The sequence below is a fragment of the Strongylocentrotus purpuratus genome, unplaced genomic scaffold, assembly GCF_000002235.5.
Source record: "Strongylocentrotus purpuratus isolate Spur 01 unplaced genomic scaffold, Spur_5.0 spur5_scaffold_3, whole genome shotgun sequence".
In the NCBI taxonomy this organism is placed as follows: domain Eukaryota; kingdom Metazoa; phylum Echinodermata; class Echinoidea; order Camarodonta; family Strongylocentrotidae; genus Strongylocentrotus; species Strongylocentrotus purpuratus.
Genome location: NW_022145609.1, coordinates 32,368,342 through 32,633,817, shown reverse-complemented (window position 1 = coordinate 32,633,817; position 265,476 = coordinate 32,368,342). Strand labels below are relative to the sequence as shown.

Genomic DNA, 265,476 nt, shown 5'->3' with positions numbered 1-265,476 from the left:
TAAGACGTTTTTGGTTTCTTGGCTTGCGTGCAGATCAAAGTTCAGTGGGGTTTTTTTTTCAGTCTTTGGATCATGCAAGACTCACCTCCCTGGATCATGGAACTCGGGATGACTTGCAAGTGAGTTCTCCATGCGACGAGATTTAAATAGTGACTGCCACATAATTTGCTCATGCATCATCCTTACACCCCCCCCCCCCCCCCCCATTTGTGGGGATTTATAAGGGGGAAAATATATAATATAGACTGGGTATCAGAGATAACAAAAAAGTCTCTTATAATTTAAGAGGACCGACTTTTAGTTTTCTTCACCATTCAAAATAAACGTGGCGACTCAGAAGTCAACCCAGTACCGTGTAATGCGGAGCAGTCTATACCACTATTATACTTATAGAAGTCGACAGAAAACAAAATGACTTAGGAGAAGAGTATGATCCTATAATTGCTTTATTTATTGGCATCCAACGTAATAAAAGCATCGTGCATTTTTTTTTTTTTTTTTTTTTTTTTTTTTTGCACCGTTTTCCGGTTTGCATGGGCCAATTTGAACAAAATGTTTTATAAACACTAACATCTTCTTTTTCCCCCTTTTTATCGGCAGGCATAGGTAAATAAAAAAAATCGTAAGTTCACCGACCGATGCGTAAATCTGTAAGACAAAACGTCTGTAAGGCCAAGTCTATTCAAGAGCGCGGGAACCCAACAACGTGGTAGTGTTTACCAACAAAAGATAGCGGGCCGGTGTATGACGTAATAATACCCACGCCGGATTCCAACCCCATTCATAAACAAAAATTACCACTTCTTCGACCTACATGGGAGAAGTATTCAGAGAAAAGAGGATAGGATTATACTGTAAAATACACAGGTGATGTTGATAATGGTGTTGAAAAGAACAAGGCGTTGGAATGTACCCGTAATTGGTATATAGCCTAGGAACAAAACTTGTTACCGCTATTGACAGTATTGATTGGTGGCACTCAGTGCAACGATCAGACATTGACCCGAGCGCCAAAATGTGTGGTCTAACTGGTATTGTTGTGGGAGGGGGAAGGGGGAAGCGTTAGAAAGTTGTTCTCATGCCAAGTTATGGCCATCATGCATGTATAAAACAACGCGGGGGTCTTTTCATGTATTGGCAGTATTTTGTTCTCTTGCCAAGTTATGGCCATCATGCATGTATAAAACAACGTGGGGGTAATTGTATGTATTGGCGGTATTTTGTTCTCTTGCCAAGTTATGGCCATCATGCATGTATACTACAAAGTGGGGGTCTTATTATGTATGGGCAGTAGTTTGTTTCTTTCTACAATTTTCACGTGATAGTGTTTACAAACAAAGATAGCGGCCGGTGTGTTACGTAATTGACTTTGAAAGTTGTTCTCTTGCCAAGTTATGGCCATTATGAATGCAAAATATACAACGTGGGGTCTTTGTTTGTATTGGCAGTAGTTTGATTATTTCTATATATTTTGTAATTAGTGTCATATCGTCATAATTATTCACAAAGGTCCTTTTTGTTTTCTTCTTTCCTTTTGTTTTGTTTTATTTGTCTGTTTGGATTATTAAAAAGGAAACATATTATATTATGTAGGACATTGTTATTGTAAATGTTTTGACTGATTTTAGGAGAATAATTTTATGCGAATGATTTTTTGTTTTACTCTTATTTATGCATTTTTACACATACTGTATATTGTTAATCAAGCTTGATTATACTGATTGAAATTCACAGTGACGTTAGAAATACTTCAGCGTTTCATTCGTGAGCAAAGTATACCCGACGAAAAGCAAAGCACCATCATGATTATTATGTGAGAAGAAAAAAATCGACAAAATAATGTTCTGTCATGATATTTATTTTAAAGAATATTGATAAGAGACTCATATTATCAAAATATTATGATTCGTTTGTTGGGGGGGGGGGGGATAAAAAAAATCCTTCTTCACCGTGATCATGAAATGGTATTTGATGGACGTCGTTAATTCGCCTTTAGTTTACTTTTGGTAATGAAGAGTATAATCCCTGTGCTTGAGGTTAGGGGATGCACTTCACTTCAACGTTTTGGTGTACCTTTTCAGTATATAGGCTTACCCTCTGTTTTTTTTCTCCAAACAATTGTTCAAAATGACATCAATTTAAAGATTGTACACATCACATGCTATAGTGCTCTGTCTCTAAAAATAATTCTTACAAGGCTCTTTTTAAAATGAGAGCTTATAAGATTAGACAATATTGTAGTGCCGTGCTCGAGTACCCTTGAGGAATTCACAATGACACACTAACTAAATTCTGTAACCTATTATGTTCGACAGTAACAATAAAAAATCTTCCATTATTATCACTGAATTGTCAAGAGGGCCCAGAGAGGAGCTTACTCATAGGTTATAAGGTTTTCAGTCCATCTTGTTTCAAGTACCTCTTTTTATGAATGGGGCGGAATTCTACAGTGAACTGGGATGACCGCAATGCAATCTACACACTATAGACCTGTTGTATGATGACATTCCATACATACCGATAAGATCGATAAGTATACATGCAGTGTAGTCTATATTTCTAGTTGCATTCTTAAAAAATATTATTTATAAACAATTTACTAATGTAGGCTATGATTTATATTATAAAGATTTGGTAATTCAGTCGATATATAAATGCATATGGCGATTCCTGTTGAAGAAGAGAAATACAAATATAATGGAAATGACAATAAATAATTAAACATAGGGAATAAACAAAGCATGAAAAACAGGATATAAATTGTAATCAGATATACTATACATCCCTAATGTTGAAGTTATCATAATGCTCAATTATTAAAGCAAAAATGAGAAAGATAATCAAACTCTTACTGGCTTTAACTTTACATCTAAACAAAGTTGCAATAATCACATTGTTATGATCAGTTGTTTCAAAGGGGCTAAATCAGAGAACTAATTTTGTGTTTAATTAAGGTTTTGACCGTTTTGTTTAATAACAAACGAGAAAGGCGCCATGTAAGCCAATAGCCTACTTCGGAAGATTGAGTAGTCAAGAGTTACACACATTTTACCTCAATTATATAGGGGGAGGAACAACGCATGCTTAATTATATTATATTATAGGGCTAAAGACATTTACTGTTTTGGGTGGGGTTAACGTTGTGGGCTTGAGGTTTGAATACCTAATGAAAAAAATAACGAAAGAAGAGAATAAGGGAAAGAGAAAGAGAGGGGTGAGATAGAGGGCGTCATTGTAAAGACAACTGATGATACTAGTAACTCCATGCTATGAGGAAGGTTTTAATGATGATTAATGTTTTGAGTGTAATTAATTTTTTACATGCTTGTAAGTAAATAGCCATCTGCAGGAGACCGACGGCTTTAAGTCCTCTCCGAGGTTTTCGCAAGAAGAAGCATAAATTACTGTCATGGCATGACATATTTAATTGTCATGGCATGACGTGATTATTTGACACGGTCTTATAACAATAACCATGATCAATAGAAGAAAAACAGAGCACGAGAAAAACCATGAATTTGTTTTTATTTCTCCTCTGAGAATACAGTCAACTTTAATATAATTTGTGACCTTCCTGTAAATTGTAACTACCCACCGGAAAGCGAAATAATATTGCCCATACGTCATCAAGGTCATTGTGGTGTCTCTCATTTACGGATGCAATTAAGCTAGTCTTGGAAGGCAGGCATTTTTCTCAATTTAAAACCAAAAAAAATCAGTTTGTAATTATTTGGTGACGACGTTTTTATGTTATATGGGCTTTATTTCGTCAAAAGTAGAATTGGGGTAGGACTTGTATGAAGGTTAGCGTTAGAGTTGGGGTATGTATGTGGTTGAAGATTAATCTAATATTGAAGGCTGACAAAGCGAATCACTCACCTATAAACTGTCGCCTATTCAAGATCAAATTCCCTTTCGATGTACGTTTTTGTTGCAAGAATTATGGATTGTTTCTTCAACATGAAATCATGTAAACATTGTTACATTTTGCGCCATATAGTCGTGTAAAATAATGGTGTTTTACTTTGAAGTGCATGTTATCATATGAATAATGAGCGTCTGGATTGTAGAATAATACTTCTGTTGGCATGCTAAATATTTGTTCACGCCTGATCACGCATGCTTGACCAACGGAATATTACTCTATACATATTGTAATATCTATGAATAGCCAGCAGTCACTTGATATCGTAATATATGTGTGCAGTGTGATGAAAATTTGGTGTAGCCTTCTTTCAAGATGTATTTAGACTGTAGAGATGGTTCAGTTCACATTCATTTCAAAACAAAAACAGTGATTATTCCATTCGTAGAACATTGTCAATATGTGTGTAACTAAGGATGACGATTCAAGCAGGAATATCAATTTAATTTTCAAATTTGAAATGCTGTAAAGGAACAAACACAGAGACTAACAACAAAATATAGAGGTCAAACACACAGACAGGCACAACAAGTTATAAATAACAAAACAACAGCAGAAAAATACTATTATACATGGTTACATTAATTACCGGTCCTACGCTATTGGAATAATCTATCTGTAGGGGAGAGAGCATCAGTGTCTTGCTTTCGTAGAACTCTAATATCACAAATGTTAATAGAATAATTGTTTTTAACTTTGAACCAAGGTTCTTGCCTTTTTGTAAATATTATGTTATATAATTCTTTATCTTTTATTTAGTGTAAAATACCAAAGCTTTGTTTTTAATCACATAACATATTTACCCTAGATGTAGAATAGCTTGTAGCTTAAGTATGTATCCAATATTTATTCATATTACATTCTCATTCATTGCTGTGATACGTTATTTTGTGTGTTAGCTGTACCAGACACGATTAGCATTAATTGCTATTTCTGGTCCCATTTATCCTTTCAATGTTAACCATTCACATTTGATTGATTGTTATATTGATGTACTTTTGTTAGGATAATAAACTTCAATTCAACTCAACTCAACTCAACTCAACTCAACTCAACACTATTTCCCTCATTATTTTGAGAACTGTTTTTGGAATGTTTAACAGATTTGTATAATACTTCTTGACAAATAATCGTTTGTGCATTTCACTATAACAAATTTATAAAACTTTGTTTTTCTCGGCACAAGTCATTATTTAATTTTAGATGCATTCAAATAGTATTGGTCGCATTTCTAGAATATTCGGCATTTTTGTTGGCAAAATAATCAAGGCTCTGAAGTTTTACAAGGAAAACATTTAGTCCAGGAATAGCGATTTTGTACTCGTGACGGAAAAGTACCAGAATTTGCCATCAAGTACCGAAGCCGAAGGGTTGGTTATTCTAAGTTTCTTCTAATTAGTTGAAACTGAAAGACCTGGTTGTCTTCTTACCGCAAAGAATCTGAAACTAGATCTCTTATATCAGCTAAGTGTTAGATGATCAACCAGAAATATCCCCAAACGTTATGTACTATTACCTTTTTCATTAATAAACTATACGAGAGGAAGACCTAATACGAAGTAGGGACACTGTGTTATCTGGGAAATGTACAAAGAATATTTATGTTTAAAGGAATGACATCTAATGTCCAGGACTAAATGGCAATCACTCTGGATTTGTGGTAATTATATTACCGCCATTTCATACTCTATAAGCAATATAAGCAATATGCAATATTTTGTCTTATTTTCCGACTTAAATGTACTCTGTAAGCTTATTTTATTACGTATAAATACCTATCAGTGTTTCGTTTCTTGTATAATTAATTTGTTCTACTGTATGGTTTATATATATGTCTTTTAAACTTGTGGATATTTAAGTGGAAAAAATAAATCAAATCAAATCAAATCAAATCAAGTCTAGGAAGAATACTGATAAAAGAAAATATAATAATGGACATGGGTTTTCAACTAAATGGCTCGAGAAAAAAGGTGGATATTGATTATATGAGTGTTTGAAGTTCTTTCCAAATAATTATTACGTCTTCAAATTCAAATTCAAAGTTTATTCAACACTTTTCATAAAAACATATAAAACATACAAATACAGAATGGAGTTATAAAAAAAGCGATAACAAATACAATGGCAATTTATAAGAGCATTTGGGATAGGCAGAAAGGAGGGATTCCTTATATAAAAGCCTACCCCTAAAAACACACATACAGGAAAACGAGAACAAAAAAACAGAACAAAAAACAAAGAACATATACTAAAACATACTAAAACTCTTCATTCCATTCCTCAATTAAAAAACGATGAAAATTATGATTATCTACATATTTCAATTCCCCCCCCCCTCTCTCTCTCTCTCTCTCTCCGACTTTTCTGTCTGTCTTTTCTTTCTTTATTAATTCATCGACGCCACCTGCTACCCGTATCTCCTAACACTACAAAGTACAAATAATGATAATCATATTAGATTCTTGTTTGATATGCACTCATGTGCACACATGGTGCTTGCTCAATGTGCATCATACTGGCTCTATATCATCGTGAACCTAAATAAAATGCTCTATGCTTTCCAACCTAGTACTCATTTAACACCTGGCTGAAGAGTGATTTCATTATTGTCTTTAGTATAGGTGTTACGCTGCTAATACTTAACCAAACTCTTTTTTTTTTTACTGTATGTTATGCAACATAATCAATCTGTGACTCTCTCATCTGAAACTTCTCAATTTGTGTCTTTGTGTCCATGCAAGCAGGAAAAAACACTGTCGTCTCTCTCCCCCCCCCCCCTACATTTTGTTAAAAAGCATATACTTAAGATAGGGAAACCATCCAAGACGCAGCATCGTTGAAGAGGAATGTTATTCAATTAAGACGAGGAAATATAGCAGTGTGTAATGAGATGGTATAGGTATGCTGAATACAAACGAGTAGTGCCATTGGATATTATTATAGATGGCGGCCGAATCTCAAGTGATGGAAAATTACAACTACTAACATCAACAAAATTAAAAATTAAAAAAAAAAGACATCCGCCACATTTCCAGATGTATATGAATAATTTTATTTAGTTGCTGGTATTATATCTGCGATGTAAACGTTATATCATGAGATATTAATTAAAAAGCAGTTATAATTATATCCAAAAGTTACCTCATCCTTGCATAACACATGCAGGTAGGTACATCAATGATCATTATACCAGTGGAATTATGCACTTATAATAGTGCGCACTTCTGACTAGTGCAATTTCTTAGAATAGAATAATCAGTATTACCCCGGTCGTATACTTGATATGATTTTGATTTTATTTATTTTTTATATTTACGTATCATTATCAAATAGAACAAAGGCGGATGCATGGTACATAAAATGCTCAACTTGAAATCATCCAACATGAGACATTATAATTAGTACTAAGTGTTAATACCACATTATGGTATGGTATAAAGACGGGGATTTTTTTTTGTAAAATGACAAATTACGGCCTGTGTTTAAAAAATATATATATCATACTGTCACAGTCCGGTCTGACGATTCTTGAATGATTAGTTATTTCATGGGGATACCAATTGATTTGTATTTTATCTGTTTATATGCTTGTGTATTTATCTATTTTGTTTTTTTATGCTGTTATTTGTTTTATTCTTACCAAACAGGGCCTCATGGAAGACCACCAAATTGGTGATATGTGCCACCCTGTATAAATATCAGAAATATATAAATAAAATTAATATAAGCCTGGGAGAAGGAGGGATAGAAGATAGAAATCATACATTTCAAGAAAGGCACATTATTTCAATATATTAAACAAAATAGTTACATGTAAAGAAACAAATCAGTTATATCTACAAAACATTAACAACGTAAACAAACATCAGGCGACAGCTTGTAAAACGATGAAATCTGTAAAAAAAAAACCTTCGTCACTGTTCATGTCCGGATCGCGCATTGTGACGTAGGTGGCTCGACGAAGAAAGGGGTCAATAAAGGGTGGGGAAATAATGGAATCCTTCCTCTGTTCATCACACTGTCTCGTGACGTCACAATGACAAGGATTTTGAAGCGAGCTCGTATCCTGCTCTGAAGATGTAACCGAAGATGACCATAATAAAAACAATTTGTTTGGCTAATCACGAGTATCAGAGTAATCACGCTAATAGTCATGTGAGGCTTTTAAGAGGATCTAAACTTGAGCACTGATGAATTTATGAATACAATTATTATTGGAAGACCCCTTAACTTAAGTATTGTGGAAATTGATTCATGTGATTTTACGTACAAAGGAATGTATGCCATTACTTTCAATGGAATATTTCAAAGATTTGGAGGTAAACGGCCATGTTCTGTACCTGTGATTATAATTTCTTTTTAATACCCCTACCACTCTCTCTCTCTCTCTCTCTCTCTCTCTCTCTCACGCACTCTTACTCACACCCTCTCTCTACCCCCCCCCCCCCCCTACGTTCTAGTTACAAAGAATAAGATGTACCACATAATATTATTGTGCCCCAGATATTTTTTTATTGCATGAAGCTTCGCCACATCTGAATGAACACTTTTCTTTGTATCGGTTTCAGTTTCATCCTGGAGTTCATCCTGCATTGCAATAAGCTGTAACTTTAACGATCATTACCGAGGGATTAGTAATTAAGACCCTTTACGAGACGGCCATCGGACACGATGACTTATTATTATTATTATCATGATTATTAGCAAGAAAATGATGGCCATGACCCGTCTAGGGAGAAGGAAATCAGTCCCACCGGGGACGTTTAAAAGTGTTGCATTGAAAATCAACAGAATATTACTCATCGGGTTTCCTTTGGAGGAGACTCAGAAAACTCTTTATTTTAGAGGTTAGGCAGATGACTTTATTATGATAATTATTTTTAAAAAGACATTAAAAGTTAAATAAATTCACTGCCAATCATAGTCAAAATGGAATCACGCGCTATACATTTATGTTTGATTTTGCATAATTTTTTTTTAAGTCATTAAGTAGTGTCTGTGCCAACAACTTTTATATCTTGTTCGAGTTAACTTCTTGTTTGTAAAACGATAACATAGCTCCAGCCCAGGTATTATATTTACACAAGGGCTTTGGTAAATAATATGACTGTGCACAAGACATCAATGTATACTTTACTAGGGTTTAACAAAAGGAAAACAATGGATAGGGAAGGGAGACAATGGAGACCAATACAATCTAACCTATAAATAGAGGAAACAAATTAACATTTTCTTCTTCTGTTGTTTGTATGACTCATGGTCAGTCTGTTTGTTTTGTTTTGTTTTTGTTATGTTTTGTTTTGTTTTGTTTTGTTGTTGGCACTATTTTGTCAACGTGGTCATTGCTCGAACTCTGTTACCATAAAAGCATCTTACGTATTGATTGTGACGTCATTGAGGAGTGGGTTCGCCAACTCTCAAGTATGTAACGCAGCTCTACATGTTCCTGGTACCAGCAATCAGATACAGCCCTGTACGGTGAATCTGTATGACGTCACTGTCCTGTGATGAGTCCCGTGCCAAGCAAGCAAAATGACAGGGGTGTGACCTCAAGGTCAAAAGTGTGCGAAAAGCGTCCGTCTCAAGTTCAGCACTCCCTAATTGTACATAACTAGTTTGTATGCACAGACCCTTGTCAGACGTAACTCTTTGATAAAGGGTCTGAACTGTCAGACCATATAGATTATTGCCTCTGTATGTTCTCTGCTCTTTTCAAGAGTTTCGTGCATCAAGCTCCATACACAACCAGATTAACAAACTTAGTATAAGATCAAGGCATTTGTGGACTTTAGTATTTGGTGTAAACATAGAGTCTGTTTCTGCAGACTAGACAACATCGGCAGCAACACTCGACAATTTCAATTTACTAGTAGTTGGAAGGCAATGGCAATGATCCTGAGCTCATGACACTGAATCGTTTCCCAACTTCAGGGAAAACAACAACATTATCTTGTAAACATAAAAATAAATCCCAGATGGAAAGAGAAAATGAAGGAGAATAGAGGATGGAGGGGGTGTAGAGGGTTTATTTCTTTTGTATATCGTTCCGAATTCACACGCACAGAATGCAATCATTTCCATGTAAATTAAAACAAATTATGGAGATTGTTTCTAGTATAGATGAGAGTTATTGTTTCTTTGTGTACCGCCTTTTCTTTAATAATTGTCATCATTACATTAATACTGTTGTTTTGTAATAAACTTCCACTATTTCTTTTTTGGTTAAACCATTTAAACTGTGAAATGTAGATGTTTCATTACAACATAATATGAAGAGAGTATTGGCGACGTAAAATATAAAATGATATGATACTTATGTTGTATTCGTTATTTATTTTAGGATAAGCTTCACATTAAAGGCAAAGACCAGTTATGGTCATGCGATTGCATTGTGAAAGAAACGTTGTGGAATCGATCAGAAAAGGTTGATCATCTAGCATCTAGCATCTGCAAGGTTCTGGAATCATCAAAATGATAAGAAATTTGGCCCATTCTTCGTAAAGTTACAAGCACTATACACAGAAAGATGTATATGGGACTACCCTATATCTCTCACAGACCATGAGAGAAACAAATTTACCAAATATATGAATTAGTAGGCGGTTTCCCGGCAAATTTTTTATCATCATGTATTAGTCAAAACATATTCTTTCACATGATTGGTAATGAGAGCTTCCATTTCATTTTTTAAAATTGGGGCGTTTCCAATACTGGTCTTTACCTTTAAATAATATAGAATCAGTTTTCCCATTTTCAAAAAATTGTCAAGTCCAATAGCCCCTGCAGGGGACGCAAAAGGTTTAGCCGAGCAATGAATAAAGGAAATGATATTTCAACTTAAATCGTAAGGAGTATAAAGAGAGATTGATATTCAGGGATACATGCCCGTATGCAGTAAGTTCTCTTTCCCCCTAAGAGGAATTCAGATTTCGTGAAACTCTCTCGGGTGTGACGATCTTTATCCTCACTCTTTTGATCATGCTGATTATTGCAAAAGAATCGGCGTTAATTTGAGAAGGATTTTCGCCTTTCCAAGAAAAATTGAGAAGGGGGAAAGCGGGGGCATACTTACTTCATGAATTGTCATGTTGTTGGATAGAAAAAAAATGTTTGTCGCGCCTCATTTTTTTCTTTGACTTTACATCGTTTCGTATAATTATGGATAGATTCAATAACTCAACTCGCTTCATTATATCCATAGCCTTATTTTTGTTACAATCAAGTTTCCCCATATTTCAAAAAGCTACATCCCCCCCTTTTTCCCCTCTCTCTCTCTCTCCCTCTCTCTCTATCTCTCCGTAACTCTATCTCAACCCATCTGTCTCCCATCCTTATACCTCTCATAATCACAGCTGCCGAAGAGCGGGTCATACCACCATTCTCCTTACAGTAATTACAACTTCTTATTGACATGATAAATATTGATACGGGTGCGGGTATACAATTCCTATCACTAAACAAATATGACGTAACACAATACTTCCGATGTAGTATTAAACATAGAAAGAAAAAATATCGTGTGTGTTTATTGGTTACAGGCATGACCAGAGACCAATCTAAATTCCAGGATTTTATCCCATTTGATGTACAGTATAGATAGATAGAAAGATAGGCCTAGGTCATGTACCTTTCCAACTTTGATATTCTTTACTTGAAGCTCGCTTGGTGCATGGGTCTCGCTCGCTCGGTGCTTGATCCCAAATTTGTTTATAATTATGTTGCTGGTCATGAGCTTGCTGTGTTTCTATGAAGCACCTATGTATTTGCCTACTATTATGTACCCCGTCAATGATTTAGTTTAGTTTTGACACCAACAGTGGTAGATCCAGGATGCTGAAGAGGGGAATCTCGCACAAAAGGTGATGCGATAACATGACGCTCATTATCAACGTTATCAATTGTCAATTATTGAATCTATAGGAGCAAAGGTTAAAATGAAACATGTACTAATGTACACATCACATGAATCGCATGAGTGTTTACACGGATGCGAAGAGACCACAGCAAAGTTTTATTAACCCCTATTTTCTGGGAATGGTAGCATGCTTTGATGCCGCGTTCTCAGGTATAGAGTCAAATAGGGTCAAATCATGCGGGATAACCATGAGATTTCATTGTAGAGGGGTAGGGGTAGTAAACACATTGACTGGTTTGTAATGCCCAATAACCCAACGATCGATGTACTTTAAACTACGTCATAATCAAATATAGATATATAAGGAGGGAAAAGATTATGAAAAACGGTCATTAACCCCAGTCTGTTAGGAGCAAGAAGGGCACTATGTCTTTGTTCAACTATAGCTAGGAGTTTAAACGCTCTTCTGGCTCCGAACACCGATGTGGAAAGAACATCGTGAAGTTGATGAACCCCCTTTTAAATCGGAAATGGAACAGGTTTTCACGAATTGTTCTCGGTTAGCCTATATGGTATAATGTCAAACTATATTGCAAGAAAATATAATGGGCATTCATAGAATTTGGAGAGGGGGTTGCAAATGCCCAATGAACTTAAGATTGATGCACTATAGCCATCGTCATACTAGTAGTTACGATTGCTTGATACAAAAGGACAATGCTAATATTGAAACAAGTCGTTGTTTATTAACGACATACCAGAATCACAGTCTATTGGAAGCCATAAGGACGTTAAGGTCTGTGTAAAAGTAAATGAGCTAACGCCCTTCTGGCTCTCAGCAGGCGACCGATACCAACTACAACATGATCGCAAATATGGCAAAAAATGTGGAATAATCAACTTGAAACGATTTCATAATAATAATAATAATAATAATAATAATAATAATAATAATACGAAATATTTATATAGCGCTTGTGACATAAAAGTTTCAAAGCGCTGTACACAAATCAAAATTACTTCAAGAAAAATCAATATTACTAATGGAATTAACATTACTCCAATTACCAAGAAAACGAAATATTACTAACATTACTTAATAAATTAACATTTCATCCATTGAATATTGTGCTATAAAAAAGCATGATAATGACGTATATTACGTAATCCGAATATTCTATTCCTATGGTCTCCTGTTCCTGGTAAAGAGGGCATTTTACCACGACAAATTATAATCAAGGTGGCAAAACATTAAAAAACTATAAACTTGATACCGGATCAAATATGTTCCGTTTTCTTGGGATAGTATAGGCGTAGGTCGATCTTGACTCACTCAGTGTTCAATGCTGTTATTAATGATGAGCTGGAAGCGGGCGAAACATTTATCGCATGATATTTTGAAGAACAGAGGAAGGGGGGCTAATGGCGAAGGCCTGCCAAACGTCATTTTGGTTTTGTGCCGAATAAAGGATGTTGGCAACCAAACTTCAATCATGCGGTCATTAAAAAAAAGGTCATACGAAATGAAAGTATTCATTTATTAGTAAATTATAGAAAAACTTAACTGTTTTGGTTAATGATTAAGTCATCATTTATTGTCCAGAAATTTACAACGTTTATTTTGATTTCCTTTGATGTTTTTTGTTTTGTATTGAGAGTTATAATTTGACAAACAAACGGTACAGAAGTCTAAACTTTCTTATCGTTTATGTAAAATATGCAATTTATTTAACATTCATTAGAGTAGAAAATCGTAAATCAGTATTTCATGAACTTTCTATATTAACTTTGTTTAAAAGATTTATTTGTAATTTTGTTTTCTAGTTGACGCAAACCGACGGAATGTTATTCATACAATCGTTTCGCAATAAATTAAAGATAAAGGTAAGTTCTGGTCATCCGATTGCATTGTGAAAGAAAGGTGTGGAATGGATCAGAAAAAGTTGATCATGTAGCATGTTAGTCTTGGTAAAGTAACGAGCACTGTACACAGAAAGATATATACGGGACTACACAAATAGTGTCGGGGCTACTAACCTTGATTTCCTAATCTTTCTATGCTCATTACTCAGCCAGTATACATTTTCTACCAAAATTGTTTGGCAAATGACATTTATTTGTAATCTTGAACATTCAGTGTAAGTTTTGTTTGAACTCACCAGTATAATTAAACTGAATCACTCGAGAAACCTAATTAAAGTACTGCAAAGAACAACGAGGTGCGATATATCAGGATATCATTTAATATTATACCCCCCCCCCCAAAAGGGAAGAAATATATATATATATAGGCCTACTCGTATTCAAGAATTTGTTGATAATCTTCCTTTGTCAAGTACAGCTACTTTATTCAGGTTGAATAAAATACATCATCATGACCATATCTAAATTAAATCAACGATACAGAAACTTACCGATGACGTTATACTTAACCATGTGTGTTTTGTTTTCCGTGACAAATGCTGGCCGTTTCGATACAAATAACTTTATTTATCTACACCTTGACCTAAACCAATATTTCTAATTTTAACCCAAATATCGGTCATTCCAGCATGAGATTGTTATTCTTCGGTCAAATTGTGTCACGATATCGGAAACTGACATACTGTTTAAAGGACAAGTCCACCTTGATAATAAGTGGGTTTGAATAAAAGCAGAAAAAATAAGAGAAACCTGCAGATCAGTGAAATTTTGAGCAATATCCAATGAAAAATAAGAAAGTTATGATTTGTTTTGAGGTTGCGATCAATCACAAAAAACTACTCGAAATTGGCTACTCTGTGATGTATCTAGCGAGCTCCTCTCCAATTTGCTTTGTACAAGAAATTTCATAAATCTTTATTGTATGAATTTGAAGGTTTTGATAGTACAGGGCAAATGGGAAAGGAGCTCGCAAGATACGTCAAATAGTTGCCAATTTGTGTTAGATTGTCGCACCTTCAAATATTCACAACTTTCTTATTTTCAATCGGTTTTTGCTTAAACTTTCACTGACTTGTTTCTCTCTACTTTCTGCTTCTATTGAAACCAGTTTAATATCAGGTAGACTTCCCCTTGAAATTATGCCTTACCAAACAATATTTCCTCAATAAACCGAATGGTCATGTAACCAAAACCGAGATCCTCAACACTTAATGAAGCCCTTCTACTCACCGCCAAGGCCTCTTCAGCTTAACGGAAACCCTAAAAACAGGAAACTTTTTTACCATCTCAAAATAACTACGACAACCTTGTGTCTTGTTTTTAATCAACATACATCTAACTGGTGTAGTATCTAATTAGTAATGATATGCTAATTTGATGTTGAAGTTATTGAGGCTTGCTTCGTGCGTGATGGAATAGTACAGAATATTTCCCAGTTACTATTATTTGCTTTCATGCATGGCCTCTGCTCGAGTATTTTACGATCGTTAGTGCCTGTTCCTGTTTCGATATTGGTACTAAATGACATACCATTCATCCATTCATATCGATAAGAATGAAATGATATTTGTGAGGGAGGGGGTGTGTGAAAGAGAGAGGAAGCGAGGGAGGGAGAGAGAGGGGGAAGAAAGAGAGAGAGAGAGAGGGGGGGAAGAAGAAGAAAGAGAGAGGGGGAGAAAGAGAGAGAGGGGGAGAGAGAGAGAGACTGGATAAATGCAAGTTAAGGGAGAGGGAGACAGAACCCTATTAAAGGAGTACCTATGATTATAGAACATTTATTTATATATATTTCTTAATATAGATAAACAGATAAATATTTATTTTAATAAAAAAAAACATAAAACGCAGATCCGAATGATAATCAATAACAGTATGCATTCGGGATTTTATCAAGATGTGGCTTGAAAGCATAATCAAGGGCATTATGATCCCAATTATAATGCTCGCTTATAAGTTACAATACAAATGTGGATGCAGGGGCCCTTCTCTCTCTCATTACCATGCAGGATCAGTATAATATTCAACCCCCGTATGATTGTAAACAGAAATATCTGCCCACTGCTTCAGTTAGCCAGTATTGGGCGTAAGCATGTGGTGAGCTTTTTGCCCTGAAATGTAAACAAAAACAAATCATATTTTTGTTTTTATTTAGAAGAGTACAAGCATGTCTTGAGAGTTGATGTTATTGGTATAGATATCTGAGATCTCATTTTGAATTTCCACGAGCTTATTATAAACATTCTAAAATAACTTCCTTGATGTGAGAAGGATGAGCAAATGTTTTTGTGTGGGGGGGGGGGGAGGGGGTTCCCCTTTTAAGAGAAATGTGCCTATGTGGGGAGCTCCAGATTTCTATTCTCTTATGAAAGGTACAAACTACATTTATATATTTAGATGAAGCGTGACCTTAAACAAATTGATGCCAATCGCCCCATGCACAGTTGAGCAGGTAGGTGTTGGGCGTGGCTGCAGTAATGACCCTTTCACCCTTTAAAGTGTAAACAAAAACAAAAATAATACTCTGCGTGACAATACTTGGAAGACCCGGAACACGTGAGTTGACACTATTTTCGGAATGCCAAGTATCTCATTTCAAGTGATAAAAATAGTGCATTCTTAACATCACTTCCTTATCATTTAGAAGGGGAATGCGTGTGTGGGTGTGGGTAAAGGGGGAGGGGTGGTAGATGAGGGTCCATGTCTTGTCTTATTCAGCACCTAGATGAAATTATACTAGACAGTGACAACATTCATTCAGCTGGACCTTATCTATGTATTTAACATTGTTAATTTTTTTCCGGCATAGGCAAGCACAGTATTTTAGGAAATCATCGCCCCCCCCCCCACCCCATCGACCAATTCTACACATAATGTCTATGCCTATGCCATCATACCCTGAAATTGTATACAAAGACATAACCTGCATTAATCCGAAGCTAGAAATTGTGGCAATCTCAATTTGTGAACTTTAGATAGGGAAGTCCAAATACTATTTTCAGTAACCACTTCTGAACCCTAAAACTGAAATTGTAAACCAAAATAAACACATAATCTTCATCATAACATAATTGAAGAGGTATTTCAGTTTCTCAATAGTCCATCCAATACATCCTGGAAAAGTACTTCCTTGTTTCATATAAGGAGCTGAATGCGAGGGAAACAAAAGGGGGATGTCCCTGCTTGTAGTGAAGATGTAAATGGCTTCCTCTTACACTGGTGTCGGTTGAAAGAGGGAGATGCTGGCACCGGGACAGGCTGAACAATCCGAAGAAAAGGAGGAGTTCTGGGCCGGGGTTCTGGGCCCATCTTTTTATGTTGACGTTAAAGGTCGGTCCCCAGACGTAAATAATCATATCTGATTGATACACGTCTGTAAAAACCCAATTACGCACACACACGCCTGTAAATAATCATATCTGATTGATACACGTCTGTAAAAAACCCAATTACAAAACTTGGTATCAATAACAATTTGTTATGACTGTTATAACTTATAAGGTACTGAAATCATTAAATTTGATATAGCTGCATGTAAGACGACTTAATATATAAATATGATTTATAATGTAGATCAAAATCATGGCTGTACATGTCAATTCATATTTTCTTAATAACAATAATTATGTTTAATAGTCCTCTTTATGACAACATACAAATGTGCAGCGTGAAGTGTAATTAATCAACTAAATCATTACGCTACTGTATATACATACGTGAATATTGAACATATTTTCATTACCATGATTTAGAAGAAGATCCTGAATCGACTTGGACTGTACCATGCTCGCTAGCACTCAAAACATATCGAAACCAGGAACCCCTTCATGATAAATGAGCACCTTTCTCAGAATGCCCGAGCCAATGTTGAAATATATTACTTCGTAGAAGATCTATTCTGAGACGCAATAAATTTTACTTTCAAGTATGTATTACATGATGGTAATTATAATAAAGCTGCGTGGCAATATCGCGCTACTATAAACATGATAAATCAATTGTGCATCTATAGCCGTAAAAATAGAATAACTGAAAGCAAAACCGGTTGGATTACATTCATGAAATTAATGTAAAAATGGGGACGGATTTCAATATATTTGAAATAAGAATTCATATGAAAATAACCGTTTTATAATTATGATTGAACGAAATGATCAATGATGTTATTAATCATACACTCATGTACCTGGCTCCCGAACAGCAGACTATATAGCCCCCCACAATATCATACATCCTGCATTTGGGTAATACATTGCCTCCTCCTCGTCAATGTCCATGGGCGTCACCGGGGATGTGACCCCCCCCCCCCCCCCCCTCCTCCCAGAAAAGTAAATAACATTGGTCACAAAATATAAAAATTGTCCCTCTGTCGTCAAATCGCGCAGAATAATGACATTTTCATTGCATGTTATAGAATGTTTTTAAAAGGCTAACCTTTAGTTTATATTTTGGTCCGATACCCTACCTCCTTCGCCCCCCTCCCCCTCCCCAGTTCAATCTTATCCCAATGCCTCTCCCTGTCATAAACTTTATGCATTTCGCTGTAGCATTCAAGCTACTCTGCTGCATAGGGTAAGTCATTATTATTATTTCGTCAAATTTTCTGATGTCTTGAAATGTAGGTCTATCGTTAATTGACGTAGGCCTATAACCCCGACCTGTAAAATATCGACCTGAAACAATATAAATGCGTGTTTAACTACAAAAGCAACTTCTTCTTTGAAACAATCAACCCCTAAAATGACTAAAAAATTAATGATGCGGGTCTGGTCAAACGGTACCTCTATTCAAATAAAGATTAAAGGCCTACGCAAGGAAATTATTTGTGTAAAATATCACACATGTTGTTTAGAATTGCACTTCAACGGATGACTTTATAATAACCATTGAAATAATAAAATAATCGTCTGTGGCCAGGTCCGATAAAGGATTCTGAAAAGAGGGGGGGGGGGCATAATTCCGAAATAATCTCAGACAAAGCTTTAAAAAGGAGGGTTATTGTATCTTTCAGGTACATCATGGATTCTGAAATTTGAAAGGAGGCACACAATAAGAGGAGCCTCTAAATTCTAGGTATGCTAGATTGGGGTTTAAAGGGGCCCCTCCCCTCGTTCCGCTACTTGTCTATGATTCTACACACACACACAACGGTCTCGCGGGATACAGTCGAAAGGAGATGCGTTACAGATACAAAGGAGTTAACCTAAAGAATGTCATGCTTTTATAAAGAATTTCTTTAAATGAATGCGTCTGCATGGCGACGGCCTTAATATGCTCTATATATTTGATGAGTGTACTGTTTAGTTCCGAAAATGGTTGTAATAAGCTGCAGCTTTAAGAAGGTGATTTTGTGATTAACGACTGTCTAGTCTGAGAATTTAAGGAAACGCCTTTGTTGACATGAGAGGATTAACACGGATTTAGAAATTAGAAAGACGTCAAACCTAATCCAATACAATCACAAAGCTCGAAAAAAAGGCGAAATAAAAAAATGATCAAGTTCCCCGAACTATAAATACCTCGTAGTAGGGTCCATGGTAGTAGGGTCCATGCTCGTAGACAGCGAGAAAGGGGTATTACATAACATTACTACTCCATTTATTTCTAGAACTTTCCTAGAACTTTCAAGATAAAGCTGACTTCTTTTCATGCGATTGAATTGAGGAGGCAATTAACTGTCTGGAAGTTGTGAGAAAAGCTTCACAATGTAGAACATAAGAATTGTGCATCGTGTGAGGTTTTAGTTTCCCTGAACTTTTAGTTTTCATCATAATTTATAGGGCCTATAGAGACCGAAGTGATAACGTCATATTCACTCGTCGTCTAGGCTACTGGTTCTAACAAACAGAGCCTGCGCATGAGGTACACCTCGAAATCATTTTAGCAATGGGCTGAAGAAGGGCAAATTCAGTGTCGGGGCTGGTGTGATCACTTCACTATTAAACAAACATTATCTTGAACCAGCAACCTTGACTATTAAATTTGGCCAGTACGACGTCACAATTCGGTACTCTATACAATATTATGTGATGAAACTGTTGTTTTATATACCATTCGGATTCAATGGAAATGGTATGTTTGAGCGATGATTTTGAATTTGATCAATGCATCTAAATCGTATAATGGGGGATGTGAGTCGGTCTAAGATCGTCTCTGACGGACCTCAGTTCTTTCGGATAGCGGTTTTAAAGTTCGGTCCCCAGACGTAAATATTCAGATCTCAATGATACAAGTCTTTGGAAAGTTAAAATCCTAATTGTACCAATGTTGAATATATGTAATAGTATATTATAATATAATGTATTACATAGTGTTCGGGAAAAGCAAATTTGGAGAATGAACCAAAGCAACCATGCAGCACGTAGATAGGAATGAACACTGTACTTGCAAATTACAAGGCAGTTTCCTTGTCTAATAAAGGAAACCACATAAATGACAGAGGCTGCTGTTTACTATGTCTTATTTTAGTTAACACTGAATCATAAAAATTTGATTAATTGAGAGATGAGTAAGGTTGTGTCGAAGAAGGAGAAGATGATGAATCGATCCCCCGGGAGGTGGAGAGAGCACTTCACCCCAGACGATCCTTGACACACCGCTACGTCATCATGTCCTTCCTCTAGTGGTTGGAGCAAGGGGTCACTTCTTCAAGGGCACCCGTGTGATGATTATCCTGTCTGTTTTTGTTGTATGTATTATATTGTGGCTTAGCTATATAGCAATCGGAAACTTAAATGAATACGGTGGAGGAGGGGGGCACTTGCCCTTGAACTAAATGGAAAGGGTTGTTGTTGTTTTTTAAGGGAGAGAAAGAGAGAGAGAGAGAGAGAGAGGAAAGAGGGTGAGTAGAAAATGAATATGCATAGACCCCCTCCCGAATCCTATCCATAGCAAATGACATGTTAATTTACATTTCTTCCACCGAGTACATGGAAACGGAACAGTGCCCCCCCCCCCCCCCCATTCACATGTCATAACCTCGTAGACAGTGAGAAAAGGGTAGTACATAACATTAATACTCCGTCCATTCATTTCTAGAACTTTAAAGATAGAAGCTGACTTCTTTTTATGGCATGCGATTGAATTGAGAAGGTGTCAGAAAAGTATGACAATGTACATAGAAGAACATAAGAATTGTGTATCGTGTGAGGTTTTGAAATCATCAAGACGATAAGAATTTGATTTAGTATCGGGGAAGCTCACATACACTGCACATTATAAACGTGTATGGGACTATACATAAACATATAGCATGACATTTTGATCCAAACACTTTAACCATTTCGTGTCCTAGTATATGAAGGTATTTGAGGTGCAATCCATTACTGGGGCATTTCTACTCTGATATTCTTCACTCCAATTCAATTCAATTCATTTTAATTCAATTTAATCCAATCAAATTCACTCCAATTCAATTCATATACATTAAATTAAATTGAATCAAATCAAATCAAAATCAAACTCACTGCAATCCAATCCAATTCAATTCAATCTAATCAAATTCAAGTTCAAGTTCAAGTTCAGTTTATTCATTCCATTCTTTCCAATCCTAGTCAATTCAATCCAATCCAGTTCACTCCAATTCAATTCATTTCAATTCAATTTAATCCAATCAAATTCACTCCAATCAAATTCACTCCAATTCAATTCGATTCAATTCAATCAAATCAAATCAAAATCAAACTCACTGCAATCCAATTCACTCCACTACAATTCGGTCAAATCCAATTCGCTCCAATCCAATTCGATCCAATCCAATTCACTCCAATTCAGTCCAATCCAATCCTATTCAATTCAATAAGCATTTGTTTCCTTCACAAAATCAAAATGAACATAATAGGAAATATATATATAATATCATGTAGGAAGGTGGCAAAATTCATTAAAAAAAGTACAGAGCTATAGTGGTGTTCACCATAACAAAACAGACATTAGCAATTATGAAACATGTAAATTACATATTGATCATAATCAAAGTAAAAAGGGGGAAATACTAAAACATGAAATAACTTAATAATATGTGCTACGAATTGTATTTTACAAACAAATTATTCTTTATAGATCACGAGTAAAATACTAACATAAGAAGATTTTAACGAAAGCCCAACAAATCATTTTCATAATTTTACACCTAGGCCTATGTTTTTTTTTTTAATTGACATAACTGTCTATCTTGCCGCATTTCCTTTTTGGCTGTCAGACAACACACGGACGTGTTGACAAGAGGGGCCTCATCCTCCCGGGTGCCGCAGATGGGTTACAGAAAGGAAAAGAACTGGATCGAGGCCGGTCGTGGGTTGTTTTCAATCTTACATGATAGGATAGTTAGTTACGGTGTTTTTCCATAGCAATCGGAAGACGAGTTGGCATAACCAAGGATTTAGAGAGAGATATGATGGTCACTGAATACAAATGTACTTTAATTAATCGTTATCAGCCAGAATTAAAGAGCACCATTCGAAGTGGCATTGCCTGAAAATTCATTAAAAGGGTGTGTTTTAGATCTATATAATTTAGGTCAGTACCTATCAAAGTGTGAATTTACGGAAGAAAACAAAAATTGATGAAGGGAAACAGAATTTAGCGTTCCTTGATAAATGAACTACGGAAGAAGAATTCAACATTGACCCCCGGAAGTTATTAACCAATATAACATGATGATCAGAGGGGAAAAACCATTAGCGGACCTCGGATTATTTTACTTCAGCCTTATTCACTTTCCTCTCACAGATTGAAAATCATTGCTACAACCTTGAATGATAATTATCATAGCCTAGACTATTCGTTATAACTATTTTAATTACTATCGAAAAAAGATTTTTTTTTTTTTTTTTTTTTTTTTTTTTTTTTTTTTTTTTTTTTTTTTTTTTTTAGGGTGGAGATCATTGATCTACTTCGTTCTTTTTAGCTTGCTGGTGAGTAAGGTGAGGGACCTTCATCTGGAAAAAGTAACCGAAACCAAATGTCGGTCAATTTGAAAGAGGAAAATGTTATGAAACTAATAGCATAACACGACTAATAATGAGAACTAATGGCGATGATAAAGTTCAGGTAACATAATGATAATAATGATGTCAATGAAAATATTAATAATAATAAGGGTAATAATAACAATGAAGATGATGATGATAATACTATTAGCAATGATAATAGTAATAATAACATCATCATCAATAACAATAATAGATAATAATAATCATTTCATTTTTAACACATAATAACTATCACGACGTCTCTAAAAGAAGACAGAAAGCAAGGGGAGAATGAGAAAGAATGTGTGAGACAAAGACAGACAGAGAACCAAACAGACAGACAAACAAACTGACTCAAAAGGGAGGTTGACCATCTTCCGACTTGAGACAAATCCGAAAGAAAACATTTCCGAGAATCTCTAATACCCGATTTGCATGAGGCGCAGCAAACATGTTAAATCAAAGGACTTAATTGATTTTTATTTATCCAGACCGGTAATGAATGCTTAGTCCTCAAGAAAAATCATCAATTTATATCTCTCCAAAAACCGCATCTCTTTCTCTCTCTCTCTCTCTCTCTCTCTCTCTCTCTCTCTCTCATCCTCATCCTCTCCGTCCTCCTTCTTCGAATGACGTGCGAGAGGAGGAATTAAAGAGACGGTTGAGCTCTGGAAAAGTTTTTAAAAATGATTTATGAGCTACTCCGTTCCATATGATTATGTTAATGTGGAAAAATATTATACAAAACGTATCTTGAAAAGGATGGCTCTTCAAATGCCCTATTACTCAAAATATGACAAGAACTATAGCTGCAATATTTGGACCACGATTTCATGCCGCATGTTTGTGTAGACCCATATGCACAATTCTGTGTCTTTCAGCAAACCCTGAGTCAATTTTCTATCCATGTGATGATTCCAAAACCTCACAGTATACATACACTAAGTCTCATGTGCTACAGGAACAACGTTTTCCAACTGCTTATGCATACTTTCTTTCAAATTGCAATATATCATGACCAGAACTCAACTTTGTCTTTAAATGCATGCATTCACGTCAACTGCAGTTATTGACGAAAGGAAATTGCAACCCCACTCTCTAATCCATGCTAATATCAAGGTAGGTGAAAGTAAATTGGACGTACATGATCATAATAGCACAGTACGATGTTTACTTAAAACAATGACATGAATTATGCATAAGCTGTGTTTTATGCAACATTCGCACCGAACAGACGTCACAATTTATTATTAAATAATTATGTAGGCTGAATAATACTAGGATAAATTACCATTGCGTATACCGTCGTGAATCAAACTAAAATTTTGAGTGTCGAAATAATCAGACTGTAAATCAAAAAATATATATTTGTTCAATGCTTTCCAATCACAATCACAAAAGTTATGTTTGGTAAATGAATGAAAGCTATTACAAGAACATATTAGTTTTAAAGATTTTTTTTTCACTACGACTGCTTGTCTAGTCTTACTTACGTAATTTCGGTAATGGTCATGCTCGGGTTCATTATTTTTTAGATTCATTTCTCCTCAATAAAGTTTTTGTTTCCTTCTTCTAATTCTTCCCCTTCTTCTTCTACTTCTTATTCTTCTTCATCTTCTTCTTCTTCTTCTTCTTCTTCTTCTTCTTCTTCTTCGTCTTCTCCTTCTTCGTCTTTTTCTTCTTCTTCTTCTTCTTCTTCTTCTTCTTCTTCTTCTTCTTCTTCTTCTTCTTCTTCTTCTTCTTCTTCTTCTTCTTCTTCTTCTTCTTCTTTTCATTTTTACATTCACACCCGATCACACGAAATATTTGATTCAATTGGTCACAGTAAAAATCGACACCCATAATTTCCATGACGAATGTATGATAAAAATGGTGTTCACAAATGTTTATGAATAGAGAACCCTCCTCAAATGGGGGGGGGGGGGGGCGGAGTGTATTATGACATCTCGTCATGCCGTGGGACATATCAGGTTTTTGTATTTGGGGGCTTTCATTCTGGGAGGTCTAACCCCGTGGTACTGGGGATAAGAAACATTCAAGAACATTTTTTTTTTTTTAAAGCAATTTTTTATTTTTTATATATTTATTTAATTTTTTTTTATTTTATTTTTTAAATTTATTTATTTTATTTTTTTTGAGGGGGGGGGGCGAATTTAGCTATAGGCCCATCCTCTTGAAGAGTTAATGCCTATATTTTTTATAATACAATGTAAGAGTAGAACATGTATACTTGATGTGACAGATCCAATCACTGTTCCACTTGGGTAATTGTTCAATTTTCCATCTCGTAAGTTCATGTAATGACTCGAAATTGGATGTGCCCAAAATAAAATGATTTGACACGGAGCATACAGATAAACCCAAATTAGACATGGTCATAGAGAAAGTCACATTAATAATACATACGCCATGTGATGAATTATTCAAGCCCCTCTAAAGTGTTGGGAGCCCCTCAAATTTGATGGCAAAATTTCATTTAAATTGTATCATAATGTGAATGAGGATGCATGTCATTTAAAACATATTTCTGCAAGGACTTTTTTTGTTTAATTGTTTGAAGTCGAATATCGATGAAAGAATACAAAATGCAGGTTTTCTGCGTGCAACAGAAATTCAATATTATGTATTATGTTATCAACATTCGTCTTCAAATACACATTTTTTGAGGGGGGGGGGTCTTTACATAAGTGTGTCATTATGATACGATTTAAGTGAAATGTTTCTATTAGTTTTTTGGTAAATTTGGGGCTCCTAGCACTTTAGAAGGGCTTTAAGTGAACGATCCATTTGTGTGTATATTTCTTTTACAATTTTATATGTTCAGTAATTTTTTTTATTACCATTTCCCCAATCGTATAGGTTCTATAGAAATATCAAGAAAACGGAGGATTTAATTTGAGTGATTTGTAATCAAAATGATGATATAGATACATTCATACACTATGTAGGTATATATAACAGGTTGATTCAAATGGCAAATGAAAACAAAAACGACAAGTGTAAAAGAGGAAGAAGGTGTATAGTCCTCATACATGTCATCAACATAGGCGGACTCAGGAGGGAAGGGGGCGGCCCCTAATTGCACTATTGAGGACTAAAAAGACGACAGCAAATCCTTTTTCTTTTAATGATGTGTCGATAGCACATGCATTGGTCTAAATAATACATTTTGAGATCAGACGTATGGGATTCCGTCATTTTGCCAGACATGAACTTATTGGAGTATTTTCGGAACACTGGATCTTGACAAGTCTTGAGTACATCGATTCAAGTATGACGCAGATTAAAGATAAAGGTGAGTTCTGGTAATGCGATCGCATTTTGAAAAAAAGGTGTGGAATGGATCAGAAACAGTTGATCATGTAGCATGTAAGTATTGGTGTGCACTGGAGTCATCAAATCATAATAGATTTGGCCGAATCTTGGTAAAGTAACAAGCACTGTACACAGAAAGCTATATATGGGACAACACACATGGTGTCGGGGCTAGTACTACCTTGATTTCCTTGTCTTTCTATGCTCATTACTCAGCCATTATACATTTTCTTACAAAATTGTTTGGCACATGTCATTTATTTGTAATCTTGAACATTCAGTGTAAGTTTCGTTTGATTCTGTGAGAATTAATTTTCCTTTTTTTACCAGAACTGGAGTTTATCTTTAAAATGATAACATTAGGTTCTTGTATAACGCTCATATCATGGCGCTCTAGCATTTCAAACAATTTATTCCTGTCAGAAACCCATTTACCTCACCTGGGTGGAGTGTAGCAAATTTAGATTAAGGTCTTGCAAAATGTGACATTATGGTTCGAAACCTCCAAAAATGAAATTGACCGTCACAACAACAAAATGCCAGAAATCCTTTAAACTGCCAAACGCCGTGACACACGGTACCTTGGAGGTCACGTGTATATCTATGCTTTGACTAATTATAGCTGGATTTAATCCGATGACTAGTCCAAAACGGAAGAGTTTTATTGTCTCTCATCTTCTGTTTATGTCACTCAATTGTCATTTCTATTCACCACCGACACCTATGAGATGTCACCCCCGGAAGTTGGCCGTCACTCGGGGTAGCAAATCGGGGTAAAAGAGTCATGTACCGGATGAAATTGAACAGGAATTAAATAAATATTTTGACAGGAACACAAAAATCTGACTCCTCCTTGTGTCCCCGACCCCCGCAACAGTTGGCGTGCCCAGACTATTTGACCAGAGGAGGGAGGGGGTGACACACAAAATCATAGTCCCTCGAAACATTTCCAAACAGCCGGGAAGGAGTTTGGCTATACGGTCTCGACAACTAAACTTCGTGAATGACCATTTTCTTTTTCTTAGCGGATAAACAAGGTATGGCTTGGCCTTCTTGCCCCCCCCCCCCCCCACCCCCGTAACGGCTATTCCTATTGCCCTCCCCTATCAAATGTTACACCTCCAAATGCCACTGCAAAATCACACCTAAAGAGAAGTCCTACCCTTGACATAAGTTCATTTAAATGAAAGCAGAAAAATCGGAGAAGCAGAATGGCAAAGGTTTGAAATAAATCGGACCAGTAATAAGAAATATATGCATGTCTGAAATATGAGATCACTACAGATATTAGGATCTCAAATTGGCAATTTCGTCAGGGGTTTGTGGCGTAGTGACGGATGACTTTCCTGTTTGTTGTGTATACAACATCCCTAATATCTGTCTTTCTCCAAAGTGCCTTCATCCTACTATTCAAATTATATTATTGAGAGAATATATTACTACAGGCCCTGTCAAAAAGAAAAGACCAACCCGAGGGGAAGAGGGAGAAAGGTAAATAGAGAGAGAAGGCGAGAGAGAGGGGGAGAGAGAGGGGAATTGAGATGGGAGTGTGTGTGTGTGTGTGTGTATGTGAGAGAGAGAGAGAGAGAGAGAGAGAGAGAGAGAGATAACGATCATGGAGATAGACAGTGTGAGAGCATTTGTGAAATTAGAAAGAGAGAGAGAGAGAGAGAGCCGTGACTACGTCATCAGTCATCGTCGATCACGTATTATGAATTGAAATCATCCAATTAGAAAAACGCGGGAAGCCGTCACCAATGAGTAAATCCATCACTCAAACAATTCAAAGTAATTGTCTGAACAAATTGCCCTTCACGCACACTGAACATCAATGTTAGAATCACTGGAATAATAGAACACAAGGTGAAAAAAGGCGCCAAAATTATTTCATTGTGGTTCAGAAGAATAAAACCAGACGTTGGTTGCGTAAATGGATGATAAACAGACCATAGATTATTCTTTACATTAATCCAAATGGAACCAAAGCTTAACAATTAATATATTGATCGGTTTTTGAAGTGTATACAGTAACTGTTGTCAATGGCATTGATATTCGTACACATACGAAGGGGGGGGGGGGGGGGGGGGGGGGGGTAGACAGCCGGGTAGAGGGACAACGCGGGCGCGAGAACAACACCAAAAAGGTTGAAAATTGAGCAACGTATCTTAGATAAGCATGTTACTTACTAGTACTCTTCTTCTTCTTCTGATCAAGTCTGCCTCCTTCGATAATTGACTGAAGATTCTTGCAAACTATGTGCGTGTGTGGTTGTTAACCGCAGTTTACGTTCATTCGATTGAAATTTACATTTATGGTATACTCATTTTAAAAAAATACTCAATAATTGGCTAACAATAAAATATGCCACGACCCTAGCATGCAGGTGTGTTTTAATTCAGGTACATGTGAGACCGTCATATCGAATTTGGAATAATTATAGGTAATTTTGTAAAGATTTTGCTCTAAAAAAGTTGTATCGTTATGTTTATTCAGTCAATTTAGAAACCTATAAATGGTATACCCTCACATAAGTATTGAAGACTATAATTTCATATTATATCATATTAATTTGGTTCTCATGCTCATGACACTTAAAAGGCAAAGGCAAATGAACAATGCGTCACAGAACATCAGAATATAATACATTAAGATACACAACACCCAACCATCAAATACAAAGCCCAAAGTGAAAACCATTCCAAATTACAACCAATTAGTCAAAATGACAAAAGGACAAAAGAACAAACAAAAGGGAGGAAGGCGGGAATTTTTTTAAAAATGTGTTGTGAGAAAAATAATGCTTGACAAATTATCAAATATTGACGAAGCTCCAGGAATATTTTTCCCTTTTATATAATGAAAGCAGTGGCTTGCAAGAATGATTCCAATGTCACATGGAAACAATGAACTCTATGGAAAAAAAAGGATAAAATTGGTGAGAAATTTCCTTTTTGCTCCGGAGTATAGTCTAATTACATAGACCTGACCCACTTGCGAATAATTCTGAAAATAAGCGCGAAATGTTTTATTGTTACCATTGTGACGATGTACAGTATCTGTTATTTATAAATACATGCGAAAAGAATGTTCTTATCCTTGTTACCATCGTACTGATGTACAACTGTGTGTTGTTTACACAAAGATATTAACAGGCAGGCAGTGGGCAGTTTTGCTCACTCAATTTTAGAATTGAATATGTTAATTCATTTATTTATTTTCAGTTTTATTTGAACATGGTTGCCCTTCTGTTAAAAAAAGTTGCTTTCCTTTAGGGCCCTGGATATAGCATATCAACAGTATGTAAAATAATAATACAGAATAATCAAATCTCAGAGCAAAGGTGCATGGTAAAAAAAACAGCAGAACAAAAACAAAACAAAAACAAAAGCAAATACAAAAATTATAAAAGAATTGCAACAGGCTACATCAAGACTCTAATGCTATACCATACAAGGGCTATACCCCCACAAAGATAGATACACAAACATATTAAATAATATACACCACATCGTTGACGCATAAATCAGCAAAGATACATGTACATTGACTAGCATAGATGGTTTTCAGAGAGAGCTCATTAGTAATTAATCATATCTGATTGATACACGACTGTAAAATCAAAAAAAGTAAACAATACAGATGCCGTTTTAGATCAAAATTTTGAGGTTCACCTCAACAAAAGTGCATCGACAAGGCCATATTTTTCCGTGTAATATAAAACCATTTGTTGAGAGCGTGCTCATCTGTAGTATCAGTGGTACTTAGAAAGAGAGAGAGAGAGATACGGGTAGAGAGGCAGAGACAAACAAATAGTAAATGACTTCCGCCCCAGTATTATTTTTTTCTCCATTTTCTTTGTTTTCATCCTTTCAATAGAGCGATGTCCAGGTGATACGATCACGCCGTGTGAGCCCTTGTACCCAAGGTTGATGTAAGCGTCAAAGTTAATTACTGATTAGTATTCAATGCAAAAATTAATAAAAATGAATTGAAATAATTATGACAACACCAGCCTCAGTTCCAGGCATATATCATTGTGAGAAATGACAACAATTGAATAATTGTGCGTAGCTCTAATCAAGTTCCACATTCTTCTTCCTTTTGCTTGATTAGTGCAGTCCATCATCATCTGGTATATTGTATAGCTTTATCTCATTTCTATCTTATTGCTGCCATCCCTTACGATTTGTTAATTTCAAAATGTGTCTCCCGGAAATCGAACCCGGATTCCTTGGCTTGGAACACGTATGGCTTAACCACGAGACCACGGAGACGCGTCAGTAGTTTCGGCGAGTAATGAGCGGCAGTTTCATTATCGATTCTTTGTCCATGGCATAATATATTCACCTTTTATTTTAAAAAATAATTTAAATTTGTCTGAAGTATGTGGCTACTATTGCCCTACTGCTTTCATCGCCACCTCCTCTCTTATTGTGAGAATGGTGCTCAAAACAAATAACACAAGCTGAGAATGATGGTCTCTATAGCTATACATACAAAATTCAAGTAATTTCATCAAGAAAAAGAAAGTTTTATTACGCCTATACACAAGGATACATAAGGTATCTGGTTAATATTACGTCATTATCAAGTCTGCTATAAACATTGATATAATATATACCAATTCGACCTTATCTTTTATAACCATTACATCATATAGAAGAAAATAGGGATAGGGGTCAAATTTAACAGTTAGTTGAATGCACTTTTTCTAGATATCTTCGTGACCCTCATATTGTTAAATATAAAATGAAAATGCAATGGCTCTTTTTTTTTTTAATTTGATGGCCCTTGTTTCTATGCTGTAAAACGCAGTTCAAGGCTATAGACATTGGAAAGAAGGGCGGTCTTGCAGGGTTGTTTTCTGTAGCCATTTCCAAGGAATATGAAAAAGGTTTGAATAATCGACAATTATATAAATACCAGCATAATGGTTATATTGAATTTATCTTTGAGCGCACATAAGGTGGTCTAGAGGTTGATTCCACGGGAAATTTAGACCGGAGTTCGAATCGGAGACGCACCTTTCAAGGATAACATTTAAAGTTCTTAGTTAGATGATGGTGATCATATCTGATAAATATTCAAAAAGCGTATGAACACCAAAGTGCAGATGCTTAAAGCGCCTTAAAGGAAATACTCCAATATGCTAGGAAAAGAAGGAGGGGGAAGAAACAAAGTAGTGCCAAATAAAACAAAAATAGGACCAAATGAAATAAAATGAGAATGAAATTGAGTAAGATATAATGTTTCCTACCTCTATATTGAGGAAGGGAGAGAGAGAGAGGGGGGGGGGGGGGGAGAGAGAGAGAGGGGGGTAAGAGAGGGAGATAAACAGACATGGAGATACACGGGAAGAAACGGAAGACATGAGGATAAAATATTTTTGAGAGGTTGAAGAATTCAAATTCTGTCCTGCATCTATAGGCCCCTATACAGTAACATTGATTCATTAATCAATGCAGTGGTCGATAATTATGTGTTCTGATACACATCTGCCTCGAACATGTAAACACACACACAATAAAAATAGATGAGACACCCCTAGTCAGTGGCTACCAACAAATGGTTGTCGTGGCTGGGCTACTAGAGATGAATCAGAATCTGAATCATCCTTTAGCTATAGTCACGTGATCTACAAGATGACAACGCACACCGCATCTGAAGGTCATCGAAACGGCAAATTTCATTAAAGGTTTGACATGCGTTTTGTATTTTCACGAACACTAAAAGGTTATATCTACATGAATATATGGGACTACCAATATAACGTGGCTCACAATCTTTGGTTGCAGTCATAAACGATGCATTTATTTGGAGAGCAATCCATCTCATTTCACATTGCTACCATAAAGGGATTAAATAATAATAACGTATAACAAATAGATAAATAAGTACACTCTTAAAACTGAAATGTTAAATCACCATTTAAAAGGGCCGAGGAGTGACAACTCTTTCAAAGTGTTAATCTACCATTTTGAAAGAGTTGTCACTCCTCGGCCCTTTTAAATGGTGATTTAACATTTCAGTTTTAAGAGTGTAAATAAATAGATAAATAGATAGAACACCAATGCAACTTTTTTCGAAAAGTCAACTCGGGGGCAATTTCAATACCATATTGTATATCCCTTAGAAATTATGTTCAGATTATGTAATATAATGTTTTGTTTTAAATGCTATTGAAACTGCCTGTTGATTTTTCGAAAATAGTTGCGATCGTGTAAGAGATAGGCAGATAAATCAATGAATAAAAAACGTCATTATTTAATCACTTAATTGATTAATTGATTAATATTTTAATTACTTTACTAGTACCCAATTTTGCAATGAACATACTTGATAAATTTGGACTAACAAGCTTGGACTGATCTTTCATATCCATGATAATTATACACTTTCATGTGTACACTATGCAGCTCTTGTAATTTTACAGCTTTTTTCTTCTCATTATTATCATTCCACCGTCCACCACACAGAATACATGGTATAAGTACTACATAATCAACCTCCTGTAATTATCTAATTTATGTTATAATGTGTAATAATTCGATTGTAGCACACTATTATGCATAGTATGTTTCAGACAGTTTCTTTGACTGTGTGTACTTAATTTCTACCTTTGTTATCTATTTGGTTTGTATGTCTATTTGTATTTGAAAACCAATCTCAAGTTTTGGTCGCATCAAAGAATTTAAACAAATATAATAATCATTGCTTCCTAGCATTTTCTTTCACGATGTAATCGCGTGACGAAGCAGAATTCAACTTAATCCTTAACAGCATCATACATCAGAGCTTTTTTTAGCCAGGTCTTCTTGTCCTTCTTCTTCTTTTTCTTTTTTTTTCCCCGTTTTTCAAAGGCGCATGTGTGTCCCTGAAACATAATTCCACGGATGACGTACAACAGAGCGGACATAATGAACATAACCATATAATACATATAGTAATGGAAAATTTTGTGAAAAGAACATGTGACGAGTGGTCACGTGTTTGGAAAGAACTTGAGTGGTGGGAGAAAATCCCCTTAAGACAGTTAATATCGCCATAAATTGATTATGATATGATACTGGATTCAAAATATCTTTAGAAATGAGAAATGTATAGTATAATAAGTCTAATTTAGTTATCAGTGGTCTCTACAAGGATTGCTTTTTTTAATATTTTTTTAAAGGGATTCTCTCGGGGCCGTGGGTGGGAGGGAGGGGAGGGAGGAGGGAGGGGGTACTATAATTATCAGGAGTATTCAGGACATCAGCGACTCATTGCTAGCTATGATTGATGTTTGTTTCTGGGTGCCAAAACGCGAAATGGTGCGTAGGGAACGGGGGGGGGGGGGGGGAGTACGCCGTCTGTATACAATAAGGGACCTCTGACATCCCGATTATGTAGGCCTACGAAATTAAGGCAATGTCATATGTTCGTCTGAAAGTATTTCTTTACTTTTTATAAGAATAAAATGGATAAATGAATTACAAAAACAATTTATTCTTGTAAATATTCCTTTTACATTCTTTCCAAAATGACAATGACTTCCTTGCATTCCGTATCAACACAAATCAAAGTACAGGCTAGGTTATATATAAAATAGAGCATCAAATCGATACATCAATGTAAATTCATTTTATACGACAGGAACAGAACATCAGTATTGACAACACACAAATAAAATGTATTTTAGTCTTCCAACAAAATGACTGCAAAATCATCCATGCTGGTATTTGGGGAAGATGTCAGGTGTATTTTCATTGTGCTGCAGTATAACGTATGACTCAATATGACTGGTGGACTGGCCAAGGGTTGTTATCACATGCTTGTGATACCTTATTTTTTACTCATCTATCATGACTTTGCCATTTTCTCATTATGAACATATCGTCCTTGGTAATTCTTACCTTTCTCGCTTTACAATTCTGGAGGGGTGATAAGGAGAAGGTGGATTATAGTGATTTTACACCATTTTTCGTCTTCCTCTTCTTCTTCTCCCATCCCTTCTTTACCTTCCTCCTACTGATCATTATTATATTATTTTATTTACTCTTTATTCTAATTTTTCTTTTTCTTTTCTTCTCAAATTCACTCTCCTTGTACGTCTCTAGAATCTCATACTATACTACTCCGTTCTCGCCTCCTATAATACCTTTTGAATTCAGACCTACTTTATTGTGTTACTCAGTACGGGAGCCTATTCACATACAAGCTATGCTTTTTATTTAGGCTTCCCACATTTTACATTGTTTTTTACCTTGCCTGTTATATCTACATATTTCGAAATTTCGTACTTATTTCCCTACATTATACCTGATTTGAAATTTTTTATTTTTTTATTTGTTTTCTTTGTGTGAAATCTACTCTTATATAATATACGCCTGTATAAAAAAAGTTATTAAAACAACAAAATTAATGTAAAATGTGGAATGAATAAAACTTCAAACTTCAAACTTCACACTTCATGATTTATTTGTTTGTAATGTTTAATAAGATTTGTTTATTCCTGTAATTGCTCACTATTCAGAAATAGCAGTTGATAAATACCTGACTAAATAGAAATTGATTAGAAAAATGTTATATGTGGCGAGACTCTAACAAAATGTGGAGCAAAAATGTTAATGACCATCGAAATAAGTAATCACACTTATAGGTTATTACGCTATAGTATTTTTAAAATGTTTTGATTTTGTGCTATTATTATAGACAGGTATGATGGATGTTTTGCGCATATTCCTTTCTTTTCTTTTTTAATTTAATTAATATTACTTTTTTCCCATATTTTCCCCTCCACAGGGATTTTATTGATTTTCAGTTGCAACAAATTAACAAACATAAGAATATAATATTCAAGGTAATTAACATTTATGACATAATTAACATCGACTACTCAAGATACAAATATTTGTTGAACTGTTGAGTTAACAGAAAACAAACATATTTTCAATAATGTATTTCTGATGTTCATGGAAAAAATGGAAAAATATTATTATGAACGCATGAAGGCCTCCCGTATGACATACATGGTTTGTTTTTTCATAATGCTTTGTAACCATGGTAACAATGGATATGTGCAATTTAAACACAGTCATGAAACCGTACAAGTTGCTTTCTATATGTCAAGGTAGAAAATACAACTGTTCAAAGAATGATCGTATAAAAACCCATGATAGTGTGTTGTGTGTGCCCTATGGGAAACATTGAATTGTAATTCCCCCCTAATACTTTAAGCTCACATGTATGAAATGCATTAGATTTGGGCAATGCTCTGACCAATCTTAGATTGTTTTGGTGATATGAATGGCCTTTTTTTACAAGCATGATCGGAATAATCCCTAGAAATCAAATCAGGGGTAATTTAAATACCCTAATGAATCGCCATGGAAATCATATTAGTATATTGTACTATACCATTTTGATGTTCGCACATAGGTTATCGACAAGACTATTGAAATTGGCGAAAGTTGATTGCCTTTGCCGAAAGCCTTTGCGATCGAGTTAACAATATATCGTGCTAAAGTTGGCAACTTTCCTGATGGCTGCTTTATACTTCATATTATTTTGTCGAATACCCGAGTTAGATTATAAGACTCAGGAAATGCCTGATTTATAAACATGATAAAAGGAACAATTGCCACATCATGTCACTCCCGATATACGACCCCCCCCCCCCCCCCCCCCAACGCCCTGTTATTATGTCGTGGAAAATTTAGCTGAGTTGTCAGTGATGGGCCTGTCTGTTTGGCGGGGAGCCGTCAAGGTGAAAATAATGTAAGGATGTAGTGATTTAGCCTTGAACTTGATTACACATGCTTGTGTGTGCATATAATTATGATGAGGTGATGGCAGAGATAGGACCCTTTCTAATCCAATCTTATCATTCATGCTCATGGGTTTGTGAATGAGGTGTCTCTTCACCATGTTCAGGGAGGGAGGGAGGGAGGGTTAGGGGTGACTCATAAAATGAATTCACACACCACCGGCTTCATAATGTGACTTTCCTTTCCCTTAAAAGGTGTACCGGTCGTTGCTTTTTTCACTTAAAATAAACACGGTTAAATCTTGCATACAAACCAAACAATAATGTTGTCTCCATTTTGTATCACAAATCCATATGTACACTGCAGACAGAATTTAGATTTAAATTATTTTAGGAAATCTGACAATACATATAATTACCTAATGCTGAAATGAAATAGCTTATTTCAATGTACCTGAAACAGAAACCTCATGGTTTCATGTGATGTATAACAAATTATACAGAAAGCAAATTTCTTATTGGATATTTTTCACATTCTGTTTCCTCATCGAAAATACATTCCATTAATTATGCATTTTGTATACAAATAAATAATTCTGAATGTGATCGTGAAAGAAATGATATTATATCATTTGACGAAGGAAATGAGCCAGAAAAAGAGGGAAACGATTCGGTATACTCAGGGGAGCCATGGCTGGTGGCTTGGATGTTGTAGGCCTACTCCATATTTTGAAGTGGTTCGTGTTTACATGATTTTATGCTGCATCGTGACTCACAGAATAATTTTACACACCATTGGCCTCACAATGTTTACCATTCAAACTAAATAATTATGATATAGGAGGAAATTGGTGTTTTATTATCAAGCGAGTTGGCTACTTGCCAAATTTACCATTAACCTAATTTTATTTAAAGTAACATAACTCGATCAGTTGATTAACTTATTTCCGCTATACGTCTTTTATGTATATTATGTCTTTTATGTTCTATGTCCTTTATCTCATCTTGTATTACAATGTCTCATTATATTACTGCACAATATTGTTACTTGTATAATAGCCATATCGACATGCATTTAGTGGTGAATGAAATATAATATTGGTTTAATTAGTAGTAATAGTAGTTTTAGAATTAGTTGTTGTAGTAGTAGTAGTAGGAGTATTATTATTATTAGTAGTAGTAGTAGTAGTAGTAGTAGTAATAGTAGCAGTAGTAGTAGTAGTAATAGTAGTAGTAGTAGTAGTAGTAGTAGTAGTAGTAGTAGTAGTAGTAGAAATAGAAGTAGTAGTAGTAGCAGTAGTAGCAGTAGTAGTAGTAGTAGTAATAGTAGTAGTAGTAGTAGTAGTAGTAGTAGTAGTAGTAGTAGTAGTAGTAGTAGTAATAGTAGTAGTATTAGTCGTATTAGTAGTAGTAGTAGTAGTAGTAGTAGTAGTAGTAGTAGTAGTAGCAGCAGCAGCAGCAGCAGCACTACTAGTAGTAGTCGAACATATCTTTATTATATTATTGAATATTTTCATAATGCTGTATATTGTGTAGGCTTATTGTATGCCAAAGGACCACCATTTCGCTAGAAATTGCGAGAGAGATATTTATGTCGAATATGACAATGCTGTGTATCTCCGAGGGGCATAAAAATGAATGACGTTCGTTGCCCAGAACAATAATAACCATAATTCGATAATAATTGGCAAGATAGGAATGTCTGGAAAAAAAAGAGTTATTGAAATTACCTCGTAATCATAAATTCTATTGAATTCATTGTTAATTTCCATGACAATGTCGCGTCTCTAAGCAACAGCAAACACGTACAAGAAGTCGATTTATAATGTTCGTTTGGAGGGAAAAGAATTGTTCTTTGTGTTGTGTTCTCGCCACTCATTTATTGTGTTTGAATGCATCATATAATAGTTATTTTTAGTTTTTATAGCTAAACATTATTGCTCTCATTGGTTGAATTTATATGAAGGTTGACAAAGCGACTGTCAGTGTTTGTGCGAAATCAACAGAACGCATTTTTGTGTGTTTTCATCGATGTTTCGTTTAAAAAAAAAACCTTCGATACTATGTTATTTTGCGAAGAGTAACACGTCATTTTTCTTGTTTATAAAAATATGATTCAAGAACAGCTCTTTTTCAAAAACATTTAACCCTTTCTTGTTATCACATGTCTCACTATTAAATGTACTCGAAATATGAATTATCACTTTCTCTCACTTCTGTGATAGATTTATAGAAAAAAACATAATTTTGTTTATCTTAGAATAAAAAAAGACGAAAACACACAGACGTTTACAAAAATAAACCAGATGAATATTTATTTTTTGTTTAGTTATTAAAATAATTTTGATTATCAATCTGACTTATAAGCCTAAGAAAATAATTATGTTATCTCTTATTATTGTCTTCAAGTTCCAGTTATTTTAAAGGCATGAATCAAGACCAAATATATATGTATTTTGAAATGGAACAACAAAGTCCCTCTGAAGAGGTAAAGAGAGAGAAAAAAAAATCAAGACCAAAATGTAAGTGAAACATTGAATACTGAGTAACAACATTGAACAGGTAACATGAATATCATGATTATCGTTGACATATAAATACACTACTATCAGTACATGAAACGAGCATGAAAGTGGGTAATTAATTCCAATTGGTTCGTTTTAATTTTACTAACGTTAAATCATCATTACCCTGATTACATATATGCTTTTTTAGAACGATTCACTTGTGTAAATCCCATAAAGTGAAATTAAAATCACATAAATCGTATCAAATCCAAATCTGTTAAAATACTCACATTCGCAACAGCGCTTAATACTATACGTTTCTAAGCTCTTTATAAAGTAAATATTATTAAATATTAAAAAACATCTGCGAAACCTCTAATGAATTCGTGTCAAACAAAAGAAGTTGGCATTTGATTGACAGTAGGGGTTTGTGAGTAACAGATGACCGCTTGTGTCATGCACTGTTTATTACTTTGGGATTTGTCCTGTCCTACTTCTATACATGGGGTAGTATGAGACACACAAGCAGTCGAAAATCGTGACGATTCTGGGTCGTGTAAACACAGCGACGTGTAGTGACGTGTGGTGGGAATTAGTATGGAATGTAGTTAATGGGTGATGATGGGAGAAGGAGGGGGAGGGGCTTACGGGGAACGCCCCTGCACCCTTAATCGACTCCACTTAAAATAAGCATGGGCCTCTTTCATTCCCGGGCATGCCGACCAAAAAAACAAAAAAAAATCAACAAAAACAAAATCAAAATCAAAATTGTAGCCTTCCAGAGATTTTCACGGACGTGAGGAAGATACGCCTCTAAATATTGTACTCCCTTTCAAAGACATGTGACAAAATATCAGTTGTGGAAAAAAAATGCAAACTCGTATTTTAAAACTGGCTATATATACAGGTTATAGTCCTTACATGAAGTATTAGGTTCGTGGTCCTTAGTATGCAGGCTAATACATAAAACAATTTTACAGTGACTTTAAGCGGCAAGGCCAATGCATACCTGGTATTCTTCATTTGACGAAATGTATTAAAGATAAGAAGAGAGATTGTGCGTATAGAAAGAGAGGTGGACAGATAGAGAGATGGGAGTGGGGTGAGATAGAGAGAAGTAGAGAGAGCAGAGAGAGAGAGAGAGATAGATAGAGAGATAGAGGGGGTGGGAGGAGAGAAAGAGAGGGGGTTGAGAAATTGGAAAGTAGATCCAGAAATACGAAAAATGTGAAAGGAGACAGAAGAAGAAATAGAAGGAGCAGAGCGGGGAGCAGAAAATAAATAGGAGAAGAGAGAGAGAGAGAGAGAGAGAGAGATAGAGAGAGAGAGACTTTTTTTTATCATGCTTAGTACAAAGATAACACATTTAAATTGTCATGTGTTTGTTATATTTGTAAAAATGCAAAAGAAAAAGAAAATCAAACAGAAATAATTAAATAAAATCCAATAAAATCAAAATCAAATGTCAAAGCTTTGCTTCTCTCTCTCTCTCTCTCTCTCTCTCTCTCTCTCTCTCTCTCTCTCTCCCTCCCCCTCTCTCTCTCTCTCCCTCTCTCTCCCTCTCTCTCTATCTCTATCTCTATCTCTCTCTCCATCTCCCTCGTCCTCTCTATTCATCCCAGAGAAAGGTACTGGTACATTTTGGCACGTCACGTGGCGGTTTCTTCCATCACATGACCGATCGCAGGCGCCACGCTGTTGTGAAGGTCACTTTGTAATACGGCTCCAGAAAAATGGTCAGTATAGAAGAACAATATTGACTGCCTTTACTCACGGAGTACTTACAGTACTTGAAGGAAGATCCACCCTTAATAGCTGAAAAATCAGAATAGTAGACCTCCCAAAAAAGTTACGAATTTTTTAAAGTTGTCATCACTTGGAATTTAAAATTGGCTGAATTGGTAATGTTACTGTGATTATATTATAAACATAATATATTATATATAAATATAAATATTTTGAGCTGTGCTTCAAGGGAGAAGGCGCTTAGGAGGAAAATATAAATTAGATGATACTTTTGTACACGGCAAACGGGAGAGGGATCCGTAACTACGTCACAATCCACTTGCCAATTTGAGATTTACATAGGTTTAGTAATCTCTTATTTCAAGAATTCATAACTTCCGTATTATATGTCCGATTTATTTCAAACTTTCGCCATTCTGTTTCTCATATTTTAATGAACTCATTACAAAGGTTTGATCGCACTTGAACCTAATAAGGCTAGCTCGTGGATTACTACATCTTTTTAATTTTCTCATCGGTTGAAAAAAAAGGACAAATATTGGCCTAAGAATGTCATAAAATTAATGTTTGAAAAGTGAGATCAATATATGCAACATAATAATAATAATAGTTCGTTCTTATATAGCACTTTTCAGGACCGCAGGCCCTCTCAAAGCGCTTTAAAGACATACCTCTTAATTTACAAACGGCACATATCCCTACGACCTCAACTCTAACCGAATGGTTTTTTTTTCTTTGACATTATGTACTTTTGTAAGTGCTATAATGATACTTTTTTCAGCGCTCCTAATTCTTTTAATCAATATCATAATTATGGTTCGGGACAACTTTCCTCATTTTGTTGCACACTAAACTGCAATGAATATCCATGCATTTGCCTTCCATGAATTATGGACCTGTGCATGAATCATTATACAGTATATTGATTAATTTACTCTATACACATGCATGCATACACAAATAAACCGAATTCTGTGTATTACGTGAATAATGGCATGATTTCCATTCTAGCCCTATTAATTATGACATTTTTAAAAGTAAAATGAGTTTTGTTGTTGTTGTATTGATTCTGTTTTTTTTTGTTGTTTTTTTCCTTCTACATGTCAATGTAAGCCCAATCTGTAAGTGCCATCCGCACAGGAAATACACCGTTATAGAAAATATTTTTTCTTCTTAAAAGCATTAATGAAATGGGTTACAATAAATATTAACGTTCCAACATGATTAGTCAATAATAAGAATCTTAATTTTAAGTTGAGATCGCGATTATTTGGAAACTTAAATTACCGTATGTTACTAATTGAAATGTAATATATGACTTGGGATATTTGTGATTTATGATTTGGTCGTTCGCATGTCTACAATAGTAAATTTAAACATTGTTGATTCAAGCTGTTTGTAGCTCTTTTCTGAGAAAGATAAATATGTAAACGATATTTAAGGGCTAACTATAATTATTATGTACGTAGGCCTATACAAGGCGGGCATCTTTGAATTGGCGCATGGCCAGGTTAAGCACTTTAATATCATTACATGCGCGTTTGTCTCTCCCCCATTCCATTTAGAAGGCATTAGAACACCCATTCAGCTATTTAGGTGAGGAATTTGACACCGGAGTTGGTGTAATACCCATAATTATGCTCAGACTGGTCATAATTAAATAACCGAAATACCATGCAGGCGATGAGAGAGCGTTATTTGACATGTGTGTGTACTATACACAGCTCCACCGTTGTATTACAGCGATGCACTACGTAATCGTCTACTGAAGATAACGCGTGGAATAGCTGCCCGTGGCGGGTCTCTGACGTCATTAACTGGCCATACACTTCCACTGGGCATCACAGCTTGGACATCGTCCGCAAAGCTAGCTATAAATGGTCTGTGAAAGTATAGTCTCAATAAAGAGACTCTTTTGCGACACTCTTATGAGCTGGGATGGTACGGGGTGTGTGTGTCGATCATGACAGGATTGGAGGGGGTGATATAATGAGCCATTCACATACAAAATGCAGTTTAAAGCCCAATTGGCAACGAAACCGATCAGGATTGCATTTGGCGTAAATGACACTTATTGGTATTTACAGAATGGAAGATGGAGGTGTGCTTTTGGAGACTAGCCTTTCATAATAGTCAAAACATCCGGCCCTCCGGAATGTATACACCCTTTTCCATCTTGTGATATCGCAGCTGAAGCATTAGTGGTGGATTTCTGTTCTTGATTAAAATTTGACGCTAGCCTATAACTTGCAGACCTTTAGAATAAGTAATAACGAACGAAAATGAATATTTATTAAATCAATATCTCATGAACTTCTTGACTATTATATCAAATCCGATCGATATTGCTATTAAAGTCCGATTCCTAATAGCAAATCCACCACCACCCAAGGGAAATACTTAACTGTATCATTATCCGTCTACAGTACAGGCTAGACTATCATACCAGTATATTAATAAGCCAGTTCACGGTTGCAGTCTGAGCATGAGCAGATAAAGGTCATTGCAGAACAAATTTTGAAATACACGGAGACGAAATACTGGATACGTGCTCATGAATGTTATGTAACATTATTCATTCATGCACATTTAGTGCACTCCATGGTACACAGGTGAAAGTATTCTTTGAAAAGGGGGAACAAAGGCTATTTATAAAAGCACCCCCATCGCTATAGGAGTGATTATTTCAAAATGTATAAAGTGGGACCTCTTCATGTTTTTGAAGATCTGTGGATATTCGGGGTCATTGCAGTAAGGTGCTAACCGTGAACTGGTCTATTACCTACGGTGTTATGACGTCACAATGCCGTATATTCGATTGGTACAGACGTAAAAAAGATCCATGGACTCCAAATCTGTGATTTGCTTGAGACACCAAATATTCCGATCCTGCTCACTGTCGAACTTATTGAAAAACATATTTTGCGAGGTGTAGCGGTATAGTAGTCATGTAGTTTACGAAGGCGTATATAATTATAGTGTTGTGACTTTAGATATTACATAAAAGTATGATCCATTGAATCATGGCCTTAGATCCAGTTCTATTACTTGAATTATATCGATTTACCAAAAAAACTATTTTTCAAAGAATAATATTCGTGGAAGAGTAGGTACTTGTCTTTACTAATAATAATACAAATATTGAGATCTTGTATAGTGCTGATATCTGTCAGACTTGACACTCCTGGCGCTCCCGATTAGTACCCTGGCTTCATCATTCTTTTTTATTCTATATACTTTTAAATCTTTTATTTCCTACCCCCCCCCTATTTTTCTCTCCTTTCTATTCTTTCTTTGATGCCTTCTTTATGAATGTGTGTGTTGGTCTTTATGTGCGTGCTTGTATTATACAAGTCTTTTGTTTTTGATCATTTATATTCATTGACTTTGTTCTTTCTGTCAGGGAGAATTACAAGCAGAATTCTGTTTTCTGGAGGTCCTAACCATTATCTTTAATTGTCACTGTAAATTGTCTTATAAATGTTTTAAAAAGATTTCGATTGATTTCTATTTAATGGCAAACTTTTTTTGCATTTCATTGAGATCTTTAGATTTTAGATGAATGTATGTTACGATTTAAATTTCATGGGAATTTTTTCATTAAGTATTAATTTTTCGTTTAATTTTTTAATGAAAAATGATACGTTTACATGTTGATGTCGCTGCCTATTTCATTATGATGAGCAGAAGGAGGGGAAGGGGGCCTTCTAGAAGAGGGATGGTGTGACTTTATCCCGATATTTGGGAATTAAAATGTAGGAGCAATTTGTAAATTTGTTTCCCGCGGTATGTGGAATCTCCCCAAAATATAGAATATCAGCACTAAACAAAAAAAAAACACGCCTTTCTCAAAAGATACAGACCCTTCGTTTCCCTAATCCGTTCTGGAAATGTAATTTTACAGACATCGATTTTCCACTCTTAACAATTTCTTTGTACTTTATACAAGAAACATGGAATAAAAGCTTTAAGATAACGAATTTCCGAGGAAAACACATTCCAGAATTATGTGATGAAACGACGGGTAGATTGGTATAAACAATGCATGCCAAACAAAGTCATTTGCATTACGACGCCGTTTTTTCCCCCTTTCTTTTTCGAAGACAAAGATGAATATTTTATTTCTATGCCCTAGAAAGTATTTACAAAGCCATTTGCAATTGCTCGTCTCTGACGTAAATCGAAATTAAGCTGCAAGGATAGAGAGAAAGAGAGAGGGAGGGTTTCATCGCGTTAATAAAACAGAAAACACCAACGAGCCTCCCAGGATCTACATCATGCATTGTGTATATACGTCACTCTGGTTAAACACTAATACGAGAACGCTCGAAATAGACTTCAGTAGATTGGCCACCTCCATAATCTTCGCTGGGGGCACATCTGTGGCCGACTGGATGCGATGCATAATAAATGCGGTCTGAGAGGCGATGAGAGAGGGAGACAATGTTGTGTCTGGGCCGCTAGGACCCCGCCAAAACACGCCAGCTTCCCACGGGGAGTGTGTAGGCTTGGGTGCGCAAGTGTGATATTTTCTAGGGCATGGCAAGAAACTTTTGGAATTTTCGAGAGCGGTGAGAGGGGAGTTGTCTAAAAATGTTGTCCTCATCCGCCAAAAAAATATACATAACAAAGTCACTAAACGTATTAAAAGGGACCGTCACCTCTGTAAAATTGTGGGGAAGGTAAGTGATGGTTCGAAAACTTGAGGAAATTTTGTTACCAATCTGCTTCTCTTAGGTATATCTTCATTTTTGTTTTGTTTTTTATAATTTTTTGTAACGGTAATGTTACATACTCTGTAGAATCTGAACATCTTTTACAATACCTTGGTGTCTTTTTTTTGGTATCCCTATTTATTTATCTATTTCTGCATGGCTCAATAGTTTACATAGTATGATAATGACCATCACGGTAGTATTATACACTAGGTTATTTGCAATTCATGTATAATAATACATGAATTGCAAATAATCACGATATTTCTAAATGTATCGGAAAGAACAAGGAAGTGAAGTATAAGGAAAAAAACAAGAAAGAGAGACACACCAAAAAAATAGAAGTAAAAGATAAATAAACAAAGACAAAATCAAAAACAAAACACACGAATATAGATGATAAGAGGATAAGCATGCAGAGAGAAAGGTGAGATGACAACGGAGCTTGATGATCAGACGTATGCAAGAAACTTAAATAAAAGGTAAGCGGAATGAGGCCATGAGGATAGGAATTCAAAATGAAGTACGGTAATCTTCATTCCAACGGGGAATGGGTATTAAATGCGTAATAGATGCGATGTCTGAGAATGTTTTCCGCTTTCCGGTATCAGAGGCCCATACGGGATGGGGTGTACCGTAATATGTAGGGGCGTATAGAAATAGGGAGGCACGCCTCCCTCATCGAACGAAGGAAGAAAAAATAGGAGAGAAAAAACCTGGGGGGGGGGGGGTGTTTCACAAAGACTAAGATCAACTTTAAGTTGGACTTAACTATAGCAGGCCATTCATGCCACTGGTTGCTCTCACCATTGGTCTCTAAATTATGATATCTTTAGATAATATTTTTGTCCTCCATATCAATAATGAACTATCTAAAAAGGTAAATTCTGTAGATTTGTGACCACGATTCGTACGTCCCTTGATAAAGAAATGCCAGGAAAGGTTAGAGGAACTAGGGGCATGAACGGCCTGCCATATAAGACCAACTTAAGGTCGATCTTAGTCTTTGTGAAACACCCCCAGAGAGGATGAAACGGATCGTTAAACATATTTTTTAAAATCATGTTTCCCTGCCAATCCCTCCCTTGACAGCATTCCTTGAAACGAGTGAGGTCAGAGCCGCCCCTACAACTCTGGTGCCCCACCCCCCTTCAATCACTGGATCCTTGCTACGCCATTCTGTAATAAACCACACAACTCAAAACACAGAACAGAGCAGGTGCAGACAGCCGTACGCAGATTTCCGGTGATCCGACGTTGAGTTTTGTTTCATCTTTACGTCCACTCTCCAGATATAAGTTGAATACAGGTGCGGCTGTTTAGAATGTCGTGATACATGTATAATTTAAATCGATTAAAAGGGAGAATGAGAGTTAGAAAGAGAGAGTGACAGACAGACAGACAGACGAAAGAGAGAGAGAGAGAGAGAGAGAGCCAGTGAGGAGAGGAAAGAGTTTGGGATTTGGAGGGAGAAGTTTCTGTAATCTAAATTAGATGTGAAGCTGTTAGCCCATCGTAAAATAAAATTCGAGATAGTCAATATTACTTCAGATGAATTTTCGTGCATTACATTTTTTTTTCTGGGTAAAAGCATGATCTCTTTATTTCTTTGAAAATCACAAAGGAAAATACTGTCTTTGCTTTACATTACTGATAACAACTTGTTCATTGGGGAAAATTAGCTTCTTGTATAAAGAAGTGGTTGTCTTGCCCCTCTTCCTTTGATTCTTCCAATTAACTCTCTATATTTTCGCTCTTTGTTTTTAAGGGCACTTTCCCCATCCCCCAAAGAATACTTCCAACACTGGTTCTATGACCTGCACTGTAATTGCCCTGGACGATTGCCAAGTCCGGCGTTTTACTCAAACGGCCACCAATTCACTTTCGTTAACGCCTGATTGCTAAAACGCCTGATCGCTGAAAAGCGATCGACCTGAATACGTGCATGACTGTATGCATGAATCTAAGGGAGGTATTTGTACTGGAATGCATTACGTGAACCAAGCCCCCTTCTTACGTGTTTCATTTTGACCCATATGCATAGTTCGTAATGGATGTATATCGGTAAGGGGTGTCTTCACAGCTGTGAAATAAGTCCTTGGTCCCATCTCCGTGGCGTATCCACCAATCGGGCGGCACCAGATAGCGGCTCCTTTCTCCTCTTAACCGTTTGAAGACCCCCCCCCCCCCCCCCCCAGCTAAGAATTAAAAAAACTAGTTTCTATTTGTTGTTTACTATTATAGGCTAAAGGGTGTATATTGATGCGATATTAATCCAGGGACCCATTTCCCTCAGTTAACAGTGGCGTATAGAGCATCACGCCCAAAAGAAGTCGATATAGCTCATCAGATTGGATATTGGGTAGGGGTGTCCTCACTGCTGTTAAAGGTAAAGACCAGTTATGGTCATGCGATTGCATTGTGAAAGAAACGTTGTGGAATCGATCAGAAAAAGGTTGATCATCTAGCATCTAGCATCTGCAAGGTTCTGGAATCATCAAAATGATAAGAAATTTGGCCCATTCTTCGTAAAGTTACAAGCACTATACACAGAAAGATGTATATGGGACTACCCTATATCTCTCACAGACCATGAGAGAAACAAATCTACCAAATATATGAATTAGTAGGCGGTTTCCCGGCAAATTTTTTATCATCATGTATTAGTCAAAACATATTCTTTCACATGATTGGTAATGAGAGCTTCCATTTCATTTTTTGAAATTGGGGCGTTTCCAATACTGGTCTTTACCTTTAAACTTAGTCTCGGGTCCCATTTACGTCAGGTAAACAGTCCTGAACAGTGGTGTATCCAGAATAGGGCGCCGCAGATTAGGTCTCGACCCTGTATTGAGACCCGATCCCATTTGAAGACCCAACGAAGAAACAATAATGGGTCTCTGTCATGGTCCTTTGGAGCTGACTTTTGCCCAGTCCAGATATCCCCCGTCTTGGAGAAGTTACGCCACTGCTTGTCGAATTAGGTCCCCTTATAGGATGTATCGTCGTATAGTGGTTCATTCACTTGACCCTCAATCCAAGGGATGGGGGTTCGAACCCCAACCCGGCATTAGCGTCTTTTGGCAAGACCTTACTCCACTGTTGCCAAATTCCAATCATTGCAAATGTACATGGGTACCAGGTAATGCTAGGGAAATAACTGCAGGGCCCACAGGAAGAGCAGTATTAATACTGACGTGGTTACCCTGGGTATAATGATAAGACCCAATAATACATTATTAGAGACAGCCATCTCGTCCCTATTTTCACGAAGTGACGGCAGTGAGGAAAATCGTCAAATTGTATGTGATTTTCCTCATTACCGTCACTTCGTATAGATGAGAAACATAATCTTTAGGTCTTTTGATGGGTTACTGCATGGGGACTTTTTTTGACGGCTTCCTGACGTGCTTGTCATGCAGGGAATGTTCAGACTGTTGCACCTTCTGCCCCAAAATCCTAGATCTGCCGCTGAACTCCAGTATTATGAGTTGAAATACAGTAAAACCTGTCCATTAAGGTCAACCAAGGAAAAAGTGGCCACTGTGGACAGGTGGCCTTTCTAGAGAGGCTTTACAACACATCTTTCCTTCCTAAGGGAGACAAAATACATGGCCACTATAGACAGGTGGCCTCTCTAGAGGGATGGCCACTGAGACAGGTTTGACTTTATTACAATCAAGTATGAGGTGAAAATGTCGGTGGCAATGTGAACGGGACAGGCAATCTAATAAACGTCGAGGTATAGGCATGTGATTGAGGCGGCGATGTCACATTCCTCGAGCAGAATCACGTGTTCTTCTCCACCCACCTCGATTAAAAGACCTCCCTTGGATGTTCAGATTAAATGAGACGCGATTATCTGTTCATGAATGTAATATCCTTCTTTGCACAAATGGGTTTCGAGGACCGTGAATGTTAGAATTCAAGACAGTTCAATGAGATCTAGTTAGATGGGAATGAACTCACGGAAAAATTAGTAGAATCTGAAATAAAACATAGGTCAACATACATAACCTTGTCAAATGAGAATAAGCATGAGTTAAACATTCGTTTAAACCCCTACCAGGGATCTACAAGCCATCAAAACTTTTCTCAAAATCAAAATTTAGCAGGAAATTGAGTTTATGAAAGTATATGCAAATTTCAGATCAAAAGAGTCTGTGGTTTTTTCTCAATGACTGAAATTTTAGACCTCATTTTGTACACAACAAATGGGGTGAATAAAACACCGCCACTTGCAAAATCAAATTTGAAAAGAAAAATGACTGTGATATAGCTAATAATGAATATTTTACCACCATACTTATAGAAAAGTTTCCATGCATTTTCTTAACCAAATCTTTCAAAAGTAGTTACTATCGTGTCATAATTGCAACCCGAACCCTAAACCTACATCTTTGAAGTTCTAACTAAACACAAATATAAATAAAATGATGAAATGATAAAATGATAAAACTACATAAAAATGGAGAAAATGTCGCTGTAGCACTGAATGAACGGTTGATCTTTTTCCTGAGCAGGTGAGAGTTTGAAAACAATTTGACAAAAGCTGTTTTCTGTGTGCGTAAATATGTTAAATTGATTTGAATTGAATTGAATTGACATTTATTTCCATCATCTTAACAATATATACAAAGGTTAAGATATAGAATATCATAACTGATAACAATATCGAAATTGCATATAAATTGACATAATAACATTCAAAATATAAAGAGAACATGAAATGTATAAACAGTACAAATGGAAAAGGGTGCATCCATAAAAGCCAATAAGACTTTACAATTGAATGCACCAGGCGCACAAGAAATAATATGCTTTTAAAATAAAGGGGGAGGGGCGATGACATGCATGAAATACCAGTATACATTATACATTGTTATATAATAAAAGATAAAGATCTGAATATGACGCATGTATTTGAAAGAGGATTACAAAAAAATTCTCCCGCTGGCTGGTTGAGAATGCGAGAGATATAACGTATACATGTTCATGTAAAACCTTTTTATTTCATTGTAAGATAAATATACATATCCCTTTTCTACCATTGTAATATACATGTATATCCCTTTACTGACATTGTAATATATATATGTATATCTCTTTTCTATCATTGTAATATACGTGTACTTCCATTTTCTACCATTATAAGATACAATGTAATCCACTGTCCAGCATTGTATACAGTCTTCGTAATAAACACTATTCTGCATTCTGTGAAGACGTTCTCCTGTATTTTCCAGGGCAGTTTCAGACAGATACGTCATCTGTGGAATCGAATTACCTGTGCTTGGCACAGAGCCAAAATGAGGAATGCATCACATGTTCTGCTGCAGTGCCAAAACAGGAGAAAATTACATTGTCTCGAGTTGTAAAAGTTAGTGACGTACGACGTGTATAAAGCAGGAAACGTTATGTAAATGCATGTAGCCAGGTTGATGAGAAAACAACAGTTAACGGGTTATTTCTGTTCTTGTAAGGGTGTCTTATTTATTATCAACATCGTAATTAATCATCATCATCACCACCATCATCATCATCAATACAGTCGCCATCATCATCATCATTATCAACATCATCATCATCATCGTCGTCACAATTCACCATCATCATCATCATCATCATCATTATTGTCACCATTATCATCATCTCCAATCTATATCATCATCATTATCATTACCACTAATTATCATCAACATCATCACCATTATTATTATTATTGTCATCATCATCAAAATTCACCATCATCAATTTTAGCATTATCGTCATCATCATCAATAAACAATATCATCATATCATTATTTTCATCATCAACATCATCATTATTTTCATCATCAACATCACCATTAATTCTCCTCTTAAATGTAGGACTCCAAATATGCTTAATCATGACGAAGGCTACACACCGGTAATGATCTAAGACGTCCACATCTACGGAAGACGAAACATCCCCCCTCCCTCCCCCTTAAAAAAAACACACAACAACAACAACACAAATAATATATATATATATATATATATATATATATATATATATATATATATAATATATCACGCATCCTAAAGGTGTCTGAAGTCTTATTTCTCTTCTTGTATGCGTGTCTTATTTACCATAATAATTGTCATCTTCAGTCATCATCGTCGTCATTATCATCATTATCATCATTATTGTCATCATCATCACCATTCACCATCATTATCACAATTCACCATCATCATATAAATTCATTATCATTATCATCATAATCATCATCATTATCATTATCATCATCACCATCATCATCACTACCACCATCATCATCAAAACCATCAATTCTCCTCTTAAAAGTAGGATTCCAAATAGGCTTAATCATGACGAAGGCTGCGCACCGGTAATGATCTAAGACGTCCACATCTACGGAAGACGAAACATTCCCTAGAAAATACCACGCACTCAAATTTAGGCCCAAAGACTTGCTATTCCTTATTTCAAAAAGCCCATTTCTATGAATATATAGGAACTGTATTCCTAAGACTCACTAAAATGTATCAAGTAAACAGAAAATGTCGAGTCGACAGAACGTTTTGTTCATGAACAAACCCTTAACTCTGACTTTAATTTATGGATGCTACGTAAACGATGAGGGAGGATAAAGATATAAATCATCCCCCATGCATATAGCCTACAACAATTACTGCTTACACCCTACGCCACGCAGTCTAGAAATAGCAGGATAGATTTCACCGAAGAGATTTCCATTTACGTGCGTCCATTTTACGGTTGAATGTTAATTACTTCTCGCAACATTAGGAGGGTGTTGGCTAACTTGCTTTTCAATATATCATATTACTATAACATTCGCATGATCACTGTGAATTTATTCAGGAAATGTTAACGATGCATTAGATTTTTGAAAAAAGAGAGAGAACTCGATTTTGAAAAAAATAAAAAATGCCCATCAAGTAAATGCAAACACGTGAAATAGAAAATACATTTCAATCCAAAATACATTCATGCATTATAACGTACTCAAAAGATTTTCATCCAATAGCATGCTTTAAAAAAATGCTCTCTTCTCAAGGGAAATGCCGGTTTAAAATAATGTTCATCATAGTGAAGACTTTCGAACTCGTTTCGATGCGTATATAAAGACAGAATTAAAAGCGGACTTTGTTTGTGTATTATTAAAACACTGAGAATTATTGCCACGTGGTGTTATCCGTATCCGGACACCTACCCCCTGGACAACCATCCCCGGATAACCACTCCTAGGATAAACACTCTCTAGGACAACTACCCCTAGGGCAATCACCCTCCAGGACAACTACCCCCGGACAACTACCCCCGGACAACTACCCCCAGCCAATTACTATCCCCTAGGAAAACTACCCTCCAGGACAACTGCCCCCGGACAACTATCCCCTAGGAAAACCACCCTCCAGGACAACTACCCCCGGACAACTACCACCCGGATAACCACTCCTTGGATAACTACCCCCTAGGGCAACCATCCTCTAGGACAGCTATCCCCAGGACAAATACCCAAAGACAACTACCCCCTATGAAAACCACCCTCCAGAAAATCTACCCCCCGGACAACTACCCCCAGGACAACCAACCCCGAATAACCACTCCTAGGATAACCACTCTCTATAGGACAACTACCCCTTAGGGAATCACCCTCCAGAACAACAGTACCACCCCGGACAACTACCCCCAGACAACTACCCCCAGACAACTACCCCCTAGGAAAACCACCCACTAGGACAGCTACCCCCAGGACAACTACCCCCAGGACAACCAACCCCGGATAAACACTCCTCGGATAACCACTCTCTAGGACAACTACCCCTTAGGGAACCACCCTCCAGAACAACAGTACTACCCCCGGACAACTACCCCCAGACAACTACCCACTAGAACAAATACCCCCCCCGGACAATTACCCCCTAGGATATATTGTCCAGAGGGTAGGTATCCTAGAACAGGTTTTATCACTTACTGTATAACATTGTCACGTGATGGTTTGATAACACCGCAATGCCGCCACTTTTCCAGGGCATGTTTTTAAAATGCACACACACACACAGACACCGACGGATCAATAGCATTTTATAAGCCGTTGTATAAGCCGCTACTCTCTGTTATATTATTGTCCTCCATTAAAGGCTCTCCCATCGCCGATATTTTGATTTATAAAAAAAAGTAATGGGAAATTCTAAGATGTAAATATCGAATTATAAAGGGGTTATTGCTTTCTCTTACATTGGCGTAGAGTGGCGTTAGTTCATGGACCGGGGAAGGGGAAGGGGAGGGGTATCTTGGAGAGTCATGTCGTCCTCTTCTCTCGTTTTTGACCCCGCCCTTTTTTTCTCTCTCTTCCCTCCCCCCTCCCCCTCTCTCTCTCTCTCTCTCTATCTCTCTCTCTTACAATTTCCTTTTCTCACCCCCCTCTCTCTCTCCAATATTCTTACAATTTCTTTCTCTATACCCTCTCCATTAAAAGTTGTTTTCTCTTTGTCATACGATGGGTGTATGTAGGGGCGGGGTTAGGGGGTCCCGGCCATCCTTCGAATTACATGAATATCAATCTGATCCAGTGCCACGTATGTAAATATAGAAATACGACGAACAGAAGTCGAACGGAGTTTTAGGGCTTTCTTCAAAACATGCAGAAAGTTAGATCTTTTAGATGTTCAAAATGGTTTACTCACTTCAGTAGGGTCCCCATCTAATATAGCACTCACTTGTTTGTTGCTGCTGTTGTTGCTGTTTTTTTTATATTTTCTTCTCATAATTAGATGCACTTTTTTAGTGTTTACTAAAAAATAATGAACACAAACGCGCTATGTTTAAACCGTCCCTATAGTAGAAAGCCCTCAAGGCCCATCCTGTTTGGTATTTTGCCAAACAGGGTTGATGTATTTTTGGAAGCTTGTTGGATTGCCACGATTTCATAGATTGATCGATTGGAACAAAAGGGATCCTGGGGCCCGGTCTTCGGTATATGGAAGGTGGGAAGTAATTTGAAGTAAATTCTTAAATATTTGGAAGAACAATACTGCATATACGCTGCAGATTAAAAACTAGCCCTAATATGAAAATAGCACGAAGAGGTCAAAGAGAGGTTGATCAGTAAATAATAAGAGTTAGAGATAGCTAGAGAGACTGACAAAAGGAGGCCTGAGAGAGAAAGAGAGAGGGGAAGGAGATAGCAAGAGAGAGATAGGTAGAGGTAGAAATAGAGAGAGAGAGGGAGAGAGAGAGAGAGGGGGAGAGAGAGAGAGGGGGGAGAGAGACAGAGAGAGAGAGAGAGAGAGAGAAAGGAAGGTAGAGGGGCATGAGGGATGGGCGATGTAGATACAGGCATCAAAGAGATGTTAAAAAAGGAGGCAAATGCTGTTTTTTTTAAACAATCACAAAAGAAGACTTTAAAGGGAAAGTCCACCCCCAAAATAAGTTTGTTTCGATAGAGGCAGAATAATAAGAAAATCAGGTGAGTGAAAGTTTGAGCAAATTCTGAATGAAAATAAGAAAGTTATGAATTATTGAAGTTGTGATCAATCAAATACAAATTGGCAACTCTGTGACTTATTATACAAGCTCTCCTTCATTTGCTTTGTGCATAATATTCCATAAAATCATGTTTTCTTCGTTATTGATGACGGAATATATATTTGTTCCTTGCAGGGGGAGTATAGAAACATATTTGCAATTATTATATTTAGGGTGCATGTATGGTTGAAATTTTTCTTGAGGGAAAATAAAAAATTTAGATTTTTTTAGTATGAGCAAATGGAAGTTGAGCTCGCATGATACGTCATAGAGTTGCCAATTTGTGTTTGATTGATCACAACTTCAAAAATCCTAACTTCCTTATTTTTAATCGGAATTTGCTCAAACTTTCACTGACTTGTTTCTCTCATTTTTCTACTCCTATTAAAACTGACTTAATTTCAGGGTGGACTTCCCCTTTAAGGGAAATGGTATAGTGACAGACATTCTATGCTGTATATCAGATACGGGTAATTAGATATAAAAATCGACTGGAAAACAAGAGAGTGAACGAGAGAAAGAAAGAGACGAGTTGTTGTCCGGTTTCATTTTGGCAAAGCTCCAGCACATCGTCACAGGTTCAAGAGAAATAAATGATAAACAACGCAACTACACCTCATTTTACGAACCTAGTGAAAATATGTATTACAACAGTCTTTGAAGGGATTTAGAGTAAAAGAAAGAAAAGAATGGAAGAGGTGACTGATTAATAGATCTAAAGTGATTAACTATTAAGGTCTCATCCACTCAGTCATTCTTGAATTAACGAATCCAGATTTAAAGACTGATGAAATTTAAAGCCGTGCACTGAACGAGACGGTTCGCTCTGTAACTGTGCCGGAAGGATTTTAAATTCAGTCTGGGATTTAGAGGTACATAGATAATCCATCGATTAAGCTCAAGAATCAAACTTAGCCATTGTCTGATTTGAATAACAGCAAAGCGATAACATGACAACTTTGTTTTCTTTTATTCTTCAAACCTCTGTCTCCAATCTTCTCACCTAGCTCAACGAGACGAGAGGCAGTAGGCTCGATTACATCTCCAAATACTGCCTCATCTTCATCCTCCGAGCGTTCCCATAGCAACCATGTTATTCTCGGAGTCAGATGAGAACGATTTTCGAGGCACCTGTGACGTCAGATGACGTAGATACTACCCGCTTGTGTGCATAGTAATGTGTCCTTCCAGACAGTGGCTAGCTAGGTGAGTTGCATGCAAGTTATCTACGGCATGGATTGTTGGACGCAAAAAACAAAAGAGAGTCATTAATCATTCTTCTCCCAAAGTTCAAAACATCATAAATCAGTGCAAATTGACTGCAAACGGAATAACTGTGTAACTAAAGTAGCTTAACCTTTTCGAAAATGCGACATCGCACTAAAATTATTAATACAGGCTTTGAAATAAAGTATTCCAAAGGTTTTTAAAAATTGGTCAATTTTAGTCGGTTATTTGTTGATGATTGTGAAGAGGTATCAATCTTTCCTTTCCACTCTCGTAAGTTCAATCAAAGTGTATAGTGAGCTAGGAAGAAATTCATTAATTATGAATAAAGCAGCTTCCGACTCTCACATGCTTCGATTTATCACCCCCCCCCCCCCCCCAACAAAATCTCTCTCTCTCTCTCTCTCTCTCTCTCTCTCTCTCTCTCTCTCTCTCTCTTTATCTCTCTCTCTCTCTCTCTCTCTCTCTCTCTCTCTCCATATTTTACTATGTGTTGTAGGCTGATTCACGTTTCTAACAAACAAGAAGAGCTTGGAATTAATTCATGTATTAACGATACATTAATGTGGTATGGTTTCTCAATAAATACATTTTTAATATAAACTTAGTTGGCACTTTGAACATCCCTTTAATAATGGATGAAGTTCGCATTGTCCGATTAGAAACCACAGTGTGTAACATAGGCCTACCTGTTTATTAAAATCACAAACTGAAATTAACATTGATTATTAAACAATGAGGTTCAATGTATAACTTTGATAATTTTCATGACATTTATGAATCATAATTTTATGGTCTAAACCGTGATCTGAAAGTGAATGTACTGTTCATTATGCAAGAATGCATGTTACATTTACAGTATTAGTATGTTGATGAAAAATTCAGGACTTGTTTACAGACATCTCCCCCACCCCGTTTCCCTTCCTCTGGCCCTCCACCACCCCCCCCCCCCCCCCCCTCCAATTCAGGACTTGTTTACAGACATCTCCCCCACCCCGTTTCCCTTCCTCTGGCCCTCCACCACCCCCCCCCCCCCAATTCAGGACTTGTTTACAGACATCTCCCCCACCCCGTTTCCCTTCCTCTGGCCCTCCACCACCACCCCCCCCCCCCCCCCCCCATTCCACACCACAATAATACATTCTTTATCACCCGTTTGCCTCTGACGTAGATGGCGCAAAACGTCCTATTTCACAGCTAGTGGTGCGGGATGCGGAACGTGAGTGGATACACAAATTCGATGCGTTATCTATTATGCCAGGGAGGTGAGACTTTAAATTATGCTACTCATTATTCACACCCAGTATTAATCCATTTATGAAGTGCGCTGTCTATCTCCATAATTACCCTCATCATAGTCCGGAAACGTGAATATTTCATAAAGGTCAATCAGACCCAAAGTGTAAGTTTTCTCTGAAAGTAGTTCAGTCCTTGCCCGTATCGTAAAACTTAACCTTGCAGCCCCCCCCCCCCCCTCACTCAACCTTAGCCGACTCCCCTCCCCCTCTTTTTGTGTATTCTTTTGAGATCATTAAATCTGGATAGGCCTAGTAATTCCAATTTATCTTGGAATGATTCGATACATTTCATGAGGAGTGCAGTGCTGATTAAAGGTACTATGTTCCTTTTGCAGCCAACTTCAAATTCTGTAGAACTTTGCAGGTATTATAAATAAATTGTCATGTATGTCCTATCTGTGAAATTTAAACGTTAGCAGTGTCCTCATATTCAAATAATGCATGGAAACCCGTTTACTTGCTAGACTTCCCTGCCAGACACTATTGAGCGACTGACTGGCTTTTTTCTTCTTTGGTAATAACATACATGAAAAGAGTTGTAAAGGGTTCATGAGCATTTGTCTACATTAATAACTTCTTGTGATGGCCAAGATTAAACTGATTGAATCTTTGCGCAGCATAAAACGTATGACCATTCGGTACAATTGTCTGAAAACCAAGACTATTACTTTTGGGCTCTATAGCCCTAAAGTCGATTGGACAACTAATAGTCGTTATTTTCCCACTTGAAGACATTTTCAAGCCCCACCTTTTTTAGGGAAGTTCTAAATTAGTATTATCTTTCAAATGCAGTTGGAATTTAACTTTTTCTTTTTTGGGGCCTGCAAATGGGACATAGTACCTTTAAGGGGAGAAAATAATTTGAACTAATCTCAATAACTTTTATTCCGTTACTTTTTGTTGCCCGGTATGAAAAATACATTCAAAAGAAAATATACAATTTCTGTATTTTTTCATTATAGTTAGGCTTGAACATTCTGAGTCAATGGAAAATTAAAGACAATATTATCCCACCCCCTAAAACTACCTACAATAACCTATACACAAGATAAAGCGGCATATTATAATGTATTCATTGTTGATGCTGAAAGACGGATGCATGAATTATGATGATGATTTGAGAGTCTATCGAATGCGAAAGCGGAAACATTAAGCTGGTATTTATGTGTCTTAAATGCCATTCGTTTGCAGTATGAATGAGATGGCGAAACCAACTGGTACTACCGGATAGTAGTTCAAAGCACTTTGTGTGTAGAATGCAGAGAGACGGGGAGAAACCGAGGGAGATCGAGAGAAAGAGAGCGAGGGGGAGGGGAGAGGGGGAGTGGGAGAAAGAGGGAGAGAATGAGAGAGAGAGAGAGAGAGAGAGAGAGAGAGAGGGGGGGGAGAGAGAGAGAGAGAGAGAGAGAGGACGGGAACGAGAAACAACAAGGGGGGAAATCGACAGCAAGATTAGAGGCAAAAAGAAAAATCATAGAGGGGAGGGAGAAGGAGGGAGGGAGAGAGAGAGAGAGAGAGAGAGAGAGTTCTGGAAAGAATGATTGAAAGGTACCGAAAGAATTATCAAAAGAGGGCGAGTGATAAAGACTCAGTGGGCAAGGAAACCGGAAATGGGATAAGATAAAAAGAATGAAAACCGAAAGAGAAAATAGAAGAGATGAATTGGTGATATAGGTAGGGCGATGTATTGAACACGTTTAGGATGCAATGGAAAAGTACCGGCCAAGTCCCTCCACGTTATTCACATAAGAATTACATTAATGACAAAATGACAGCGTCGAAAGGCGCATGCGTGGAGGAGGGGCATGAATATATCTTATCAACAGTGTGTACTGCACAGTACTGCAGCACTATCACATTCGTTTAATGTTATTCTCCGAAAGTCACGATGTATGATTTTTCTCTCTCTCGAAACGAACAGGTCGGGGCAGTGGCTAGCTATAGAGGTGTAAACGGGGGCACTTTCCCCCTCCCTCTACCCCTAATTTTGGCGTGTCATTTGGAAATGGCTTCGAAGAGGGGGGGGGGGGGCACGAATAGAATCTCCCCCCCCCCCCCCCACGATTAAAGATCTCTACTAAATCTGGTAAATGATTCGTTAATTTCAAACAGAAATCAAAAGGTAGTCTGCTACTGTAATCAAAATCCTGCAGACAACACGCACATGGGGAGGCATGTGCTGGAGCTTCCTCCCCACAATAGTCAACTCGTATTGGGCAGTCAATTGTTTGTATTTTTCGTTATTATCATTATTTCGTGTTTATATATTTTGATGATTAAAGGTACATTGTAACTAATAATAAGTGTTGAATCTTTTGCTCACTGGCAAAATATACAGGCCGAAAATGTGCTATTCGGGCAAACCGCATCAGCCCCCTTTCGAGCATAATATCATGTTATGCCTCTGTGCAAATGAACGTATTTGGAAGTTGTATACGTTATAATACACTTCGGACTTTATGTGAGGTAGATATAGGCCTAGTTGAATCTTAGATTAATTACTTTTCCTCTTTAATAAATTGATGTCTTCATAACATCTTTCATAAAATAACTAAAAATCATTATATCCCGACCAATCGTGATAATCTCACAAGGCCAACATGAGGTTTTAGGAGATTGAAATGGTGTTTGTTTGGTATACCTTTCTGAAGAAAAAAATATTATTAAAGATGATGTGCCAAGCCACGCCCATCCTGTGGTGACTGTCAATAAGGGCGGATTTGGATTGAAAGATTAACCTACAAAAAAAAACAAAAAAAAAACAGGAAACTATGAAATTAATATAATAACAGGGGGAAGTGGAAAACATGCCAATGTGTGAGGAACCGCCACAGCCGCTGACAAAAATTATAATTAATCAAATTAAATCAAATTAACCATTTCGTTAACACAAACATGATAAAAGGCGAAAGAGTGTTAAAAAAACATGTACTATATAATACCATTTTCCAATGTGAATTTGAGGAATACAATAGTTAATCAAGATATTGTGGACAACGCTTATTAAAAAACACGAACAATATAAGTGAAATTTTTCTTCTAAAATTAATAATTATCACCATATTTGCTTCTTTCTTTGAAAAGTGGACGTAGAAAACGAAGGATAATTGATTAGTAACCTTGTGTTTAAAAAAAAAAACTAGTCTAGTAATTATTGAAACAAATACCAGTTTGGTCAATCTTGCTTGAAACATTTTGAGAATGTCTGTTTCACTTAAAATTCTTAATTTTGTATTAACTAAAAGTCTGCACTGCAGTAGTGAATATTTTATTCAGTCAGTTATTATTGATTCTGTTCGCAAAGCTATATTTGCCGCTCATTAGAATATCAAATTGCAATAATCGCCCGCAGAACCTTAGACTCGAGATACACGCACTTTTTATAAAATTCGGGGTCATCTCATGATATTATTGATGAGTTCCAAGAATGGAAAACTCCATCATGCTATCGGTGTAGTCTACATTCGCAAACCTTACAATTATGATCTAGAGGTACCTTTATCATTTTTTGTTATCTTTGTAATAGTTCGTTGTTGTTGTTGTTGTTGTCATGTTTTACTCTTATTTTTTCGTTGTTATTAATGTCATTTTTGTTATTTCATATTGCTCCGGTTGTCTCATTTTCGCCAGCACAAACGTTTTAATTGTTCGCTGTTGTTTTTCTTCTTTTAATATCATTTTGTCAGTAGCATTTAATTTACAAATGGAATCATTAGAGGAGGTGTGACGCAAATCACAGTACCTTTTTTTTTGGGGGGGGGGGGGTGACATGTCTACTTCCTCATCGAATGCCCCCTCCCCTTTTCTTCCAAACAAAAAGCGGGAGAAAGAAGTGAACATATTAGATGACACGACCGTTCGCACCCTCGCACCCAACCCCCATATCTCCTCAACCTATAGAATCGCCACAATGGCTGTAGACCCAACCTAAGTAATCTTTTATCATTGTTAGCGCCTCAGCGTCCTTTCGGTTTTGATAGGACCTTGCTTTATATCAATTCTAGGAAACATCCAGGTCTGGCTTTCATACTTTTTAATTCCTTTAAGAAAAAAATGTGTATTTCCTTCTTCCTTTTTTTTAAATTTGGTCGGGTTGTTTCTTTTCATAAACATCTTGATGATGATGTTGATACGAAATAATTTCCATATCATTTGTATAATGTATTACCAGAGGGTGGGGGCGACGTGCAAAATCTCTCGAAAATTACCGGACAAGCGAAAAGGAGGTTTTACTTTTTCGGGCGCTTTTTGGAGTGAGCACAAGAATAGAATGGGGGAGAGGGGCATATTTTGTGTGTATAGCTAATTAAAGTTTGCGTTATAGAAAGAGGTGCAAACCGGTTCTGGCCCTTTAAATCCTCCACTGATAATGTTTTCAGTGCTTTATAATGCATTCTCTTTTTTCAAGTTCTTGTACTATAGACCTTGTCAATTCCTAACTTCAACCCTGGAACCTACAACAAACGTGATAGAGGGCTTGACTCCGGATCAGCCCCCCACCCCCCCCCCCCCGACGGTGGCGTAGCGTATATTCAACCATTGAGAAGGCACTGGAACAACGGGGGGGGGGCACGAAAATGAAATGAATATTAACAAGGCTATTTATCATGCTGATTACGTTGAGGGTACGGGAGGTGATCCAGGCGTTTTCTTCTGTCGCCCCCCCCCCCCCCCCCTTCTCACGTTCCCTTTCTCTCTTTTATATATCTCGGCTTTTCTTTCTTTTTTCATGCTTCACCACTCGATGTGCCCTCTGCCTCCTGGTAGCTACGCCATGGCGCGCCAGTACGCCACTACTCCAGTACGACACACAATTCAAGTATATCTGTAAAATTCCACCATGCTCTCAATGCGTTTGTTCTATACCTAGATGTAGACTTCCCGGAATTCTGAATCTACGACACAATAACACAGTTTCATCGCTATGTCTGTCCTTGTTCATCAGCTCAATAACGTCTGGAAGAAGAAGGTCATTCTAATTGGTACAAAATGTATCTCTATCCCTTTATCTCCCTCTCTGTTTCCTATGAATGAATGCAAATGTCATATGTACCATTCTCTCTCTCTCTCTCTCTCTCTCTCTCTCACTCTCTTATCTTATATCCTCTCCTAATCTCATCGGAATTAGAAAAAAGAAGGAAAGAAGATATAGGATTAAGACTAAGAGGAAGGAAAAGAAGAAACATATTTAGACGAGGAAAAGTTGGAAAACATCATCAGAAGGGGAAGGACATACCATGCCTCAGAACTCGGGGAATGCTTATCTAAAGAGATTAGGACGGTTCCTCGTTTTAAATCATCTTGCAAGAAAATATTATATCGTCCATCATTTTCTTGAAAACTAAACTTATGGTGGACTCTTTCCGCTCATTAATACTTCATAGAATGAGCTTATTATCTCCGGAAGAACCAGACAGACTTGGCTTTAATTACGGCATCATTTACGCGGGTAGCTCGTATGTTTACTGATAAACTTCCGTGGATCAAGCAGTTCAGGACGGGATAATTATGTTTCTTAGATTGAATGCCCACTATTTTTTCGTCAATATATAAATTATGTTACGCATAATTTTTTCTCGGTATTTATAAGCTTTACGGAAGGAAGATTTAAGGAAATTTATAAAGGATAATAACTTCTTATAGCATTATATATTCCACGTACGAATTATACAGCCTTGGATTTGCATTTTTAATTCTTTCAATTTTATTTTTCTTTCTAGAATAATTCTTTCTATTATAGTTGACTCTGAATTTAAAATAGTAGCCCCCGCCAGGCGAAGCTCGTTTTTGCTTATTATGTGCTGTCTTCTATTTTTGTTGTTGCTGTTTCGATTTTGTCTTGCCGTAGATGGCGCTATACCTGGCAATGATTGTAATTGAATAGTGTTCAGTGGGTAATACGGGGGTCAAAATTCACAGCTCTTTTTTATAATACATTTTAGGACAAACTACGACACACAAGAAATGTACACGACTGTTTACTTAAATCTTAAAGAAAGTTAGGAACAACCAGCTCTAAAAAGTAACAGTAGGCAGTGGTAAAATCTGCCCCTATAAATATAATTAAAAAAATAGTAATTGAAATTAAAACAACATCAGTACAGACAGACTTAGCCACGCCATAAATGAAATATTTCTGGAAAACAAAATTTGTAGTGAAAATATAAATTGAAATTAAATCAATGCATTCTAAGGCATATACCATTCACATTATCATTATGGTTACTATTCTTAGTTGGACTCTTCAGTGGCTATTCGTAAACCGGACTCTGCAACTTCATTAAATTTATGCTAAATAAATTATATTCAACCTTTTGAATTTATGTTTGATGAAAAACTTGCATTCTAAACAATTGAACATTGGTTAAACTACACCATTTTGTTTTTGATGCTTTACATTTTCCTTTCATGTTTAGCACCTCAATTTCTGAGGAAAAGAATAAAACAAAAAAACAACCAACAAACAGATAGACAAAAAAACAACAACAAACAAACAACATCCAACAGAAATACAAATACATGTAATAATACTAAGCCTTTAAGGTGCGTGCCGTCTGTCTCGTATTTCCGCTGAAGCACACATCGATTGAACATTTTGCTCTAAAGATATCGTCTGGAAAAGTGATCAATAGTTTGGACATCGATCGGCTAGCGACGAGAATGGAAAACGGATACGGATACGAATAGTCCGTTATGATGTCATATTGATTCAGGTACTAAACAATATAAATATAGCATAATGAATATTCATGAGTGACTTAGATGTGGTATTACAAAGGTGAACGCAAGATTTTAAGAAAGAATGAATTAGGGGCGGTTGGAGGGTAGAGGGGGGGGGGGGCAGATTAATGTTTTAAAAATAAACAATACAAGCAAAGAAACACAAAGAAAAGAAACAAAAGAAAACATATCAAAACAAACACTGAGCATACACAATGTTCATAATGTCAACTAGCAGCAATGTTTTGCTTCACAGTAATGTTAATATTGATTCACTTGAACAGACCGAGCCATTTCAACACAATGCACTAATCAGGGTGCCTATGTGTCGCCAGTGATGAACTTAGTGATTAATTTTGTGTAAAACAGACCTTAATAAACTTTGGGGTGTTATAGGCATATCGAATCAATAATAAATCCGAGCTTCATATTGATTGATTTACATCAATAGAACATGATTCAAATAAACAATATAATTATAGGGGGAGAGAGAGAGGCAGGCAGACAGACAGACAGAGAGAGAGAGAGAGAAAGGGAGAGGGAAAAGAGAGAGAGAGAGAGAGAGAGAGAGGGAGAAAGAGAGAGAGAGAGAGAGAGAGAGAGAGAGAGAAAGAAAGGAGTGGGGGAAAGAGAAACTGGGAGATGAGGGGAGAAAGAGACTTAGAGAAGGGGAGGGAAGAGAGATAAAAAAAAAGTGTATGACTTGTGTCTGTGAGAGAGTGAAAGGTAGAGTGAGTGAGAGAGAGAGAAAAAATGAGAGAGAGAGAGAGAGAGAGAGAGAGAGAGAGAGAGGAAGAGATTCTCGATCTGTTTAGCGTTCTAATATTAACAGATATTAAATAATTCAAGAAAAAAAAACACTATTGTATATGTATCTCTAGTTTTTGTTTATTTATTATGTCTGTCCATTCATTGAATTAGGGCCATGAAATCGGGTGCGGGGTGGGAGTCGGCACTGATCTTACTCGGATAATAAAATGTGAATTAACAACGGCCTTGTTTAGAGTTAGACGAGGATGCGGGAGGGGTCCTACCATCTCATTATCTTATCCTCTCCCCTCTTCCTTTCGTTCTCCCGATTGCTCTTTTCGTGTTTTCTTTTCTTTTCTTTTCGACATTTTCGTGACGGGTTTGACAGTAGTCAATGTGGGAATTTGGGAGTAAGTAGTATAGCGCCATCTCTTTTCACTCTACTCTCTCGGTAGACAGATGAGTGCTCTTGAATATTGATTTTATTTTTTTCTTTTCTTCTAAAGATCTCCCCAAGATTCCCCAAGAAACGAAACCTATGTGTACTGCATGCCTACCTAGCCTCGTCTATGGTCTAACACAGTTACAGCAAAGTATAGCGACAGCAGCGCAGGTGTGTCTGGAAATCCTGGGCTTGATCTAGGCTGCGTATTCTCCGTTATTTTTAAATACATCGAAAGCCTGACCAGCTAGTGACCTCATATAAATAGACGAATATGGCTAGTGGACATGAAACATTTTCATGTCTAAGATCTAAGGTATGTCATTTCTTTGTGTCTTGTTATTATTGAACTGTAAATAAATGTACCCACCTGCACACGTCTTCATTCTTCGTCAGCGGACGGCGCCAATGTCTTGGCCCGGAACGTAGGGCGGCGCGCGGGTACGTGGTTCGTAATTAGGCACCTTGACTTGATCAGGGACGAATATATTACGTCACTTCGGTGTTGTTGTTCTTGTTAATTGGCTTGCTTTGTTTTTGTGTCAGTGATAAGCCTATATCTTCCGAGCCTCGCAAACACCCATTCTCGAGCTCTGCCTACACATTGTTTGAGCCTTTGAGGGTGTTTGCAGCTTTACCAGTTGGAGCAGATTTTCAGACTTTGGGAATATATAGGCCCAAGTATAATGCTTTCTGTGGATATGTCATATGATGATGATGAAGATGAAGATTAAGATGAAGATTAAGATGATGATGATGATGATGATGGTAATGATGATGATAATATATGATAATTATAATGATAATAATAATAAAATAACAATATTGATAATATAATAACAATGATGATGAAAATGAAGACGATGATGATTGTGATGATAATTATAATGATAATAATAGTAACAATAATAATGATAAGTATAAGCCTATCATCATATTCAAACATATTTATTTGATATTATTGGTGCTATTATCATTGATCATCATCATCTGCATTCCAAAAGCAAAGGTTGCTTATACCATGATTACTAAAATTATATTATTATTAGTTGTATTATCTTTTATCTATACTTGCTCTATTGCCTGTTTTCTAATTCTCTAAGTATTTTTCTTTCTTGCCAAATACAAATTAAATAATAATATTAATGAAAGGGGTTCAAATTTGATTAAAAGGGGAATTTTCCCTTTTGTTAGGGGGGGGGGGGGATTGACAGTATTACCCTTATTAATTCTGATGAATAAAAATAAATGAAAGGAAGATAATAAAGATGTACAAGCACTCTGGCCCATTTTATCAATCAATAGTTTCTCTTCTTGTATATTTGAAGAGTTTATACTTTAATTCCAAATGGAGCTAAATCCACTTCTGATGAAAATTGAGTTATTGATATCAGAACATTGTTCACCTAAGTACCCATCTTTCAAGAACATTATTTACCTAAATTTTGGGAGCAATTATGAATAAATGCACCTTTCAATATCACTTTTCCATAGATGCGTGTACAAAATCTGGTAAACGATTTCGATTTTCTCTGAAGTTTCAAAAATGGATTCAGCTCCTTTGGGAACTCAACTCTTCAAATGGGAACATCATTGTATGAAATGTATTACTGTTGCCTGCTGGTAAATAAATCAAATCAAACTTTAAAGGGGGGGTCCAAATAAAATGCAGCAGAGCTCTGACACAAAGGGCAGGGGGTGGACCCTTATGACCTTCAGAGATCAGCCCTCGCTGTTGACCTTCTCCCTCCACTGAGACTGACACTAATTCAAGGCCTCTATTTCTAAAGCTCAATTAGATATGATTTTAATCAGCGGACGACACACACACGCACACCCTTTATGGTATATAGATGTTTTGAAACGCTCACAGTTCAAGGTTTAGATATTGCAGCTCTGCCAAACTCAATAATGCCCCCAGTGACCTAATTAATTTTTGACTTGGAAATGGATAAATTGGTGAAATGCTGATAAATTTCAGGGCAGAAGGTAGAGAAAAGTGTAATGTTGTTTGATCACAGTTTATAAGCAGGTACTGATTACACTAGTTTAAGTAGAGTGACATTTAAACTGAACACTATCCTAGGGGTGGTTATAGGGAGGACGAAAGCATTTTGTTTTTTTTTCATTTTGAAAAACAGTATATGCTTCTATTACCCTTGTCAGTCAATAGCATTTCTAGAGGGGAGGGGGGAGGCTAGGGGGCTCAACCCCTACCCCCCCCCAAAAAAAATAATAATAATAATAATAATAATAAAAATAAATAAATAAATAAATAAATAAATAAATAAATAAATAATAATAATAATACTAAAAAGAATAAACAAATTTAAAAATTAAATAAATAAATAAATTAAAAATTAAAAAATCTAACCTTCGGTATATTTGTAAATTTAAGCAAGGTATGTGAGAAAATGAATCCCAAGAAGCCCCCCCACCCCCCCCCCCCCCCCCATTGTAATTCTAGAACTGCGGCTGTTGTGTACAGTAGAATTATCATAGAATTTTTGTACAATCCTGTATGCTTGTTACTGTCACCAACAAAGCACTGGCCTCTGATGATTCTTTTTGCACGTTTAGTCCTCTGATTACTGGCAATATCATGATAACTTTTTTTTCTTCAAATTTCCAATTTATCTTGAGTCAGAGATCCAATGATTTCTTTTCATAACGTGTGTTTGAATCACCAATACATGTAGTTTGTGTACGCTCTGAAGCATGGGTCTACAAGGTAGAAGTAGGGGGGGGGGAGGGTTGGCTGCAGCCCTACAGAGAATTCTGAAAATAACCAATATTCAGACAACTGTAATTTCACCCATCAAATATTTGTTTAGCTAGATGGACTACATGTGATTTTATTTCTTATCAAGTATATTTTTATTACGATTTTATGTTTTCACTACATTTACGGTGTCAAGATTAGAAACCAGAAAGTTGATACTAGTGCAAGAATCCTCAGCACCCTAGCAAATTTGCCTATAGTCTGATGGGTGCGTTTATGGGATATACACGCTACTCACTCATATTTCACTTTTCTGGTTCGATAAGTTCAATGGGTCAAAATTAATGATGCATGCATTGCTCAACATCATTTACATGTTCAGCAAATACCATTGAGTTCTCCCTCGATCGTTTTGCATTCTGCATGTGCCGTATGAGTAATTAGAGGATGAGAGAGTCTTGAAGAATTGATTGTTCATTCAATGATGAGTTACATACATTCATGTAGGTTGGAGGCTGGGGTGGTTATGACATGACTAGGAAATAAATTAGGTAATGTCACCTCTGCATACACCACCTTCAGCTTCACAATCTCTTAAACAGCTCTGCAGATAGCAGCTTTAAATATAGTGAGTTTTTCTGGAATTTATCAAATTAAAATTCAATTTTAAATCAACAAAATATGATAGGGATATGGACAAAAATGTGCTTTACACCAGTGAAGGGAAAACTGCCAGATGATGTACGAGTATATTTATTTGGGCATTGGCTTAAGGATGTTGAAGGCAAATTTAGAAGATTGATGTTGGTCTTGTAATGAAGTGACAGTAAAAAGTCCAATGCCTGTTAACCATGGCATAGCTGTGTGCAGCCATTGAGGGGGTGGGGGGGGGGGGGGAGGAGGAGGTATCATCTTCTTCTCATGTTGCCTTACCCTCTCCCTTTCTTTCCCTCTCCTATCTTTATTCAATTTTTGTTTGCCATTCGAGGGGGGGGGGGCTGTCATTTGTGGAGCCCCCCCCCCCCCCCCCCCCCCCCGCCAGCATAGGCATGCAACTGCTTTTTATTGGGTTAAGGTACTCAATTTAGACATTTGTACATGTATATATATTGCCCCAACCTTCATTTTCAATCATAGTTTCACCTTGCTCTCCTAATTTCATCACAAAATGTTTCATTCAATTAACAATCAGAAAAGCACTTAGCATTGAGTTCAAGGTTTCAAATGAAATTGATTTATTGAGATGGAAAGCTTTTATTAGGAGGGTTTTATGCAGGGTCGGAGGATCAGTTATCTGTAATTCTTAGGCAGATACAATTAAAATTTTAAATGGTGGATTGAGCCATTAACTCAGGTTAGGAAGACAGATATCCCTTTAAAGGGATCATTTAACAATGTTTAATCTGAGATGCACGGCCCCACGTGTTGTCAGTGTCTGTCATATGGTGTTGGTGTCATATACTGAAGCCCTAAAAAAATTGCTCTTCAAAATGATCAAGAAGTGCCTCAAAAAAGTAAAAACCTTTGAGTGATCGGTTTTACCATACTTGTTTTCCGCAATAGACTGTAGTGTTATGAAAACTGTTTGGCAAACGCAAAATTTGATTTTGATTTTCAATCATAAATATTTTGATAATCAGACAGGCGATCGGCTTGTAAAAGTCATGGGGTTCCTGACTGACCTAAAGGTTTATAACTATCTTTGCAGCATGAGCTAAATCAAGGATTTTTTAAAAGGATCTAAGACAAAGTTACCGGTTCCCTTTAAACCCTTTCAGAATCAGTTTGATGATTTGAATGAGATGCAGGAGTAACTTGATCCAACACACACGTTATCTTCTGAAAAAATCTCATACCATAAATATTCCCATGACACATCCTTCTATGAAGGCGCATTCTAAGCATTGCGAGGGACCTCTAGCCGAAAAAATGATTTAATGATCATATGCATTTCACCAGCATAGTTTACGAACCTTGTAATCTTTAGCTATTCATTTGCTGTAGACTGAAACTCTAGAATAGCTGTCACAGCATTATTTAGGAAAGTATATTATATTCCAAACATATCTGATTACTTCATGAATCTATCAAAGAGATCAAATAGTTAATGATGATAAGGATCCTTTATCTGATGCTATTGCAAAGGTAGAAAATCAAAGAGAAAGGGGGTCGTTTTTAATTACAGTAGATGACTGTTTCAATGCATGCTCAACTTGGATGCTCCTTACAGAGTCAGTGTGCCATACAGCGCTTACGGTTCACTGCATTCCTTCGACTTCACAAATGCCTTTTTCCTGAGAAAAATCAATTTCAGCTTTAGTTATGGAATCAATATTTATTGGTTTCATTCAATTCTAGATTTAGTTTCCAATATCATATTGTCAAACCATTGTCTGTTTTATTGCAAACAAATTGGTAAAATTCTATTTCTAGAGTGGGAACAGGATTACATAGCATACTGCACTGCCATTGATTCAACCTCTTTATTTTTTAACAGCTCAGCGATGGTTTTTTGTTGTTGTTCATTTTAATATTTCATTCACTAAAATGTTGCTGCATCATTCCTTTGTTTTCTAAATATATAATTTCGCCATAGAATTACAAGTTGTTTTCTGGTTGTAAAACAAATGATTTTTGTTATGCCACCTATTCGAGGTATTACCCTATGGTACATGTATATCATTCAAGAGAGAGAGGAGGGGTGGGGGAAAGAGAGAGAGAAAAGAGAGAGGGGAAAAAGGGGGATGGGAGAGAGAGAAGGAGATGATTATGTATATGGGAACAAAAAAGGAGACAGCAAGAGGAGGAGAGAGAGGGAGAGAAAAGGGGGGATGAAAGCATTTTGTGAGAGAAATGTCTATCCTGCTTGCTCAGTAGTATTTTTGAATGGATGTATTTTATAAACTTTAAATAAACTTAATTTAATTCCAAAGATTGGGTTATAGCCTAGTCTTTCTGACAGAAAATGTACATAATTGGGGGGGGGGGGGGGGGGGGGGGTTACATCCATTTTAAGGTAGAATTATCCATGTTTTTGATTGAAATGCTTAAAAACCCTTCTTGTAAGTTGATGTAAACATCAATAAATAGATAAATAGAATAATAAAGAATAAATGAATAAAAATAATTTTAAGATAAAATACAATTCAGATAGAATATGATGTATAAATGAAAGATGAAATAAGCGTAAAACTCTGCTACTGGTATAGTCATATTTTCAGTCACTTGCACGTTGCATATCATACCTGTACAAAGAGGGATTATTCGGTGGCAGAGTTTTGTATGCAAATGGATGGCACTTGGGAGAAAGCCATCCATTACTGTAGGCAGATTTAGGATTATGAGTAGTCTGCAGGCACAGACTCTAATTTAACATGTCAGCACAATAATAATAATAATAGTGGGTTCTTACAATGTATATAGCGCTCATGTCTGTCAGACTTGGCACTCTTGGTGCTCCCGATTATTACCCTGGCTTTAGCACGGCTGCCATTACACCACTCTAGCATTTTAAGAAATCAATTCCTGCCAGGTACCCATTTACAACACCTGGGTTGAGTGTGGCAAATGTAGATCAATGCCTTGCTAAAGGACATTAGTGCCGCGGCGGGACTCGAACCACGGACAGTATGATCGACAGTCCGGCGACATATCCACTCGACCACGACACCTCTACTCTAACCCTCTCTACCATTAAGGCTTGAGCTGAGCCTAGCTCTGTCAGTCTTTGGCTGTGTCTCAGCTTATGGAGTATAGGAGAGCAGGCAGTCTGCAGTTCAGACACACTTCTATGCATTATGACTCAAAATATAGGTTATACAGGCTTGTAGTTGGTATAATGCAAGTAGGAAGAGAGAGAAAGAGAGAGAGAGAGAGAGAGAGAGAGAGAGAGAGAGAGAGAGAGAGTCTGCTTTCTGTAAAAAAGGATAAAACCACCATGCATTGTCTATGGCTATGCTGGGTTTTTCTTAACCAATGCGATGACGTGTGTGTGTGTGTTGGGATGGGATGGGGGTGGGGGGGGGGGGGTGGGGGGGGGGGGGGGGAAGGGGCTTGGGGTGTTTGGAGCCCTACGCCCTAAAAAAAAACCTATACAAATTGTTTAAAAAAAAAAAAAATTAGGGGCAATTGGTGTTATGGCAAGTCTAGATTAGCTGAATATAAGGATGGCTGCTGAACCTTCAAGTAGTCCCCCCCCCCCCCCCCCCCTCCCTTGCAGCATAGTCTGGTCTACGACTGAATCCCAGCCAGGCTCTTGTGAGGGTATTATGGTTAATCCTATCACCCTCTAGTAGTATTAGTAGTGATGCTAGGCTTTGAATTAATAAAGGCAGATTAGCCTCTGGAAGCAAAAGAGTTAATCCTATAAATACCAAAGGTTAACTCTGTCAGCACCATAGTACTGTAGTTCAGGCTCACTCTTGTAAGAGCATTAATGGCAGTCTTGAGCATTTACAAACCACCCCAAACATAGATTAAATGTCATACTCAGCTTTACTTTTACCAAGAAGAAGATGAACATTCCTTTTCAGTTCTTAGCAATCAAACTCCAAACTGAAGCTATTTTCGACTGAACAACCCAAACAATTAATTGCTAAAATTTTCATAAATTATCATTGATTAATGTTTAGATTTTCGTCTGCCAGGGCATTAATATCCATTTGCCACTTTACACCCAAGTGTTAATGGCTAGGGATACCTGGTAGGAAGGATGTAATTAATAATATGAGTGCCAAAATCGTTAGCCTAGGTAGAGCCAGGGCTTTAAATTAGAATGCCTTAGGCACTGTGCATGGTGACTATGAGCACTATCGAATAATATTATTCTCTACAAACAGCAGACTCTAAATCTTATCCTCGCAAACAGTATTGTAGTACAGAGGATGAATGAAGAAAGCAGTAGGCAAGCGTAAAATATGATGTTGGGTACAAGTGTATGGAGAGTTCTGTCAGTACATGACACCTTTGGAGAAAATACCAAGTCTATATGAAGAATTAAATAATAAAGGGCAGATTTTCCCGACTAGGATACCAACAAGAGTAATGCAATACATCAATTTTAACCTGCCATTTTGCTAAAAGAGGAAGTTGAGTTCGGATAAAGGTGAAAAATAAATGGTGAGCTTTCCATTCTTATGCCAGTCAGGAAGGATATTATCAGAGTTTATATTCCCTGAAAAGGACTGCTCCTAAGGCTAATATCCAAAATATGAGAAATAGCTGAACAGTTTGGTTCAAACGTTTGTGTTTCCTCCCATAAATTCCTTTTCTGTGGGCAGTACATTTTGATCAACACTGAGTCGAGTTTGTTTTCTTCATTTTGATAATGTCAAAATGTTACAGTCTACCACAATTCTTTTGTACCCTACAATCAACCTTTCCCGGTTGCCTTCAGGCTTTCTTCACATTCTCTTTCAAAATGTTTTAAACTATCTACAGAAGATATGAAGTCATTTATAAAATATGTTTTTTGAAATTCTGATCAATTACAGGCTTACCAACAACCAGATAGCCAGACTGTTCCATGTTACCAAAGTAAATGGGCAACATTAGCTACATTTAAACTGCAACCAAATGTTATTGATTTTTCTCACATTCTGGTGTTTCGCCTGCAAACACAATGAAAAACCTAAACAGAAAAAAACCACATCTGAAGTAATTCTCGACACCTACAACATATATTTATGTATATACATGTGTGTGTTCTGTTGACATGAACACGTACATGTACCGTATAAAGGTTAACCTATCCGTTTCTGCTTAATAAATGTGTTAATCTATTACATGAGTTTTTTTCCTGGGGCTGTCGTATTATCAAGCAATCTGCTTACAATGACAGTCCTTCTTCCACAAATAATTTTACAATGTTTTATAATGTTTGAGGAAATTCAGTATTTATGACAGTTTATTATTTGTTTTTGAAAATATCAATTTATGTATTTGCTTATTCATGATTCATTGTCAGAAAAATACTTATTGTACTTTATATTATTATTGTTATCGAAAAATTGTATGATTACATGAATGCAGAAGAAAATCAAAATCAAAATCAAAATCAAAATCAAACTGGTGCAAAAAAGACAACACATATTTTAAAATGTGTAAAGGAATGACCATAGTGCGCAACAAAGCTCCTGCGCATATTTACTGATCTCTGTGTTATAAGATACACAAATGTGAAACTACTATACACTGTATGTCATCAGACACCCAGAAAAAACCCTGCTGCTGCTTGCAGCTGCATTTCTGATGAGGCTCTAGCTTACATAATATCAGAAAGATGAGAAAAGAAGATGTGTATTCATGTGGAAGAAGAGGTTGAGTAATTAACAGCGAGGGATTTGGAGACGCAGATGATGATGATGATTAGTAGGAGGAAGAAAATGTGAAAAGCGGTTCATCAGCATTGTATAGACGTAGAGGAGTGTATCAGCATTGTAAATAATGGATGTTTCTTTACGAGTCATGTTAAGTTATGTGTGGTGCTTATTGAATTGGATTCTGTTGCAATTTGTTTGTGATCTTTTCCACAACTTAGATTATGCCTAGTTATGTTTGGATATCAACCATCTCAAGTTTTATGATTAAAAAAACATGGTGAATTTAACTTGATTTCACATCAGACCCATGTAAGAGAAATATGTGGAAACATACATGAAATGAATGGAATCTGTGAAGTGAAGCCCGGCCAAGCAAACGTTTTCATGTACATCATGTACATGAAGACATGTACGTTAGCATGTACATGTTATTTTAAGTATTATTCACTATGTGAATCTGTGGAGGATTTTACATTTGAAATTGCATTATAGGCATCCGAAGATGTACGTCAACGCATAATGTAGCGCTACATCAGCTGGCTGCTTTATTACCCCTTTGTAACTCTTGGTACAATCAAATTATCTTGGCATCTCTGCCCACAATGCAGCTTGCAGGATCACGCCTTGGGTGCGTCCGAGGAGTTAATTCCGGGCGCGAGTGAAATAGATGTGATGGAGGGAGTGGAGTAATGTGATTAAGGGTGCGTGTACGGCGGCATTCAGAGGAGGGAGGACCCGGCGAATAATCCCTTTTAGAGGGGTAATATATCTATAGGTCCACAGCGGCGGAATGATCGACTGTAATGCTGCCGGTGGAGATTTCCTGTCTAGGGGGTAGTCAGCTGTGAAACCGGGGGAGAGGGATGCAGGGTCAGGATGGAGGGAGGGAGGGAGGGAGGGAGAGAGAGAGAGAGTGAGAGAGAGAGAGAGAGAGAGAGAGAGAGAGATAAAGATACTAGTGAACTGCCAGCTGTTAAACAAGGAGAGAGGAATGGAGTATCAGGAGTGGTATTGGGAGATGGAGGGGGAGGGAGGGACGGAGGGAGGAGAGAGAGAGAGAGAGAGAGAGAGGGAGAAGATGAGAGATAGAGAGAGAAGGAGAGAAAGGGAGAGATTTGATAATAGAAAGAGACATGCATTTGGAGAGAGAGGGAAAGAGATAGATGGATAGAGACAGAGGAAAAGATGGAGAAAGAGAATGAGAGTTGATGACATTAAAGACAGATTGAGAGGGAAAGAGAGTGAGGGGGATAGAGAGAGAGACAGATATATAAAGAAAAAGGAGATGATGGGTAGAGAGATAGAGGGGAAAAGACCAGAGACTGAAAACAGAAAAGAAGATACAGAAAACACTAACTGTGTGAAATAGTAAATAGATGATAGTTACAGAATAAGAATGAGCATGACGAGGGGGAAGGAGAGATGTATATGGAGATAAGGAGATAGATAGAGAGAGAGAGAGAGAGAGAGAGGGAGAGAGAGAGAGATGAAAGGAGAGAGAGGGGTTGGGGTGAATGGAGGAAAATAAACCAAGAGTTAATATAAAGAGGAATTGTTGCAGATCTGCTTGTGATTCTCATTCCAAAATTGTATACTTATGTTCATGTAGGCAAATTTGTGTATGGAATAATTCCATGCACAAATTTGTTGTTTTAGAAAAAGGCCCTACTTTCCCAGCAAGAATACAAAGCAGTGCCCTTCTCAGTGTAGTCCGTGGTATTTGATTCTGTGTTTGTCAATTGTGGATTGTTGAGAATGCATGCAGTGAATGCAGGCACTGTCATGTCCCCGCTGGGAGGTTGATGGCAAGGATGCAGTTGTCGTGGTTACAGAGCAGGTGTGTATGTAGATCATCTCATTGATGAAGAAGCAAGGATGTTATGTCATCCGATACAGATGTTGAAATGCTGATTACATCGTTATGTATTCCAGAGGTCAAGTGTCATTCCATGCTCAATGATTCTCAATCAAGAATACATGCATTTCCTTTACTCAGAGATTTGTCAATTTAAGATATTATTTAATCAAGATTCAATTCTTCAGGCAAACATTTAACTAGTGGCCAGCGAGAAGGTCGTAAGAGCTGTGTATTGCCAATGGCAGTAATGACCTTCTTGCTGGTAGCCAAGGAACTGTAAAAATAGGAATGGAATTGAATCCAGTAAATGTAGAAAAATAAGAATACATCTCTGTAATTTCATATGTAGCCAAGGCTTCTGAATCCTTTGGTAGTATAGGCCTATATAAGGAGAAGTAATATAACAGCAACCTGGAGCACATTGAATATGTTGCTGTCTATCAGTGAAAAAAAAGCATGCCAAGACAATTTATTTTTACATTCAGGGTGGGGAATGAGGAAGCCATTGAATTCTACATGTAACATGGATTTTTGTTAAATGTGTTGTCGATGTTGTTGTTGTTATTGTTGTTCTTGTTGACAATGTATCCCTTGAGGCTACATGTAGTATACATGTGTTGTGTAGAGAGACGGTTCAAGAGAAAGAGAGAAGAAGATAGGGAGGGACAGAAAGAGAGAGAGAAAGAGAGAAAAATAGAAAGGGAGAGAGAGTGAGAGATATAGAGGGAGAGGGAGCGAGAAGGGGGGGGGGGGGGGCAGACAGACAGACAGACAGACCGACATACAGACAAAAAAAGCAATTGGATGCTACACTTGGAATGATAATTTTAATATATTCTTGGTGAACAAATGGGACAGCAAAATGACAAAATACTGTGGATTTGCCTTTACGTGTGGTGTGTGTGAGAGCTTCAAGATAGAGTCTAGACATGCAGACTAATGGAAAAAGCAAATCTACGTGTGCTTGAAATTGAGCATACACGCACACTCTACCTAGTAAACACAGTGTAATAATTGGATGCCCATGGCGAGCAGATAGCTTGGCATTTATGCGACCATCCTTCCTGCACATCAAGTAATAAATCAGTGTTATTATACTGGCATCAATTGCAGGTATTCATATTACGAAGACATCACGTCCCCAGATGGCTGTAATCAGCAACACGAATCTAGACATTTATTATCCACCTCTTGTAAAGAGGTTGTTAGAAGAGCAATTTCCTCTTATTCTTATCTAATGAGAGGTTCGTTATCATACCACCTGCCTGCAATGATTTGCTGTTTACTTTTATTACTGAACTCAAATTCTTTAAATTGGTGTAACTGTAGTACTGTGGCATAAACTGCATATATTTGTATTAATAACTGATGAGTGATGACAATGCTGTACTAGTTGGCAAAAATCCTTCTCAACATCTACATCACGTTAACTCTTGTAAACAGCGGTTTCTTTGTTTTATTTTATTAATTTTTTTGAGGGGGGGGGGGTTAATCCTCTAATGGAGACAGTTTAACATTTTTAGTTCTCCTATACACAAAGGAATAGCTATAAATAAGCTATAAACAGAGACGAGCAGAGAGATTTGAAAAAATGGAAAACAAAGTAGTGTGTGACTGTGTGAGAGAGGGAGAGAGAGAGAGAGATGAGTGGAGTGGAGAGAGAAAGCACCATGCATGTCCACTTCAGATAAGGCTGATGGACAGAGAAAAAATAAGTTATAAACGTAGCTCAGGCTTCGCAGTTGCCATGGAAACTCCTCTTATATCTTAGAACTGTTAGTCTTACAAGTGGTGTGTGTGTGTGTGTGTGTTTATCGGTGTGTAATGTGTAGTATCTTATTTAAAATATGTTGTTATTGTTTTTGTAACATGTTCAACCATGTAATCTTATTATTTATTATTTACATTATGTCAGGGGACTATTATACTTACAAGTTTTTTATACTTACGTTTTAGTCTCCGATTTCTTAATTCCAGAATTGTAAAATTATGATTGTTTCATGTTACTTTTGTATATATATTATGTTATGGTTTTATGATTGAAATAAATGAACTGAACTGAAGTAGACACATGTGTCACTGTTCGAAGTCTTCAAGACCATTTTCATGGTGTAAAATTATTTCTGTCGACAGAATCAGTTTTTTAAAGGAATCACAATGATTGTCCATATGTCTTTGATCACTTCAAAATTTAAATATTCAAAACTTATTTATTCTCCGTCAGATTGCCAATTCCTCTGACATGTTTATCTCTTTTAAAAAGCTTGTAGTATTACCAGCTTATTTCCAAGGTGGATTCCCCCTTAAAGCTGCTTTTTTCTTTTTTAGGAGAAAATATCCCAAAGCCATCATTTGTTACCTCTATTTCTTATTTATAATCTTAGTTTTTTAATGGAAGAATGTTTAGTGGTCTTCATACCACAAACTATTTAGTAGCTTGTAGGAACACTCAAGGCTTGTTTACACATGGCATGGGAAACTGCAGCCTTTTTTTTTTCTTTTTTTTGGGGGAGGGGGGGGGGGGTCGCGTTTAAGTCAATAGCGTGTAGGAATAAAAAATGTAATAAAAATAGCGGTGTGCATCGAATGTCCTACTCCAAGTCACTTATCTGTGTGTTGTAAGAGCCAGATATGTTTAAGCGCATTAAAACTCTTACTTTCATTGTTATTGAAAAAACAGGGTTTACTGAGTCATAATGTAAACGTGCCTTCAAGAAGAGGATAATGTTCCTAGGTTATATTATGGCTACTTTTATTCGCCCAGGAAAGTAATATTGACCAAGGAAGACAGATTGCATGAATAAGGTTCATGTCTTGCCGCTGTTCAGTCCACAGAGAAGAAAATGCTGCTTTTCAGGTTCTGTTTACACTTGAGTATATAGACCTGTATTGATATTACTCTCAAATTGGCAATGCTATGTTTTGATATAGTTTAAAGGTTCTGTGTGACACTGACATGATGCAAAATGTGATTGGAATATTATGTAAAGCAATACATACCAGGGAATTTGTGCCAGGGAAGTTTCTTTGTGAAATCCTCTCAGCTTCTCCTAACTTCTTTTTGTTTGTTTTTGTTTTTTCTGAGAAAGTCATTTTATCATACCCTGTAACTTATTTCATTCTAAAAAATTACTGGTAAGTTATTTGAGTACATATATTGTAATTGTTGTGTTTTCCATTCAAATAAAATAATCAAGTCAACATTTTCATATCCAACGGCATACAAGTCTGTGTACCAGTGTACATTTTTATGGAATATAGTGAAAAGATTAACATTCCCAAGTGTCGTGTATTAAGGCTTAAAGCCTTGCTCCCCGGGATCTCTCCAAGATATGTTTGGCATTTATCGTAATCTCTTCGAGATCGCACATTTAACTAACTCTGACAGCTAAGTGATGCTCAGATTGTGCTGGGCTGTTTCCCCATGGCAACACGCTCAAGTACATGTGGGACTATTGCCCACAATTTGGGGTTAAGTTCTAAACCTTTGGATTCAGAGCTAAAAAAGGGTAAATGAGCAGGAGGAGGAACAAACCATGCCATTGTCAATATTGGTTGTATTGACATGAAACTGACACTTCTAAAAATGGAAAGTGAGCATTGAAATCCTTGAATGGACAACAATTTTTTTTTTTTAATCATTGTTTATTTTTTCTATCCAGAGCCTGTTTATGCCCTTTTCTTATATGAATTCAGATTCAAAGTTGTTATGTATGTAGCACCAATGATGATTAATTGTGAGTGTTGCCAATTTGAAGAACAAAGAACCCCTAATAAGTAAGCCCTTAACAATTTCCATCTTAATGAAGGAATGATAATTAACATTTGGAGAAGTGTGTCAGTTATGAAACACTGAATGCCTGGCTTATTTGGTAAGGGAGTTCATATTTAAGTCAGATTTCAGCAGTGGTGTATCCAGTCCCTGGTCTCAGATGGGGGCAAAACCTCTCCAGTTACTGTAGTCAATATAAAGCAATTCACTTTTTAAGGGCCTTGGTTTGCATTGGGGGGGGGGGGAGGGGGTAGAGAGGGGGCACCCAAATTTATTTATTTAGAGAACATGCCATGCATTTCTTGACTTAAAATGATTCCCTATTCCGTTAACCAACTGTTGTAGAAAGACATTTTCTTCTTTTTTTGTAGTTTGGAATATGTCAGGAGGGGCAAACTGTCCCCTTGCCCCTCCTCCAAATATGCTAGTTGATTTTGGACTTCGATACGGATAACCATTTAGTATTTGTAAGAGTACATGCTTGAAGAAATACCATGGCAAAATGGGGGAAACAACATTATTATGGGTGCTGACAATGTTATTAATTTTCAGTCAAAATACTTGTCTACTTCAATATCAATATCAGTAATTAGAGTTATTTGTAGAGCGGTATGAGAAGAATTCCTATTACTCTGAAAATCAATAAAATTAAGATTCCCTTAATGATCATTTATGTAGAAATTATTAGTGGTGGACAATAGCCTGTTTGAGGACAGAAGAGTGTTTATTTGAGGTTGAATTATTTTGTTTCTCATTTCATAGAAGAGGTATTTGTACTGATGTATTATAAATAAAGGAAATATTAAACGCTCCAGAGTTCAATATTACAAAATACAAGAACCAACAAATTTAGAATTTCTCAGAGTGAAGTTATTTATCACCAAGCAGGGGCGGATCTAGCTTTTTGCTAAGGGGGGGGTTGACCAAAATAATGACGATGCGGAGCATCGTCCACGAGCCGCAAAGCGGCGAGCCGATTTTTTTGGGGGGGGTTTATTTGAACCCCGTAAGTGATGTTTTCCTGGCATCTATTAACACAATGGAGACCATAAAAAGCAGTGCATGATAACGTCTTTTTAAATCAAGTAACAGTTAAATACACAGTTATATCCAGAGTTATCATGTGTTTGGTTAAGTTACCAGATGAGTTGAATATCTTCTCACAATATTTGCACTTGAAAGGGTTTCTCTCCAGCGTGCGTTCTTTTTTCTTTCTTTTTTTTTCTTTTTTTTCCCCCTTTTTTTTTGTTTGTTTTTTTTGGGCCGCCCAAGGGGGGGTTTAAACCCCCTTAACCCCCCCGTAGATCCGCGCCTGGCAAGGGACTCTGTGACATTTGTTCGCCCAACCCCCCCCCCCCCCTCCCCCCAAAAAGAAATAATAATAATAATAATAATAATAATAATAATAATAAATGAAATAAATACATAGAAATAGAATAAAATAAAATTACAAGTTTAAAAAAAAAGATAAGATTTTAAAAAATGGTCCCCGGATTTTTTTTTTTGGGGGGGGGGGGTTGCAACCCCCCCAACCCCCCCTCTAGATCCGCTTCTGCCAAGCCCGCAAGAAAAATTCACAAGGGAAATTCTGAACATGGAGATGAATATAATTATGTGATATTGATGGACGATGTGCATTCAAGGGTATTTGCGATCTCATGCCTCATTTTTTCATGAGTCGACATCTTTCTTATTGAGTTTCATGAAGCCTTAAAAATGTGTTTGGCTATTAAAATGCAAACAAGGGCACATGCAGGGAAGTATGGTGTACGGCATAATACTCCTTTGCATGCAATATACCGTGCAAAGAAAGTTTGTTATATAGCACGATCGTGGCATCGTGCAGGTATGACAAATTGTTGTATCTCATTTGAAAGTTTCTCAGCCATTAGATCAATTTATTTATTTATTTATTTATTTATTTCTGATCTTTTGACAGGGTAGCCCATTCACCAGCAAGTAGTGGTCTTCCATGGGGCCCTGAATGAACATATTTACATCGTTTATAACATTTATACAGAACAGTCACAAAAATAATACTCGTTTGCAAAATTAACATATATCATTAACCTAGTAAGCAGTAATGTCAATAGGAAAATATTAATTAAGTCGCAATTATGTGAATAAGACATGTAAATATTACAGAACATGCACGTAGTGTATGTACGGCTGAGCCATTCACAAATTACAACTTTGTTTAAACAATCTCTTAAATGAATTGACAGAGGAAGCCGTTCTCAACGAATTATCTAGCTTATTCCATTCAAATATGGAAGAAACAATTGGGCTACACTTATAACAATCAGTGTGAAATCTAGGCACACGTAAACATCCACTGTCTATTTGCCTTGTATGATGCTCATGTACATCATTAGGATTGATTAAGCCTACCTGAAGGTAAGAGGGTGCTAAGTTATGAACGCATTTATATATCATCATAACGCGACTTAACTCAAACCACAATATATCTATTATCAATATATATTGATAATAGATATATATTACTATTATTGTTATTATTATTATTGTTGTATTTTTCTTTGTTTCCTCGAATGTATTTATATATTGTTTATGTTGTTTGTATATATGTACGTCACTCGCCAGTGGAGGACGAATTTCTGTATTTTTTTAAATCAGACAATAAATTATCTTGAATCTTGAATCTTGAATATATTTTTTCACTTCTGAATGAAATAAAGGGATATCAAAAGTCATTGTGTTTTACGTGAAACGTTTCATTGAATGGCTCTAATGCATGCTACCCTTTTTACACTGTAATCCACACTGCAAGATGTTAGCTCTCATACCGTTCACTCCCAGCATCAGGTCGGTTAACGGCACTCTTTTATTCATTTTGAGCTTGCTTCAGGGTGGGTTATAATTTGCCTTTGGAGTATTAATAACTGGGTCACTGCTCATAAAAGCCTGTGTGCTCTACTAATATAAGTGATCTAAAGGTTTGTTTGCATATTCCACAGTGTAATATGCAGGGAGCTGTGGTTTCAGCTAGCTAAGCTTACTGCACTTCATATTTTAAATACCAGTACAGTACAGTTAACCACTAAATCATTCATACCTTTGAGAATTTGATTTTTTTTTTTGCGCTTTTTGTAACTCAAGAATGATAGGTGAACTGGTTGAATTATTGCGTTGAATACATTTAGATGTAAGCTTTAAAGATGTTTATGCATGGGTATATAGTCGTTCGTGAAGTAGGCAACTTGGCAATCTGAACCAACGGGTATTACGCTCCCGTACGACCATCCTTGTGCTGCCCTCTATATACCCATACATGAGCAACTTTAATATGTCACATTATCAAGAAATATCAATCTGGTTAAATCATTTTCACACACTAAAACAATTGCAAAACTTGGCAAGGGTACGTGCTATGAATCCGTTGTGGATTATGGAGGTGTATGTGAACGAACCTTATTAAAGCATTCAGATGGTTCCTGGCTAAAGAATACATGCATTGTAATGCATGCTAAACATTTTTTGAAGGCACTATTTAGCATTTTCAAAGGGGAAATTCACCCTGATATGAAGTTTGTTTTAATAACGAAAGCAGAGAAGCGAATCAGTGAATTTTTGAGAAAGACCGTATAAAAACTGAGAAAATTCTCAATTTAATAGTTGTAATTAATCAAATGGAAATTGGCAATTCCATGACAAACATTATTAGGGTCTAGCTCTCTGAAGAGGTCCCTTGAATATATGGCTCTTCAACTACCCTCTTTTGTATGTGACAAGGAAAAAGCTGTCTTCCATTTTCATTTGAATGTATTTTGTAAATAGATTTATTAGGTAGTAGATATTTCTTTTTGTTTGTGTTTGTATATCTCCAAAGCAGTACATTAATCTGAAGTAGACCTTCAATAAAATAAACAAATCTTTTTTTTTAAACTTATGTATGCAGATGTAAGAAAAATTGTATGGTGTATACATGTAGGCCCTATTATTTTCTCTCTGGTTATGATCATACACTTCAAGAACCTGAGCAATGTTACACTGTCTTATAGCAGTAGATGGCGCTATTACAGTGCTACTCCATCTCAAGCAGATCATCTTGAGGATTAGGAGGATTGCCTTTCCTGTAAGCAATGTTTTTAACCAACATTGCGCTCGGGTGGATCCAGATTACTCTGGCAGGAAAAAGAGAGGGGGGGGGGGGGGGGGGGGGTGAGGTAGGCCGCTCAATTTTGTATTTATGTGAGAAGCTTAAGGGCCTCCAATTTTCCATTGTTGTTCTAATGGCATTGACTAGGCAAGGTGTACCTTTGATCCACCTTTTTTATTGTAATTTACAACATAATTTCAAAGTATTGCATTTATTTTTAATATTATTATTATTATCATTATAAATATTATTGATAGTAGTAGCAGTAGGAGTAGAAGTAGTAGTATTCTTGTTTGATTAGTAAGTTAATTATTTATATATTTACTTATGTATTCATTCAATCGTTCATTCATTCATTCATTTTCTTTCTGCTTGGGTAGTGATTTTCTTAGAACTTTTCTCCCCATGGTCACATAATATCACATTTGATGTAGATCGATCTGTCTTGGATTTCGTAATTGCCTTTTTAATGATACCTCTACAATACTTTTTGATTTACTATAGCATTCTCTCCTTATTCTCATTTTTCAGCAAGATTTTGACAGTATACTTTCCACGTCTGGGGACAAGCTGGTTGTTATATACTTCAGCGCCACTTGGTGCGGACCATGCCGATCCATCTCGCCGGAGTTTGAAGTAAGAAAAACATGCTGTCCTTTTCTTGTTTTATTTACCTTTCAATAATGGTAATCTAACTCTTATATTTAAAGGGGGAATCAGAAGTTAATTGCATTTCTAAGTATGTGACAAACGGGAGTATTGACCCAGAATACAACACAATCCAGTGACTATATTGCCAATTCGATGTGGGCATAGACTCTTGCTTATTTCAAATATTCATAACTTTCTTAACATTTGCTAAAATTTATTTTCTAACTTTGACAATTCTGTTTCTCCTTTATTTAGCTTTCACACAAATGAAGTTATTCGAAGGTTGCCCTTTTAAAAGGCTTACCCTTTTAATCACATTATGTGAAAGTAGAATAGAAATCAAAACGACCTTATTTTAACTCGGCAATAAAGAAGATACAATTTTCATCATCAGCATCAACACACATGTAGCAAAGGGATTTATACAAATTATATAATTTTGTATGGCATAAGTATGATGTAGCAAACATGGCTAACTGATTTCATTATACATTGCAATATTAAGATAATGGTGAATACTTGGAAAGAAAGGTATACCCTTTTTTATGCACTCTGTAAAGTATAGATCCCACCACCTCTGATCCAATCATTCTTTAATATCTTTCATTACAATGAGTGTATGTTTTTATCAAAAGTTGAGTAGTAATGTCATTGTGATTTTTATTTATAGTCTGCATTGATAAGTAAATACATTGTTTTTATTGACTTTCTATAGATTACATTTTTTGAAGGTGTCCAGGTATAGTGGTTTATTCACTTGACTCTCAATCCAAGGTTTGAGGGTTCAAATCTCAGCCCGGCACTGACGTCATTTGGCAGGAGATTAATCCTCATTTGCCACTCTCCACCCAGGTGTTAAATAGGTACCTGGTAGAATGTGGAAGTCATCGTATTTTACCCAGCATTTTACAGATGCTAGCTCTGTAAAACGGCGCCTGGCTGGAATGCTCCCCCAGAAAGTGGAGATTGTGCATATATTGTGTTTAACATTAAGCAAGCTTCAATCAGATGACCAGGGTGTTTACTTGGAAACGTTGTCAATGTATAAATGTGCTTTATACATACCAAAGATATTATCATTATTAGTTTGCTTTTATATTGATTGTTTATTTTTGTAGACTCTTTCAAAAGATCCTGAAATAGCCTCCAACGTAGTTTTCTGTAAAGCTGATGTAGACGAAGCGTCAGTAAGTATATATATATATCTGCTCTTGGCTCTATTTTGTCAAAGAAATACAAATAAAGTTAGGATTAGGGAAATAATTGGCTTTTGTGTTTGTTTCAAGGACAGGGTAACATACCTGCCAACCCTTCCGAATAAAAAAATGATTTTAGGACCCCAAAATCTGGAATATTCTGTTTTTTCAAAATTTATTTTTTATTCTTATTTTATTTTATTTTAATTTTTTTTATTTTTTGTTGTTGTTGCTTAAGCCAAATTAAGCTTGTTTTATCATATGCCGCGATGTGAGAGTTCACGTATTGCGTGCATTGAAGGGCTGCATGATTGAGCAGCGAATTTGTATTCACTTTTTTGCACAGATTTACCGCGTATTGCCAGTTACACTGCCGCTGCATGTGCAAATGCCTGTTAAGGGTACCGATTTCTTATTTTCGAAGACATACCGTGCTAAAAATTCTCAATTCTCATTTTCAAATGTTGGCAGGTATGGGGTAAGGGTGAGGATTAGAGTTCGGGTTCGTCATAATACTTTGATTTATTTCCTACATTTGCCTTACAATTTTGTTTTAAATATTTTGTGTTTTTTCGAAATGTTCAGGTGTTTGCCCCCCAAATGGCCCCTAATAATAGGTAGGGGTTTTGAGGCTTGAGCGGCGCACATCCGTCCAAACCAAATCTGAGTCCCCCCCTCCAGGATATTGACAATAAAATATGCTTCTCAAAATTATCTATAGGTAGGATATTTACAAATCAAAGTAAAGAACATCTGAAGATATTGAAACTAAAGGTTCTTTTAATGCAAAAACCACTCGAGAACTGCTTGAAACGCCAGTGATACTTTAGCAAAACGGCGTTTGTTTGATGCGAACTTTTATACTTCACTGTTTGATCATCCTTTTTAGGATTGTGTCCAAATAAAATTGGTTTCCATCATTTGTTATTTTGAGGCAAATCGGCTTAATATTGGGATCACTTTGAATACACGTCTGAATCTTGTAGAGTTCAAACCCTGTCTATAGCGACCGCCCAAGGGAAACAAAAAAAAAGTTGTCTTTGAAGACAAGTGGTCTTTGTAGACATGTGGTTTTTGTTAACAGGTTGTCACTAAAGCTGGTTTGTTTGTATTTTGGAATGGTTTGTGATATTAAAATGTTTTTAAATTTGTTCAAATTCAATTTTACAGGAAATAGCAGAAGAATGTGAAGTCCAATGTATGCCGACATTCTGCTTCTTCAGAGGGGAATCAAAGGTAAAGTATGATTATGGGCATGTCCAGAATTTTGTAAAAGAGGGGGCACCGGCAATCTTCCCAAAGTTCTTTGACAAGCAGAAAAAGAAAGTTCTCAAACGTTGTGGGTGTCTCTTTACTCTAATGTTCTGTGAAAAGAAAAGAAAATGAATTTATACAAATTAAAAAATTGAAAAAAGAGAAAATCCCCCCCGTACTGTTCTGTAGAGTTTTCACAACCCAGATTCTAATAATATATCTGAGACTGCAGTAGGCTAATGCCTGTAATCCTTATTTTAATAAATTAAATACGTTATTACAATTGCTATAAAGCGAGCCTATGAAGGCAATTAACCTTTACTCCAGTTATTGAAAGCAGAATTGTATAGAACTATTAATTTCACAATCACTTTTTCTACATCACTCTTACATAGTGTGCAAAGACCCTACCAGTTAATGACACTGTCCAACAACACACAAATAACGCCTCGTATCAAAAAAGCTTATAAAGAAAGATTTGTCTTTGGTCTTCAGATTATGAAAATGCCCACTGATTTAGAAGGTTAGTATTATGTACAAAGAACCACCTTTTTTATCCAGATGAGTAATACAAAAGTGAACCATGAAAATACTTGCCTGATCATAATTCATTGTCATTCTGTTATCTAGTTTGCACCTGATTATATTTCATTTATATCTCATTTATTGAATATCACTGTTTATTGCTTTTTATTGATTTTAACTCATTGTTTTTGCTTTTCCTTGTTTCTCGTTTGGCTCTCTCTCTCTTAGATATACCAGTTCTCTGGAGGAAATAAAGGAAGACTGAGAGAATACATCGCAAAATACAAGTGAAATTGATGCTTTACAGCTGATTATTAGTTCTAGATATTGTATGTGAGACGTGAAGGTTATGTAAGTGAACTTATTTTTCTAGTCTGCAGTCAGAGATCAAGGGTTGTTATTGGAGGACAGTTGATGTCCTCCGTTAGAGGGATAGTACAGTAGTTCTGCACCAGTGAATTTGCACAATGTTTGTGCCACCCTGCCTGCCGCAGCACGCATGTAGAAACCCTACGGCAGTGACTAGTTCGATATGACTCATTTTCTTTTTCTTTTTTAGTCATATGAAATAATCCCTTAGAAATATGTACTATATTTTGCTGTTTGTTTGTATGTGGGTCAATGTTTTGGTCACAGGTTTTCATTGTTGATATACCATGAGGATTTTTAGTATCAATATGTGATAAAGATGGAAGTTATATGCGTCACACTTCTGCACAGAGTGCAACAGCAGAGTGATCGGCATGTCTCAAATGTCACACATGTTCAATCATACAGAAGATGTCTTGTTATCAGAGGACTTGTATTGTCCTCCAAAAGTGGCTGTCTCTCCTGACTGGTATTGTAAGTCAATATTGTTTGCACCAATCTACATTGTAGTGGATATTTTCTGCTTTTTTTTTCTTTGTAAACGCCAATACGGTATCCTTTTATTTCACACCAATTTATGGATGATAGAAATGATTGCTTGGACTTTAGTGATGTACATAGTTTTAGGAGCTATGTATAAGGGTGCGTTCAATCGAATTTTCAAAGCTAGAATCACAAACATGAATCACAAATCAAAACGCTGTTACAAAAAACAAGGTCACTGCGGTTTGCGTTCAAGCGATTTTTCATCAACGCTGATTCTAGCTCATTTCGAGCCCAGTCACTGCCATCACACTCCGCAGTTTGACCCACAGGAAGTATAGGTCAATCTTGGCACGCGCTTTCTGGAATTGTTTACGGCCGACTGTCGACTGCTGTTTTGAGCATAGATCGCAATAATAAAACAAAGAATGAGAAGGTGATAGAAGGAAGAAACAAAGAATAACATAAGGAAAGACAGAAAGAAAAAGTGATAGAATGATTAAAACAAAGAATAACATAAAAGAAAGTGATAGAATGATTAAAACAAAGAATAACATAAGAGAAGGTGATAGAAGGAAAAAAAAAAGAATAACATAAGAATAGAAGGAAAAAACAAAGAATAACATAAGGAAAGACAGAAAGAGATAGTCGATAGAATGCTTAAAACAAAGAATAACATAAGAGAAGGTGATAGAAGGAAAAAACAAAGAATAACATAAGAATAGAAGGAAGAAACAAAGAATAACATAAGGAAAGACAGAAAGAGAAAGTCAATAGAATGCTTAAAACAAAAGATAACATAATAAAAGGTGATAGAAGGAAAAAACAAAGAATAACATAAGAATAGAAGGAAGAAACAAAGAATAACAAAAGAGAAAGTGATAGAATTATAAAAAACAAAGAATAACATAAAAGAAGGTGATAGAAGGAAAAAAACAAAGAATAAGATAAGAATAGAAGGAAGAAACAAAGAATAACATAAGGAAAGACAGGAAGAGAAAGTCGATAAAATGCTTAAAACAAAGAATAACATAACGGAACAAGCCTCGATAAAGAGCATGGTATGGTGAACACAAATTGCATGAAAAGCAGGCGCGCGGTTTTTGCCCAAACCGGAACAGGCCACGATAGAATCATGATTGAGACTACGTTCGTTCAATCGAATTTTAGCGACCGTGATTCTGCAGAATCATGATACAAAACGCATCTTTTTCAGCGTTTCATGTTTGTGTTTTCAAACACGTTTATTTTTACGACCGACGAAAAAATCGCTTGAACGAATTGCGTTTTAAACTAAATGTCTTTGAAAACCGTGATTCTAGGGTGAAAAAGTGTCGATTAAACGCACCCTTAGATTCATGATCATGCTGTACTAGTGACGGAATTTATTTATCAGAACTTATACCAATTTTTAAAATGTAAAGTAAAAGATGCTTTAAAGCATATTTCCTTTGTTTGAATAGTTAATAACATAATGGCAAATAGGCGGGAGAATGACAAGTTCACTTTGCAGTCGCATTTCTAGAAAAAAGTACCTCTAGAACTGTTCCTTTTAGAGCAAGTAATGTTCAAGGTCTACAGATGTATAATATGTTGGTCCTAGACCTAATACTGCAAAGGGTCTTGGACTATGTATCTCAGTTGTACAATCTCTTTTCCAAGTTGGTGCTGTTTACTTCTGAGGAAGGATAAAGGAAAGGGACCTAACTATTATTATTTTTTTTTTTTTTAATTTATTCACAATTTAACGTTTATTCATGAATTTTCAAAAGCATATCAGATGATACTTAGGGTATGCTGTTTCTGTTTGTATTAATTGCATTAATCACAATTGTCTTGAGTAGAATCCTCTTTTTTTAATAACAATTTTGGACAGAATAGTTGTGTACTTGTGTGATAATATAAAAGCAGAAACTTTTGAGAATTGTTAATGAATGCCAGCGTCAATTGTGTGGATTGAAAAGTTCAGGCATGATCAGAATTGTTAATTCATTTATTTGGTGGCATCATCATTTCCTTAGTCTGAACCACTCGTGAAAGGTTCAATGAAGTGAAAATTCTGGTTTTACAGCAGTGTTTTGATGAAAAAATATTGTTGTACCAGTGTATATATATGTCAGCCTTCTCTTGCACAGTTTTGAATATGTAGACTAGTGCTTCATTGGTGTATGTGCAATCAATTGTAAACTCTTCATTTTTTAAAGGAAAACCTTGAAACAGAACCTTGATGTTATTCATTTGAAATATTTGTTGATTTTTAAAAGTTTAATTGAGGAAACGTGAAATATAATTCAAATTGGAGTATTTAAAATGAGCTTGCAATACTGCTTTCAGCTGTATGGTATTTCACCTTCAGAGGGCAGTAGACTACTACAAGTCTACACTGTAGTGATGTATTTCTAAATGGCACTGAGGTTCTGAGGTAGCTACAAGTTCAGTGAAAAGTAGAATGAAACGGGTCAAGGACCACCTGCCTCAAGTCTCTCCCCCTCCCCCTCCCCCTCCCCCTCCCCCTCCCTTAGCATATTTTATAGAGGGGCAAGCTAGGGGGCATTTTGTCCCTCCTTAGAGATTTCCAACAAAATTAGGGGGGGGGGAATTGCAGCTACATTTTGTACTTTAATTTTATATAGCAGTCTAGGGAATCACAGTCATAAATCAATGCATGTATAAATGCACAAAATATTGAAAACAATTCAAAAGGCTTGGTTGACTTTAGACAATTCCACCCAGCCATAGCTGTAATATCCAAAACAGGGTTCTATATAAGCATGTCATATTGTTTCCTCAACCTATATTTGATCACAGTTAGCTGAAATGTTTTGCCCCTCTTGAGGCCAAAGTCTGAATATCCCCCCCATTTGGAATATATTGCTTGAACAATGATATTTTTACATTGATATTTTACAATGTAATTATGATGAAATTTATAACGACAACAGGTATTCTTTATTTAAAATGACAAAAACAAATTTGTGTGGTATTGGATCCACTAGTCTGCATGAAGTATTGATCCAAGTGCAAGTTACATGTAGCCATATTTTAGCGCTTTTTTTTTAATTAGTGCTAGGGAGACCTTCAATACCGGTATATCATTCTGGATAGTGCAATATTCATCAGCCCTGTAGTATGGCATATATTATAGTGGATGGGATTTTGTAATCAGTAAAAAGTAATTCATCTTATGAATGAGCTAGGCCTCCCCCCCCCCCCCCCACCTCTCTCTCTCTCTCTCTCTCTCTTTCTCTCCTCTCTCTTTCTCTTTCTTTCTCTCTCTTCCTCTTCTCTTCTCTCTCTCTCTCTCTCTCTCTTGCTTTTTTTCTTTCTTTCTCTCCTCTCTCTCTCTCCTCTCTCTCTCTTTCTCTCTCTCTTTCTCTCCTCTCTCTTTCTCTCTCTTTCTTCTCTCTCTCTCTCTCTCTCTCTCTTGCTCTTATTTTTCTCTCTTTCTCTTTTTCTCTCTCGCTCTTTTTTTCCCTCTCTTTCTCTCTCTCTCTCTTTCTCTCTTGCTCTTTCTCTTCTCTCTCTCTCTCTCTTTCTCTCTCTCTCTCTCTCTTTCTCTCCTCTCTTTCTCTCTCTTCTCTTCTCTCTTTCTCTCTTTTTCTCTCTCTCTTTTTTCTCTTTCTCTCTCTCTCTTTCTCTCAACTCGCTCTTTTTTTTCTTTCTCTCTCTCTCTCTCTCTCTTTTTCTCTTGCTCTTTTTTTTTCTTTCTCTCTCTCTCTTTCGCTCTCTTTTTTTCTCTCTCTCTCTTGCTGTATATATATATATATATATATATATATATTTATCTGTATCTCTCACAATATATCTTACATGCACGCACACACACACACACTCACACACCAACGTACAAAACACACAAGAATAGACCTTTGCACTTTGAAATTGCTATTTGGAGGTGGGGTAGCTAGGCAGCTAAATAAACTGTATCTAATGGCTTTTCACCTCGTCTGCTACTGCAAGGTATAATTGATTGGTTTTTTTAGTAGAAGATGAATGCAATCAGATATTAGAAATTTATTTTATCATCGACCTTGATGAATTGGAACAGTGAAATCTAGCATGTAATACAATACTGCAGTACTGAGTGACCATATGCAGTTTGTCATTGGTGTATATGAGTGCAATCCAAATGATATGCGCATCTCTAGGCTAATTGTATTTGCTTAGGATCACTTAATGCGCTGTGCTTTATTGCTGTATATGATATAAATGCGTAGATCTTAATTGCTTTTGCACGCTCGACAGTCAATGCCATGTCAGTACTTGACCATTATGAATATACAATGAATATGATCAATGTTAAATAAATGTAAACCCACTTTTATAAGAAGAAGAAATTAAAAAATCATCCTACGATGGTACAAATCACAATGAAGTGATATATTATCATAACTAGACAGCTGATTTAACATAAATCCTCTAACGTTTTCCAATGCTTGACACGAGTATGTGGCACTTATTTTTACCCTCATTTATTATCTCTGTTTTTCCTTGTGTGCCTCAGAATAGAAATTCTAGATAACTGGTGCAATAAAAATGCCTATTATTATTTTTACTATTATGCCACAATCTCACAAACCCCACATCCTAGCTTCCAAGAACTTGTGGATAGATTTTTTCAAGAGGTATTTAAAAACCCTGAAATGGACCTTTAAACAGGATGTTTGTAGCTTAATGTGCTTTTGGCAGTGAAATAAAGAACACCGATACAATTTTACTTTCATTTCCTTTATATTGATTAAAAAGGAAAACGTATCCTCAGTGCCAACTGTGTGGTTTAAAAGACAAGTCGAGTCATCGCACCTTTTTCCCCTTTTTCGCTTCTTTTTTAAAATAGCTTTTCAGTGATTTCTTTGAATGCCTCGATCCTCTCAACAGAATCCTGAGCTGTCCTTTAAGATGACCCCCTCCTCTTTTATTTTGGTGTGCTCTGGTACATGCAAGCGAGTAAAATGCCACAGAGCTAGCACCTCATATACATGTGTTTATGTGCCAAGCGAATAAAATGCCAAAGTGCTTTATAGCAACCCTCCTCCCCCCCCCCCCCCATACATGTGTAGTCACACTTAATTTTATTTACCAAGTTGATAAAAACCAAACCAAGCCATTAGCTGTGCCCTTTAAACAAAATCTCCATACCAGAGAAGAATTACCAATGAGGAAATCAAAACCAATTACTCAACAATTTCCTGTAGGATACAGGTATATGCATAGTACGCCGACTTCAATTCAGTTGATTCTTTGAGCTATGTGTGTTATGCAATATTTCCTGATTATTTTGCCTCGTCACCGGGCTAGCTACATTGTATGTACATGTAGAGTTGTATTCACAGCTAGGGTAATAAACCATGTACATGTACGTGGGTGTAGAGAGATTTAATTGCAGATTGTGCCATTTTTAGTGTTCACATTGAATGATGCATAGTTGAAGTGCACATGCAGGCTTTATTTATCAAAATGTACATTTGCTGGATCTCAATGTCAGGACTTTAAAAATTTCAAATGAACTGTTTTTTGTATTTTTGTGGGCAGTATAATGAACAATTAGCTCACAAAGTTGAAGGTATATCACATTATTCAGGGGGTATTGAATGCACAAAGCCACTCTCGGGGGAGGGGGTACCAATGACAAACACAAAATTAGTGATAATAAAGCCAATTGTAAAAGTTTGGATGAAAACTATGAACCTTCTATGGCACTTTGTTTATGATGGAAAATTATATTAAGAGGTACTTCATTGTTTGAAGTGTCCATTGAAACCTGTATGCAAAGATCGCTCAAAGGAAACAAGAAAGTGGTCTTTATAAACAGGTGGTCTTTTTCAGGGTTTTTTATGTCTGATTTAATTATAAATTTGATTAATGGGAATCAGATATTTGAATGGTGGTCTTTATAGACAGGTGGTCTTTTTCAGGTTCTTTTGATGTATGATTTAATTGAAAATTTTATTAGATTGGAATCAGATATTGTGGTCTTTATAGACAGGTGGTCTATTTCAGCTAGGGTTGTTAATGTCTGATTTAATTATAAATTTGATTAATGGGAATCAGATATTTGAATGGTGGTCTTTTATAAACAGGTGGTCTTTTTTCAGGTTCTTTTGATGTATGATTTAATTGAAAATTTGATTAGATGGGAATCAGATATTGTGGTCTTTATAGACAGGTGGTCTATTTCAGCTAGGGTTGTTTATGTCTGATTTAATTATAAATTTGATTAATGAGAATCAGATATTTGTATGGTGGTCTTTATAGACAGGTGGTCTTTTTTCAGGTTCTTTTGATGTATGATTTAATTGAGAATTTGATAAGATGGGAATCAGATATTGTGGTCTTTATAGACAGGTTGTGTTTCATACACCTTCTAAGAGCTAGAAAGCTGTCCTACTTTAACTCTTCATCTCCAACAACCTCGATCTGTCTCTGAACAGACAATTCACTGTATATTGGGTTCACAAAGAACTTAAAGGTAAAGACCGGTTATGGTCATGCGATTGCAATGTGAAAGAAACGTTGTGGAATCGATCAGAAAAGGTTGATCATCTAGCATCTAGCATCTGCAAGGTTCTGGAATCATCAAAATGATAAGAAATTTGGCCCATTCTTCGTAAAGTTACAAGCACTATACACAGAAAGATGTATATGGGACTACCCGATATCTCTCACAGACCATGAGAGAAACAAATTTACCAAATATATGAATTAGTAGGCGGTTCCCGGCAAATTTTTTATCATCATGTATTAGTCAAAACATATTCTTTCACATGATTGGTAATGAGAGCTTCCATTTCATTTTTTGAAATTGGAGCGTTTCCAATACTGGTCTTTACCTTTAAAAAGTGTATACCGGTATATAATATATAGTAGTAGTAGTCCATGTGCATTGTATGTTATTATATATCATTATTGAATTGTTGTGCCAAAGGGTGGTTCTTCTTTACGGTGCACAAGTTGTAGGCCCTGTAGCCTTTAACAGTTTGATTGAGGTTTATGAAATAGATCCCTGGTCATGCCATTGCAATGTGAAAGAAACAATTAGAATAGGTTGATTATGCAATACAAATTAGGTGTACATTGCAGGGCTTTGGAATCAAAATGATAGGAGATTGGCTCGCTATCAGTCTTGCTGTATTTAAGTCAAATGAGCTGTACACAAAAATGTGTTCATGAGACTATACAAACAATGTGACATGAAAGTTTAGTCCAAACATTTCTGCAGTTTATTGTAACGTTTCAAATATGAAGTATTTGAAGAGCAATCCTTTTCACACCGACACAAGACAAATAGGAAATCTCACAAATAAATTTTCCTCTTTTCCAGATAAAAAACTCATAATCATATCTTTAATGTACATCATTCATGATGAGGTATCAAGTTATGGACCACCTTAATCCAATAGTATTATGTTTCATCATTATGATCAAAGGTGCATACACAGTACATGTAGAAGCAGTAGATTGATATTTTTGTGGTAATTTTTGAAAAAAAATTGTACGTCTGATCCACTTGAACACCAGTATCCATAGAACAATAATGTTTTGCACTTGTAAATGGAATAAAAGATTTATAGTGAAATATATGTCAAACTACAATTTTCTAGATTCTGTTTGTTATTATTGGAGAGTGCAAAATATTTATTATTACAATTATCTGCATTGTAAGTTACATACCAGGGGGAAAGGGGGGGGGGGCAGTCAAATAAATTGCTGTACACATGTATGCGTGACCACAGTTGTTCCCCAAAAACCTAAACAATCAATTGGTCAAAGTCACATACTTTGCTAGTTTTTTCACGCTTTTTCTTGACCTATTTGACGACAATTAACCATCATTTTGGGGGTTGCGCATGTATGTGTACAGCAATAATTTGACAGCCCCCCCCCCCCCCCACCTGAAATATTCCTTTCTCTCTCTCCCTCTCTCTCTCTCTCTTCCTTCCTCTCTCTCTCCCTCCCTCTCTCTCTCTCTCTCTCTCCCCCCTCTCTTCCCCCTATCTCTCTCTCCCCCTTCCCCTCTCTCTTCCTTTTTTGTTTGTTTTTGTTCTGTTATATTTCAAATTTTGCATTATCTGAAGAAAACTACTTGTATTCATTAGTTTGGTCTTGCACCATCTAGATGGCACAAGTTATCTTAATCAATGATGAAGTTACATGTACATGAAACAACACCGAGATACATAAAGAGTATGTTAGAAATAATCTAATTTATTACATTCACATCAAAATCAATTTATCTAGATGATTAGTGAAATACACACAAATCATTTACAAAAGAAAATTCAAAAAGACAAAATATTTTTTTCCCCAAAAAGTATAAAAAAAGGAATATAGAATTTGGCCGATGATTTGAAATTGCAATTTGACTTTCGATTCGCAAAGAAGGTATTGATTAGGTATGAAAAACAAATCATGATTCCTGAAAAAAACACATTAGAACACAAAGGCCTCTTTATCAATTGCGTTTTATGCATACGTCAGCTGTATGTCAGCTTGTTCTTTTTCTTGCGATTTCACACAGCATACATGTATATACATGTATGCACATGACATGTATGCAATTGATACATATTCGAATAGATACCTCTTTCATGAAAAAAATCAAACATTCATCATGTAAAAGAGATAGGACCTACATGTACTTAGAGAGAATTGGATAATTGACTATGAGCATAAATGATTATATAATGCTGTTTTTCTTCCCCTGTAGATTTTTTTAGTGCTGCTTTCCACTTCTACATGAGAGTGGCATTAGAAAGTGGGGATTTGATTCACATTAAAAAAGTCAGAAATGCTGTATAATTCACATAGAAATCGACATGCATGACAGAAACAAGTCAAAAATAGAAAGGAGTATTAATGTGTATTCAATGAACTGGATTCAAGGTCATTTCCTTATTTAATCATGAACAGAACACACCGCGAGGTAATTCACTTTAACTTGCTCGATCATTTACAGCGGCACTTATCATTGAAATGGCTGCACACCCAATCGGTACGGAACATAATAATAATCCCTTTCATGCTTATCTTTTGAAATCATTGCAAGCCAAATATGTGACTTGATTCATAGGTGACATCGTCCTACTCTTATCAAAAACTGATCTCAAATCTCAACTTTGTCTTCATCATGAGCCAGGCATGGAGTCGTCTTTGTTATGTGTCGGTAGAATTCATAAACATCGAACCATTTTGGCAATCAAAACATAAAAGGCACTTTAATCTTGTTCTTTATTTGCAAAATCATGTTTGTTCGTATTTGTGCGCGTGTGTGTGTACAATGAAGAAGACAAAATGCTAGTCAATAAAAGCATGTCCAAGATATGAGGGGGAAATATCAAATATGATACAGAATTTGGAGGAAAATAAATGAAAGTACAAAGTAACGTAACGATTGGATCACAGACCTTTCAGAAGTTGTTCAATCGCGTTAACCATAATGATAGTTGACAAAGTGCACGTACATGTACTACATCTCAGTCGATGAGTGATGGCAAATAAGGAAACTGCTGTTATGTTTATTAGTTGTGTACCGTAGTCATGCAATGACAATGGTTTACGTGTATGCTGCTTCAGTAGTCATGGTGGGGCACTGCCACACGTATCAAAGTGGTTTTACACGGCCGGCCGTCGGGTGACTGAGGGTCGACCCAGTCGATGAGAATAGTGGAGAATTGTGGTGTATGGGTACAGGTGAGAGGCGGGAAGAGGGAACCTTGCAGCACAGTCTACAGCCGAGAATTCAGCTATTTTATTAATTCCTTGAGGGCATCCACCAGTGCTTTTTCACTTGCTCCTTTCACTTCTGCTACCTGTAAAGTCGGTACAAAAGTGACAAACAAAGGAAATCATGATCAGTATTGAAGATCATGCGATGGTTTTCCTTATTTTTTAATGTACATGACATTTGGTTTACTACTAAACTCTGTGGCAATTTTGAAAATGAAATAACAGTTAAAAATTTGAGGAAAAAAACGGAAAATGCCCTTGGCTGTCTCGCTTTGATTATGCGATAATCATTGGACCATTCTGATTTCGTAGGTTGGGCTTTTACATACCGGTATACAGTATATATATATGTAAAGGGTGCTGCCCCTGAGCCCCTTCTGGGCAAAATACCCCTTTTGATCCTATTAAACCCCCTTGCCTAAGATTCATTGGACAATCAATATCAGATAAAGGGGAAGTCCATCATGTTACCAAGTAGGTTTTAATAGAAGCAGAAAAATGAGAGAAGCAGGTCAGTAATAGTGTGACCAAAAACCAATCAAAAATAAGAAATAAATGTATTGGCAACTCTGTGACGTATCTTGCGAGCTCCCCTCCCACTTGCCTTGTACTAACAAAAAATGTTCAGTCATACATTTACCCTCAATATAATTATTGCAAATATGTATGAAACAAATCTATTTTGTCATCAGTAGCAAAGGAATTGAAAGTTCATGAAATTTTCTGTACAGATACATATGTGCTTTGAACATAACGTCTGTACACTGTACGACGTCAGTGCTATTGGGGCACTTTGGAGTGCTGCCTTTCAGTACACTTGGGGTCAATGTACTATAGTTGAACACCTTGAGGTCTCCTATCCCTATAAATGATTTGGATTAAATTTGCTTTCAAAAATAACGTGAAAATAACAAATTTTTGCTTTAAAAACAAAAATTCTTATAAGAAACCATTTTGTTTGTTTTTTCATTTTGAAATATTCATAACTCCCTACCACACTTTCTCTCAAACTTTCAGTGATCTGGTTCTCTCATTTTCTGCTTCTTTGACCCCTGTTACAGTGAGCAAAAGGCCGGGCCAGGCTGTGGCCTGGGCCGGACGCGGCCTGGCCTTGCCTCGCACTGTAAACGCGTTAAAGGCCAAATGCAAGGCCAAACTGGCTGCGCATTTAGCCCTGCTCTGGAGGTAGTCTCGGCCGCGGCCTGGCCCGGCTTTTTCTCACTGTAAACGCACCAAATGCGCGGCCAATTGCGCGGCCTGCCCCGGCTCCCAATTTTCTCACTGTAAACGGGGTCTAACTGACTGTCCAGGTGAACTTGCCCTTCAATGGGTAACAAGATGTAATGTACTCACTTTCTCCCCATTCTTAAAGAACTGGAATGTAGGCATCGCACTGATGCCACACTCTTCTGATACTTCCTGCAAAAGGATTAAAAGAGAAAAATAAGCATTAATTATTATGATCATTATGATTATTATCATTATTATTATCATTATTTGCTAGGTTGGGGAGGAAAACCGTTGTTTTCTATCCTTTTTTTTCTTCTTCTCTTCTGTACATTGCATACGAATATATATATAGTTTTATATTGATGTATGTTGCCAAATTAATAATAATAAATGATAGACTTTCCCTTCCCACAAACGCGCACCATGACTCAAAGGGAAGCTTAGGGATTGCAATTTCCTGTAAGTGTAAGGCCGTCAAACTAGCAGTGGCACGCAAGATTGTACACACACTACACTGTTTGTGGTGATTCCCCTAAGTCCAAATCCAAAGTACTAATAACCCTCAGTTAAAGTAACCGTTCGTCGGTGGGGTGACAAAACCTCGTATCTCAAAAATCATGAATTTTCAGGAGAGCGAAAAAACTTTCCTGTCTCAACAAATTTAGTGCTGTGACACTGTCCTTTCTTTTTAAAACTGGAATATTTATACAATTTTTAATGACATTGTTGAAATACAGTAAAATAATTGTTTTTATATTTGAAAGTGAGTTATGAGGTTTTTGCGTTTATCTACATTGAGATACGAGTTTTAAGTTTTTATTCAAATTGAGATAAGAGTTCTTACTATCAACTCTGAATGAGTTACGAGGATTTGGTTGAATAAGTTACGAGAATTTGTATACACTAACTTCGGTACTGTTAGGCCTTGTGTGAGTAACGAGGAAAAGGAATTACATATCTTTATGTTACGAGGTTTTGTCAATGCAGCTTTAAAGGGGGTTAAAGTCACGAGGTTTAGTTTAAGGGTGTTTGTGTGGAATTTGTGAAAAAAACGAGAAGGAGGCGTTCCATGGATTTATCAGGTGGTGTCGTACAAAATTATGCAAAAAAATCAAATTCTCAAAAAATTGAGATACAAGGTTTTGTCACCCCACCCACGTGTTGCAACACTGCCTGAAGTAGGTTTCCTTATACCGGGTAAGTTTCATTTGCAAAACTGCTAATTACAGTAAAAACCTGTCTATAGCAAATGCCCAAGGGAAACAGGTTCCTTGTATAGTACATGTTCTAATGAGAAACAATTTTCAAGGGAAACAAAAAAATGTAGTCTTTGTAGAGGTAGGTGGTTTGACTGTATAATACATATCAGGCCCACATGCAATGCAATAACCCCAAATCTACATTCAATCCTGTATTGTTTACATATGTACTTACCGATGCGTCGTCAACATCCACTTTACCAAATTTCACAGCCGGGTATTCTGTTGCGAGTCCCTGTGAGGTAAAACAAAGAAGAAGTCATGTCAGGTCCATGTATTTTGGAGCTCAAAACTGGGCGACTGGAAAAAGATTCTGTGGTTGAATTGAATAATTGAGTCTTGACCCAGTCAAAATCAGGGAAAAAAAATTAATATTTATTTTTCGGGGGCTACTTTTCAAACTTGCCTGCATATAAATAACACTCTAAAATTTGTTTTGCATTGAACTCTATGCAAATTTACGGGGGCTCTTTTGGGCATTTTGGGGGCAAATCGCCCTGAGCCCCCGTGTATTTTTTACACTGGTCAAAATGGCTAGAAATGTTGGGTCCATATAGTTTTGGACCTCAAAACAATCTCATGAAACTGGGTGATTGTTAAATTATGAAGTCTTAGAATTACTTTTGACCATGTTAGTATGTACAGTACATGTACAAACTTTTGGGCTTTGCTAGAAATGCAATTTGGAACTCCCAAATTCAGTCATCACAGAGTTTTCACAGAGTTTTCCCCACACATGGAGACATCACACATTGTGGATTTTGGAATAATCACTGTCAAAGAGATAGAGGTGCTTCATGAAGACCTTTTGTTTGCCCTCTACAGAATAATACTTCCACCTGTGTTAAATTCAATTCCATTCAATTCAAGGTTTATTTCAACATTCAATGACAAAAAATATACATGGTAGGCAGCTCAAGGGCTGAGATGAACATGTTTACATTTATTGTAAAAGTATTAATAAAAAGTGCATGTGACATAAGTGCATGTATACATTTAAGTACATTAAATAGAAAATGAACACAATACAAAATGGTGCTTATAAATAAATGGTTTTCATGTATTTTCATAAGCAATATAATTAAAATGACTGGCAATTAAAGAGGCCAATGAACTTGACGTATACAGTGATTACAATGACTGCACCTACATGTAGTAAAAGTTGTCCCTAATGTACTGTACATGAACATGTGGCTCAGTGGCTCACTAGAAGTTTCTTGATTCACTCAGATTTCTTTTTTTGGTTTTTATTAGAAAACTTCATTCACCTGGTTGATGAATATTTTGTTTTACAATTACACATGTATGTACATGTAGGCATAATACTATAGTTAAAGGGATCCGGTAACTTTGTCTCCGATTCTGAAACAAAATTCTTGATTTAGCTCATGCTGCAATGATAATTATAAACCTTTAGGTCAGTCAGGAACCCCATGACTTTTACAAGCCGATCGCCTGTTTGATTATCAAGATATTTATCATTGGAATTACAAAGTTTGAAAACCGTTTGCCAAACGGTTTTCATAACACTAAAGTCTTTTGGGGAAAACGAGTATGGTAAAACTGGTCACTCAAAGATTTTTTACTTTTTTGAGGCACTTCTTGATCATTTTGATGCGCGATTTTTATAGGGCTTCAATATTACACCATTTCACAGACACTGATAACAGGTAGGGCGGTGTACAGTATCTCAGATTTAACATTGTTAAACGTTCCCTTTAAAATGCTATTGCTTCATGTAATCAGGGAGATGAGATTCAAAATGTTGTTTTTTCTAGGTTTTGTTGGTATGAAAGTAGTGAAAGTTATTATAAATGCTTCCTTGAATTTGAAGTGTTGTTCTTCTGGGTTTTGTTTGTATGGAAGTAGTGAAAGTTAAAATGCTTCATGTAATTCAAAATGTTGTTTCTAATATGGGTTTTGTTCGTATGGAAGTAGTGAAAGTTAAAATGCTTCATGTTATTTGAAGTGGTGTTTCTTCTGGGGTTTCGTTTGTGGGCAGGTCCAAGCTATTTGGATTGTGATGTACGAAATTATTTATATGGCTATCTTTTGGTATGAGTCTGTGGCTATTTTTGTTTTGTAAAGCGCTTGCATGCTCTGCTCTAAAGATGACCTAAATGTATTCATCTATTGATAACACTCTATTCAGTGATTAAACACTTAACCACCAAGCCACACAATGGCTTTGGAAAGGATTTACTTCCTTCAACTACTAACTCTCAAATTACTCAATGAATGGGAGCCTTACAATGCACACAGTAGTGATACAACAATACTGTACATGTTTTGGTCTACATCCACCAGCCACTATCAAAAGGAAGAATAAAATACCGGTATGTGAAATATCTGGGCGTACACATCCAACCTTATGATAACTCTTCAGCCACTTTTCAGATATCTCTAACCATTTGGGGAGATATCGAACCTACCGGTAACCCACACTATGAATATGACTGACAAAGAAAGCGGACAAAATATACAGTTCCTCAGGTAGACAAAGAAACATCCCTTCATTGCTATTATGTAAAAATGTGTAAAACAGGTGTCACATGCATATTCACCTGTTCTACACATTTTTACGTAATAGCAGTGAAGGGATGTTCCTTTGTTTACCTGAAGAACTGTATATTTTGTCCGCTTTCTTTGTCAGTCATGTTCATAGTGCCAGGACCCCACCCCAACTGCATTGATAATGACAGGGGGTGGTATTCCAGTAGCGCGTGCTAAGTTAGTCCACACTTTTATGGAGTGTCAGTTGCCAACTCATTTACTGTGTACAGATTATTTTAATCCTTCAATAAAAAGTGTCCAAAAAATTAATTTTGCGATGAATTGGGAAGAAAAAGATAATATAAGTATGAACTGAATTTTAACAAAGTCTTTGGTAGATTATCTTTGTCATGAATATTGAAGGAGGAAGATGAAAGCTAGCATTCCATAGAAGTGTGAACTAAAATTCTTGTTTAGTCTGGACTTAGTCCCGGCTTAACTTATGAGAATACCACCCAGGGACTCTATAAATACTGGCATCTATCCACACAGACTTCATTACAATAGGCCATTTTCGTAATGCAATCAAAATGAATGCACAAATCTTTGTTAAGTGCCTCTTACCATTATTTAATTAACCTGTTCGGCCTACATGTACATGACCTTGTAACACCATTTACATGTACGTCCTACCAAGGTACAATTAATGATGCAATCTTCATTCAGACCATTGAAATACAAATATATATGTAACAAGTGATTTAAATCATGTATAACAAGACACTTAACAAAGATTTATGCATTCAATTTGATTACATTAAGAAAATGGTCTATTGATGATCGATGCACTCATGCAGCACCCTGATGTTGGCGTTTTTGTGGTGGGAGATATATCAGAATATTAAACCAACCTTAAAACAACTACCTTTTTTAACCAGTTGTAAAATACCAACAAGGAAGAATAATATTCTTGATGAGATTATTATAACAAACTGTAGCATATTTTATTCACCCGTTTTAGTACCAGTAATGTCACCCTTAGGTATGAGTGACTGTAGCTGTGTATTTTATCTCAATTTAAATCAGTTTCTCTTCACAAAAGGAAAATCAGAAAATGTATCATTCGTCCTCTTCCTGTTGGCAATTTGCAATCATAACTCATAACTCATGAATTTATGATTACATAATATTCGAGAGCAAGTTTCCTGTGTACGTTTTGGTGGGTTTTACCATTTTGGTACAAATTAAATTTATATGCCAAGGCACAGACTGTACATACAACATGTCATGTATCTACAAAAGTGTATATATGAAAGGACTATGCGACAGGTTTCATATCTTCATACATGTAGAAGCGTAGACTTTCCATTTCCGTAGAACCTATTGATTACAAGGCACAAGGCAACGTCTACAGTCAATAATACAAAACAAACACTGTAAAAGCGTAAGGCTGCATGTGCACTGTACGCAGGAATTGCAAAATGATGATTGAATTGAGATGACATTGCTCTTAATCAATTTTGTTCACGTCGTCTCCTCTATCTAGAAGGGAGAATGGCAGCTTAATGACTCTGAGAGGAGAGTGGCGGTTTGGTGATAGTCAACAGCAGTCATCAATGGTTCTCTATCTCTTTCTCCCACCACCCTTTCCAATTCTAATTTTATCTCTACCCAATTCAATAGACTGATTTATTAACATATTCACATTTGTTGATATTTCTTTCCAGGAGACTTTAAGTGAAGAGGTATTCCATTAACCCATTATTAAAGAATGAACTACAATCCTTGAAATCAAGTCTGCATATTACATATTGCTATGTTGGGCGAGTCTCTGGCAAGCTTTCAAGTTGTCGTCAAGAACAAGTTTCGTAAAAAAAATGTATTACATGTACTGTCTATGTTAAAATCATTTATATTTATGTGTTGTTCTTTTATTTCTATTTTTGCCTCATTAGAGGATTTATTTCATATTCAAATCTGACAAATCAATAAAACATTAATCATACTTATGTAACTAATTTCCTACATGTAGTAACCTATATCAGTCAAAGTTCATCAAATCCTTTGGCAAAATTTTAAAGTGCATAATTCGGAGTCTGGAATCAATTGTAACATTTGCTGGTAGAGTGAATAGGTTTGACACTTGTTGCTCATTCATATTATACAGCTCATTGAAGCGAGTAAATACTTTAGAAATTTCTGTGTTATTAAGTCTTAGAAAAGTACGATAAAGTTGCTTCGTCAATGGATTTGTTTGAATTCGGAATCACAGAAAATAGTAGGAAAATCTCTTAGATCTTAAACGAGATGGTGATAGTTTTGCTGCAAAAAGGAATGCTTCCATGCTCCTGGTATTTTTTTATAACAATCCAGCAATACAAAATACTCAGTGAATTTTAAATCCTTTTCTTTACAGTCTTTCCATCGAAGTGGACGTCCAAAAAACTTATCAAGATAAAAAAAAAAAAAAATCCTTTGGCAAGCCATCTTTTTTAAATTTGGTATGCTTTCCTTTCTGCTTCATTGTATATCTATTCTTTTTCAAACATGTTTCAATACAGAATCTATTGACTTGAATTGAATACCGGTAGGCCATTTTCGTAATATAACCAAATTTAATGCATAAGTCTTTGTGAAGTGCCTCAATACATATTATTTCATTCACCTGATCAGAATAATAGTATTTCAATAGACAGAATCCGAACTGCAACATAAGTTGTTGCCAAGTTGGACAAACATAAATGGCTTGACCTACTTAGCAACACTTAATATATGCAGTTGCATTTTGAATATTGAAATACTATTATTCCTAACAGGAGAACGAAATAATTTGTATTGAGGCACTTCACAAACACTTATGCATTACATTTGGTAACATTATGAAAATGGCCTATTGGAAGGGAAAAGGGAAACTTACAGAGAAGATTCATTGATTTAAAAAACTAACTTTAATGTCATTATTGCAAAGGTGGCACTTTGATTGGCCAAGGTTATCAAAAGCCAATGCTTGGAAACATTTGAAGTAATGATTATTAACAATTACAAAACACTTAGATACAGCCCCGACATAGCACCTGAAAAGCTCTCCGGTCGCTGCTGAGATATGTATGACATCAAATGTTGAACATGATGTGCCTGATTTATCATCTTTTCTTCAGTTATTTCTCTTACTTCAAGATCCTCGGGCGAAATGTTTAATCTATTGCCTCACTCTAAACCCAATGCATGGTATTATTTTGATGAAAAATGCACGGGAAACGAAAGAAAAAGGAATCCGTCGCTTGTAAACAAAATACATGTAAGACGCCATTGTATTTTCAGCTGCATACACCGTGGAATGTTCGGCGTTTCAAGAGGGAACAAATGACGTCCATGCTATCATTCCGGAGGTTTTTTAATTTGAAAGTGTGGTTTCTTTGATAGTTCACTAACCCTTATCCTGTGTATTTACAAACAAAAGAATTTAGTTACCAGAATGGGGGTCACATCCCTTTTTGAAAGGTGTAAAATTCCATCACATTTATTTACACTAAACTCATTATAAATTGAAAATAAAAGCATTGCAATTTTGTTCATTCTTTATGGGATGTCGTCTGCTTTGGGCAGGGTTGGTTCATATTGTGACGGCATAAAAACATCGTTATTTTTCTGGCGTATCTTTTGCATATCCCAGATGCTATGGAGGTTGTATTATTTGTATTTTTTTTAATCACCCGATATGTAGTTGACCTAAAACTTGCACTATTTTACTTCGAGTTGCAGTTAAAGGCACTGATTTAATAATAATAATAATACTGTACTAAACAATGCTGTTTTAAAAACCAAAGATGACTTTACCTACGAGTCCAAACAGAAATCCGGACATTTGGTCCCAGTTTCTGAGTGGTGAGTTTGACAGTGCTTGAGCTGGAAACATTTTTACCCACGATACCATGCTGCCTGCCGGCGCTCTCCCTGGCACGGGTAAGCGTCGACTTGGACAGTGCCAGGTGACCGGGATTTTTTTATTTTTTTATTTTTTGCGGCCAAATATTCGAGTACAAGAAATCATACTCTAGTAGATGTCAACAGTGCGGGTACTCTAGCATTCGACTTACACGTCGCAGCCCTAAAGCCTACTGTGTAAATATATATCTAATTTGCATTACAAACAGTGGCGTACGCAGGATTTTTTCAAGGGGAGGGTTTTCAAATCGGCCCAAAATTTCGCAACGACTCAGCCAGCCGCTGAATAAGCGGGGGGGGGGGGGGGGGGGGGGGGGGGGGTCTCGAAATTTGAAAATTTGACATTTTGTCCAGTGGGGGGGGGGGGGGGGGGTAAGGTCAACTTTTTAAGGGTCTCGAAATTTGAAAATTTGACATTTTGTCCAGTAGGGGGGGGGGGGGTAAGGTCAACTTTTTAAGGTCAACTTTTTAATTGTTTTTATTTAAAAAAAAAATCAAAATAACATACAAAAAACATACACATTAAAAAAACTCGAGGGGGGGGGGTTTACCCCAAAACCACCCCCCCCCCCCCTGCGTACGCGCCTGATTACAAATGAACATGAACATGAACATGCCTCATGCAGTTTTCTTTGAAATGAAATAAAATTTACCTGTCTTGGATATGTTCACTTTGGATGTGATAATTAATACGGATACCGGTACACAAACTGGTGACTTCACACCAACAAGAAAGTTGAGGTTTTCATGTATACCAATTTCTATTCCCTTGTTTAGTAGAAATCCGAGTTATCAATCATAGCTTTATTTTGACACACAAGTGTAATCTTCCGTATGAGCATTACTGTATTTGTGCTTTTTAATACCTTTACACATGTTACACTCAAATGACCATTTCCTAAATTTGAGATTTACAGAGAGGAATAAGCTCAGCTTTCAAACATTAATAATAATCTCGATATACAGTATGTCCCCTTTCTTCCAAACATTCACAAAACTTAATTCTCATTTTTTCTACTTTCAGACGATTCAATTTCTTGCACGGGTTGGATTTTACACAATGTGGTCAATGAGTTTAAGAAGTTGTAGTTCCGCTGAAAATTCAAAAATAAATCAAAATAACATTTCTAATTGTGTACATACTACCTAAGTGTCAGACTGTCAAGAACAACCTATGTTTAAAAGTTATGCATAACATATGAATATATTAGTGAACCGGTATTGCTAGTTCCAGACAGAAACACAATGACATGTTCAGTACTACTAAACTTTCACATAACTCAACTTGATTTTGAAGCCCAGTGATACAGAACACTGGAAGTCAACTTACCACAAACTTTGGGGAGATCACCTTGCATGGTCCACACCATGTTGCGTAGAAGTCGATTACAGCGGGAGAATCCTTGATGAAATCTTTATATTCCCCCTGCAAAAAAAGCAATATCGAGCACAATAATTACATTGCAGCTTCTCTTTACCAATATTTCTACATTTAGTAGGTAAAAAATGTTGTTTTTCTTCTGAAGGTTCATAAATTTTCATGTTCGTTACTCCAAATGTTTGGAAAGATCAGAAAATCTTTCAGAATGTAGAAATAGGGTTCACAATTCAGAAAATGAATAGGGTTCTTAAAGGTAATACAAAGTTTTGGGAAATTTTAAAAATTAGGTGGATTGTGATTCTTTACAATTTTGATATATTTGGATAAACACTAATAAATTTAGCTGCTAAAACACTAAAATGCTTTCGAGAAAATTTTAATATAAAAATTTACCGGTGCTCCCGGTAAATTTTGATAAATTTCAAATAGCTCCTACGGCCGTCCAATGGTAGCTGCGACCATGAAAATATCAGAATATGTTGTTGTGATATATATTTCCAAACGTGAATACGGTAGCTAATCGGTCGATTTTAGTCAAGAAACATTGTTTTATAGCTTAATTAATATCTTGTCCTTGAGAGTGAGCTATACAACATAAAGAGTTTATTATTTACAATTTCATAACTTTAGACTCGATTTCAACCGCGCCAACGATCACTGAATATTGTAGGATCGCGTATGCTTCTAATATGTTCATTTGAACCAAATTCATGACCCCCATACCAAAACTTTGTATTACCTTTAATTCTGAAAAAAAAAGAATAAAGATCAGCCGCATAAACGGGGATCGTCTTTGTAAACACGGACAGATATGTCCACAAATATAAGGATTTTTTGCATTTTTGCGGATGATTCTTATTTCCGATCCGTGCGTTGGTGATGCAAAAAACATATTCCTCACTGATTTTCTTGATGTATTTCACATTGACTTTGTACAGAGACTTTCACGTTATTATGAGCGATGAATCCTCAGAGACGGGACTTCCCTTGATTCCCTTCTAGTCTACGCGCAAGGCAAAATGATCGTGAAGGAAAAACTGTGCACGAGCTATGAGTTTGTAATGACGTACACAGTTTTTCCTTCACTATCATTTTGCCTTGCGCGTAGACTGGAAGGGATGGGATTTAGATGACGTCATGTGCAGCGAGAGTTTAAAATAAGGCTGCAAGATTTTCAACATGGATGTCGATTTTGGGACCATTAAACGGATTATTTCAGTCAACTTGGTAAGTGGAACCGAAGTAGTTAAGCCTAAATCATGATTGATGTTGAGTAAAAAGCTAAGGAAAGACACAGCCTGGCCTGGCCTGGCCCCTAGATTCGTGCACTGGTCACTGCACCGACACTGTACTACTACTGGCATTGGCAATGCCATCATCATCTGACCTCAGTTCAGGAGACACACAGAAATGAGAAGGTTAATTATAATATCAATATCAAAAATTGCTAGGCTTGAAAAATAAGAGTGCCAAAATGCCTTTTGCCTGGCTTTGGTGTGCAAATGATGGCTACCTCATATTTCTAGGTAAGATAGTTTGATTTTGTCAATTTCAAGTCATGGCCTACAAAGCTAGAGGACATTCTAGAGAGGACTCCCAGATCCCAGTCAGCTCAGAGAAGAAGAGCACCGTTCACCATCGCACTGCGACCGGCCATGCGGGGAACTTACGGGGCGCTGCGAGCGAGGTCAATTCGTCGCCGGTTACCAGGCAATCCACACGTGTCGACTGACTGCCGATATAGCGATACACATAGACCCTAGACTAGATCTAGACTAAATACGGATGAAAAATTTAACCCAGATACTAATAAAACAGGTTCAGTCGACTACATACCAAATTTGCAATTTGGACAACGGATCCAGCCATGATGACAGAAGAATTAAATATAATTCTACGTATTTAATGGTCAAATTAATTACAGCAGCGTGAAGTTACGGAGCCGATATGTTGCACGGCACGTCAAGCTGAGAGTAAAAAGAGCACCAAAATTAATTACGCGCGCACACGCGCGCGCCGCTTTACAAAGCTTGGTATCGCAAAGAAGGAAAATAAGGAGCAGAACTTGAAAGATAAAATTATAATTTTGTTTCCCTCTATTTGATAATCTAGACCTAGTTGAGTTTTGGCAGCCTATAGAAGGCGCTACAATTTTATTTTTTTGGGTGAGATAATGAAAAACTGAGTGTCAAATTTGGAAGATCATACATTCATGAATGACAAAATCGGTTCAGAGACGGCTGACTATTCTAATATTTGTGGGCTTGCATGGCTCCGCCCCGCAAATATTCGATAATTTTGAAACAAAAATACGCTTACACATTTCTACTTTCCTCCGAGAACGGAATGACCGCATGCGTGTTACCAAAATGTCCGGTAAAGGGGTACTAAATTTTCGTGCGACAAAAAAAGGGGTTTACTTATTTGACTTTTCACCCGGAGATTTCTTCATAAAAAGGGGGTGTTTTTTCCTTTTTCAGGCTCTCATCTCTTTGGACTCCTGAGAAATTATTCCAAGTATAGGGGGTACATTGAGCATTTTTCCGGATTGCATACAGAATATTTTTATTCTGAACATTTACAGTGAAAATGTTTTACAACACATGTTCAAACATGCATGTCCATATTCCATGCACATAAAAGTTGTGTATAGACGTACACACCATCTTATATATGCAACATAAGGCCCATTTACACAACCAACACACCATTTTGAAGGAAAAAAAAATCATTGATTTGGGGGCTGCCATATGTTTTGATGACTAGTGCAATTGCAATTGCATGGAAGCGAGTAGATCAGCGTGAACAAAAAACTGGAATCACTCATCCATGTTTCGAGAGTGGGCATTTACACGGCAAAAAGCAGTTAACCCTAATAGGGCCGGGCTATTTGAAGTCTTAGTAGGGCCGGGGGGGGCCATTATGGGCCCCCCTTAAGATCTCGGCCGCGAAGCGGCCGATCGCCGCGAAAATTTGCACGCATGTCAAGTGAGGTGTAAAAAATAATATGATAATTTCAATTTTTTGAAAAATTCACTCATTTGCATATTTATGGTAATTTATGCAAATAAAGTCATAAAAATCACATTTTTACCCATAAATCATATATTATTCATATTTAAGCATTTTTTTTCACTAGATATATTCATTAGACCATTCTGAATAATAATACGACAAAAAATTTGGAAGAGCCAGCTTATTTCTTATGTTATCCCTTGTTTTGATAATTTCTTATGTATTTCATTGTTTTTTTAACTTATGTATTTCATTGTTTTTGTTGTTTTATTTCATCTTTTACTACAATTCAACTATTTTGACTCCCAAAACAACCACCTAAACTTTAATCAAGACCCAATAACCCATGTTTGATCTGTTTTTAGGAAAAATGACTTTGCCATACGTTTTGTACACAAATCACGAAAATGAGCGATTTTCAGGCTGACATGCAAGGACAAAAGGTCACGTGACCTTGTAACCGTAGGTCCGATTTTCAAAAAAATTATTTCAAAAGTTGCGCAAGACTCGAAAGAAAAAAGTCAGCGAGCGGCGGCGCGCAATCCATATGCGTTCCCGAGCAATCAGAAAAATTGTGGAGGGGGGGGGGGCATTATGGCCCCCCCCCCCCCGGCCTTATTAGGGTTAAGTTTCTGACAACTTTTTTTTTTAACGCATCAAATTGATTCTTAAATTTTAGCTTTTGGTTGTGTATGCCTGTAACAACTTCAGACGAAACACTGGAATTGGAGAAAAATCAATGAATTTTACTTGCAGTATAAATGCAGCTATAGTGATTTTAATACTATGTGTATTGACATACAAGGTATACAATTTGATAATCTAGACCTAGTTGAGTTTTGGTAGCCTATAGATCGAAGGCGCTACAATTTTATTTTTTTTGGGTGAGATAATGAAAAACTGAGTGTCAAATTTGGAAGATCATACAATCATATTCATGAATGACAAAATCGGTTCAGAGACGGCTGACTATTCTAATATTTGTGGGCTTGCATGGCTCCGCCCCGCAAATATTCGATAATTTTGAAACAAAAATACGCTTACACATTTCTACTTTCGTCCGAGAACGGAATGACCGCATGTCCGCATGCAAAATGTCCGGTAAAGGGGTACTAAATTTTCGTGCGACAAAAAAAGGGGTTTACTTATTTGACTTTTCACCCGGAGATTTCTTAAAAAGGGGGTGTTTTTTCCTTTTTCTCTCATCTCTTTGGACTCCTGAGAAATTATTCCGAGTATAGGGGGTACATTGAGCATTTTTCCGGATTTAGGGGGGGGGGGGGGTTCCAAGGTAGGAAAAGCCCGCGAAAGGGGGGTTCGAAAATGTTGGCAGTCCTCAGATAGGGGGTGCTTTCAAAAGGGGGAACAAGCATATGCGTACCCTAAATAACACTGAGTTGGGGGCCGCCCCCCCCCCAAAAAAAAAAAAAAAAAATCCTGTGATATAGATCTACATTTTTTGTAAATAGCTTCTAAAGTGATACAAATTAATCCTTTTTCTTGTTTTTTCATACATTGCATCAGTATATTCACATACCGTAGGCTTGGCCAGTTTTTAATCAGCATATATTATAGGAGTCATCCTGGAAAAAATTGCAAAAAATTGCAAAAAAGTAAATAGTAATGCCCTGCCTCCTCCTCTCTTTTTTTAAAGTCCGGACGAAAACCACGTTATTTTTGTTATTTGGCGGTAAACGTGACTCTGTAAAATTGTTGAAGGTGATGAAAAAACTGGGTAATTTTTGTATGAAATGTTTCATATATATTTCAAGGGCGGCGCCACAGGGGGGGGGGGCAGGGGCGACTGCCTCCCCCCCCCCCCCACTATGATTTTGAAAAAAGGGAAGAGTAAGGGAAGGAGAAAGAGGAAAAGGAGAAGGAAAAGGAAATGAAAAGGAGAAGAAAGGAAAAGAAGGAGAAGGAAAAAAAGGAAGGGGACGAGAAGGAGGAAGGCCAGGAGAAAGAGAACTATAAAATCTAAATTATGACGTAAGGGAGGGCGGGGATAGGGGAAAAAATAAAGATAGAGAAAATAAAGAAAAAAAAGAGAAAAAGAAAGCGAAATCAGGTGATCAGATTTAGACGCGTCATTATTACATTCACATTACCGGAAGTTCAAACATTGGTTTACAATGAAAAAACTTTCACCAACTGAAAGAAATCAAATTAATCCTAGCTTGTATCTACTAAACCTTATGGCTGATTGTTCAATGGAAACAATTACTAATTCATCTATAACAACTCTTCTGAAAAATATGGTGACAACCCTCCCCCCTGAACTTAAGACTTTTCTTTTTAAGTTAGCAAAAAGTATGCACCAAATCGAGCCATTTATGCATCAACTAAAAAAAAATCTTCAACTTCAGAGGGGGGCACATCCCCCTCAGACATCCCCCCCCCCTGCGTTCTTGTTCCTGTTAGTTGAACTGAAGACTGTTTTCTTTTTAATTTGGCAAAAAGTATCCATCAAATCGAGCTATTTATGCATCAATTTAAAAAAAAACTTCAAGTTCAGAGGGGGGCACACCGCCTCCCCCCCCCCCCAGATACCCCCTGCGTTCCTGTTAGCGGAACTTAAGGCACAAAGTATGCACCTAAGAGAGCCATTTCATCAATTTAAAAAAAGATCTTCAACTTCGGAGGGGGCACATGCCCCTTTAGATACCCCCAATGCGTGGCATGCTCATTCGACCGCCCCCCTAACAAAATAACCTGGCGCCGCCCCTGCCTACAACTGCATGTACTAACTCTCTAAAATGCAAAAACATCCTGAAAAATTCTCAAACCACAAAGATATTTATAGTTTCTTTAAAGGCGTCACTGTGCGACACCTTCCAACAGTAAATTCTCCCAACCATTTTTAAATTTTCACCAATCCTTTTTCCATGAAAATAAGATATTAGGACAGGCTTCAGGCGCGGATCCAGGATTTCTTAGGGGAGGGGGCCCAACTTTTTTTTTTTTGCTCCCGAAAATTTGAGAAAATTTGAAAATCGCTCCGACAGAGCACAATTTTTTTTTTTTTTTTTTTGCTCCCGAAAATTTGAAAAACGCGCCGGCCAAAATTCGCTCAGTGGAGAGGGGGGGGGGGGGGGGGGGGGGGGGGGGGGGGGTGGTAGTGAGCACATTTTTTTTTTTTGATCCTCAAAAAAAAATTCAATTTGCCCCCCCCCCCCCCCCTTGAGCGCCAGGGGGGGGGGGGGGCCCAACCCCCAAAAAAGGTAAAAATCACGTGATTTTACATGATTTTTTTCTCAAGGGGGGGGGGCCGGGCCCCCCCCCCCTGGATCCGCCACTGCCAGGCTTTAACAAATCTTTCAACACTTAAATATCTGGAATGGTATATACAGAGCCAGCCAATTTATTGCTTTATGACGATGTCGATCAGATCAGTTTTTCCCAATTTTTATCATTAATAATGGTCTGTTTTCACTCAAACTTTCAGATTATCTTTAATTTACACCTAGCATTGAAGTTAATACCTTAGCACGAATTTCTATCATCTGAACAACGTTGATTATTTTAACAAAACATAACATGCGTGCACAATTTTATCATTAAAGATGGTTGGAACCAATGACTTTTTAGAGAATGCCCTCATGGGGTTTAAAGGCTCTTTTCAATTGTTAACGGTCTTCTAACTATTAAAGTCGTTCATAATTTGTGCATACCTTTTGAGCATGGTGCAGTTAATTCTGTTGGTTTGTAATGTAATGGTGCAGGTTTTGGTTACTAAAATTCAGTTTGACCAAAACTGTACTTTCTATACCAAAACTTGACTATCCCTTTGAGTGCCTATTGCTAGTCGCCCTTGATCAGACCACCCCCCCCCCCCCAGCGAAAATACAATATCTTTGTCTCTCTGTGCACACCCACAAACAAGACTTGCAACAAATATAATCTATTCAGCATTTGATGTATTTTAATCATCATGCATTCTTCACAAGTTACATTGAAATAACATTTTTGAAATTACATTTTTGAAATTATAGTACAGCGTTAACATCAGTATACAGTCACCATTATCATGATTTATTATATTTATCACATTTATAACAATCTCTCATTATAACTCTCAGGATGACTTTGTAGATCATGTTCAAATATACAATTTGCAAAAACATGATCGATTGCAACTTGTAAACCTATATCTTGGTCCAAGTTTGGGCATGTTGTGAATAATAATCAAAAATTAATAGAAAAATGATGAAACTCTATAATTGATTTCTTTGCATACAGAATATTTTTATTCTGAACATTTACAGTGAAAATGTTTTACAACACACGTTCAGCCATGCATGTCCATATTCCATGCACATAACAGTTGTGTATAGACGTACACACCATCTTGTATATGCAACATAAGGCCCATTTACACAACCAACACACCATTTTGAAGAAAAAAAATCATTGATTTGGGGGCTGCCATATGTTTTGATGACTAGTGCAATTGCAATTGCATGGAAGCGAGTAGATCAGTGTGAACAAAAAACTGGAATCACTCATCCATGTTTCGAGAGTGGGCATTTACACGGCAAAAAGCAGTTAAGTTTCTGACAACTTTTTTTTTTTAACGCATCAAAGGTGGATTCTTAAATTTTAGCTTTTGGTTGTGTATGCCTGTAACAACTTAAGACAAAACACTGGAATTGGAGAAAAATCAATGAATTTTACTTGCAGTATAAATGCAGCTATAGTGATTTTAATACTATGCATTTTGACATACAAGGTATACAACATAATAAAGCCTCACTCAGACATTAGGTGGTTATCTATCGCCCTCCCACCAAAAAAAAATTAAAAAAATAAAAATAAATAAATAAATAAAAAAAAAATAAATAAATAAAAAATAAAAAAATAAAAAAAAAAAATAAATATTTTTTTTTTTAAATCTACTAATAATAATGATAACGGCAGCAGAAAAAAAATTGACATTGCATAGCACACGTCAATATACCTGTTTGACAGACAGAGCAAAGAATACGGATAGGGACTTAACCTTCTGTTGCATGCAGTGTCTATATTTTGCTTCCACTTGTTGTTTGAACGTGGCCGTCACTTTTGTTGCTGGTGTTGTTGCTGCAACAGGTTTTTTCTAGGCGATTACCATGGCATACGTGAACACAGTTTGAGGCAACATCAACAAGAAAATTACACAAAACACATGGCCCTGAGATGAAGAGGTCATTTTCAACCGTTTGCATAATTGTAAGTAGGCCCCCTATGTTGTTCTCTGTTTAAAGTAATAACAGGCTAATAATAATGATAATAATAATAATAATATGGGTTCATGAAACCCCTAATGCTTTCAGAATGTCGCTCAGCACTTCAAAGGTGTATTATTATTACTCTGGGACCTGTTTCACAAAGCCTTTCTTCAATGACCAATGACAAAAATCAGTGACAAATCTGTTTATAACCAATCAGAAGCAAGGATTTTAGTCGCTTATAACAAAAACTGTCATTTGTCACTGATGACAAGTTTTGTGAAACGCCCCCCTCCCCCCTGGAAATTGGATGCAGGCTTGCTTGCACACAATCTCACACTCTCTCGGGTGCATTCAGACCAGGCTCCTTTTTTGGCGTGCACATGGCTGAACATACCACAATGACACTTGCATCATAACACCTGGATAGAGAGAAGCAATACAGAAAAAATGCCTCGGGTATAAGGACATGATTTAAGATCCAACCCATGACCTTTACATCACTCGTTAAATGTTTAAACCATTCAACAGTGACATCATTGTATTTACATTCATCAGTCATATTCTGTGATCATTTCCCCAACTAATCTCATGGTGGAAGGAAAATGGAACATAAAACAGGAAACTAAAATACAACATAAAAAAGCCTCTTGTGGGTATCTCAATGAAATTACATATTTCATGACAATAATAAATATTTCTCATTAAATAATGTCAGGAAAAAAAGATGAAAATACTGGAAAGAAAATGTAGGCTTTTCTGTCTGAGAGTTGACATAACCATATAAAAAAAATAATGAAATATCAGATATATAATGAGAAAGATATAGTGAGAAAGAAAGAGAAAGAGAGAAAAAGAGAGTGAAGAGAAAGAGAGTGAAGAGAGAGAGAGAGGGAGAGGAAGAGGAGAGAGATAGAAAGATAAAGAGAGACATAAGGGCAAACAGATATATGTGACTATTTTTGGCAAATATTGACAAAGGGTATATTTGCATAAAATAATATTGGCATGGCAAAAAAATGAATAGACATCAGTTATTCTTTCTCAATCATTCTCTCTTCAATGCGGAGACTTGATAAGTCAACCCGGAAATGATTTCAATTTTTTCGACCATTATGATGACATATGACATGATCTAAACATGATTTCTAACGGCAAAACAATAGCGTTTTCACATTTCCCAGATTACATTGTTATGAAAATCTTTGTGAGCGTGTCGTTTGTACAGTAGGAAAGTGGTTTTATAAATAGCTTGCCACAAGCAAGTATTTCAAGTTCTGTGCAAGCTTGGCTAAGTGCTATTCTTTCTTTATTTCCACCGACGACTAGAGGAATAAAATGAAGGTATCGAGGAGTGTTTTAAACACTAAATCTATCACTACAATAAATGATTGCAAATTATCTACCTTAAAAGAAACCAAGAATGTAACAAGAATATTTCCCATTATCTTTCTTTTAAAGAATCAATGACAACATCTTCAATTAAAAATTGTACACCCTACAGGCATAATTTCATTATCATCCAACTAATGATTTGCTCTAATCACCAAACTTAACCCATGTCTTCCTAAATTGCACATGAATCCATTAACTGAACAATCTACAGAAAGCAAATGATTAGATCACGAAATGAAGGAATATCATTAAAACATAGATATCTCCATTCAGTCTTCATATAAAATTTCTGTCTTATTTACAAATATACAGGCTTCACGTCTCATTTTTCTATTTACAAAGTTACACTTAACAATTTAACATTCATAAGTAATAGATATAGACATTCAATTAGATTACAAGTTTGAATGGATTGGGTTAGAATATTTTTCGTTATTACCAGAACACGATATCATCTGTAATTTAACAATTTTACATAAATTATTGTCGGTGAGACTACATGTGGAATGATGACACTTTCAAGAAGCTAGCCCCTGTTTGTTTTTTTTTACTGACAAAAGTATGTGAAATGTGTATTTCTGAAGACAAAAAATGCAGCCTCTCAGTTTTAAAGCGATACTGAACTGATGAACTTTCTGCTGTAGCATCCTGTTTATTACACAGCACCATCTTATGGTCAACTTACCAACAGTGCGTTACCCAATTCCTAATTGCCACTTCGAAGACAGAGGACTCGATGCATGAACCAACACCGCAGCTACGGAAGCAGCGAGTTACGTACTGGACCATACAGCTCAAGCTGACCTGAGATGGCACTAGAAGGGATTTTGTGATATAGTGCTCTCATGACAGAATGCCATGGCCTTAAAGCCCTACTGTACTACTTGTAGCTACTTGCGCCCTCTATATAGAAAACAATGCCTAAGCGGTACCTGTTGGTCCCCCATGATCCTCTTTTTCTTAGGTTAATTGAGAGCTGAGTTGATGAGGTAACCACCTTTCAGTGACCAAGCTGGATGGTATAATCCCCCCTGGCCAAACTAGTGCAGATGGGCTTTAAAAAACAATGATTTGCATCACAACCTTATTTCTTGTTAATGAATGCCCTAGTTCAATCTTGTTTGCAGATGAAAGAAATACTGATATAGAATTTCCACGAAATATCCCACAATGGAACAAAAAACATATTTTAAAAAAAATACTGAGAAATGAATACATATTGGAACATAGGTATATAAATGATGATGTTAATTTGGTAATGCTATCACTTCATAACACATAACAATATTAATTTTCTGAATGTTATGAGAGAAAGAAATAGCAGCATTTGGTCAAGGAGAGAAGACTTTTAAAAAATTGCACAATAATAACATCAATAACACAGAACTCTTATACGAAATCCAGACATCTTTTGTGCTTGCAAAAAGAATGCATTTGTCATTGAATTCCTACATTTAACAGAATAAAAGAATACACCATCATTCACTACTTTTATAAAAACCACATTGCTATTTGAGTAAAAAAAAATGATAAAAATGACTTTAACAAAATGGGAAGACAAGCAATATTGAACAAAACTTTGATACAAATAAATATGTAAGTACACAAATATTTCTTGTTCTTTAGAGTTGCATTCATAGGGGCAAGAAAACAATGCAAGGGAAAATGCTGCATAAACACTGGTAAAACTCATAAGTGAGTGAGTGACCCTGTGATGTTCAGGTGTTTTCAAAACACAAACAACAAATTAAAAATTGGAAAAAAATACATGTCTATTATCTAATCAGGTTCACCTGTTTTTATAGGAAAACTGTCATCAAATTACTCAATTTGGAAACATACAAAAGAGTTCAACATAACTGTAATACAAATATATTAGTTATTTTGAAATTAAAAAACAACACTTTTTAGCATTGTTTTTTTTCTTCATTTCATTCATCACAGAAACACAATTTATTTCTAACATAACGCATCCGGCTACTTTGTAGCGGAGGCATAAAAATGAAGCAATGAATAAAAGTTTTGTTAATGCTTATTTAGAGAAGAAATGCTGATCAGATTAGCCTTTTCAAATCTCATTTTAAAGTGGGATAATGCAGGTTGAGAAATCTGTAAGCGGTTTGATCTACAAATACATGTAAATACTACCCAAACACCCTGTCAGTTTTACCCTCATTTTATTCATTCATTTATACAGCCATTGCAACTTTGAGCAAGTTTGAATGTTGAACAGGCAAGTCTTAGCACCCAATTACTATTAGCTATTCATCAATCACGTTTTCATGATCACTTGCTGATGGATGAAATATGTAGCACCATAATATTGAATTTAAATCTTAAAGGGAAAATCCATCGTTAACATCAAAATACCATTTGTAAATCATCAGAATCATCAGAACATCAACAGAATAATCAGAGAAAAATGTGTCAGTGAACATTTCAGAGATATCTGACAAAAAGTAATAACAGTTTTAGAGTTATGAAGTTTTGAAAAACACTGCACAAAATGACAACTCTACGACTTCCAATGCAAGCAACTCTCCACAGATCTGTTTTAGGAAAAAGCATCTAAAATACCAAATATTCTCAAGTTTCTTATTCCTTTAATAAGGGAGGACATGTAAGACCATGGCTTCAATTATATATACAAGTATGAGGAAATATTTTAGGGGAGGAAATGGAAATTCATGAAATCTTTTTTGTGAGTGGTGAGTAATTTGCATATGATAAGGTTGTCAAGTTTGCTTGTTCTTCTAATTTCCAAATCATTAAAACTTCATAACTCTGCTAATATTTGACAAATTTCTATCAAATGTTCACTGATCCATTTTTTAAAAAAGTCTGTATTTGTTCAATGATGGTACTTTGAGGAAGGATGGATTTCTTCTTTAAATGGAAATTATCATAACAAAATGCTGTTCAAAGCTCACACCGAAACACATAAACTTAATGATGAAAGTTTCAGAATGTATGTTATTCATTAAAACCAACGTTAAAAGACATAGCATTATTACTATTCAGAAGTCTTAAAAGGAAGATTGCACATTAAGAACCTCTGTTTTGATGTATCATGAGTTTGCAAACTTACGCACAATATAATTCATATGTTGTGCTACACGTGCTCCTTCGATAATTGCTCCTTGATAATTTCCTACACTAACCAATCTCCTATTAAACTTAAACCCTGGTTCCAACACTATACCCGATTCTAAACTGACCCCTAAACCTAAAACCTAATTGCAACCCAATCCTAGCTCGAAACGTTTGACGAGATAATCTTGGAGCAGTTGTCGCCAGAGGGAATGTCAGGTGTCCGTTTCATCTTGAGCAAATCTCACCGTACTTTGTCATCACTGTACACCACACACTAGCAGAGCATAGATACATGTACAGTTTGACATACAGTGGGGTTAGAAACCCTTTAGCATTTGATTGGTAAGCTCCCGGGATCGACACGCATACATGCATACGCACACAAATCAAAAGTGTATGCAAAAGTGGATAGGCCTTTGATGGGGGAAACGTCTTCAGCCCATCAGCTTTCAAGATTGAGTGCATGAAAGGAATATTCCGATTGGTCGCCAGAAAAGCATGTTTAAGCTTCAATGTTCTATGAACACCATGGTGGTCATCATCTCCTCCAAAGAGACATCACTATCTTACACAAGGTTCATGACCTCTGACCCCCGACCCCAATCCATCGGGGTCATAGTTTTTCGTTGTCTTCCTCGCCTTTACCCATCATGCTGTAGAGAACGTGTCTTGCGTAGGAGAGTCGGGTGTGAAGCGCCTTCGTGCAGCCGTGATGGGTGATGTGAAGCACGCGATACGTGGTCGGGGTTCGGGATTCGTTGATGTAGGTCACTAGATGGTCGTTGTTGTTGTGGCTGAGAATGACCTTGGTGTGATCTTCAAAGAAGTTGACCTGCAATGTAAAGAGAAACCGTAAAGAGTTGAAGCTTAAATCTTTAAACATGGACAATATCATGAGAATCAAGGGTTTTTTTTTTTTTCCTTCTCATTTCAAGAAATGCAAGTCCACTTTTTGATGGTAATTAACACTAACAGAAATCACACATGTTGAAAAATCTTAAGCAGACTCCAAACATTTACACATTAAAACTACTCTGTACATATATTCATGGTAGCTCTTCAACATGTTTCAGAGACGAATCATCCTGAGCGACAACATTCTGTTCACAGAGACTAAAGCTCAACACAGCTATGAAAATCAATTCTTACTTCTTGCTATTAAATGTACCATTACTAAGGTACTTAAAGATAGCAATATTCCCTTTCCTATGCCAGTTCTCTAGGTAGGCAAGATCAAATTAGCTGGATACCCAACCCCCCCCCCCCCCTCCCGTTGCACAAAATAATGCATTACAATCTTAGTGTTATTGCCTAAGGTGCCTTGTAAGCACCATAATGAAATGAATAGTTACTTTATTTATACCTGTAATGTTCTGTTACTGAGGTAGATAAAGATAACTTTCCCTGTTCTGCTCCATTTCTCCATAAAATCCCCCCCCCCAAGACCCCCACCTAGCTCAAAGGTACTGTGACAGAAAGTGAATACTGGTAGTTATTTCATACCTGCAATGTACCGTTACTGAGATACATCGTGATGGCTTTCCCCGTTCTGTTCCACTTCTCTAGATAAGGCTGGGCGGAGTTGACGGGGCCGGGTTTATCCACTCCTTTCCTCTTGGGCGAGGGCGATCTGATCCCGTCCTTCTTGTCCGAGTCGATGCCCTGTCATGACAAAGAGAAATATCATCACTATTAATTTTATCCATGTAGCCTTAATTGTAGGATCAGGGGGTGTCTCACAAAGACTAGGATCGACTTTAAGTGGACTTAACTATGGCAGGCTTTCATGCCACGGTTTGCTCTCACCATTTACTGGCATTGGTTCTCTCAAGGGACGTACAAACCATTGTCACAAATCTACAGAATTTACATTTTCTTGATAGTTCATTATTGAATGGAAAGACATTATCCAAATATCATAATTAAGAGACTAATGGCGAGAGCAACCAGTGGCAAGAATGGCCCGTCATAGTTAAGTCCAATTTAAAGTCGATCTTAGTCTTTGTGAAACACTCCCCAGAACAGATGCCCCAGTCCTTAACAAATAACAGACTTATAACACAAATAGAAATAGAGTTACATCAATATAATGTTAACAGCAAAACTTATTGAGACAAGCAAGAAACAACTAAAACTTAACTGCAAAGTAGTAGGAATTACCTGTTTGAGGTTTAAAACATAAGAAAAGAGGGAAAGAATGAAAGAAGAAAACGAAACTCAGATTCATACAAATAGTTGAATAAAACACCTACATGTCAGTCACATGATCATGAATGCTGCAAAAAACACCAAATAACCAATTCAAGACACAACAACAAGGGGAAACACAGCAATATCATATAACTACCTGTCTAAGGTAAATTTTTGAGCAGGAAAAAACTGCAAATATTCTTTGGTCCATATTCTACTCAAATGTAAACCCGACAGTGAATTCAAGCTTGGTCAGAATTTCAAGTTTACCAAAGGAAAATAGACCTAGGCTCATCTAGTCTAAAGGCCTTCTTGTTTTTTTTAGTCCTCGTATCAGGTTTAACTGAATTAGTACAATACAGGCTATGGGGACAAGCAACAACTATTGAAAACAGAAAGCAATAATGAGATAGTACAAATACCAGGAAACACAGGAGTAAAACATGACCCAAACAATCAGCAATAACAAAAGAAAGACCAGAACATCAAAAACCCTCAGATAAAATGAAATCAGAAAATTGGCAATTCTATGCAATGTGACATATGACAATTATCCATATATTTTATCCATGACTAACAAATCTATCAATCTGGTAGAGTCGCTGCCCGGCAAGCAGTAGATGGCAGGTTCAAATCCCGCTGGTTCCAAGATTTTTTCCGACTTGTGTTTTTCAATACAGGTCGATCAATCGACCTTATTGATACAGATCGATCAATCGATCTTATTTACTGGGTGGAAGCCACAAATATATTTAATAATTGAAATTTCTCCCAGGAAGCATTACATTTATAAAAGTTACTGTCCTATGGCGGACTAATGAATATTAATGAGTCAGAATTAATCAGGAGAGCTTAGGTATTTGTTTCTAGTTCATCGTGACTGTGCCATGGACCAGTGATGGCCTGGTGGTAGAGTTGCTGCCCGGCAAGCAGGAGATGGCAGGTTCAAATCCCGCTGGTTCCAAGATTTTTTTCTGACTTGTGTTTTTCAATACAGGTCGATCAATGGACCTTATTGATACAGATCGATCAATCGATCTTATTTACTGGGTGGAAGCCACAAATATATTTAATAAATCTATCAATGTTATGACTAATGGTAGTGATAGCAGAAAGCACCAACTTTAAATTAATAATGGTTATATTGTCACTTTTTGGATGCAATATGTACAAGAAAAAGAGACACACATGCAAGTCATACGGAGCACATTGCAAGGAATCACCGCAATAATCATTGTACAGTCAAACCTGATTTAGTGACCACCTGTATAGAAAGACCACCTGTTTACAAAGACTACATTTGTTGTTTCCCTTTAAGAATTGTTTCTCATTGAAACATGTGCTAAAGGAATCTGTACATGAAGACCACCTGCCTACATGTATAAAGCCACTTTTCTTGTCTCCCTTGAGTGGTCATTATAAACAGGTTTCATTGTATATCCAGGGGGGTGTTTCACAAAGATCCTAAGTTGAACTTATCTCTAAGGCCATTAGCATCCTGGAAAATATTTTAAAGGCATCAAATATTGATTCAAATTATTCATATTTTCTATTATCATGGGAAATTTCATGTTCTTGATGTGGAATTTATGAAATGTCTAAAGTACTTGGATTTTTGCTTTTGAATATATTTTATTAATGGTACAAATGGCTCTCCATAATATTTAAGTCCAACTTACAGTTAAGTTTGACTTAGAATCTTTGTGAAACACCCCCCAGGTGCTTCAGGGAGGTAGAGAAAGGCACACAGATTCTAATTCTTTCCACAACAACCACTATTCTAATTCATAAAACACTGGAACAGCATGGGTTAGAGAGAGCTACCTGCGGAGTGTTAGTGATGGGTGAAGTGCCGCTGTACCCTAGGTCAGCCGCAGGACCCTGGGGTCAAGGGGTCAAAGGTGAATGATGCATGATGGGATGAAGAAAGGAGATCATGTGATCAGAATGATGATGATGATGATGAGAACAAGCACCAAGCATGGATAAAGTAGACAATATGAATATTCTTGTTTCATCTTATGAAGAAGATAGGTCACTACTTTTTCATGTAATGACAATAAACAGTGCATCCCAGAAAATACGAAACTGAGAATTATCAATGTTTTATCATAACTTAATCACAATTATAATTGATAATTGACACATATTTGGAAAGCTTAGATCCTCGTCTTTCCTTTGATGCAACTCATATAGTGCATATTTTACGCATGAGTGATTAAAATGAATTTGAAGAGAAGAAACCAAAAAGTCATTTGGCGGACAGTATCTGAATTTCAAGGAGAAAATCACATTTCTAGAAAATTGAGTTTCTGCCTTTCATATGACACCTCAATCAGGAAACATCAGCAAGGAATGACAAAGTTTTGTTTGTTTAAAGTAGTGCTTGCATTTCCATAATTTTATCAAACAAATTCGTTTTCACCGGCTGCCTGCCGTAGCAACTAGCAGAATCGACAACAGACTTAACTCCGTTTCGTTGACAATCAGCCACGCATGAAGTCTTTCACAAATATGTGTCATTTATCATTTATAATTGTGATTAAGTTATGATAAAACATCAATAATTCTCGGTTTCGTTTTTTTCTGGGACGCACTGTGTAGTACATGCACCAAATCTACGGGTCAGAAAGGTGCTTGTAGTAGCTCCACAAACATTGCATGTAGCGTAGCTTGTTCTTTTTAGGAGTAATTTGGGATATTTTGTATTTCAATACGGAGCAATGGAATGAGATCATGTGATATGATAATGAGTACAAAGCAGTAATGCTCTTATTTCATCCTAAACGGTAGTTGCTTTTAAATAATGAACCGTTCGATTCATTAAGTTATAGAATTCTAGCCTGAAAAGGAGATAAAGCAAGCCACAGAAGATGAAGAGCATCCAGAAGCCCAAATTAGCATTTGATAATTATTCCAGATCATTACATCAGTTGTTCGCAAGAAAACCATATGAGCAACGTGTAAGCCAGTTTGTAGATCTTTGTATTCAATCTGCGCATGGGCACACAAAGTCGTTGGTACAAAATTGTAAAAACCCATCTAGCGCTTAGAGACTTCTGTGGAAATCGCTTTATAAGCATTATAAGCACCGTTTTATTATTATTATTATCAATATCAAGTCAATTTGAATACATACTCATTGTTCAGTTATGCACTGACGGTACACTCTATGATACACAGGCGGAAGTATTCTTCTCAAGAGAACAAACAAAAGGTATTCATAAAGAACCTCCCTGACTGTGGCAGTGATTATTCTAACATGCACAAAGTGAGACCTCTTCATGTGTAAAAGATGTGTGCATATATGTGAGGTCATTTGTACCAACCGGGCCCCGTCTTATAACAAGTTGATATCAATCGCAACCGTGTACATAAGAGATAGGGGTCTGCAAACTTGCGATTGATTGGAGGACCTACGATTGATTTGGATCAATTGCAACTCTTTATAAGACAGGGCCCTGGGGCCCCGTTTCACAAAGATTTTTTTAATGACAAATGACAAAAATCAGTGACAAATCTGCTGATAACCAATCAGAAGGAAGGATTTCAGTAGCTTATAACAAAAACTGTCACTTGTCACTGATGACAAGTTTTGTGAAATGGGGCCCTGGTCTACCCGTCAGTGGCATTAACGGCTTTCTTGCTGGCAGCCGATGGTTTAGAGGCAGAAGGCCAACCCAACTCACCTTGATGAGGTGTTCGTCCATGTATGTAGCAAAGTAATCCAGGAGAGTCACCTTCTTGGAGAGTCTACTGGGGACGGAGCTGAGAGGGAACGAGTGTACCTTGCTGTCCGTTGATAAATATTGCACTGAACTGGAGAGGGCAGAGGGAGAGAATATATATTGTTACTTACGCTGATTCAAGGCTCAAAGTAGAACCTCATTTTAAAAAATCCTTTTTTCACCCAATTTTTATCACATAATTAAAATGAATTGTTGTACATTTTAGGCTCACTAAATTTTTTTAAAAGGCATGAAATTGCTGAAAAATTAAAGTCTAAAAATTATTGTCAGTGCAAGTAACCCCATATTATTAAAGTCTACATCATCACTTAAAACGCTTCATTATAAATGAATCAAATTACAAATATACTGTACAAGAATTGCTTTTGATGATTAAAGGGAGTCATGCGTCAGTTTCTATGTGCAGAAGGTCATAATTCGCTGACACCAGACTTGGTGGAAATACCACTAATGGGAGTACAAATCTGCACACAGCGAACCCGTTGGATAGTCAAGAATTCACCCCTAATCTCTCGGAGAATACTCGAGAGCGACTCGGTGAGGGAAAAGCAAGCATTACATAAGGTCTAATGGTCACAAAACTCAAGGCTAACCCTTGTGATTGACAACACCTCATTGGGTAAACACCCGAACAGTGTCGAATTCCCCATGAGAGCCGACTGCTGAGTGTCTTTAACTTACTCTGTTCACATTGATGTGTATTTCATATGTATTGTAATTTGTAGGTTTATTTGCACTCTTTTGTTTGTTATAGCGCTTAGAGACTTCGGTGGTAAGCGCTTTATAAGCAACGTTTTTATTATTATTATCGTTACTTGATGACAGGACAAATCATTTTTTATTAGCTATATTTTCATTTTATTACCTTCTATCAGGTGTAAAGCTAATTCTTGATTTGTCGTTGAACATGACCCCAACGACCTTGTTTGAGAGCTGGTATCCGAAGCCATACTTGTTGGAGTAGTCGACCCATTTGATGACCCAGACGACCTCGCTCGGGTTGGGCTTGTATTTGGGTGTGGTTCTGTGGTCTTCTAGACAATGAAGGACAAAAAGGGAACAATATGAATAAAGGTTTAATAAAGCCTAAGGGGAAAGCCTTTCAAACTTCTTTAATTTCAGTTGACTTCATGCAGCATGAAATACTCAATTAAAAAACGAGGGAAACGCTCTCGGCGGTCTCGCCTGCATAACGCAATTCAATATGATAAACCAGAACGTCAATGACGTAGCGCTCATCCACATCTCGCTACAACAATTAATGGAGAACAAAATTCTGTGTAGAACTTTAGTGTACCAAAGTTAGCTCTACCAGATAAAGCAAACCAAATAAAAATTGGTCGAGAAATGAAGGAGAAGAAGCATTTTTGTGATTTCGAATAAATTTGCATAAATTAGCATAGATAATGAATTTCACGATTCTGTGTAAAAGTTTTAAGTCCCCTTCCTAGCCCTATCATATGAAACAATCAGAATCAAAATCGGTTGAAAAATAACGAAGAAGAAACATTTTGAAATCTTGATGTTGATGCCACAACAAAGTCTAAGTTTTTTTTACCTTAAAATGACCTTTGACCTTAACTTAGTGACCTGAAATTCTACTCACATGATTGGAGAGACTTGATAATCCTATAGTCCAAGTTTCATTGACAAAGAACTTATATTTTCAAAATTATATCAAAAATTCAAAAACTTAACCTTAGGTTAAGTTTTCGATGATGATTCTACAACATAGTCCAAGTCTGTTGACCTGAAATGACCTTTGACCTTGACTTTGTGATCTGAAATTCTACTCACATGATTGGGGATACTTGATTATCCTATAGTCCAAGTTTCATTGACTTAGAACTTATACTTTAAAAATTATATCAAAATTCAAAGTTTTTGATGTTGACACCGTCGCCGCCGTCGCCGTCACCGGAAAAGCGGCGCCTATGTCTCGCTTTTTGCTACGCAGGCGAGACAAGGCAGGCGAGACAAAAATGATACATGTGGAAAGCACATTTTTTTAAATTACCGGTACAAATGAGTACCCTAATTGGCAATTGCAACACATAATATTTGGCCACCTTCTGACTATTATCGATAGCTACTTTTTTTTTTAATCTCCTGGGGAAAAAAAGAGATGTGACAAAACTTAGTGTGTAATTGAATAACGAGAAGCAATATTTTGGGGTAAAGACAATAGCAGGCCAGGGCAACGATCACTATACGACTTATTGATCTGTATGTAATAAGATGCAAATATTTGAAGTGCATCTGTCATGTCTTTATAAATTTGTCACGAAACTCCTTTTCAAAGCAGAATAACTTCACCATGTCTGAAATGGCCCTGAACTTTGTAACTACAGTCAAACCTGTCTACAGCGACCGCCCAAGGGAAACACAAAAAGTAGTCTTTGTAGACAGGTTCCTTTAGCACATGTTTCAATGAGAAACCATTTTCAAGGGAAACAAAAAATGTGGTCCTTGTAGACAGGTGGTCTTTGCAAACATGTGGTCACTAAAGCAGGTTTGACTGTACCAACGAATCTTTCAGATACACATGTTGCAATTTCCACAGAAAACTGCCACAAATACGTTATGACATTTAGTGCTTTTTGAAATGTGTAGTTCCAATTTATCTCAAATGCATTCGGTTTAATACAGAATTTATAGAAAAAATTCAAAATTTGTTATCTGTTGAATAGAGAGACAGAGACATTTATTTATTGAAAAAGGAATAAAATTGTCAAACTACATTACCTTTTGGCATATGTTCTAAGCATGTATTGAGCATCTCATAGACCTTGTCCATAGAACAGATTGATGCACTCTTAACCATGGTCACTGCTGTTAGAGGAAAAAGAAACAGTTTGATATGAAATCGCCATTGAGTGAAGGTGCTGTGGTCTATGAGATAAGTCACCCTTATTGACCAGTTACAGGGTTCAAATCCCTGCAACAGCCCTGACGTCTTTGGTAAGACATTAATTTACATTTGCCAAACTGGACCAAGGTGAGATAAATGGGTTCCTCACAGGAATTAATTCACATTTGTATCTGAATTACCATGTTACATTCAATTTTATATTTTATTCCAAAATTCCAGTTGTAGTCATTAAGTGAAGAGCATGGTCTGTCAATTCCTATCAAATTACCTGCACTTCTCTTCTCTATGACATTCACCATGGCTGTCTTGATAGCTGAGGTCACTGGGGTCATGGGTCGTGACCCTGTTATCCTCGTTCTCAGCTTAGGTTGACTGGAAGGTTTGCCTGAGTTTTGCTGATGCACATAGAAAAGAAAAGTAATTCAAAAATAATTTCTATCATTGCATATACAGGGGTGAGAGCGAGCACTAAAAAGAAAAAGGTTTTTTTTTCTTCCCCTCAACCACGCCCCCCTTGAGTAAAAAAAAAAGAAGAGGATTCGTGTAGAAAATGGCTTCTAACAACATTCCCCCCCCCCCTTTTGAGTAAGAAAAATTGGGAAATAATAGGGAAAAATAGAGGGAAAATCAGGATAAAATCGGGAGAAAAAAAAAACAAACGGGAAACCGATTTAAATCGGGTTTTTTATCAGGCCTGCATATAACAGAAAAGAAAGGGACGAACAAAGCAGTAATTGATTTCATCATGAAAAGATTATTATGCAATTATATTCAGTAACTATGATCCATTGATTTTAAGTTAAAGGTAACAACAGCCATTTGCGATCTATAATCTCGAAAGTGAGTCTCAAGCTATTTGGGTAGGAACATAAGGGCAAACGCACAGTGAAATATTTCTCATTTAAATATGAAATCTGGAGAGAACCAGAGAGCAAATTGTCACTCAACAGGAGAACGATGTAACTGCCTCGTCATATATGTGCTTCAAACTCAGGTTTTTTTCTTTCTTCGATACCTACTTCTAAAAAAAGCTTCAAAAATTCACACATGGACTTTAAAGTTTCATGTATGAAGCAAAGATTCATGTGTACATGTCCATGTATGTTCTTTTGTTTAGATTGGTGATACAAATGCAGCAATTGTCTGGAATTTGTTAAATTTGGTGATTCCATTACAAAAATGATGAACTCACTGAAGTGGTTCCTGATCCTTGCTTGCTGCTATCATTGTTAATCAGTTCAGACAGCGGAGCCGTCACGTCTCTCCTCTGTAACGTGCTCTCCCGTTTTAACCGACAGAATTCATTTGTGACGAGGTCTCCCTTGCGATCGCTGATCAGGACCTTCGTGATCGGGAAGTCTGGCGCGGTCACGCACGCCGTCGGCGATAACGTCTCCGGAACAAAACCCTGAGTGAAGAATTCATGGTCAATGACCACCTCTAATGGAGGTCGTTCCTCTGGGTCTGAGGATAGTAAGTCTGAGATGATTTCCTTAGCAACAGGGGAAAGGGTTTCCGGGAAGTGATATTTGTTGTGCTTGATGCGTGCATAGGTTTCCTTGAGGGAACTGGTTTCAAACGGAGGCCTCCCGACTAACATTGTGTACCTTAAATGAAAGAGATAAAAAAAAATTGTGATTAAAATCCTGTTTTGAACAGCATACCTGTTCAAAAGTCTTTATATTTTGAAGGAAAAAAGGGGGAAACTGTATAGATTCATAAACATTTAATACTAATTAAAGAAGATGAAAACAGAATATATCATGTTAAGTTTCAGCTTAGCCTACCTACAATGTGAAGCTCGTTTCAAATAATAGAGGGTTAATTCCCCTCTTTACCACAAATAAGGTGCATTTTTTCAACATCTGTCTATACATGGAGCCACAAACATTATGTATCATAACAGATTCACGTGTCTTTATTCAATTTCTCTTTCAATATCTGTAATATATTTAAATTTTGATGTAATGTTTGAGTTTTATTTTGTTTAATTATACATGATTTATGGTTGTACGTTTTAGTCATTCATATTTTGATCGTTATTGTGTTGTATACTGACTTTGTAAATTGAGCAATTTCAGCCTTCCAGCTGCATGTTCTTTTATTGCAATAAAACCAATTAATTCAATTTAATTCAATGACCTTTTCTATGTTTGATTCTCTCAAATTGAAAAAAAAAACACATCATGAAATGGTATCATGAAATGGTATCATTCATGGTATCATTTCTTAATTACATATCCATCTGATCAGGGTGTGATTAACGATCCCATCCCCACATGTGCATTCCTGATGAGCAGCTGACATTGGGCTAAATCTCAGCCACAACAATAACACCATCAACAGACCGCAAACACAACCAAACAAACAAATTACAATGCCTCCAATGGCCACAAGTCGTTCAGTTTGGAGTGAGCATGGAGTCGATTTGGCACATTTTGAAAAGTAAAAACAGCCACAAAATGTAGAATATGTATAGCAAAAAATAACAATTCAGATGTAGGGCATTTGAAGTGCTATAACATGCAACAGATATCGCGAATAGCTGCACAGATTTTTGTTTTGTTTTTTGTAAGGTACTGTATGTATATACATGTAGGTGGTATATGTAATGAATGTCTTTTGCAACTGGTACAGATATCTGTGAACTCACTTTTTAGTAACTGTTTCCTACAAAATTAAGGAATGTTAAACTCATTATAATTTCATCCTCCCACAGAAAGTATATGTACCATGTGCTAAATTTTCTACAGACCATTACAAAAGGATAGAAGGTTTTGTCACTAAGTCTTAAATCATATTTCAGTCAATAATGGGAATTGTGTACAGGGTGATTTAGAAAGTAGATTTGTCTTTCGCAGCATTTATCTCTGAGGAACGATCTGATTAAACTTGTATGGTACTACATGAAGGTGCAATTTGATTGAACCATTCCTTGCTAATAATATCTACTGTGGATATGTCTATATTATTATTATATCTTTAGCATCACCTGTGCCTGGTCGGGGAAAAGCAAAACTGAATAACTGTAACCCTCAGGTTTCTTCTCCCGGTATAACTGATAGGGGTGTGCAGGTGGACCACTACACCAAGTTCCCCCCCCCCCCCGGCACCCTCTTATACAAATAGTGCAGAGGGTTCTTAACCTGCAAAGGTTGAGACTCTCCTGTACACGGGGCCTATATTTAACATCCTATCTGAGGGACGGTTGAATACTCACATTATACAGCCCAAGGCCCAGACGTCTGCTTCAAAGCTGTGTCCTATCTTGCCCAGCACCTCTGGGGCGATGTAGTTTGGTGTGCCACACATTGTTCTGTAGAGAGAATAAAAACGAGAAAGGATATTAATGATCTCTAATATAATTCTCTACTTAAAGATAAACTCCAGTACTGGTAAAAAAAAAATAATAATTCTCACAGAATCAAACGAAACTTACACTGAATGTTCAAGATTACAAATAAATGACATGTGCCAAACAATTTTGGAAGAAAATGTATACTGGCTGAGTAATGAGCATAGAAAGACAAGGAAATCAAGGTAGTACTAGCCCCGACACCATGTGTGTTGTCCAATATATAGCTTTCTATGTGAGTGCTTGTTACTTTACCAAGACTCGGTCAAATTTATTATGATTTTGATGACTCCAGAACCTTGCAGTGCACACCAATACTTACATGCTACATGATCAACTGTTTCTGATCCTTTCCACACCTTTTCTTTCACAATGCAATCGCATTACCAGTACTAAAGTTTATCTTTAATTAACATGACGACATAGAGAGATGAGAGAAAGGGAGAAAGGGAGAGAGAGAGGAGGGGTGGAGAGTGAGTGAGAGAGAGAGAGAGAGAGCAAGAGAGAGGGAGAAAGGGAGAAAGAGAGAGAGAGAGAGAGAGAGAGAGAGAGAGATGGAGACATAGAGATAGGGAGGGAGAGAGAGAGAGAGAAGCTAAAAAGTGTATACAACTTCAGGTGTACTGATCATGATCTCTGTACTCAACCTTCTGTCTCTCAATAGATGATTTTACAAAGAAAGAAACAGAGAGGGGAAGAATAGAACATTATGAAATAGATCAAAAGAGTGATCTCCAAAGAAACATAATAGGGACAGATAGACTGAAAGGTAATGTTTTTAATGGGGATGCTACATTAAATACAAAGGAAACTAATATTAAACTGAATTAAAACAATCTCCATTTGTTCTTAAACATACTGGCAGAGGTTGAAAATAAAATAAGACAAAATATGAGTGAGTTTGCCAACTTGAAGGGTAAAACTGGGTTTTCTCAGCCCTTTATAAAAATTATTTACCTTGATGACGTACATGTAATGTTACAAAACTGCTACTCAACAAACCAGGTCACAAGTCATTCTGTTTTCAAACTTTCTTTCCAATTTATGATAACCCTTCGCCAGCACCAGGAAATGCTCATTAGACAGGAAAAAATATTACTTGGCTTGCACAATACCTTATCTTTCTCCAATTTGGACAGGATTAGCATTGTTATCGACATCAATAACCTTTATAAAAAGTAATATAGTGTTTTGCAAAGACGATTGATATAGTGGAAAATGTTTTTCTTTGCACTTATGCATTTAGTTCTTTCAAGAGTAAATAGATAGTTTTTGATTTTTCTTTGAATTAGATTTGAAAGCTCAAAGCTAATAGGAGGGTAACATGGGTCAGCACTCTAGACAAATCTGTCTCTGTCTCTGTCTCTGTCTTGTGTATATGTATAATGCAGCGATGTAAATTTTGAAACAATTTTAAGTAGTAATTTCATTTCTGGTAATTTATACTTTAGCAAACGTATACACTGTATTACTACATACCGGTATGGTACATTTATCAAGGACAGATTTGTCCAGTAAAATGAGTTTGAGTGAATTGATTTTCAATTGGAAATGAAAGTAATAATACTTGACAAAATAAAGTGATGGTAGCTTAAAAAATAACAAGGAAAATGGAATTAAACAAATTGAGAAGGGACAATCATAAAATGAAGAATATTCATCTTTGACATTTTCTAATTTTGTTCATAAATGTATAGCCAAAGACACAATCTTCCGCTAATGGTAAATTCGTAAATGCTGTAATAGACCGATTCCTGATTGCTTAAAGGGATCCGGTAACTTTGTCTAATATCCTTTAAAAAGATCCTTGATTTAGCTCATGCTGCAATCATAATTATAAACCTTTAGGTCAGTCAGGAACCCCATGACTTTTACAAGCCGATCGCCTGTCTGATTATCAAGATATTTATGATTGAAAATCAAAATCAAAATCAAATTTTGCATTTGACAAATGGTTTTCATAACACTACAGTCTATTGGGGAAAAACGAGTACGGTATGGTAAAACCGGTCACTCAAAGGATTTTACTTTTTGAGGCACTTCTTGATCATTTTGGAGCGCAATTTTTTTAGAGCTTCATTATTCATATCACAGACACTGATAACACGTAGGGCCGTGCATCTCAGATTTAACATTGTAAAACGATCCTTTTAAAAAGGAAACAAGGTGGGAAGTGATGCACCTTAGCACAAATACTAAGATGGACTTAAGTTGGACCTAAAGTATGGCAGGCCATTCATGCCACTTGTTGCTCTCACCATTGTTCTATTAATTATGATCTTCAGATAATATTTTTTCCTTCAATAATGAATTATCAAAAAATGTAAATTCTGTAGATTTGTGACTATGATTTGTACGTCCCTTGAGAGACCAATGCCAGCAAATAGTGAGAGCAAAAAATGGCATGAACGGCCTGCCATAGTTAAGTCCAACTTAAGGTCGATCTTAGTCTTTGTGAAACACCCCCCTGGTAATGATGCAGGACATTACCCATACACAATCTCATGATTCATACTAAGTATCGTGTTCCTTGGCATTTTCCATCGTTCTTGATCATCATCAGCGTTTACGGGGCTCTATATTTGGCTCAGACGACGAGGGAAGGAAGCACTGATAAAGGCCATCACAAATAGTTTGTTTCAAAGCAATCGAGTGAGCGAGCGCAGTCGGGGCTAGCCTCTATAGCCCATGGGTGTGACTCATCGCTAGCTTCCGTTTACACTGGATTGTGCAAGATCCAGAAAACAGTCTCATCCAGTGTTTTAATCCACGTTTTTCTTCAACCTAATCATGCAGCTTGTTTTAAATCACTGAAGGTAGTCTGCGGTATTACCTTTACACCTAGCCCATGACTCTGACTCATTACAGGCTTCCGTTTACACTGGCTTGTCCAAGTTTCCCAAAATAGCCTCGTTCAGTGTTTTAGTCAACGTTTTGTGTTCCTAAACACTAAAGCTTATACATCGTCATATAGTTTGCTTATTAGCACTGAAAACAATCACGCTTTAAAGGGATCGTATAACAATGTTAAATCTGAGATACATGGTCCTACAATGTGCATGCTACCAGTGTCTGCGATATGGTGTAATATTGAAGCCCTAAAAAAAATCGCGCTTCAAAATGATCAAGAAGTGCCTCAAAAAAATAAAAATCTTTAAGTGACCGGTTTTACCATACTCGTTTTCTCCAATAGACTATAGTGTTTTCAAAATTTGTATTCCAATCATCAATATCTTGATAATCAGACAGGCGATCGGCTTGTAAAAGTCATGAAGTTCCTGACTGACATAAAGGTTTATAATTATCATTGCAGCATGAGCTAAATCAAGGATTATTTCTAAAGGATCTAAGACAAAGTTACCGGATCCCTTTAACCTGTGACTAGCACAAGCTCCACAAACCATGTTTAACTCAGTGTTAATGTACATTCAGAGTTTATCCTAATCCAAAGCATTTTCACCTGCGGGTACAAGTTCCACAAAACAGTAATTCATTCAGCATTTTATTCATTGTTTATCCGAAATGGTTGATCACATACATGTACATACATCAATAATAACAATACGGTAATTACTATCATAACTAATGTAGTTGATCTACATACATATAGTGTGTAGAAATGAATAATTGGATCCAAGAAAATGGTTTTGAAAGCTAATGAGCATTATAAATGTGTTAGCAACATGAAAATCCAAAACCTGTCCACAGTATTATAAGACCTACATGTATAGGCTAGACTGTAAGTGTAATCATTATTATCAGTGATATGTGAGAAGCATACAATGGGACAGCAGTATGTCACCTGCTATTTAAAGTTGTCTCAATGCCTCTGTTGCTAATACCATCAGCACCTACAGCCAGCCACATGGTACAACGCTTGAAAGTGTGAATTTCCTACATCACGTCCTCATGCTCACACTGCCTGAAAAGTTTTCCTCCCCTTACCCTCCCCCCCCCCCCACCCTCTAAAAATCTCTTCTCTCTCTCCCTCCCTCTCCCACCCCCCCCTCTCTCTCTCTCTCTCTCTCTAACTCTATCTCTCCCCTCTCAATATCTCTCCCCTCTCAATCTCTCTCTCTCTTCCCCCCTCTCTCTCTCCCCCCTCTCTCTCCCCCCCTCTCTCTCTCTCTTTCTCGTTCTCTCTATGTTTCTCTCTCTTTCTCTGAGTGGTCTTTTCATAAACTTTGAAACTGGCAGTATCTTTCCACTTTGGGGTAAAAAAAAAATTCATTGTTGATCACTTGTGTATTCAAGGATATTTTTCTACACTACTCATGAATCTACGAAGGCTTTTGAGTGGTCTTTGTATGCAGTTTGTTTGCAGCTTTAGAATTCTTCATTTTACAGGTCTATATCTAAATCATAAGATGAAAAAGAATGAAGGTAAACCAAACTCTGTTACTTAAATACCCCTCTCTTTTTGAAACGTTGCTCCCATCCCGAGTTCTAATATAGTTCATTACCTTGACTTTTAATAATGACTGAGTCAGAGATTTGCTTGCTTGCTAGGTGCCTTATTTATTCTAGACATTGGCCATTATACATGGCCAATCCATGTATTTTTATCTCTGGTTATTTGTAACTGGCTGGCACTACTGAGCTTACTTTGTTTCATCACTCCTTTGCATTCGGGCCAGGTTGTCAGGTTACACAACCTTTTGTGAAAATCTATATTCATGAAAGGTTAGGGTGTGTCAGGTTGTCAGGTTACAAAAAACTTTTGGGAAAAAATGCCCCCCCCCCCCATATGTACACAATGTCGGGTTAATTGCGTGCAAATAATCAGATTCATTCCAGACATAGTGTGCATAATCTCCACTCCCAGGAGTATTCCTACTATATGGTCACTGTGAAGGCATATGGCACTTTCTATCACAAAGGCTTTCATCATCCTACCAGGGTTTTTGTCATAGAGCTGTGCGTAAATTTACAAATGACTTTACAAATGATTTCAATATGAAGAGCCAAATGGGATACCCAAAGTTTCATAAAGTCATGCATAACTTTAAGCACAGCTTTATGAAATACCCCCCAGGTCCCCATTTCTCTCCTGGGTATGAGGTGGCAAATGTAGATTAATGCCTTGCCAAAGGACATTAGTGCTGTGTTGGGGATAGAACCCACAACCTTTGCATTTCAAGTCAAGTGCTTAAAACCACTCAACTACTAAAATAATCATCACATGACCAATACCCAACTTTACCTTTAACATGCACTTTTTCAATTTAATAAAGTTTTTATTCAAACGTGTCTTCTTGCAGCCAGTGGCTGAATTGCACATGCCAAGGCATTTTCAGAACTAACTGTGGCACAAAATGTAAAAATTATTCAGTACTATGACAACAAAGGTCACTGTTAAATACAAACCTTTTTCTATCTCCCTCAAACTCGAGTTTAGCGGCCAACCCAAAGTCCCCGATCTTAACGCCCATTGTATCTGTAAGGAACATGTTGCCAAGCTTGAGATCTCTATGGATGACGCAGTGACTGTGAAGATACCGTACGCCTTCTATTATCTGTAGCATGAAGTAGCGCACCTCAGGCTCCGTCAGGTGCTTCCTCAGCTTAAGCATGTGAAGGAGAGACTGAACGAGGGAAGAACAAAGAAAAGGCAATGAAGGAGAGCTGGAGGAAAGAAGAAAGATAAATGTATCATAATAGAGCACCGAAGTGTGACGTCATATTAGCCAAGTTGCCACGGTACCTGGTTCCAAACAGTTTTGTGCTAAACAATGGCGTGGTGATCACACCAGCGCCAAACATTGAATTTGCTCTGCTCCAGTCCGTTGCTTGAATGATGGCGCGATGAACCTCATGCACAGGCTCTGTTGCTTGGAACCAGTAACCGAGACGATGAGCCAATATGACGTTAACACTTCGGTACTCTATATCCTACATGTACGAGGAAAAAAAAATATCATTATTTCATCTTTCAAAACAATGAGGGAGAAATTGAAAGAAGAAGAGAGGCAATGCTATAGAATATCTTACTCAGACTGTGAAATAGAGACTGAACGAGGAAAGGATAAAAGATAGAAAGACTGAGAGAAGAAGAAAGAGAAATGTATCATACTATCCTACAGATATCCTACAGATACAAAATCATTTGCCATCATACCAAAAAGGAGAGAGTGAAAGAACAGAAGCAACCTAGTTCATCTGTGTGATTGATTAAAAAGAGCAAAATCTATAATTCTATCTGCAACTTTAGCATGCAAAAGAGGGGCTGTACAAAGGAAGAAAAGAAAGAATTCATCAGTTGAAAGCATGGATATAAAGAGAAACAATTCATCATCATTATATCCTAATTTTGGCATATGGAGTAACATAAAATGGGGGAGTTTATTTAAATAGTTACAAATAACAATTTACATGTATATACACCAGGGTGAATACAAACAAAAATTAGTAAATACTTTGAATTCATTTGTTTTGTCAACGATAAATGGAAACACTTGATTTATGATGTTGTTGTTTTAAATCATACAATGCATATTATATTGGAAAAGGTGGCATAACTGTAATGTGGGTGGAAATATATTGTATCTACACAATAAAAGTTGGTAAATGCTTTGAATTAATTTGTGTTGTCAAGGACAAATTGAAACACATCATTTACGTGTATATTGTTGTTGCTGTTGTTGATTTAATTATCATAGAATGTACATTGTTTTGGAAAGGGTGGCAATTAATGCAATGGTGGAAATATATTGTATCTACACTCACCAACTGTTCATAGAGACCATTCATAAAAATGAAAGATATTACATGCATTCAACATGAATAGACAGAAATAGAACTTACTATCTAAAAACAAAACATTCATGTTCAAGTCTAAATTGTGTTTGGAAAACTATGGTTTTGTATCACTTTCTAGGGATGGTGAACTACTACATATACAAGTATTCAGTTGACAAACTTTTCCTGAAACTATTTACCGGTGAGGTGTGTTTGTTTTAAACTTGAAATCAAATGTAGGACATCCAATATATTTTGTTTGCATAATTCAGTAATGTTGTGGCTTTGGAAGCATTAATTACATTCAATATCCAAATATTTATTTTGTCACTAAAGTATGAGGAAGAGGATATTATCAAATAAGGAATTAAAACATTTAGGTGCATTAGGTTTCACAGCAGCAGTTGCCCTTTGCCAAATGGAAATAGCTAAATGTTGGCATGATGTAGTAAAAGTATTGATAAACAGTACTGATCACATAGTCTGCAGGCACAGACTTTAAATTGACACTAAAACACAATTCCATAAAGTCTAGAGCCTAGCCTAATCCTGTCAGTCTCTGGCTATATCAGGAGCAGCTATAGTACAGGGCCTATGGAGTGCAGTACAATGTAAGGTCTGTATAGCCTTGCAGTTCAGACACTCTGTTGATACACATACAAATGTATAACGACTTAAAAGGGATTTGTGCCTGAGAACTACTGATTGATCGCATGTCATTTTTTTTTTTATACATCTCACTTTCGAACTAAAACAGATATCTAGTCAAGGCTGAATCATGGATTGTTTTCTGCCCTTCTCCTGAAATTTGATATAATTCAGGAACCAAAAATCACCTGTATCTTTATGTTTACAACAATGACCCCCCCCCCCCCCCCAACAAAAAAAGTACAGTGATGGTGCACATAGGAGTCAAAATGATCAGGAAATATCTGCATAGTCCTTAAAAGGCCATTTTATCTGCAGTAAACTGTATGATTTGACAAAATTTATGGAAATACAGTAAAATCAAAACTCATTTATTATGGGATGCACTGTCATTGTATGCTACGACAAGTACATTTGTACTTCCCATTTTTCTATTAAAGACTAATCTCCATTCAAGGTTGGAAAACACATGTAGATTAAAATTCACTGTTTTCCTGAAAGTTCATACACTTTCAGGAACCTTTATCACCTTCATATCATATCGTCTGTTGACAAAAAAGTGGTATAAATATATATAACTTTCTTGTTAAAGGCCTACCGGTACATACATATTAACGGAAAGTGTCGAAATAACAAAAGTTCAGGAAGTTTTCAGTATAACTTCCTCCAAAATGTAGGCCTACCGTACTTGGAATCCAATATTTGATTCAACAACCTTTTAAGAGAGTAAAGGAAAATTAAAGCAAATTTATGATAGAACCAGTTGTAATAAATGTAAATTTATGATAGAATCGGTTGTAATAAATGTATTTTAGGCTTGCCATTTATGTCAGACGTTGGTGTCAGTGTTAATTAACACATTTAACCGTCATTGAAGTTTAACGCCAAAATTTATATTTAAGGAGGGAATATTAATCCTATTCCTAGAACAGATACTGGCCTGTGGATCTCTCCTACAATTTAATAATTTGCATTTTATGCAGAGTAAAACTATTGCCCCTCCCCCCCCCCCAATTATGCCAGTGCCCCTTCAATGAACAAACGCCAATTCAACCAATGAAGGATCATACAGCTTTATCAAGGAAGCCTAACTTAAAAATGAAATACAGGAGAACTGTGCTTTGTAATCATAGAACGTAGTTTAGTCTGATGAAAAATAAATAGAGAAACTTGAGGAGAACCTCTCATGTGACATCATCGCGGTGCCTATTTAAGGAACACAGTTCAGTAGTGATTAACCCTACACGAGTGTATCGAATTGCAACTGACTTGGTCCGTGACACGTAAGACAGGATCTACATAAAGTGTAGCTACATTGTTGAATAATAAAACTTGATTGTAAGCCAAAATAGTAAGTGAGATATGATTAGTCTTCTGAGATATCGTATAGTGTTAGACGAATACTGGCAAGTTGGCTTGAAAGGTTATCAGTTTTAGGGAAGTGGGAAATTAAACTCTACATTAATCACTTCAGTTCAGTACGGCCCTAAAATTTCAAAGTAATGAGAGCTTGTACAGTACAAGTACATACTAGGTCAGGGGTTCTCCAACCTTTTCTTTGAAAAAATGACAATTATTTGCTAAAGCTCTTGTTGGTGTAATTTGGCTTGAAAAAGACAAGGTTTTTTTATAAATAAATAATTTTTCTATTTTGTTTTCCCATTGTTTTTCTTTAGTTTAAAGAGAAGGTTGAGTTCTGGGAAGAGGTGAAAAATAATTTGTGAGCGTTATCATTCTTATTATGCAAGTGTGGAAGAACATCAGATAAGACATGATCCCTGAAAAGCATGGCTCTTCAAATGCCTTCATATTCTAAAAATGTCATGTAACATCATAAAAATTCAGGGTAGGATTTTTACGCCACGTTTTCGTGTAGTCCCATATGCATCTTTCTGTGTACAGTGTTTTTAACTTTACCAAGACTTGGCCAAATTTCTTATCATTTTGATGATTCCAGAACCTTGCAATACACACAAATTCTTATATGCTAGATGATGAACCTTTTCTGGTCGATTCCACACCGTTTCTTTCACAATGCAATCGCATGACCAGAACTCAATTTCATCTTTAAGTAGTTTTAAATGACTAGACTCACCTTATGTCTGCATAGTTCTAGAAGGATATAGATGTTTTCAGCATCTTGGAAGTGTTTATGGAAGCCCACAATGTGTGGATGCCTAAGCTGTGCATGGACTGCTATTTCTCTCTCCATCTAATAAAAAAAGAAGATAATATTTAGTGTAAAATCACATATCAGAGTTGCCAATTTGAGTCTGTCAGCATATTAGAAGTGTGTATGGAAGCTCACATTGTTTTGATGCCTCAGCTGTGCCTGGACTGCTATTTCTGTCTCCATCTAATAAAAAATAAGAATAATATTGATAAATTAGATATCAGTGTTGCCAAATTGAGGAGTGATTTTTCTTTTTTCATCTTGGAAGTATTTATGAAACCAACAATGTTTGGATGCCACAGCTGTGCACAGACTGCTATTTCTCTCTCCATCTAATAAAAATGAAATACTAAAAACAAAGTGTTTAGAGTAAAATTGTTATTCAGTGTTGCCAATTAACAGGTGTTTTCAGCACATTTGGAAGTGTTGTGGAAGCCCACAATGTTAGGATGCCTCAGTTGTTCATGGACATCTTTTCTCTCTCTCTGCCTAATAAAAAAACACACAATAAAGAAGAAGAAAATATAAACTTTGTTGCCAGTTTTATGAATGAAATCTGATTCATTCAGAATGTCGGTCTTAAATTGGTTTAGTAAATATGTTTCTAGGTGTAGGCTGCATAATTGCATATATATATATATATATATATATGTCTCCTAAAAAATCAAGATTGTTTTTTTTTCAATAATCACTAATTTTATTAGTATTTCAAAGTATACAGATATGCTGTAAATTTAAAGAAAGGAACTTATATTTTCAAATTGTTTCTCTCAGGAAATGGTAATCTTGGCAATGTCAATAACCATTCACGTTGTTCCAGGAAAAAAAACAAGATTATAATTGCTCTAACCTCATTACTTTTTATAGCCAATGGGTGATATTTCTCTATCAATGCCCAAAGCTAAAGCCTTTCAAAATGACTCATTATACGAGCAGCATATGAACTACAAGTATTCTAGGTTTCAAATGATCATTATCAGAAGCTTTGTTGTGGTTATATAATTCTACAAATTCAGATTTTGTGTTGCCAAACCATAGAAAGGAAATTGACATCCGGAGTTATTATTGATTTGGCAAGCTGGATTAATATGACATTAGAAAGGTCAAACTACATATGGCAAATCGGTTTCTGCACAATAAGAATCAGTACAGATACTGCACACGACATGCACATGTGTTTAATGAGTCTATCCCTCAACTGTCACTAATGAATCCATGTCCTAAAGACAATTAAAGTGATTAAAGCCATGTTCAGAAGTTTCTACGTCAACAAATGATTTGCAGAAAGTAAATTTGGTGTGATGTTCATATTATTCCACATATTTTGTAAAAGTCCATTTATCGTCAAACATGTATAGAAAGGACGTCTTAAGTTAAGGGAAACAAAACATGGTGGTTATTATGGACATGTTATAGGTTACATATACACTGTTAAATGACCAATGCAAAATTCAAGGGAAACCAAAATTAATTCATTCCAGAAAATTGATCTTTTTCAACACACTATTTATTGTATAAAGGTTATTGCTAAAGTAGTAAAATAATGTTTTGAATCCATATGTGACCCGCTACGGCAAAACCCGACGCTTCTCGGCAAATCCCATTGTGCTGTAGGCCCGTTTGAACATGAAATTTCGAATTTAGGGATCAACTGAGATTTTTGCATGATCAGAAAGTCTATTTTTTATAAATTGATTTAGAGAAAAAATGAACTCAAAAAACGATCTAGAAGTATTTTTAATTATATTTTGTATCTAATCATGTGCTCCATTGTCCAGTGAAATTAGTTGAAACAATGCGGTCAAAAGAAGGGAAAGTTCGCGATTCATCGCTTGTTGTTTTCCCTCTCAGTTGACCACGTTTGAGTCGATCCCTGACGTATTTGGTACGAAAATAACGAGTAAGGATCGGTTATTCCAAATATGGTTATATTGGGCGGTCCTAAATAAAATTGCCCAATGAAAAATGCCATGAAAGATGACATCATTTCGATGAGCTGTCAAGCAGGCCGTAAACAAATGCCTGTTGCCAGCCACGTGATCCAAATCCAGACACTTGATTCGCCAATATTCGCACATGACGTCATTTGCCTTGTTGTTGTGATTGCTCAGCGGTCAAATTCTCGCATCGAAACACCAGCTTTTTTCTTCGAAAACTTGTTCAGAAGTTTGTTTTTAATGAGCTAGAGTTTCATATATCAAGTAAAATACGTGTATTCATCGAGTGGCTAGAACAATGTCGAGGAAAAAGAGGAATTTAACGGATAAAACCGTCGCTTCTTTGTTGAATGATGCATCGGCGTGCGGTATGCCGTGCATGGCTTGACCGAACACCTGGCTGACTACTTCGCGAACCCGACCGGGCCGAGCCCCCGGCCGCGGGCGAGAGAGGAACTCCTTCGTCTCCTAGCTCCGACTCTGATTCTGGTAGGTTTATTAATATTATCATTATTAAAAAGGTATTCAAGTTACTTAGTTAGGTCTACGCCCATATTATTTATTAAAGACTTGTTTCGCCAAAATGTTCGAGCAACAAAAGCTAGATTAGACATTTTAAGTGCACTATTATTTAAATTAAAATTTATTATTAAATTAGATTATGATTTATGAAGCATCTCATACCTATACAAAAATCTCTGCGGAGTCTAGACTACTTGTTGATATTAGTTTTTGAATCTCTATTTTATAATTATACTTAACAGAGTCTGATGAGTTCGAGGAGGCAGGTCCATGACCAGCAGAGCCATGTGAAAGCGGCGATGAAAGCGGCGATGAAAGCGATTGGGTCGATGAGGCAGATGCATGCAGAGGAGCCTATGGATTTGTCAAGTGACAATGAAAGCGTCATACTGGGACCGGGTCCTGTCATTGATGACGAGGAGGAGGCGGCAGCAGCTACAAATCTGGCCCAACAAATACATGTAGATCTTAATCTGGAACCGCTGAAGGACCGCGTGAATAAATGCAACTGCCGTATCTTCAATCGAAGACGCTGTATCAAACAATTCTCTGTAGCCGAACAAGAGTCCATAAGGTATAATTGGATCTGTCACTATTTACTTGTATTTCTTTATAATAATGTCTAAGGACTGGATGTTTATGTACAAGCTGCAGTTTAATGCAAAATATACTTACATTTATTCTTAGCTAATTATATTTTCTCCTATTTTGCAGCATTAATCAATAGACCCTAACGTATGCTTTAAAAAAAATACTTCACCACTAAACTGTACCAAGCATAATAAATATTATAATTGAGATCCTTAGGAAAACGTTGCAAAGCTCTGTCCAAATTTCAAGTGTTTTAATGAAATGAAATTTGCTACAATACATTTACTCTTTTCTTCTTCCAAGTTGTAGCGGCTCTTACATTCGCCCTACTTACATTCGCCCTACTTTTACCGTACGTTCATGTCTCCAGTATTTTTCCATCACGGTACTTATTTATATTCATTATTCGGACCACGTGTGTTTTTCCTTCCAATCGCGCATCGTGGTTCCGCACTGTTCACCCCGCGTATTTTCAGCTCCACAAGGTTTTTCTCCACTCCCGCTTCCACCTTGGTCGAGTCAAGACGTCTCCATAATTTCCTCTCCAGGCTTTATTCTTCTGTGCCTGTCGTTTCTTCTACGGCACGTCTACTCTTTCCCTGCCGTGTTCATCGGGCTGCAGTCTCCCAGTGGAACGTTATAGTCAGCACCGACATGGCGCCTGACTCTCCGCTGGGAGCTGCCAGTGTCTTCGTTCCGGTAGCTCTTTCCACTCACGAGCTCATCATTTCACCGCAGCTCATCTAAACATTTCTTCATCAAAGTCCGGCGCATCAAACGAGCAACTATTACTACTCAGCACCAGTGCCGGCTTTGCATGTCTACGTTTCTACTCTTAATTCGCCTCCGACATCGAACGACCCACTGTTCCGTCGTCGAGCGCCACATCTCGTCTCTTCTCTTCTCGCCTGAGAGCTTCTTCACTAACTTCATCACGGACGTCAGCGTCGAGATTCTTCACGGCTCTTCAGCCACGACAACGAAGTTGCATCTCCGCCTTCAAGCCTCCGCACATCATCGCGTGAGCCCCTTCCTTCGTTCTCAACTCTCTTCTTCTTCATTGGACTTTCGACGCCCTTTTTATTATGTCATTACATTTCATTCAATAATGTCCATTTACCATTTTATGTCATGATGTTGTACACACACCAATATCTCTAAAGTGGTGACCCCTCGTTTACTTTGAAGCTTGGTTGTACGGATTTATTATTCCCAGACTTTTTGGACTTAGCAATGTTTTATAAAATGTCTTCATTCTGGATTATGTATTGAATGTTTTTTATGCTCTTGCATTTATACACGTTTATTCGACGCATACCATGTCAATACTCACTGTTCTATTTATGGCAACTAAACAGCCGTGCATGCTTGTTGTATTACATTCTTTCAACATGCCATGCTTGTACATTTCTTAGGCTGCTGTAAATTGCTGCATACACTATACAATACATGCACTTTTACATTTTTTGTCAGCCATTGATTCTTGTGACATTTTGTACTTTGCTCATTTATATATTATCGCCTTTTATCTGTGTATTGCATACACAGCTTCGATTCTGGCAGGGGAGTAATGTAGCGGCTCTTACATTCGCCCTACTTACATTCGCCCTACTTTTACCGTACGTTCATGTCTCCAGTATTTTTCCATCACGGTACTTATTTATATTCATTATTCGGACCACGTGTGTTTTTCCTTCCAATCGCGCATCGTGGTTCCGCACTGTTCACCCCGCGTATTTTCAGCTCCACGAGGTTTTTCTCCACTCCCGCTTCCACCTTGGTCGAGTCAAGACGTCTCCATAATTTCCTCTCCAGGCTTTATTCTTCTGTGCCTGTCGTTTCTTCTACGGCACGTCTACTCTTTCCCTGCCGTGTTCATCGGGCTGCAGTCTCCCAGTGGAACGTTATAGTCAGCACCGACATGGCGCCTGACTCTCCGCTGGGAGCTGCCAGTGTCTTCGTTCCGGTAGCTCTTTCCACTCACGAGCTCATCATTTCACCGCAGCTCATCTAAACATTTCTTCATCAAAGTCCGGCGCATCAAACGAGCAACTATTACTACTCAGCACCAGTGCCGGCTTTGCATGTCTACGTTTCTACTCTTAATTCGCCTCCGACATCGAACGACCCACTGTTCCGTCGTCGAGCGCCACATCTCGTCTCTTCTCTTCTCGCCTGAGAGCTTCTTCACTAACTTCATCACGGACGTCAGCGTCGAGATTCTTCACGGCTCTTCAGCCACGACAACGAAGTTGCATCTCCGCCTTCAAGCCTCCGCACATCATCGCGTGAGCCCCTTCCTTCGTTCTCAACTCTCTTCTTCTTCATTGGACTTTCGACGCCCTTTCTATTCTGTCGTAAGCTTTCATTCATTATGTACATCGCATTTATTCATGTTCATTCTTATCTTTGATCATTATAATGTAACTACGTGCAATATCTTTTTCTCATTTATGCATTTTCATTCTGATTCTTCGGCTTGTGCTTGGCTACACTTTGCAAGTGTACGGCCAGCCTCATCAGTACCCAATAAACATAACGAAAAGGGAATACTTTCTTTCATGTATTTTATTGTCAGTGCAACCTTGCTTCCTCGTAGCTAAATAAAAAATAAGAGTTATGTTGTGTGACGAGTGAACACGCTTTCAAATATCCATTCACAATACCTCATCACTCATATCTCTAAAAAGTCAACCAACTTTTACTTTATTGTGAGCTGGTGTTTTCCATTTGAGAATGATCTACTATTGTAGTGTAACAAAAAATATTTACTTTGTAAAGAAAAATAGTAGATGCGAAAATTTGACTAATCAGGAGATTTTTGTTTCGTTTTGCTTTTTCCCTCATGTCTGCAGGTCAATGTTCCTAAAGAACAGAAGACAGAGGCACTCAGGAGGCAGGAGGAGCATCTTCTACAGGACAGCCTGTCAAGCCTTACAGGCAGTCGCGATAGAGCTCTCCATCAAGAAGCTAGGGAAGAAGACTGCGAACTCCAAGCCTGTAGTTTTTCATTACAGATTCGACTTTGCACAGCAAGTGCATTATCCAGTTGACCCCCAACAACCTGGCCCTTCGTATTTCCGTACACAAAGAAAGTGCCACATCTTTGGCATGTCTTATCCTATGTACATGTACATACTATTGATCTCTTCGGCTGTGAATTTTGTATGAAACAAGATAACTCAAGAGATTCGAAACTGTTCATCATTAATTCTTGGGCACTAATGCATAATAGTTTATGATTAGTGTAGTCACTAGTCAGATTGCATTTGTTATGGGATTCGTTATTGTTTTTTCTTTACTTTGATAATGAAAGAATATATTTTATATCTGATACTGATTGACTGAAATTAATATTTTTGCATTATTAATCTCTATCTCAAGAAGACAACAGCTCTGTCAAATGGTCTCAACTGTTACTTTATTGTACATTCCTAAATGAACCAGGATATTTTTACAATACATGTATTATAGGTTATCTGTTGTCGAGTGACTTACACGATATCTTTTTTTTTCTCAAATAGTCTTGATTAAGACTAATGCTTTATATCATAGCCTTTATTAAATATGACAAAATATCAATCATTTTGAACTCGCTTTATTTGTTCCAGTAATTATCATTTGAAAAATAGATTCTGACGGGTTTCAAGTTCAACGCAATTCGTTATTTCACTTTATTGCAATCTTATTTTTAATATATTTTTTTAAATCATTTTTATTACATCTGGTTTTGTAATAGGCCTATTATTAAGCATAAATTTTAAGAAAATGCACTATTACATTTTATTATTGCAACATTGATGTTACCTGCTACTATTTTGTGTACAAGAACAAATTCTGTACTGATGAAACATAATAAACAGTGGAATCGTTTTCCCATCAACTTTGCCTAGTATAACAAAAACTTTGAAATTCTTTTGTTTTCTATTGTTTTTAAAAATTATCATAACTTTATTAATATTTTTCCAAATCTAATGGTTTTAACAGAAATGTAAGTTGGGTATGTGTCTAGTATGCCTGTAAAATAACAAGACTTTAGCTTGTTTGGTTGATGCCGTTGCTATGAAGTGAATGTATGCATGTTTTTTGTGTGAAAATTGAACCAAATTCTTAACTTTAAACCTCAATATCTCATAATCAACTTCCGGTGATTGAAATCACAAAAATCACAATAACTTTGTCAAATTTCAATCAATTTTTTTAAATGAGGTATCATCTTAAAGGTCATACTTTACTCTTTCCAATGATACCAAGAACTCAATTTTTATTTTTACCATGAAGTGTTGGGTTTTGCCATAGCAGGTCACATACATGTATATACATGTACATTTGTACTTTATGTATCTTGAAAAAACAACATTAATTACGTGTAACAGAATGAATGTAAGAGAAAACCTGAAAGGAAATGAGAGATAATTCATAAAAATGTGCAGATGTTCTCAAATACTTTTATAATAACTTTTGTAATAATAGGAAATGTACATGCATGTGGATATGTAAACGAATAAACATATGCACATTCCTCAAAACAGGATAATTATTGTATGCATGTGGGTAAACAAGCAGTGTGCTTTCTCAGCTTGCAGCAGATACATACATGTAGTGCACTTAAACTGTCCACCCAATAAAGAAATAAGATTTCATGATTGTTCATGATAGTTCAAAAGTGCAAATGGACATTACGGCAAGGCCTACTAATCTTGCCTCCTATATATTTCCTTCTCTAGTTTCATCAAATTATCAGGAATATATATATCGTAATCAAAGACAAAACCACAAACTAATGGGTAATTTCCTACCAAAGATTCTATTCTCTGCAATTAATAGGAATTATACCTAAACTCATTGAATGACAGGCTTTTGATGTATTTATAGCAAGTTCTCTTGAATCCTTGAGCATTGCCGTAGCTTTGTCAAGCTCTTCATAGAATACAGATTCATATGAATCAAATGTTTTGTCTACAGAAATAGATCATTAGCTTTGGATTTGACTAAAACAAAAACTGTCAGTACTGCATGTATAGAAAACAATTACAACATATCACATACAGATTACCTTGATACAGTGTAGGTCTGTTGGTCTTTGTTACTCCCACAACATTACGAGTAATACATGTTTCTCTTAAATCTTTGATATACATATATACACATGTTGAATGAATTTCTTTGTTTTCAACTAAATGTGGAAATAAACTTGAATTGAATTGAACTTTGACTTGAAGGTTTTTCTCAATACAGTTGGGGAAAATGATAATAGATTTGCTCTATGACAGTACAATACGTTGGCATTAATATGAACCAACAGATCCGTTATATATATATTACTGGACAAATTTTTGTTAATTACAAACTGTATCTTGCACATCAGGGTCTGAAGCAACTTTGAAGATTTTTTTTTCCACGCTCTAGACAATTTCCTTGCTGAAGGTTTGGGGATTCATTTGAAGGGCCATTCCATTTAGCATGTTCCATACGACATACCGGTATATATTTTTTACCACACATTTCATCAAAAAAAAGAAGAATCAGTTGATAGGACTAATGAATAATGGTGCTTCCTACTATCACCACCATAAGTCACGGTCATATCACAAGATTTTTCATTCATGGACAAAATATATGGATAAATGTCATATATTGTACCTGATACATTGCACAGGACTCCCCTAAAACCAGTCTCTCTGTAAAAGTTTTGAAATCCTACCCTTTGTTAAAATCTGTGGTACAACATGTACACGTTTTGTAGCTACTTACAGGACTTATGGCTTTACATCTCATGGAAAGATCTACATCCTGGTTCAGGATCGACAGAGTAAAGCAGAGTTGGCAACATACTGTACCGTATTTCCACAATATTTTCCTTTGTTTTGCAGAAATCACACCGGTCCCCTAAGACCCTCAAAATACTGGACTGCACATTGTTCCCCCCTCCCCCTTCCTTGTTTCCCCCAAGAGGCAGGAAGGGGAGGGTGGTGGGGGGGGGGGCACCTTGGCCCCCAGGGTTCTCTATTGAATACCTGTGCAATGTGCATGCAGGTATTTAAAGATTAATACTAACCTTTTCTCTCTGTGATGGTTTCGATATTCTCTCCTTAGGTACAATCTTGCCTGCGTAGACATAGTGCGTGTCTAGATGTGTCAGCTCATAGCAACGGGCGAAACCACCCTACAAAGAAAAGAGAGAGAAGGGGAAAAGATAAAGAGACAGGGAAACTAAGAACTGAAGGAAATTTTTACAAAAGTCATGGAGATAAGTCAGTAGCAATACTTTATTCAATAACAGTTTTTAATACAATAATATGAAGTTCTTAGTACAGGTATTTGAGTTTGTAAAAAAAACTTTTTATAAGATTTTTATTGTCTTCTGTAAATTGTTTCTTGAATCTAATATTCTCCTTAAACAGTGCGTCAAATTGCTCATAATGACTCATGCGTGAACTATGCATCATATGAATTGCATCAAATGAAAGAGGATCTAAGCATTGCAAATATGTGTCATTTATTAATTATAATTGTGATTAAGTTATATTAAAACATCAATAATTCTTGGTTTCGTTTTTTTCTGGGACACACTGTATACAAAGCTCATGACTCTTTTTCTCTCTATCACTTCTCAGCTTCTCAAACTTTTACACCATCACAACTTAATAATATGCCTCTTCATATCTTCTATAATTTTCCCAGAAGACATGCATCATTTTGCTTATTATGTAACCCCTCTCCTTAATTTCCTCTTCATATCTTCCCACATATCATTCCCTTTCTTCCCTCCAACAGGCAAATTGCTGCTACCTTATGGTTTTGTCATGAGATTGATGATCCTAGTCATCCCCCTCTGTTTCAGCACTCATTAGTACTTAATGACTACCAATCCAGTTGATAATTACCCCCATCGTATCATTAACAAACCTGACCTTGTAAGCATCAAGTTTAGCTATTATAATAGTGGCTCATCTCTCCAGCAAGTACGCCATCCGAATATCATACATGCAGGGAACCATTAGCCGATATGAGTTCTCACAATTTCAAGAAAATGTTTCTAAATGTAATCAAGAATTGCTACCTTGGAATGTTTTTGATGAGATTTGGTTTAGGCCAGTCAAATAATGTAAATAAGAATGGTTCAAATTTGCTAAAAAATTACTTATCGTCTTGTATAAGTCATGGGGTTCCTGACTGACCTAAAGGTTTATAAGTATCATTGCAGCATGAGCTAAATCCAGGATTTTGTTTCAGAATCTGAGACAAAGTTACCGGATCCCTTTAAAATAGAGTCTTCTTTTGCTTGCATCTTACTCTCACAATAATGCCAACGTTATATATTTTGTTTCCTTCTCCTGTTTTTGCACTGGGTCAGTTAAAAAAGGGCATTTGTCTACCCCAAAACCCTGTTACAAAAAAATTTGGCAGAGGAAATGCATGTATATCGATAATATCGCTCGTTGGAGCCATAGGGCATAAATTTGTATATATTTCAACACAACCTTTTGACTCTGAACAGAGCCTACAGAGGATACAAACAGCCTTCAAAAGCATTTTCTCTATGCTTGGTACAGCCATGATACAATTGCCTCTTACATGTACATGTAATTCTTTTGGCAAAATAACAGAGAAAACCAGCAATCATCATAACGAATGGTCGAATACCACATAAAACTTGTTGAAAAATGACAATTGAATAGATACATGTACTGTACATTGTACATGTAAAGTGTAGGTATCAGGAAACAAATTGTTCACTCTCTAGTGTTTGATTCAATATTAACGCAAAATGTTTTATTCATAGAATTACTTCCTACTTAATATATTGCTACTGTACATCCGGTAACTCATTTTTCATCAAGAGAGAGAGATGAAATACAGCAACGGTCAAAAACATGTACCTCATAACAATTGTTTACAAATGAAACTTGAATAGTTAGGTATCAGGAAAGGTATTCACGCTCTATTGTGTGATTCAATAAGCAAATGTTTTATTCATAGAATTACTCCCTTATTGCTACATCCGCTAACTTTTCTTTCATCAATCTAGATGACATACAGTTAACAACTAAATTATTCATACCCCTCGTAAATTTGATGATTTTTGTGTTTTTCATACAATTCGTCACTGTTTTCACAAAGTGACGGTAGTGAATGAAAATTGCATACACTTTGCGTTACGATTTTCCTCACTACCGTCACTTCGTGAAAATAGGGACAAATTATGTATCTCAACAATGAAAGGTGGACTGGTTGAGTTAGGGCCTTGGTTCAATACTTTTGAATACTTTTAAAAGTAAGCTTTAACATGTCACATTCTCAAGAAACATACGGTACATGTAAATCTGGACAAATCAATTATTCACATACACAATCATGTACTTTACATACTATGAAACTTTGTTATTAAACAGAAACAAGGGAAACGCTCTCGGCGGTCTCGCCTGCATCACGCAATTCGATATGATGAAAAATTAAGGTTGGGACATTATATCTGGGCAGGATGGCCCGTTAACAGGCCCCCCAAAATGAAATCCTCTGAATATAATCAGCATTTTGAAGTGAATATTGACTAAGAATCACTAGAAGAATTATTTACTATTATTTGGACCAAGATTGATAACTTTAATGAAATATTGAACAAATAACAAAAATGGATTTATTAATTCTCATATTAAGTTGTGAAAACAGAATCCAAATCTACTGACCTAAAATGACCTTTAACCTTGACTTTGAGACCTGCAATTTGAGTTAAATTGTGATACTTGATAACCCTTGGGTACAAGTTCATGGAATTTGAACAAACACTTTAGAAATTATGCTAAAATTTCAAAATGTTGATGTTGATGACACAACAAAGTCTATTAACGTTTGCAGACCTGAAATGACATTTGACCTTGAGTTTGTCACTCTAAAGACTAATCACATGATCAGTGATATGTGATAACCCTTATGTTCAAGTTTCATGGAAGAGGAATGTATACTTTCAAAATTATGATAAAAATTCGAAATCTTAACCTTAGCCACAACAAAGTCTAAGTTTGTTGACCTGAAATGACATTTGACCTTGACTTTGTGACCTGAAATTCTCACATGATTGGGGATACTTTTATAATCCTTTAGTCCAAGTTTCATTAAATAAGAACTTATACTTTCAAAATTATATTCAAAATTCAAAAACTTAACCTTAGGTTAAGTTTTTGATGTTGAAGCCGCCGCCACCGCCACCGGAAAAGCGGCGCCTACATGTACATGTATGTCTCGCTTTTTGCTACGCAGGCGAGACAAAAATGGTTATAAGCCAAAGAAAATATTCATGACATCCATTGTCTCATTTTCCTTTTTTCTGACAAGGATACTTTTCTAAACAACTTTGATTAACTACAGTTAATAAACGAAAAAATCTAACCCAACAGTAACTAAACAAATCATTCAATCTTGATAGCACCTTGTCTGCACAAAATGGGGCCTCAGTCAGTGAGCACCCAGTCATTGTTGCCATGGTAACAACAGAAATCTAAATATAAGTGAGTGTGTTTTAAGAATGGCAGCTAGAGGATCTTGTGTGATAGAGAATAGATGAATCATCTTCAATCAGCACACTAAACACCTACCATACACATCTACAGTACATGTATTATCACACTCAATGTATTCTGGATAAAATTCTGGACGTACATTTACATGTATATCAGCAAATTCTATTGTCCTACACTTAAAAACAATTCAGTTACATAATAATAATAATAATCTGTTTTTTTTTAAAGCGCTCAATACACCGATCCAAGGATGTGCCTAAGCGCTTTACAGATATATTATTACCCCTGTCATCGGATTCAAGCTTACCCGCACACAATGTGAGCACATTTTCCATTCCCCACATGAACGTTCGCATCCTACCGGGTACCCATTTAATGTAACACCTGGGTGGAGAGTAGCAAGTGCAGGTAAATATCTTGCCAAAGGATATTAGTGCCGTGTCGGGATTCAAACCCTCGACCTTCGCATCTACAGTCAAGCGCCTTAAACCACTCGACCACGACACTCGCAGCTACTTACATATTGCAATACTATAGAGTAACCAAACTTCTGTTCTGAAGTTTGAATTGCATTTATAGTTTTCTAAAAGAGACAAAATCTACTGTTCAACACAGATGTACAATTAATGATACCGTAATCTGAAATTTTAAGTCGTTTTTGTTTTTTACCCTGTCTTGAAAGCTCGAAATCAGCGGAGGAATCTCATCCCTGGCAATAGGACTTTACATACTGCACATGAATTCAGTGAATATGTACATGTATAGCATACACTCTTACTCTTAGATAATATTACCAGAGTTACTGAATGCCTTCAAAACAACAGGAGTTTCACTTTCAAGTTTCAATGAAAATTAATGTCCTGCTTCATTCTTTCATCTAAAACAAATAGCTGTAATTGAAGACAAGGGAGCTGATGGTAATTGATTGCAAACATGAACAAATACATGTACAGTATGTCATGCTTGTCTTTCATAATACCGTAAACATGTATAATACATTTCAGAGATGCCTTGCACATAAATCAGAAAACTACTTGCATGATTTGATAGACAATGTACATTCAAGTTTACGGAGGACGAGTCAATACTAAAGGCCCGGTCACACAGCCCTCCACGGGCGTATCGCGGCCGAATCACGGCCAAAAATTTCTGCCCGTGAAGCAGACGCTGTTGGACGCTTTGAGGTCGCGATAAAGACGCGATACAGCCGTACTTTACCCGTCGTTACACGCGGTTGGCCGCGCGAAAAAGTTTTGGGCTGCCCAAAAATTTAGACCGCCGGTAATCGCGGGCGGTACACGTGGGTACACGTGGTACACACGCGGTAAAGACGCGGTACAGACGCGGAACGAACGTGCTAGGACGTGCTACGGTCGCGGTTAAGACGTGGTTACACGCGGAATTGGACGCGAAATTTTAGCGGGTAATCGCGGGTGGAGCACGGTCATAGCACGTTTGTTCCGCGTCTGTACCGCGTTGTTATCACGTGCATTAGCGTGTGTACCGCGTGTAAGCGTGGTAGGCCGCGGTACCGCCGCGCTTCACCCGCGATAAGGACGCGGAACAGTCGCCGGCGTCTGTTCCGCGGGCATACCACGGGTAAACCGCGGGTAAGCCAATTTTGCACATTTTCCACCACGGGCAACCGCGGGCAAAAAAAAAAAATCGCGAAATTTTACCCGCGATACAGACGCGAAAGGCTGTGTGACCGGGCCTTAACAGGTGCCCACAAATTTGAACAGGTTCCAATTTCCAACTCCAGGGCCCGTATTCAATAAACTTCTTAAGCTTGAAATCTAAGTACTTTTTCTTAAATTTTGGCTAAGAAAAAATCTTAGCCAAAAATCGTATTCTATAACAGCAATGGGGACTTAAGAAATTTGCCTTAAGATTAAGAAGGATTCTTAGATTTTATCTAAGTAAAAGGACTTAAGTAGCATGTCGTATTCTAATACTACTATCTCATACTACGAGGATGCTTAAATGGGGCTTTGGCACCGGCAGCTCAGTGATGCTGCAAGCAACCGCTTCGGGTTTCGATCAAATGGAATAAAAACAATGCATGCAGCGCGCGCAGCGCGAGCGCAGGTTATCAGTTGACCTATATAACAACGTAAGCTTCGCGTAATATACAGCGTCGACGGCGCAGCGCGCAGGAGCGCCATAGGCTCTTTGTACTTGTACTAGTATTTGTTTGTACACAACTAAACGAGTAGTAGCATAAGTATGCATAACACTAAATCATGACATGGCTGTCGTATATAAAGAAACCGTCTCTTACTTTATTAGTCTTTGGCGCTAAAGTATGGAAACAGGGAATAATGTGCAATCGGCATAATATTAGGTGAGACAAAATTTGTTATAGTATGAGTCTGATAAAGGTTACATTTAGCCATTTTGATTAATTTTAGGCCATCATAACAGTAGACGATGTAAAACAATGAAAGGGTAGCTCCAAATCCAATGCTAGCTAGCGCTGGTCGGCCGGCTAGCGACGGCGCTCCCTTCATACTCACAGACCTGCGGCTGCGACATAATAAGTAAGCCCGGTTGGGCTCCTCGGAGTTGTTTGACAGAAAAGTATAAAAAGCCTACAGTGGATGTTAGATCTAGCCTCAGGTGGTCTTGACTAGAATGTTTTAGTGTCAGTTGGTCAATCCCGAAATAATTATGTGAGCATCGTTCCTCCCTTACGCTCTCCCATACATGTTAGTGTATAATTTTCGTGCGGTGCGATTTTTATTTTAACACGCAAATTACATAGGCAAATCGAGTTGCAATTAATTCGCTCGAGTCGACCACATCAACTTTCCCACATGACGTCATCGGGTCTAAGAATTTGTCTTATCTTTCGTCTTGGCTAAGACAAACTGCTTTACGTGTTTAGAATACGGCTAAGGCAACTTTCTTAACCTAGACAAATTCTTAGACATTTTCTTAGACTTAAGAAAAATGTCTTAGAAGTTTATTGAATACGGGCCCAGATCCCCAACTCCAGATCCCCTTATTTATTTTAATTTTAACAGAAGGCTCATGAATACAGACGCTACAACTTTCAGTCCACACTCCCTTTGAAAACACTGACAGCCCTGGTTTATAATATTATTATTTAAAAATTTAAAAAATTTAAAAAATTAAAAAATCCAAAATGGTGAATGGTGAAATTAAACGATGAACACGCTTTTACAGGTTTATGAAAGTAGAAAATTCAAGTTAAAAATGGTGGGTGAACTTCATGTGAATCTCATAAATTAAAAATTGGGCATTTATTAATGAAATAATGTACAGCTCTGCAATGTGAAGAACACTAAAATATAATGCAACCCCATTTCTCTCTCAGTAATGATTCCCTTAAGACATGATTATGGTTACATAATCATAAACATAATCATAATCATAGTGTGTTTACATATACTGATTTTCCAATGAAATAGTTTCTGTTCAGCAATAAAATTTGTATGTATGTATTGATATTTAATTCATTACATACTATATTATAAGGGGCAAAGATGCAACAAAGTGTCAAGTACTCATATCAAGTTGTCCAAGAAACATCACAGTGGTATTACTAATGCACTCAGCTGAAATCCGTGTCAGTATGTATGATCTCCAGTATTTTTTTTAAAAACTTGTTTTCTTACAGTTTATCTGATTCTGGCATTCTGGTTTTCTGATTTCCATCTATAGTGCACCCTACTGGCTCCAGAGACCAAACATACAAATGTACATGTACATGTCCAGACTATTTTGATAAAACAATGTACGTCTGTAATTGCACATTAAGCTTGCATAAGGAATTCGATTGCCCTTACATATCATACATAAACTCTTCTGAAAGAAGGTCCACCTAATAACTAGATGATTCAAACTAGTAGAAGAAAACTAAAATCCCTATAATTGCTCTCCTGCAATACACATCAACAGCAGCACTAATATTTACAGTAATTAGATCTCCAAACCCAAGAGATTTACAAATAATGAGCCTTTAATAGTCACTTTCCAAGCCATCCGCCATAGCGCTACAGTATACTGCTTCCCATTTTCCTGTTTTCAGGGAGCTCCCATTTGGCTACAGCGGCCCGCATTTATTAAAGGGACAGTTGAGTTCTGAAGCAGAGGGCGCTACACAAAATAATTTTTTGTGAGATAATGAAAAACTGAGTGTCAAATTTGAAAGAACATAATATTTAAATGACAAATTCATCTTTGTTTTATCAAAATCGGTTCAGAGACGGCTGAAATATAACGATTGCTAATACAGTGTACTTGTGTACCACCACAAATATTAGATATTTTGAAAAATTTGAGCCGTATTTCAGCCAATGCCGATGTTGGCATTTTCGTATTGCTTATATTACTCACAATAAGCTGGCTCATGTATTGTTATTTTTAATTAAATAATTAATTAACGGTCACCGTGTGTTTTTTTAAGTGGAGCTGAATTGGTATGATCGTATTGGCTAAATTTCACACATTTTGGGGTCTAAAATTACCTTCATAGCAATTTTAGGTTCTAAAAGGGCACTATAAATGTCATACATAAGAATAAGAGTAATAACCATGCACTTTGAAGGCATTTGCGGTCTGAAAACAGAACTCAACTATCCCTTTAATGTATTGCGTACACTTTTAGAGCGCTTTTAGGGAGCTCCCGTTTGGCTCTAGAGGTTGGTGTTGATTCATATTTGTATTTTGATGATATCTTGTCACCTGATGACTCACAGGTGCCGGCTTTGAAGGGGGAAGGAAACTGGGAAATTGAGGCAGCCCCCGGGTTGACTGAGAAACCAGACTTGAATACACTAGTTTGTATCATGAGTGTACTGTGTACGATGTAGATGAAAACAGGGTTTTTAAGATTCGGACAAGCTGGTTGTAATATAGATGCACATGGCAGATATCAATTGCAGTATAAATACATGTAAATCACCAAAGAAATATTAACATTTGTTTGTGAGTGTGAGAGGTTCTTTGCACAGATCTTTTTCAGCACCATATCTTTTCAAAGTAAAAACAAATCTTTACTTGGTTTGCGTCTGAGTAAGTTTTTGTTATACAATTATTTTAGACATAATGTATAGGGTAGTGAAAAATTCATCTAGACTGTTTTTAAAATAAGAATATTTCCTAACAGACATGATTTTTTTTTTTCCCTAAAAAATAATAAACAAAGATTTTGTTTATTTTGTAAAGATAATATCAAATACAAAACTTGAAGAAAATCATTTCTTCCAAATTCAGAAGATACATGTACTTTCACAGACCTGTTTCCTCATTTTCTTTCTTTTACACATACCATAAAGAAAAATACAATTATTTGTTAGTAGTTTGAGAGACTTTCCCTTTAACTGACTGACAATGAGGAAATCATAAGTTTTCATCTCCAGTTCTTGAAATGAATAAGAAAAACAAAAGACACCTGACGTGACCATACTAGATAAGAAGAGAAAATTGGAGATTTCATTGAACAATAAATTATATTTTAAAGATCTGTTCCTATATATTCTTGTGTGTGTGTGTGGGCAACCTCTAATCTGCCAATTTATTTAAAATCCTTGGCTTCAATCATGACAGGACAATGAACTAAAATAATTCAAGCAAATTTACCATTGCCAGGTGTTGTGAATAATGGTCTACGTGTACCTCACATGTTATTGATCAAAATAGACTAGTCTCGGTGTGAGAAAAATGAAAACATGTGAATGTGGGCAGTTTGGCTTTGGACAGCTAAAAAAGCTTTGGAACCTTTGATAATTCTTTCTTCTCTTTTTTTTTTGGGGGGGGGGGGGGAAGGAGAGGGGGCGGTGTTAGTATTTCACATGAGTTTTAAAGGCTTTTAGATGCTTTTATTGCGATACAATTTGAATGAAAACAAAAGAAACAGCATAAGAGACCGATCAATTTGAACGAAAACTCTGGATGAACAACACATGTCAGTAATTTGTGAATTCTGCAAAAGCAATATGCATATATTAATCCATTACTGTAAACGTTTGGCATCTCTTTTTCAATGTCTAGAGTCTTGAGTCTTGAGAAGCGGAGGGGGGAGGTGGAATGAACAAAAATGTTAGACAAAGAGGCTGTTCACACCGGCAGAGATAGCGCGTGCTAGATAGCGCGTGCTAGACCGCGCCAAAAAGGCGTGCCACTGGAGCACTTCTTGGGGGTGGTCCACGAGAGAGAGCGCGGTCTAGCGCGCGCTAGAAAAACGGGGTGCGAACAGCCTCAAAGACTAAAAGAGTGAGGATAATTAAGTCTGTAGTTTCAGCAGTGACATACAGTCACATGAAGCTGAGTTAGAAAACCACATCATGCCCAAAATTGATACCAGCTGCCGATAAATCTCAGAAAAACACATTTTATTATAAAATGCAGACAATTCTTTTCAATGCACGTTACATGTATGTCACGAGTTCAATTAACCATGAAAATCTTTAGATTGCTCCAGACTTATTTTACAAAGGGAACAACATCCAAGGACTGTCTGGGTGTATTTTTCTCCTCCAAACTGTGGAGCTTATACATGTACACCTTTTAGAGCATTGGTACAGTGTTGGCAAGGTCCTATTCTCAGTGCATTATTTATATCAAGGAAAAACCTCTGTTGAATGAACAAGTTGAACAATTAACATCTGATCTATTTCTCTTTCATTGATAATTTTTCTGGAGCAAAGAATTTATCTGAACTTTTAATGAAACTATATAAACCAAAACATCACCTTAAATATATAGTCTAATTGTACTCTTTATTATAAACAAATTTACATGTAATATTTGCATTTTATAATATAAACAGATTTTAAGACTGTCAATACATGCATGTACATGTATGATGATCCCATTATCGATCTGAATTCAAATTAGCTGTGAACTGCAACAAACATGAACTAATAAGATGTATTATAAATATACATGTACCTCCCTTTAGTATGTTGAATAAATCTAGTCATCTGATTGGTCGAAATTGGAGTAGTGATTTTAGCCATGTCCGCAAAGAAACAAACTATGTTTGTTGCCCCAGGTAACAGGCAATAGTTAATGACAAAGATGCCCGTTGCCCCGAGGGCCGCATAGTTAAATTTTATTGAGATCCCCATTGGTTTACGAGTAAAAAGTTTCTTTTTGCAAGCGCGGATACTAAACAGTGTGTGTGCGGTTCCTAAATGTTCATAACATTCAGGCAACTTTCCAGCGAAGATTAACAGACAGTGTCTCAGATTTTCTGGAATGTTTTAACCAATATAAGGCAGGAATTCTTTGTAGATTTTTTGTGAATTTGGTATATACATGTAAAAGGTATGAAATGCTTTAATATTCGAGGCGTGGCTGTTTCTATACTGGCTCTTGGGGATTTTACATCCTGCTATGACCCCTTCAGCCTATAGAAACAGCTATGTCTCTCATAGCAGTCAATATATGTATACTACTAAATGCCTCATCAATGTTGCTTACCAGCATCTACATTCCAATAACAAATTAAAAGACTATTAAAGCAAACTGGCAAATTATGTGCCTGATTGGATGAAACATTCACAGCCTCTCTAAAATGAACTTTACACAGAACAGATACATGTACACAAGCCGAAGCAAGCACATCTCCCTATGACCATGGGCCTAAGCTATGACACATGATGGACACTAATTGATGCCGGCACTCGAAAAGGTGACCCATATTCTGACCAGTTGACCATCATCATCACCTATGGATGTAGAGACTCTTCAAGGTAGCCAGGGGCCCTTTTCAAAAGGTCAAGGAAGACTAAGAGGTCAAGTTAGAATGACATCACATTTCATCTTCAGATTTTTTGTTTATTTATTTATAATCTTCTGTACTAGGGTAAACAAAAATGTGCAATCTAACAACATAAAATATTAATAGTCGTTATAATTATGATTATAATAGCAGCCATGATTATACAGCATTATTTCCATAAAGTGTAGACAAACCAGGATACTGTTTCAAATTATTTTGAAGAGGCCAAGTGATTTCTTTCTCATACTACTGAAGGAAGATTTTTTTTTTCTAGAGAAAAAGCGACATACTGCAGATCAAAATTAGAATCTAAAGCCAGTCTGTTTTTATTACTTGGAAATATCACAATATAAAAAGCAAATGCCAAACTACAAGCCAGCATGGTCTCTTTCTTCCATTATTTCAGTTTCCAAACTTTTTCTTTTGTCATGAAAAATACAAAGGTTTATTAGGCTTTGTTTATGGCTGTTTTGCTGTCAACAACAAACACCTGGCAACAAAACACAAAGAAAGGGCAGTCATAAAACAACCACAATTACACAAATCAGTTCTATTTATTTAAACCGCTTTTGATTGATCATTCCCTGTTCATTCACAAAATGATGTGTCAACCGAACCGAATTACATCATTGTAAATAACCATTCAATCATTTATTGAATGCTCCCCTAGTCTGGAATCCAGCCTGAAACTACAATTTTAATCCTCATAATGAATCAAATTAACTTTAACCAATTGAAGTCTGGAATATACAGACTACAAAATATCTTCTATTACTTTTTGTGTTTTGACTTTTGACCTTCACTAGCGTGTCCATTCTACTTGTACAAGAGAAGAAAACGAGAGAGAGAGAGAGAGTAAAGTCTTGAAATTACATGTATATAACACATTTATATTGAAAATATTGAGAGAAATCAAGTCAGTCTGCAAACCAGGCTAATATGTATTTGTCTTTTATCTTCTTTGTTTACTTTAGAGTGAGCAAGATGAAAACAAATACCCCTAACAAAAATAATGATGTGTACATAGAGTGTTAAGGAATTGTTGACACCTAGATAAAATGTAGAATTTTGACAATTGTATCTGTAGCACTTTGTTAGAATGTCAAACAAATCAATGTGTCATCATAACAATATATATGACAATGCAGAAAGTGTATACATGTGCATATATACAGTACATGTATACTTTGAACAGAAGATTCAGACAAATTGTGCAATATATACTGCATATGAAACAATGGGAGTTAATATTATTCAGCATAACCCTAACCCTAACCTATACATCATCTACATGTAAGGGTACAAAATAAGAAAAAATCAAAAGACAACATTTTCATCTCTATTACCTAAATTTTTGCATGTCTTTGTTTCTTGTTTCTATTTATTTCCAGCTTTTTTTTGTTGCCATAATCTCCGAGGTGAGTGGTTATCGAAACTCAAAAACCCACTTACATGTACAGGTGTGTACATGTATATTTAATACTGTACTGTAAATGTTAACTGACACACAAACCGGAGAAGAAAAATATAATTCTCTTTCACCTATCTGCGTTTACGTTTTACTCTTTCAATAATTATTTTATTTTTATTTTTTCCTACAATGTCTCTTGGGTGAGTGGTCATCTACATGTGTACACACAAAAACTTGCTGCATACAATCCAATAAGCTTTACCCCTCCAGCTCATTCTCAATAGGCCTGTTTTCATCAGCTGGAGATTGCCAAATATCCAGCTATTTGAACTATCCCAATTGCAAATTATCCAGTTAATTTGCGTCTTCATCAGCCCGAAGTTGCAATTAGCGGTATATTTGGTCAAGATAATCATCCCAAGATATCTTGGGCTAGTTTGCAAAATATCCTGCTATTTGTTTGGTGCGTCCTTACCAGCCTGAAGACACGTTCTATGCGCGAACACTGAGCAAAATATCTCGAACTAATTTCACAAGCTCGACTTGAAGTTTCGAGGTGATGAAGACGCGATTTGGAACTTCACAATTATTTCCCAAATCAGAAATAGCCAGCTATTTGGCAATCTCGAGCCGATAATGACAGGCCTTATCAGCCAATGATCTGACATAATCTGATGTATATCCACCATGTTTTGTGACATCACTGATAATACCATTGTTAAGCTGAAAGCTTGGGGGTGACCGCACTGTAGCTGGAAAGGGATAAAGTCTATAAATGTCAGGTTGACAACCAAGTGAGCTTTTTATGAGATTTAATCTTCTTTGATGGGAGTTTATGTGAGCTTACTCATTAAATATAACTGTATGAGATCAATAGAATGGCATTCCTAAACACAGAGTTATAAACCTCTAAACAAATAATACAAACAGGGATACTGCCTCTTGTAATGTTTTCATCACAAAGCTGGAACAGGCTTTATTTGTTCTTCTCTTCCTCCATCCATCTCTAAATCTTTCTCTCTCACAATCGATCAATAAAAATTCCTTTTTAAGCCTAAAATGTATTTTTCTATATGATTTTCACTTTTCTTGCCCTTTTACTTTTCTTTACAAATTTTACTCCCTCTCCCTCTTCCTTCTTCTACATGTTCTTCTTTTCTTTTTCCTCCTCCTCCTCCTCCTTCTTTTCTTCTTCTTCTTGGTTTCTTCTTCTTGGTTTCTTCTTCATCCTCTTCTTTTTCTTCCTCCTCCTCTCCTTCTCTTTTTTCCTTCCTCCTCCCTTTCTTTCTCCTCTTCTCCTCCTTCACCATCTCCCTTTTCTTTTCCCTCTTCCTCTTCTTTTCCTTCATGTAACTGTCTTTCTACATCACCTCTACTCATTCCCCTACCAGGTATACACTCTTCTCTGAAGTTCTCTCCTTTCTATTTCTTTTATTTCAACCTTAATTTCAATAGCTTTCAATTGTATTAAACTGCTTATGGTTGAAATCCATCGCTTCATGAATGGGTTTGAAATACCAGTACACTGCTTATATTTATTAAAAAATAAATGAACGATGGATACCACATTTGATCGAAAATGCGTAACTTTGAAGTAGGATTGCAATCCCCCAGTTTGAAGCCTGATTGTGTCACTCATGTACCAAGCTTGCTATCGTTGTTCAGGAGCTGAAATCGTGACATCGTCGGCGTGCTGACAGCAACATCGACACAAAGCCCCTGATAACATGAAACAGGGACGGGAGCCCTCACTTCAAGTCAAATAACAGGAAATTGACTAATAGCATCGCACCCTAGCTACCGTGACACCCTCATTTACGCCAATTTCTTCAGGGGTGGGGGCAAGGTAGGGGTAGGGGTAATGATTTTCTTCGTTCAGGCTTACCTCACAAGCCCTATCCCCTAAATTATCTCCCCCACTCATCCTTGTCTGCTAACCTGTTACCCCCCCCCCCCCCCCCCCCCACCATTCCTGTATTACATGTATACCTGTCTGCTCTCTGTCTTTGTCTCTTCTCTCTCACACTCTCTTTCTCAATCTCTTTCTTTCTCTGTCTCTGCTTTTTCTGCCTGTCTTTCTGTCTGCTTTCCCATCTATCTGTCCTCTTCTCTCTCTCTCTCTCTCTCTCTCTCTCTCTCTCTATCTATCTCTCTCTGTCTCTCTCTTTCTCTCTCTCTCCCTCCTCCTCCATTCATCACTTCCTCCCTCTCTCCCAATCACTCAAATGAAAAGGGAGACCAAAGGTGTTGTTCATTCCAGTGTTAAACCAATTATGAGGAGATAAATTAACATCGAAAGTATACATTTAACTTCAACTATCCAGGCTTTAGAAAGGTTATTAATATAAGTTTATAGACTGAAGCATTCAATGAAAATTACATACAAGGGTTAATGAGTGATCGTATTTTCAAGACGGCAAATCTGAAACTGTTGACATAGTTGACTCAAGCATTATGCATGTACACTTGTAGTGTTGGCCTGGTGTTCTACCCAGCAATATACAGTAGTCATGACAACAGTTTTGAAAACAGTGTCGCTCACTCTGTGTATATTTTAATGATTTAACAATGGCACTTTAAATTGTAATGTGTGCACAATAAGTGTACACTAAAACCTTCAGTGTTCTCAAGTATTATATAGGGATATTAGTTCTACGGACATGCTTATATCTTCACAGGATCAAGAAACAAACTAAATGAAATTCTTAAAAATGTAAAAGTAGCCAAATTGGCATTTGAGCCAAAGATACACATTACACAATACAACGTCCTGATTAATTGGCACAAAACGGAGAGCAAATGACCATTCAGATATTTTGTCAAGTTACACATACTTCCTGATGGAGGACTAGTCTTTCCTTGTTGAAGTGACACAAAGGAACAGGCATCAATTAATGGGGGCACTCCTCACATGTACATGAACATGGGGAGAATTCCCCTCCTACAGCAAGCATTACAGTATACTGTATTTGCTTCCTTGAACACTTGGCATTCTAGATTGAATCAAGTGTACCATTTTCTTATTGTTGGCCATTGTTTAAAAACATGTACATATATGCTTCAAAATGATTTATTTTTTATTTTTTTAATTCTTGATTTCAATGAATAACGGCATGGAGATGATACAGAAATCAGAAATTGTCAACACATTAAAGCCCAAAATATTGATTTGTCATAATGCTTATTTCTCATCATTTTTTTCTTCAAATCTTAACTCCTGTGAAGATGTCTTGTCAACATTCCTCCTCTTATACCCCCAGCCCCCCCCCCCCCCACCTATCATGCAATGTTTCTTACCTTTCCTAGTAGCCTTCCTCTGCGGTACCTCTCCCCCGACTCTGGGTCCACGATCACAGCGGGTAACTCAGGCAGCTTGGAAACGGCGGGTGTGGCCTTTGGCGCCCTTGCAGGAGGAATGGGGGGTTTCACGTTCTCCTCCCGACCGGCACCATGGGGCTTGGAAGACAATGAAGGTGTGGTCTTTGGCGTATCCTCAGGGCTCAGTGGTGCAGGCTTTTGTAGCTGATCCATTGTGTATCTAACATCCTTGGAAAGACCCACTGGCAGAACAGGCGAGCGGGTAAGAGGCATGGCATGGTTTAAACAAACAAAAGAAACAGAAAGTGAACACTTAAATTCATAAGGATATAACAATTCCTATAATAAGAGCAAGTAATGTCGTTGTCCAGCAACAAAAGATAATCCAAATTGTATCTCCTGAGGAATAGGCAAATAGCAAATTCCTTTCCTTAATTACAGACCAACAGTGTCAAACTCATCCACTACACCAGACAGAACTTGCTCAAAAGCAGTAGCCTACACGTAAGCAACATGTAGTATGCGCAAAGCCACTGTCCTGCTCAAATTAGAACACAGAAATAGTCCAGTGTGGTTCTGCAAACAGGTGGAACTTCAATGAGCCTCTGATCTTAAAACCAATGGAATAGGAGTATAGGCAGAGGATAAGAACTAGGTGTATTCTCACATCGTTAGTCATCTCAGGTCGGCAGTCATTTCACGGTCAGGTTTCCCCCTATGATCATCAACTCCATTTCCTGAGGGCTCTGGGGGCTGTCGTATCCACTCACATCATCAGACAAACTTAGATTATCTGACATGGTCTTGGCCATATTTCGACAGGGAATACGTGGTACAGTCACTACAGTCATTGTGGTATGAAGTACTACTGTACATTGCTGCTATATGAGGGACTGCACTCAGGCACCCCAATAAAAAGAGACCTAAAGCACTGGTCTTGAGGGAAATCATGATCCTCTGACACAACTTAGAAAGACTGTTTAAAACAATTGTCAAACTATCTAATGAAGGCAGTATTATAGTTAGATGTATCTGGCTGGACCCCTTTCTTTTGATATTATGGAAAAGAGACTTTGTGCATCAGCATAATGTTTGGGACATCAAAATAAAAGGCATCATTTTAAAAATGCATATTTTTATAAAAAATAAAAATTATAATACAGTGAAACCTATCTAGAATGACCACCCAAGGGGGACAAGAAAAGTGGTCTTTAAGTACAGGTTCCTTTAGTACATGTTTCAATGAAACCATTTTTCAAGGGGAACAAAAAATGTGGTCTTTGTAGATAGGTGGTCACTAAAGCAGGTTTGACTGTATTACAGTGTGTAGCAACCCTGAAAAACACAAAATCAATGTTTTAAACCCTCAAATTGCCTTAATCCAAGACAACAATAGCCAGAGTATGAAACATAATTCATCAATCAATGAACAGTCATACAAGAAATTCTTGCTTTCTTTTTTTGGGGAGAGGGGGCAATGTCTCAATACCCTCGGAGCCATATTTGCAGAGGGGATGCCAAGGGTTCCAAGTTACTAGCTGTACGCCTGCTTATTGCAAATCCATGATTGCCTGGTAAGATGGTGGAGGAGGGGGGGGGGGGGGGGAAGGACAGTGTCACAAGTTTGAAATTCTCTGATAAACACAAAAGGGGTGTCTTTTTAACCCCAAAATTCAGACAAGCAAATAATCTTTTATTTTTGCAATAATTATTTCACAATTCACTTTTTTGAAAGATTATTACAAGCAGATGATCTAATACATGTAAATGGGTAAGAACAGAAAAGTTATATGGGGGATGCTTTGATAAAAAGGTGCCATATTTTGTGTTTTGGGATCACATTTTAACTCTAAAAAAATATGACAAGGCAAAAAAACTTTTAAAAAGTCAAATAACAAGTATTGTCTCCCCTGAGCCCAACGATATTCAAGTTAGGATGAATAGACTACTATCATCATTGGTTAAACTGTGAAATTACATCATAGCAAACAGCCAAACATACGGTCTAAAAGAGAGGGAATTATGAAATCAGAAAGGAAAATGTCTCTTTCTTTTAGTACAGGATTACAATACTTACGGCACTTGTAAGTTTAATTAAAAGGCTATATAAATATCCATATTATTATTATTATTATTAAAGATAAAGTTGAGTTCTAGTCGTGTGGAATCGATCAAAAAAAGTTGTATCATGTAGAATTTAAGTATTTGGGTGTACTGCAAGTCTGCAAGGTCCTGGAATCATCAAAAAATGATAAGAATTTGACCCAGTCTTGGTAAAAGTAACAAACACTGTTGACAGAAAGATGTACAGTATGGGACCAGCGGCAGATCCAGGATTTTACAATAGGGGGGTCTGAAATTTTAAGATTGCGCAGACCGTTTTTTCAACTCAATATACCAATACAGGGCTGTCAACTTTGGGGAACTGCTTCGAGAGAGATCGTGCCACCAAACTTTGGACTAAAATGTCAATTTAGCAGATTCATATCCGATGCATTTATTCTCAATAATATCGGTTCCACTTTAATACCAGATTGACTGTATGATGCGTTGAAGGATCTTTTTTTCCGCTTTTTCTTCGTCAAATTGAACTCTGAGACAGAAATTTTTGGTCTAGTCTAGCTAGCTAGCCTCTCCACGGCCACGCCGGAGTAACGGGTAAAAAATGGATACAAAAGTACACAAGCGGCTGTTTAACTACTTTGTTATTCCATCGAAATTTACTAACATTTAGAAGTCATCAGGCCTAGACACTAGAGGGTTAATCTCATACACAAATGCTACCCACCCCTGTCCATCAACCTCTGAAATGGACCCGCGTCACGCACCTTTTCTGAAATGACCCTTTTTTTAAGAAAAAGTTGAAACCTGTGAACCTGAAAAGGTACCCTGTATCATGTTTATGGGGGTTTTTGTGCGATCACTGCTTGAAATACACCCCCTTTTTTTAGGAAAACGTTGATGAGGCCGAATCTGTGATTTGTGAATCTAAAAAGGTACACTTTTTTAGTTTTTGTGCGATAAGTGCTTGAAGAATACCCCTTTTTTAGGAAAATGTTGACGCCACTATATAGCTGAAAAACTAAAGACACCCTTTCAACGCTTTTTCTGGATGCGGGTTTGTAGCCAGCCATGTTGGGAGTGTCCCCTCTGGGTCATCATCACTATGAATATGATGGACAAAGAAAGCGGACAAAATATAAAGTTCCTCAGGTAGACAAAGGAACATCCCTTCACTGCTATTATGTAACACGGTGAATATGCAAGTGACACCTGTTCTACACATCTTTACATAATAGCAGTGAAGGGATGTTCCTTTATCTACCTGAGGAACTGGTTATTTTGTCCGCTTTCTTTGTCAGTCATTTAGTGCATGCAGGTCCCCCAGGCGAGGCCATGGCCCGGCCCGCGCGTTTCCGTTTTACACCCTGCCCTAGGCTTTTCGGCAAGAAATTACACGAAACATGCTGTATCCGAAGTCTAAGTTTGTTTATATCGACGTCAAGAATAGCGAAGCCAAAGCTTATGTACAATTTCAATTGGGGATGCGAGGGTCTTCTTGTTCAAGACGGTTTTCCCCGATATATTATTGTTTTGTTATCGCTGGGCTAAATTTTGCGAGCTGATCACGCATCCTCACGCTCTTAGAGTATTGCGTATTAATGGATAAAAATAAATGATACGACTAGGAAGATCAACTAGTATACTATAGAGAGTTAGCTAGCGCTACGTGACGTTTTCAGAGTTCTGGTGGTGTGCAGAGCGCCGAGGCAAGATGTGGACGACTAGACTCCGAATACCAGTCGGTTTGTAAATTTTATTGGAGAAAAGCCTAGGGCAGGGTGTAAAACGGAAACGCGCCGGGCCGCCGCCCCGGCCTAGCCAGCGCCTCTAGTGCGGAGCTCGAGAAGAGGGCGCGGGAGCTTGAGCGTGGGGCGGACGCCATAGGGCCAGCAGCTGCTTCGCTCTCTACTACCGAAAGTGCAGTGCTTTCTGCTGCAGCTGCCATGTCATGATGTATAGCATGTGTATCGAATCAATGAATGAAGAAAGGCGTGTCTAGTAAATTAGGCATTGTTTTAGCCACCTTGCACAGATAATTTTAACCTCATACCTGGTAAATAAATAACTGACAAACATAACATCAATAAAGAGGGCCTAGCTAGCTCATGTGCTATTTAATACTTAAGTTATTCAAAGGTTTTCGAACACTTACCTCAGAAAATAGGCACTATCCCGTCCACGGCCAATGCGCGAATATAGTGTGTGTGGATATAGCGTAAACATAGTACACGCTGTGCATGTGATGTGTTGAACAAAATATGAACGCACTCCGTTTAGCTGCTAACCGTAGTCTCTGCAAGGAGACACGGACAGGAGTAGTCTTTGGTCTAGTCGTTGTTTTTCTCCTTAAATTTAAAGAGATAACAATTTGTTATTTTGAGAATTAAGATGGATAAAATGATTATTTTAAACCATTAAATCAAAACTATTCAAATTATCACAACATCAAAGTGAGAAAAAAGCATAAGAAAGGTCCAAATTAACAAAAATTATAAATATATTACCCTTCTGCTTATTATTATCATTATAATTATGTCTATAATTAAAATTAAAATTCATATTTTATTGGAGGGTCATCCCCCTCCTAAACACACACATACACACACACATATGCACACCTAAGTATGCGCTCTTTGTAAAGGTTTGTTCTCGACATTGGTTGATATCAGTCGCTCAAATTAGACCTTTTTAATGTCGGCTGCTACTATTGTGCACCCCGCATTCGATGAGGTATATAATAATCTACATTTCATGTGAGTTTCAGCTCATTTAAAGCAAATGGGAATTGACGGCGAATGTATAACCCCCCCCCCCCCCCCTCCCCTATATACTGAACACATTATATGCGCTATTCGTTAAGGTTTGTTCTCGACATTGGTTGATATTCGCTCAAATTAGACCTTTTTAATGTCGGCTCCTACAATTTGTGCACCCCGTATTCGATGAGGTATATAATAATCTACATTTCATGTGAGTTTCAGCTCATTTAAAGCAAATGGGAATTGACGGCGAATGTATCCCCCCCCCCCTTCTATATACTCAACACGTTATATGCGCAATTCGTTAAGGTTTGTTCTCGACATTGGTTGATATTCGCTCAAATTAGACCTTTTTAATGTCGGCTCCTACAATTTGTGCACCCCGTATTCGATGAGGTATATAATAATCTACATTTCATGTGAGTTTCAGCTCATTTAAAGCAAATGGGAATTGACGGCGAATGTATCCCCCCCCCCCCCCCCCCCCCCCCCCCCCTCTATATACTCAACACGTTATATGCGCAATTCGTTAAGGTTTGTTCTCGACATTGGTTGATATTCGCTCAAATTAGACCTTTTTAATGTCGGCTGCTACTATTTGTGCACCCCGCATTCGATGAGGTATATAATAATCTACATTTCATGTGAGTTTCAGCTCATTTAAAGCAAATGGGAATTGACGGCGAATGTATTCCCCCCCCCCCCCCCCCCTTCTATATACTCAACACGTTATATGCGCGATTCGTTAAGGTTTGTTCTCGATATTGGTTGATATTCGCTCAAATTAGACCTTTTTAATGTCGGCTGCTACTATTTGTGCACCCCGCATTCGATGAGGTATATAATAATCTACATTTCATGTGAGTTTCAGCTCATTTAAAGCAAATGGGAATTGACGGCGAATGTATTCCCCCCCCCCCCTTCTATATACTCTACACGTTATATGCGCAATTCGTTAAGGTTTGTTCTCGACATTGGTTGATATTCGCCCCCCCCCCCCCCTTCTATATACTCAACACGTTATATATGCGCAATTCGTTAAGGTTTGTTCTCGACATTGGTTGATATTCGCTCAAATTAGACCTTTTTAATGTCGGCTGCTACTATTTGTGCACCCCGCATTCGATGAGGTATATAATAATCTACATTTCATGTGAGTTTCAGCTCATTTAAAGCAAATGGGAATTGCCGGCGAATGTATTACCCCCCCCCCCCCCCCTATATACTGAACACGTTATAATTATGCGCTATTCGTTAAGGTTTGTTCTCGACATTGGTTGTCCCTAAACCTACTGAAGAGGCTCTTTGTCCTTGTCTGGGAGGACAATAGAAAGAATAGACTGGGGCTGTTAAAATAATAAACGTTGTAAACCTGGCAATAAGAGGCTCTTTAATCCAGTTATAAAAATGAACATGGCTTTGTGGCTAAAGCTACCGGCCGCAGGCTACGCTGACGAGAGCCAGCTACCCCCCCCCCCCCCCCGCCCCCAACATCCATTCGTAACTTAACTGCCCTCCGTGACTTCAAAGTTGCCCTAAAAACCCATCTCTTCCTAAACAGTGCTATTGTAAACTAATAAAATAATTAACCTCTTGCCAATCAATCATAACACCAATCATGCAAACCACTGCTAAACTCACTTAGATTCTCTCTCCTAAGTCTCTAACTTATATAATCGAGCTCTAAATTAATACAACTCACTCAGAGTAAGTCTCGTGCAGGTCTGCATGTCTTTTATTGCAAAGTATCTAGCATGCTGTTCATGTGCTTCATGCAAAGAATATTCAAATCAAATACATCATCAACCAATAGCAAAATAGGATTTAAATATAAAACTGAATATGGAGAAGAAGAAGGAGAAGAGAACCAATGATATTAGTAAGAAGTGGAAATATGCAAATGAGAAGAGAACGTACCACCTGTTCTAGCTTTAAGAGTTAGTATATGGTGGAGATGAATGGTAGAAATGAATATGCAAATGAGGTGAAATCAGAGTGCCCCCCCCCCCACTTTTTCAGATACCCCCAAAATGCCCCTTTTTACATAGGAAAAGTGCCCCTTTTATTTTGTAAGAAGTGGCCCTTTTACATAGGAAAGGTGCCCCTTTTACTTTGACAAGTACCCCTATTACTTAGTAAAAGTGCCCCTTTCCCCTTTTCACCTCTGACGAGTGCCCTTTTATTTTGACACGTGCCCCTTTTCCTTCGACATGTTCCCATTTTCCTTTGCAATAAATGTTCATTTTCCATTCTCATGAATCTTGAAATTATCTTGAATAAGTGCCCTTTTTAATCTCTAGTAAGTGCCTCTTTTCAGGTACGATAAGTGCCCCTTTTCACTTTTAATAAGTGCCCCCTTCACCTCTGATGATTGCCCTATTCAAAACTGAGAGGTGCTCTTTCTCCTTTTAATAACTACCCCTTCTTTAAACTCGGATGAGCGCACCTTTCATTTTAACATGTGCCCCTCTTATTTTCTAATAAGTGCCCCTTTTCCTTATGATAAGTGCCCCCATTAAAAAGAGAGAGCTCCTTCCCCTTCTCATAACTTCCCCTTTCCCTTTCTAATAAGTGCCCCTTTTCCTTATGATAAGTGCCCCCATTAAAAAGAGAGAGCTCCTTCCCCTTCCCCTTCTCATAACTGCCCCTTTTAAACATCTGAACGGTGCCCCCTTTTCATTCAACAAATGCACATTTTTCTTTATTATAAGTGCCCCTTTTACATTTTCATAAGTGCCCCTTTTCATATCTGGTCAGTGCCCCTTTGCAACTCTGATAATTCCCCTTTTAATAATGATACGTGCCCCTTTTCCTTTCTAATAAGGGACCTATCCCCTTTTCACCTCTTATAAATGACCCTATTTAAATCTGATGGGTGCCCCTTTTCCGTCAACAAATGCCTATTTCCCATTTTCGTAAACGCCTCCTTTTCATCACTGGTGAGTGCCTCTTTTCAAGTGAAAAAATGCCTCATTTTCACCTCTTATAATTATCCTTTGTACTTATACACGTGCTCCTTTTCTTTTCTAATAAGTGTCTTATCCCTTTCGATAATTTCCCCTTTTCATGTAATCATTAAACGTGCCCCTTATTTAAAGCGACTAAGAGCAGTTTCCCCCAAAGTTCGCTCGCTGCGCTCGCTCGCATTTAAAGATTATATAATTATGTTACTTATCAAAGGTCTTTTCAGTCTTCCGTTATGAGAATGTGCTTATAACCCCATCACGATTGGCTTTTTTTCCTCTTTATAAGATGTAATTTTTCGCACTGCGACCTCACAGATCTTTAAAAATTTTCTCGCTCGCTTCGCTCACTCGTAAATGCATATTCAGACATCACACCCAACTGTAAAGTTTGATGCTTAAGCGATATCTTGTATGATGTATGAAGAGAAACAAATATTGAAATCATCCCTGATAATGTAATCACAATGTAGGGGTATATACCAATGTCTAAAAATTGTATATTTTCGCTTTGAGATTTCCCACTGTAGGTGCCCTTTTATCCAGAAAGTGCCCTTTTTTGTTGGTGCCCCCCCCCCCCCCCACTTTGAAAGTCGCTCGGCCGCCCCTGGGTGAAATGAATATGTATGGGGTAGAAGAGACTAGAGAAACAAATAGTAATTGTGACAAATACAAGTAGGGAATTAGTCTAATTTAAAGTCTTACACTATTTAATTATTTCGATGTAGCGTGATAATTTGTGTTGTTTAAGTTTACTCTATTTTAGTTAAGAAATTGATATGTTTGTGATTGTAATATGTACAATGCCATGAGCGTCAGAGCCTGGCGGATACCGGCGCTATATAAATATTATTATTATTATTATTATTATTATTATTATTATTATTATTACTAAGTGGCAGCTTATAAGCCAGTTCACGGTTGCAGTCTGAGCATGAGCAGATAAAGGTCATTGCAGAACAAATTTTGAAATACACTGAGACGTTATACTGGATGCGTGCTCATGAAAGTTATGTGATCATTATTCATTCATGCACATTCAATGAACTCCATGATACACAGGTGGAAGTATTCTTTGAAAAGGGGAAACAAAGGTTATCTATATATCGCTGTAGGAGTGATTATTTCAAAATGTACAAAGTGGGACGTCTTCATGTTTTGAAGATCTGTGGATATTCGGGGTCATTGCAGTGATGTGCTAACCGTGAACTGGTCTATTCCAAAGGGACGGACCAGAATTAGAAAAGGCTCTATCCCCCAAGAACTGCGCGTCTAAGGGACAACTAATAAGGAGGTTTGAGATGAACGAAGTTGTTTTGATCTTTGATTGACTTCAATTAGCTAGACCAGCTTTAGAAAGTTCACTATAATATGGCCAACTTGCGTTTTGGGGCTAGAACCGTTGATCAATCGGTAGATTATGTAATTTTGCAAAGTTTCACCGCGGAGGGCGATAAATTGTTTGGTTCCCCCTTGATGAGTTCTTCGTCATTACTAACAGCGGGTACAACAGAATTATACAAATCGTATACGAAAAGCTTCTTGTGATTGGTCAAATTTGTAGCAACGCGATTGGCTTAAAGTTCATTCCGGCCGGCCGGTGCGCGCGCCGGAGCCGTCTCTCTTTTGGATTTGTCCTGCTTTATTTTAGTCAGCCGCTACGAGAACCGGTACCGAGAGGACTTACGCTAAAATACGGTCCTCCTCCATTTGGCACCATTCAGTACCCAGTGATATTATTTTGTATTGTTCCGTTTCGGCAATAGGTCAAAGCCCCCCACCCACTCCGTGAACGGAGGGATACCATGCGTGTTACCAAAATGTCCGGTAAAGGGGTACTTTTCACGCACCAAAGTCCGGCTCGTAGCAGTACACAAAAATCCGGCCCGTATTGACTTTACACACCGGACTTTAATAGGGGTGTTTTCAAAAAGAGGGAACCTGCATATGCGTACCCTAAATAACACTGAGTGTGGGGGGGGGGGGGTCAAAGCAAAGAATTAATGACGAGAAACTTGCTTGATATTTGCTGTGGTGTAAACATGCACCTAGCTATCTCGAATAGTTAATGATTTGCAACCTAATTATTTCTTCCCATTTTCATTTTCCTATATCTGTCACCACTTAAACCGACTACTCTATCTTTTGTTCTGTATGCTTTCACACAATTATTGTCATGTTTATCTCGCCTGTAGTTTGAGTCTGACGTTTTGATTGGCATATTTTTTATCTGTTCTCATTTCGTAGAAGGTAAAATGTTTGGTGACGGAAGGATTTATAGCCGGTAAACTCTTTTTCATCTCAACATTCTATGTATCTCTATCCCATCCCCTCCCTTTCCCTTCCCACCTGTCTCTCTCTCTTCCTTCTTCTCTCTAATTTCTGTCTCTATCTCTCTCTTCTCGTCTCCTTTATATCCCCTCTCTCATTCTTTTTTAAATCTCCCCACCTCCCCATACCCCCTCTCCATTTTTCTCTCCCAATTCTCTTCGTTTTCTCTCTCTCCATTACACCCACTCTCAGTACCATCTCTCTCTCTGTCTCTCTCTCTCTTTCTCTGTCTGTCTCTCTCTCTCTCTCTCTCTCTCTCTCTCTCTCTCTCTCTCTCTCTCTCTCTGTGTCTCTCTCTCTCTTATTCGGTAGTGGCTGAATTCAATGATAAACTTTTCTCTGTAGCGATTTCTTTCCTCTCTCGAATAAATCTTCATAGCTGTAAATAATAATAATTTGATACGCTTGTCCGAACTGTCACACCTTTGAATCAATTAAACCGCCCTTTCCCCCAATTTCTTTTCTTCTCTCTTCACTGAAATATTTCTCTTCAAGTCTTCATGACAGATTCTAACCATTAACTAGCTGTAACAACTTGCATGTTTACATGGTTAATAACTGTTTATAATGCGCAATCAGTTTTATTCAGAATTGGCACTTAAGTTCCAAGCTAAGGGTTCGCTTTAATGTATAGGGTAGTTAACGTAAGCGTATATGGCACCTTTGTTTGAATTATCGCGAGGATTCAAATCGAAAAGTAATTTAATTGCAAGCCTATTCTTGGTAAAAGGGTTTATTTGAAACGATGTAAATACAAAAAAGTAGTGACGTCACCAAGAATAATCATGAATGAAATAAAGCCGAATGGGAAGATTGAATGGATTGCTTTTTGTCTGTTAACCATGATAATTCATGACTTTGTATAACATCGATGGGACAGTGTAGAAAGAGCTTTGAGAAAAATAGTGACTGATTTGGTACCACCCAAAATTAGCATTTTGTAAATCATAATAAGTTGTATAATTACACACACATACACGCAGTTACCCACACCAATATTACTGTGGATCACTTTTACACTATTAACTCAAACACGTGCATCCTGATGCTAAATGAGTGTATTTAGACCAGGTTAGTCTGCTCCTGATCTATTCGGTGTAAAACAATGACACTTAAAGAGAACGTGGAGAAATATGAAAGCTCTAATTATTACCAAAGAAAAAAAAGAAGTCAATCAGTCACTCAATAGTGTCCGACAGTGAAGTCTAGAAAGTAAACGGGTTTCCTTGCATAATTTAAATACTGTATAGGACACTGCTTAACGTTGAAATTTCAAAGACAGGACATACCTGACATATTCATAATTCCTGCAAAGTTTTACAGAATTTGATATTGGCTACAAAAGGGACATAGTACCTTTAAAGTCTTATCATTGATTTCCTGATACATTGCGTACATCGTGAAAAATTATCAATGTCTGTATAACCATGACAACCATTCCGTAGTACAAAACTCACGATCAGAGCACAAACCACACGTTACCATATTTTAAGTATGATGCAAAATATAGTCCTTTATTAAACCGGGAGGTCCCGGGTTCGATATGAAGTCGATGCACTGGTGCTCTTTGGTCATAAATACAAGCATACACATGATTTCTTAGAAGTCAGGTAAAAATAAACCATCCACCTATATTTAAAAAGACTATTTGTGGCAAATATAATTAGTGCAGACTGGTTGCCAAACAAAAATAAAAAATAACAGCGACGACTTTCGTCCTTCTTAGGTTCTGTGCGAAGGCATTTTGTCCTGTATAATATTTATCTTTATATTCTTGAAACATTCAATCATAGACTACTGGGTAACAACTTTTTTTGTTTAAAGTGATTAAAAATAAACAGCTGCACTTCAACTACTAGTGAATCTGATATGATACATGTACTGCCAGATTATAAATATATATAACATAACTAGACATCGTCATAGTTTTCATCCGATTATTAATATGTTAAATAAAAAAAAGACAAAACCCTGTCTCTCCCAAAAGCAAGTATTCATTGCCTTACACATAATGATAGCAATATATATATATATATATATATATATATATATATATGTGAAATAGATGAATGAATAAATTATTCAGTTGAAGGTGATTTGATAAGCAGTTTACCAACAAAAATGCTAACACAAAACGAGTGATGCAAATATCAAAATGGCGCTACTTCAAGATAAAGAACAACATCGACTTACGTCCTTCTTAGGGTCTGTGCGAAGGCATTTTCTAAAGTTGTCCTACATATGTTATCTTTATACTCCCAAACCATTCATTTGTAGAATACTGGGTAACTAGTTACTTTTTAAAGTGATTAAAAATAAACAGCTGCACAGACTACTAATACACCCGTAAGCCTGGTACATTAACATTATACATGTACTACATGATTATAGATTATATAACATATATAGACATCGTCATAGTTTTCATCTGATTATAAATTTGTTAGGTAAAATAGACGAAACCCTGTCTCTCCCAAAAGCAAGTATTCATTGCCTTACATAATATCATAGCAAAATCCATATATTTTATGAAATAAATAAATAAATAAATTATTCAGTGGAAGGTGATTTGATAATCAGATTACCAAAAAAAATGCTTAAGTTAAATGACGCAAAATAAGTGTTATAAATAACAAAATAGCTCTACTTCTAGATAAAGAACAACAACGACTTATGTAACTACTTACTTTTTTCAAAGTGATACCGGCACTTTATAAATATCCATATTATTATTATTATTATTATTAAAAAAAACAGCTGTACTTAAATTACTAACATGTACTGCCAGATTATATATATAACATAACTAGACATCGTCATAGTTTTCATCCGATTATAAATGTGTAAGCTAAAAAAGAGACGAAACCCTGTCTCCCCCGAAAGCAAGTTTTCATTGCCTTACATACAATTATAGTAACATATATATATATATATATATATATGAAATAAATGGAAGAATAAATCATTCAGTGGAAGCTGATTTGATGATCAGATTAAAAAAAAAAATGCAAATGCAAAATGAGCGATACAAGTAACAAAATTACGCTACTTAAAGATAAAGTTTGGTTCTAGTCTTGTGACTGGATTGTGAAAGAAAGTGTTTGATAGCGATTGGAAAAAAAGTTATGCAGTTATCATATAAGAATTGGTGTTTTCTGTTAGGTTTTAGAATCATCGAAATGATAACAGATTGCCTCAGTATCTTGCTTAAATGCCTCAAAACTTTAGAATCTTTTTGTCAAAATAAGGTTGAATATTTAGGCATTTTAAATGGAATTTGTTTCAGGAGGCAATTTTTTCCATAGAATATTCCTACATACAGCTAATTAACAATTTCTTAATCTTTCCAAGAGCCTTCTGAAAAAAAAAAAAAAATCATTGATTTCCTGATCCAGCATCTGAAACTTTTCTTCAGTAGTAGAAAGGGTTCCGTTCAACACCGCGCTGTTAGACATGAAGGAGAAGAGATATTTAAGAACGAGAAGAAAAAAGAAAGAGAAAAAGATGAAGAAAAGGAGAAAGACGAAAAGAAAGAAGAACAAAAAAGATAAAGAGAACAAGAAGGAGAAAAATTTTAAAAATGGTTTAAGCACATTTAAGGTTTTTCAATTTTGTGTCATGATTACTTCTATGCCTCAAACTAATGTGCAAGTGGAAATTTCCTCATAAATGAATTCAGACTTAAACACAGCCATTTAAAAGGTTAGTTTGAAGTCGAAGTAATTTCTGCCATTAGTCCAGTAGACAGTACCATATACCATGTACATGATCTGGAAAAGTTGATAAGTACAAGGTTTTTTGGTTGATTTGTGTTTTAGATGAGTATTGAAGTAAATTCAGCTTGGTTGCCAGCTTGGCAACCTTGAGCAACTTTTTGTTAATAGCCATATTAGCATAATCATCTAATTAGCATAGGTGCAATATGTAATAATGTTGTTAATCTCAATCCAGGAAGCCTGAAAACATGGATAATACCACTTTTCAATGGTTATCTATGACAAGGAATTCAATTATGACACCAAATTTTATTTTTAAGTAATACAATTGTCTTAAATAGCATAATTAGCGTAATATGTACAATATATGGACTTCATTGTCATTGTTTATCTATAAAGCCTAAAAATGGTGCAATGCAACATTGTAAAACACTTTTGAAAGATTAATCATTACTTCATGAGAAGATATTTCATGTATATGGAGTATAATTAGCCTAATTAGCATAATCATCTAATTAGCATATAATATGTGCAGTATGTAATGATATTGCTAATCTTAATACATATTGCACCTATGCTAATTAGATGATTATGCTAATATGGCTATTAAAAAAAGTTGCTCAAGGTTGCCAAGCTGGCAACCAAGCTGAATTTACTTCAATACCCATCTAGAACACAATTCAACAAAAAAACCTTGTACTTAACAACTTTTCCAGGTCTGAAAAACTTCTACAGGACTATATTGATTTTAAGCATTTTTATTACATTTTAAGATTTATGTATGCAAGGTACATGTAATTCAAGTTCATGTGCAAATTTGAATTCCAACTAATGAGTGTGTTTTTAAACTAAAAGTGCAACTCAGATAGTTTATCTTTGAAATAACCTAACCCAATAACTTCAGTGCAAGAAATTAGTGCATTCAGCCGAAAATGATCTATTGTGAGTTGTTATGGCATTTTCATTATTGCTTGTTACAACTTCGACAACCGTTTCATCTATAAAAAAATAAAAAAATTTACAGCACAGTACATTTGAAAAGTCCCTGAATGATATCATCTAGCTAATGTAAAGTAAGTTAAACCTGCTTAACATAGAGTGCAACGTCATCAAAAATCTATTTTTGGAATTTATCAAATTTTTCTTTATTTTCCGAAAGAGCATCAAAAATAATGTCCAAACGTCGAAAACCAATTGAATATGTTAAGTATTGGCTGAGATATGACCAATTGAATAAATAGATTTTCTATAAAAATCCAGAGTTATTTTGCTCTGGTTCATAACATTATGAACCAGAGGAAAATAACAATGAGTTCCTATAGGAAATCTGGTAATTCAGATGGTCATATCTCAGCCAATACTTAACATATTTTTTATGCTCTTTCGAAAAATGGAGAAAAAATGAAGACATTTCACAAATAGATTTTTATGATGTCACAGCTTCAGTCCTCTATTGATTTGGGTGCTCATTTTTCAATAGTGCACCAGCCAATAGTCTATGTTGTCCCACATAGGTATGAGCCTATGACTGTACTGCTGTCCAATCATTGCTTTGCATTGCTTTGCGTTGTGCCTCATTGAACCTTTATTAAACATGATCGCAAAGACTTTCCAAAAAATCTAGTCAAGGGCAAATTTCAATACCCTTTTGTTATCCCCAAGATGTAATGTTCGGATACATTATTGTAATTTTGGCACATTTACAGGGGGAGTCCATCCTCATATTAAGTCGTTTGTAATTAAAGCAGAAAAATGAGATATATAAATTAGTGAAAATGTGAGCAATATCTGATTAAAATTATGAAAGTTATGGATTTGAAGTTGACATCAGAGAAACATAAATTGGTAACACTGTGACGTTTCTTGGGGGCTCGATATTTTCTCCAATTTTTAAAGTACAGAAAATGTTGGAAACTTTCACTTTCATTACGGAATGGATCTGTTTTATACTAAGGATGAATTATAAAACATATTTTCAATAATTACATTTAGAATAATATAGATTCTTTTAATTTGTTAGTACAGGGCAAATACTAGGGGAGCTCGCAAGACACTTCACAATTTGTGTTTGATTGATTGCAACTTCAACATACATAAGTTTCTTACTTTGAATGGGAATTCGCTCAAACTTTCACTGACCTATTTCTCTTGTTTTTCTGCTTCTATTAAAGGCCCACTGCACTACTTGTAGGTACTTGCGCCCTCTTACAACAAACAATGCCTAATCGGTGACCATTGGTCCCCCATGATCCTCTTTTTCTTATGTTAACTGAGAGCTGAGTTGATGAGATAACCACCTGTCCAGTGACCTTGCAGGGCGCTCTAATCCCTCTTGTAAACTATGGCAGATAAGCTTTAAAACCAACTTACTATCAGGGTGGACTTCCCCTTCACTTGGTGATAGATAAGGCTATTGAAAAAAATGATTTTTGTAAAAAAAAATGTTTGCGATCATGTTACAGTTTACACGCATTTGGCCTCTACAGGATGATACATGTGTAACAAGTCAATGGTGTTTCTAAGATACTCACATTTTCATCTCCTCCCACGACGTACGGTCTCTGAAACTGTCCATTCTGAAAAAAAGAAAATCACATGAAAACTTAGAAACGGCCAATCACAGACAAATCTTTAGCCTATTCTATTTACAGCTTAATGAACGATATATTAACCATATTTCCCCCAAAACATTTAATTTTCTAGCTTATAATTTTATCCAAGGATTTGAATTCATTTTTGAATTCATTTTTGAATTCATTGGTTTTTATATCAATTTTCAGAGAGGTTTCCATGTATATGAAGGTAAATTTGGAATACAATTTTTCTAGTACAGTATACATAATTTGAACATGTGAAATAAAGTCAACATTCTGAATCAATACTAAATATAAAGTAGATAAACAGGGTAAAGCCTGGAGCTTGATATTCTTGCAGCCCTATTTTGTATACGGACAAAAATAAGAAGAGTCAGAGCAACTTGCAATGAAGGAGTCAGAGACTAGGGGAAAGAGCATAGATCTTCTAAATTCGTTAATAATCATATTTGTTGGTTACTTAATAAGGACTAAAGTGACTTACATGTTATCGGCATTCACGGCCACAGTCATATGACTTGTCAGCCTTCTGCTTTCAAAATCTTTCCACCCAAACATTTAATTATTTAGTAAAATGTTATCCAAGTCACCCACAAGAAAAAAAAACACCTGCCATTTTCCTCTAAATTTAATTTTCTAGTAAAGTTTTTTCCAAGTAACTTACATGTTGTCTGGGTCCACGGTCATGTGCGAGTCTTTCTACCGCTCGGCTAACTGCATATTCACGGCGATCGAGAGAATCATAGCTCCCAGAATCCTCCCATGGATCATCACCGTAAAAAGAAGGGGCAGGGGTTTCCCTGCTGTATGGACTTTGATAAGTCTCTCTGTGAAAGGATAAAACCAGAACGTCAATGACGTAGCGCTCATCCGCATCTCGCAACAACAAATATCGTAAATTTCATGTGGTACACTTTTGAACTAATCAAAAAATAAAAATTTGAAAATTCTGTGTAGAAGTTTAGTGTACCAAAGTTAGCTCTACAATATAAAGCAACCAGATCAAAATCGGTCGAAATATGAAGGAGAAGAAGCATTTTTATGATTTTAAAATTATTTTTGGAATAAATTTGCATAAATTACCATAATTAACCAATGGAGCAAAATCTCAAAATTCTGTGTAGAAATTTAGTGTTCCAAATTTAGCTCTACCAGATAAGGCAAACCAAATCAAAATCGGTCAAGAAATGAGGGAGAAGAAGAAATTTTTGTTATTTTTGGAATAAATTTGCATAAATTACCATAATTAATTAATGGAGAACAATTTCAAAATACTGTGTAGGAGTTTAGTGTACCAAAGTTAGCTCTACCAGATAAAGCAAACCAAATCAAAATCGGTCGAGAAATGAAGGAGAAGAAGCTTTTTTGTGAGTTCGAATAAATTTGCATAAATTAGCATAGATAATGAATTTTACGATTCTGTATAGAATTTTTAAATCCCCCTCCTAGCCCTATCATATGAAACAATCAGAATCAAAATCAGTTGAAAAATAACGAAGAAGAAGCATTTTGAAACTGTAAACGGACGGATGGACGGATGGACGGACGGAAGGACAGACGACGGACGACACGGCATGGCATAAGCTCATCGGGCCCTTCGGGCCGGATGAGCTAAAAATGGTAATAATGATAATAAAAAATAAAAATAGTAATAATAGTAATAAAACTAATACTAATAATGAGAATAAAAATAATAATAATAAAGATAAAACTAATACTAATAAAGATGATCTTAATGATGATGATAAAAATAATATTAGATTTGTCATTTTTGGCCATTCTGTAAAAGAAAGCTATTTACAAATAAAATGTTTTATAAATTTCCCCTAGTCTACCCCCAAGTGTGCAGGCACAGTCAATCCCTTGTCACTCGCTGTGCGTAACAGTGTCTGCACTGTCAGACTAGGTCGACGTCATACTGCATAGACTCCGTACTGTCAGACTAGGCTGACGGCATACTGCATAGACTTCGTACTTTAGCTGCTCCGGATTGTATTTGACAGAGTCAGAGACAGGCGGAGCTAGGCTCTACTCAAGGCTCTACGCACTGTGGTAAAGTATCACTGTGCCTGCACTGTCAGACTAGGTCGATGTCATACTACATAGACTCTTTACTTTAGCTGCTCGGGATTGTATTTGACAGAGTCAGAGACTGACGAAGCTAGGCTCTACTCAAGGCTCTAAGAACTGGTTAAGCATTACTGTGCCTGCAGACCCCCACCCCCTGGATTCACAGTGGTAATTGGCTTACCCTACAGCAAACTTAGCTGCGTTCCTCCGCGATGCCTGTATCAAGAAACCACACGAGCAGACGACTAGGATAAGAAGACCTGCTACCACACCAAGCACGATAGCGATGATAGCTCCATTAGACAATCCACCTGGCTCTGTAGCGTGGGATAAAGAAATGAATAAAACTAGTTGGTGTTAATGTTGATCTTTAGATGGATTGTGAGTTTGAAATATTATCTTTGGATGAATTGGTCACTTCTAAATGCTTGTTATGGATGAATTTGTGAATTTGTTAGTCTTAAATTTTAATTTGAGATGAATTGATGTCCGGCCATTTTCATAAGATTTCTGAACAATAAAACTTCGTTTGGAATGTTCTTTTACATATTTACATAGTAAACAAACAAATAAAATGGGATGGTTTCAAATTTAAATTTTTAGATGAAAGTGCATTTTGATCAGATTTCTACACAATAAAATTATTTTTTCACGAATCAGGTGCATGGTAAATAAATAATTGAATTAATTGGAATATACAGTTTCAAAAGTTAATTTGAGATGAATTTATGCCTATTTAATTGTAAAGAGTTGTTCGTTTTATGTGTATTTCTTAGTTCAATTTATGAATTTGTTAGTTTTTTAATGTTAATTTCACATTATTTCGGAAATTTATTTTTAAATGTCTCTTTTATAATTTATATGAATATATAGACCTGTTTTAAAGTAATGATTATGCATATTTAAAAAAAAAAAGTTTCCTTTTATGACTGAAATGATTGCCTGCAAGTTTGGCGGACAATTCACAACTAAGAACACTGCAATTGTGCATAGCATAGTTGGTAACCAAGGGTTTGTAAGAGAAACATACATACCGGTAATTAAAAATACAGTAGTAAACACAGCAGCATTTCACAAAAGCTGTCATAATTACAAGTTTGCCAACTTTTGATTGAATCATGCAGAAATTTGAATACACAGGTTTCAATAGGATGTCCGTGAATTTGTACTTGTGACAGTTTCGCTAAATGCTGCTTTATCAATAATAGGATACAATAATTGTTATAAGCTTCTGAAATCCCAATGAGAGCAAAATTGTCATAGAACTGAAGAATTTGTTATTGATAACAATTACTAACGCTACTGCTACTACTATTATACTACTACTGTAGTCTACTACTATTGTTGTAAATTGGAATTTATGTTGTAATTTAAATAGGAATTATGTGGTGCAAAGATCCCCCCCCCCTGTTTCTTCAGTCAATGCTTCCCCCTCTATAGGGATTCCCATTGATTTGTTTCCCTCCCTTTTGGGGTATCTCTATTACTCAATTGGAGTACCCCCTATAGGGATTCTCAATGAACTCGATCTTTGCATGAGAGCATTTCTTTTGTGTTAGTGCTAGCATTGGTGAGTGCTATAGCAGGCAGGCAGGCAAGCCATTCTAAGCTGTGTAATGAGGACTGCAACCACATGGACATTTGGCCTACTGTACGTAGGAGGAAATGTGGTCAGACTTTGTTTAAATTAAGTTCAGGTGGTCTGTTTAATAATTAAAGGTAAAGACCAGTATTGGAAACGCCCCAATTTCAAAAAATGAAATGGAAGCTCTCATTACCAATCATGTGAAAGAATATGTTTTGACTAATACATGATGATACAAAATTTGCCGGGAAACCGCCTACTAATTCATATATTTGGTAAATTTGTTTCTCTCATGGTCTGTGAGAGATATAGGGTAGTCCCATATACATATTTCTGTGTATAGTGCTTGTAACTTTACAAAGAATGGGCCAAATTTCGTATCATTTTGATGATTCCAGAACCTTGCAGATGCTAGATGCTAGATGATCAACCTTTTCTGATCGATTCCACAACGTTTCTTTCTCAATGCAATCGCATGACCATAACTGGTCTTTACCTTTAAGATTGTATTTCATTTTACTTATTGGAATGATGCAATATACCTATAAGCATTACTAACGAGAAATTTAATTCGTCATCGGGACGAATTAGGTGGTCTGTTATTAAATCTAGTGGACGCTGATCTTAAGAATCGTCACAGCTACAACATATCAAAATTTGGAAGAAAATCTATCAATATTTACAGAATTACAATCCATTTTTCTTAAATATGGTGACGTAATAATATGCGATTTCGTATTTTAATTTCCAAGGCAATTATAGATGTCACAATATACTTAAGAGGCCAAATGAGACATGAAATCATATCTACAATTCATAATCTATTCAAATATAAAAAGAAACTTTGGGGTCAAAGGGCATCCTAAAGAGCTATAATGGATTTTGTATTAATGGTCATTAAGAGATAAACTTAGTGTCAAATTGTTTGGACAAAAATAGGAAATAACATGACAGAAAACTAATGGCGATTGTATATTGCGGACATGACGAATGAAAACGCGCGCACATGCGCGTGTGTGCGGTTTTGTATAAAATGCTCAAAATGGCCTGAAACGTATGCAAAATTAATTTAAGACAATTTAAAGCATTTTAAATTTGTGTGCGTATGCACTCGTTCATTGACCTGATATTGACCGGGCGGATATTGACCTTGATCGTGATAAATATGATTGAGGAATGACTTTCGGTTATGAAGATATGATCATAAGTTTGTTTTCACAAAATTTCACAAAATGGCGCCTCGATGACGTCATGATGACCTGATGAACTTTAACATGTTGGAGACACATCTTCTGTCATTGACTAATAACTGTGCCAAAATTGAAAGAAGTTGAATTGACCGATCAATGGAATTATGCTTTGCACAAAAAAGTGGGGGTGAAATAAATAAAAATAAATAATAAAAAAAGAAAATTCTGACGAAATCAATGACAGACCACCTAATGAGAGTTTTGATGGTGAAAGTAATATCAGTCTAATTGAATCATGTCTTGCACTGTATTTGGAAATAATGATGTTTCATTGAAATGCTTTTGTCATTTTGTTACATGATATGAAGGAATTGCAGTACATGTATATTGTGTTAACTTGAACAAATTATCCTTACAACTGTGATGAGTATAAGCTTTCCTTTATGTAAGTTCATCACGATTTAAATATTTTGTTCAACTTTGGTTATTATTGTTACAGAGGCTTTTTAACGATGAGAGCACAATAAAGTACAGACTCTACTTCAGAACTTCTGACTCCGGATGCACTATTTTGTCGTCAATGATCTCAAACCCTTTCACTATCACTTTTCTACCACAACCACCTCAACTACTCCTACTGCTACTATTACTACTTCTGTTAATTCTTCTTCTACTACTACTACTACCAGTTGTACTAGTAATATTGCTACTACTACTACTACTATACAACTGCTATGGAATGAACCCTAACATGACTCATAGAATAGTGAAAAGATGTATGTAAAAAAGAAAATAGAAGAAGAAGAAAAAGTAAAAAAAGAGGAATTGAAAAAGAGAGGGTGAAATTAAGAAAAGGTAGGACAGGAGAAAGGACAGTGAGAAGAAAAAGAAAAATGAGAAGGAGAAGAAGAAAAAGAAGAATATGAAAAATAAAAAGAAGAAAAATAGGAAGAAGAAAGCAAAAAGAAAAAGATGTAGTGTGCCTACCTGTTGTCTCTGTTTGCATTGTAGTAGGCTCTGGAGCTGTTGAATAAAAAGAGACAAAAAGGAGAAATAATGAGAAGAATACTTAATATGTTTAGCATCCCCTAAGAAGCCGATCGAGGTTCAGATAAGCTTATATACATATATATATAAAGTTTCCTTTTTCCTTCCCTGACACAGGTGAAAAATACTTTAATACAACAACACAAATAATAATAATAATAATAACTACTTCTTCTATTTTTGGCTCAAACTGGGCATTAAAATTGTCACAAGTACATGGTCAACGAAATCCCATTGAAACGTAACATGTGTACCAAATATCAACAGGCATTTCAATGGGATGTCGGCAAAATTGTTCTTAATTACGAGGGTTTCGTGAATCAATGCCCCGGCTGTTAAAGGCAGGCTTTACTACTTCAGCTAGAAGGGATTAGACCATCCAGCGAGCCAGCGAGGTCACTGTGACAGGTGGCTATCTCATTAACTCAGCTCTCATTTAACATAAGAAAAAGAGGATCATGGGGGACCAACAGGCACCGATTGGGAAAGTTTCCTATATAGAGGGTGCAAGTAGATACAAGTAGGACAGTGTGCCTTTAAAGGTTCGTTTAGATATGAAGAGGTAAACCGTGGCAGTGTCTCTCAATACCATGTAATTAAATGAATGGCAACTGTGCACAATATAGGTCCTACTTGCATTCACTTAGCACTGTGTTTAATATCAGATAGATACAGAGGAACTGAAGCATACACTTGCGTTATTATTTTTTTTTAACCTTTTTGACTTATTTGAAACTGCATAGCCTGGGGGGAGGGGGGGGGGGGGCTTTAGAACCCTATGATCTCGGCATGCATATGTGTGCATGCATGTCAAGTGAAGTGTATAAAATACCATGGTAATTTCAATTTTTTTTTGAAAAATTCATTCATTTGCATATTTACGGTACACATTTTTATCCATAAATCATATATTCCTTATACTAAAAAATTCGTTTTCATTACATATATTATTTCATTTTTAACTATAATTCAAATATTTTGACTCCCCCCCCCCCCCCCCCCCGAAAAAAACAAACCTTTCCTTAACTTTAAACTTCAGGTAATGATTTATCTCTTTCTTGGAAAAATAATATTTCCATATGTTTTGTACACAAATCACGAAAATTATCAATTTTTGGGCTGACATGCAAAAACAAAAGGTCACATGATTTTATAATGGTAGGTCCAATTTTCAAATGAATTGTGTCAAAGGAAGCGCAAGACTCAAAAAAAAAAGCAATAACATTTCAGCGCAAGATTCTTTAGCGTTAAAAAATGTAGAGGGGGGGGGGGGCTTCTAAAGCCCCCAGGATAGAAAGGGTAACTCTCCCAACACCATAAAGTGATGAAAAGGTATAATTCGATCTTACCATTTGAGTTGACGGCGGTTGGGACGTATATTTCATTGCCAACTTCAATATTTCCTATATCGACCGCGGTAACGTTTCCGACATTATTCATGATGTTCTGTGCCTGGGAGGTGTCGTTAGCAGGGAAGGTCAAGTTAACATCTGCCAGTACACTGCCGCTTCTGAACCGTAATACTGCGCATACGATATCGCCATTCGTCAGGCTCCGGAAATACTCGATCAACTGTATAGGGAAAAAAACACCCCAAAAGCTATACAATAGTCACTAAAGTTTTGCATGACCGATATCTCACATTTGTTTTGTTTTACGTTTAAGTGTTCGATTTCTAGTTCGTAATAATTTCATATATTTTATATCAATATTAATAGCCAGTTTGAGCTAGCTTGGTCGGGGAGGAAAACCTGGGTGCATAGTGCTGTTTCAATACCCAGGCCACCAAGCTGGCGCGTTGAGCTGCAATTTGGTTTACAACCACATTGCCACTTTTTAGAATACAAATTATATTTCTATGATTGCTCGTCTCTTTAAAGAAAAAAAGCCTATCGTGAAATTAACTGTAACGCACAGGCAAAGCTTTCTCCATATGCCACTTAATATTTCACGCTTTTATTCTAGTTCAATCTTCTTTTTAGTTCAATCTTTTAATCATTGCATTCAAACAAATCGATATGAGGTCCTCACTTTCTGCTTTTGGACTCTGTAAATAAAATTCACGTTTATTTGGACCATTTGATTTGTGAAATCATTGCTTTTCATAAAAAGTATGTGAAATATAATTGAAACAATAAAAAAAAAAACTGAAACTGAGAGGTTATACTGTTGTAAAAACTTACACGGTTGCAGAGAGCATTTGCCAAATTGATGAACGCAAGAGACGATGAGTCTGCGAGATCGCTCGTGTATGTGTTACGGAAGGTGATGACAATGAAAATCACAACATCTGAAATTGAAGGAAAAAATCAGTAAATAATGATAACAATAAAAAATAAATATAACAATTTAAGTAGAAATAATGATAACAATAATAATAATAATAATAATAATAATAATATTAATAATAATCATAGTCATCAGAAACGAAATCGTAGCCAAGTGGCCTGTTACCATATAGAGTGGTGAAGTGTGACATCATCAAAAATCTATTTTTAGAATTTTTCAATTTTTTCTTCATTTTCCGAAACAGCATCAAAAATAATGTCCAAATGTCGAAAACCAATCAAATATGTTAAGTATTGGCTGAGATATGACCATCTGAATAAATATATGTCCTATGGGAACTCAGTGTTATATGCTGGCTCCTAACCAACTTTTGATGCTCTTTCGGAAAATGAAGGAAAAAATTGAGAAATTCTAAAAATAGATTTTTATGACGTCACAGCTTCGGTACTCTATGTACCCCAGACCTAACCGACCATGGTACTTCCTGTATTATCTCCCCAGTCACTGGCTTCAATTACTAAATTTTTGCGGTATAATATTCCACGATTAATATATTTCTAAAATACAGGTAAGTTAGCTTTTGAAGCAACATTGAAGCCCCTTCCCTAAAGATTACAAAGCTCTTTGCAGTTGATTGTAAATAGTGAATAAAGGCATCACAATCCACAAACCAAATTGCCAATTTTAGGTTTGCATAGACTTAGTGATCTCATAAACACTCATAATTTTCTTAATATTTGTCCCATGATTTCACACAAATGGTAAGTAGTCCAATCATCAAATCGCCCTCTAACTTCTGGGGTACCAAGGGTTTTTAAACTACCGGTAGTTTCAAGATTTTACTAAAACATGAATAATGCTTTCTTTTCAAACTCCTGTATGGTGGTGTGACAATAGTTTGTGTGACCTTAGTTCGCTATCTCAAAAATCTGATAATGGAAAAAGCAACCTAAATTTGTCCAGATACGAAATTTTCTACAGCATTGGGTGTGAATTTATGAAAGTACTGACAAAAGATGCCTTCAAAATTGTGAGTAAAAAGTGGTACCAACTGATTGTATGATATTTTACCTTGCAAAATATGCAATTATCTTATGTTTAAACGATAGCTTTTTGTGATAAATCAGCTGTTAGCTCCCGTGCAGGAATTAAGATCTTGTTTTTTGTAATGAACTTTTTTTCGATTTGCAGCGCATTCTGATCATACATATATAATTTTGAGATCGGGATAGTTCTGGAATTCTTTGACGATAAGTTTGTCAATGGCACTAATTTGAAGTAAAAATCTTTGTTTTCTGTGTTGTTCCTGAGAGAAAATCAAATGTTAAATGCGTCAATATATAATTAAACACCTAATTCAAGATTTCTGTGTGGTTATCAGTTGCTGTTTCACATTAAAAATTACATATATCAGGTTTGACTGATGTTTAAGGCTGCTTTACAGAGGCAATAACCAGATGACATTCAAAGAACCCAAATCCTTGAAAATATAATAGGGTGTCTAGCATTAAACCCCAAACAAAACTTCACCTAACCTGGTGTTGTGCCTGGTGTAGTTCCAGGTGGTGTTTCCGTTGTTGTACCTGGTGTAGTTCCTGGTGTTGTTTCAGGTGTTGTATCCGGTGTTGTACCTGGTGTAGTTCCTGGTGTCATATCCGGTGTTGTACCTGGTGTAGTTCCTGGTGTCATATCCGGTGTTGTTTCAGGTGTTGTATCCGGTGTTGTACCTGGTGTAGTTCCTGGTGTCATATCCGGTGTTGTTCCTGGTGTCATATCCGGTGTTGTTTCAGGTGTTGTATCCGGTGTTGTACCTGGTGTAGTTCCTGGTGTCATATCCGGTGTTGTTCCTGGTGTCATATCCTGTGTTGTTTCAGGTGTTGTATCCGGTGTTGTACCTGGTGTAGTTCCTGGTGTCATATCCGGTGTTGTTCCTGGTGGTATTTCAGGTGTTGTATCCGGCGTAGTTCCCGGTGTCATATCCGGTGTTGTTCCTGGTGGTGTTCCCGGTGTAGTTCCCGGTGTTGGTCCTGGTGTAGTTCCCGATGTTGTTCCCGATGTTGTCTCAGGTGAAGTTCCCGGTGTTGTTCCAGGTGTAGTTTCTGAAATACGATTAAAGAAAAAACAACGGACATTAATAGGCTCTCATAATTTTAAAGATGTCACTAAACGGTGACACTAACTTGACATTACATCCTTACCATTGCAAGTAATGTTATCATTGCCCAATTCATATCCAGGATTGCATGAACAGTTGTAAGAGCCAGCCGAGTTCATACACCGCCATCTACTAGAAATGGATTGACCCGCAATATGTTTGTTGAAGAATTCTCAATTTTCATCATAGATGCTGTTGCTTCTTCAAATGACAATGTCTTGCTTGTCTGAGACTTTAATATATATGTGGACAACAATACTGAGGCAGGGAAGTAAACAAACAGAACTTTGTTATTCCTCGCTCATTTTTCCTGATTGAGGTGTCATATGAAAGGGCAGAAACTCAACTTTCTAGAAATGTGAATTTTTCTTCGAAATTCAGATACCGCCCGCCAAATGTCTTTTTGGTTTCCTTCCTTGAAATTGCTTTTAATCACTCATGCGTGAAATATGCATCATCTGAGTAGCATCAACTGAAAGAGGAGACTCTAAGCTTTCCAAATATGTATCATTCATTAATTATGGTTTTGATTAAATTATGACAAAACATTGATACTTCTCGGTTTCGTTTTTTCTGGGACGCACTGTATATCTGTTTATCCAATACTTAAATTTATATTTATATAAGATTTGAATTCCTGTTTATCTAAGATTTAACCTTAATTACGTGTAGAAATAATATCTGTTGAACTGTTTCGTATAATCTGCATATTAATTTGTCGCGCCTTGATCGGAAGTTTCGGATACGTGCGCGTTATAAATTCATATTATTATTATTATTACTCCATTGTCAGAATCACAAACAGATGGACTTGCAGAGCATTCGTCAGTATCTAAGAAAAGTCTAGATGACTCAGCTTTTCCTCTTAACCCTTACTGTACTGGGCTATTTCGAGCACTCTCTGACTGGGGGGGGGGCCTGGGAGGCCCCCCCCCCTATGATCTCGGCCGCCGAATGTCCGATGAACGCGAAAATTTGCGTGTTTGTAGATATTTATGTAAGGAACAAGATGGTATAATTAGTTTTTCGCTAATATGCAAATTTTTGTCGTTATAGCCTAATTAATTATGCAAAATGCTAATTTTATGCATTTTACAGAAAACTCTACATATTTGTCCGTAGAATTGTGAAGAATCTTGAAAATGTATTGAATAATTGTTTCCTTCATCTCAAATTCATGAGGTTTCATTATTTTTATGATATTTGAAAATTAATAGGTTAATTTGCATAAATTATGAATATGCATTCATGAATATCAAATCCGGAAATATATATCGGGAACTAGAATCCTTACAAAAATTGTCAGACTCACTTTTTGAATGTTGTTACTCATTATTCAAATGAAACTTCTTTTCTATCACAAAAAAGTTATTTGAAGTAATTAATAATGATAATTTATGCAAATTTGATGCGATTTTCAACTATTTATTTTCTTATGTATTTTATTGTTTTTTATTTCTTATTATATCTATTGTTTTATTTCTAATGTATTCTTTTGTTCTGAAATACATCAAGTTACTTTGAGAAACATATAAAAGCAATTTGATATCAATTCATAGCTTCACATTTCTGCTTGTACATGAATATATGCAATTATAGCACTTTTTTTATGACATGCGCATACTAATTGTTATGTAACACCTTACAGGTATATCCGATTTTTACTAAAATGGTATCAAAATGTGCGTAAGACTTGAGGGAAAAAAGTCATGAAACGACAATTCAAAATTCCGAGCGGTTGCGGCGCAATCTTCGAAAATGTCGAGGGGGGGGCCTCCCAGGCCCCCCCCCAGTACAGTAAGGGTTAAATCTGCAACAATTATTTGTATCTCTACTCTTTCATAGAGTAAAAACTTAAAAATGGATTGAAAACTATGAAAAATATACAAGAAATTGCTAATTTGTACACAAAAATAGTAAATCATAAATTTTACTCTACAATGCTATTTAAAAAATTTGAAAGTCTATTTCAGATTCAATCATTATTATCAATGGCACAGTGTACTGTCTGTAACAGAAATGGATTTGCATTTTCTATATTCTTTTGGAATTTATAATCATGTACAACTTGTAATTCGTTCAGGATCAAAAGACATTTAAAGATGTCACTAAAAGGTGACACTAATGTGACATTACATCCTTACCATTGCAAGTAATGCCATCATTGCTTAATTCATATCCAGGATTGCATGAACAGTTGTAAGAGCCGACTGAGTTCAGACACCCTCCATTTTCAGAATCACAGGCCGATGAATTCCTGGAGCATTCGTCAATATCTAAGTAAAATAAATATACTTTATTTTTTACATCTGGCAATCTTACATTAGCATGTTGTGATTTTAAGATCACAAAGACTTTATAACAAATCACCCCAAGATGATTTCACTATACTTGTTCATCCCCTCTTGCAACGGGCAACCTTTACAAGGAGTCATTACAAAACCAGGGGGGTGTTTCACAAACATCATAAGTTGAACTTATCTCTAAGTTGGACTTAAAAAATATGGAAAGCCATTAGCATCTTTGAAAATATTTTGTAAAAGTTATTTTGAAAGGCATTCATTGTTTATTGAAATCATTCATATTTTCTATCATCAAGGAGATTTCATGTTCTGGATGTGGAATTAATAAAAAGTCTAAAATACTTGAATTTCTGCTTTTGAATATATTTCATTTAAAGACTCCAATGGCTGTCCATAATTTTTAAGTCCAACTTAGGGTTAAGTTCTACTTAGGATCTTTGTGAAACACCCTCCTGGTATTACAAACATCATAATTCAATGGGCATTGCAATAGCTAGGGTTTTGAAATTTCCCTTGAATTAGTTTCACAAAAGTCTTGGTGGTGATATTAACGTTGTTTAAGTAAGAAAAAAATAATATCAGAAGATACAATTTTTCCAGGCATTACTTCCCTGACTTTTTAAACATTAAAGGGAAGCTACATGTACTTGCAAAAAAAGAACAAGCAAGTTAACCCATTGCTTACTGGAACCTGGTGGTCCCTGTGTTAAGCCTATGGGAATTAGATAATTCAGTAGTCAACAGGTTAATAGTAAGCAAATAACTACCGTTGGTGAAGGTGATGGGACAAACTATCACTTCCGAGGCGATCTGGATGTAGCTATCTTTCCGAAGCGAAGCTGAGGAAAGATAGCGTATACATTCTGATCGACGAGGAAGTGATAGTTTGCCATCGCCTGAAACCGAAAGGTGATTATTTGCTTTATATTCCACATCTAAAAACAATATAACTACAACAAGAAAAGGATGTGTATGCATCTACATGAAAGACACCAGGCCCAAATAAAATTCACACCAAAAAGGTTAAAAGTTTAACCCAACCCCTTGAGGGTACGGTGCGCGCATGTGTTTGCTTTAATTGCGCTCATTGGTAATGCGCGCTTAATAACGCCTATTTTAGTGCGCTTTTGGATAATCTTCAGTGAAAGTGCGTTGCCCTTTGTAGATAGTACCTCTGTCTTCAGTAAAAGTGCATTGCCCTTTGTAGATAGTAGTACTATCTACAAAGGGCAACGAACTTGTTGCTTCTCCCATCAATGATGGGTGAACTATCTTTGATCACGTGATTTACTTATGACCAATCGTAGAGCAAGATTCTTAGTATGCGGAATATAATGTATCATAATCAGAAATAGCTCAAAGCAAATTAAACCAAATTCTCACTAGGACATTATAAACAAAAACAACCACCAACCTCTTCAATGTCTTATCAAAATGTAACGGATGATCGCACTTCAATGAAATATCTTCTTCCAATAGGACATTAAATGATTGAATACCTGGAATATATGTATCCAAATACAAATTTCGAATCACGCTTAGAGAGATCGTTTCGTTACGAGTTGAATCCACTTCAAAATACTAGTTTAAACTATTCTTTTGAGCGTGGATTCACTATTTTGTACGTTGATTTCCACAACAAAATGTGTGAAAATCCACAAAAATATTACTCTGCAAAGAGTGGATTCCTACACCTGTATATTCAAAGAATACATTAAAAGTTTTCCAATCAAGTAATAAAACGGTTTGTACACTGCTACAATGTATAAAATTACCCTAAAAAATTACATCTGCTTTCTATGGGCTAACATATAGAGAGTATGAACAAAAATAAAGAAATATAAAATATCCCACACGAAACCCAAGTCGGATGTGGGTTCCATACAAGCTCTATTTTTACGAGCGCGAACGAGTGCTTCAGATAGGCTACGCACAAGTTGCTTCTATATTAATGTAGAGTGCATTTAAACTTGCAAAATCTCTTTACAAAAGTAACATTCATGAATATATTATGGCTAGAGTACTGTAACTTGTAACATGCAGAACATTGTAAGTGAAGTGATGGAACATGTTAACACAATCACATGAAATTGGTGTTTGATCGAACCTACCCGTGCAATTAAATTTGCCATCCATCTCGTATCCATCCCGGCATGCGCATGAGTATCCACCATCCTCGTTGTAACATTTTTGCTGGCAGTCATTCTCCCCTAGACATTCGTTTATATCTGTTCATCAAAACAAAATGTATACAAAATGCATTTGCAAAATTTTATTAGATTTAAAGATAAGGTTGAGTTCTGATAAAGATGCAAAATCATTTGTGAGTTTCTTATTGTTTAGTTAAAAAAATATCATTTCTATTAAAACATTACAATTTCCTATGCTTATATAACATAAACAACCTTTCTCAATATAAATGTATATTGTATCGCATACACCAGCTGTTTTTCATTATTCCTTCTTCACTTGTCTACTTTTCGTCAACCGATGCAGGAATATTCTTATTCTTATATATATATATATATATATATATATATTGCCTGATTATCGCTTGCAAGGTGTGAAACTCGGAGTATACATATACATACAGATTTATCTAATTGAATTTTTTAGTTAATCAAATTTCATCTCAGCCAATGTACAAATTCTGTTGCCAAATTAATTACAAAATAAAATAAAATAAAATAATTACAGGCTAAAAATACAAATATATACGATCATGACAATCATTACATATAGGTACAGTAATAGAAGAACAACTACTCAAATAATGTACTAATTGTACTCTGGATTTAAAGGAAGAATTAATCAATAAAATGCAATAGGAAGAAAAAAAAAGTAATGCAGAAAAAGTATAATCCGTATCCAGGTGACTATTTGATGTTATACATGTACTATATATCTATGTAAATTATTATAACAATGAGAATACATAAGATTTATAAGGGGCCAAATCCACTTGACAATCAAATGCTCAAGGCACGAGTATAATTAAGAATTATCATTCCTGTATATGGGTGTATATAACTGTAGTTTTTTTAAGTGAAGCCAGTTAGTAGAAATGAACATTCAAATAGGATGGGGAAAAAAAGGATGTCTAAATCAAGTCATTATTACAAGCAAGAAATCTCTTTAGATGCAAGATAAGAGATAAAGGATTTCACTACTATTCATTATACCTTCAGAAATTTAAAAAAAAATGTTTCTACCTATGCAAGAATCTGTTCCTGTTCCCACGAAGCCTTTGTTACACGTGCAGTAGAAACTCCCAACGGTGTTCGTACAATTCCCGTTACGGCAAGCATCAGTAAACACTTCGCACTCGTCGACGTCTACAACATCCGTGTGAGATGAAAAAAGTATCAAGAATATTGATTATAATAATATGGTTTTCTCTACCCTTCGTAAGTACATTTCGAAGTAGTATTGGCAATTATAGTACATACATGTATAACAGGAAAGGAACTACTTTTGAAAAATCAACCTATTACAATAAATGCAATAAATGCTAAATGGACCCTATTGGAATTGAAGAAAATGCACCGGTCATTGTGTACACACATTACATATGCTGTATCTCTGTGCAGTCAGTATAGTTCTACCACTGTGCATTGTATTATATAAGTGAGTGGACCGTGACAGATACTAGAATAGGCCACACAGTTCTCAAACTGAATCATCTCACAAAAAATGTCGTACATACTCTCACCAAGTTTTACTATGATACCTTAATTGATTCATTCCTAAGTGTAATGATTACGGACGGACAACCCAAACACATAATGCCTCTGATGCTCAAAATGTGTGGCGGAGGCATAACAACATATCTCACCTTGTGCGACGATCCGGTTATTCGACCCAAATACTCGGCTAGGTGGAAGGGAGTCAGTGAACACAGACTCTAAGGTAGCGTTCAGTTTAGGGTTGAACGAGTCGATCCGGAACTCGACGAAAGCGCTGCCACCGACCACGGTATAACTAGTCACAATAACATCTGCGAGGCTCCCATCTCCGATAACAGATGTACTGTTAAGCTGGTCAAACACCTGCGATGCATGGGTTAAGCATTTAGAGTCCAGACATATTTTTAGGGTTCCTTCATGAACAAGTTTTCTTTAAACCACCAAATTCATAACTTAATACTCATTGAATAATGAATTTCATGAAAGGAAAAAACATCCATTCATCTAAAAAAAAAAGGAGAAATCCCATTTCTAAATTATCTTAAAAGAAAGCTTAAATTACACCTGTTATTTTCTCTTGTTGGTTTAAATTCAATTTTCTAATTAAATACAATATCAATTTAATAAACAGTACTTGGCCATATTTTTTCGTAAAACTTGTAATTAATAACTACTTACATTAACTGTTATAAATAAAAGCTACTGAAGCCATGGTATTTGAATGCATGAGAGCAAATTTGTCATAGAAATTTACGCGGGAAATTTAGCATTTGTTTTTGTTTTAAAAAAAATGAAGGTCTGTAGGAAAATTTCCTATAATATATGACAGGATAAAGATTAGCGTCGATCTAGTGGTATATTCACTTGGTCAGCTTTAATTTTTTCACCTATGATCTGGTTCAAAACTGAGTCACGTCTTCCAGCTGGTGACGTTAAAAGTTGGTCTCCAGACGTAGAAAATCATATCTGATTGATTTACGTCGACAAACCCAATACACACACAATAGCATTGCTTGGCGCCTGCAACAAGTTTAGCAATCGGGTAGATGCCAAGAACTAGTATGTGATAATGTGTCTTACCTCTTTGGCTAGTCGGTTCCGGTTTTGTTCAGTGTCTGTATAATGCTGGATTGCTATGTCGTTGATGAAGTCCAAATTCAGTTCCAGAGTGTACGAGTAAGCAGCTATCAGTAAAAAGTTATATGAAATACATTTTAAAGCAGTCAGCTCACCCTCATTAGTATAGATATCACAGCGAAAGCATTATTGGAAATACACAAGAAATATCAAATGAAAGCTGAATAAATTTTAGATAGATTAGCAAAACGTTGTGGTGCGAAAAGCTGCAACTTGTTGACCTAAGAACTGGGAAGTCAAATAAATGAGCGCACTTCATGCACGCAGGTTATACCCCTGGGGGACCTGAAGCTCGGAGTCCAAAAGACGGAAAGGTTTTTTTGTAAACAGGAATTCCGCGATCTACGTTTTTCTATTCTCCACCTCATGCACACACACTAATGCTACTCTACGGCTATATTCTAAAGTTCCTTTCTTCCTTTTTGTAACGTGCCAAACGTTCTTTAGGCATGGTACTCTAATATTAAAAAGCATAGCCGGGAGATATTTTAGAAAGGATGACAAGTTAAAGGTACTCTAACATTTATTCCATCAGGAATGTGTTTCTTTGATACCTGTCTCCCGATTAAATGGTGAGATTTAAATTTCTATGCAGACAATAAACGCACACTAGGTTAGACAGGGAGTTGTCTCACTAACATAATCTATGATAGATATAAGCACTAACATTTGATCACTCCCTGATTTTTTGTTTAACTCCTGGAATCTGCCCGATGTTTCTAGCCTTTTTTGTTTGCATGAATTCAATTACATGGTTAATATATAATTTTCTTTTTTAAATACGTGTAAACTGAGCCAGAATCTAAATATTTGCACCTAAATAAATGTGAAAATATTGTACTATATCAAAGCTTACATATGCATGATCCGTCGACAAGGGTAAAATTCATGTTACAGATACAGGTGTGGTTCCCCACGGTGTTCATGCACACACGATTCAAACTTTCATTGCACATGTGGTTGCCAGTAGCACACTCATCAATATCTAAAGGGGACAAATAAAATGTTACATTTATTCAAATTACATATTTATTTAGCATGACAAAATCAGTTGCTGCACTGTTTTTTAATCTTGGTCTTGTAGTTAAAAGACATGATCGTAGCAATATCCACAAAATAACAAATGTACATTCAATACAAAATGATAACATATAAAAACAAATAAAAAATCATAGGATGAAAATTTAATGAATAAAACATGACTAAAATAGCCAAAGCTATGTAGATGCTGGTATGATTATCAGATAGGTAACAGCAAATAGCCTAACTACTACAAAGCAACATTCAATTCATAAACTCGTCTTCTTATTAGAACATGTTTTTATTGTTGTAGATAGAAAACATGCAATTTCATCCCCCTTTTTTATATTTTTATTATAACAGCAAGTCACTCTCTACCTTTTATATCTAATTTTTAGTTTAACTGAAGGCTGCGAGCCCATCAAGATTCATGCTCATGCTGTAGCCCCGCGATAGCATGTTATAAATCAAGTGTATATTTTAATTGGTTTCCTTTTCTACGCAATGTATTACATTGTATAAATTGTATCAAATGTAAATGAATCAAATGTAAACGTAATATTAATGCACATGAATATGTATGTTTAAAAAGATGGTATAAAGGTCAATAAGTAAATCGTCAATAAGCAATAATAAATATAAAAATGTATGTTTTTTATACAGAACGAGAAACCAATAACATATTTTTTAAATTCTACTACAACTTATAATTTCTAATCATAATTATAATCAATGTCCCCAAACCCTCATGACTGGAGCATCTTGAAAGAGATAGTTGTGACAAGCACACAGGCATACGCCACTTAAGGATCATATGCGTGCAGGCATGTCACAACTATCTCTTTCAATACGCTCATTCATACGCTATACATGACATCTAAGTGTAGTATTATTTTACCTTCACATGACTTTGTTTCGTTGACTGTATTATAGCCATCCATGCAGTCACAAAAGTAGTCCCCATCTGTATTTATACATGTTGAAACTTCAGGGCAGTCATTCTGAATTCCTTCTGAACATTCATCAAAATCTGCATAAACATACATATATTTATAGGTTTATGGTTTGCACCATGTGAGAGAGAGAGGGGGAGGTTTGGGGAGTCCTGAAAAGGACTGTCGATAATATTTCTTTCTTGAGTGTGTGTATAGTCCTACTGTATATCTACATCACCATGCACGCCGATAGTTATAAGCAACATCTAATACAAATATTTGTTTCTATTTACAATATCTAACTCAAGGTATGTTTTAATAATAACAATGATTTGTATAGTGCTCAATTACGGTAGATGTCTGTGAACTTTTATATATGACGTTTCTTGAAACGCTACCCGGGTCCCATCTGAAATCACGACAAAACATACAATTTTACTCACATTTACGTAGTATTTGGAGGTTATGGTACAGTTATATGAAAACAAATATGTATATTTTTAGATTCATGTCCTACTATAGATACTTTGCATCAGTTTTGCTCAATTAAGGGTTGGCTGAAGGTATTTTACTTAGAAGTAGTAAGATGTGATTTCAATACCTTATTGTATGTTCCTTAGAAATCATGTTCGGAATACGTATATCACTGTCATGTTGGCACATTTTAATAGGAAATGCACACGGCTATTGAAATTGCGTTAGATTGATTTTCTGAATTTAGTTGCTATCGTATCAGTAATTTATGGTTTTATAACATCTGGATGATGAAGCGAGAGCTATTTACATGCATGTGATATATATTCTTACATAACTTATGTACACACATGCACTTCAAGAAATCTCACCTGAACAGGTTCCATTACCAAACTCGTTACCAGGTTCACATGTACAATTCGGAGAACCAGTATTGTTCATTGCAGTAGGTGTACAACCTGCGTTGTCTGTTAAAAAAATTAAAATTAAATTAACACAATATATGTTATAACAAAGCTTACAAATTAGTTTCATCAGGATTGTGAAGAGGCATACATATGTTTATGCTTCATAGAGATAGGAAGACTTATGACAACTTTTCTCATTCTTATTTTCGTTTTGATTTTCGTGGATAGATCATTAACAATTTCCTGTGAATTCGAAAAAAAGTTTATACATCATGCTCATGAACATCATTTAATGTTTGACATGCCTATGATAATGTTTCTTGAGAATGTTACATATTAAAGCTTTCATCTATTAAAAATAAAGTATTCAACAATGGCCCTAATTCAACTAGTCCACCTTTCTTGAGTTACGAATAACATATGATAAACATCAAGTATACAAGGGGTATGAATAATTCAGTTCTTATATAAGGTAAGAAGAAGTGATATTGCACATTTAGTAACTGTTGAATCTCGCAAGTTTTGAAGAACGCTAAGATTCTAATAAATTTGTCAATTTTGAACAAACGCTTTAAACTAAAAATTTATATATTTTGTATCTCCTATGGTTGTTCTAGTTTGTCTATTTTCTTGTCTATTTTTCATCAATTGCCAAAGGACTATTTTTACTTGTATAATTATGTTTTGACCAAGGTCCTTTTTCATGAAACTTGTTCTCAATGACATGTAACAATAACTGTTATAAGCTCCTTAAAGCTTATCTGCCATAGTTTATAGGAGGGATTAGATTGCCCGGCAAGGTCACTGGACAGGTGGTTATCTCATCAACTCAGCTCTCAGTTAACATAAGAAAAAGAGGATCATGGGGGACCAATGGTCACCGATTAGGCATTGTTTGTTACATAGAGGGCGCAAGTAGCTACAAGTAGTGCAGTGGGCCTTTAAATTTGTGCGTTTGATTGACTGAGAGTAAATCAGCCATAGAAATCTCGCATTGATAAACAAATGTGATTGAATCAGGGCCCTGCCGGAGCCCTAGTTTCTACGGTCCTCCTGCATTCATACCTATACACGAATGTGTATCCAGAGAAAGAGTAAATCCATCGTTGCAAGAACAGTAGTACCCATTGAGGATGTTGTGGCAGGTCTGATCACAGTCGTTGGTCGTGTTGCTTTGGCATTCGTTGACATCTTAAATTCCGAAGGAGAAATCATGATAATGATGATAATAAACTGTTCTTGAGTAGCGCCTATCATATTGATATTGATTTATCACCCCTATGTGCTTCCAAAGAAGTTTGGATGGTGCATGTCTTTAGCTCTGGCAGCCGTAATTGCAATGAGTACTCCTGTTAACAATTGGGTCGAGAGTTGCTAATGTGGACTAATGAAATACTTTAATATATATATATATATATATATATATATATATATATGCTTTGCTAATATTTAGTTTTTACCAATAAAAATATGCAAGTTTACACATCTTGTAAAGTAAAATGAAAGCTTACAGAGATCCAGTCACTAGCTATCATATTCTTCTGCTTCATCTTCTCCTTCTTCCACTACAGTTTCCTCCTCCTCCTCCTCTTCTTCTTCTTCTTTCTCTTTCATTTACTCCTCTTCTTCTTTTTCTTCTTCTTCTTCCTCTTCATCTTCCTCTATCTCCCTCTTCTCTGATTTAGTTTCAGGCATATGTTCTAATTATTATTATTTTTTTTATTTTTATTTTTTTGGGGGGAGGGAGTAATTTTTGTTTTAGTTGGTTCACCGTATCAATATTAGAACAAAGCTATAGTGATTTGGTACCGCTTACCATAGCATGTTTCTCCATCCCCCTGCAGGCCTGGAGGGCAGTCACCACACACGAAGTCAGGCGTCACCCCAGCAGGGTTGTCCATACATAGTACCGCCTCGTAGCAGGGAGACTCTGCGCAGGCGTCAAATTCTACATCACAATGGTCACCTGACCACCCGATGGTACAATTGCACGTGACAACCTGAATGTTTAACAAATGTAAATACATTTACGCATTCCTACATTATTTGCTCCTCAAATTGTATATGTGATATGTGCATTCTAAAGAAATTATTTGTTACTTTTTTGTTTTAATAGATTAATGAGACATATCATTATCTGAGCTGCAGCGAACCAATTTGAATGGCCTCTTTTGGACTCTCCTTACAAGGCCTTACAATGACAAACGTACCGCAATCTGTTGATACCTGACATGGCAATTGTTCGCATTTACAATTTCATATGACAACTTTAGATTTAAAGAGGCGACCACCAATTAAAAGATTTTGTTCCGTGTAATTTCAGTACGCTAATTGACAATTGGCATCATTTTTTCATAAAGATAACATTGTTTCTAGAATAAGTCCCCTGGAAAAATAGAACATGCAACTCTTTACATGATCGCCTGAATAAACCGTTGGTACAAATGCGCTTGACAACCTGAAAATGAAACAATTATGCAAATTTATGATCAGATGATCCAGATGATCAACTGTGCGTACAATTGCATGTTACAACATAAAGTATTGCAAATACATGCACGCAACCAATCGTTTGTTCAATTTGATATGTATATCAAGTAATGCTTAGGATAGGCTGGTCATTAAATAAATACTGTTTCTTGTACTTGTAGGTCATGTAAACCAAGTGTCGTACTGGACAAGTTGTCAAGGTTGATGATTCCAAACACTGATTTTGCCCTGACCCAGCCCGTTGCTTGAATTATTTCGTGTTGAATCGCATACACAGGCTATGTTATTTCGAACCAGTATAATCTGGACGACAAGAAATTATGACATTAGTACTTTGGTTCTTAAGTGTATGCAAATACCGATCAACTCACCGCGAATCCATTAGCGTTGAGATTCTGGCCTACAGCTAGGGTCTTGAAGTCACATACTCCCTCGTTCATGCATTCGCAGATCTTGACCTTAAAGGAGACCACCGTTTGTGCACCTCGTTCATCACTGACCACGACTTCAATCCTTGAAACATTGAGACTCGACGGTGTCCACTCAAAACGGCCCTCTGAAAGTTAAAACAAGAAAGTTGTTAAATACAGCCACACTGTAAAACAGAGCCATCTATACACAGAGTTTGACCAACCTGGTTCGAGTTGGAAACAATGTGGCGACTACTGCTTTGTTATAGCACTGTTGGAAAGTTGACCATGAAATGGGACTGTGCAATGAACAGTTTGCTAGGGCAGAAAGTTTCTCAGTTCATCATTGCTTTAAAGGGCAATCCAACCTTTACAATAGGTTCATAAAACAAACAAAAATAAGAAAATAATTGCTACCAAGAAAGTAAAGAACGTTAGAAATTGGAGATCACTATAACAATCTGTGAATCTCACAGTAGAAACATCGTCAATGGATTGTGACACAGCCATGGAGAGCTCTCCCGTTTATGGTACACACGTATCATTATTTTTTTGCTGAAGTTACTTCTCCCTTTGGGCACTTATCAAAACATTATGGAAAGCATATTATCATAGGTCCTCTTAAAAGAAAAGACTCTCATGAGTAAAAACATTTTGACAAATTGACATTTTAGTCTTTTTGTTTGTTGAAACAATTGGAAGAAGGTTTTCGGGAACTACGTGACATCACCGATTCAACCAATTTGAAGTTCCCGTACGTATAGTACTTATCATTTGAACAAAATCATGACTTGTTTTATTGTTTTATGCCCGTTTCATTTAAACTTTCACCAATCTGCTTCTCTGACTTTTAGATTTGTTGTCTTGTGAAAAGGTTTGGCAATATTTTCCAACACTTTGCCCAACGTTGTGCCAATCGTGAACCCAACCATCTATTGGGCAATATTTTGACCAGAAGTATTGGTATATGTAAGTACGTGCATAATTGTTTCGTATTTTGCCTAACAAGTAACAGCTAGTGAAGATTGTCCCAACGGGTGGGCTACTGTAGTCGGGCAGTTGAAGGATCACATCTTTGCCCACATTTTGGACTAAATATGAAACAATTATGCACGTGCGAAGTAGGGTACTTATGTTTACCAATAACACTGGGCAAAATATTGCCCAATTGATGATTGGGTTGACTATTGGCACAATGTTGAGCAAAGTCTTGGAAAAATATTGTCCAACCTTTTCATAGTGTATTAGCCTTCATTCAATGCCCATTGCCAGGCATATCAATCCTCATGAAACGATAGGCCATTTGTGTAAGTGTAAATACAATGCATACATCTTCGTGAAGTGCCTCATTACAAATCATTTCAGTAACTGGTTATGGGTAATTGTTTCAATAGTCGAAATGCAAATTGTATCCATTAACTGTTAATTAGCACAGGCAAAAATGTGTGTACTTCCCAACTGCAACTAATGTATGACAAACGCATTATAGCCACTGAAATACAATAACAAATGTTGTTTTGTATTTACCAGAGTCGATAGCTGCACCGTCGGGAACAGAGTCGGCTAAAGTAAAATTGATTATATCGTTTGCATTAGGATCTTCAGCCGTAAACATCAGCTGAACAGTTTCGTTAACCTCAACACAAAGTACGTTGTTTTGCAGAACATTGTTGATGTCAGTGATCATAGTTACGTTCGGCGGGAAATTTTCTGAGAAGGAAAAATAAGATAACAAAGAAATTTATCATTTAATTTTGCAATAACTTCACCACCACGATCTCGATCCCCAGAACCTGATGCAAGCCGAAGATGGCATATTTTCCAAATTTCTACACCTTGCTAAACAAAAAGTTAAGCTGGGCCTACCATCGATGCATACGGATTTGTGGATACATCCATCCCTTCGGTTTGCGGTAGGTAGGAAATGGAAGAAATCGAGATCGCGAAATAAAATAATACCATTCTGATTCTTGCCCTGGATAACTTAAGATGCACTCAGATCAATTATACAATTAAATTCATAAAAAAATATGAACGCTGTTAGATGTGCATGGTTCTTATTTTCAAATTGGCTATATTGTAATACTTCATTTGTTGTTACTTTATGCGTTACCCTCATTTGATATTACCATAATTGATTTTGAATTGTGTTTGACGTAATTTGAACTGCTGAATGGCTATTGACTTGTATACAAGACCCCCATGAAGAACAGTATTTTGAACACTGATGTTGCCCTCCGGTCAAAATAAAACTTAGTCACATCGAATCAAATCCAATTATATTGATGATCTCATGGCTTTATTTATTCCTTATTTTTGTTCTCTTATGCTACGTACATGCCTACAGGACGCATCATTTATATTGTGACATATAACCCTGGAAATTCATTGATGTCAAATCATATGGATTGTGGTGTGAAACTGTCCGATAAAAAGAACACATTGGAGCACATGGAAAGATCGGGTCTAGAAGATAATGTGTTGGAAGTGGTAAATAAAGGAAAGTGGATTGAGATAGATTGGTCATGTGTTTACAAGAGTAGATAATAAACCTGTAAAACGAGCGTGGAATCTGAAAGTGAATGGCATAAGAGAGAAGGAAGACCGAGGATATCACGGACAGATGTGGCGAAGAAAGAAAGCAGTATTAAAGGTTGGTCTAAATGAAGAGGATGCTTGAGACAAGAAGAAGTGGAGGGAAGGAGTGTTATCATGGCGTGAAAGTCAGTACTGATAATCCTTTGTAAGAGGGAAAATGTGATTTCAATAAATTATGATGATGATGATCGATGAATGATGATGATGATGATGATGATGATCAATGACTCCTACATTCTATGTCAGGTGCCAATGAGGCGTCATTTTTTAGGTGAGGACTATAGCCTACTCTGAAAATTATATTATTGTGCAACAAATTATGCAGAAATCGTTCTACCTGCTAACAGATCTATGCTTATCATACTAACCAAGACTTCAGCTAAATATTTATTGTATACAATACCTTCTTGGCTTAGACCTATAGATTCAATGGTTATAGTTATTCCCGAATCTTAGAAGCTCGTCCACATAGGCTGTTGTAAACATGGCAGTTTACTGTGTTATGAAGGTTTTTGTTTTGTAATGTTTAAGTGCATACTGCATTAATGTATTTGTATATTTCTTTGTACGACACACAGATATGCATTGGACGTTTGTTTTGTGAATCTACAAAACTGATTTATTCCCACGTACGTGCAAATCATTATTTAGTGCATAAAAAGAGAAACGCTGTTGTTTAAGCCACTGTGATTTTCCGCTGCAAATTATGTAAACGAGACAAAATGGGAACAAAGCTTAAATCGATACCTAGGTTGGCAAGGTTGTCATCAAATGTATTCCCGGCCTCCATAGTCATAGCTCCCAGTTCTGGGCTTACGGCAAGGTAGTCAAACAAGCACATTTCATCGTCACCGCATGCCGCCCTTGCAGCAGCTGTCTGCTCGGGGTCTTGAGCCAGAAGATCACTCAGGAAAATCGGTGTGTAGTTTGCGGGGTTGTAATAGGTCCAGTTCCTCTTGCCGTACTCGAACAGGGACTCGACCTCACTAACTTGCCCTAGAGTTTGCAATGAAGAAATAAGGCGATTTGGAGGTCATAAAAGGCTATTTTGGCAATAGTTTGAGAGGTGATCATTGACCCATGCATTGTAGTAGGAGCAATGAGGATAATTTGACAACAGGGAAAAAGGTGATTAACAAAAAGTATGGTTAGGACAACAGGGATTTATCTCCGTTTATTTTTTTCTGGGGTTTGCAATGAGGAGATTCCATTTTAGGAAAGACAGATTTTCGACTACCGTTTTAGTAATGATAACCATATGAATAATTATAAAAATGACAAGTTTTTATCCTCGTTTATTTACCCTGGAGTTCCTATTAACTATATATGGAATAATTCAAGTGAATATGTTAACAAAATTCCTGTGGTTAACTGCTCCATATCTTAACGAGGCTTAACCCTATGTTAACTGGGGAGGGGGTCAATTTGACCCCTCCTGTAGTAATTTAGCGACTACTCCGGAACCACGGCAGATATAAAGTTTTCTTTTCGAGTCTTACGCATCTTTTCAAACAATTTTTTTGAAAATTGGATGTAATAGTTACAAAGTCACGTGACCTTTTGTCTTTGCATGTCGGCCCAAAAATCACTGATTTTTGTGATTTGTGTACAAAACATATGGAACTACCATTTTTCCTAAAAAGAGATAAAACATTGGTTATTTGGTCTTGTTTAAAGATTAGGTGTCTGTTTTGGGGTCAAAATAGTTGAATTGTAGTTAGAAATGAAATAAAACAACAAAAACAATAAAATACGTAAGTTAAAAAACAATGAAATACATAAGAAATTATCAAATCAACAGATAACGTGAGGAATTACCTGGCTCTTCCAATTTTTGTTGCCGTATTATTATTCCAAATGGTCTAACGAAAAATATGTAGTGAAAAAGAATGCTAAAATATGAAAAATATATGATTCATGGGTAAAAATGTAAATTTTATGACCTTATTTGCATAAATTACCATAAATTAGCAAATGAGTGATAAGTGAATGTTTCAAAAAATTGAAATAACCATAGTATTCTATACACTTCACTCGACATGCATGCAAATTTTTGCGGCGATCAGCTGTGAAACGGCTGAGGTCTTGGGGAAGGGGTCAAATTGACCCCCCCCCCCCCTCCCCATTAAAAACCTGGTCTGAAATAGCCAGTTAAAATAGGGTTAAGTCTGAGAATTTTCAATCGTAACGCAGTAAAGATCAACTTACATGACTGTCCGAAGTCAAATATCTCCTTGTCCGTGAGGTTTGTGGCTAGCGAATCCTCAAGAGTGGTGCCGTCTCGGAGCAAGAAATCGTCTGAACTATTGCCATTTAAATTACCTGGAGATATGAAAGGAAATTGTTAATTTTCTTAACGCATAATCAAATTTAATGCCTTCGTCTTTGTCTTTTGCCTCTCTTTAGAATTATTTCACTCACCTGTTATTAGAATGCATCGCCCGTGGGTTATAACCTTTTACGTGTGCCCGAAAGGCCTAGGGCATTAGGAGTGACATCGTTCTCAAAGGACGAATGTAACACTTTAACATGCTTCGTGCAACATTGGTTTGTGATCCAGCATTAGATAAAGTAAGATAAACATGATTGCAAAAACACCTGAGGCAACTTCAATAGCCAAGTGCATCACCCATCACCTGTTTAGTATGCGAACAGCTCTTCATTTATCACATGACCAGGCAAGACACCCATATTAGAATGTTACTGTCGTCGAAAATACAACAATTTTATAGGCTGTTGGCATATTTTACCATCCGAAAACTGTCAAATTCTAGAATTTCAGTCGACTTGTTTATATGCATGTGTACAAGCTGTTCCCCTCCTCCCTACACCCGATTCAAAATGATTTGGCAACAGCTCTGTGTAAATGCTCTAGTTTTTAGAGTGTAAAAACTGACTACTTACCCAGAAGACCTCTACCAGGTCCATCTTCATCGTATTCCGGCGGTGCCTCAACAGTCGCGAGAAGAATCCCGTTAGAAAAGGACACGGTGAAAGATGTAGCGGGCGTGTCACCAACCTGAAAGTAAGCATTGACCTTGATTTCCTCCGCAGTGGTTCCATTCTCACGCGTCAATGAAAACGAAGAATCTGCAGAGGCATAGCCGTCTTAGTCACGACAGAGAGAATAATGGAGGGAGTATAATGATAACATTTAATTCTTATAATTTGATTTGATATATGTAAAGCTATTTAAGCCCAAAATATTTTTTTTTGTTGTTATTGTTGATAAACACAAAAATAACTATATGTTACTATTACTACTACTGCTAATAATAATAAAAATAATAAAAGTAATAATAATATACGTAGCAGTAGTAGTAGAAGTACTACTTCTTCTACTGCTACTACCACTACTACTACTATTTATGATAATAGTGATAACAATATTTATACTTATCTAACTCAAATTATGAATCTCTTTGTGCTTTTCCTAGACAAGGAAAGATTGCTTTTAGATAGAAGGGGTGCCTAAATGACCTTAAACAAACATGATAACAGACTTGGCCAAAATAACAACAATACTGATAATATTTAAGCCCCCCCCCCCTTGCCTTTGGAATGGTTGAGGGTACCACCCATCAATTATTCTGTAGGGACCATCCCTATTGCCTGAGAATTACATGACACCCAACAGTTTGTTGTTCCACAAGTGTGCAATAAAACAATCTTTGTTTGCACGGAGAAACGTATACGAAAGTAAATTGGATTGCTCCTCTCTCACCTCCTTCTAACTCGGCAAAGTCGGTTATCTCGTCGGTTCTGTTAATGAGAATCCTCAGGTCCGTTCTGTTGTCACTTAGGGAAAACTCAACCTGTTTATTAAAGCATTTAGAAGAGAACACATTCAGCATGCACACATGTATCACAAACAAATATTTAAAAAATAAGAAAAAATATAAAATGAAGTGTGTACTTTATTTTTCGACAGTAATAAGAATTATTTATCACAATTTTCAATAGATCATTACCAAAAAAGTATGAAAGCATTGTTTTACATACTAACAAAAAGATATTTGGATGTGTGATGGGCAAGAGCAAGTAGAAGCATAGCAAAAATAACATCAAATTTATTGATTGTGTTCACACTTGTACAAGCATTGCTTTTTAGTGGACCTCTCTGTTTTCAACATGTATTTTTTACATTTGTTTTAAATGCTTATAATTGATTTGTAATGTTTTGTTGGAAACATGAATAAATTGAAATTGAAATTGAAATTGAAATTGGCAAGTGCAAAAACTTGTCTAAAATACTAACAGACGGACTACAATATAGCTAGGGTTCCTTGGCTTAATGGAGGACCAACGGACATACTATGATTTGGTAAGGTATGCATATTCTGAAGTTACGAGAATGGCCTTCCATTGTTTTATTTAATCTGGTCATCAATGATTTAGAGTATCTTTCTCTTGTTTTTTTGTTGCTGCCGTAACAAAAACTAAGGAAACTGGAAACAGCTTTTCGACACCTGCTTACGTACAATGCACATGCATATATTACATGAACTTCGCACGCACCACCGCACACCAGAAGTAAGAAGTCCTGCAATTGGATCGAAATTACGCCCAAGAGCTATAGCTACAATAGAGCGTTTGGAAGTATATTGGCGATAGCAAGAGTTCATTGTCTCCCTCTATCTTGTGGTCTGTATATGAAGTTTCCACTGATTTATGTTTCAAAAACATACTAAATGAACCTGTCAATAAGGACCACCTTTCTACAGAGACTGCAATTCTTGTTTCCCTTGCTGTAGTGTCTGTTCATAAAGTTTCTACTGATTTTTCTTTGAAATACATATTAAAGAAACCTGTCAATAAAGATCGCCTGTCTACACATACCACTTTTGTTGTTTCTATCTATAGCAGTCTTTATAGATACAGGTTTCACCTTAAAAGCTTGTTCAGATATGACACAGTAACCTGCAGCGTTTTGTATATAAGTTTAAATGAATGGCATCTTTATGTAACAAAAATCCTACGTGACTCACTTGAGCTTTGTGTTATAACGATACAGAAACGTGAAGCATACGTCCTTCACTTTACGCAATCATAAAAAACGACACAGTTTACCGCTGCATCTCTGAACAAGTGCTAACAGATGTTTACCACTGTAGTGCCCTGCGTAGCAGCGAAACCGGTAAAGACAGTTCCTGTTTCGACGGGCTTGCTATTGTTGAAGGCTTTGCCAGTCCTGGTCTGCAGAACGAATGTATCGTTATTGTTGTACTCCAACATAATGTACTCCCCAAGACCATTGAAAGAATACATTCTTCCATCCAATGTGTTGATGTGGGGGTCGCCCCAGAACCATGCTGTTCATATGACAAGGATAGAAGCAATCTTGCAGTAATTCTTATACAATCATCATCATGATCATCATCATCATCCCTATGATTATTATTAATGCCCATAACACCTGGCGTTTCTTTTTGACCTGGTTAATATCATGCATGTTAAAGACAGTCAGTAGTTATAGCTCTCATGGGGAATTCAACACTGTTCGGGTGTTACCCAATAGGAGGTGCTGTCAGCTAGCACCAGAATTAGTCTTGTTTTATGACCAGCAGGCCTTATGTAGCGTACTGCGTTTTCCACCCATTCCCCCACATGGTAAAGTCATTAGGTCTATATCACTTTTCCCACACCCAGAGATCTCCCAGACGAGGCAGTATATTGCTTGATTGGCCTACAGGTTCGCTGTGTGCAGACCTAATACCTGTACACACGTTAATGATTTTTATCCACCAAATCTGATGTCAGCGAATTATGGCCTTTCACACATGGAAACTGATGAGTGACTTCCTTTCATCGAATCAACTCAGTCAATAGCGACTGCACTATTCATTACGTTCCTATCTTCTACGATCTCTCCTCATGGTCATGCCTCGTAAACAACCACAGCAATTGCTGCCGTGATCCTACCCCGGGCAAATGCGACTCGTGCAAAATAATGTAACTGATAGTATACAAATGATGCATGCAATTGTGTTCATTATATACTATCTACCCACACTCAAGTTGAGGAATGGCGGCTTTGTACGAAAGGCATGCCTTAACAAGAGCGGATAGATTAAAAAAACTTACCAGATCGCGGAGGTCTATATCTTGAGCATGTCGAAGGAGGGCGTCTTTCCTCGTACAAATCACAGAAATCTCCATCAGCTACTTGGCAGCAGTGATACCTTGGGAGCACATCATTTGCTGTATGAACAAAATAAGATAAATCTTAATCAGAACTGCTTATTCCTTTCAACATATATTATTCATCAAATCGTTGTGTTTCATTGTGTTGCTACATTGTTCTTATCAAATATAATGTCTCTTAAAACAATATACATGGGTACAATTTTTGTTCATTCTTGAACCCAAGCAGCTATCAATGTGTCACTAATTTCAGAGTTAAGAACAATTTTCCTTTTGAAAAATCCCTGCATCAACAAAATATGGTCATGCAACAAAATTGATTCAGTATGTGCAGAAATGTTGCCCTTTTCTACCCTGCCCCTGGTATAAACTTTAGGGCTCTGAAGTTATGAAGCCAAACCAAGTAGTAGTAGTAGTAGCAGAAGTAATAGTCCTAGGAGTATAGTAGCAGTAGTAATTGTAGTATTAGTATTATTATTATTAGTAGTAGTAGTATTAGTAGTAGTAGTAGTATTAGTAGTAGTAGAATTAGTAGTAGTAGTAGTAGTAGAGTATAGTATTGGAGGTGGGCATAGTAGGAGTATAGTAGTAGTAGAAGTAGTAGTAGTAGACGGTCGTAGCAGTAGTACGAGTGTAGCAGTAGTAATTGCAGTAGTAGTAGTATTAGGAATTAGTAGTAGCAGTAGTAATAGTCTAATGCGTAGTAGTAGTAGTAGTAGTAGTAGTAGTAGTAGTACAGTATTCATCTAATTCCATTACTACTATTATCATCACTAACATAGCATGAGCACGGATAGTCCAGAGGTAACCCAGGTTTTTTTGATGTATTATTTAAAATTTATTCATTTTTCTTTTTTAATTGTAACTTTCACAACCTGGAAATATTTATCTACAACTACGGTATGCACGTGTTCACTGAGCGAAAAAATGCAAAGCTTATTTACGCTTACTTAATTAATACCGCCTCATATCTGAACGAGGCTTAAAGGTGATTTTCTTTTGAAATCATATAAAATACAACTGTGTAATTCGTCCTTACCAAGCCACCGTTGATAATTGTAGGTATACGCCTCATAATGAGAACTCCACCATAAGTCGATTATGTAGCCAGGTAGAAGCCCAAAGAAGTACGTACATCGGTAGCTACCCCCGAAAGGCAGCCAACGGTGTTGTTGGCAGTATGGGAAGATGAAACCTTGATGAAGATAAAGTGTAGTTCCGATCATGCATAATAATAATGATAATAATAGTTATAATGACAATAGTTTCAGTAGTAGTAGTATCAATATCAATGATATAAATACTGATAATAACAATAATAATAATAACACTGATAATGACAATAATAATACACAATATTTATTAGGCGCTTAAAACTGGTGTCTCTAAGCGCACCATAGTCTGACTAAAAAATTATTTACCAAAACTTATAATAAACACACAACTTATACATCTGTTCTTTATTCAATAAATCATGCATATATAATAATAAAAATAAGAGTGAGATCAAACATACATGAGGTCAAACATAGGATCAAACATAAGATCAAACAAACAAGAAATAGATGGTGTGCACCTCCTTTGACCGACTCACAACTGCAGAATATCATTCATGAATAGCAATTGTGACAATAATGACAATGTACAATAATAGTAGATCCTAATATCAATATCAATAATAATAGTACTGTAATAAGTAATAATAATAATAATGTAATAAGTAATAATAACAATAATTATAATAACAACTAGACTTTAATTCGTCACTTAGACGAATTAGGTGATACGTATGATAATGGTTTACATAACGAATAATGCATTACACGATATATTATTTTGTAAAATGCTTCTCCCATTTATTGCTTCTCCCATTATGATCTATTCAAATGTCAAGATTAGATTGTGTCTCCTTGATCATCATGGATCTAGGAAAGATAGATTGAAACAATATATGACCTTTGACCCTGTGCAGTAACCAGTTACACATTTGACTCTAAAATACATCATGAAGAACACCTTTTGACGATTTTATCTTATTCAAAGAAATGAAAATGTAATTGATAAATGATTATCATCATTATGATAATGATGATCATGATCATGATCATAAGCGCGATCATGACATCTTATTGAAAAAAAATGAGGGTTGATTTAGATAGCATATAGTCTCAGCTACAACATATTCAAAAATCAACAAAATCCAAGCAGAAATAACGGCGATATTGCTCGCAAAAGACAGGAATGTAGACTCCAGATTTGAGAAAAAGTCATTTCCCATAGGGATTACACCCAGAAATTAATGGATTAAGTGAAAATAGGGTAATAATAAAGTAAAAAGGGTTATTTATGACATTATTTGCGAATCTACGTGATTAAACAATCAAAGGAGATGGTACAGTGAAGGTCAAAAGGAAAAAAAAGTGGAGCAAAAAATTGTTTGAGACACCCGGACTCGAACCAGGGATCTCGAGGTTGGAAGTCAAGTGCGTTACCGATATACCAAAACATCTCCCATAGCGATTACACGTAAACGGGAAATGGAATTCAGAAATCCTACTTTGCAAGTGAAATATCAGCATGATCCCGGCATCTAATCGAAAAAATAAAGGGCACACTTGTGATAGCTTATTGTCTCAGCTACAACATATCCGAAGCTCAGCGAAAACGAAGCTAAAACAACGGAGATTTTGCTCGCGAAAGACAGGAGTGTAGAATCCAGTTTTGAGAAAAAGTCATGTCCCATAGAGAATACACGCAAAATGCGAAAAATTGACATGCCTCCTTTAATCGCAAAAATACACCATGATACTTTTGTCAAAAATAAAAATTGTGAATACTACATTTGTAGAAAATTGTCTCAGCTAGAACATATCAAAATTAAAAAGAAAATTGATCCATATTTACAGAGATACAATCAATTTTCCAAAAATATGCTGACGTCATAATATGCAAATTGAAATTTTGAGTTTGAAGGCCATTATGATGACGTCATGAGTTAATTGAGGATAAAATGAGACATGAAATCATATCTGCAACTCATAATCTATCCAAATATGAAAAAATATTAGGAGTTTCTATCTATCCTAAAGAGTTACAATGAATTTTATATAGGCATGTTTTTGCCCATGTATTGTGGATAAAGATAACGCAAATCCGCGCGTGCTGTCAACTTTGACGGACGCTCATTGCGTTAATAAAAGGTGAACAAATTATCAAAATGCTTGGAAAAATGTACCGAATATGATGACAGAAAAAAATCGGCGATTCTATGTTGCAAAATGCCAGTACGCGCGAAAACGCGCGCGCATGCGCGTGTGCGTAATTTTTTTTAAAATGCTCCATATGACCTGAAACGTATGCAAAAAAAATTTAAGACGATTTTGAGCAATTTAAAATTTTACGCGCGCGTTAACGCGCGCACAAACGCGTACGCGCATTTTTGCGTGCATTTATTGACCTGAAATTGACCGGTCGGATATTGATCTTAATCATGATAAATATGAATGAAAAATTACTATCCGTTATGAAGATATGATCATTAGTTGATTTTCACAAAATGGCGCCTGGATGACGTCACGATGACTTTGAGTCTTTGAAAAGTCACGCAGTTCTAAGTTAGACTAAGATCTATCATCATTGAAAGTTTCATGACAATGGCTTTATTCAGTCTTGAGATATCCTGCGAACAAATTCGAGGAAGAATAATAAAAATAAATAATAAAGAAAAATCTTGACGAAATCAAAAGGTGATACGTTGACTTCGTTACGTATCACCTAATAATGATGCTCGGTACCTAGCTTGAAAAACACGTTGGCCAAGCCTTACAATGCTTATATGAATGTGTATTCAAGTGAAAGTTTTAATTGAAAATCTTGTATTCGTTATCGATGTATCGGTGAAGTTTGAAACAGCTTGAATACGCCGGTTTCAAAGTGTTGTTTGCAAGCGATGCAACAAGATGTCAAACTCAGCCTCTGATAGCAATATTGAAAGTAAGTTATTTTTAGAGTGGACTTGCCCTTTAATACGCCGGTTCAAAGTGTTTTTTGTGAGTGACGTGAAAAAAATTGCACCTCTAATAGCAAATGGACAGTAGACTCGAGGACTTAATTGTGCAAACTTACCAAAGAAAATACTATTTCGCACAGACAGCTCTGATTGGTCAAACAGGTAATTGCAGAAACGATATCTTCGATCAACATTGGCCTGCCAAACAGAACACGGACATGGAGGTGTATATACAAGTCGTAACCACAAGGGTGGCCAGAGGGTGGCTTGGTCTTCGAGGTACCAGTTAGAGCAAAACAGACCTGAGTTAACGAATGTGCTTGGGTTGTTGTCGAGTCTGTAAATCAGTACTCCCTGCAATTACAAAGGAGAAAGAAATTGGATATGTATACAGGCTCATTCAGATATTACGATTCTAATCAGCACCAACAAAAAGAGACAAAAACAAATTAAACAATCCCCGTCCCCAAAACCAATAAAAAAAAAACAGCCACAATATTTTTATTGTTTTTTAAGGGGGAAGGTATAAAATGAGAAATGGCAACGGCGTGTTACATAAGGTCCTATGCATACTAACTTAGCTGTGGGTTATAATATACCGGTATAGGCCAAAGACAAGGGTCACTTAAAACTTATGTTTATGGCAAACCATTTTCTGTATATACAATGTCATTATCATACATCTAAAATCATAAGATTGTAACGGTAAGTATGTTGATGTATATGGAGTAAATAGATATAGATATCAAATCAAATCACATCAAATTGATGCACGCGCACAATACCTATATAAGCTAGGACAAAATACATTTTGCCCTCTGGTTTTAATGTCTATTGGACATTAAAACCAGAGGACTTAAAGTCAATACAAAGACCGAGGAATGTGATGGGCAAAATTGAGAAACTAGACTCCATACAATGATAATGATAACATTAAATGACCCTCTTTTGTGAGCTTTAATATATATATGCTCATCTTCTAGTGTGATTTACCTGGACCTACCCAAGGCCATTCAATATCATATAATTACTGTATATACCTGAGTCCCTGACTGTGATCCAATAGACTGGTCTGGTTTGTAGCTTTCGTTAAGATCGGATTCTAGTAACCGGTTCACCCATGTATACTTAGAATTGTAACCAATCCTTACTGGAACCGCTTTGGATTGGGGATTCCAGCTGAAACTACCTTGCTCATAGAACATCAGTACGCCTGTTCTTGCTCCGTTAGTAAATACTATTGCCTGGTACGTCGCCATCTGCAATGCCGAGTGAATTGGAAGGAGGTAGCCAGAATAGAGAATGAAAAATAGCTAGGTCATTGGGTCAATAAATATAAAAATCTTTTTTTTTCTTCAATTTTTAACGTATTTGACGCATTGACACAGATGTGACATGTGTAAGACAAAAGGTTGTTTCAGAAAAAAAAAGATAAACTTGTATGAACTTTTGATAACCTTTGTATGGACTTTGTATGGAATTTGTAACATTCAGTTTGACGTATGATCGAATTATCTCACCTCTTCCCCAGCAGTTGAACCGGGAGGTTGAAAGTCCTTCCAGGTAAACATCACAGCAGTGCTAAGCGTATTAATGACGTCATTGTTATCCGCGCCCCATGGGCTTGCCACTAATGTTCTTAGTCTGTTCCTCAGGTCTGAGAAAAATATTGCATCGGTGCTGCTTTCGAACACCTTGAAAAACATGAAAATGAGCTTTAAAATTTTAGATATAAGACTCATGACAAACAGACTAGGTATTTTGATCACACTTTACTCCATCTAGAATTAGATGGAACTTCGACTGCGCGCAGTCGAAAGTGATGCCTCCGTCATATAGAGCAATTTTACAAACCAAAGTGGAAGAAATTTTTTCAAATTCAAGTTCGGTTGTAATCCATTAACAGGTTCTCAGAATATCATGATTACAAGCTATTTCTCATATACATGTATGACCCTTTGATCTTTGACCTCAGCATGACCCCAAATGCAAGAGTTTGATGGTAATCCATCCATCGGTTCTAATGATAATGCAATCACAAGCTATTTTTGCATACATAATGAGCCCTGTGACCTTTCACCTTTGACCCCCAAAATCTGATCAATTCATTGGCTCTGCAAGTTACATACATGTTTGGTAGAAATCCATCGGTCGGTTCTTAAGATAACACGATCACGAGAACGGGACATACGTACATACAAACCGGACGTACGGACGGACAGATAACCCAAAAACATAATGCTTCCGGCTTCTTCGTAACGGAGGCATAAAAAGGTTTAATTTATGCCAATTAATGTTTATAAACAAGCTTTTTAAATATCTAACACTATAAATGCTACCTCAGTAATTTGAAGATTTTGTACAGAATCTCCTATTTACTTTATAATAAAAAATAAAATTAGGAACTGAAACGTGAAGAAAAAATGGAAACTCATTTCAATTTTTGTTTAAATAGTTTTATACATAAAATTTGGCATTGTAGATATCATCAGCAATGGTGATGAATTACCTACACCTTTTTTTTTAAATGAGAAAAAACACTTGTCACATAAAGTGTTAAAAATGGGGTCGCATAGTGCACTTTCTATGCCTCATATGCACAGTTGCTCGTTTGACACATGTGCTATTCCAAACAAAATTGAGAGAAGTATTGCCTTTTGCAATGTTAATGGCTTTGCAATTCCATAATGACAGTTAAAAAATCTACAAGCCTTTTGCTATGACTGTCCCATGATATCTGTGTTGAAGGGAGCTTATATGTGTGGCACAAAGAATTACCTGATAATATACCTGATAATAGGCCTATGTACTCGAGATGCATACACACTTCATGATAAATACTTGGGCTGCAAACATCCCTGATAATATATACTCAAGCTGCATACATACCTGATAATATATACTCGGGCTGCATACATACCTGATAATATATACTCGGGCTGCATACATACCTGATAATATATACTCGGGCTGCATACATACCTGATAATATATACTCGGGCTGCATACATACCTGATAATATATACTCGGGCTGCATACATACCTGATAATATATACTCGGGCTGCATACATACCTGATAATATATACTCGGGCTGCATACATACCTGATAATATATACTCGGGCTGCATACATACCTGATAATATATACTCGGGCTGCATACATACCTGATAATATATACTCGGGCTGCGTACATACCTGATAATATATACTCGGGCTGCATACATACCTGATAATATATACTCGGGCTACATACATACCTGATAATATATACTCGGGCTGCATACATACCTGATAATATATACTCGGGCTGCATACATACCTGATAATATATACTCGAGCTGCATACATACCTCATGATATAAACTTGGGCTGCATATATACATACCTCATGATATAAACTCGTGCTGCATACACACCTCATTATATATACTCGTGCAGACCTCATGATATAAACTCGTGCTGCATACACACCTCATTATATATACTCGTGCAGACCTCATGATATAAACTTGTGCTGCATACATACCTCACGATATATACTTGGGCTGCATACATACCTCATGATTTATACTCGTGCTGCATACATACCTCATGATATATACTTGGGCTGCATACATACCTCATGATTTATACTCAGGCCGCATACATACCTCATGATATAAACTCGTGCTGCATACATACCTCATAATATATGCTCGTGCTGCATACATACCTCATGATATATGCTCGTGCCGCATACATACCTCATGATATAAACTCGTGCTGCATACATACCTCATGATATAACCTTGGGCTGCCAATATAAGCGTCGACAGGTGCCCCAAAAACGGCAATAGCAGGATCTGATACGGTTAGATCTCTTAACTCAAATCTGGAAGGATTTGTAAATTGAGTCAGCATCATTCTTGTAGGACGTTGCTTGGAAAAATGGATAATTCCTGTTGTTGTGACCTAAAATTTTCAAAAGAAAAAGGAATTAGAAAATGAAAGAGATGGTCGGTACTACGAAATTAAAGAATATAGCAGCAAATACAGTACATACTGAAGCTTCAGGTCTTGCACTTATCTGACTTAAACGCAACGATGCACAGAAGACAGAAATTGGACAATAATTAAAGAAATAAAACCCAATATTTTAGATTTCATCTATACATTGGAAACAAATTACCTTTAAATGTCAAAAACTGTCAGATTGTTAACCAATTCAAAACTTGTCTTAAGACACATTTATTCAAAACTGCTTTTGATGATAAACTTACTCTGTTCACACTTATGTATAGACTTCCGTGGTAAGCAATTTATAAGCACCATTTTTTAATTATTATTATTATTGAGGTACTTCATCAAGCACCTCTAACTCTGATTATTCTAAATTACACAAAGCTCGACTTCTCAATTTTAAAAGATCTGTGGATATTTTAGTAATTTGTTTTAAACATGAACTATCTCCGAGCTGGTTTATACCCCTAATAATCAGCCCAGCTCAGTGTTGATTCAGAGTTATACCTTAACTTTGAAAACAACCAGCGGATACAAGAAGAAAAAGAATGACAAAGCATGGAGGTATTATCCAAAAAAAGAATCTGTTTCATGACAAGTTAAGCTCCCAGTTTAAGGATAGGAATTCATTTGTGTTCAATACCCTAAATGAGTGATTAATATTATTTTATTCATGATACAGTTAGTTCATTCTAATCATCATCAATGACCACAAAATTACCTTTTTTTTTCTATACAATAAGAGTGCACGCACAAATGCCATAAATGCTCCATCTTATTTTTGATAGACAAGATGAAACCTTGAGATTCATGATTATAATCAGTGATATTTTCATGACATCTCCTGTTTCAGACCTGCCAACCTCTGGAGTTCAAAAACTGTATTCTTTAATACCAAAAGTTGTATTTTGCTGACAAAAGTTGTATTCTTAAAAATAAACACGGACTGTTACGCGGATCAATGCCTCTTACAGTTCCTACATACAGGAAGAATTTTTTTATGGATCATTGGTTGAATATATGCATGATTTTGTCACGACTGGTGTGTTCGATGAACCAATGAACATCCCCAAATTGCCGATGTGAGATGCTTTATAGGACAGAATGGGCATTTTGCCATTGAAAATGGCACACACACACACACAAAATACCCCCACAACAAAATTATTTAAAAAAAAAAAAAAAAAAAAAAAAAATCTTTTTTTTTTTTTTTTTTTAAATCGTATTTTATTGAGGAAAATCGTACTGTCGTATTTGCTTCTAAAAATCGTACTAAATACGACTAAATCGTACTGGTTGGCAGGTCTGCTGTTTGCTCACATAACTTTGTTTAAAGATTTCTTTTTTTAACCCTGTGAAATATACAAAAACAGCGATCAACATAACATATTTACATTACAAAGTAAATTAGGCTCGTTAAGATAAGGCGGGGTAAACCCAGGCAAAATTAATTCCCACATGTTTTTAAAAACATGTTATTAAATGACAATAATGGTCATACAGAAAATAACTTAGCCATGTGTCAAAGCATACAGAAGTTTAAAGCGCAGATTAAACTTTGCATGCATCATCACATACAACCGCTTCATATTTGAAACGAGGCTTGATTGAAGAGGAATGAGAAGTTGAGCTTACCGTCAGGAAGGAGTACAATGAATTCTCGCCTATAGGTATTCCAGTTTCTATTTCCACAGTTATGAAATCGAGTTGAGCTGCCTGGAAAGACGTTTCCTGGATAGAATCTTCACATGAAAAATAGAGTTCTGGTGGAGGAGTGGTTGGTGTGGTTCCCAGTGTTGTTCCAGGTGTTGTAGCTGGCGTTGTCACAGGTGTTGTTCCAGGTGTTGTTCCTTTGGAGAAAAAAATGTTATATTCATTACTAAAGAACTTTACACCTATATTCAAGTTTCTGCGCTAAATTTTACATGGTTATCAGTTGCTGTTTGGCATTGGAAATGACATATACCAGGTGTGACAAATGTTCAAATCTGCTGACAGAGGCAATAACCCTATGACATTCAGAGAACCCAAATCCTTGAAAGTACATTAGTTTTTCTACATTTAAACCCCAAACAAAATTTGACCTAACCTGGTGTTGTGCCTGGTGTAGTACCTGGTGTTGTGCCTGGTGTTGTTCCAGGTGTCGTAGCTGGCGTTGTCACGGATGTTGTTCCAGGTGTTGTTCCTTTGGAAAAAATGAATGTTATATTCATTACTAAAGAACTTTACACCTATATTCAAGTTTCCACGCTTAATTTTACATGGATATCAGTTGCTGTTTGGCATTGGACATGACAAATGTTCACACTTCTTACAGAGGCACTGGCTATACGACATTCAGAGAACCCAACTCCTTGTAAGTACAGAAGGTGTCTAGCTCTAAACCCTTAACAAAATTTGACCCCAACCTGGTGTTGTTCCAGGTGTTGTTCCGGGTGTTGTTGCAGGTGTTGTAGCTGGTTCCAGGCGTTATTCCAGGTGTTGTTCCGGCTGTCGTTCCTGGGGTTGTTGCAGGTGTTGTAGCTGGAGTGGTTCCAGGTGTTGTTCCGGGAGTTGTATTGATAAAGAACTAAATACCTATATTCAAGATATCTGCGCTGTGTTTACTTGATTATCAGTTGCTGTTTGGCTTTGGAAATGACAAATGTTCACACTTCTTACAAAGGCACTGGCCACATGACATTCAGAAAACCCAACTCCTTTAAAGTACAGTAATGTGTCTCTCTTTAAAACCAAAAAAAAATTTGACCTTACCTGGTGTGGTGCCTTGTGTAGTACCTGGTGTTGTGCCTGGTGTTGTTCCAGGTGTTGTTCCAGGTGTTGTAGCTGGCGTTGTCACAGGCGTTGTTCCAGGTGTTGTTCCGGCTGTCGTTCCTGGGGTTGTTGCATGGGTTGTAGCTGGAGTGGTTCCAGGTGTTGTTCCGGCTGTCGTTCCTGGGGTTGTTGCAGGGGTTGTAGCTGGAGTGGTTCCAGGTGTTGTTCCGGGAGTTGTTCCTGAGGGAAAACATCAAAAGTTATATGTATTGATGTAGAACTAAATAAGATATTTGCGCTTAGTTTACTTGATTTTCAGTTGCTGTTTGGCTTTGGAAATGACAAATGTTCACACTTCTTACAAAGGCACTGGCCACATGACATCCAGAAAACCCAACTCCTTTAAAGTACAGTAATGTTTCTCTCTTTAAAACCCAAAAAAAATTGACCTTACCTGGTGAAGTGCCTGGTGTAGTACCTGATGTTGTGCCTGGTGTAGTACCTGGTGTTGTGCCTGGTGTTGTTCCAGGCGTTGTTCCAGGTGTTGTTCCGGCTGTCGTTCCTGGGGTTGTTGCAGGTGTTGTAGCTGGAGTGGTTCCAGGTGTTGTTCCGGGAGTTGTTCCTGAGGGAAAACATCAAAAGTTATATGTATTGATATAGAACTAAATACCTATATTCAAGATATCTGCGCTGTGTTTACTTGATTATCAGTTGCTGTTTGGCTTTGGAAATGACAAATGTTCACACTTCTTACAAAGGCACTGGCCACATGACATTCAGAAAACCCAACTCCTTTAAAGTACAGTAATGTGTCTCTCTTTAAAACCCAAAAAAAATTGACCTTACCTGGTGTGGTGCCTGGTGTAGTACCTGGTGTTGTGCCTGGTGTTGTTCCAGGCGTTGTTCCAGGTGTTGTTCCGGCTGTCGTTTCTGGGGTTGTTGCAGGTGTTGTAGCTGGAGTGGTTCCAGGTGTTGTTCTGGGAGTTGTTCCTGAGGGAAAACATCAACAGTTATATGTATTGATATAGAGCTAAAAAAGATATCTGCACTTAGTTTACTTGATTTTCAGTTGCTGTTTGGCTTTGGATATGACAAATGTTCACACTTCTTACAAAGGCACTGGCCACATGACATTCAGAAAACTCAACTTCTTTAAAGTACAGTAATGTGTCTCTCTTTAAAACCAAAAAAAAATTTGACCTTACCTGGTGTGGTGCCTGGTGTAGTACCTGGTGTTGTGCCTGGTGTGGTGCCTGGTGTAGTACCTGGTGTTGTGCCTGGTGTTGTTCCAGGCGTTGTTCCAGGTGTTGTTCCGGCTGTCGTTCCTGGGGTTGTTGCAGGTGTTGTGGCTGGAGTGTTTCCAGGTGTTGTTCCGGGAGTTGTTCCTGAGAAAATAATTGTTAGGTACATTTCATTTCATGCCAGGAATTTGACCTTTACTTGATTCAAAATGTTAAATCTAGCAAAAACTCCTCAAAACTATGAAATTTAGAACACATACACATTCATTACGATTTATCTTTCAAAAGAATTTAAATATCCAAATATCAAAAGCTTGTTCTGTGACAGAGCTTTTAGATATGAAGAATAATCAGATTCACACCTGTTACTGTGACAACGAGAAGACAAGTGCCAATGTTTCCTGCACTATCTGTAGACGAGCAGTTCACAGTGGTGTCCCCTAGTAGAAATATATCTTGGAATGAATGGGAGCAATTCACATCTAGATCAAAATCCACATTATCTGTTGCCGTTGATTCCAGCATAACAGTAGATGATGAATTGAGTCCCTCATCCGTAGTAGAAGATATATTTGGGCAGTTCAGAATAGGTGCTTCATCATCTGTAATGTAACAGAAAATTAGAAAAATTAAATCAATAGATATGTTAAGAGAATGCTATTATGTTTGCCTCTTTTGAGGTGATAATATCTTGAAAAAAAAGAGATATAGAGTCGAGAAAATAATTGTTAGATACATTTCATTTCATGGCAGGAATTTGACCTTTACTTGATTCAAAATGTTAAATCTAGCAAACACTCCTCAAAACTATGAATTTTAGAACACATACACATTCATTACGATTTATCTTTCAAAAGAATTTAAATATCCAAAAATCAAAAGCTTGTTCTGTGACAGAGCTTTTAGATATGAAGAATTATCAGATTCACACCTGTTACTGTGACAACGAGAAGACAAGTGCCAGTGTTTCCTGCACCATCTGTAGACGAGCAGTTCACAGTGGTGTCCCCTAGTAGAAATATATCTTGGAATGAATGGGAGCAATTCACATCTAGATCAAAATCCACATTATCTGTTGCAGTTAATTCCAGCATAACAGTAGATGATGAATTGAGTCCTTCATCCGTAGTAGAAGATATATTTGAGCAGTTCAGAATAGGTGGTTCATCATCTGTAATGTAACAGAAATTCAGAAAAATTACATCAATAGATATGTTAAGTGAATGGTATTATGTTTGCCTCTTTTGAGGTGATAATATCTTGAAAAAGAAGAAATATAGAGTCGACAAAATAATTGTTAGATACATTTCATTTCCTGACCAGGTAGTCTTTCCATGATTCTAAATGTTACATCAAGCAAAAACTCCAGAAAACTATGAATTTTAGAACACATTCTAATCCATTACTTGATTATCAGTTGCTGTTTGGCTTTGGAAATAACAAATGTTCACACTTCTTACAAAGGCACTGGCCACAAGACATTCAGAAAACCCAACTTCTTTAAAGTACAGTAATGTGTCTCTCTTTAAAACCAAAAAAAAATTTGACCTTACCTGGTGTGGTGCCTGGTGTAGTACCTGGTGTTGTGCCTGGCGTGGTGCCTGGTGTAGTACCTAGTGTTGTGCCTAGTGTTGTCACAGGCGTTGTTCCAGGTGTTGTTCCAGCTGTCGTTCCAGGTGTTGTTCCGGGAGTTGTTCCTGAAGGAAACCATCAATAGTTATATGTATTGATATAGAACTAAATACCTATATTCAAGATATCTGCGCTGTGTTTACTTGATTATCAGTAGCTGTTTGTCTTTGGAAATGACAAATGTTCACACTTCTTACAAAGGCACTGGACACATGACATTCAGAAAACCCAACTTCTTTTGGGGAAGTAATGTGTCTCTCTTTAAAACCAAAAAATTTTTTGACCTTACCTGGTGTGGTGCCTGGTGTAGTACCTGGTGTTGTGCCTGGCGTGGTGCCTGGTGTAGTACCTTGTGTTGTGCCTGGTGTTGTCACAGGCGTTGTTCCAGGTGTTGTTCCGGCTGTCGTTCCAGGTGTTGTTCCAGGAGTTGTTCCTGAGGGAAACCATCAATAGTTATATGTATTGATATAGAACTAAATACCTATATTCAAGATATCTGCGCTGTGTTTACTTGATTATCAGTAGCTGTTTGTCTTTGGAAAAGACAAATGTTCACACTTCTTACAGAGGCACTGGACACATGACATTCAGAAAACCCAACTTCTTTAAAGTACAGTAATGTGTCTCTCTTTAAAACCAAAAAAAAATTTGACCTTACCTGGTGTGGTGCCTGGTGTAGTACCTGGTGTTGTGCCTGGCGTGGTGCCTGGTGTAGTACCTGGTGTTGTGCCTGGTGTTGTCACAGGCGTTGTTCCAGGTGTTGTTCCGGCTGTCGTTCCAGGTGTTGTTCCAGGAGTTGTTCCTGAGGGAAACCATCAATAGTTATATGTATTGATAAAGAACTAAATACCTATATTCAAGATATCTGCGCTGTGTTTACTTCATTATCAGTAGCTGTTTGTCTTTGGAAATGACAAATGTTCACACTTCTTACAAAGGCACTGGACACATGACATTCAGAAAACCCAACTCCTTTAAAGTACAGTAATGTGTCTCTCTTTAAAACCAAAAAAAAATTTGACCTTACCTGGTGTGGTGCCTGGTGTAGTACCTGGTGTTGTGCCTGGCGTGGTGCCTGGTGTAGTACCTAGTGTTGTGCCTGGTGTTGTCACAGGCGTTGTTCCAGGTGTTGTTCCGGCTGTCGTTCCAGGTGTTGTTCCAGGAGTTGTTCCTGAGGGAAACCATCAATAGTTATATGTATTGATAAAAAACTAAATACCTATATTCAAGATATCTGCGCTGTATTTACTTCATTATCAGTAGCTGTTTGTCTTTGGAAATGACAAATGTTCACACTTCTTACAAAGGCACTGGACACATGACATTCAGAAAACCCAACTCCTTCAAAGTACAGTAATGTGTCTCTCTTTAAAACCAAAAAAAAAATTTGACCTTACCTGGTGTGGTGCCTGGTGTAGTACCTGGTGTTGTGCCTGGCGTGGTGCCTGGTGTAGTACCTGGTGTTGTGCCTGGTGTTGTCACAGGCGTTGTTCGAAGTGTTGTTCTGGCTGTCGTTCCTGGGGTTGTTGCAGGTGTTGTAGCTGGAGTGGTTCCAGGTGTTGTTCCGGGAGTTGTTCCAGGTGTTGTTCCGGGAGTTGTTCCTGAGGGAAACCATCAATAGTTATATATTGATATAGAACTAAATACCTATATACAAGATATCTGTGCTGTGTTTACTTGATTATCAGTTGCTGTTTGTCTTTGGAAATGACAAATGTTCACATTTCTTACAAAGGCACTGGCCACATGACATTCAGAAAACCCAACTCCTTTAAAGTACAGTAATGTGTCTCTCTTTAAAACCAAAAAAAATTTGACCTTACCTGGTGTGGTGCCTGGTGTAGTACCTGGTGTTGTGCCTGGTGTTGTTCCAGGTGTTGTTCCAGGTGTTGATCCGGCTGTCGTTCCTGGGGTTGTTTCAGGGGTTGTAGCTGGAGTGGTTCCAGGTGTTGTTCCGGGAGTTGTTCCTAAGGGAAAACATCAAAAGTTATATGTATTGATATAGAACTAAATACCTATATTCAAGATATCTGCGCTGTCTTTACTTGATTATCGGTAGCTGTTTGGCTTTGGAAATGACAAAAGTTCACACTTCTTACAAAGGCACTGGCCACATGACATTCAGAAAACCCAACCCCTTTAAAGTACAGTAATGTGTCTCTCTTTAAAACCAAAAAAAATTTGACCTTACCTGGTGTGGTACCTGGTGTAGTACCTGGTGTTGTGCCTGGTGTTGTTCCAGGCGTTGTTCCAGGTGTTGATCCGGCTGTCGTTCCTGGGGTTGTTTCAGGGGTTGTAGCTGGAGTGGTTCCAGGTGTTGTTCCGGGAGTTGTTCCTGAGGGAAAACATCAAAAGTTATATGTATTGATATAGAACTAAATACCTATATTCAAGATATCTGCACTGTCTTTACTTGATTATCGGTAGCTGTTTGGCTTTGGAAATGACAAAAGTTCACACTTCTTACAAAGGCACTGGCCACATGACATTCAGAAAACCCAACCCCTTTAAAGTACAGTAATGTGTCTCTCTTTAAAACCAAAAAAATTTGACCTTACCTGGTGTGGTGCCTGGTGTAGTACCTGGTGTTGTGCCTGGTGTTGTTCCAGGCGTTGTTCCAGGTGTTGATCCGGCTGTCGTTCCTGGGGTTGTTGCAGGGGTTGTAGCTGGAGTGGTTCCAGGTGCTGTTCCGGGAGTTGTTCCTGAGGGAAAACATCAAAAGTTATATGTATTGATATAAAACTTAATAACTATATTCAAGATATCTGCGCTGTGTTGACTTGATTATCGGTTGCTGTTTGGCTTTGGAAATGACAAATGTTTACACTTCTTACAAAGACACTGGCCACATGACATTCAGAAAACCCAACTCCTTTAAAGTACAGTAATGTGTCTCTCTTTAAAACCAAAAAAAAATTTGACCTTACCTGGTGTGGTGCCTGGTGTAGTACCTGGTGTTGTGCCTGGTGTGGTGCCTGGTGTAGTACCTGGTGTTGTGCCTGGTGTTGTTCCAGGCGTTGTTCCAGGTGTTGTTCCGGCTGTCGTTCCTGGGGTTGTTGCAGGTGTTGTGGCTGGAGTGTTTCCAGGTGTTGTTCCGGGAGTTGTTCCTGAGAAAATAATTGTTAGGTACATTTCATTTCATGCCAGGAATTTGACCTTTACTTGATTCAAAATGTTAAATCTAGCAAAAACTCCTCAAAACTATGAAATTTAGAACACATACACATTCATTACGATTTATCTTTCAAAAGAATTTAAATATCCAAATATCAAAAGCTTGTTCTGTGACAGAGCTTTTAGATATGAAGAATAATCAGATTCACACCTGTTACTGTGACAACGAGAAGACAAGTGCCAATGTTTCCTGCACTATCTGTAGACGAGCAGTTCACAGTGGTGTCCCCTAGTAGAAATATATCTTGGAATGAATGGGAGCAATTCACATCTAGATCAAAATCCACATTATCTGTTGCCGTTGATTCCAGCATAACAGTAGATGATGAATTGAGTCCCTCATCCGTAGTAGAAGATATATTTGGGCAGTTCAGAATAGGTGCTTCATCATCTGTAATGTAACAGAAAATTAGAAAAATTAAATCAATAGATATGTTAAGAGAATGCTATTATGTTTGCCTCTTTTGAGGTGATAATATCTTGAAAAAAAAGAGATATAGAGTCGAGAAAATAATTGTTAGATACATTTCATTTCATGGCAGGAATTTGACCTTTACTTGATTCAAAATGTTAAATCTAGCAAACACTCCTCAAAACTATGAATTTTAGAACACATACACATTCATTACGATTTATCTTTCAAAAGAATTTAAATATCCAAAAATCAAAAGCTTGTTCTGTGACAGAGCTTTTAGATATGAAGAATTATCAGATTCACACCTGTTACTGTGACAACGAGAAGACAAGTGCCAGTGTTTCCTGCACCATCTGTAGACGAGCAGTTCACAGTGGTGTCCCCTAGTAGAAATATATCTTGGAATGAATGGGAGCAATTCACATCTAGATCAAAATCCACATTATCTGTTGCAGTTAATTCCAGCATAACAGTAGATGATGAATTGAGTCCTTCATCCGTAGTAGAAGATATATTTGAGCAGTTCAGAATAGGTGGTTCATCATCTGTAATGTAACAGAAATTCAGAAAAATTACATCAATAGATATGTTAAGTGAATGGTATTATGTTTGCCTCTTTTGAGGTGATAATATCTTGAAAAAGAAGAAATATAGAGTCGACAAAATAATTGTTAGATACATTTCATTTCCTGACCAGGTAGTCTTTCCATGATTCTAAATGTTACATCAAGCAAAAACTCCAGAAAACTATGAATTTTAGAACACATTCTAATCCATTACTTGATTATCAGTTGCTGTTTGGCTTTGGAAATAACAAATGTTCACACTTCTTACAAAGGCACTGGCCACAAGACATTCAGAAAACCCAACTTCTTTAAAGTACAGTAATGTGTCTCTCTTTAAAACCAAAAAAAAATTTGACCTTACCTGGTGTGGTGCCTGGTGTAGTACCTGGTGTTGTGCCTGGCGTGGTGCCTGGTGTAGTACCTAGTGTTGTGCCTAGTGTTGTCACAGGCGTTGTTCCAGGTGTTGTTCCAGCTGTCGTTCCAGGTGTTGTTCCGGGAGTTGTTCCTGAAGGAAACCATCAATAGTTATATGTATTGATATAGAACTAAATACCTATATTCAAGATATCTGCGCTGTGTTTACTTGATTATCAGTAGCTGTTTGTCTTTGGAAATGACAAATGTTCACACTTCTTACAAAGGCACTGGACACATGACATTCAGAAAACCCAACTTCTTTTGGGGAAGTAATGTGTCTCTCTTTAAAACCAAAAAATTTTTTGACCTTACCTGGTGTGGTGCCTGGTGTAGTACCTGGTGTTGTGCCTGGCGTGGTGCCTGGTGTAGTACCTTGTGTTGTGCCTGGTGTTGTCACAGGCGTTGTTCCAGGTGTTGTTCCGGCTGTCGTTCCAGGTGTTGTTCCAGGAGTTGTTCCTGAGGGAAACCATCAATAGTTATATGTATTGATATAGAACTAAATACCTATATTCAAGATATCTGCGCTGTGTTTACTTGATTATCAGTAGCTGTTTGTCTTTGGAAAAGACAAATGTTCACACTTCTTACAGAGGCACTGGACACATGACATTCAGAAAACCCAACTTCTTTAAAGTACAGTAATGTGTCTCTCTTTAAAACCAAAAAAAAATTTGACCTTACCTGGTGTGGTGCCTGGTGTAGTACCTGGTGTTGTGCCTGGCGTGGTGCCTGGTGTAGTACCTGGTGTTGTGCCTGGTGTTGTCACAGGCGTTGTTCCAGGTGTTGTTCCGGCTGTCGTTCCAGGTGTTGTTCCAGGAGTTGTTCCTGAGGGAAACCATCAATAGTTATATGTATTGATAAAGAACTAAATACCTATATTCAAGATATCTGCGCTGTGTTTACTTCATTATCAGTAGCTGTTTGTCTTTGGAAATGACAAATGTTCACACTTCTTACAAAGGCACTGGACACATGACATTCAGAAAACCCAACTCCTTTAAAGTACAGTAATGTGTCTCTCTTTAAAACCAAAAAAAAATTTGACCTTACCTGGTGTGGTGCCTGGTGTAGTACCTGGTGTTGTGCCTGGCGTGGTGCCTGGTGTAGTACCTAGTGTTGTGCCTGGTGTTGTCACAGGCGTTGTTCCAGGTGTTGTTCCGGCTGTCGTTCCAGGTGTTGTTCCAGGAGTTGTTCCTGAGGGAAACCATCAATAGTTATATGTATTGATAAAAAACTAAATACCTATATTCAAGATATCTGCGCTGTATTTACTTCATTATCAGTAGCTGTTTGTCTTTGGAAATGACAAATGTTCACACTTCTTACAAAGGCACTGGACACATGACATTCAGAAAACCCAACTCCTTCAAAGTACAGTAATGTGTCTCTCTTTAAAACCAAAAAAAAAATTTGACCTTACCTGGTGTGGTGCCTGGTGTAGTACCTGGTGTTGTGCCTGGCGTGGTGCCTGGTGTAGTACCTGGTGTTGTGCCTGGTGTTGTCACAGGCGTTGTTCGAAGTGTTGTTCTGGCTGTCGTTCCTGGGGTTGTTGCAGGTGTTGTAGCTGGAGTGGTTCCAGGTGTTGTTCCGGGAGTTGTTCCAGGTGTTGTTCCGGGAGTTGTTCCTGAGGGAAACCATCAATAGTTATATATTGATATAGAACTAAATACCTATATACAAGATATCTGTGCTGTGTTTACTTGATTATCAGTTGCTGTTTGTCTTTGGAAATGACAAATGTTCACATTTCTTACAAAGGCACTGGCCACATGACATTCAGAAAACCCAACTCCTTTAAAGTACAGTAATGTGTCTCTCTTTAAAACCAAAAAAAATTTGACCTTACCTGGTGTGGTGCCTGGTGTAGTACCTGGTGTTGTGCCTGGTGTTGTTCCAGGTGTTGTTCCAGGTGTTGATCCGGCTGTCGTTCCTGGGGTTGTTTCAGGGGTTGTAGCTGGAGTGGTTCCAGGTGTTGTTCCGGGAGTTGTTCCTAAGGGAAAACATCAAAAGTTATATGTATTGATATAGAACTAAATACCTATATTCAAGATATCTGCGCTGTCTTTACTTGATTATCGGTAGCTGTTTGGCTTTGGAAATGACAAAAGTTCACACTTCTTACAAAGGCACTGGCCACATGACATTCAGAAAACCCAACCCCTTTAAAGTACAGTAATGTGTCTCTCTTTAAAACCAAAAAAAATTTGACCTTACCTGGTGTGGTACCTGGTGTAGTACCTGGTGTTGTGCCTGGTGTTGTTCCAGGCGTTGTTCCAGGTGTTGATCCGGCTGTCGTTCCTGGGGTTGTTTCAGGGGTTGTAGCTGGAGTGGTTCCAGGTGTTGTTCCGGGAGTTGTTCCTGAGGGAAAACATCAAAAGTTATATGTATTGATATAGAACTAAATACCTATATTCAAGATATCTGCACTGTCTTTACTTGATTATCGGTAGCTGTTTGGCTTTGGAAATGACAAAAGTTCACACTTCTTACAAAGGCACTGGCCACATGACATTCAGAAAACCCAACCCCTTTAAAGTACAGTAATGTGTCTCTCTTTAAAACCAAAAAAAATTTGACCTTACCTGGTGTGGTGCCTGGTGTAGTACCTGGTGTTGTGCCTGGTGTTGTTCCAGGCGTTGTTCCAGGTGTTGATCCGGCTGTCGTTCCTGGGGTTGTTGCAGGGGTTGTAGCTGGAGTGGTTCCAGGTGCTGTTCCGGGAGTTGTTCCTGAGGGAAAACATCAAAAGTTATATGTATTGATATAAAACTTAATAACTATATTCAAGATATCTGCGCTGTGTTGACTTGATTATCGGTTGCTGTTTGGCTTTGGAAATGACAAATGTTTACACTTCTTACAAAGACACTGGCCACATGACATTCAGAAAACCCAACTCCTTTAAAGTACAGTAATGTGTCTCTCTTTAAAACCAAAAAAAAACTTGACCTTACCTGGTGTGGTGCCTGGTGTAGTACCTGGTGTTGTGCCTGGTGTTGTTCCAGGTGTTGTTGCAGGTGTTGTAGCTGGAGTGGTTCCAGGTGTTGTTCCGGGAGTTGTTCCTGAGGGAAAACATCAAAATTATATGTATTGATGTAGAACTAGATAAGATATCTGCGCTTAGTTTACTTGATTTTCAGTTGCTGTTTGGCTTTGGAAATGACAAATGTTCACACTTCTTACAAAGGCACTGGCCACATGACATTCAGAAAACCCAACTCCTTTAAAGTACAGTAATGTGTCTCTCTTTAAAACCAAAAAAAATTTGACCTTACCTGGTGTGGTGCCTGGTGTAGTACCTGGTGTTGTGTCTGGTGTTGTTCCAGGCGTTGTTCCAGGTGTTGTTCCGGCTGTCGTTCCTGGGGTCGTTGCAGGGGTTGTAGCTGGAGTGGTTCCAGGTGTTGTTCCGGGAGTTGTTCCTGAGGGAAAACATCAAAAGTTATATGTATTGATATAGAACCAAAAAACATATCTGTGCTTAGTTTACTTGATTTTCAGTTGCTGTTTGGCTTTGGATATGACAAATGTTCACACTTCTTACAAAGGCACTGGCCACATGACATTCAGAAAACCCAACTCCTTTAAAGTACAGTATTGTGTCTCTCTTTAATACCAAAAAAAAATTTGACCTTACCTGGTGTGGTGCCTGGTGTAGTACCTGGTGTTGTGCCTGGTGTGGTGCCTGGTGTAGTACCTGGTGTTGTGCCTGGTGTTGTTCCAGGCGTTGTTCCAGGTGTTGTTCCGGCTGTCGTTCCTGGGGTTGTTGCAGGTGTTGTAGCTAGAGTGGTTCCAGGTGTTGTTCCGGGAGTTGTTCCTGAGGGAAAACATCAAAAGTTATATGTATTGATATAGAACTAAATACCTATATTCAAGATATCTGCGCTGTCTTTACTTGATTATCGGTAGCTGTTTGGCTTTGGAAATGACAAATGTTCACACTTCTTACAAAGGCACTTGCCACATGACATTCAGAAAACCCAACTCCTTTAAAGTACAGTAATGTGTCTCTCTTTAAAACCAAAAAAATTTGACCTTACCTGGTGAGGTGCCTGGTGTAGTACCTGGTGTTGTGCCTGGTGTTGTTCCAGGCGTTGTTCCAGGTGTTGATCCGGCTGTCGTTCCTGGGGTTGTTGCAGGGGTTGTAGCTGGAGTGGTTCCAGGTGTTGTTCCGGGAGTTGTTCCTGAGGGAAAACATCAAAAGTTATATGTATTGATATAAAACTAAATAACTATATTCAAGATATCTGCGCTGTGTTTCCTTGATTATCGGTTGCTGTTTGGCATTGGAAATGACAAATGTTTACACTGCTTACAAAGGCACTGGCCACATGACATTCAGAAAACCCAACTCCTTTAAAGTACAGTAAAACCAAAAAAAACTTGACCTTACCTGGTGTGGTGCCTGGTGTAGTACCTGGTGTTGTGCCTGGTGTTGTTCCAGGTGTTGTTCCAGGTGTTGTAGCTGGCGTTGTCACAGGCGTTGTTGCAGGTGTTGTTCCGGCTGTCGTTCCTGGGGTTGTTGCAGGTGTTGTTCCGGGAGTTGTTCCTGAGGGAAAAACATCAAAAGTTATATGTACTGATATATAACTAAATACTTATATTCAAGATATCTGCGCTGTGTTTACTTGATTATCAGTAGCTGTTTGGCTTTGGAAATGACAAATGTTCACACTTCTTACAAAGGCACTGGCCACATGACATTATCAGTTGCTGTTTGGCTTTGGAAATGAAAAAAGTTCACACTTCTTACAAAGGCACTGGCCACATGACATTCAGAAAACCAAACTCCTTTAAAGTACAGTAATGTGTCTCTCTTTAAAACCAAAAAAAATTTGACCTTACCTGGTGTGGTGCCTGGTGTAGTACCTGGTGTTGTGCCTGGTGTTGTTCCAGGTGTTGTAGCTGGCGTTGTCACAGGCGTTGTTCCAGGTGTTGTTCCGGCTGTCGTTCCTGGGGTTGTTGCAGGTGTTGTTCCGGGAGTTGTTCCTGAGGGAAAAACATCAAAAGTTATATGTATTGATATATAACTAAATACCTATATTCAAGATATCTGCGCTGTGTTTACTTGATTATCGGTTGCTGTTTGGCTTTGGAAATGACAAATGTTTACACTTCTTACAAAGACACTGGCCACATGACATTCAGAAAACCCAACTCCTTTAAAGTACAGTAATGTGTCTCTCTTTAAAACCAAAAAAAAACTTGACCTTACCTGGTGTGGTGCCTGGTGTAGTACCTGGTGTTGTGCCTGGTGTTGTTCCAGGTGTTGTTGCAGGTGTTGTAGCTGGAGTGGTTCCAGGTGTTGTTCCGGGAGTTGTTCCTGAGGGAAAACATCAAAAATTATATGTATTGATGTAGAACTAAATAAGATATCTGCGCTTAGTTTACTTGATTTTCAATTGCTGTTTGGCTTTGGAAATGACAAATGTTCACACTTCTTACAAAGGCACTGGCCACATGACATTCAGAAAACCCAACCCCTTTAAAGTACAGTAATGTGTCTCTCTTTAAAACCAAAAAAAATTTGACCTTACCTGGTGTGGTGCCTGGTGTAGTACCTGGTGTTGTGTCTGGTGTTGTTCCAGGCGTTGTTCCAGGTGTTGTTCCGGCTGTCGTTCCTGGGGTCGTTGCAGGGGTTGTAGCTGGAGTGGTTCCAGGTGTTGTTCCGGGAGTTGTTCCTGAGGGAAAACATCAAAAGTTATATGTATTGATATAGAACCAAAAAACATATCTGTGCTTAGTTTACTTGATTTTCAGTTGCTGTTTGGCTTTGGATATGACAAATGTTCACACTTCTTACAAAGGCACTGGCCACATGACATTCAGAAAACCCAACTTCTTTAAAGTACAGTATTGTGTCTCTCTTTAATACCAAAAAAAATTTTGACCTTACCTGGTGTGGTGCCTGGTGTAGTACCTGGTGTTGTGCCTGGTGTGGTGCCTGGTGTAGTACCTGGTGTTGTGCCTGGTGTTGTTCCAGGCGTTGTTCCAGGTGTTGTTCCGGCTGTCGTTCCTGGGGTTGTTGCAGGTGTTGTAGCTGGAGTGGTTCTAGGTGTTGTTCCTGGAGTTGTTCCTGAGGGAAAACATCAAAAGTTATATGTATTGATATAGAACTAAATACCTATATTCAAGATATCTGCGCTGTCTTTACTTGATTATCAGTAGCTGTTTGGCTTTGGAAATGACAAATGTTCACACTTCTTACAAAGGCACTTGCCACATGACATTCAGAAAACCCAACTCCTTTAAAGTACAGTAATGTGTCTCTCTTTAAAACCAAATTTTTTTTGACCTTACCTGGTGTGGTGCCTGGTGTAGTACCTGGTGTTGTGCCTGGTGTTGTTCCAGGCGTTGTTCCAGGTGTTGATCCAGCTGTCGTTCCTGGGGTTGTTGCAGGGGTTGTAGCTGGAGTGGTTCCAGGTGTTGTTCCGGGAGTTGTTCCTGAGGGAAAACATCAAAAGTTATATGTATTGATATAAAACTAAATAACTATATTCAAGATATCTGCGCTGTGTTTACTTGATTATCGGTTGCTGTTTGGCTTTGGAAATGACAAATGTTTACACTTCTTACAAAGGCACTGGCCACATGACATTCAGAAAACCCAACTCCTTTAAAGTACAGTAATGTGTCTCTCTTTTAAACCAAAAAAAACTTGACCTTACCTGGTGTGGTGCCTGGTGTAGTACCTGGTGTTGTGCCTGGTGTTGTTGCAGGTGTTGTTCCAGGTGTTGTAGCTGGCGTTGTCACAGGCGTTGTTCCAGGTGTTGTTCCGGCTGTCGTTCCTGGGGTTGTTGCAGGTGTTGTTCCGGGAGTTGTTCCTGAGGGAAAACATCAAAAGTTATATGTATTGATATAGAACTAAATACCTATATTCAAGATATCTGCGCTGTGTTTACTTGATTATCAGTTGCTGTTTGGCTTTGGAAATGACAAATGTTCACACTTCTTACAAAGGCACTGGCCACATGACATTATCAGTTGCTGTTTGGCTTTGGAAATGACAAAAGTTCACACTTCTTACAAAGGCACTGGCAACATGACGTTCAGAAAACCCATCTCCTTTAAAGTACAGTAATGTGTCTCTCTTTAAAACCATAAAAAATTTGACCTTACCTGGTGTGGTGCCTGGTGTAGTACCTGGTGTTGTGCCTGGTGTTGTTCCAGGCGTTGTTCCAGGTGTTGATCCGGCTGTCGTTCCTGGGGTTGTTGCAGGGGTTGTAGCTGGAGTGGTTCCAGGTGTTGTTCCGGGAGTTGTTCCTGAGGGAAAACATCAAAAGTTATAGGTATTGATATAAAACTTAATAACTATATTCAAGATATCTGCGCTGTGTTGACTTGATTATCGGTTGCTGTTTGGCTTTGGAAATGACAAATGTTCACACTTCTTACAAAGGCACTGGCCACATGACATTCAGAAAACCCAACTCCTTTAAAGTACAGTAAAGTGTCTCTCTTTAAAACCAAAATTTTTTTGACCTTACCTGGTGTGGTGCCTGGTGTAGTACCTGGTGTTGTGCCTGGTGTTGTTCCAGGCGTTGTTCCAGGTGTTGATCCGGCTGTCGTTTCTGGGGTTGTTGCAGGTGTTGTAGCTGGAGTGGTTCCAGGTGTTGTTCCGGGAGTTGTTCCTGAGGGAAAACATCAAAAGTTATATGTATTGATATATAACTAAATACCTATATTCAAGATATCTGCGCTGTGTTTACTTGATTATCAGTTGCTGTTTGGCTTTGGAAATGACAAATGTTCACACTTCTTACAAAGGCACTCGCCACATGACATTCAGAAAACCCAACTCCTTTAAAGTACAGTAAAGTGTCTCTCTTTAAAACCAAAAATTTGTTGACCTTACCTGGTGTGGTGCCTGGTGTAGTACCTGGTGTTGTGCCTGGTGTTGTTCCAGGCGTTGTTCCAGGTGTTGATCCGGCTGTCGTTTCTGGGGTTGTTGCAGGTGTTGTAGCTGGAGTGGTTCCAGGTGTTGTTCCGGGAGTTGTTCCTGAGGGAAAACATTAAAAGTTATATGTATTGATATATAACTAAATACCTATATTCAAGATATCTGCGCTGTGTTTACTTGATTATCAGTTGCTGTCTGGCTTTGGAAATGACAAATGTTCACACTTCTTACAAAGGCACTGGCCACATGACATTCAAAAAACCCAACTCCTTTAAAGTACAGAAATGTGTCTCTCTTTAAAACCAAAAAAAATCTGACCTTACCTAGTGTGGTGCCTGGTGTAGTACCTGGTGTTGTGCCTGGTGTTGTTCCAGGTGTTGTTCCAGGTGTTGTAGCTGGCGTTGTCACAGGCGTTGTTCCAGGTGTTGTTCCGGCTGTCGTTCCTGGGGTTGTTGCAGGTGTTGTAGCTGGAGTGGTTCCAGGTGTTGTTCCGGGAGTTGTTCCTGAGGGAAAACACCAAAAGTTATATGTATTGATATAGAACTCAATACCTTTATTCAAGATATCTGCGCTTTGTTTACTTGATTATCAGTTGCTGTTTGGCTTTGGATATGACAAATGTTCACACTTCTTACAAAGGCACTGGCCTAATGATATTATCAGTTGCTGTTTGGCTTTGGAAATGACAAATGTTCACACTTCTTACGAAGGCACTGGCCACATGACATTCAGAAAACCCAACTCCTTTATAGTACAGTAATGTGTCTCTCTTTAAAACCATAAAAAATTTGACCTTACCTGGTGTGGTGCCTGGTGTAGTACCTGGTGTTGTGTCTGATGTTGTTCCAGGCGTTGTTCCAGGTGTTGTTCCGGCTGTCGTTCCTGGGGTTGTTGCAGGTGTTGTAGCTGGAGTGGTTCCAGGTGTTGTTCCGGGAGTTGTTCCTGAGGGAAAACATCAAAAGTTATATGTATTGATATAGAACTAAATAAGATATCTGCGCTTAGTTTACTTGATTTTCAGTTGCTGTTTGGCTTTGAAAATGACAAATGTTTACACTTCTTACAAAGGCACTGGCCACATGACATTCAGAAAACCCAACTCCTTTAAAGTACAGTAATGTGTCTCTCCTTAAAACCAAAAAAAAATTTGACCTTACCTGGTATGGTGCCTGGTGTAGTACCTGGTGTTGTGCCTGGTGTTGTTCCAGGTATTGTTTCAGGTGTTGTAGCTGGCGTTGTCACAGGCGCTGTTCCAAGTGTTGTTCCGGCTGTCGTTCCTGGGGGAAAACATCAAAGGTTATATGTATTGATATAGAACTAAATAAGATATCTGCGCTTAGTTTACTTGATTTTCAGTTGCTGTTTGGCTTTGGAAATGACAAATGTTCACACTTCTTACAAAGGCACTGGCCCCATGACATTCAGAGAATCCAACTCCTTTAAAGTACAGTAATGTGTCTCTCTTTAAAACCATAAAAATTTGACCTTACCTGGTGTGGTGCCTGGTGTAGTACCTGGTGTTGTGCCTGGTGTTGTTCCAGGCGTTGTTCCAGGTGTTGTTCCGGCTGTCGTTCCTGGGGTTGTTGCAGGTGTTGTAGCTGGAGTGGTTCCAGGTGTTGTTCCGGGAGTTGTTCCTGAGGGAAAACATCAAAAGTTATATGTATTGATATATAACTAAATACCTATATTCAAGATATCTGCGCTGTGTTTACTTGATTATCAGTTGCTGTTTGGCTTTGGAAATGACAAATGTTCACACTTCTTACAAAGGCACTGGCCACATGACGTTCAGAAAACCCAACTCCTTTAAAGTACAGAAATGTGTCTCTCTTTAAAACCAAAAAAAATCTGACCTTACCTGGTGTGGTGCCTGGTGTAGTACCTGGTGTTGTGCCTGGTGTTGTTCCAGGTGTTGTTCCAGGTGTTGTAGCTGGCGTTGTCACAGGCGTTGTTCCAGGTGTTGTTCCGGCTGTCGTTCCTGGGGTTGTTGCAGGTGTTGTAGCTGGAGTGGTTCCAGGTGTTGTTCCGGGAGTTGTTCCTGAGGGAAAACACCAAAAGTTATATGTATTGATATAGAACTAAATAAGATATCTGCGCTTAGTTTACTTGATTTTCAGTTGCTGTTTGGCTTTGGAAATGACAAATGTTCACACTTCTTACAAAGGCACTGGCCACATGACATTCAGAAAACCCAACTCCTTTAAAGTACAGTAATGTGTCTCTCTTTAAAACCAAAAAAAAATTTGACCTTACCTGGTGTGGTGCCTGGTGTAGTACCTGGTGTTGTGCCTGGTGTTGTTCCAGGTGTTGTTTCAGGTGTTGTAGCTGGCGTTGTCACAGGTGTTGTTCCAGGTGTTGTTCCGGCTGTCGTTCCTGGGGTTGTTGCAGCAGTTGTAGCTGGAGTGGTTCCAGGTGTTGTTCCGGGAGTTGTTCCTGAGGGAAAACATCAAAAGTTATATGTATTGATATAGAACTAAATAAGATATCTGCGCTTAGTTTAATTGATATTCAGTTGCTGTTTGGCTTTGGATATGACAAATGTTTACACTTTTTACAAAGGCACTTGCCACATGACATTCAGAAACCCCAACTCCTTTAAAGTACAGTAATGTGTCTCTCTTTAAAACCAAAATTTTTTTGACCTTACCTGGTGTGGTGCCTGGTGTAGTACCTGGTGTTGTGCCTGGTGTTGTTCCAGATGTTGTTCCAAGTGTTGTAGCTGGCGTTGTCACAGGCGTTGGTCCAGGTGTTGATCCGGCTGTCGTTCCTGGGGTTGTTGCAGGGGTTGTAGCTGGAGTGGTTCCAGGTGTTGTTCCGGGAGTTGTTCCCGAGGGAAAACATCAAAAGTTATATGTATTGATATAGAACTAAATATATATTCAAGATATCTGCGCTGTGTTTACTTGATTATCGGTTGCTGTTTGGCTTTGGAAATGACAAATGTTCACACTTCTTACAAAGGCACTGGCCACATGACATTCAGAAAACCCAACTCCTTTAAAGTACAGTAATGTGTCTGTCTTTAAAACCAAAAAAAACTTGACCTTACCTGGTGTGGTGCATGGTGTAGTACCTGGTGTTGTGCCTGGTGTTGTTCCAGGTGTTGTTCCAGGAGTTGTTCCTGAGGGAAAACATCAAAAGTTATATGTATTGATATAGAACTTAATACCTATATTCAAGATAACTGCGCTGTGTTTACTTGATTATCAGTTGCTGTTTGGCCTTGGATATGAAAAATGTTCACACTTCTTACAAAGGCACTGGCCACATGACATTCAGAAAACCCAACTCCTTTAAAGTACAGTAATGTGTCTCTCTTTAAAACCCAAAAAAATTTGACCTTACCTGGTGTGGTGCATTGTGTAGTACCTGGTGTTGTGCCTGTTGTTGTTCCAGGCATTGTTCCAGGTGTTGTTCCGGCTGTCGTTCCTGGGGTTGTTGCAGGTGTTGTAGCTGGAGTGGTTCCAGGTGTTGTTCCGGGAGTTGTTCCTGAGGGAAAACATCAAAAGTTATATGTATTGATATAGAACTAAATAAGATATCTGCGCTTAGTTTACTTGATTTTCAGTTGCTGTTTGGCTTTGGAAATGACAAATGTTCACACTTCTTACAAAGGCACTTGCCACATGACATTCAGAAAACCCAACTCCTTTAAAGTACAGTAATGTGTCTCTCTTTAAAACCAAAAAAAATCTGACCTTACCTAGTGTGGTGCCTGGTGTAGTACCTGGTGTTGTGCCTGGTGTTGTTCCAGGTGTTGTTCCAGGTGTTGTAGCTGGCGTTCTCACAGGCGTTGTTCCAGGTGTTGTTCCGGCTGTCGTTCCTGGGGTTGTTGCAGGTGTTGTAGCTGGAGTGGTTCCAGGTGTTGTTCCGGGAGTTGTTCCTGAGGGAAAACACCAAAAGTTATATGTATTGATATAGGACTCAATACCTTTATTCAAGATATCTGCGCTTTGTTTACTTGATTATTGGTTGCTGTTTGGCTTTGGAAATGACAAATGTTCACACTTCTTACAAAGGCACTGGCCACATGACATTCAGAAAACCCAACTCCTTTAAAGTACAGTACAGAAATGTAATGTGTCTCTCTTTAAAACCAAAAAAATTTGACCTTACCTGGTGTGGTGCCTGGTGTAGTTCCTGGTGTTGTGCCTGGTGTTGTTCCAGGTGTTGTTCCAGGTGTTGATCCGGCTGTCGTTCCTGGGGTTGTTGCAGGGGTTGTAGCTGGAGTGGTTCCAGGTGTTGTTCCGGGAGTTGTTCCCGAGGGAAAACATCAAAAGTTATATGTATTGATATAGAACTAAATATATATTCAAGATATCTGCGCTGTGTTTACTTGATTATCGGTTGCTGTTTGGCTTTGGAAATTACAAATGTTCACACTTCTTACAAAGGCACTGGCCACATGACATTCAGAAAACCCAACTCCTTTAAAGTACAGTAATGTGTCTGTCTTTAAAACCAAAAAAAACTTGACCTTACCTGGTGTGGTGCATGGTGTAGTACCTGGTGTTGTGCCTGGTGTTGTTCCAGGTGTTGTTCCAGGAGTTGTTCCTGAGGGAAAACATCAAAAGTTATATGTATTGATATAGAACTTAATACCTATATTCAAGATAACTGCGCTGTGTTTACTTGATTATCAGTTGCTGTTTGGCCTTGGATATGAAAAATGTTCACACTTCTTACAAAGGCACTGGCCACATGACATTCAGAAAACCCAACTCCTTTAAAGTACAGTAATGTGTCTCTCTTTAAAACCCAAAAAAATTTGACCTTACCTGGTGTGGTGCATGGTGTAGTACCTGGTGTTGTGCCTGTTGTTGTTCCAGGCATTGTTCCAGGTGTTGTTCCGGCTGTCGTTCCTGGGGTTGTTGCAGGTGTTGTAGCTGGAGTGGTTCCAGGTGTTGTTCCGGGAGTTGTTCCTGAGGGAAAACATCAAAAGTTATATGTATTGATATAGAACTAAATAAGATATCTGCGCTTAGTTTACTTGATTTTCAGTTGCTGTTTGGCTTTGGAAATGACAAATGTTCACACTTCTTACAAAGGCACTGGCCACATGACATTCAGAAAACCCAACTCCTTTAAAGTACAGTAATGTGTCTCTCTTTAAAACCAAAAAAAAATTTGACCTTACCTGGTGTGGTGACTGGTGTTGTACCTGGTGTTGTGCCTGGTGTTGTTCCAGGTGTTGTTTCAGGTGTTGTAGCTGGCGTTGTCACAGGCGTTGTTCCAGGTGTTGTTCCGGCTGTCGTTCCTGGGGTTGTTGCAGCAGTTGTAGCTGGAGTGGTTCCAGGTGTTGTTCCGGGAGTTGTTCCTGAGGGAAAACATCAAAAGTTATATGTATTGATATAGAACTAAATAAGATATCTGCGCTTAGTTTAATTGATTTTCAGTTGCTGTTTGGCTTTGGATATGACAAATGTTTACACTTTTTACAAAGGCACTGGCCACATGACATTCAGAAAACCCAACTCCTTTTAAGTACAGTAATGTGTCTCTCTTTAAAACCAAATTTTTTTTGACCTTACCTGGTGTGGTGCCTGGTGTAGTACCTGGTGTTGTGCCTGGTGTTGTTCCAGATGTTGTTCCAGGTGTTGTAGCTGGCGTTGTCACAGGCGTTGGTCCAGGTGTTGTTCCGGCTGTCGTTCCTGGGGTTGTTGCAGGTGTTGTTCCGGGAGTTGTTCCTGAGGGAAAACATCAAAAGTTATATGTATTGATATAGAACTAAATACCTATATTCAAGATATCTGCGCTGTGTTTACTTGATTATTGGTTGCTGTTTGGCTTTGGAAATGACAAATGTTCACACTTCTTACAAAGGCACTCGCCACATGACATTCAGAAAACCCAACAGTACAGTACAGTACAGAAATGTAATGTGTTTCTCTTTAAAACCAAAAAAATTTGACCTTACCTGGTGTGGTGCCTGGTGTAGTTCCTGGTGTTGTGCCTGGTGTTGTTCCAGGTGTTGTTCCAGGTGTTGATCCGGCTGTCGTTCCTGGGGTTGTTGCAGGGGTTGTAGCTGGAGTGGTTCCAGGTGTTGTTCCGGGAGTTGTTCCCGAGGGAAAACATCAAAAGTTATATGTATTGATATAGAACTAAATATATATTCAAGATATCTGCGCTGTGTTTACTTGATTATCGGTTGCTGTTTGGCTTTGGAAATGACAAATGTTCACACTTCTTACAAAGGCACTGGCCACATGACATTCAGAAAACCCAACTCCTTTAAAGTACAGTAATGTGTCTGTCTTTAAGACCAAAAAAAAATTGACCTTACCTGGTGTGGTGCATGGTGTAGTACCTGGTGTTGTGCCTGGTGTTGTTCCAGGTGTTGTTCCAGGAGTTGTTCCTGAGGGAAAACATCAAAAGTTATATGTATTGATATAGAACTTAATACCTATATTCAAGATAACTGCGCTGTGTTTACTTGATTATCAGTTGCTGTTTGGCCTTGGATATGAAAAATGTTCACACTTCTTACAAAGGCACTGGCCACATGACATTCAGAAAACCCAACTCCTTTAAAGTACAGTAATGTGTCTCTCTTTAAAACCCAAAAAAATTTGACCTTACCTGGTGTGGTGCATGGTGTAGTACCTGGTGTTGTGCCTGTTGTTGTTCCAGGCATTGTTCCAGGTGTTGTTCCGGCTGTCGTTCCTGGGGTTGTTGCAGGTGTTGTAGCTGGAGTGGTTCCAGGTGTTGTTCCGGGAGTTGTTCCTGAGGGAAAACATCAAAAGTTATATGTATTGATATAGAACTAAATAAGATATCTGCGCTTAGTTTACTTGATTTTCAGTTGCTGTTTGGCTTTGGAAATGACAAATGTTCACACTTCTTACAAAGGCACTGGCCACATGACATTCAGAAAACCCAACTCCTTTAAAGTACAGTAATGTGTCTCTCTTTAAAACCAAAAAAAAATTTGACCTTACCTGGTGTGGTGCCTGGTGTACTACCTGGTGTTGTGCCTGGTGTTGTTCCAGGTGTTGTTCCAGGTGTCTGATTAAGTAAAATAGCAATCAATTTTTATTTGTAATTTAACCACATTTAGGCTATGCAATACCAGTTAACATTTCAAAAATGAATTCCATACAAAAAAAGAAATGGATATTATTTTTCTCCCAATAAACAAAATCACGTGAAAATCACGTCAATATCAAGGTATCCACTTGAGGAGAGTTACGTTCTTCAAATACCTGACATTTACGTAAATGTGTTAATACGTTTATTGCTCTAGGTAACTTAAAACAAACGTACACTAAATCACGCAATTGTCACTGCAATATCACCATTATAATAACGTGAATATCCCTCCCTTGGAGACCATGGTTTGTAAACCTAATACTCCTGTGTTTGTTTGGTTATGAAATTACATCTTCATAAACGAAATTATCGTGTCACAGGAACATGCGAAGCGTTAGTGATAGTTTTAGTCAAAATATCCGCGTGAAATTCACGTGAATATTAAGAGGCTGACTTGAGATGAATCATGTTCTTCATTCACGTGAAATTTACGTCGAAGAGGAAGTATGTTACTGCAAACCGCGTTCAACCCAATAATTACGCAAATGTTACACAATAAATGAACCAAAATAATAATAATCATCCCGTTTCTGAACATCGTGTCTTGGATCTTCCATAATTACGTCCAGGCGCGCCGGTAGCAGTTTGGGGTTAGAGGGGGTTGGGGGAAGGGGGTGGGTGCAAACATCCCAGAAGAGAAAGCTAGTTGCAACTGGTCCAGTTGATGAACCATTTAATGCCATCTGGTAACCCTGGAAATTGAAATGGGCTAAATGATCCAGTTGATACATTTGGTTAACTTCCAACCAGTTGAACAGCAACAATACTTCAATACTGGTACGTCTGTATTACCAATGTAAAGGCATTGGTAATAAGTAGACTTACATAATTGAATTAATCGAGAAAAAAAATTGTATACTTGTAGTTTATTGAAATTATAATAGTTCATAGTTAATGTTTCCCTTATTCATGTTTAACTAAATGTAATTTATACGAAGTAGCGAAATGTCTTAATAACTTGTAAGTTATATTTGTAGTATTTTCGAAATGAATTGCATATAACTAAATCATCGGTAATTAAGAAATATGCTGTAAATTCAGATAAATTGTTTAAAAAACATAGATCTGCACGCACCCCATATTCAATATGCAAATTAATTGGTGTCAGCTGGTTCAACTCGAAATATGCCAACACTCAGTCATCAACCGGTGCAACTGGAAATATGCCCACTCCAGTTATCAACTGGTGCAATGAAAATACGCCAACAGTCAGTTATCAACTGGTGAACATAGAAATATGCCAACAGTCACGGTATTATCACCACGGAACTTAAATGGTAACTACCATCAAGACACCCAAGAATAACTCATTTTCACACCTGGAAAACACGGAATACCCAGCTTATATAAATAATCCGTTTGAGTCACGAGATCATCACCGCGGAACTGCTGGCAACGTTGACTACCATTTAAATAGGTGTTTTAAGACACCTAACAATGACTAATTATTCACATCTAAAAGTCACGTATGCCCAGCTTAGATTAATATTCCGTTTAAGTCACGAGCTCATCACCGCGGAACTGCTGGCAACTTTGACTACCATTTAAAAAGGTGTTTTAAGACACCTAATAATTACTAATTTTTCACACCTAAAAGTCACGCATGCCCAGCTTAGATTAATAATCCGTTTGACTCACGAGATCATCATCGCGGAACTTATGGCAACTTTGACTACCATTTAAATAGGTGCTTTAAGACACCTAATCATGACTAATTTTTCACACCTAAAAGTCACGTATGCCCAGCTTAGATTAATATTCCGTTTGAGTCACGAGATCATCACCGCGGAACTGCTAGCAACTTTGACTACCATTTAAATAGGTGTTTTAAGACACCTAATAATTACTAATTTTTCACACCTACATATCACAGATTCACAGCTTAGATTAGTAATCAGCTGAAGCCACGTGATCATAACCAAGAAATTTATGGTAACTTTGAAACCATTTAAAGAGGTGTGTAAGACGTACACCTCCGAATTACTAATTTAATATAACCAGAGATTCACAGACAGAACAATAAGACGATTAGCCGGGGTAACGTGATTATCAACCTTGGATAACCTGTGAAACCAATCGATAAAGGTGCTTACAAGACCAAATAATTACGTATTTATCGCCACCATCGGTTAAAGGACAAAAAACTTGTTGCTTGGTCAAGTGGTTATTTGGTCATGAATTACACTTGATTTACAGAGGTAAGTGGAATCACGTTACTCCAGTCGAGTGATAAACTGGTGGTTTTTAGGTTAGATGAAAACGTGAACAGGAATACCTTTTTTGTTTAAATGAAGGCACATGTCGATAACGTTTAAATCTAGTTCAAAAGGCACGTAAAATTACTTAAAATACACTCCCAAAAGAGGTTACTTTTTAGTGTTCTGTTTATTGGGATATCAATAAATAAACGACTAATATGCAAGTATATTTGATTTTTTTTTAAAGATACTATGTCCCTTTTGCAGCCAACCTCAAATTCTGTAGAACTTTGCAGGAATTATGAATATGTCATGTATGTCCTATCTGTGAAATTTAAACGTTAGCAGTGTCCTCATATTCGAATTATGCAAGGAAACCCGTTTACTTGCTAGACTTCACTGTCAGACACTATTGAGTGACTGACTGGCTTTTTTTCTTCTTTGGTAATAACATACTAGGGTACATAAGCATTTGTCTACATCAATAACCCACTTCTTGTGATGGCCAAGATTAAACTGATTGAATCTTTGCGCAGCATAAAACGTATGACCATTCGGTACAATTGTCTGAAAATTAAGACTATTACTTTTGGGCTCTATAGCCCTAAGGTCGATTTGACAACTAATAGTCGTTATTTTCCCACTTGAAGATATTTTCAAGCCCCACCATTTTTAGGGAAGTTCTAAATTAGTATTATCTTTCAAATGCATGTTGGAATTTAACTTTTCATTTTTTGGCCTGCAAATTGGACATAGTACCTTTAATAGACCTTATTTAGATCTAAGTTACTTATTTCATTGTGTTTCTTTTCATTTACTGATTTGATTCTTAAAAACGACATTTCTATTCTATAACATTTTAACGACTGATGTGAAAGACTAGTCGACGCACCCTTTCGAGAAAAGACCCCCTCATCCCGAAAGGGTGAGTGAAGACGGTACACTGTGTACTCAACGCGCCCTTTCGAGGAAAGCCCAACCGCTTTTCTCGAAAAGGTGCGTTGAACTCACCACATCACCGCAACCACCCTTTCGAAGCCAGCCCAGGCGAGCGGGAGGGAGCTCGGGCTGCGGCAGCGCTCATGAACACATATCTACTCATTACATGTCTAGACTTCCTGGGTGTTCGAAAATCCAGAAAGTCTACATTTATGGACAATCATTCGAAAAAAAAACTGATGCATATTAAAGGTACCCACTGCAGCAAAGCACAATGCTAACTTACCCGAGAATGTGTTGAAGAAATAGCTCATTTATGTGTATACGTTGTGTAACGAAAAAGTAAGACGCATGCAGTAATTTCTTTTCTTGTTTCGGTGCTAAATTGCTTACATTATTCTTTCGCGAAGACTGTTCTGCATTGACTTGAACGAACATGTAAGCTTTTTTGTTTTTCTTCTTCTGTATCCTTCTTTTGGTGTTAGACTATATATCAACCCACGGTTTTATGGGGATGGAATACGGATGCATGGTGCAAAGCTGTTTGTTCATGGTTCCAGGCACCAGGCACGTAGCCACGGGGGGGGGGGGGGGGGGGGGCACGTGCCCCCCCCCCCCCCCCAAAAAAAAAAATTCCAGGATCGGTTGAACTTTTTTAGACCCCTTGTTTGACCTCGATCGATTACATGTATGTGCCCCCCAAACATCAAACTCTGGCTACGGGGGGGGGGGGGGGGGGGGGGGGGGGGGGGGGGGACGGGCACGGGGTTAAACAGACATTCGTATAACCACAAACCAATGGGATCATACATTATATATAATATGGGGCTCTGGCACGACGCCCCGACCCAATTCACACATACATGAACATCATGCCGGGCAGGCGTGTACTCAGGGTGGGGGGGGGGGGGCTGGGGGTAACCCCCCCCCCTTAAAAAATCCTTATGGATGACCTAAAAAAAGATGACCTTACCCCCCCCCCCTACCCCCCCCCCCCCCCCCAACGGAACGGAATGTCGATCGATCAAGTTTTCAAATTTCTGGACCGAAAAAAAACAAATATATATATATATATATATATATATATATGTCCTCTTACCTCCCCCCCCCCAAAAAAAAAAAAAATATATATATATATATATTATTATTATTATTGATACATCCTGTATGTAAATAAGTATCAACCAACAAATAATATCGATAGTAAATTCTACAACTCTTTTAGGAGTAAGAATTGACAATAAACTGACTGGAGAACATGTACATTATGTATCATGTCAAATATCTAAAGCTATTGGTGCAATGAACATAATTAAAAAAAATGTACCTTTTAATATTCTTCTTAATCATGATTCTACCCTATCTTATCTACTGTAATATAGTGTGGGGAGATTGTGTCAAAACTCATTTGAATCGAGTTTTAATTCTTCAGAAACAGGCAATACAAATTATATTTAAATTACATCCTTTCTCCCACACTGCTCCTATATTTAAAGAACATAGTATATTAAGAATTTATGATATACATAAGCAACAGATTGGTATCTTTATTTTTTTTTACTTTAAAATATTTTTTCCAAAGTTTCTAGATGATTGTTTTATTTGTAATAGAAATGGGACTAATAATGAAACTCGTCAATCAAATCTTTTCCACCTGCCAATGTTTACTTATGATTTCTCAAGAACGGACCCAAATTATGGAACAAATTGCCCAAAGAACTTATATGTCCAACAGTATCATTTTTTAAGAGAAAGCTCAATAAATATCTCGTAAATGAATGTGTATAACTAGGATTATTTTTTACATGAATGTCTTTCCTTTTTTTTTGTCTCAATGGATTTCTCTGGTTAAATTCTGTATATTGATGCTTTGTGTTATTTTAATCTCTGTATTTCTATCTTGTTTTTAGTACATTTAGTAAAAAAATGATGTAAATTTTATTATCTCTGGGAATAACCTTGATAGGCCATTGGCCTTTGTTTTTTCCCACCACACTATGGTTTAAATTGAAGATGTTTCATTTTAGCGTTTGTTAATGTATATATATATGCATATAAATTATACTTGTGTTTTTTAAAATCAAATGTGTAAATAAAACTTGAACTTGATATTATGCATATGTATAATAATGTATTTGTGTGTATATATTGTATTAATGTATGTACTTGTAACGAAATATAAATACATGTACATAATATATGCATATATCCTGTTAATCTCAAAAACACTTGTTAAAACATATCCAACAAAAATCATCTGCATGTTCTAAAACTATAGCAATGCTACTCTTCAATAAGAATGTCTTTTTAATATCGATACCGATACAGAAGTAAGGGTGATAAATCCAGTATTATTATCCTATTTTCCTATACAAATGCAGTCACATGTTTCCACATTATACCCTTCATCTGTATCTTGCAATTGTGTTGTCTACGCATGTCATATACTCCATTGCTACTATGTTGCAGTCCTCTTCCTTTCTCTTTCACCAAGCTCTCTATCCTCTTCTCCTCCTTGTCGATTCCTTTCTTCCTTTCTTATATTAATAATGTATATTATGTATTTGTGTATTACAGTATTCGGGCGTACCCAATACAAGCTATTTATACTGTGTTCGCGCCTTTTTCCTCGTATACAAGTTCTTGAATTATTCATGTTCCTACGTAGAAAATGTGATTGTTTCAACATATGTCAAAGATGTTGTCAAATTGAATGGAGAAAAATAAATGTCAATTTGAATTGAATTGAATTTATATATCTAAATGTGTACGTATATATATATATATATATATATATATATATATATATATATATAACTATATTGCTCTCTGTTTCTCCCTCTTACATCGTTCTCTCCCTCCCTTTCTCTATCTTGCCCTTTGTCTCTCCCCATATCTGAGTCTGGTAATGATGGGGGAGGGGCAGCGTGAAGGGAATTGACAAAATCACGTTTGAGAGAAAACAACTAATTACCCAACTCTCCACGCTTTCGATCTATCCCGTTTTGTTAGGTTACCCCATTTTCTCCAAAGCATGGGATGCTTCTTCCATGGATTATGCCAATATTGGCTATAGGCAGTCCATCACATCGAACCAGGGCCTAGTTTCATAGAATTGAATTAAATTGAATTGATATCTTTATTCAAACACGGTTAAAAAAGCCCAAACAGTTACAAGACTGATTTTCATTGGGGCCGTGTGAAACGATGTAAATACATCGAATTAACATAAACATGTTAATGGTACATCAAATGCCATATTTAAAACAAAAAAGAAATATTCAAGATAAATATCTAAAAAAATTAACGATAGAATAGTACTGTCGAAAAAGTATATTGATATGAATAACAATAATCAAACAAGAGTCCTGTAAATATACTTCAAATTAAAATAGGTAATACAAATTGTTACTAGTGCATATAAACTGCCAGAAATGATATATAACAAAATAAAATAAAATGTGGCTGGTCAAGATACTGCATTATTACAATTAAGGATATGATTACAATTTTATTTTATTTAAGTCAGTAAAAGAACACTTGAAAGTGAATTATAATAGCAAACACAACATATAAAACTCTATTATTTAATTATTTTCGGATAAAATGAAATGAAACTATATTACATCATATGGAAATTTAAAAATACCCGAGCAGATGCATGCACAACTAAATAAATTCAAACAACATATAAATGGACACATCAGAAATAAAAAGGAAACATTCGAAAGTTCATAGACATATTTGAGCATAAATTGGTTATTCTTTTAAGTCCTGTTGTGAAACTGTACTTGGTTTGTGCAGCTTGCACTTTGTGTGTATAGTAGTGAGGTCCATGGGCAAGCGCCTCTGTACACAAAATGTGCGTTTGTTACTATCCGTTTTAGGCTGGATTGTCTTAACTCATAAATTCCCACTTCTCGTATATAATGGCCTTTCTCTCAGTGTGTGGAAATTGATCAATTAAATAAGAAGGGGCTTTTTTATTAAGTATATTGAAAGTCATTAAAGCGATATTTTCTTTCCTTTTCTGTCCAAGCGTATCCCATCCAAGTTTATTAAGGTTGTAGCTTCCCGATGAATCCCAAGGGGAATTATTTGTTATTCGAGCTGCCCGATTTTGAATTTTTTTGAGATTATTTTTAAGGCACTTTCCACAGTTTCCCCATATTACATCACAATAGAAGAGGTGTGATAAAATCAATGCATTATATACTAATTTCAATGTATCTTTACCAACAATATTACGTATTGATTTTAACATAATACAATCCACTACATCATTTCTTTTGTACAGATTTAATATGGTCTGTCCATGATAAAGTTTCATCCACAATCACTCCTAAATGCTTGCATGTAGTAACTCTTTTCGGAGGGGTTTTATCTATGTTAATATTTATATTTGTATTACGTGCTAGTTTTAGACGATTTTTTGTTCCTAGTACAATGTATTCTGTTTTATTTATTTTAAACTTAACTTATTGACATCAAGCCATTTTTTCACATTTACTAAATCTTCGTTTACTTTGTTTTCCAGTTCTGAAAAGTCGTTGCTAGCATAATATAAAATATTATCATCAGCGTAATAAATATATTAAAATTATACAAGTCAAATTTTGTTAACAATACTGTGCATCCCGTAGACAAATCAATATTCAGACCCGCCAAAAAAAAACATGATTTGAAAATAGACGGTCGATTAATTCCATGAACGATTGCGTTCACAGTCTCATTCACATATTTCGAGGGGATTTCTTACATGGCGATTACTGCGACATATCATTGTATTCACGACTGAGGAATTTGAAGGGGGAATATCCCATTTGGTCTACAACCAGTTCCATTACTATCCACATGATCTAATAATCATTTCGTCTACTTATCATTCGGTCTAATGACCACTTAGACTAATAGTCATTTGTAATAATCCCATATGGTCTTACATCAAATTAGTCTACCCCCATTTGGTTTATTGTTCATTTAGTCCAATAACCAGGTAGTCTAATTCCCAGTATGTTTAATGCCCATTTCGTCTACCATCTATAAGGTCTAATAATCATTTGTGATTATTATTTATGATTACATGATTATTGGACCATATAGATAGTTGACAAAATGAGCATTAGACAAACTGGGAATTAGCAGCTAAGAGCATCGTGAAAACATTTTGAAATTTCAACTTACCATAAAGAGTACTAGCAGGACCCATGAAAGAGTTGCCGTGATTCGTCGGATATCCATTGTCAGCGGTTCTGGCCCGGAGGCTGGAACAAATCAGAGACATTGTACTATAATAATGGTTTATTTATTCCAAATGATGCATCGAAGCCCGGGGCACGATTTTTTTACAAAAGTATTTACTTGATAACAAAATACACTATACAGTGCGTCCCACAAAAAAACTATACACTTTTGAAATGAATGCCGAATAAAAAATTATATGATTCTGGGGGAAAAGTTGTATATGTATGGAAAGCTCATAAACCCAACTTTCATATGACACCAAAAGGTCCGAAAATAATTCATGCTTGGGTGAGCACTGCTCACTTTTGTAAAGGGTATGGAAATTAGGTTGCGCAGGAATTCCAATTTGTGAGAGATAAATCCTTTGGAGCTTACAAAATCGAGGGTGATATGATACATTCATGATTTGCTGAGTGAATTTCATGGTTTATTAAACCAAACTTGTATGCATGAGTGAACAGGAATTGCATTTTTTATTGTAGCATTGTAAATGTCCCTAGTAGACTCAGTGGAGTTGAGAGTCAGGATGGGGTGATGGTACATGTTGTTATTACCATGTTACAAACTGTTATTTTTATTTTTTTACATCCGTGACTTTAAATAAAAACCTTCACCAAGATCGTGCATCGAGAGAAGAGGTGGACATGTGGGCCATTGAACTGGAAGACTTTGATTTTTAGTTTCCATTATCAGATATTTTCTCCCCTTTTTTCTCTTACAAGATGGATGAAACAGTTGTAAAATTGAAAACTGAAAAGAAAGACTGACAAGTTCATTTTACAAATTTGTGAATTTGTGTTAAACTGTACGGTATTTCATGTGCGAAAGTCAAGTGCTAAAATGATTGATTGGTTGGTTGATAGATTGAGTGATTGACTGAGTAAGTGATTAATTATGATCGATTTATTGATTGATTAAATTGATTGAAATAATGAATGGTGATTGAATGCTTGATTGATTATTATTGATTGACCGATTGACTGATACATTGTTGATTTAGTGATTGATAGCTGAATGTTGATTGTCTAATGAATTGTCAAGATATGCACAAGCACACCCAGGCAGACTAAGAGATAGAGAGAGATAGAGAGAGAGAGAGAAAAGGGGAGGGGCCTACATGTCCTCTTGACCCTTATCCCATCTACCCAAAAAATTCCTACCCTACATTTCACCTCCCATGCACCATGTATCATCACCCCGTCCTGACTCCCATGAACACATCACTGAGTCTACCATGGAAAGTTACATTGCTATACGGTAATAACTTATGCAATTCCTGTTCACTCATGCATACAATGTTAATCCCATAAACCACAAATTTCACTCAGCATCCCCAAACTCATCACAATTGATCATAAAATTGGTCATATCATCCTCAATTCCATAAGCTCCAAAAGATTTACCTCTCACAAATTGGAAGGCTAATTCCTGCGCAACCTAATTTTCATAATAATAATAATAATAATGTGACTTATATCGCGCCAAATCCACTCTGTGGAGTGCTCAAGGCGCGTGTAAACAGGAAAAACGATCAAGACTTGAAAAGGAATGTTTTGAGATGAGTTTTGAAAGAATCAGAAGATAAACATTTTTTGATGTCTTCAGGAAGGCCATTCCATAATTAAGGACTAGAGTATGCAAATGATCTTTCCCCCCACGTTTTGGTAATTTTGGGGGTCACAAGAAAATTGGAAGTGGATGAGCGTAGAGGTCTTGCAGGAGTGTAGTTTTGGATTAGAGAGATAAGGTATTGAGGAGCAGAGCCGTGAACGCAATGAAAGGTAATATAAGCAACAAAATTTTGAAAACAATGCGATCTTTTACTGGGAGCCAGTGTATAGCGACTGCAAAACTGGGGAAATATGGGTACGCTTGGTGGTCAGAGAAACAATACGAGCTGCAGCGTTTTGAAGCTTCTGGAGTTTGGACAGTAGATTCTGGGATAGATTGATTAGGAGGGCATTGCCAAAATCAAGACGGGAGGAAATCAGAGCATGTACTAATTTTTCGGTGGCAGACTTGGACAAATATTTACGAATAAAACCGATATTACGCAATTGGTACCTTACTGATCTGCAAATATTAGAAACTTGGTCAGACATTGTCATATGTGAGTCAAACATAACACCGAGATTGCGACACGTTTGTGACAAGTGAATTATGTGGCCAGAAAATGAAATGCAATTGATATTAACTTTACTAAGCTGTACTCTGGAACCAAATATAAGGAATTTGCATTTGTCTAAATTTAATTTCAAGGAACGTGCGAGCATCCAATCATGAGCATCAGCCATGCAAGATTCAAGGTGATGAACGGCTCGTTCTGCAGCGGCTTGATCTGAATTGAAGGAAATCATAAGTTGAATATCGTCTGCATAAATATGATAATCTATGCCATGTTGTAACAAAACATGTCGCAATCCAATTAAATAAATTGAGAAGAGAGTAGGCCCGCCCACAGAACCCTGTGGTACTCCACAAGAGAGAGGCAAAGCAACTGATTTGCAACCATTAATACAAACGATCTGAGAGTGGTATGACAGATAAGACTCGAACCATTTGTATGCCTCACCCTTGACACCAAGTGAACTAAGTGTGTTCAAAAGGATAGTGTGATTAACGGTGTCGAAGGCGGAGGACAAGTCTAGCAGCAGGAGAGCAGTTGAGTTACCCCTATCCATCCCTTGCAGGATATAGTTGGACACATTCACAAGCAGTGTTTCCACACTATGATGGGTTCTGTAACCTAGACTGGAAAGGGTCGAACAAATCATTGTCCAGAAAATAATCCGAAAGACGAGAAAACACAACCCTTTCAAGAATTTTGAACAAAAAAGGTAAGTTTGAAACTGGTCGATAATTTTGGAGGGAATTTCGGTCCAGAGAAGGTTTCTTCAACAACGGAGTAACATGAGCTATTTTCAATGAGGAAGGAACATGTGCCTGCTCTAAACTCAAGTTAATCAAGTAAGAAAGGATGGGAGCGAATGTGGAGGAACAGTCAATTAATAATTTAGTGGGAACAGGGTCTAACTGACATGATTTGGGGGGTAGTTTACGTAAGAGTGACATAATCTCCTTAGGGGTAGTAGGTTGTATTACTTCAAAGGAAGAGGAAGTAAGGGGATGGTGTGGTGTTTCGTCAGGTGATAAACTGTCGCAGATGGTCTTGACTTTCGTCTGGAAGAAGTGGGTGAATGTAGAGGCCATTTGCTGGCTGTCCGTGTGGGCTGGAAGTGGTGATGACGGTCGACGATTCAGAAGTCGGTTTGCTACTGAGAAGAGCTTTCTGGAATCATTCCGACAGTCTTCAATAAGATCTACAAAGTATGAGCGCTTCGCCCTTTTCACAAGTGAATTTACGAGGTCACGCTGGGCACAGTACAGATCTTTGTCAGTCTGAAGTCGGCCATTGGCCCTCTATTTCCTCTCCAGTTGTCTACGTATCCTCTTCCGAGTACGAATGTCATCGGTATACCACGGACAGTCTGCATGATTCCTCACTTTCCGTGATCTCTGAGGAGCATGAGCATCTAGAACCCTCCCGAGTTCTAACTTGTAGTGATGAACAGCTTCTTCGACACTAAATGTAGCAGGAGCAGTGATGTTGCAGTCAGCAATGCTATTCGCGAAGGTCTCTCTGTCAATATCTCTGATGTTACGACTGACATATGTAGAGTGGGTCCGACTAGGCTTAGCGAAGTTTAGCTTCCATAAGATAGCAGAATGGTCGGAGATGCCAGGTATGACCTGAGGTTTCGAACACAGGATTTGATCATCAGCGTTCCGCACCATGACAACGTCCAGGATGTGACCCTTGTCGTGGGTAGGAGATTTGACTAGCTGGGAGATGCCGTGACTAGTGAGAAGATCATTAAACTTTTGTGTGTTCGGTGCAGAGTTATTGTCCAAGTGAATGTACAAGTCGCCGGTGATGGCAGTGAGCAGTGCTCACCCAAGCATGAATTATGTTCGGACCTTTTGGTGTCATATGAAAGTTGAGTTTATGAGCTTTCCAGACATATAAAACTTTTCCCTCAAGAATATTATATTTTTTATTCGGCAGCCATTTCAAAAGTGTGTAGTTTTTTGGGGACGCACTGTATAGACTCACAAATAATACAAGTAAATAATTTTGTGAGTGATTTCGATAACTTTGCGTTTCTCGATGGAGTAGCAAATTTTTGCATTTCAAATGAAACTAGGAGAAAGGCAACATTTGGAAATCAAGCATTACATTGTTTACTTGTATTATTATAATTCTACATAGTGTATTTTTAACCAAGTATTAAACTAAATCTGACTTATTAAACAGCACCGTAATGCATGCATGGGCCTATACCAAAGGAAAAACAAAACACAAATATAGAAGAAAAAGGGGGGTTCCATCGCACCCTTTGCAACCCTCTCTCTTCAGGCTACTAGAACTGTATATATGGGTAATGAGGTAGATGTAGAACCGGATATGAAATTGCTCCTCTTATTACGCCGATATTTGTGCTTTGATTCAGTTACAGTAACGGTTATAAACGGGTTCCGGGGAAGCTCAAGCTCTACCAAGCTCTCGATTCTGATAGTCGACGACGGAGACAACGTGACGCATGCGCAGTTCATTTAAGTGACGTCATCATGTAGAAGTCCACTATATCGACATGCAAATCTAAAAGTCCCTATACTAGCATGCTCAGCGTGAAAACAGAATTATGTTCTTAGGGCGCGTTCATGCTTGATTTTGACGGCCAGAATCAGGCATCTGTTACGCGTTTAGTTTAAAACACGGTTGCGTCTTAGCTCACTTTTGTAGAATCACCGAAAAACGGCGATCACGATCGCCGATCGTAAACTCACAAAAAGATGCGTTTACAATTTGTAAACGCGTTTAAATGGGGTCAACGCACTGACCTCTAGTGGGTCTACGTAGCATGCACAGTGAAGGTTTGCGAATCCAGCTGGAAGACCAATTAAGGCCACACACTGAGAATTGCCTGGGGGAGCCAGAGAAGTAAGCATGAACACTACATCGTGGAACTGCGATCACGATGAGCGTTTACGATGAGCGTTTCAGATCGCTCATTCTGCCTTCAAAATTTAAGCATGAACGCAGCCTTAGACTACGCGTACGAATATGCTAAAACACTCCACCCTCGGCGGCTGGCAGCAAGTGTAGGGAACATTGAACCGATAAAATAAGAACCGGTCAGATTCCGAACACCGCCCACCCCCCCCCCCCCCCCAAAAAAAAAAGGTGTGGTATCGTATAGGGAATTAAAATTACTTTTCATTATCAATAGCGCTATAATTATGTTGGTAGATTTTCTTTTGATCATATCAAGGATATATCTCAATTCTTAAGAGATACTTTTTTTTTTTAAATTACTAGGAACACAAATGCATATGTATTAGTTTACTTGAACGACCAAGTCAACATATTAATTAGTTATTTATTCATACTGCTAAGTTAATAGAAGTCTGCAGTGAAAAATAACACTAGATTTTATATTCACTTGGCACTATAATTTATACTGATAGATTTTCTGCTTTGATGTATCAGGGATTTTTGTTCTTTTTAATACATCAACCTAAACACTGAGAGAGGGGGTAACGTGGGCAACGTGCAGCCCCCCCCCCCACGCGCACAGGCACAATCGCGCCCTCCATGGTAGTTAAAAAAGAAGGAGTGATGGACATTGGGAAAGTTTGTGAGCAGGTGAGACGTTTATAAGATAGTAATTTTGAAATGATCACAATTGGTAGAAATGTAGACTAAGATCTGAAACTTGTTTTTGTTTCAGCTACTGTAGCCAATATAAGTCTACTGTACGTGATTGTATATCTGTTTCGCTCGGTTTCCACCAGTGTTCTTTTGTGTGCAGAAACTGAAAAATAAAACGGCGTAAACCAAACCTCGTTTTCTTTATGAATGCGGGGAATTTTTAATGTTACACCCTTCACACCCTTCTTTGTGTAAATTTCAAAGGGTTTAGTGGATCGTGGCACCAATATTGCTCACGCAAACTTACACAGGTGCACACGCACACCCACGCACACACACTTAAACGCAAACACACATACACAGGCGCGTGCAGGATTTTTTCAGGGGGGGGGGGGTTAAAATTTGAAAATCACGCCAAAAATTTCGCAACGACTCAGCCAGCCACTGAATAAGCGGGGGGGGGGGGGGGGGGGGTAAGAGGATATATTTTATTTTATTTGGTCCACACACACACACCTCCACACAGTGACTTTGTATACACATAATAAAGACTTGCCTTGTACTGATATATTTATATATTAGGTCGTTCTCAACCTTTTTTAATTGTTAATATCTTAATATATGTTTTCCTGTCTATTTTAGCACTTATTTCATTACATTCTATGTGGTGGGGGGGGGGGGGGGGGGGGGGGGGGGGGGGGGTAGGGGATTGCTAATATTTTTTAAATTGTAGACATTTCTCAAGGAAAGGCGTCTCCCATCCCCATGAACAGTTGAATAGCTGTCTCTACATTAATGTTTTTCTTTTCTTTTCTTATTTTTTCTTTCTAGTAACGTCACGTTATTCATACCTATTGCAAACATTTTCAATGCATTGAATTGTTATGCTCGCACCCTTTTAACAGCATCGCGTGTAGTAGAACGAACCGGAAAAAAATCCCCCTCCCTCTCTCTCTCTCCCTCTCTCTCTCTCTCTCTCTCTCTCTCTTTCTTTCTTTCTTTTTTCTATTCACGCTGAAACCCTACATTCCTTTTTAGGACTAGCAATATGATGAAACCGCAAACCACCTTGCAAAACCTAACATTCAGTAAGCACTTCAGCTCTAAAATAAATCCGGGTTCTGAAAGAGATGAGCAGCACTCCAAAACATATAGGCAAATAGATATTACTGTTACTGTTAGTATTTGAAACTAGTTGGGCAAATCCAGATATACTTCAGAGATGACAGCACTAAATGCCAATCTGCACTAGTTTGACCAGAAGTGATTATACCTCCCTGCATGGTCACTGACGGGTGGTTATCTCATCAAATCAGCTCTCAATTAACATAAGAAAAGGGGTACTATGAGGGACCAACGGTCACCGATTATACACTCTTTGCAATATAGATGGCGCAAGTAGCTATAAGTAGTGCAATGGGGCTTAAGAGCGGGGAGGAGGTATATTACGAGAACAGCAATAGTCTATCTCACTAATGTTATTAGATATAAAGCACGTTTCTTAGCAAATGTTTCTCCTCACTACCCTATAAAAACTGGCCCTTCCCCCACTCGCTCAAGTCTCAGCATCTCTGATGGTTACACAATGCTCTATTAACCGGGAGGTTCAGGGTTCGAAACCTGGTCGCGGTGCTAGGGGTCTGAGGTAGGGCATACAATCCAATGTCAATATCAAGTCCCTCGAGGTGGACTTGAAGCCCTCGGTTCCTCTGTTGCTTACTTCAAGCATACACATGCTTTCTTAGTAGTCATGTAACAAAACAACAAAAAATAACCAACACTCACATACATAAATATATATTGCCTAATTCCAAAAGTTGTAAACATTCGAAACCTTGCCAAATCATCCATAATTTACTTTTTTCTTTCCACACCGGATGCACATAATATGTATTGATTAAATTATGTGGTATATCACAATTCTGTCCAGGCGTTCCCAGTTTGCCCCAGTTAGTAGATGATGCTCAATTGAATTTTGAACAAATAAGCCATTCATATCTCAAGCTGACAAGGCGTTGGGGTATGCAGTACATTTTTCCTTGTGTCTCCATTATCAAAATATTCTTTTGATCTGAAATAAGTCCCTGATTCAAACGATCTTTTGCACCAAGGCCATCTGAATTTCTCGTTTATACAACAATCAACTTTAATGTCGTGAGAAGAGGGGCTTGCTAGACCGATTCAAAAAAAAGACTCCGCTCAATAAAACCAAGACAAAAGGTATTCCTTGAGGTTTGGCTGGGCACGGAGCTGCTACATGTGTCCGGAGTCAGTGTATTTTTAGAAAGAAGTGACATGTTACTTCATATTTGTAATTTTCAATACACACCAATGATATGTTGTTATTTGTTTT

General features: G+C 37.0%; 6 protein-coding genes across 7 annotated transcripts; 2 read left to right on the top strand and 4 right to left on the bottom strand.

Moving 5' to 3' along the window:
• The first annotated feature begins 64,812 nt into the window (after nucleotides 1-64,812).
• Nucleotides 64,813-88,098, top strand: LOC752709 (thioredoxin). The gene is made up of 5 exons (XM_030996433.1): nucleotides 64,813-64,992; nucleotides 84,000-84,104; nucleotides 85,238-85,306; nucleotides 86,486-86,551; nucleotides 87,323-88,098. Exons 1-5 carry the CDS (start codon nucleotides 64,951-64,953, stop codon nucleotides 87,383-87,385), a joined length of 345 nt encoding a protein of 114 aa, XP_030852293.1. The 5' UTR covers nucleotides 64,813-64,950; the 3' UTR covers nucleotides 87,386-88,098.
• A 9,012-nt stretch (nucleotides 88,099-97,110) lies between these two features.
• On the bottom strand, nucleotides 97,111-109,955 carry LOC582000 (thioredoxin). Its single transcript, XM_781977.5, has 5 exons — nucleotides 109,817-109,955; nucleotides 107,930-108,025; nucleotides 100,337-100,396; nucleotides 99,026-99,091; nucleotides 97,111-97,755 (listed from the first exon to the last, which is right to left on the bottom strand). The coding sequence occupies exons 1-5, from the start codon at nucleotides 109,847-109,849 to the stop codon at nucleotides 97,690-97,692; spliced, it is 321 nt and encodes a 106-aa protein (XP_787070.1). The 5' UTR covers nucleotides 109,850-109,955; the 3' UTR covers nucleotides 97,111-97,689.
• A 7,206-nt stretch (nucleotides 109,956-117,161) lies between these two features.
• On the bottom strand, nucleotides 117,162-171,755 carry LOC584420 (serine/threonine-protein kinase PLK1). 2 transcript variants are annotated; one of them, XM_030995556.1, is made up of 13 exons: nucleotides 171,685-171,755; nucleotides 167,448-167,710; nucleotides 151,524-151,631; nucleotides 142,338-142,454; nucleotides 138,224-138,441; nucleotides 132,722-132,817; nucleotides 130,694-131,108; nucleotides 129,770-129,896; nucleotides 129,375-129,461; nucleotides 127,495-127,663; nucleotides 126,570-126,699; nucleotides 122,194-122,352; nucleotides 117,162-121,522 (listed from the first exon to the last, which is right to left on the bottom strand). In XM_030995556.1, the coding sequence occupies exons 2-13, from the start codon at nucleotides 167,679-167,681 to the stop codon at nucleotides 121,304-121,306; spliced, it is 2,079 nt and encodes a 692-aa protein (XP_030851416.1). In that variant the 5' UTR covers nucleotides 167,682-167,710; nucleotides 171,685-171,755; the 3' UTR covers nucleotides 117,162-121,303. The 2 variants fall into 2 exon arrangements, with proteins under 2 accessions (XP_030851416.1, XP_030851417.1); XM_030995557.1 differs by having other exon boundaries at nucleotides 127,495-127,660.
• LOC115928424 lies at nucleotides 143,987-149,047 on the top strand. Its single transcript, XM_030995558.1, has 3 exons — nucleotides 143,987-144,841; nucleotides 145,117-145,448; nucleotides 148,321-149,047. The coding sequence occupies exons 2-3, from the start codon at nucleotides 145,123-145,125 to the stop codon at nucleotides 148,634-148,636; spliced, it is 642 nt and encodes a 213-aa protein (XP_030851418.1). The 5' UTR covers nucleotides 143,987-144,841; nucleotides 145,117-145,122; the 3' UTR covers nucleotides 148,637-149,047.
• Nucleotides 171,756-179,078: 7,323 nt separating the features above from the next.
• Nucleotides 179,079-189,787, bottom strand: LOC105436915. The gene is made up of 5 exons (XM_030996078.1): nucleotides 189,728-189,787; nucleotides 186,147-186,282; nucleotides 184,560-184,722; nucleotides 183,833-183,877; nucleotides 179,079-181,029 (listed from the first exon to the last, which is right to left on the bottom strand). The coding sequence occupies exons 1-5, from the start codon at nucleotides 189,744-189,746 to the stop codon at nucleotides 180,997-180,999; spliced, it is 396 nt and encodes a 131-aa protein (XP_030851938.1). The 5' UTR covers nucleotides 189,747-189,787; the 3' UTR covers nucleotides 179,079-180,996.
• Nucleotides 189,788-190,416: 629 nt separating this feature from the next.
• On the bottom strand, nucleotides 190,417-225,981 carry LOC588509 (mucin-like protein). Its single transcript, XM_030995889.1, has 29 exons — nucleotides 225,937-225,981; nucleotides 225,483-225,697; nucleotides 223,623-223,799; nucleotides 221,365-221,538; nucleotides 220,885-221,103; nucleotides 219,961-220,198; nucleotides 216,875-217,030; nucleotides 215,776-215,892; nucleotides 214,798-215,003; nucleotides 213,416-213,506; nucleotides 212,596-212,799; nucleotides 211,900-212,013; nucleotides 210,439-210,687; nucleotides 208,621-208,803; nucleotides 207,055-207,239; nucleotides 206,010-206,193; nucleotides 205,259-205,384; nucleotides 204,158-204,253; nucleotides 203,276-203,407; nucleotides 202,214-202,342; nucleotides 201,301-201,404; nucleotides 200,370-200,583; nucleotides 199,747-199,869; nucleotides 198,646-198,762; nucleotides 196,376-196,507; nucleotides 193,612-194,175; nucleotides 191,971-192,077; nucleotides 191,137-191,359; nucleotides 190,417-190,436 (listed from the first exon to the last, which is right to left on the bottom strand). The coding sequence occupies exons 3-29, from the start codon at nucleotides 223,749-223,751 to the stop codon at nucleotides 190,417-190,419; spliced, it is 4,536 nt and encodes a 1,511-aa protein (XP_030851749.1). The 5' UTR covers nucleotides 223,752-223,799; nucleotides 225,483-225,697; nucleotides 225,937-225,981.
• Nucleotides 225,982-265,476: the final 39,495 nt, after the last annotated feature.

Bases quoted from the DNA above. Each gene is read 5' to 3' on its own strand.
- LOC752709 (XM_030996433.1), top strand. From the start codon at position 64,951: ATGGCTAGTGGACATGAAACATTTTCATGTCTAAGATCTAAG. The intron at 85,307-86,485 runs GTAAGTATATAT...TCAATTTTACAG, and splicing joins CTGATGTAGACGAAGCGTCA to GAAATAGCAGAAGAATGTGA. The intron at 86,552-87,322 runs GTAAAGTATGAT...TCTCTCTCTTAG, and splicing joins TCTTCAGAGGGGAATCAAAG to ATATACCAGTTCTCTGGAGG.
- LOC582000 (XM_781977.5), bottom strand. From the start codon at position 109,849: ATGGCTGGATCCGTTGTCCAAATTGCAAATTTG. The intron at 100,397-107,929 runs GTAAGTTGACTT...TTTACCTCACAG, and splicing joins TGATCTCCCCAAAGTTTGTG to GGACTCGCAACAGAATACCC. The intron at 97,756-99,025 runs GTGAGTACATTA...CCGACTTTACAG, and splicing joins TCTTTAAGAATGGGGAGAAA to GTAGCAGAAGTGAAAGGAGC.
- LOC115928424 (XM_030995558.1), top strand. From the start codon at position 145,123: ATGAGTTCGAGGAGGCAGGTCCATGACCAGCAGAGCCATGTGAAAGCG. The intron at 145,449-148,320 runs GTATAATTGGAT...TCATGTCTGCAG, and splicing joins GCCGAACAAGAGTCCATAAG to GTCAATGTTCCTAAAGAACA.
- LOC584420 (XM_030995556.1), bottom strand. From the start codon at position 167,681: ATGGATCAGCTACAAAAGCCTGCACCACTGAGCCCTGAGGATACGCCA. The intron at 151,632-167,447 runs GTAAGAAACATT...TTTTCTTTGTAG, and splicing joins GAGGAAGGCTACTAGGAAAG to GGTGGTTTCGCCCGTTGCTA. The intron at 127,664-129,374 runs GTAATGTAGTTT...TTCATTGTCTAG, and splicing joins CTTAGAACATATGCCAAAAG to AAGACCACAGAACCACACCC.
- LOC105436915 (XM_030996078.1), bottom strand. The intron at 183,878-184,559 runs GTAAGTTACTTG...TCTTTTTTTCAG, and splicing joins ACCGTGGACCCAGACAACAT to AATGGACAGTTTCAGAGACC. The intron at 181,030-183,832 runs GTGAGTATCTTA...CATGTCTAACAG, and splicing joins TCGTGGGAGGAGATGAAAAT to CGCGGTGTTGAACGGAACCC.
- LOC588509 (XM_030995889.1), bottom strand. From the start codon at position 223,751: ATGATGCTGACTCAATTTACAAATCCTTCCAGATTTGAGTTAAGAGAT. The intron at 203,408-204,157 runs GTGAGATTTCTT...ATGTTTATGCAG, and splicing joins TGGTAATGGAACCTGTTCAG to ATTTTGATGAATGTTCAGAA. The intron at 201,405-202,213 runs GTAAGCTTTGAT...TTTTACTGATAG, and splicing joins TGTCGACGGATCATGCATAT to CTGCTTACTCGTACACTCTG.